Here is a 288,358-nt window from a genome sequence, read left to right as displayed (position 1 = left end):
ACACAACACATATGTGTTAAATTATGTGAGCCAAATATTTCATCCCTGGGCCAAACTATGAAAACTGCCCAATAGTTGAGCCGTGTTTTTCCTTCTAAATGGAAATGATAGCTCAAATAGAAGCTGCTCCTATGTCAATAAATATTCTGAGAACTTGAGTTATCGGAAAGGATGCTTTATATACATAAATAAAAACATTTTCTTCAATAGACTGGCTTCTTACAATTGACCCAGCCACGGGCAGATAATTTGTAAAACATTTCTGTATGTCAGAACAAACTTTCCTTTTTCCCATTCAACATCAAAATCCTTATTTATCTGAGACAATAAATGAGAGCAAGATCATTCATTATTCTGAAACGGACAGAAGAGCAGTACTGAGGGTTCCCTTTGTGAATTGCCATTTTAATTAGCAATGCCAAAGGCTGTTTACACTACGTCCCTTTATTACCGATGAGGAAACTGATTTTTTTCTTACCAGTTTTTTTGCCAACGGTCAGAATACATATTAAAATCCTTTCTTATCAACATCTGTCACAACATTAGATAACGAGACATGAAAAATTGATATATCACCAATACATAAATCATTACTCCTCTGAAGTAGTTTTTTTCTATTTTTTTTTGTAGGAATTGTTGCTATGTGACTGTAGGTTATATACAGATGAGGAATTATTTGTAGCAACATGTCATGTTTAATTGCAGGAATACATGGGGTGGAATTGAGTTTGTATCTACTGACTGGCTGCTTGCTACACAATAGATTTTTTGATCAAGGTCAAGAATATATTTTCAGTTATTTTGCTTTTGTGACTTAAAGATGCATTGATCTTTTTCATTGCTCCAAACACTTTTAAGAAACATAAACAGGTAATCTTTTCTCCTTCATAAAACCGCTTCATATTGCATGGCCATAGAGAGGTATTTTTCAGGCACTTTGTTGCCTTTGTTGCCTGTGGGGGGGCTTGATTTTCCAAAGGCAACAAAATGCCCCATGTGCCATCACACTTATGAAATAGCACTGTTTACATCCTTATTTTGAGTCATCTGGAGTAGTCATGCTCTATGCCTAGCCTCTTCCTCACAAAATCAGCTTCCCATGCCTACTTACTGTCAGAATGGCTGAAGCTCCTCCTCTTCCTCTCCTTCTTTTATCCCATCCTGCATTAAAATTTATAGACAACACACAAAAAAAGAAGGTGTAGGTGAAAAGTCTGAAGTTGCAAGTATCAGTTCTCTCAAGAGACCTGCTTATCTTATTAGTTACAATATAAGTACAGGTGCTAAGTATTCTGGGCTGTCTGCTAAAAGCCTCTTATTTAATTACGTTTCAAAAACTTTGTATCTTTTTCTGGCGTCAATGCAGAAGATCAAAGAGAAACTCTGGCATATTAATAAAAATCCAGGACCGCGGGCAGAGATTGGAACTGTCCTGTGAAAAATGGGACAGTTGTGAGGTATGCTACTACCTTACTGCTAAGTTCACATCACTACACCAAAGTTAATAGAGTGTATGCATATGATTAGACTTATCTAAACAAAGGTATCTCCCAGAAGTAGACAATGTTATGTATCATATGAGAGTATCTATGTCTCATGTGACTTACAGGGCCACCTGAAATCCCCCCCATAGACCCATAGAGTGTACAAAAGGCAGGAATATGGTCTAGATCCGTCAGTTGAGCCCCACACAAGTTTGAAGGTGGATATTTTTTGCACAGTCTGGGTGGGGAACCTCTAGGAGGAATGACTTTGTAGTTGAGCACCCTAACCTCCTCATAGCAATACAAAGTCATTAGAACTCTAATGCTAGGGCCATATGTACCAGGAGTCCAATTAAAGAATTAGAGGAATGGCAGCAAGATGGTGCACTGTTTAGCACTGCTTGGAATCAAACACACAGTGCCGGGATCCTGTGTTTGATTCCAACCACTATTTGCAAGGAATTTTATGTGTGTGTTTCCTACCACACTCCAAAATCATATAGGAAGGTTAATTGGCTAATTTATAAAATTGGCCTTGTGAATGTGATAGGGACTTTAGATTGTAAACTCCACAGGGACTGATGTGAATGATGTATAATCTCTGTGAAATGCTGCATAAAATGCGTTGGCCCTATATAAATAAAGGATAATAAACCAATTGAAGTGATCTCAGGCACCCTTAGTGAGTATTGAGACAGTGTTGCTATTGCACAGTACTGATAATATTTACATTCATGTATAATAATTATCATATTGTTAAAAACCTCAGAGGCTCAATAAAGCTATGGTATAGCTGTTCATTATGCAACACATACACCTTCTTCATTTACCATTGATGAGTATCCCTCAGAGTATTAAAGATCTGAATGCATTCCATGCTTTAACTATAGCTAGCCTTAGGTGGTTTGGGGAGCCCCCTGTCAGTGTTACATTAGCATTATTTAGCATTTCCCAGATTCCTCAGCAGTTCCAGGTATTACATCCAGAAAATTCGAGTTTTTCATATCAAATATAAGGCTTAATGCACATTATCATTGTGCATAGAGGAAACAAAGCATTACAATTCTTTTCTTCTCACTCTTACTTTTTGAACAGATTTTTTCTAAACAAGTGTATTTTAAATAGTGTTTAAGAGTCAATGGGGCTGGTTTACAAATCTAGGAACTAAATTGCACTGGTGCAGTTATCCATAAAGTCCAATTATCTCTTTGATTTCATTCTCTTACTACTAATAAGCTGATAAAAAATACTTATTGGTCGCTAGTTATTTATAGCAATTGCACATGTGTAAGGTAGCAATAGATAATGAGCATCAACGTTTCAAATGGGTGAGGTCTGGGTGTCATAGTCTATACCCTGGTGAAAACTGTTTAACAAAAGTCATACTCAGACTTTGGAAATATATTCTACTTATCTAGTAATGAAGTTATTATGTGATTTAACAAATATCCTCAGGTTGGATTACATTATAATAACAATAATATCATGCAAAGGTGTCTGAGGGACCCTTGGGCAGCTCTTATCCAGACTGAAAGCCTGTGTGCAACCTTCTGTTCTGCTTAGTCTCTGCTGATACTTTGGGCAGTTTATAAAACCATTATAAAATAATAACAACTCAATTACCATTCTGAACATCTTCACAGCAGCATCCTACGGTACAATAAAAATGCATATTCTCTAACTGGTGCTTAATTGTGAGCATCTATTCATGCAGTTGGACTTTATTGTGGATTATTGTGGATTTCATCATGGTCCCTTAAAACTGCTATCCAACTCTAAGGGAAGTGTCACATTTGGTGTTTTCTCCATTGACTTTCTTTGCGCATACGGGGTGGATTAAGGTGCTGGATTGAGGTTGATTCTGTGCCTCTACTTACTTTTCCACAGCAGTAGAAAAAAATGCTTTAAAGGTAACCATACACAGAACAACCAGGTACTTTCTCTGCCTGATTGGTCCATGGGCTGAGCAGATGGAAAGAGTATGAGGGGTCACACACAGAATATGGCCTCCTTTCTATCAATAGTGCAAAGAGCATGAACTGACCAAAATGATATATGAGCAAAAACATTCTAACTTACCCATTTTACCTGGGTATTAGTTGGGCATGGTGGGGTACCATATAATACCGATATTCACACAAAACTGAATATAAGTTTTCTCTTACCTCAATTTTTCTCTAACCCTTAATTGGTGGTCTTGGAATTCTCTCCCCTTACTGAAAAGCTGTAGAGGCATCGCTCTGGTGTGGAGACTCTTTTGCTAAGGAAATAAAATCAGCCAGGAAGGCATCAACTTTTTATTTTGTTTTTTTTTCGTTGGGTTGGAACCAGCAAAGGCAAAACGCACAGGGGCAATTGTCATTCTAATAATAAAAGAAGGCCTAAAAATAGTACAGGTATGGGATCTGTTATCCAGAAACCTGTTATCCAAAAAAGAATTACAGAAGGTCATCTCCCATAAAGTCCATTGTAATCAAATAATTCGATTTTTTTTTAAATTATTTCCCATTTCTCTGTAATAATAAAACAGTACCTTCTACTTAATCCCAACTAAGATATAATTAATATAATAAATCCTTATTGGAGGCAATCATCCATTTAGGTTTAATTAATGCTTAAATTATTTTTAGAACATAGTTAAATCGGGTTGAAAACCAAAGTCCATCAAGTTCAACCCCTCCAAATAAAAACCCAGCATCCATACACACACCCCTCCATACCTTCACATACATTATATATACCCATTTCTATACTAACTATAGAATTAAGTATCACAATAGCCTGGGATGTTATGTCTGTCCAAGAAATCATCCAAGCCATTCTTAAAGGCATTAACTGAATCAGCCATCACAACAACACCCGGCAGTGCATTCCACAACCTCACTGTCCTGACTGTGAAGAACCCCCTACACTGTTTCAAATTAAAGTGTGGCCTTTGGTGATGTGATCCTCTCTATGGGTAAAAAGGTCCCCTATAGACATTACAGAAAGACCCTTTCTCTGGAGCAACCCCATACCTGTATCTGTAGGAAGCACTAAAAGGAGCTTGGTTTTTTGTGGGATGTAGACATCTGTTGTTTCTTGATAAACCTTGACATAATATTTTATTATACATTCCCCAAAGTTATCAAGAAGAAGCAAAAGATAATTCAGAGTCTCCATCATATCATGTCCTTGTGAAATAACACAGACAGAACTGGCTCTCCTCTTGCAAGATAAGAATGTCATTAGTAAAATAATAGGAATTCAGTGTCCAAGATTTTGACTGTAGGCACAATTGGCAAACTCCCTTCTGTGCTTTTGTGCCCAATTGGTTAAATATGAGAAGACAGCCTCCAATAGCACTAACTCACAAAGTGCCAGTGTTTTTTTGCATCTCACTATCTGACCCCCCACTTCTTCAAGGGACAATTTGTTATGTTGGAGAGACAGTTATCATCAGCTATACCACTTAGAATTTGAAGCCCCTAAAGCTGTCTTTATTATGTTTGCATAATCAGGACATGTGAAGATTAGCAGTGACCCAGTCCAGCAAATCCCATTGTCATATTGGGGCATTCAGATAATTCATTCATGCCTAGGGTACTGATTTGCATTCAAGTAAAACAGAGATGGTAGCGGGGTCTCCAAATGCATGCTGGCAGACTACTTTGAACCTGAACTAAGGAGAGTGTTAGTATTTAAAATTTTGGGGCCCAGGCAATATTTTACTGCCCCATTTCATGAACCTTGGAGAAGCCATATATTAAAATTGAGCTTAATGTATATAAAGTATAAAGTCGAGCCCCCCCCAAATAAACCCCAGTATATATATATATATATATATATATATATATATATATATATATATATATATAGATATAGATATAGATATCTATATATATATATATCTATATATATATATATCTATATATAGATATCTATATATCTATATATCTGGGTGAATCTGCTTCTCAGATTCACCCAGTTGCACGGTTATTATTAACATTATTATTAACATGTATTTATTAGGGATGCACCGAATCCAGGATTCGGTTCGGGATTCGGCCAAGATTCGGCCTTTTTCAGAAGGATTCGGGCGAATCCTTCTGCCCGGCCGAACCGAATCCGAATCCTAATTTGCATATGCAAATTAGGGATGGGGAGGGAAATCACGTACCTTTTCGTCACAAAACAAGGAAGTAAATTTTTTCCCCCCTTCCCACCCCTAATTTGCATTCGGCCGAATCTTTCACAAATGATTCGGGGGTTCGGCCGAATCCAAAATAGTGGATTCGGTGCATCCCTAGTATTTATATAGCGCCAACATATTGCGTAGCACTGAGGCAAGGTTTAGTATAGTTTCAAAAAGAACCAGCAACACCGGGTTATTTTTAGTAGTGAAAAAGTATATTTAGTAAAGCATGTATAGCCAACGTAACGTTTCGGTGCCTACTGGGACCTTTCTCAAGAGCTTGAGACTCTTTCCAGCTCATTTATATCCCTCTTAAGGAATGGATCCCCAAACTGCACTGCATACTAAAGGTTAGGCCCTATAAAGAGGCAACAGTATGTTTTCATCCCTCGAATTAATGCCTTCATAAGGCCCAAATATGGTTTAGCTTCATTTTCCCTGTTTGCCCTGTTTAACTCAAGAAAAAACAAAACAAAAAAAACTAAATTTTAAGTGATTAAAACATGCCACATGCCATGTTTCAGGGCAGTTGGGCTTCAAGTCACTCCCCTCCCACAATGCATGGGGGGACTTTTGATTATCAGTTTGACTCAGAGTGCATTTCTCTCTTAGTTCAACACTGGTTCAGTAGAGGGTACTGTGCCTTTAATACTGCTGTGCATCACTTTTCTAATTTCTACACTGGTACAGCTACCATTCAAGACAAACGACTGACCATGATATTCAAAGCTCTGCCCCATTCATCGCTCATACACTCTTCAGTATATAACTGATGTTAATTCCATGGCTGCTCTGTACTTTGCACAATGAACCTTATGCCCTAAAGCACACCCAGCATTTTAGTACAAGCCTTTATACGGGAGCATGTATTGATGCAAGTACCATTGTGAATAATATTTAATGGATGTAGTTTGGCTCTTTGACCTGCACAACAAATTTATATATGAGACCTTTCTATGTACTCGATAACCCAGGAACCTTTTTAGCAGTAATCAGAAATAAACAATTCATTAAAATATAATTGAATCCATTAAATCCATAAACTGCTGAACAAATCAAAATCAATACTGACAGCACTCACAGGCTGTTTTGGAAGCAATTACATAAGCTCATAATCATTGGTTATTATTAGTGATACCTTGCCTTTAACATTTTACTGCTGAAGTACATTTGACAAACTCATTATGATTGATCTACTTGTGCTTCAGCATCAGTAGACATTACCTTATACCTGGCATGTATATTGCTGGACTTGAGTTGTCAATGTTTTAATAAGCTGCAATAAAAGCTTTTCAATCTGAATGATATTCTGTACAAATTACTGCCACAGGGTACCTAGAACTCCAAGGTGTTGTGAAATATGAAGCTATTATAAATAATATCCTTATATTATTTTATAAAAAGTGATACACAAGGACCCATTTATGATTGTACAGGTGCAGATGCACTGAAAGGGTGATACAGTTTGCCCAATGGAGCTTACAGGTGCATTGAGTTCTGCACCTTGCATCATTTGTAATTTTGTTGGGACTTCCACTACAAGGTGCAATACCCTGTAATTCCCTTCGGCAGGTAATAAGTGCAGAGCTCCTAATACTCCCTGCACCAACAAGCTCTTCTTTTTCATCAGTAATACATTGCAAGTAAGAGGGTGTTCATGTAAGTTTGCAATGTGTTTGAAGAAGCAAAAGACTAAACTGGTCTGGAGCTACCTTAGTGTCATGTGGGTGGCTTTGCTCAAAGGCGTCTAACCACCTGCCACTTTCCACAGTTTCTTCTTGCTGACATTATTGGGGTAATGTAATAAATGTAGCAACGTTTGCACCAGGGCTGTTACCTATAGTTATCAATAATCAATTAGCATTTACTGTAGCCAGTTGAAAGCAAATATCTAATTGGTTGTTATTGGTTACTAGACCTGCTGCAAGTGTTGCAACTTTTATTGCATAGTTTTCAAGAAAGTCATAAATATTTCCATGCAAAGTGTTTGTTCTCAGCTCATAAAATGTACTGTTGGGTCTAGTAAATTCTAACTTTATCAGAATTACAGGCAATGAGCAATGGGCAATGGGTGATACTGACGAGCTCTGCTATAGGAACATTGGTTCTCACTTAATGGCAGTGATAGCATTATGCTGCCGTTTGCTGTCCTATGCTTAAAGTATTGGTTCTGATTATCTTTTTGTTATCTTTTATTATTTTATTCTGGTGTCTGCCTGACTCATGGGCCTGTCTGTTCTCAAGGCCTTTCCAATTTGCTGAGGTAAAAGTCACCACTTTTATTATCATATTTCCTTGAAATACAGTGTCTTGATTGCTCATTCACAAATATCATGAATACTTTAAAGATATGATTTTTCAATTCATAATGGGGGTATTAAAGAATGCAAATAAACCTGTCACAGCTGTTAGCTAAATGTAGAACCTTTTCACACACCGATATCAATATACTGAAGGACATGATAACATTTTGTACAAAAATCTACTAGACTCTAAATTTTACATAAAACCCTTCTCCTTTGTTGCTCTCATCAGATTAAATGTGTCTAGACTCATTCTTAAAGTGTCTAATAATAATTGTGTGGTACTGGATAGATCAGTGGCGTAACTAGATGTTACTGGGCCCCATAACAAATTCATTTTATGGCCCCCAACATAACCACAAGTTGCCCTTTTTTACCAATATATTTTGAAATTGCTCATTAATTAGGGCCTCATGGGGCCCCTATACCTCCTGGGCTCCCCTGCAGCCACAGGGTCTGCTTCCTCTGTAGTTACGCCCCTGGGATAGATAGATAGATAATAGATAGATAGATAGATAGATAGATAGATGATAGATAGATAGATAATAGATAGATAGATAGATGGTAGATAGATAGATAGATAGATACTGTAGATAGATAGATGATAGATAGATAGATAGATAGATAGATGATAGACAGACAGACAGACAGACAGATAGATAGATAGATAGATAGATAATAGATAGATAGATAGATAGATAGATAGATAGATAGATGATAGATAGATAGATAGATAGATAGATAGATGATAGATAGATAGATAATAGATAGATAGATAGATAGATAGATAGATAGATAGATAGATAGATGGTAGATAGATAGATAGATAGATAGATAGATAGATAGATAGATAGATAGATAGATAGAAAGATAGATACTGTAGATAGATAGATGATAGATAGATAGATAGATAATATATAGATAGATGATAGATAGATAGATAGATAGATAGATAGATAGATAGATAGATGATAGACAGACAGACAGACAGACAGACAGATAGACAGATAGATAGATAATATATAGATAGATGCTAGATAGATAGATAGATAGATAGATAGATAGATAGATAGATAGATAGATACAGTAGATAGATAGATAGATAGATAGATAGATGATAGATAGATAGATAGATAGATAGATAGATAGATAGATAGATAGATAGATAGATAGAGAGAGAGATAGATAGATAGATAGATGATAGATAGACTGGATAGAATAGAATAGATAGTTTTGTGCAGAAACCTAAATGTTTACATGTAAAAGCACAAAATCTCAAGTGGCCAGTGCACCTGCTGAACCAAAGCTCCCTTGGCCAGTGGAGGGAATTATACCGCATTGGTTTCTTCTGCAGGAAAAGTAAAGGCTAATGTAGGGTGCGGATACAGGTCTTACTGGCTAATAACACATGCACAACATGATTTCATTTTCAGTAAGAAAAGGCTTAGAATATGCAAATTATATTAAAAAAAAACATTTGTTGCTGTGTTACAGGACCTTTACTAACGTGTCTAAGGTTCTCATCAGTATCAATGGGCCTCATAATTTATTCAAAAAATGAGAATTTCTGTCAATAAAGCTGAACTGTGTGAAACTTTTCCAGTAAAACAAGATCATTAGCACTCTCTAAAATTTAACATGAAGGCCACAGTGTAATGTTTGCCCATCAATAACAAATTAGCTTGCAGGTGAGCATATATTATTTAGCATGGTTTTGCCCAAAGTTATATGTCTAAAGACTCTACAGCCAGCAGAATAACATCTTACAATGACTGTTCGATACTTTCATAGTCTGCTATGTGATGCGATCGGGGTTTTTTTTTCTACCAAGAAATGAAAATTCCCTGCTGCACACCACTTACTTGCTTATAGGATGCATTCAATTCCCAAACTGCCTCCAAGTCCAATAGAATCCAAGCTGTGTAAGGGGAAGAAGCACACCAATTCACATGGGCTTAAGCCTTCATCTTGTTTATTGCAGACATTGTGGCACAAGCTTTTGGGGACCAACCCCTCCCTCAGGTGCAAATACCGTAGTATTTGGGGCAAGCGGATTTTTCATTGAAAACTTACCGCTATAAAAGTTTGTTTAAATTGATTACAAAGCAGGGAGGTTGGAGCGCCCCTTTTTCGTTTGTGTTTAGCGCTTGCCCCACCTCTATGCCTAAGGCATAGAGGAGGGGCATTCAATATTTGATTGACAGCTGAGATGTTTAAATGAGCTTACAACAGCTATGAATACTTTAATAAAAATAGAAATTGTATTGTGAGAGTTGTATGATATTTCATTTTATCTTTGTGGACTCATCCACCCACTTCATGCTGGTCGTCTATTTGTGATATGCTTTTTGTACTGAAAAATAAAGAATATATATAAAAAAAAAAATAGAAATTGGATTTCATGTTTAATTTGAAAAGGACTTTTATTATACAGCTTTTTGTGTCTGGGTGACAGGTCCACTTTAAAAAGCACAAAATAATATTAATATGTACCAGGCACCACAATCCTAAAGGAATATAACAAAATTAACAATGGAAAAATTTCCATTCTTTTTTCCTTTACCTGTCCCTGTAATGTATCAAATGGTTACAGCTATGAATTATGCTGTTTTAAAAAAAAGATTTCCAGTCATGTTATCTTGCACCTGCAGATGGGGAGTTTCTTTATGAAACTGTATTACCCCCGATAAATAATTGCGCATAGATGGACTTGGTCAGAGCCCCATAATTTTGCCCATAAGATGACTGGACACATATAAAGGCTCATGCAGTTCCGTGAATTGGCATCAAGCATTTACTAGATGGTGTCGCCTCCAATACGCCAATTAGGCTTGCCACCTGGCCGGTAATTCACCGGGCAAGCTGGTAAATCACCAGCTAGAACTGAAGCTGGTATTAAAACGGCAATGTAATTACTGGTAAATCTTTAATTTCCCCTCTTTCTTAAAGATTTCATCCTGTGCTGCTCACTTTTTAGCGCTCACTTCAGATTCCTAAGCAGCGACTCTCCTCCTGCCCTGATCAGCCCATACCCCACCTCTGACCCACTCACACCCCACCCCAATCTGCCCACACTCCACACACACACTGTGTACGTTGACACTTCCAGCAAGTCCTCACAAGTGCAAGGAGGATGTATGGGCAAAGATATTTTTATCTGCACAATTTTGTAGCTATTTTATTGTGCTGCACTTTCAGTAACATTCAAAAATGGGCACTATTGCTTGTAGGTGCAAGTTGGAGCATTGCACCATAGTCGTTTCATCTATCTAATGAGAACTTTTCCATGCTTATTCCCTCTATATTAAGAAGGACATTTAATGTGGGACTGATATATAACTTGGTCAGTAGCAAAAAAATATTTTGATTTGGTGTTTGTCTTCTTCTACTCACACAAAGCCACAGAACCATAGAATTATATACATATTACAAATCAAAAGAATGCTGTGACATTAAAGTTTTTAGTAAATAAACTACAACATAGGCAAAAAAAAAACCAAATGTATTGGTCAATAAGGGATTTTTCCAGCAGATCCTGATACTTTAGCATTGTCCCACCCTCATAATAAATCAGTGTGTCCTTGCTTAGGAATGAGCTTTGTCTTTTAGACAACACTGAGTAGTGGATTTTGTGCTGCCCTGTCAGGTCAGACTACTATATAAATCCTGAATCAATAGCATGTTTTATTCCAATGCTATTGATGCCGAACATTTTTCTTTTACCTGTAGGAAATATGTGCAGTAAGTTAATTATTTGGAAAGATGGAGGAGTCAGTAGACCTTGGAGTGATGAGAATGTTCTACTGACCCGTTAAAGTTGTTTTTCTACCCCAAATTAACTTCTATTAAAAGTAGCAACTAATTACATACTTCTGCCTTAGATTGCATCCCTACAGTACTCTGTCCACTGAACCTGAATGAACTGTTGTTCTCAAACAAAATCCCCAAACACTACGATATACTGTAGAACGATTTTACTTTATTAAACGGTTAGCTTTCTAGTCTCTTATATAAATATTCCTAATAATCATATAATATTCATTTAATGATTTGCACAATTAAACATTGTCTGTTGAGCTAGTGAGGCTCTTTGCTTTTTCAGTAATAAATTCTAGGCTTTGTGTTGCAGAAGCTCAGAAATGAGTCATCATTAGTTGCCAGGCTGGCATAAAAGCTACAGTTGTTTAAGTAAGTAATGTTCTATAGCGAAAATGGAAATACATGTGCAAAGCTTATAGATACTTGCAAAGGACTGTCACCTCATAAACAACCCATACATAAATGGACCGGTCATTGCTTGACACTTGCCACATAGTTGTGCTCATTAAAAATTAGTGGTGAGCACAACTTTCCCTTGTTTGTTATAGTTTATACAGGAGCAGGGGCCAGCTCCATGTTGTAGCTCCCATCCTTTCCAGCTATAGTCAGGTGATCCCAGTGGTGGGCAATAAAAGGGCAACCATGTTTGGGAGTTTTAACCTTGAAAGCAGCAAGTAAGTTGCAGGTAAAACCTGTGTAAAATGTATACTGAAGCAATAGAATTCTTAATGAGGCAAGTTGAATGTAGGAACTGGCCAGATATGGGATGACCTTGACGTAGTTGGCCATCTTAAATATATTGCAATATATGGACAAACAATCCCTGTTTTGTTTAAAGGGAAAGGCATTTTTAGTAGCTTAAGGCACAAAATTTCTCAATGTCCTAAATATGTTGATAATGGGATGAGTGCAGAGGACCTATTTTATTTGTATATAGCGATGTTGTGTCTGTCCCACCTTTCTTAAGACTTCTGCATAAGTGCACCAGTTGATGCAAGGTTACCCTGGCACTACAGCCACCTTGAAGGAGTGAGTAGCTCCAGGGTACACACAGCAGCCAGGGTTCAATATAGACATTTCTACATGTGCACAGTGTAGCCTCATATCCACACCTAAAAAATCAGGCATGCACATAATTTTAAAGCTGTGCTCTGGAAAGAACAACATCCCGACTCCAAAAAATGGCAATGCAATTGTGTTGAACGCAGTTTAATGCGTAAGCACAACTGCACACATTTTGATGCAATGGACTCAATTTGTGTCAAATGCATACATTTATGCTTTCATTATAAAAAATGCATTGTGGGCAGAAAATAAGCGCACTTTGCCCACTGCACTGTAAATAGGCCTTTATATGTTTCTATTAACTAGGGGTAATTTAAAGGAGAACTAAAGCTTAACTAAAGAAGTAGGCTAGAAATGTTGTATATTATGTTTTGGGCTTCTGTACCAGCCCAAGGCAACCACAGCCCTTTAGCAGAGAAGATAGCAGAGAAGATATGTGCCTCCAAAGATGCCCCAGTAGCTCCCCATCTTCTTTTCTGCTGATTCACTGCACATGCTCTGTGCTGCTGTCACTTACTGAGCTTAGGGACCCACTCACAATATACAGTACACATAGAATATAAATGTCACAATATAAGGCTGATTAGTAATTAATACAGATAATTACTACATGGCAGCTCAGAAACCAGTACAACTAGCATCCGAATTTAATAATCAGCCCTGTAGTATCAACTTATATTAAAGACAACCCACATTTTCTGCTTGATAATTTGTGACGACCCCTAAGCTTAGCTTCTCAACAGCTGCTTAAAACGAACTGGGCATGTGAGTGTTGCAGACACTTTCCAAGATGGTGACCCCCTGTGACAAGTTTGAAGTCCTGGATAGTGATGGGCGAATGTATTCAGCAGGCGCGAATTCGCAGCGAATTTTTGTGTTTCACCGTCGGCGAATAAATATGCGAAATTGCCGTGAAAATTCGCCGGCCGACAATTCCGATGCCGGCGACTATTCTAGGCGCCCATTGACTTTAAAGGGCGTCAGAATTGTCGCCATCGTTGGAATTGTCGATAGCATCGGAATTGTCGGTGGCATCAAAAATATTTTGAAGCCGGCATCAAAATCTGCTTTTCGCGAATTTTTCGCAGTTTTTCGGCAAATCAAAACGGGAGAAATTCGCCCATCACTAGTCCTGGATCGTTGCTGCTATTGAGAAGCTGAAACTTTAGGCTGGTGCAATAAGTTCAGTATATAAAATATGGCATTTTTAACCACATTAATTTTTAGGGTTTAGTTCTCCTTTAAAACCACATGCACAGTTGCTGGGCAGCTAATTCTCTTGCAATCAGTTGCACAACAAATCCCACTCACTAAAGGTACTTGTATCAAAAGCACTTCCGTATAGTTGCACTCAGTGCCACTGCCTTCCTCCTGCCTTCTGTTCTGAATCAAGCACTGTTGGGATTATTGACACGTGGGAACCCTGGAATTGCCGCCACTTCTGAACCAAGTGGTAGCCTCAGGGTTTCCACATGTTGCCTGTATTGATCCCTGCAGTACAGATGCATACAAAGTATAAGTGGCACACGTCACATACACACTCTAGATCAAGCTCAGTAGGGACTCCATTCTATCCTTTTTGTTCATTGTTTTTGCATTGTGCATATGTTATCTGTAGTTATGGGCGAATCTGTCCCGTTTTTCTCCAGAGAATTCTTGCAGCAGTTTCACAAAACAATTCGCAGGTGGCGAAATGCAGAAATTCGCCGCAAAATCATGCCTGGCGAATAAATTCGCCCATCACTGGTTAGTTGAAGTTTCAGAAATACCGTTTTTCATTTTTACTTTTCAAATACTTACCCCAGCAACCAATCAGATATTTGCTTTCATTTGGTAACGTTTAGTATTAGACTGATCAAAGCTCCAAAATGACCCACTGGTGCAACTGAGCACCAATTTTAGTATCTCAGCCCAGCAGTGTTTTATAATTGTGCCTTCAACTGTATCATTATTTTCCATGTTTATACTAACACTATCTATTCCTGAATTGCAATTAGCTAGAAGCAGGGCTAGTAAAGACAGCAGGCATCAAAGCCATTCTTAAAATAAGACGATCTGAACTACAACAGTTTTATACTGTTGTTATCTAAATCTTATGGCATATTAGCAAAATATTAGTAATGTGTCCTCTTTACCAAGCATATTTGATATTTGTTCCAAAATGTTACACTTAGCAAAACATTTTGTTAAATGCTCATAGCAATAATGTTACACATGCCAGGACATGGTTATTTATCGAATCACAATCAAAAAAAATAACAAAAAACAAAGAAATCAATGTACAACTATAAGGCACACCGCTGATGCTCTTTTAATGGACGCCTAGTTAAATAGACTAATGTATCGGTAAGTGCTGCGTATTCAGTGCAGACAACACAAATGACATTTGATACGCTCCCTAGGGACTGACTGCCAGATGGACAAATTAACAGATGTTGCTTCACAGAAGAGGGTTCAGAGAATTGCTGCTGCTGCTGCTGCTGCTTCTCTCTTGTCCACCGCTCACAAGTGTAGTGTGTAATGTGCAGGCACTGTATCATGCAAGCTCTCTGTGCTGAAGAGGAATGCAGTTCACTTATTGCAGATAACCACAACTGGACAACACTACCCACAGCTATACTGATGTGCATTGACAATGAATAGGCAAGACTTAACATTTCTGAACTAATTTCTATTGTGGTTGCTGGAGGCCCAGGAATGCAGAAAGCCCAATGTGTCTTTAATATATTTTTAAAAGCACAGAAGATTTCTTGTCTTTGTCTTTGTCCATGAGCATATTCAATATACAGATATGAGACCTGTTATCCAGAATGCTTGGGACCTGGAGTTTTCTGGATAAGGGAACTTTCTGTAATTTGGATCTTCATACCTTAAAGAGATACTGACACCAGTAATTCAATTTTTTTTACATCTATCATAATATTGTTTTTGCATTCTATTTATAATGTTGCCATAAAAAGTATTTACAGATACTTTTACATCACCCATCTGATCTCCAATATTCCTCTATGAGGGGGCTGCCATATTTGTGCATCAGTAGTCTGTTAGCATTACTCTTGCGGACATGTTGAGAAGGGACAGTCAGGTTGGCAAAACAGTCAGGTTTAGGAACTTCACTTAACAATTACTTACAAAAGCAGCCCTATTAGTGAAAATCGATCAACATGAGCTATAGGTAACTTTTAAGGTACATTAATATTTTGAAGAATATTTTTTTAGTGTAAGTATCACTTTAGGTCTACTAAGAAATCATTTAAACATTAAATAAACCCAGTAGGAACTTTTGCCTCCATTAAAGGGGTGGTTTACCTTTAAGTTAACTTCTAGTATGTCATAGAATGGCCAATTCTAAGCAACCTTTCAGTTTTCAAACTTTTCAAAAACTGAAAGTAATTAATATATAATGTACTGTTGCTCCGCACTAGTAAAACGTGTATGTTTGCATCAGGAAGACTACTGTAGTTTATATAAATAAGCTGCTGTGTAGCCATGGGGGCAGCCATTTAAACTGAAAAAAAAGAAAAGGCACAGGTTACATAGCAGATAACAGATAAAAAGTTATTGTATTGGACAGGGCTTATCCGTTATGTGCTATGTATCCTGTGCCTTTTCTTCTTTTTTTCCCAGATTGAATGGCTGTCCCCCATGGCTACACATCAGCTTATTTATATAATCTGCAGTAGTCTTTCTGAAGCAAACACACAGCTTTTACCAGTGCATGCTAACAGTATATTATATTTTAATTGCTTTAAAATGCTTTCAATTGTTGTTGTTACTGTTCCTTTAAGGGTGATTTGAGGGCCTGAAAATTATTTTTTGGGGGGCAACTGCCTGTTCTGTGCACTTTCTTTTCTGTAACTTTAGCACTATTTTGTGCTATTTTGTTACTGATATATATGGGAAAAGGATATTGTTTTGTGTGTGTGTTTCTGTACCTGTTAATTGTAATCATGTTTTAAGGAAATATAATTTTTCTCCTAAGTCTTTAAATACAAAAGTGCTTAGTCCATGAAACATGTGCTTTCACTGAACAGGATGCCTCTCTATATACAGGTTTGGAGCATGGTATCCATAATAAAAATATTGCACTTGTGCCCAGTGGTTTGTTTTGTATCCAGTTTTATTAATAGCAGTTTATGCAGCTACCATCTCCTTTAAAGATTCCATGCATTTTTCGCTATCATTTAGGGTTTTATTTCAGGCCAAAATAAATATGAAATCATATTTTCTCCACCCTATTGTCCCTTCCAAGCTAACCTGTTTCTACGTTCACTGGCCTTCCTTGTTTCTCAATGCATATGAAATACGAATAAAGAGGTTTTTATTATATTGTGCCAAAAATAAAAGATACAGCTTACTGTCCCTTTAATATATTTTTCTAAAAATCCATGTTTTAGTCTGCTGAAATTCAGTGTCTCCAAAGGAAAGCAAAACAAGTATATCTGTATATTTACTGTACGTCAGAGGGGATGAATTCAGGGAGATGCCCTATCTAACCAACAAGCTAATTTCTTGAAATAATATCTGTCCGTACAAATGCTGGAATTACAGAGAACCAACGACTAGAACCTTGGGTTTTCTGTATTTACATAATTTTGTCTGCACTCTAGTTTATGGGAACATACAGATTAATGTACATATGCCTAGGGGTGGTATACAAGGCTCACTACAGGGTGAATTAATTCATGGTGGTTAATTTGGTACAAATTGTTTAAAAATACATTGAAGTTGACGGGCATTTTTTCATGGTGACTTTTCCCACACAAAATACAGTAAAGCAACTTTTTTCTCTCAAAATACATTGGGGTCAATTGGCATTGTGTCCATCAATGGCAGAATTCTGCTATGAATCCATGCCTGGCAAAGCATTTTGCTCATTATAATCACTACTCCTTGTTCATGGGGTGCTGGTACCTTTGCTTAATGCAGAACGAGACCTACTTTGATTGTGGAGCTGCTACTTAGGTGGGGTACCAAATCAAAGAAGAAATCCCATAATATCCTTGAACCAATGGTGCTGTACTACACAGCAAGAGAGGAGGAAAGTGTGAGCACTATGAGTAAAGTGAGCCCTGTAATTGCCATTTGTTTCAGAACTTGTAGTAATTAACAGGCTCCCAAACATTGGTAGATCAGGTTGGCATTTTGAATTGTTTTTCAAATGCTTGGCTCACTTCAGTAGGCAGGAGAGAATATCGATACTATTAAGGGGATATGTTTTTCTGCGCTTACAGCAGATGTGTTTATTTTAGGCCACGCAGAACAAATCCATTGGCATTAGTGATCTAGTGGCCTAGTACAGCTTAGATCACGGGAAGGCCATCTCTTATAGAGTTGATTTTAAGCACATAATTAAAAAAAAATTTAAATAATTTATTTTTCTCTGTTATAATAAAACTGTACTTTGGACTTGATCTAACAAAGCTGCAGGAATTCATACTGGTAGCAAAACAATCCTATTGGACTGAATTGTTTTAAGTAGACTTAAGGTATGGTGATCCAAACTACAGAAAGATTCCTTCTCCAGAAAAGCCCAGGTCCCACGCATTGTAGATAACAGATCCCATACCTGTATAAATAAAAGGACAAATATATGATTGGAAGTGATATTTACTTTGTACTAGTGATGGGTATATTTGCCAGTCCCGAATTCATGGTGAATTGTCGCCCTGCCAGCACTCTCTGCCGTTACCCACACTTTGTAGGGGTGGTTCACCTTTAGGTTAACTTTTAGAATGTTACAGAGTGGCCCATTCTAAGCAACTTTTCAATCGGTCTTCATTATTTATTAGTTATAGTTTTTAATTATTTGCCTTCTTGTAACTCTTTCCAGCTTTCAAATGGGGGTGACTGACCCCATCTAAAAACATATATTATATGATAAAAATATATTGTTATTGCTTTTATTATTGTTCATCTTTCTGTTCAGGCCCTCTCTCATTCATATTCCAGTCTCTTATTCAAATCAATGAATGGTTGCTAGGATAATTTGGACCCTAGCAATCAGATTTTGTGAAATTGCAAAGTGGAGAGCTGCTGAAAAAAAAGCTAATAGTAATAAAAAATAAATAATAAGCTCTGTAAGCTCTGACTACAGAGGTAGCAGCAGACAGTAGAAAGAAAAGGTCCCAGCCTTTGGTACAGGTTGCTGTGGATAAATGAAGGGAAATTCACTGGAATGTTTTAACAATGCACCTGTTCAACTCCCTGCCTTCTCACAACAGCACTTGGAGCAACAGACCCACTTGCACAAAAAACCAGAGACAAGATCCTAAGATGACATGTACCAAAGTAGCTTCTCTGTAGTACCCAGAAATGCAAGTTTTATTCTTGGTTTGGTGGGGATGCTGGGGGATAAAAATGTTGACAATTGTAATTGTACACGTGTGCTTCTAATTGTGTGTGCATGACAAATTATCTGAGTGTGTGCGCGTCTGCATGTTTATGTATAGAATGGACATACCTATCGATCAATCTAGTTTTTAAGATGAAATGCAGCTTATAAATGTTCCATCTGCCGCTGATATTAGAGAAGTCTCAGCTGGTAGAGAAAGTTAACTCAAACCTAATAATTGCAGGCTATGGAAAACAGAATCATAATACATCTTGACCTAGGACTTATTAAAAAAACCTATTACATTTTTAATTGGAGTTCTGAAGAGCTTCAGTTCCCCTATTTCCGCTTGTGCACTAAATCTGATTTTAGGTCCACAAAGTATTGGTGTCTAGTCACAAATAGGCTTTTTATATAAAATGAACTTGTTCAGCTGGCCAGAATTAATTTAAGAATATTGTAAAAAACATTTTGCTTTCCTGCAGGCCTGCTCTGAACCAAAGCTCTTTTACCCCAAAAAACTTTATATATCTTAACTATTTTAGAGTATTCGGACGCAAAATCACAACATATCAACTTGTCTCTGTTGCTTCATAAAAACACAACATATAAGGTCTGGGAGGCATTTTGATTGGTCATTGATTCTTATTTCCAAGAATTGGAAGGGTTATAAGTAGCTCAGGGCTTCTAATTTTTGGTAAAAGCTGCTGATGTTAGGGTTAGTTTTCAGTGATCAAAACAAATGGAGTGCTAGGAACAAAACTGTCCACGGAGCACATTTTAATGCCCTTTTTGGTGCCACCATCTAAACTGCAGCAGATATACAATTCTTACACAGGTATGAGACCTGGTATCCAGAATGCTCTGGACCTGGGTTTTTTTGGGATAAGGGGTCTTTCCATACCTTAAGTCTGCTAAAATAACATTTAACTATGAATTAAACCCAACAGGATTGTTTTGTCTCAAATAAGAAGTATTTATATCTTAGTCAGGATTAGGTACAAGGTACTGTTTTATTATTATACAGAAAAGGGAATTCATTAAAATGTTGAATTCTTTGATTAAAACGGAGTCTATAGAAGACAGCATCCCCGTAATTTGAATCTTTCTGGATAATGGGTTTTCGGATAACAGATCCCATACCTGTACATATCATTGTCAGCAAAACAACACCTTGTGTACAATGCTAAATTAAATCAATACTGGTAAATCATTTGCAGTGTGGATAAATGGTACTTCAGTTATGCTGGCATTGCTGATGAATTAGGTACATTACATTGCGGTTCTAAAAATCTCTTTGCACAATAGGCTTTTAAATTAAGGCTATGCAAAATAAAAATAATCTATCTTTCTCTGTTATGGTTATTGGAAATACAGATGTAGAAATATTTGAATTCGTTGGGCGGTTAAGCAGATATGATCCTAACAGCAGGCTGAATATTTAGGCAATGCAAATGGAGATGAACATTTAAATCTTTATATTAAATTTCTTTTTAAAGTAGAGCTGATTTAGCCTTTTTTCATATGACACATGCATTAAATTTATACTTTATAAAGCATGATTTTGCATAAGATTCTCTTTTTCAGGAGGAAAAGCTATTATTTAAGGCGATTTGGGTGATCCTCCCATTTTTTAAGGATTCAGTAGATATGTTTGGAACCCCTAGCATAGTTTCTGGGATTCATCTTGGTTTTGTGCTCACAGCAGTAATGTTCTTCTTGGTTAGTTGTGAACACAGTGCTGTATGCAAAGTGCAAATTTTGCAAACCAATAACCACTATTTTTATCTATAATTCACCATTTCCCCCAGAATTACAGTTTAGTAGCAGACGCATACTAAATTGCATCCAATGCAACTTGTATATGCGTATTGCTGAAGTGGACTTCTGACACTGATGTTAATAAAGTATCTAGTTCTGTATACAGTTGGCTACTGACACAAACAGCTAAGGAAACCCTGTTATTTCCAGCTGGTCCAGACTATTGATAATTCCAGTTTGCTCTTGCATCAAACTTGCCCATAATTCATCAAACAGTCTGTGTAATGTATGGATGCAAGTAACTTAAAGAATAGAGTCAATGCATGCTCAGTTTTGTGTCTATTTGTGTGCCTCATTTATAGAAGAAGCATCCAATGATCATGCACAGCTTAAACTAAAAGTGTACAGTCAATTTAATTTGTCTATCCCCACCCCCCGGCCTCCTTTTGTCCTGAAGTAGTTAATTAAAAAAGTCCAGGTTGGCTAGCATGTCTGTTCTGTAGAATAGGTGGCTTTAGGGCAAATCCATCAAGCTCACCTAGAAGTCCTTTGATGAGCCAGCATTATGTAAAACTAACATGTAGCAGGATTCTGAAATAAAGGCAGAGCAGCAGAATTAATTGTTTTTAGAATTTTGAATCATTACTAGATATTTATTGGATTATATCCCCTGCATACGATTGTAAACAAATAAAATAAAAACACAGAATCTTCACTGTGATGAAAAACACTTTCAATTGCAAATGGAAAACATGTTTACTATAAATGTCCAGGGCATTTAAATATTCATTTATTTTTAATAGTCCAGTCTAGACATTTATGACATTAAAGATAATGCATTGCTCTTTGCATTGTATACTGGATATGTTATATTAGTATTGGAACTGTTTAAACTTCCTTTTGAAAACAATTTACCTGTTCTTAACCCCATCACCACCAGTGCAAACGACAGTATTTAATGCAATGTAATGGTCATATAGAATGTGGAGCCAGCCTGGTGCAGATAATTCTCTCTATTTATATATTATGTATACACACATACACACACACATTGAATTGATAAAGGACTTAACAAAAAGACCAAAACATAAGTTAATAACAGGGGTCCCCATCCTTTTTGACATTCAATTGTGAAAAGAGATGGGGAGCAACACAAGCATGAAAAAAGTTCCTAGGGGTGCTAAATTAGGGCTGTGATTGGCTATTAGGTAGCCTCCTGCCTACAGGAGGCTCTCTTTAGCAGTACACCAGGTTTTTTGCAACCAAAATTTGTCTCCAAACCAGGAAATAAGCTTGTAGGGCACTGGGAGCACCAGCTTTAACACCCAAATAGGCGGTACTTTTTGATATTTTAGTAATGTTGGAATGACTTTGTATATTGATGCCATTCTTTGCTAGTATTCTCCTGCTTATTAAATTGAACAGTGCTATTGTAGCTCTCCCTGGCTGTTCAGTGATTTATTTTAACTAAATGCAGAACAACATGGTCAAAATTAATGTTCCTACTCATGGTATGAAAAAACTGTAAATCTAAGACTTGAAAGAAGAAAAAAAATGTTAAATTGAAACTATCCTATTCAAATGTATGGCAAAATCTTGTTATGACTGCCCTTCATTTATATTTTCTCTCTTTCTCATGTCATCAACATTTTAATGCTCTCCTTCCTATTAGCTTCATTTGTCCCAACTTGGCTGAATTACTTTATATAGGACTGTAAATATATACTCTCGCTGCTTGACAGCAATTTATTGTGTTTATAAGAGGGGCCACTTAATAAATATCATTAAGTATACCTTTTCCCTAGAAGAAACAGGCTACTTAAACATGTCATGATCTTTTGTAAACTAGTCTTAGTAGAACAGAATTAGACTCACTCTAATAAAAAGTAACCCTTGTATAGACTGAAACTCGGAATCTGTCACTGCTAGAAGAAAACTTAGGTCTCTTTGAATCTCTTTCCCACAGCTTCCCGAGGGATGCAGTATGTGGTCTGATCAGAGCAATAATGAATCCTTGTGGTCTTTGCAGTTGGGGCTAGTAAAGATCAGAGTGGATCATTAATGAGGACCACCAAGAGAGCTTTAAACCTTCTTCACAGATCAAAGTTGATGTGCTTTGCTGAAGATCAGCATCATATTAAGATAAACCTGCTGTGTGCATTTAGCATCATTGAGCTGTAATGAAGATGGATCTTTATAACGTGAAAATCAAATTATACAGTATTACAGTCCTAGTATCTTTAACCATGAATATTTTCCTTTATGTTTTAAACAATTTATTAACAATAAATACAAATATTATAAGGTTTATGTGAATGGATGCTGTGCCATTTAAGCAGGTAGCACTTTGATGAATCTTCCTGATCATCTCCTTCACATTAGGGGCAGGACACACAGGCAGATTCAGGGAGATTAGTCGCCCAGCAACAAAATCTCCTCTTCTTCGAGGCTACTAATCTCCCCGAACTGCCTTCCACCTGCTATAATCGAAATCGCCGTTGGGAAGGCACTCGGAGCAATTTGTTTTCCGAAGTCGCCCAAAGTTGCCTCACGAGGAAACTTCGGACAACTTCGGCAAAGGAATCACTCCAAGTGTCGCCGGGCTACTAATCTCCCAAAATCGGCCTGTGTGCCCTGACCCTTAGAGGCAATAAGGAGATTTTTGTTTTTATTAGTTTCACGTTTATTTAGTTTAGCCTTGTGTCGCAGCTGATTTAAAAAAGAGAACTAAATCTTATTTTCGACTTAACATGCCAATTTTTTTTTTCATTGTCTGGTTTTGTTGCAAGCAAGGAAATTTCATCATACGGAGTGAAAAAGAAATTGTGTAGAAACCAGATTAGTTGGTGAACCTGGCTATGCCATTCAAGTTTCTTGCATAATTTTAGCTATACCATTCATTTGCTTCTTTATAATAGTCCTGACATGGTAAATGGCAATATTAAAAAATGATAGTGCATTTTACAACTGCTGTTGTAGATTTGCCCCTAAGTGTAAAGGGTATACTCAGTATTCATAATTGAAACCACTAAATCAATAAATCAATACATCTCTGCATTGATTCTCATTTGTCCCATCTGGTTTGTGCTGCTGACAAACAGAAAATGTTCTCAGGACCTGTGTGTAAAGCATTAATAATCAAATGTGTCCTCCATATAGAACCACCCAAACCAAGTTACCAAGTTTAGACTAATTAAAGGGTGTACCGTTAGCAACTACTCAGTACGGGTATGGGATCCATTATCCAGAAAGTTCCACAAGAGTGGGCCTGAGCAAGTTACAGGCCCTGGTTAGGGCGAGTTTTATTTAGTGTCAGAGTTCTCTATAGGAGCAAAAGTTGAGCAGCTTTCTGCCTCCAACAAGGACAGTAGTTGGGCCCTGGACTGAGAATCAAAATAGGCCCAGACATTTCAGGTACACAGAGGCCTAATCAGCCCACACCGAGACCCATAAAGCCCCCCATCAGCCCACTAAATGCTAACTTTTTATGGCACCTCATAGCAGCCCCTCTGGCATTTACCAGAACCCTCAGATTGCCAGTCCGGGCCTTGGGTTAGTACCCTTGTGGTGATCAACCCAACAGACAGGGACACAAGTGGGTGAGCTCAGGAGCAGGGAAAGTGCCAAGGAGCAGGGGAAAATCAAAAACACAGGTTGCTCTGCCCCCCTAAGAGGGATTGACTTGAAATATCTCAAAGTGTGAAGGTTTTCCACTAATTAGTGCAACTGTACTTGAAAATTCTACTGCCTGAATGCTGTGACTACTGTCAAGTGCTCAATAAATAATTTGTTGGAAGCTACCCTCTGGATCTATTCCTTGTGCACAATGGACCATCAGGAATCCTGGAGGGTGCACACACATACTACTGGGAGTTGCAGGGAGTTGCCCACAGCACAAAGGTATCTGGGAGGCAGCAAGGCACACCAAAAATCACATTGCTAAAGCACACTCAATGGTGGGCTACATATGGGTGGGTTATATATTTCTAAAGGAGTACCCTTTTTATAAGAGCAGACTGTACGGTAGAAAACATTTTCCTTTAAGCATAGAGACAAACTTCTCGGACAGAAGCACCTTTGCAGGATGTTGTTGACCTATTGCTCTGTTCAGTAGGGGAAGGAAATGTGGAGATTTATAAAATGCAGCTGCACTTTAGGCTCACATCACTTCCTCGATCACTTTTGTGTAGTCAAGTTATACCATGCCATAAGATTTATTATCTGTCTGTAGATCTCAGGTATAAAGTTTTAGGACAGAGAAAAGTACAGATAGTTACACTAAAACCTCCTGCAACCAAAATGTTAATATTGAGTGAGATGAGGGTAATGGATAGGATCTGAGAAAAAGGGTTTTAAAAAAAGGAACTGGCAATGGCAACCACGTGTGCTTTGTGTGCCCTGTGTGGGCATAACGACTTGGGACTTCTTTGGAGGTCATTTGTTTTTTCTTTTCTGATTAAAAGTCATAGGGATGTAGGGATTGGATAAAGGGACCCCTAGCCTTGTAGCAAAGGGCATCTGAAAAACCTTGTCTCCTACAGCAAATCAAATTTTGGGAGATATGCAAACTTTTTGTAGGGAATATTAACAGAAAAGTCATCATGACATAGTGTTTCTAAGGTCTACTCAGTGCAATGCTTACCATTAAGAGTATATAAAAAAGCAAATTAGCCATCCCCCTATCACCCTCCTGTTTAATTTGGCCCTCCCAGTTAAGGAACATTAGCTATAATAAAGAGATCAAAACTCTTTACTGTAGCTCATCCAGGGCACATCTAAATTATATGTTGTGATTTATAAAAATAGCAATTGATTTATTATAATTTCTTCCTAGTAGTTGTGGAAGTGACACGGAATTTATACCTAGAAAAGGAAACACAAAGACACACAAATTCCAGGTAAGCAGTACCATAAAGTTCAAGTCTGATTTTGAATCATATTATTCAGCTCTGCTGTTATAGATTGTTATGTTTGGGAGTAAAGTTATCATCTAAACACCAAATCATTGTTTCTATATTTCTTTTCAGGTAAAGGACATGCTGACATAGTTTGAGAGCTTTAGATTATTGTCACAGAATGTTGCTACAGTTAATTTTCCTGTTAGAACAGTGGTAGTCAGGGTACAGAGGAAATGCTCAACAACACGCCACTCCGCTGGAATTATGACGGGGAAACATCTGGAACGCTGGTCGGAATGCTAACTAAACAGAAGTATGACTTCGGACCTTCCTCTGTAAGTCTGATTGGAGATGAAAAGAGCAGCCTGTTCAAGAAAATTAATTTGTTACTGAAAACCAGAACCAAAAATGTTTGGTAAGGATGAGAGTAGTCTAACTTTACTTGGAATTGTCTGGATATAATATCTATTAAAATGATCGCATATGTAATCTTTAGGGTGTTTTTTTTAACAATTAGCAATAACAATATTTTTTATGAAAAAAAAAAGATTTTTTCTTTAAAAAAACTGGAATAATATAATTAATAGGCAATGATTATGCATGTACTGTATGTATCACTTTATTTATAAAGCCCTACATGGATACACAGCACTGTACAGACTTACAGTGTAGAAAAGTACACACAGGGAGGACAAATATTATAATAAATACTAAATAAATATTATATGCACAGATTAAAGGAACAGTAACACCAAAAAATATAAGTGTTTTAAAGTAATGAAAATATCATGTAGTGTTGCCCTGCACTGGTAAAACTGATCTGTTTGCTTCAGAAACACTACTATAGTTCATATAAACAAGCTGCTGTGGAGCAATGGCGGAAATTGAAAAACGGCTAAATGGCACAGGTTAACTAATGGATAACAGATAACACCACTAGACAGACAGAGCTTATCTGCTATCTGCTGTGTAACCTGAGCCTTTTCTCCTTTGAATGGCTGCCCCCATTGCTACACAGCAGTTTATTTATATAAACAATAGTAGTGTTTCTGAAGCAAACACAGCAGTTTTACCAGTGCAGGGCAACACTGCGTTATATTCTTATTACTTTAAAACACTTTCATTTTTTGACGTTACTGTTCCTTTAAGTGCCCTGGGGTAAGAGATATAAAAGAAAGCAAGTTCTGACCTCATAGAGCTTACAGTCTAAATATGTAGATACATAAAGACACAAATAGAAAGGCAAACGTGAACAAAGGTCTCTAATGAAACAAAGAGACGAAGTCCCAAAAATCAGAGGTCACCGACCAAAAGGCATAAGATGTCCTGAAGTCTTCAGGTCTGCCTTCTCCCGAGGGCTAGGGCAGACCTCTCTTCCCCCAACCTCCCCAGCCAAAAGGCTCATAGGAGACAAGAGATCTTCAGACCCCCTTTGCTGCAAGGCTAGGGGGACCCTTTATCCAATCCATACAGCCCTGTGGCTTTTAATGGGAAAAGGAAAAAAAATGACCTCCAAAGAGGTCCCAATTCTTTGCACCCCCGGTTTCAGGGGGAGAAGGAGCCTAATGGCCACACATCTCCCCCATAGGTCCGTGGTACCCCCAGAAGATTGCACTAGATCTAAAGTGAATAAAAACATAACTATAAAGTGCAAGGTGACGTACAGGAGATAAAATAGATAAATAAAAATACCATAATAGCCTCAGTCCTTTGGCCGGATTAATAAATTAAATTATGCCCAATGCCAAAAGGACTGGGGTAAAAGAGCAGTGCTGCTAATAGGTGCTAGAAGTGCACAAGTGCCATTGATCTCTAACATCAGTAATGCATCCTAGGTGTGCAAGGACCGGGGTGCAAAAAAGCTTGGGCTCCATTAGCATCCAGCCTCTTGGCCAATGCCTCTCCATTCTAACAGTGGGGTGGCTGCTTCCCCAACTGATAAGAACAGATACTACACTTTAAGCAGATTTATCAAACTGTGAGTTTAGAGCTTAATTAATAAAAACTCACCCACATTCTATTCATTCTTATGGGACTTTTAGAATTGTATGTATCGATAGAAGAAAGTTAGAACTCACCAGTTGATAAATATGGTTCTACAGATCCCATAGAAATGAATAGAATGTGGTTGAGTTTTTATTTATTAAGTTCTAAACTCACAGTTTGATAAATCTGCCCCAAGATCTTAGCCAAAAGACTGAGAAGCATAGTAATGCATGTGAGGGAAATAAGAAGTGGGTGGGGTATGAGGAAAGGCTACATCTCATACTAGAGTTAAGATGATGTGCTGTTAATTTAATAGCAGTTCACATAGTGACACCCTTTTTCCTCGGATGGCCTTGCTCTTAACGTACCCCACATATGGTTTGAGCATTGAGGTTTTGTTTGCAGCCAAAATATGACTGATGTTTGCCCTCAATATGACTTACATTAGGTATGCAGCTTGAGCAAGAAATAATTACAGGGAATGATGAATCAGTCTTATTTTCTTTAATTGTCAGTGTATTATGTTTAACTTGGAAATTATAGCTTCAAAGATTTGTATTTTAATTTTCTTCTAAAGAGTGAGATACAGTGCTTAATGGCAAGGCTGTCTATGGAACTATTTATTGGAAGTGGTCCTGGCCACATAGCGACTTTATGATGCTCCATACATTTATTGAAGTATTAGGAAAACAGGGCTCCAGAAGTTCTAACAGACAAATCTGTATTTTGTAAACTAAAAATATTTATTTCAGTAGGTCCTACATTATGTTAAGTTATGGCCTAAATCTGAAATCTGCCTCCACATTTTGTATTCTAGGGAAAAAACCCTGTGCAGTTGTTTGCTTTCCAGAGATCTTTGCTCTTAATTGCATAAAAAACATAACATGAGTGCCACCTAATGGCCACAACCTGAGATGTTGTATTTCCCAGCAATTATCCCAAAGGAATTTAATACTCATGTAAGTTGTGCATCTGAGGCCAGAAAAAAGACTAGGTCTAGGACTATCAGGTCAGGTATAGCTGTTTTTTGTTTTCAAGACAATGTGCAAAACAAAACACTTCAGCTATAAATATTTATACAAATGTAAGCAATATAACGCTCCTAAGGGTGGAATGTTATTAAAAGTCGCAAGTGTTATTTAAATTGTGTCTTTGCAAATGTTTAGCACTGCTTGCAATGTAAAAATCATTCGCTGGTGAATATTACATTGCGCATTCTAGTTACGCCACTGCTAGAAAAGGCCCTGTGGATGTAGCCAAGCGCCCCATAACTCATTAATCCACTATTGTATCTACCAGTAGACTGAGGAGTCAGAAGGTACACAGTACTTGTGTCTTAGAGAGCTAAAGCTTTGTATGGAGGCTTAAAAAAAGTCCGGAGTTCCATTGGTCTGCCCATTACAGACCCTACAGAATCTCACCTGTATACTGGGTAGCATTTGATATTCAGATAGTTCTGCAGTTATTTCTAGAAGGGATATATATACTAGGTGCTACTATGTGAAGAGCTTGTGATTGCTTGTCTCTGTGTGGTAGCTGTGACGTGTAGGCATAACTCGGGAGCTGCGATTATAAATATGATCATAACTGCAATCCCTCTGGGGTGACAGATCTTCTAAATGAGAATTCAACTGCAGCCACCTGCTGTAGGGTTCAGGAGAGGGTCACATTTTGTTATTATGGTGGAAGTCGCATTAATATGACATGTGTGTTAAGAAAGGTCCCGAGTGGTGCTGCCAATGTACAAAGGTGGGATATAGAGATGCTTTGCCTTTCTGGCCTGATTACAGAGCTTTGCTTGAGCACCAAATGCAAGTCTATATATTTTTAACGGTCCAGTATCATTGGGCGCAGCACTTTGATCTGATCATGCAATAATCCCTTCAATAGGCCACTGCCGGTACTACATTTCATAGATGCTGCTATTAGTATTTTAGAAGGTCACAAGCATATCTTAAAAAGTATAGCCTAAAATTTGACATACTGACAAAAACAGGGATGTTTCTGCTGCAGGCAGGGAAAGGGTTAACAAGTTATCAACTCATTTTTTAACCTGAGAGGTCATAGTTTTACAAGAACGAGCTGGCAGGGAGATATATGGCTGACATGCTTTTATCGAACTGGGCACATTTTTCTTTTAATGATTCCAGATATTGATCAGTTTTAATCTTCTTTTTTCTGAGAGGCCAGGAGATGTATTATAACATACAGAGGTCTTAAAATGACCAATTCACTTGGACATACTGTGCTTTATGTCCCGCGGGATATTCTGGCTCGGTCCATTAGAACATCGTCAAGGGTTATATCTAACAAAACGACTTGCTAAACATCACTTTTTGCAATAAACAAACAGGCAGAGCCTGTATTATAATGTGAAAAGTAATTGGAGAGCAGATTCCTGCAATATCAACTTCTTGGTTGCCTGGTGAATTAACACATTTTAGTGCTCAGAACTCTTTTTCTAGTGTCTGCTTTAGGATGCATCTTTCTGAATGATACTGATTCCAAAGAGATTTCCTTTTGCACTTTTTTTTTTTTGGCCCAATTTCATCTAGCTCACTGGGAAAAAAGAAAGCCTTGTAAGTCAGCTTGTCTTACCAAGTTATATTAGTCTAGGGGGAATTGCAAGGGACTGGCTTCTGTAGATACAGAACAAGGGGAGGGAATTATGTGTGTGTTTTTAATTAATCTCTAGTTTACTAGTGTCTGAGGAATAGAGGAGACTGTTATTACATTTTGCCAGCTAAAGTGCTCAAAACATTGCCGGGATAAGAGAACCGGTTAGTCTATGATTAAAGTGCACTAATGTCAGTGATATGATTGAGAATAGTCTCCACTGGGGCCAAAGTGTACAAATGACAATTATGAAGCCCTCCTATAGCCAAGAGGAACGATATCAATACAATCTCTAAATCATCATGGTTTCAGCAACAAGGTAGATTCTGGGAGATTCAAAAAGTGACATTGTGGTGCACAAAAAAATAAAATACTAGGCATTCTTTTGTTATTATGTTTATTATCACAAAACCTATATTTCCAATGGATGGTGAGTATGCATTATTACAAATTTATAATATCATGATCCAGATCTATTTAGACATCCCCTCACTAACCACTGGTGAACTAGTGAACTTGGCTAGAAGGAGCAGCATAATATGTTCATACCTAGAGTAGATAATGTGAACAAACAAGGAAAAAACTGTTAAACAATGTATATGTGTAAATTGTTTGCACTCACGGATGAAGATGGGTGGCCCGTGTGCAGCGCCCCGAACCCATAGCTTGGGGTGAGATGCAAGGAAATCCTGAAATGTGCATTGACTCCTGCAACATGTACCAGCACTGTTTGCCAGATTACTATACTTTGTGGCAAGGTATATTAAACAATCCATGCAATAGTATTTCATTGAACTAAACATTACCCCTTTCTAGAGTTCCCAAACAAGGTCTGTTTTAAACAGTTGTTCAGTGTGTTTCATAACATAATGTGGGAATTAATGCAGCCTTAGTGAATCCTTATTTCTTCCACTACATATAACATACTATGTCTATAGCATCACAATACAAGGCATGGGATTTACTAATAGATGTATTTTATCTTCCTTTCTTTGTCTCCTTTCCCTTATACTCATTCAGTGCCATAGTTACACCCACATTTCTCTTACTCTTACTAAAATCTACGTTCAGTCCTACACACCCACTCCCAAATGCACTATACACAGACATGTAAACTACCAACAAAAGGTGCTTTTAGCAACAATAATGAATGTTATATCATTTACATGGTACAGTAGCTGTAAAGAGCAACAAAAAAGGTTGTAATGCAACATTTGTCTGTTTTATGGGCACATCCTAGGGTCACATGCTAATGTGCTGCTGAAGCATAACCTGAATATCAACATAAACATTGATTTTCTCTCCTCTCCTCGTGTGACAGCTGTAACCCTGATGTCCCAGCTGGATACTTTTGCATAAAAGCTACAATATTGTACTCTGGCAAGACATGTTACATACATGGGCCAATGTTTTATTTGCCATGCTCTTGGTATGCATTAGGTGTAATGGCAAGGAAATAGATACTGGGGCCATTTCTACGAGACAAACCAAAAGTTGTATGAGCTAAATGTTTTTACAGTTTGTGTAGGTCCAACAGCAAGGTCAATGGTAGGGTCGAAATGCCTGGGCTGTAAATATATGACATCTACTATAAATATATATATAAAATACATGAGATTGTGTATAACCTGTAGTACATGCAATGTATATATGAGTTAAAATATCAGTGCACAAAATATAAGGTTACCAAGGTTATATACACAAACATGATAAAGCTGGTACATCAGTTAACTAAATACTCTTTAGGGGTCATTTACTGGTCCTTGGGGTGGAAGTGCTAGTGCACTAAGGCATGCAAAAGTGCACCCATTAGAGTTCACTTAACAAGCACTTGTTCCCTCAAAATGTTGCACCCAGGACCTAGTGCCATATTGCCATAGGGCTGGCAGTATGTACAGGGCCTTGCTATGTTCTCTGCCTCTCCTTAATTTGTGCTCTCAATCATGTGAAAGTTAGGGGGTGAGTAGGGGGACATCCAGGGCCGCCAACAGGGGGGCACAGAGGGTACATATGTACCAGGCGCGGGCCTAAAGGGGGCCCTGGCTGTGCTGCACTTTTCGAATTAACCAGGACCCCTTGACAGCACCGAACCACTGAAGTCCCAAAGAGCCTAAGTGCCGAAGAGACAAAGGGGCAAATTCACTAAGATGCAAAGTTGCGCCAGGCGCAACTTCGCCGCACTTCGCTAGGCGTAGTTTCGCCAGCGCTCCGCAAATTCACTAAAATCCGAAGTTGCGCTCAGGGGTAGCGTAAGGTTGCGAAGTTGCGCTAGCGTTGATTCGCTATGTAAAGCGAAGTTACGCTAGCGAAGGCTAATTTGCATACGGCGCCAAATTCAAATTTCAATGGAGGAATACGTATCAGCACTACAAATGCCTAGAAAACCTTCAAATCATCAAATAACATTTTTATTTTGCCCTACACATGTGCCCACTGTCTAGGTAAGTTGCCATGAGTTAGGAAATGTAGGGGGAAGGAGGGGAGCCCCAAAAATTTTTTCGATCTTTTTCAGCCTATCACCCATAATGTAGAAAACACGCCAGCGTTTTTTGGGACTTAGAAAAAATGTTGACTTTTTTTGAAACAATCCCTATCTACTCTATTGCGCTTCGCCAGGTCTGAGGTGGCGAAGGAAGTCTAGCGTAAAAGGTAGAGTTCAATACACTGCGCAAGTTAGTGAATTTGCGTAGTTACGTCGCTAGCGAAAATTCGGCAGGCGTAAGGGTGCGAAGTAACATTAGCGAAACTACGCCAGCGTTCGTTAGTGAATTTGCGCAGTAACGAAAATGCCAAACGCTAGCGAATTAACGCTAGCGTTTGGCGCTTCGGCGCTTAGTGAAATTGCCCCAAAGTCCCAAAGAGCTGAAGACCTGAAGCCACAAACGGAGCCGAAGCTGCGAAATTCCCGAATCGCCGAAGACCTGGAGCCGCAAACGCAGTCAAAACAGCAAAAAGACCGGAAGCCACAAAAAGACCCAAAGTTGGAGTCCTGAAGCCGTTAAAAGACCCGAAGCCACGAAAGGAGGCTAAGGTAAATTCCACTGAACACCAATGTGTTTTTTCATTTAAACCCCATGCCACCAATGTAATATTTTAATACTTGGAAATCGGCAGTTTGGCACGCACTCAGCAGGACTCCAGATAGCGGTAAAAAATCTCTTTACTTTATTGCACAAACATATATCGTTACGATATATGTTTGTGCAATAAAGTAAAGAGATTTTTTGGACACCAATGTTTTTTTGAAAACTTTTATGGGGGAGGCCCTGGCACCAATTTTTTTTTAACTTATAGGGGGACCCTGATCACCAATTTTTTTTTAACTTGTATGGGGGCCCTGACCACCAATGTTTTTTAAAAAAACTTTTATGTGGGACCCTGGCGGTCAATGTTTTTTTAAAAACTTTTATGTTGGACCCTGGCCGCCAATGTTTTTTTTAAACTTATAATGGAGTCCTGGACACCAATGGCTTTTTATAACTTGCGTGTGGGGGGTTTACCATTTTTAATGCTGTCTTTGTGGCGTTTTTACTGTGGTGTGGGTGGGATCTGGGGTGGGGCTTTATTTTTGATGGCGGCCCTGGGGACACCAACATGCCCCCCCCTCCGGTCCACTACCAATACAGTGTTAACGCAGTCAACGCTGCATTTGTGGGGGATGCGGCAGGTCTGAAAAGGAGCAAAGAGACCTGCAGCAATTCACAAAGAGCAGAAGGCAGTGTGCAAAGTACAAAAAAAATGGCCAATAGAGGCCTTTTTTGTGCACTTTGAATACTTAGTTGTTTTTAGTGGTGAGCGAATATTTTCATCAGCCATGGATTCCACATTTCGCCATCTGCAAATTTTTTCACAAAACTGTGGTAAAAATTTGCAGCGGAAAAGTTTGCTGCAAAAAAAAAAATGACGCCAAGATAAAAAGTTGCCACAAGAAAAAACGCCCATTGACTTTAATGCATTTGGAACAGGAAAAATTGCTGCGCATATAAAAAATTGTTGCCCACTAGCATTTAAAAGTATAAAACAGTAAAGCCCCAAGTGCTCAGGGTCTTTCCTGAGACCTCACCTTTCTGAGAGATTTTTAGAGGTCCAGGGTTATCGTGGTGGTCAAGAATTAGAAACTGTTATTTAGTGATAGTCAGGTTATGTTATAGTCGCTCTAGGAGTGAGAGATAGTAACAGGTTATCTTAGTGAGAAGCTTTCTGGTTACAACAAAAAGAGTAGTTGGTAGGGTTGCCACCTTTTTAAATACAACTTTACCGGCCAGTGGTGGGGGCGGGAACTAAAGGGGCGGGCCACAATGCAAAAGGGGTGGAGCCACGGGGTTTGTGATGCAAAGGGGCAGGGCCACATCGTGCGAAGGCAAGATGATGAAGAAAAGGTAAATTTCCATCAGAGGGCAAGGGCTTTTGTTAAGGGTATTACAAATTACCGGCAGCTTCATTGGTGGTAAATTTGTAATACCAGTGCTGGGGAAGTCACCAAGACAGGCTCTACTACCCAGGGAGAGATCTACTAAGAAGATCAGAAGTGTGAAGATTTTCCACTGTTTCACTGTGATTGTACTGGAAGAGCTAATTTACCTGATTGCTGTGAGCCATATCATCTGCCGCTGTCAAATAAATAAGTTCTTGGTTTGAAGCAACCCTCTTGACTGCTGTTTCTTCATCCTGGTTAGTCTGAATACCAGGAAACTCACCGGATTCACCATATTGTAAGGTACTTAAAGACATATACACTCTGCTGGGCGTTGCAGGGAGTTGCCCAGGTACTAGTGGGGCAGTAGCACATCACAAGCAGCAGCATTCCTGTCCACACACTAAGGGTCAGATTTATCAAAGGTTGAGGTGAATTTTCGAATGAAAAAAATCCGAATTTCGAGCTATTTTTTGTGTACTTTGACTAGGGAATAGTCCAAATTCAATTTGAATTTGACAAAAATTATCATGTACTGTCTCTTTAAAAATTCAACTTCGACCATTCGCCATATAAAACTTGCGGAATTGCTGTTTTAGCCTATGGGGGACCTCCTAGAACCTATTTGGAGTCAATTGGTGGACTTCTAAAAATTTTTTTGGGAAAAACTAATCGAATTTGATCGGATGTGCTATTCCTTCAATTCGTATTCGGCCGTATACGGACCTATTCGATCGAAAACTGACCTATTTGACCAAAAAAAAACTTTGATTTAATTTCGGTTGGTCTTTTTGAATTTGAATTTCGAAGTTTTTACATTCGAAATTCGACCCTTGATAAATATGCCCCTAAAACACACACAGCTAAAGCCCACTCACGGTTGTGCTACACTGGCAAATAAGGCCTCATCTTTATCATGATTTATTTTTATAGTGTGTGAAAGTAATGCAGTGCTTTGCATACATTCATAACAAAGATCTTAAATTAATTTAACAAGTAAATTTCACCATGCTTGGCGCAAAAAAATTCACTTTGAGACTGTCCACACCCTGTATCACCCTAATCTCTCTTTTATGGACTTATTTTATTACTCATTCAGTGTTTTGCATACTGGGAACAAAATCTGAACTATATATTTTAGTTGATTTTGAGGGGAGGGGAAGAATAGTTCCCTCCTTCTGTGAGTCAGTAACTCTTTTATTACAGGACAGTACCTTGCAGTTTCTGCCCTTTATTATTTATTATATAGTTAGAACAGATCTGGTGGGAGTACATGATATGTACCCATACTGCAGAAGGAAAAACTGAGAAAGAAGGGAAAATATGATACAATTTAAAGGGGTGGTTCACCTTTAAGGTAACTTTTAGTATGTTATAGACTGACCAATTCTAAGCAACTTTTAAATTGGGTTTCATCATCATCATTTTTTTATAGTTTTATAACTATTTGCCTTTTTCCTCTGACTCTTTGCAGTTTTCAGATGGGCGTCTCTGACCCCTTATAAAAAGCAAATGCTCTGTAAGGCTACAAATGTATTGTTATTTCTAATTTTTAGTACTCATCTTTCTATCCAGGCCTCTCCTATTCATATTCCAGTCTCTTATTCAAATCAATGCATGGTCGCTAGGGTAATTTGGACCCTAGTTACCAGATTGCTTAAAATGCAAATTGAAGAGCTGCTGGATAAAAAGATAACAAACCACAAATAATAAAAAATGAAAACAATTGCAAATTATCTCAGAATATTACTCTCTACATCATAGTAAAAGTTATCTCAAAGGTAAACAACCCCTTTAACAATTTCTGCAGAAAATAGCTGATCTTCTAAGAGATGTTGTTTGTAGCAATATAAGTTTCTGAACAGGAAAGTATTCTCACCCGGACTATATGAGGTTTGAAATATGCAAATATATGTCAAGACCCTCCTCCTATGCAGTCTGTAATTCCCACATGTTTGTTTGATTTAAACTCTACTTGGAGGTCAAACCTTTAGTCAGGGTGCCCTTAGCCCATAGCAAGTGTATCCCTATCTTTGACCAAAACTGTAATTTGTCTAGTTTAGGATGGTAGAACATGGATCACAATGGACTCTGTGTCTTAGCTGGGCTCTCACTAAGTAGAGGAGTAAGGGAGAGGGTGTTGTACAACTATACTGTTAAGAAGCAGATAATGTGCCAGAGGTTCTTTAACATATAACAAAAGGTTTATTGGTATACACAGCAGGGTTGTATCCACAGATACTTTTCAGCAGAATTGTACAGGCCTTTTGCTGAGCCCCACCTCCCAGTGGTTCAAAACATCATGCAATATAAAAAAAATAGGGATTTTGTCCCAAAAATGGCATACAAAAACAAAATAAAATTCTGCAAAAATAGAAACAGTATCACTGACAACCTATACTGGTAGCCTCTCTTGAGAACTACCAGCTAACAAGGTACACATTAGAAAGAAAAACAGGTAACAGTTCCAATTTACTGCTTAACTATTTTCTAAGAGTTTAAGAAAAAAAGGAAACCGTTACTTGCATGTTTTTACAACATTCATGGGCTTCTGTCACCCAAGCATATACTTAGAAAAGGATTTGTTCATCACATTTTAAGTACGGTTAACACTTTAAAAGCAATGAAATATTACTTTAATAGTGCAAAAATATTTGGATCAGACCCCAGTATATGTGGAACATACCCACTTAGTAGGGAAAGGGGAATAAGGAAAGGGGTCTTTACCCAGCAAAGCAGGTAAATGTTGTCTGGGTGCAAAGGTTTTTGGAAATAAAGGGGCCCCGAACACAAATGTCCTCAAGAGAGTCCAGACCGAGATGGATACAGTCTGGATGCAAAATCTTCAGAAACAGAAACACTGTCCGCATGGGAGTCTAGAACAAAACATAACTCTCTATCTCAAACTTTTTAGGTGAGTGTTCAGAATATAGATATGAAACTTAGGGTACACAAATGCCCTCAGGGGAGTCCTGTCCCAATATTAGGCAAATAGGTTCTTGTTAAACTAAAGTCCAACAGAAGCCACTCGTGGAGGATTTACTTCAACAGACCAAACTTAGCCAGAGTGTCCTCATAAGACAGGTAATATTTAGGGTGCGGTTTCTTAATCCTCCCTCCATTGGGCAGCAGCACGCTAATGCTAAAGTGTTTCTCTTTGTTGTACTTCCCGCAGCTCTTAACATGGTTTTTTAGGATGGTTCGCCCAAACCACCACTCTCCAACAATGTCACAGAAGAAGGTCAGGTCTTGCTGCCTCTTTTTAGGGTCTGGATGAAGTAAGCCCTGAGGCCCAACATGCTCTTTTGTACAAATGCGTCCATATATCCACTCATCTAGATGCTTCTCGACTTCGTCATATACCCACTCTGGGGCATAGGGCATGTAGAAGCCCCAGAGCTCGTGCACCCTAAAACTGATTATTCTCTGCACCCTGGAGACTGTACGGAATATCTTTGGATTTGCTCTACCTGGACAAACCCAGAAGGATTTATCATTCAGGCTGGTACTCCTTGAGAGTGCAAGGGGTCTCTCCAGATGAGGACCCACTTTGGATGGAGGGTCCTTTTTAGAGAGTGTGTCATGCTCCTCCCAGCCGGGAGCAGTCTCAAGGGTGGGCATCTCACTGTCTTTAGGACCCACTTTGGATGGAGGGTCCTTTGCAGAGAGTGTGTCATGCTCCTCCCATCCGGGAGCAGTCTCAAGGGTGGGCATCTCACTGTCCTTAGGACCCAATTTGGATGGAGGGTCCTTTGCAGAGAGTGTGTCATGCTCCTCCCAGCCTGGAGCAGTCTCAATGGTGGGCATCTCACTGTCCTTAGTAGTCACATTCCTCAGGGAAGATGGCTTGTTTGCCTGAGAAGACTTTGTAGAAGTGTGCCCATGACCACTCCCACAGGCTATGGCTCTTTTCACAGCAAAGCCGGTAACAAATGCTTTCCCTCCAGAGGGATCTCCATGGGGAACACATTCCTGGCTTGTGGTTAAAAGGGGAGATGGCACTGTAAGCATTTCTGCAGGGGCTACTTTTGGCAAAATCTTCCCCTTGGGGTCCCTTGCAGCAGCTGTGGATAGGGGCATACCTTCCATGGCTGAAAACAAATGTGTCTTTAGCTTAGAGTCTTGGTGCCCCACAAAAGCACTAAAGGGACCGGCCCAACATTCACGTAAACAGTGTAGGCATTTATATGAAAAATCATTCAGATCCGTGATGTGTTCAACACACTTTCCACAATAGGAGACAATTGGCTTTTTGCCTCCCACTTCAGCATTCTCACTAAAAGTTCTATCCCAGGCATACCTTGTGGCAGAGTCTTTACTGTCTGGAATTAGGACATGTTCCTTCTCCCATCCAGGGTCCGCCATGAAGGGTAAAGGAATAGGTATGGTGAAACAGAAATGTAGAGCAGATAGTTGTCAGCTATGAGCAGCTGAGTTCCCCAGCATACATCCACCTGGCTTTGTACAGAGAGACCAAAGAGGAAGTACCACCCTTTTCCACTCCCTATACTAAACTGTGACAGGAAGTAGTCACTAAAACTAAGAGCCAATAAACAAAGACATTTCAATTAGCTACAGATACCGGGACTTAGCAACTAGCAAATAGTTTATGAACACATAAAGCACAATAAAATGTCCTGGAATTAGTAAAAGCATAATAATGAAATAGCAAATTGGGATGACATTCTCACTCCAACACCCTGTTTGTTTGCAAGTGGACTACATATCCCAGCATGCTTTCATTCATCAATACATAGGGACACAAGGTTCTGTGTACCACATTTAGCTCTCACTAAAACATCTCAAAGAGTGGGATTTCTCTTACTAGGCCACAGAAAAAAATGACAACGGTATTTTCCTCTATCATGGGTTACCTAGCATTCATTGTGTGCCATAGTTTATGTACATTTTCTTTGCTTGCAATCTTGGTTGGTAAAATTGACAGTCATAGCTGAAGAGCCTATTTCTTTTTTGGTTTTGGTCCCAAAACTTTAGGATATATTATAGATTTGGTTCATATTGACAACTCTGTGAAAAGAAAAAAATACAAGCCCTGCAAACATAAATCATTATTTGGCTGATACTGCCATCATGTGGCAATTTGTTGTATAGAGAATTGTAATGAAATGGTTGTATTGCCTCCCTTTTTTTGACAAAGCACCAGTCCTGTCAGGCTTAATAAGAGATATTTTAACGGATCAATACTATGGCACATATTGGGTTGGGCTGCTGGAATAGTCAATGTTAGATTAGTGGAAGTCAAAAGACCCCCGATGACGGTCATTGATTCCCACGAGTCCTTATAATAGCATTTATAAGTTTCCTAATAAGGGTTCCAGTATTTGTAATATTCATACAGACCCCCATTAGCTTTAAACAATGTTGCCAATGTTTGAAGAAACTGCTGTATCACTCATTTCAATATCTAAGACAAAACAACATGTCCAATAACCATATCTAACCATAAATGGGCTTTCTGTAACATCTATATGGGCAAATAGGCACCACCAGCCACTGTACTTGGCCTAAAAATGATTCATTAGTAGAATGTTTTATTTTAAGGGAATGTAAACCCCAATCTAAAATGCTGCTTAATAAAAAAAGGGAATTTTCAGTAACTTTCCTCAATTTATATTCATATTTAGTTTTTTTTAGTTATTTTTAAATGTAATTGCTATTCTAATCAGCATCTTTCTGTTATTTGCACTGAAGCAATGCGACAGAAACTAACAACTTATCATGGAATAATGTTTGGAAGAAAGCTGGCTTCTGCTACTTTGTTTTATTAGTCAGCATCAGGGTGTACTGCCTATTACATCACAATTATAAAAATGGACTAAATAAAGTCAAATTCTTAAAGATGAAGTTAAATTGGAAATATTTCTGACATAACATGTTATGCTGATTTAAATCCAAATGTGTCTTAATGCCACTTTTGAAAATCCCCCTTGGTCTTCCTAGAACCACCAAAGGGTAAACTTTCCCCTTAAGGGCTCTTACAGACAAGCGTTTGAAGCTGCCCTCCCCTGCGTTCCGTTTTTATGCATTCAGCTGCAGGGGAGCGCAGGAGTAGACGCATTCAGTTTTTTTCAATGGGGCTGTACTCACACAGGCGCATGTAGGCGCCGAACGCAGGAAAAATGCAGCATGTAGCGTCTCGACCTGCGTTCGGCACCTACATGCTCCTGTGTGAGTACAGCCCCATTGAAAAAAACTGAATGCGTCTACTCCTGCGCTCCCCTGCAGCTGAATGCATAAAAATGGAACGCAGCTTCAAACGCTTGTCTGTAAAAGCCCTAATGCTACTGGGACTCACAGGTGAATAATCTGACACAGTGGCCTTGCCTGCTGCTAGTTTATCATTTAGTGCAACTGAGCAGTGCTAATTAACAAGGGGATTTTAGCTGAGATACAAGGTGGCTGTGTTTCAGTTGTCGGAGGAAAGGCATTATGCAGGCAGTTGTGGGCCTTGTCTTACTATGGGCTGCTTTGGCCTTAGCTGGGGAGAAAAGTAAGTAATGTTGATTTATTATACTGTTATCTGTAATAGAGTTAAGTAAAGTGGTAATTGTTTAATAACAACTATTCATTTAATTGCACGGCCACTGTTGTCTCTGCATAGCACTATGTCAGAGCAGTGCTTAGATGGCTCCGATAATGGTAATTGCACTTCTCCTTATTAACTGTAGGTCCTGCAGAGCCTCAGATGGAGGCAAAGAGAGGGGGAAATACAAAATGGCAACAAAGTGTCCCCCAAATTGATGAGACGCCTGTTTGTTGAAGGTTGGTTTTTGGGAGGTGGTGTGAGTTGTAGTTCAACAAACACTGAACAGGCCATAATTATGGCCCAGAAATGTGTTCAAATGTTCCATAACTTGACAATTTTTTGGGGTGTGGCCAAAAAAATGGTCTTGGACAATAAAAATTCCTGCTGCAGATGTTGTTTTTCTCCCTCTTTACAGTTTTCAAATGTTGGGAGCAATTATATAAACAGGGCTTAGTGATGTCATGTTATAGGACTAACCAAGTTATGTGTTATAAGCAGGGGCGATCCTGGCCCCTCTGCCGCCTGAGGCAGCAGCAGTTGCTGCTGCCCCCCCTCCCCTGGAAATTCGCTCTTAAAGTACCAGGAGCAGCGTTTTTGCTGCCCCTGGTACCTAGTGGGGCACTGCTACCTGAGGCGACAGCCTCAACTCGCCTCATTGGCGAAGCACCCCTGGTTATAAGAATTAACATAAAGCGACTCTTCAATTCACTTTGTGGCTTTGTGTTTATAACCTAAGGCTACAAGATAACCTGAACATTCAGGAACACCAATAATAAAATGCATGTTGAAGGTTTGCATTGATAACTATTCAATGAAACTGTATCAGTGCAGCTAACTGGATTTTTATTTATTTTTTTACATTAAATTTTGATGTAATGGGGTGATCCTACGTTAACTGCATTTTTGTCAAGCAGCCACTCTGGATTTGAGGGTCATGTGTAATTCTCATTCTCTTGAATGCAATGTTACAATGTAGAACTATTCTTTCTATATTGCCAATGAGGCTTCTAATATCCTTAAATTTACCAAAGTGGCTATTCCTAAAGTCGTTCAGCAAAATCTTGCTGTCATCTTAATGATATTAGGGTATCGTATCATGCAGCATAACATTTGATTCCCAATGAAAAAAATACCGCCTTAAAGTTGCTTTTAATGGGAAGGTTACCAGGTAATTTAACCCCAAGCATGCCACAACTCTCCAGGAAAAGGACAAACTAATATGCAAAAAAAATGGCGTAACAGGAAGCACTTGTAAGCATAATCATTTTAATTAGGGTTGTACAACTTATTGTGTCATTTTTGACAAACTAAGTAGGAAGGGTGCCTAGACCACTGCCTTGAGTAAACTCCCTTACTCGAAGGTCTTGTTCTGCCCTAGTTGGGATCTACAATCTCATGGATCAAAAGCCATTCAATGTGCATTTCCTTTAATCTTTCTGCCCAGATACCATTCGTGAGATTCTGCATAAAGTGGACAAGGTTGGAGAAGCCGCTGAGAAGCTGACAGATGCTGAAATGCGGAGAGACGTTCTACTGATACGAGAAAAGATTAAAATGAAGATTAAGAGGTCACAGTTGGACCATGACCATCTTGCAGCAGCTAATCAGCTTTTGGCCTTCATCTTGCAAAAAATGAGAGATGGAAAAATTACACTGTTTCAGGTCAAGCATTTCATAAAATTTGCTCAGAGCAACAAACTAGATAGACTCCTGGCCACATGGGACAAGAACCTTTTAAAGATAAAACCCAATGTGTGACTGTATCAGGATTACACAACCTGATTCCTTGCACTTTGCAAATTGTGCTGCGTGTTCCCATCATTGATGACTGAATTATATATTGACTATGTATCTGCTGGTAGAGTTCTATGAAAAGATGGGCTAGGAGAACCTCCTTGTACACCTGCAATACTTTTTATTCTTTATAACTACATTTTAATAAACCTAAAATCCTTTCAACGTTGTACTGTATTGCACTAGGGACTCTGCTATTTGATTCCCCTTTAATACTCCTAAAGGGGAAGTATACCTTCACGTGGACTGTCTAACAGTGCTCTCCAACTGGCAGGCACATGTGGCGAGTGACCCCCCCACATGAAATTTTGCCTCCTCTGTCTGTTTACCATATGTAAGATTTAAAAGGTATCAGTAGAGAGATTAACTGGCCCCTCAAATTCAGAGACTCCTGCTTTGTTCAGAAATGTAATCCCCCTGCATTGTTCACACATGACACCTCTATTGTTCACAACCTAAAGTCCTGTTTTGTTCACACCTCATACAAAAGTCTGATGGGGCACCACCATTGTGTCACTTTATTTAGTACAAATTAGAGTGGTCCTGATCAGTTTTCCTGTTTTCTGCTTTGTTCTGCCTTCCCTTTGCTCCCTGTGTGTGCCATACTCTGCCTGCCATATGCTCCCTGTGTGTGCCATACTCTGCCTGTCCTATGCTTTCTGTGTGCCATACTCTGCCTGTCCTATGCTTTCTGTGTGCCATACTCTGCCTGTCCTATGCTTTCTGTGTGCCATACTCTGCTTGCCCTATGCTCCCTGTGTGCCATACTCTGTTTGCCCTATGCTCACTGTGTGTGCCATAATCTGTTTGCCCTATGCTCCCTGTGTGTGTGCCATACTGTGCCTGCCCTATTCTCCGTGTGTGTCCATACTCTGCCTGCCCTATGCTGCCTGTGTACGCAATACTCTACCTATCCTATGCTCCCTGTGTGTACCATACTCTGCCTGCCCTAAGCTCCCTGTGTGTGCCATGCTCTGCTTGCCCTATGCTCCCTGTTTGTGCCATACTCTGCATGCCCTGTGCTCCTTGGGTGAGCCATACTCTGCCTGTGGAACATATTATTGTTGTTAGGGGCCCCTAAGGTGCTTAATCATGTGCTGTGTTATCTATAGGGGGGAGGAGGCATATGGATTAAAGGGTATGATGACGTTTTTTCACATATGAGTGATAACTGATATCCCTGCAGTGAGCACCAATCATTTGTTTTTTTTGGTGTTCTACCACAATTAATGTAGACATGGTCTTGTGGTAACATGGGTGTGGTTTAAAGTAGGTGTGACTTAAAAACAGGAGTGTCTGAAACTGGCTTACATTCTCGGCCATGTAGGCCAGAAAAATTTGGCCCTCGGTACCACAGAATTTGGACAGAACTGGTCTATACTATTGTTTTTTTAAATAATTTACCTTCCTATTCTACCTCTTTACCCAGTTGCCAATGACCCAAGAAACACAAGAAAAACTTGATTATATGCGTCAATAGTTTGTTGTACAGGGTAACAGAGCTTTGCATGTTAATATACCCTTTAATAAGTACATGTTTTCCTGCTGATACTTCCTTTAGGGAACCATATTGGTAATACTGTAGTCTTAATTGGTGTCATAATTTACATATAGTACTGAAACAGGGGCCCAGTGAGCCAGTTATGGAAAGGTGGAGTTCTTGCTGGGCTTGGCCAATCATGTGCTTACAAATCTTCTTTATAAAATGTGGTAGCACAGGCAAAATAAATGAAGCACACTGTGTCCTGTCCACCAATACTATGACCCACCCACATTTGCAAGAAATATCTTGTTAGCTTTAAAAATCTATTAGTGAATATTTTCAACTTTACGAATAAGACTACTTGTAATCTGGCACATTATAGAGGAGATTTAATCTACCAGTATTCCCCCCCAGAGAAATAATGAAATTCTTTAAGATCAATTTTATTTACTTTTGGTACTGCTTAAAGGGCATGTAAAGTCTAAAATAGAATAAGGCTAGAAATGCTGTATTTTGTATACTAAATATAAACATGAACTTACTGCACCACAAGCCTAATCAAACAAATAATTTATGCTTTCAAAGTTGGCTACAGGGGGTCACCATCTTGCAACTTTGTTAAACATCTTTGCAAGACCAAGACTCTGCACATGCTCAGTGTGGTCTGGGCTGCTTAGGGGTCATCATAAACAAAGCTGCTTGAGTTCTGCATGGCTGGGAAGTAAGGCGGGGGCTCCCCCTGCTGTTCATAAGTATGATTGTTTCCGTGCTCAGCAGTTAGGGACCATCTGACAATTCCTATCCACTGCAGTAAATGAAGGGAGAATTTCACTGCATACAGCTGCATACTTATAAAAACCGTACATATTTTTTAATTAAAGTATATTGGAGATGGGTTTCTTTTTCATTAAAGAAAGTAAAAATTGGGTTTTATTATTTTGCCTTTACATGCCCTTGAAAAAAAATGCATGACATGTGGGGCTGGGGAGCTTAATTTCTTCTCTGAATGGGGCCCAGCCTTCTGATGCTTTTTCTCTCTCCTAAATGTTTTACTTTAATGCAATCAAAGCTGTTTTTGCATAATGAAAGAAAATACAGTTCTCCAAACTTTCCAATATGCATTCATTAAAAGCTTAATATCAGAAGTCGGTTTTGCTCCAGGTCTGTCAAGCATCTGGTTTCAGCAGTCACAATAAGCAAATCAGAAAAGAGAGGACAAAATCAACAGATACTCCTTTCAATAGCAATCACATTTACAGTACATATAGTTAAAAATGTAAAACTGCAAAAAAAAGTTTAATGTAGTGTTTAACGGTAAATACAATATTAAGATAACCTACTGCGTATAATTATTATACTGTTTGAACTTTTAGCTCCCCAGATGCAGGCTTTATATATTTCCTTTCACAGCTCAAACAAGTAATTTTACAAAAATGATTGTTTTTTTTGGATTGTTAATGACCCTTTAACAAGCTTCAGATAGCTGTTCGTATAAAAGATACCACATGATGGCAGTCTTTTCAAATCATTTTATGTTCAACTAGCAATCGGTTACATTTACAATAACTCTGCTTGTATTAAGTGACATTTTTTAGATTTATTTTAGAAATATTCAGAAATTGTATCAAGGTGAGAGAATTAAATAACTTATTTGTGAACCAAGAAACCCCCAATAAAGAGTCCACTAGACTAAACGTGCACTGAACAAATAAATGGAGATGAATTATCCTTTTATATAGCGTCAACGTAAATCTGCAGTACTTTATTCAAACCTGTCCTTGCCCCAGTGAAGCCTTAGGGAAAAATATTAGCAAGGTGAAAATGTATTCCTTTTGCATGCATTTTAATAAAGCTTTTGTGAACCTATAAACTGAATTTGAAAGTTTGCGCCAGTATGCAATGAATATAATAAAACTTCTTACTGAAATATCCCACCTTCAAGCACATCCTAAAAGTGAGCTACAATAAAATTGTTTGCAATGACTGTCTAATTATTGTCACAAAGATTAATCTGTTTCCTTTTTGCACTCCCCCATTATAGTACTCTACTAGTCACATACTAACTTACCTGCATGCTTTTGCATTTCAGTGGGCTCCATCTGTTTTGGCACAAACATCTAAAAACTGTGTCAAAAATCTCCTCTTTTATATCACAATTGGTGAGTAAACTGTAAGATGAATGGCACAATGGTATTTGTGCACACCTTTCAGTACATACAGACATATGAAAAAGTTTGGGAACCCCTCTTAATTCTTTGGAGTTTTATCATTGGCTGAGCTTTCAAAGTAGCAGCTTCCTTTTAATATATAACATGCCTTATGGAAACAGTAGTATTTCAGCAGTGACAAAGTTTTTTGGATTAACAGAAAATATGCAATATGCATTATAACAAAATTAGACAGGTGCATACATTTGGGCACCTCAACAGAGATATTACATCAATACTTAGTTGAGCCTCCTTTTGCAAATGTAACAGCCTCTAGACGCCTCCTATAGCCTTGGATGAGTGTCTGGATTCTGGATGGCAGAATTTTTGACCATTCGTCCATACAACATCTCTCTAGCTTGATGGCTGCCGAGCATGGACAGCCTGCTTCAAATCATCCCATAGATTTTCCATGATATTAAAGTGGGGAGACTGTGATGGCCATCATGCCCGGATTTGTGGAGAGGCCACCAAGGCTCGACCCTAGGGTGGCAGGATTTTAGGGGACGGCATGCTGCCCAACCACACCTACATTGGTTCAGAAACACTGGGGATGCGCAGGAGATATGAAGTTTTTATCAATTTCCCGTGCATCAATCCCCATTGCTCTGTTCCCAATGATGAAAATTTGAGCGAATAAAAGGGAGGGGATGGGGCGACGAATGACAATGGGCATAGGGGCCCCGCTATGTAAATCCGGTAGCTTTCAGAAAATTCAGTCACCTTCACCTGTGTATCGTGCTTACTCTCCAGTCAGGCTATGTAAATCCGGCCCTGATGGCCATTCCAAAATATTGTACTTCTCTCTCTGCATAAATGCCTTTGTAGATTTCCAAGTGTTTTTAGGGTCATTGTCTTGTTGGAATATTCAACACCTGTGTAACTTTAACTTTGTGACTGATCCGATGCTTGAACATTATCTTGAAGAATTTGTTGATATTGGATTGAATTCATCCGACCCTCGACTTTAACAAGGGCCCCAGTCCCTGAACTAGCCCCACAGTCCCACAGCATGATGGAACCTCCACCAAATTTGACAGTAGGTAGCAGGTGTTTTTCTTGGAATGGGGTGTTCTTCTTCCGCCATGCAAAGCGCTTTTTGTTATGACCAAATAACTACATTTTTGTCTCATCAGTCCAAAGCACTTTGAAAATTACTGTGGCTTTTCTAAATGAGTTTTTGCATAGAAAAAGCCACTGTTGTGTTTGCATGAGAGCAGAACGGGCTTCTTTCTCATCACCCTGCCATACAGATGTACTTTGTGCAAATTTCGCTGAATTGTAGAACGATGTACAGATACACCATCTGCAGCATGATGTTCTTGCAGGTCTTTGGAGGTGAGCTTTGGGTTGTAACCATTTTCACAATCCTCCGTATATGCCGCTCGTGTATTTCCTTGGCCTGGCAGACCTGGGTTTGGTTTTAAAATAAAATAGCATATGCCTTTAAATAGTTTGAACATTTTTCTGTTGAACCATCCCTTTGGTGTAGTGTTTGGTCTAGCCCCATTTCTATATGCTGTGGCTTTGTGATAAAGTAAAACAGTGGGGTAAGCCACCCCGCTATAGTGCCAAGAATAATGATGGAAACACATTTCCACCCTGTATTGGCTTTAATTTACACTTTGGCCACCAGGTGGAAACGCCACAGTTTAGGAACCACGACTATTAGTCTGATCCATTTGTTTCTTGAGATCACCAAGAAAAAAAAATTCTACTTCGTTTGTTCCACCAGTTGGCACTTGTATTCAAAAGAAAGATATAAAATAGATTAAACTGTTTATTATTTGGTGTTGGGGAACAAGTGTATAAAAATAGGATTATGTAATAAAAAAGCTTTGTATGGACCTCTCTATGAGCCAATCAGCCGATTATTGGTTACTATGGGTTACTAGACTTGGGGAAAAATTGTACCTTTTACATACTCTGTAGGGCAATAAGGGATGAGGGCAGTTTTAGCGTAGAGTAGAGAGAGCATTCCCTCAAGTGCCCAGCACAATCAGGGCCCTTGGGGGGGCTATACTAAGGCTTATTGTAAAATGTCACAGCTATATCCCTAAAGGTGGTCATACTATGACACTTCATAGTGTTTAAGGTGGTATGGCCACCTTATGTTTATCAGTTTAATCAATACACTGATTTGGCCTCACATATTGGGATAGATTTAATAGTAATAAGTTTCCATCTCATCATCATTGTATGGCTAGTTATATATAATATATATATAATATATATGTGTATATGTGTATATATATATATATATATATATAAAAATATCGAAGGAGCGAGGTGCACACCAGGAACCTTTGAAGGGTAAAAAATCTTTTCTTTATTTATTACATCTTATAAAAACAGGTCGACCTGTTTTTATAAGATGTAATAAATAAAGAAAAGATTTTTTACCCTTCAAAGGTTCCTGGTGTGCACCTCGCTCCTTCGATATTTTTGTATACGGCTAATGAGAGTAGCACCTGGGTCATTCTCTACCGTGAGGTGTGCTGAACCCATTTGGACTGAGTTTATATATATATATATATATATATATATATATAATCTCCACCAAAGAGGCCGCACTGCTCAGGACTTATTGCAAACAAAAACTTTTATTAGAGAATCTAACGTTTTGGCTGTACCACCAGCCTTTGTCAAAGTTACATGCATACAAACAGATTACCCTTAAATACCCAGAATCTGGTGCGAAAATCCACCAGCCCTCCCTCAGGTGACGTGTTCAAAAGAAACCCAAGTGTCATGTGATACTAGTAAAGTCCATAACAATCAGCTGTTCACAGCGGGACATACTGGGAAAAGTTTGTAGTCTTTAAGTGATACCGTTCCACACATAGTTACAATCATATCAATACATATTTAAGTAACAATTTAACGATATGCTACATGATCGCTACTATTTAGCTGATCCACCCTGTCGCTGGAAGCACTCAACCTGTGGGGAAAGAAGGAACTCGCAGGTTAATATAGTGTCAGGTCTGGGCTTACCTCCTCTCTGTAGTGATCACCCATAATCGTCCGTATAAACACCCACACCAATGTGCATACCCTCAATCAGCAAAGTCATGAGCTCCAGGTCGTGTCTATAACCACGTACCCAGACACACCCCCTGTGATGAGCTTGAGGAGGTAAGCCCAGACCTGACACTATATTAACCTGCGAGTTCCTTCTTTCCCCACAGGTTGAGTGCTTCCAGCGACAGGGTGGATCAGCTAAATAGTAGCGATCATGTAGCATATTGTTAAATTGTTACTTAAATATGTATTGATATGATTGTAACTATGTGTGGAACGGTATCACTTAAAGACTACAAACTTTTCCCAGTATGTCCCGCTGTGAACAGCTGATTGTTATGGACTTTACTAGTATCACCTGACACTTGGGTTTCTTTTGAACACGTCACCTGAGGGAGGGCTGGTGGATTTTCGCGCCAGATTCTGGGTATTTAAGGGTAATCTGTTTGTATGCATGTAACTTTGACAAAGGCTGGTGGTACAGCCGAAACGTTAGATTCTCTAATAAAAGTTTTTGTTTGCAATAAGTCCTGAGCAGTGCGGCCTCTTTGGTGGAGATTGTTTGCAGCTTTTCATGAGACGTGCACCCAGGCAACGTGACGACTACTTATCGTGAGTGCTGGGATTTTGGGGAAAATATATATATATATATATATATATATATATATATATATATATATATATATATATATATAGTGAAAAAGGATTGCGGCACTCACAGGGTTTTAGTGAAAAAACAAAAAAATGTTTTATTATTAAGCCTCAACGTTTCGATCCCCCACAGGGATCTTCGTCAGGAGCAAAAACAAACTCCTGACGAAGATCCCTGTGGGGGATCTAAACCTTGACGCTTAATAATAAAATTTTTTTTGTTTTTTCACTAAAACCCTGTGAGTGCCGCAATCCTTTTTCATTGCTTATTTCCCATGCTGGCACCCAGGTATTAATTTTGTCTACGGAGTGCACCATTCCTTTGGTTATATATATATATATATATATATATATATATATATATATATATATATATATATAGTACATACAGTACTATATAAATCTTAGAATACATTAAAGTAGAACAAAAGGTATGATCATGGGTGCCGGGGAGAAAAAATGTTAGGTACTTGTCAGTGATTAGAATTAATTACCCGATACCCTGGACCAGTGTTCTTTTTTGCTAAAAACTGCACTGGCCTGGGGTATTATTGTATAAGTCCATCATCTCCATCTTCTTTAACTTCTTCCTCTTCTGTCTATGCAGGTGTAAGCGCAGCAGAGTATACAACTCAACTCAGTTGCAAAAAACTGTTTTTTTTGGGTCCAACTCCAGAGAAAAGAAGACTAAAGTAAAAGAAGATGATTGTGGTGAATGAACTTCTACAGAAATACCCTGTTCTGGTGCAATTCTTAACAGGAGCACCTGTGGGGGTATTTAGTAAGTGATTATATTCATTAGCATGTGCCTAACATTTTGACACCCCTGTGATTATACCTTTAGTTCTCCTTAAACATTGCAAAGAAACAGCAGTGAAAATGTATTAAAAATACAAACACTTATACAGGTATTGGATCCATTATCCGGAAACATGTTATCCAGAAAGCTCGAATTAGGGAATGGTTTCCCATAGACTCCATTTTATCCAAATATGTTAAAATGATTTCTTTTTTTTCTGTAATAATAAAACAGTAGCTTGTACTTGATCCCAACTAAGATATAATTAATCCTTACTGGAGGCAAAACCAGCCTATTGGGTTTAATTAATGTTTATTTGATTTTCTAGTAAGAAGTTCCAAGTCAATGGTTAATCCAGATAATAGGAATAAGGCCGGGCCAGATGATGGCAGATCTTGGCCTGCATTTTGCCACAGGCTGAGAATCTGCTGCTCTTCCACTTCTGATCTGCCTGCAACCGGAAGCATTGTTTGCGCTTGATTGCAGACAGACGTGGTGGATTTTGGCTCCAAAACGTGTAATTTTGCCGAAATCCGCCCACAGTTAAAAAAGGCAAGGGGAGCAGCAGGGCAGAGGATTCTCCACTTGCTATAAATGGTCTGGCCCTAGCCTAAAGGCCTGACACAATGTACACTACACAAACATTATCAGTGCAACCATCAAATATCCCAATCACTATAATGCAGGGGCAAAAGAAGGGGTGGATCTCTGCAGTTTAATAAACTTCTTCAGTAAATGTCCCTGGATAATTCAAATCTTTGTTCTTGCCTTGTTACAATAATAACATCTCTTAATAAAAGAGTTTCACCTTTCAGCTCCCTATATGCATATGTCAAAGCTTCTGGGGTTACAAAAACATTATTCCTTTGAATACAAAAGACACTATTATCCTTGAAAAGTTAATAATAAGGTATTTTGTCCAAAGTCCTGACAGTATTTACAGTGGGGGAAAAGGCATTTTTGTATGTCACACTAACTAGGAATCATTAGGGATGTTCCTTTTTTGCTACGATTTGGATGTGGGTGAGAAATATGTCATGAAATCTGCAAAGATAGAAGGATTAGGGCACAAAAGACGGTTTCTTTGGAAATACAACGTATCTGTGTCTGGAGAAGCCATTCTTGCTCTTTCATACACACAGCTGGTACCAGAGAATTACATACAATCTACCAAAGCACAAAGATAAAATTATATTTTTGATTATTAGAATTCCTATGCCCTATGCGTCTGTAGATTAATTCAGTCCCGCAGTAACAACAAAGATGTGCTTGTCTGGTAGGACACTGTGGCTTTAAGTCTTACATATCAAAGATAGGCCTGGAAATAATCCTCTTAATTCCAACATAAAGAAACCCAATAAAGTGTTTCTTAAAGGTGAAGTTCACTTTACTTTTACAGTTTTCTCAAATTGCCTCAGAATTTCACTCTTGTAGCTCATGTCCACTCCCATAATATAAATATATATATATATATATATAACGTCAGTCCTGTGTAACTAATAAATTATTTATTTTTCTCTATAAGACCTGTGAGTGCGGATCTTTCTACAGTTGTTGGAGATATTTTGTTGTTTCTGCACCCAGGCAAATTAATTCCTTTTTTCGAGAGTGCTGGCAACCTTTGGAGCTATATACACATATATATATATATATATATATATATATATATATATATATATATATATATATATATATATATATATATATATATATATATATATAGCAAGTCCAAAAACTGGAGCACACTTTTATATAAAGGCAACTGCCCAGGTGCTGGTTAAATTACTAACTTGTATATATCTCCATACAAACCGCACACATAGGACTTGTAAGTGAAAAAAAGTGAAAAATTTATTCCGACGTTTCGGTTCACATACAGGAACCTTCCTCAGGTGGGGTACCCCACCTGAGGAAGGTTCCTGTATGTGAACCGAAACGTCGGAATAAATTTTTCACTTTTTTTCACTTACAAGTCCTATGTGTGCGGTTTGTATGGAGATATATATATATATATATATATATATATTAGTATGAGATTGAATTGTAAGTGGGGTTGAATGCTACCTTGAAATCGCAGCCATATTATTGTGCTAAATTGCTTCATTCCCTTTGGAGTTAATGCTTTCAAGAAACTGAAAAGAAAATTATTTTAAAAGGGTGTTGTAAGATTTAATGGCATTATCTTGTCACATAAATATTTTATGCACACAGGGAAATGAATCTGTGCCTCATAAATTAACTGTGGGCAGGATTAATTATTAAAAAACAAACCTGTTTCTGAAAGGTGGTGATTCTTAACCCTTTTTGTGACTGTTCCATTGTATAAATACCTGTCCACTTACTAGAATTTACAGCCCATATAGCACCTACCACCCCAACAAAGCAAGGAAATAATCAAATGGACTAAAATATGTCTTTGACCTCAATCAATTCCTACAGATACGGGATCTGTTATCCGGAAACCTGTTATCCAGAAAGCTCCAAATTATGGAAAGGCCATTTCCTATAGACTCTATTGTAAGCAAATAATTACAATTATTATCTTAATCTCTCTAGTAATAAAACAGTACCTCATACCTCATCCCGACTGACTAAGATAAAATGAATCCTTATTAGAGGCAAAATAATCTTTTTGGGTTTAATAAATGTTTAAATGATAGATTTAAGATATGCAGATCCAAGGAAAGACCCCCCTCCCCTTATACGGAAAACCCCAGGTCCTGAGCATTCTGGATAACAGGTCCCATACCTGTATTAGAATCTTTTGTTCATCTTTGTTCATCACAATCATTATTGCCATCATAAGTGATGCTTGCTGCACAGAATCTGTATTGTAAATATGTATGTGGTAAGCACATTTGCCCTCTTACACAGAAATATTTGTAGCACTGCAAGTGCAAAGTGACCTAGGGTTTGTATTGCACATTATTACCTCATCTATAGCTCTGCCTTATTATTATTATCCCATTAAAGGAAATTAATGGATAACCACCAATGACTTTTCCGGTGGTTTAACTTTCCTGAAAAAAACATCTACACTGTAGGAAATTGAGCCTGCCAAGATGTTTTTTTTCTATATACTTTACCTTACTCTGAAATGGCATTCATCAGTACTGTGGTTCTGTACTAGCTTAGGAACCTTTACTACACTACTGCCATAGTGAAATTTCCCAAATGCTATGGCACTAACCTAATGGCTAGCTTTTAAACATAGGTGTGTACTATGAAAATTCAATGAGACAAGTTACGCAAGTTAGGTCACCTATAGGCCTTAAAGGAGAAGCAAACCCTAAAGTTAAAAAAACCCTACCCTACATAGACCCCCCCTCCCTCCTCCCCCCCAGCCTAGCTCATACCCCGGGCAAATGCCCCTAAGTCTTTACTTACCCCTCGGTGCAGATTCTACATAGTTAAATCTGGTTGAAAAAAGTCCATCAAGTTCAACCCCTCCAAATGAAAACCCAGCATCCATACACACATCCCTCCCTACTTTCATATAAATTATATATACCCATATCTATACTAACTATAGACTATATTAGTATCACAATAGCCTTTGATATTATGTCTGTCCAAAAAATCATCCAAGCCATTCTTAAAGGCATTAACTGAATCAGCCATCACAACATCACCCGGCAGTGCATTCCACAACCTCACTGTCCTGACTGTGAAGAACCCCCTACGTTGCTTCAAATGAAAGTTCTTTTCTTCTAGTCTAAAGGGGTGGCCTCTGGTACGGTGATCCACTTTATGAGTAAAAAGGTCCCCTGCCATTTGTCTATAATGTCCTCTAATGTACTTGTATAGTCTAATCAAGGCCCCCTCGCAAGCGCCTTTTTTCCAGAGAAAACAGCCCCAACCGTGATAGTCTACCTTCATAATTGAAGTCTTTCATCCCACTAACCAATTTAGTTGCACGTCTCTGCACTCTCTCCAGCTCATTTATATCCCCCTTAAGGACTGGAGTCCAAAACTGCACTGCATACTCCAGATGAGGCCTCACCAGGGACCTATAAAGAGGCATAATTATGTTTTATCCCTTGAGTTAATGCCCTTTTTTATGCAAGACAGAACTTTATTTGCTTTAGTAGCCACAGAATGACACTGCCAAGAATTAGACAACTTGTTATATACAAAAACCCCTAAATCCTTCTCATTTAAGGAAACTCCCAACACACTGCCATTTAGTGTATACCTTGCATTTATATTATTTTTGCCAAAGTGCATAACCTTGCATTTATCAACATTGAAAGTCTAAGTAAATCACATCCACTGCCATCCCAGAATCGAGGTCCCTGCTTACCTTCTCATAAAAAGAAATTAAGTTATTCTGGCAAGATCTATTATGCATAAAACCATGCTGGCACACATTCATAGTATTATGATTTGCTATAAAGTCCAGTATCTTATCCTTCATTAACTCTCTGAAAAGATTTCCTACCATTGATGTCAGACTTACTGGCCTATAGTTTTGAGGCTGAGAATGGGATCCTTTTTGAATAGCGGCACCACATTAGCAATTCGCCAGTCTCTCAGCACTATGCCAGACCTCAATGAATCCTGAAAAGTAAAGAGGTTTAGCAATCACAGAGCTAAGCTTGCTAAGTACCCTAGAATGAATACCATCTGGCCCAGGATCTTAACATGTTCTAATCTCTTTTGGAATTTCCTCATGTGTGAACCATGCAATTACTAGAATTGGGACTATTATGAAGGAAATCTTCATTAACTGGTTCCTCATTTATGTAGACAGATGAAAAATATGAGTTCAAAATCTGCTTTTATTTTGTTTTCAACCAGCTGACCACCCTCTAATACTAAAGGTCCCACCCCTTCCTGCTTCATTTTTTTACTATTAAAATATTTAAAAAATAATTTTGGATTTATTTTACTGCTTGCTGCAATATCCTTTTCCATATAAATTTAAGCTTGCCTTATAGCTTCTTTGCATGATTTATTGGCCTCCTTGTACCTTATAAATGATTCGGCTGTCCCAGCTAACTTGAAAGCCTTAAAAGCACACCTTTTCTTATCCACCAACACTTCTTTTGAACCAAAAAGGTTTTGCTTTGCAAAGATGTTCCTTGCTTACAAGGGGAATATACTGACATGTATATTTATTTAAGGGGACCCGTCACCCAAAAAAAAAAATGATTCAAAATCCTATTTTATCACATTGGTCAAGCAAAATGAACTTTAATTACACTTTATAAATTATTTGAATCTTGTTTCCTTCAGTCTGGGAATTCATAATTATAACAAACGGGCAGGAGCCATTTTGTGGACACTGTTATTAAGGCAAGCCTTGCATCATCTCAGAATCTTGTTTGTGCACCAGAATGGGGGACCTGATGTCCATTTCCATGCCCTGGCTACACAATTAAATGGTAAAGAGAACGGGGGGGAATATGTGGAGAGCAGTGACATCTAGGAAGTGCTGAATGGAAAGTGAAAGTAATTGTCTGCCCCACCTCTATGCCTAAAGCATAGAGGCGTGGCAGACAATATTTGATTGGCAGCTGAGATTTTAAATGAGCTTACAACAGCTATGAATGCTTTAATAAAAAATAGAAATTGGATTTCATGTTTAATTTGAAAAATACTTTTATTATACAGATTTGTGTGTCTGAGTGACAGGTCCACTTTAAGCAACATTTTAAAGACTTCCCATTTTTGTTCTGTGTTTAACCCTGTGAAAAGCATTTCCCACTTAATATGTTGCAGAGATGTCCTTATACTGTCAAAGTTTGCACGTCTGAAACTTAGTGTTTTAGTTACTCTTATAGAATTGCTTCTGCAACAGAATCTCAAAGGAGATCATGTTATGATCATTATTCCCTAAATGCTCACCCACACAAATGCTACAGATGAGTTCAGTATTGTTAGTTATTACAAGGTCCAAAAGAGAGTTATTCCTAGTAGGTTCTTGAATGAGCTGGAATAAAAAGTTGTCATTCAGCATATTTACAAACCTACTAGCTTTTTCAGTCTTGGCAACCCCATTACCCCTGTCAATGTCTGGATAATTGAAGTCACCCATAGCAACAACTTGACCCAGCTGTGAAGCCGCTTGTATCTGCAAGAGTAGCTGGGCTTCATTCTCGTCACTTATACGAGGTGGTTTATAGCATACACCAATGATAATTCTATTTGTAACCTTTTGCCCAGTCAAAATCTCTACCCAAAGGGATTTTACACCCTCACCAGTGCCAGCTATGGTTATTTGTTTAGTGCATGGATTTAATTCAGGCTTTACATACAAACACACTCCTCCACCCTTTTTAATCCCTCTGTCCAATGAAGGTCACGAGCGCCATCTTCATCTCTTCGGTAATCTTCGGGAAGTAAGTGCCATATCGGGGAATGCGCAGTTGGAGCAATTTTCTGTTTCGCAACTGTGCATACGCTGAAACTCACTGCAATTGCCGAAGTGCCGGGAGAAGACCTGAACATTACTGAAGCGGCTGAAGATGGCGCCCATGAACTCCGCTGGATAGAATCTGCACCGAGGGTTAAGTAAAGACTAGGCGCAGCTAGGCTGGGGAGGAGGGAGGGAGTCTATGTAGGGTAGGTGTTTTTAACTTTAGGGTTTGCTTCTCCTTTAAAGGGGTTGTTCAACTTGAAATTAATTTTTAGTATGACGTAGAGAGTGATACAATTTATAATTGGTTTAAATTTTTTTAGGTTATTTAGCTTTTTATTCAGCAGCAGCATCTCCAGTTTGCAATTTTAGCAATCTGTTTTCTAGGGTCCAAATTAACTTAGCAACTATGCACTGATTTTAATAAGTGACTGGAATAAAAATAGGAGAAGCCCTTCAAAGAAAGACAAGTAAAAAGTAGCAATGCATTTGTAGCATTACAATTTTTAGATGTTTTTAGATGGGGTCAGTGACCCCCCTCATTTACAAGCTGGAAAGAGTCAGAAGAAGAAGGCAAATAATTCAAAAACTATAAAGAAAAAATGAAAGGCAATTGCCAATTTACAGCCCACACTGAGATTGTTAGTGATATCTGTCCCTCTGCTTGTTTTTCTGTCTTTCCTTAGGTTGTGCCTTTGTGTGTACACAATAGCTGTTGTCCTGTCTCTAAGCACATCATTGATATCCCTATTGAAGTAAGGTTCCACCTAGTCTCTGGTTAACACAACCCTGGCTTTCTCAACATTATAGGTGTTATTTCATATAGGATGGTAATATTCCAATTTCCCACTAATACAGTGCTGAAATTATCTAACCGGGGGGAGGTGCGGTGAGCGCAGTGTGCCAGGGAAAACTTTCTGGGTTTATGACATCACCAGATGTGACGTCACCAGGCGTTTCATCATGCACATGAGCAAAACCGCGATGCATATGCGCACTTCAATCCACTGACATCACTGGAATATTTTGCACATGCGCACACCGGATAGAAATTGGGGGAATGCATCAGAGTGACTGGAGACCGGGAGACAAAGAGGAAAATCTGGTAACTCCTGATAAAATTGGGGGAGTTGACAACTCTGCTAATTAGGGTTGCCACCCTGCCGGTATTTTACTGGCCTAGCCGGTAAAACACCGGCCAAGGCTAGGGCCGGTATTACAAATTTACCGACAATGTAGTTACCGGTAATTTGTAATACCCTTAAGAAAAGCCCTTGGCCTTCGGTGGAAACTTACCTTTTCTTCATCCTCTCGGCATCTCGCTACGTGGCCCCGCCCCCATTTACGGCAGGATTCACTCAGCTCCGCCCCTTTTGTAGCACGTCCCTCAACTCCACCCATTTTTGCATAACGAGCCGCCCCATTAATTCCTGCCCCCACCACTGGCCGGTAAGTTTTTTATTTTAAAAGGTGGCAACCCTACTGCTAATATATATGTACGGGAGCTGTGTATATTTGTTTCTCAGGGGAGGAGTCCCCAACCCTTTGAGCTTGCACAGGAAGTGCTGGGAGATAGATATATATATATATATATTTATATATATATATATATGCTACTTTTTATTGCTCATCTTTCTATTCAAGCCCTCTCCTATTCATATCCCAGTCTCTCATTCAAATCAATGCATGATTGCTAGTGTAATTTGGACCCTAGCAACCAGATTGCTAAAATTGCAAACTGGAGAGCTGCTGAATAAATTAAAAGCTAAATAACTCAAAAAGCACAAATAATAAAACATAAAAACCAACTCCAACTTGTCTCAGAATAACACTCTCTACGAAAAGTCATACTAAAAGGTAATTTAGCAATGATTTGGTTTATTATGGTGGAGCAGGAATAACAGTCTAGGGATATTTTTCATGGTTTGGAGCCCCTGGTTTAAGAAAAAAGGAAAACTTGTATGTACATTGACATTGTTGACAGCTAGAGTATATGTTTTTTAAAAGGTCTTCACTTGTGTACCAAGTAACTAACCCTCATACACCCTCATAACAAATTGCCAAGCTGTACGTGAACATTGTTGCTGTTGCATGGCAGTAAATTGGTATGAAATCTGGCACAAATTTTCATGGTTGCCAAGTAAATTTGTACATAGGACATCTTCTCTTCTCTAGCTTGCAATCCCATGATTTCTGCTCTGTGAGCTCAAATTACAAGCCTTCCTTATCTTATATTTCATCTATGAAGACTGGTGGTCCTGTATTTTCAAAGAAAGTATTCAATCCCTGCAAAATATTGCATATGATTTTAATATATATATATAGTGAAACAAATGAAAGGCTATGATAATAGATACAATGTCATGTGTGTGGAGACATTCTATATGACAGAGGGCTAGGAATCTGTGACTATATATCAGGATATATCAGCTTAGATTAGAATTTGCAGTCTGATGAGAGCATAATGATTCATTAGGAGGGATGAAGAAAGGACACATAAGGACAAAAATGGACATAAAAGAACAAATGAATAAATAAGACACGATTATAACTTATCGGGTCTCTTTTTTTTCTGGCTGACCTATTTCTGCTCATTTAATTTTTCACGTATCAGAAGATAAAAATCTTGTAACTTCCGCAGGGAATAAACAAAAAGTACTTCATGGGTTATATCTGCATGAGCAGATACGCGGCTCTTCGCTTGTCAGGCAGTCTTTCTCAGGGAGGCAAATTGTGTAAATGACACTCAACATACATAATGAATGGTATTAACTGATTTGCTCCCAAACCAAACAGATAAGGTCTATACAGAATAAATTCGTATGTATGTATTGACTTCAATAAGGATTAATTACATTTTAGTAAGGATCAAGGACAAGGTGCTGTTTTATTATTACCCAGCAGCAGTCCAAAAGAAACATCTCAGACTTATTAAGGGTCGAATTTCGAAGTTGAAAATACGTCGAAATTTGACCAGCGAATTGAATTACTTTGACTTTGAATATTGAAGTCAGTTTTTTTTTCATCTAATTTGGCCATTTGCAGTCGAAGTAAAATAATCGAACAATTCAAAGGATTTCAGCGATCAATCGAACAATTTTTCTTCGACTTCAAAAAACTTAGAAAACTGCTCTAGAAGGTCCCATAGGCTAACATAGCACTTCACCAGCATTAATTTGGCGAAGTATTGAAGTTGAAGTTTTTTTAAAAGAGACAGTACTTCGTTTATCGAATGGTCGAATATTCAAACTATTTTACTTTGAATTGAATTCAAAGTCGAAGTCGTAGTACCCTATTCGATCGTTGAAGTGTCCAAAAAATTACTTCGAATTTAGAATTTTTTTACTTCGAAAATTCCCTCTAATTAATTTTGACCATTGATAAATCTGCCCCTAAATGTTGGTAAACATATATAAAAATGTTGGTAAACATATATAAAAACATTACCTTGGAACTGAAACCCCTACATAACATTTAATAGAACTTATGTTTGAATTATCTAGGTTTTTTTTGAAATGATAAGGGTCTTTGTTAGTGATGGGCAAAAAAATTTGCCTTTGTGAAATTCGCAGCAAATTTTCGAGTTTTGCCGCAGGAGAAATTTTTCGCAAAACCATGGCAAAAATTTGTTGCGTGGCTTGTTTCTCAGTGCATCAATTTTTTGACGCTGAGGGCACGCAAATCAAAAAAGGTTGGGTAGTGTACCCAGTCAGAGAGAGAGGAGGGTAGGTCAATTGAAGAGGGCTCTGTGCTCAAAACTGGTGGAGGCCTTCCCCCAGGCTGACACTTCCCAGGCCTCCAAGGTGGAGATCTCATGGGTGTGTGGAAGAGCTTTTTCAAGCCTCATCAAGCAGCAGTCAGCACCCAAAGTCACCACCAACAGCGGCTGGAGCATATGGTGGCTAACTACATGGGGTCGGTCAGTGTGCAGGACACCATGTGCACTGATGATGACTCCATGCATTTTTGGGTGTGGAGGCTCGACCAGTCGCCAGAACTGGCACAATACGCTCTGGAGGTGCTGGCTTGCCCCCCTGCCAGTGTCCTGTCAGAGTGTGTCTTCGGTGCCGCAGGTGAGGTGGTCACTGAGAAGCGGACACGGCTATCCACTGGCAGCTTGGATATGCTGACATTTATAAAAATGAATGAGGCATGGATAAGCGGAGATATCCAAGTGCCCATTTCAGACATCAGAGACTAGCCTCCTCTCCTCCTCCTCCTCACAGATGTACCCTCCTCTCTCAATTGCTGCCTATACTCTCCTCTCATAGACGCCTTCTCCATAGTTTTGCCTATTCCCCATCTGGCTGATATGTCTGCTCCTGCAGCCTGCTGCTACCCCTAGTACTACTGCTGCATTGTCGGGAAATATTTTGTAGTGGGGGCCTATACATGCTCCTACTGCTGTACTGCTGCATAGTCTGCAATTTTTTTGTTGTGGGGGCCTATCAAGGCTAATAATAATGTTGCTTCTAATACTGCCGTGTAGTTGGCTAATTTCTTCTGCTTGACGCCTACCATGTCTTCTAAAAATGTTGCTTCTAATACTGCCGCATGGTTGGTGTTTGAGGCCTACCTCATTTAATTCACCTAATTCTAATAAAGTTGATTCTAATACTGCTGCTGCTGTTGCTACTACTGCTGCATGGTTGGCTAATTTCTTATGGTCGAGGCCTACCTCATTTAATTCTAATTGTAATAATTAGTGATGGGCGAATTTATTCACCAGGCGCGAATTTGCGGCGAATTTGCGCGATTCGCCTCCAGCGAATAAACACGCCCGAAAAATCGCGGCAAAAATTCGCCAGCGGTATAATTTTTTTTTTCAAAAAACGGACGCCGGCGTCAAAAACGCGCCGTTTTGCGAATTTTTCGCCGTTTCGCGAATTTCACGCGAAATTCTTTTTTAATTCGAATTGTTATAATGTTGATTTCAATACTGCTGCTGCTGTTGCTACTACTGCCCCACGGTTGGCTAATTTCTTCTGTTTGAGGCCTACCTCATTTAATTCTTCTAATTCTAATAATTTTGCTTCCAATACTGCGACATTTTCTGGTTCAGGAGGTCAGAGACATTGTCCAGTCTCTCCAGAGGGACAACGCTCCTCCTCCTCCACTGTTGTAAATTCCTCATCTGCTGAGATTTAGCACCGTTGTATTAAAAAAAAGTTCTTCATATGTATATACAGTATTTGGAGTTTATTTTTCATTTAACTACTACTCAGATGCAGGGCCTGCCCCTAGGCCCGGGCCTAGGTGGCCTTTCCACAAATCCGGGCTGCTCAGATGGTACTTGAAGTTGTTTGGATTCGATAACACAACTATGACTATTCTCAATTGGAGTCATTAACATTACATTACATAATATTTCAGAATCATTACAATTACATGTAAATATAAGGTTCATTCACATAAATACAGTATATGGTTTATTCATTATTATCTGGGATACAAAGCACCCAGATACTATCTGTTCAGATTTATTGATTGTAATTGTGTTAGTGATCTACTAGTAGTTATATATAAAGTACAGTTGGTACTTTTTGGTTGAACAGCAATATAGAGAAGTAGTAGAAAGCGTTAACAGTCGACCAGAGGTAATGTCAAAAATCACGGAAGTTTTTAAGAAACTGGCAAAATGGGAGCCCTTTTTTTCTTTTGAAAAGCTAGGACTAGGATTCCTCTAACAATGTGGGCATGTGTGTAGCAGTATACTAAGTGAAACATGAGTGTGAATTGGTCTTCCCACTGACTCTAATGCAATTCAGCACATTTTGACACAAAGCAAAACATGCCATATTCATTTATCATCACAGTCTACAAAGCTTGAAAGTAAGGGAAAATGTTTTATTAGTAGCCCCAAAGCTGAAAAAAGGTGACACAAACAAAACACCCGTAGAAGATGGGTGTCATCAAATTGCATTGAGCATCAAAAAATAATGCTGCACGGCAAAACACAAATATACAAAATAATTTTGATGCACGTCAAAATCGATGCATGCGTCAACAGTGTTTTGTAAATTTTCTCGGTAAATATTTTTTGGGCGAATCGAAACTCCACAGATTCACCCATCACTAGTCTATCTTTTTATACTACTTCCTGGCAACTACAACTTCCAGAAAAGCTTCAGAAAGGAAACTTTGTGTCACTGGTTGGTCTGGGAATTTTTATCCCATTATTGTAGGAATGTGAGTCTTGAGGACTGGCTGGTTAAATTATTTCTTTTAGTTTTTCTCTCTAACATAATAATAGTCTGTTTACCTACATTATTTTAGCATTCTTAGGACAAATACAGGTATTTTAGGCCTTCGACTTGTGTGTTTTGCGACTTACATTGTCCAAGACAATGAGTGAGTAGCTATTTGACATACTTTTATTCACTGAATGAAGAAGGGCATCCCAGAGACAGCCGGGGAACACTGCTTCCTGTATTTCATTCTATTATTACAAATTATTTCTTACAGCTTTCTTAAGGGAGAGTTGGCCTTGTAGTAAATGTTATGTCTCCAATGGTGGAAATTAAATTGGATAAGATGGCATCTGGTAAAATAATCATCTCATATGAAATCCCATATTCCTATTTTATTGCCCTTTTTTAATGGACAGCAATTTTAGGGTAAAAACCCCAATAAATATTGTGATCTGGGAAGCATTTTGTAATGAACGTGTTCTTAAGCGACACAGCATACTCGCCTTTTATTACTTTGGCTTGTACAATAGCTCTTTGTATAGATCCATACAGCCATATCAATACAGCCATGTCCTATGAATACAGCAGTGCAACTCGAACAATGGTTTTATTGTTTGAAATAATATTCAGAACATATTCAGCATCTGAGCTATTTAGAATATCTCATAAAGTCTTCAGTGTTTATGCAATCAGTGCAATTGTTTTACACCTACCAGAAAATCTGGTGCTCTGGCACCTGGCTTTATATTAAACCACACATTTAGAAATACAAACAGAAATCACTGTGTAATTCATTTATTTTTCCAATCACAAGCCATAAGGCATTTGGTGGAAGGATTATTTTCTTCATATTCAGAAATAACAGTATAAGCTTAAAGCTCTTTGAATAAATATAGGAGAAAAGGATACCTGCTTTATTTTTATAAAAATGTATTTAATTTAATATTTGTTACACAAGTTCTCACCATATAATTAAGATAGCTGCCACAGTAAATTTATTTTGACTCCCACATTCTGATGACATGTTGATATTACCCCACTAAGAAGGCAAATTCACTACTCAGAAGAATGATGTCATAAAAGCCAGGAGTATCATATCACTGGTTTAACTGTATTTTGTACTTTGTATATAGCATTCTGTTTACATTTAATTCTCATATCTCACAATAAATATAAAATACTTTTTTATAAAACTGGGGTTTCCTTCTGAATCAAAATATTTGATTCTAGAAGGTATTGTACTTTGAGTGCATCAACATCATGCCTTTAGTAGCGCATTAGTAGTTGATTCATCCATGTATTGCAAGAGTATAATAAAAACTGCTCTAGACTCACCCAGCACTGTGGAGGTGGCAGATCCGATCCATGCGCTGTGCTGTCATTTGCCCTGGTGCTCACTCATACGGGAAAAGTACCAACTTTATAATCTAAAATTAGGTTAACTTATTACTATTGAGAAAAACATTTTTGTAAAATATAATTGGAACAACTTAACTTAGTGCTTTATTTAAAACATTTTGAAAACAGAATTTTGTTTTTGGTTGAATTTTCTATTTGGTCTAATTATCAAAATAAAATATTTTGGCTACAGTTGTTGACATTTTTGTCTAATCATTTGGAATCATTACAGCCTTATTACAGAGTCCACGCGAGGTTTTGATCAAATTTAGATGCACCCCCACTCTGTAGTGAAACCTGATATTTCTTTTTTTAAAAGGTTTTTATTTATGCATTTATAACATACAAAAAAAAAAAAAAGAGACAACATCAAACACTACAACATTGGTTCACTGACTTATTGCATTCTTATTCCCAAAATATCTCAGATACATTGAGTTTAGTTGAAGATTGGCAGTTCACACATGGCGTCATCAGGGATCTGGAGTATCAGGGGGTGGGCAGCAAGATGATGTTAGTTTATAGCTTCCACCCAATCACCCCAAACCTTATCATATTTTTGTGGGCACCCTCTTGCCATGTAAGTAAGCTATATCAGTGGGAGTTATTAGATTGAGCCAACTGGTGAGTGTCGGAGAAGAGTGGGCCATCCACTGTAGGAGGATGGACTTTCTAGCATAGAAAAGCAAGGTTCTAAACAGAGTACGTGCTGCAGAATCCAAACCAATATTATCTACGATATCCAAGCCACTTATACCCTTAATGGGACTGCACTAGGCAAATCCATTATGGAAAAGGACCTTGGAGTCCTTGTAGATGATAAACTTGGCTGTAGCAAGCAATGCCAGTCAGCAGCATCAAGGGCAAATAAGGTCTTGAGCTGTATTAAAAGGGGCATAGAGTCAAGGGAGGAGGGGGTCATTCTTCCACTGTATAGAGCACTTGTAAGGCCCCATCTAGAATATGCCGTACAGTTTTGGTCTCCATCACTCAAACAGGACATTATTGTATTAGAGAGGGTACAGAGAAGGGCAAATAAGCTGGTAAAAGGTATTGAAAATCTTAGCTATGAGGAAAGACTGGCCAAATTGGAGATGTTCACGCTGGAGAAGAGGCGCTTAAGGGGTGATATGATGACTATGTGTAAATATATACGGGGATCATATAATAATCTCTCTAATGCTTTATTTACCAGTAGGTCCTTCCAGCTGACACGAGGTCACCCATTCCGATTAGAAGAAAAGAGGTTCCGCCTAAATATTCGGAAGGGGTTTTTTACAGTGAGAGCTGTGAAGATGTGGAATTCTCTCCCTGAATCAGTTGTACAGGCTGATACATTAGATAGCTTTAAGAAGGGGTTGGATGGCTTTTTAGCAAGTGAGGGAATACAGAGTTATGGGAAATAGCTCATAGTCCAAGTTGATCCAGGGACTAGTCCGATTGCCATTTTGGAGTCAGGAAGGAGTTTTTCCCCCTCTAAGGCAAATTGGAGAGGCTTCAGATGGGTTTTTTGCCTTCCTCTGGATCAACTGGCAGATAGGTAGTTAATAAAAAATAAAAAAAAAAAGGTTGAACTCGATGGACATGTGTCTTTTGTAAAACCTTACTTACTATGATACCAAAAAGGCATGTCTTGGGTGCTAGTATTTTTGGGAGGGATGTTGTGTTCTGGATGAAGTTTAGAATTTGCTCCCAAAAGTTATAGATTTGTGGGCATAGCCATACTAAATGGAGGTAGTCAGCCTCAGAGGAATTGCATTTAGGGCAGCGGGGAGAGTCCCGAATCCCCATACAGTGTAGTTATAGAGGGGTCAGGTGGAGCCTACGGATAATCTTGAATTGGATTAGCCTGTCTCTAGTAGAGATCAAGTAATCATATGCTTTACTCGTTTCCTCCTTCCAGTCCTCGTTGTCTAAAGCTGGCCATAGATGTTGAGATTTTTAAAAGATCCGATCGCCATTGTGAGACCACGATTAACAACCACAACTAAAAAGACCAATTTGCCAGGAAAACAAATGGTAGCTGCCTGCTTGGCACTGCAAACATAGATAGAGTGCACTGGGACCGAGAAAGTTTTTTTAACCTGGCCGATCAATTTCCTGACAGATGTCGGCCGAAAAATCGTTCGAATCCAACTAACCATACAATAATTTCGATGGATTGGTCGGACTTCGCTAAAATTGATCGTTCGGCAAGAGAAATCTTTGCTTCTATGGGATCTTAACTCTGGCAGGTCTTGATGCCACATTGTGTAGGCTGTGGAAAAGGGGGACTGGAGTGTGGAGAGAAGCATAGAATACAAAAACAGAAAAAGAAAACTTTTTGGAAGAGGGGTTTCAGAGAGTAATTTCAATGTTGGCTAGTGTGAAAGGCACTATAGTTCTCTGGAATTGCTGCCGAAAGTTCTGCTGGAGTTGTAAGTATGAGAACCAGGGGAGTAGCTCTCTAGTTCTAATCTTAATTTGATCTCTGGGCAGCAATGCCCCAGTGTTGGTCACTTCTCCTAGTGTGCGAATGCCCCACTAAGGCCACACACGGTATTGTATAATTTGTTGGAAAAAGGGTAGATAGGAATTTCCCCATAGTGGCAGGCCTGGAGAAAGAATTGGTGGTTTCAACTTGTTCAATTGCATTATCTTTTGCGGTGCTTTATAGGGTGTCACGATAATTGGATGATCCGTTAGTATATCAGATATGTTACGGAATGCTATGTATTTCAGTGACTCAATTGGGGTGGCTAGGGTTGCCTGTAGTGGAACTCAATTGAGGTGGCTAGGGTTGCCTGTAGTGGAACGTTAAGGCTAGTAGGATCGGGGGAGAACCACCATTGAACATAGAAAACCTGAGCTGCTAAGAAGTAAACTTGCCAGTGTGGGAGGACTAGACCTCCCTCTGTAATTGGTGCCTTGAGCTTGGCTCTAGCAAACCTGGGGGTTTATTGGCCCAGAGGAAAGCAGTCTGTACCTTATCCAAAGAGGTAAAAAACTGAAACCTGATATTTCTGGTAGAAAGCTAGCAGAACAGTTTTGTGCAAAATTTTCATTTTATATCAAAATTATCAAAATGGTATAATTTAATGGGATGTCAGTGGTCAATGAATCACACTTACTAAATGATTTTCAATGATTTACTAAACAATATTGCCCTGCTTCTGGCCAGCTACTTTGGACTGATAGTCGATTTGAAATTAGCAAAATGCAGTGGAGAAACTCTCTTCTCATAAGCTAAATGTAGGGTACAATTTCCTTGTAACTGGCTTCAATTTAAGTATTGGCTTTCGAAATGTATGAATGTCTGGTTTTTGGGTAGAAGAAAGGATGAAGGGTTTTGGTTGATGAGAAATGAAGAACCACTTAAAAGTTACATCTTTTCCATCAGTTTATACATTTTTAAGCTCACTGAAGCTTAGGGCCTAGACCCAAGGACTTTGATGGCCAGGGTCCATTACCCGCCCCCTAACATTCTAAATTCAGTGCTAATATTTAGAGGTAGATAGCTAGTTTAGGATTACCAGAAAATTGCATGTTGCTTAAATTGAACCACAGAAACTTGCCTATACATGTGGTGTTTTTATAAAATAACTGACGGGCAAAAATTAGGTAAGCATTCAACATCCATTAACCGTTAAGCAAATGTACACAGGCTTCTCAGTGACCCATATTCCTAGACCTGTTGACGTTGTATTAATCTTCTGCATATGTATATGTATTTAGCCACAAAGGGATAAAGTGAATTTGTCGAAAGCCAGACAAAACTATAACATATTATTAGTTCACAAAACAGTTTTTGTTTGATGGGAATGCAACTCAATTGCTCGGAGATAACCACAACTACTTTGAAAGGTAAGTTGTAAGCTTTCAGTGAAGGAGTTAAATTAATAGTGAATAAACATGCCTTTGCACATGTGTATTTACATTTGATTCCACAAGCGAGTGTTTCCAATCTAAGGCAGATTGTCCTGAATTGAACCCTGAAGCCCCTAGGCTATTTCAGCTGAGAACAATATCAAATTCCTATATGCCTCAGATCTCCCTCCCCCTTAAACCCACAGATCCACTTGCAAAATGAGCAACGTATGATGGAATGTAGCTTAAAAATGATCCATCTGATTTAACTACATTGCAGGGGATGGTAGAAATACAGCAGTGAGGTTGCCACAGGAAAAAACAAAAATATGGTTGTTCACCTTAAAATTAATATTTAGTATGATGTAGAGAGTGATATTCTGAGACAATTTACAATTGCTTTTTATGTTTTTATTATTTTTGGTTTTTTAATTATTTAGCGTTTTGTTCAACAGCTCTGGAATTTCAGCAGCTAATTGGTTGCTAGGGTGGCAACCAAGCAGTGGTGTGAATAAGAGACTGGAAAATGAATAGGAGGATGCCTGAATAATGAAGTTATGATGATTACAGGAATAAAATAGGTGCTTTATAGAGTAATAATTTATGGGCTGTTGGTCCCCCCACTGTAAAAACTGGAAAGAGTCTGAAGAAGAAGGCAAATAACTATAAGAAATAAAAAATGAAGACCATTTGAAAAGTTGCTAAAAACGGTCCATTCTACAACATACTTAAGGTTAACTTAATGGTGAACTACCCCTTTAATGGAACCTGACTTTTCAGTTACCAGATATAGGAAGTCTCTAGCCGTTCCTTGCATTCTGTGCTTCAGGCTGTTGTATGGTCATTCTTATATATTCTGTAGCAAAACATTCTATTACTTAACATTATGCTAAATACAGAGTTATTTATGAAGGAGTGGCATAGTGGTAGTCAATGGACTCAAAGAAAACCCATGGCTTGGATGATTCCATCAACAGCAGCATGTATATATATTTTGGCGCCAATTTTTGCCTTTAAACACGGGGTGGTATGTTCTGTTTGTTATGTCTTGTATGTAAACTTCACTTTGCTTGATCTCATTATGAAGTCCTGGAGTGCGTCATTCATTGGAATACGACTATCTGCACTATATATGACAGCACCCAGGCAGTAAAACTCTGCTGGATTGGAGTGCACCACAGCCTGAACTGTGTGTGTGTGTATATATATATATATATATATATATATATATATATATATATATATATATATATATATATATACACAGTTCAGGCTGTGGTGCACTCCAATCCAGCAGAGTTTTACTGCCTGGGTGCTGTCATATACGATTTAACTATGTAACTATGTATATATTGTAGGGGCCTATAGGGTCTGGTTTGGAATTTTCCTAATGGCTAAGGAAGTCCCAGAACATGTAACTATGCCCCTGGGAGGGATAACTTTTGAAATTGGCACAGGGAGCTAGTGATCATTTCCTGTTTAAGTTTAATATATTAAGTTAGAGTACATGGCTGTTCTTCTTTGGCCTCCACTTTACTGAATAGGGTGGATTCTGCTGGGGAGCCTGGGATACAAGGTCCAAGTAAAGAAAAGTGTCTGAAAGGTACCATGCCTTTAGTAGAAGTTGGAAACAGGGACCCCATACATGAGGTAATAAAAAGTGACAGACTTGTAGTGGTAACTGAATCATAATCCTCTAGAAGTGCAAGACAATATTAAATAGAAAGAGCAGCACTGAGCTCCATTGTAGTACTGACAGACTGGATCTAGCTCTCCCAAGGCAATACTAGCCTTAAAGTGAAAGGAGCACAGTAAGGAAAGAGGCTCAGGCTAGAACCTCTCCCTGAGGTTTCCACTAAAGTGATCCCAACCATTAGCTGGTATTCCAATAAGTAAACTTAAAGGAGAAGGAAAGCTCCAATCCATGTTACGGCACCCCCAAGGACTGTAAACACTTACCTGAAAAAATACAGCTTTTTCTTTAGACAGCCAGTGAAGTTTTCTGCTGATAGGAGCATTGGCCCAGGGTATTAGGTAAGTGATTACAATACTTGGGGGGTGCCCTAACATGTGGCAACCCCTCATGGATTGGATATTTCCTTCTCCTTTAAGCCTACAATCTCTGTCTCCACAGTGGTGCCAATGTATTCTGCTCTGTTTATGAAAGTCATTAATTATATCTCAGCTGATACAATGTCCTACGTGAGTACTACTAACTCTTTGAAAAATAAACCTGTGTGTCTGTCTCAAGTCTTCAGTGAGGAACAACAGAGCATAGTTGCAATCTCTTATGGAATATTGCTTTGGATTAGGCTGGCAATGTCCTATTTATTTGATAAAATATGAATAAATTCTTTAACCATTTTACCCCATTTCTGTATCCTGGTGTTAACAATGGTGTTCAGTGGGAATGGCTGAAGGTAAAGGGTTAATTGAGTAGTCCCCTTGTCATGTGATTTCTGCTCTGCTTTCCATATTTGAAACTTGCCTGCTTAAAGGGGTCAAAAAGTTTCTGGGAGGCCATTTTTGTGCTTGGCATTAAGTCAAGTGGTTTCATGTTGTAAGCAGCATCATTAGTCATTGCAAAATTGCAATGACCCCAATCTATGGGCAGTGGCTGTTTCTACAGTAAATTCCTAGGTGCATTCTAGGTGCACAATTGGAGATGGTACTAGAATGCCAAGCCCTGTGTGCTTTTGCTTTAATGCATGCTCTTCAACATTTGTCTTATCAGTGTTTGCAATGAGAGTGTCTGCCGATAATCACACTATATTTAAACATAAGTGCAAAAGGAGACTTACATTTCTTATAGTTTTTTTTAGGTAGATTGTGACACTGCGTAATACCGAATTTTCATTTACCGGCATGGTCCAAAAATAACATTTGCTTCATCCAAATGAAGCCAGTAGTGAACTTAAAGCTGTGACATCAGAATGCAAGATAAATAATATCCAGCTGAATGCAGGAATGTAGATATTACATATGAAGAAAGTCAGGCAGTTCCTTTTATTGTAGTGTCCCAATAAACTTTGAGTTTTATCAACATGCTTGCATTGAACCAAACCATGGTTTCTGAGATTCACGCCTTCTGTTGTGATACTGACATTGTCTTTCTTTCACCCTAGTTCTGGGTTCGCTACATCCAGACTGAGAAAATCACTTTGGGGTTCATGAATATTTTTACTGTGGAACAGACAAATTATTTGCGGCTGTTTTAACCATGGTCTTTTACGGTTTTTGAGTGTGTAATTATTTAAACATGCAGTATTATACACAATAGGGTAGTTGTCTAAGAAACTGAGCTTCAGAATTACCAGAACACCAGCCACAGCTTCTACTCTACTAGTGCTCCAGTCAAGGGCAATACAAGTATCTTATAGCTTGCTTAGTTTTTGAAGGTTGAATATAGATTTTAAAATTTATCAGTAATAAATACAATCCAGGTGGGCAATCAAATGACTGTTCCTTGGTGTTGGTATATGATTGTAATTTAAATTACAAGCATATACCAACACCAAGGAACAGTCATTTGAATTTTCTCCACAGGAAAAGTGATTGCCCACCTGGATTGTATTTATTACTGATTTTAGAATTATTAATTCATAATTCATGCACTGTGTTTCCTGGTCGGCCAGTGTTTTAGTGATTATATAATAAATTGTACTTCTACTTTGTATTTTGTTTTTATCCCCAATAGGACCTTGGGGATTGAAGGTGTGCAGTTTCGACCAATATAATAGCCTTTCCCCATCCGTCACAAGAATTTCTTTGTATTGTTTGCTAGAGAAAATTCGTTATGAAATTTTCATGCCAACGAATCATCAATGATGAAAGTCTCTTGGCGAGATGTAATGCACATTTTGATAAATATGCATATTCATCACAAAATAACTTCTGATGTAGTTGCGCAGAGACTTCCAAAATGAAAATTCACATGTAAGTAAATGTGCTCCTTTGAGTCCAGTAGTAAACAGGAAACAATAAATCAAAAAGCCTTAACAAAGCCATCAGGATTGTACGGTGTGAAAGGGTAGAAAGGGATCAACTTATTTAACAATAAGGGTTTATATTAAATATCTTTATTTTAAGAATTATATAAAAATCCGCTTATAAAAAATTATTGGGGCTAGGAACAAAAAGGCCATAGCAAGGTATTGCATGCTCACAGACAGATTAACTTTCAACATTTAAAATAGAAAACGAATGGCTCAGGAAAACGATTTTATGTGCAGTTCCTTATTTCAATTCACAGTATTCTACTGACTGTATTGACGAGAGAGCTGTATAAATAACCCAGAGACACTGCATCTGTGGGTTGCTGGAATGAGCTCATTAGCAGACAATGCTAATCAGAAGGACTTGTTCACAGGAATAGAAAGTCAGCTTTTCACCATCCTGGGAAAATTGCAACTGATAGATGCAGCACAGTTTAACCCTTAGAGACAACAGCTTTGCAGTCCTGTCGGATATAGATACAGGTCGGACATTGTAGAAAATATATTTTGGAGCAAAAATGTTTAAAAAATACAGTAACACCAAGAAAATAAAAGTGATTTAAAGTAATGAAAATATCATGTACTGTTGCCCTGCACTGGTAAAACTGATGTGTTTGATTCAGAAACACTACTATAGTTCATATAAACAAGCTGCTGTGTAGCAATCACAAAAATTGAAAAAAGACACAGGTTAAATAGTGGATAACAGATAACATCATTATGTTCTACAGAGTTTATCTGCTATCTGCTGAGTAATTTGAGCCTTTTCTCCTTTGAATGGCTGCTCCCATTGCATTACACTCTAAGGGCTCTTACACATGAGCGTTCTGATCTGCGCTCCCCTGTGTTCCGTTTTTTGGCGTTCAGCCGCAGGGGAGCGCAGAAATAGACGCAAGTCATTATTTGAAATTGGGCTGTACTCACTCAGGCGCGTGTAGGCGCCGAACGCAGGAAAAATGCAGCATGTTGCGTCTGAACCTGTGTTCGGCGCCTACACGCGCCTGAGTGAGTACAGCCCCATTTCAAATAATGACTTGCGTCTATTCCTGCGCTCCCCTGCGGCTGAACGCCAAAAAACGGAACGCAGGGGAGCGCAGATCAGAACGCTCATGTGTAAGAGCCCTAAAACACTTTCGTTTTTTGATGTTACTGTTCATTTAACACGTATCTAGCAATCCTATACTGTTATGTTTATAGGAGTTCTACTATCTAAAACTAAACTTTACATTACTCCAGCTGAAACTTGGTATTGCACATGGTCATGTTCAACATGAATAGTCTCATGCTGACATTGTTTCCAGAGGCAGTTTGGAACTAAGCAGTAAGTATTCCAACTGAAGACATATAGGCAGATTGTGTGCTTTACTGTACCAGTCCTAGCTGTAAGTTAATTTTGCAATGCAGTGCCCCTATTAACATGCATATGCTTGTGCCAAGGTTTAGTAAAGGAGCCCTGACATTGGTTTGACCATTGGCTCTAAAGAAAACAAGTGTATAATATCAGGGGCGGATTTACATAGCAGGTGCCCCTAGGCCCACTGTCGTTCATCCCCTCCGTCCCCTCCCTTTTATTCACTCAAATTTTCATCATGGGGACCAAAGCAATGGGGTTTCGCACACAGGACATTTAAAAAACTATTGTATCTCCTGCGCATCCCCAGTGTTTCTGAACCAATGTGGGTGTGGTTTGGCAGCATGCCGCCCCCTAAAATCCTGCCGCCCTAGGCACAGGCCTTGGTGGCCTCTCCACAAATCCAGCCCTGTATAATATAAAAAAGGCATGGACCTTGGTCCATTTCTAAATACAGATGTCTTAAAACTATTACAGTGTTGTCACACATACTCTTCACTAAACCTCAACCATCACCCCTAAAACAGGACCCTTCAGAGAAACACAAATGGTAATGTTGTCAGAGTTTTGATCAAGCAATTTAGTGACCCCACTGTAGCTCTGCACGAATGAAACTGTGCTGAAATACAAGTAAAGAAATTTAAATGCCCTTATATGCTTGCATGAGATGTTTTATCCAGCAGTAATTCCCGGTTGCGTGTTCTCAGATGTTCAATATGGTTTGCTTGGAACTAGAGACAACTTCAGGACATCAAAGAGATCACAAGCAAGAACCACGGGAGAGCAGGAAGCAAGCACCAAATGATTTCCACTGGATGAACAGGCCAATAAATTATGCAGGAATATAACATTCCGTAAAAACAACAAAATTCATAAAACATCAGGGCTTAACAAAATCGCTAAGAGAAATCAGGCAGGATAAGGCAGATGTACTGTAAAGCCAGAAAGAGAAGTCAATAAAAGCTGGAGGGCACCAATGGCCAATGCAGGACATTTAATATCACTCCCTAGATCTACAGTACAAATCATGTGTTCATGTCTCTATATGTGACCTATATGTGGAACATGGGCATGTGTATTTGTGTGGCTATAGGTGCATAAACATCTTAATGCTTGGGAATGTGTCCCTGTGAGGTAGCATTATTCATGGATATGCTTGTGTCTTAGTATAGATGCTGAGGGGTTTGTAAGTGCCTGTACATGCCTGTGCCAGTACATTTGTATGTATCTGTGTATATATAAGCTCATTCTATTTTTCTGGGTGCATGTGCCCATTATGAGTCCACCTAAACTGCAAATATTTGTGATTGTAAATTACCTGCATTTCATTGGTTCCGTTGGTAATTTTCCATCCAATAATCCCACAACAACCTTAAACAAGGCCTATAAACTCCTCTCCCAAAGCATTTTATAATTCAGAGACTCTACTATCTTAGGTACCATTTTTATTCTTCCCACATCCTGTGACACAGCAGGCTAGTGCCTTTGATGATTAACTAGTTTCCTTTAGCCTTTAATTGCCCAGTTATACTGTGTATACGTTTTTCCCAGGGGTGATAACTGTTGGGAGAACTGATCAAAGCTGAGTTGTTCACTTAGATTGTAAGCTGAGGGACAGATCATTTGTCAGCAATTCATTTTATTGAGTTTGTACCAGTTATTTTAATACTGCAGCCAGCTATATCTGCATCATTGCCTCTCTCCTCCCCTCAGCTTTAGTAGACTTGTTATTTTCCTTCTCGGCTTCATACCACTACCATTCATCTCCAAAGCACAAGTCTAAAGCATATAAATTTCCAAACCATCTGCTTTCTACCTCCTTTCTCCAGTGTTTCAGCTTTAGAGAATGCATCTGGTCAGAACAAAATGATGCTCTCCGTTTAAAATAATAACTTCTGTTTGTGACCCTCCTCTCCACTTCACTCCAGCCACACTTACAGACATAGGTAGGGAGGTGGCTAGGGATACAGCAGCCACATCAGTGTACTTTTTAGATAATCCCCACTCCTGTCTTTGACATTTCCTTTCTTTTAAATCTGCATTATTAGGTCTCTTACTCACAGACATTTACTTTTGCACTCACATGCTGGGTTTTTTTTTTATACATTCCGATACACTGAAATGATGTGCTAACAATTTCAATATTTTTCTATCATTCCTGTACCCTACCCCCTGCCCTACATAGACCCCCTCCCCCCAGCCTAGCTGCCCCCTTGGGCAAATGCCCCTAACTCTTTACTTACCCCTCCGTGCAGGCTGGGGGCGCCATCTTTAGCCGCTTCATTAATCTTCGGAATGAGACCAGCGCTTCTGCAATTGTCATGAGTTTCAGCACATGCACAGTTGTTGCGAAACAGATAATTGCTCAAACTGTGCATGCGCCGCTTTGCCAGTCTCATTCCGAAGATTACAGAAGAGAAGAAGATGGCGACCCGTGAACTCCGCTGGACAGAATCTGCACGAAGTAAAGAGTTAGGGGCATTTGCCCGGGGGGCAGCTAGGCTGGGGGGGAGGAGGGGGGGTCTATGTAGGGTAGGGGGGTAGGGTTTTTTTATATGAAGGGTTTGTTTCTCCTTTAAAAGAAATTCATCTTCTGAAGAGTAATACAAAATTTGGTTGGATGAAAAAAGACTGAAGGGGGTAAATAAGAATTAACAAACAAGAACTCTACAAAAAATAGCACTGACTGTGAGGAACGTTGGTTAGAGGTGCCTGAAAGTTTGGTTAGAAATTAGTGATGTGTGGCTGGCCAGAAACCCATGGGACCTGTAGGTTTACCTGGGATTCAGGCAGGTTTGGCAAACTTCCACATACATTTTGCTGGTCATGGGTGGGTTCAGGTTGAGCTCCTCTTCCCTGCTTGTGACTTTACTCCAGCAGCCTCCATTTTATAGGTGCACACCTGCCTCACCCCCTTTTGTGATGTCAGAGATGGATGGGCCGGGCGTGGGTCTATAAATAGAGGTACCCTGTGTCTAACTGGCCCACAGGGATACCAGGAAAAGTCCCGGTGGGCCAAGGTGTTAGTGGGCCCTCATGCTGCTAGACATTTGGCCTATTTCATGGCCATTCCCAATTTCTATGAGAACAACGTGCCTAAATAGATGGAATGATAGATTATAGTATGGAAAGAAAAGGAGAATAGATGAGTGAGGAAAGGAAGAATAATAGTACTAAGAGTGGGCCCCTGGTCTAAGATTAATTGGTGGGCCCCTAGTCAAAGGTTTTTGGGTGGGCCCCTGGTGTCCCAGTCCGACACTGGAGGTACCTGTTGGGGGTAGGTGGGTTAGAGTTGGGTGCAGGGCAAATTTTTGTTGGCCCGCACATCACTTTTGCGAATAATAATAAAAGAACAATTAGCCTCGATGTCTGGGGCATCACGGCACAATTACCTGGGCCCCTATTTTAAAAAAATAGAATAAAGATGCCTGAAATCTTCACATACATTTCCTGTTGATTTTCAGATAAATTTGGCAGCTTTTACTTTTATGCAATCTTTTTTGATCTACGTCTATAATAAATCACAAGTATTTGAGTGTCAGTTATATTTGCCTATTGGGTTTTCTTGAATCCTGTTCTTTAACATCGGATTGGGGGTCCGGGACTCACAGGGGCTTCCACTTCAGGGCCCCCCACGAGCCCCACGTCTCAGTCATGTGGTCAGGTCCTCCAAAGAAAACGCAATGCCACAATCCTCATCCCTTCACCACGTGTGTATACCTTGTAATTTTTGTTTGCTGAGGCAATTGGGTGGGGTGGTCATAGGGGGGGGGGCTGGGTTGGCGGGTCCCACTGGATTTTTGGTCAGTTTTTACCAGCTCAAGGTACCCATAACCACATTTGTGCCTCTGGAGATGCTTCCCATATTAGTTTCTGCTGATTCACAGCACATGCTCTGGCTATAGGCAGTTTCCTGAGCTCACAATATACTGTGTATACTGTGTGTATATACTATATATATATATATATATATATATATATATATATATATATATATATATATATATATATATATATATATATATATATATATATATATACACGTAATACACAAAAGCCATGAATATCTTGTAAATTATATCCTTATAAACAGTGAGTTCTGATGTCATCAGTTATAAACGGTGAGTTCTGATGTCATTTCTGTCACATGACTCACTGAAACTTGTGTATTATAATAAATAAAGTACCCCAGTTGCAAAATATGAGGATATTAGAAGTTACCTCGGAGTTCCATGACCTGTATAAAAGGCCTTCAGGCCTTCAGCCACGTGTTTTTATATGGTCATGAAACTCCTCGGTAACTAATAATATCCTTATATTTTACAAGAGGGGGTACTTTATTCACTATATAACAAAAAAGTCATAATACAAGGCTAAGTAATTCAGATTCACACTGGAATTTCATAGCCAGTGTATTCTGCATCACAATTTAATAACCATCACTATAGTAGTTCCACAGCTGCCCAGAGCATGCTAAGTGCAATACAGTGCTACTGACACTCAAAAGATGACATATGATCCAAGATGGCGAGTTCCTGTGGACAACTTTGAAGTCTAGATTATCTTGTAAAATGTATAAAATACAGCATTTCTTGTCATATTTATTTTAAGGCTTTGGTTCTCGTTTAAGGAGCACGATATTGGGGCCGGAGGAGAGGAGAAAGATGACTGGTGAATCCATTGAGCTTAGTGCAATAAATCCACAGGAGCTATGAATTTAAAATGTAAAAGCAAAACAGAATAGTTTAACAAATGAAAGGAATCTGCAGCAGTAAATTACAGTGTGTGAAAACTGAATAAAAGTTTGGTTTAAGAGAAAATCTGGCGTGAGGATTGTGGTCACCTGCATGCCCCGTCTTTGTCACTGCACCTGGAGGCAGAGGACACTTGTAGTGATCTCACTTTCCTGGCTCACTTGTCTCCAACGTACATTTCTCATCAAACCCTCTGAGATCTATCTTGCAAACCACCAGCTCAACCGTCTGTTACCACCTCACCACTTCCACTTCACTGACATGAATTCTGCCCTCAACTTAATGAGATTTCAAACGCAGCCGTTACTGATGATAACATCTCTAGCAGTTTTCTTAGTGTATATCAGCAAACCACACAGGGACATGTAAGCATGCGTATTTACATGTATTTGTCAATGTTATAAATAAAATAAGATATCTTTTATCTGTATATGTCATTAGCTCGGCCCTGTTCACCAGATACGATTACATTTGTTCCATTACTGCTAATGTGAATAGTTTTTGTTGTTTTATAACATGTTTTAACAAACAATTTATGTGTATATAAAGATTAGTAATGGAACTAAATGTATCTGCAAGGGTATGTACCCTGTGTTTAACCTTTGAATTTGGAGAGATCGGCAAATACCAAGGGGCAACACTCAACTAGAAACATAAATGAAGGGTCCCTATGGTAAATTACCATGCAGATCTGTACATGTGGTCAATTTAAAGGAGACATAGCATAACTAAAAACACCTCCAATCTTGTAGCCTACAATGAATAATATATGGTGTTGATTTTACTTAGGGATGAATATTAATATTATCTTTAAAAATGGACGCCCCTTTTTGAAATGAGTGGTGGGCGTGTTCTCACTAAGGAAGGGCCATGTGATCCCGAAACATTTGATCTTGTGTAAAGTGTATCCAACACCATGGAATAAATTTGGGATCACCCCGTTTGCTGCAATATAAGGTATTGGCTCCCTTTTTGCTTGCTGGGTGTTCTAACGGTTCCTGCCAGAAGCACAGAAGAGGGAATTAGGGTTGCCACTATTCCTCCCAAGTAACTCCGGGGAGGAAGACAGGAACATGATGTAGCAGGGGGGCCGAGACTTAGTGGAGGCGGGGTGGGGCGTGACGTGACATATTGGAGGTGAGAAGTGATATCAGGGGCGGGGTTATGGCCTGGCAATCATTGATTGGCCAATTGCAGCGTCAATCTCAGGGAATCCTGCCCAGTTTTCCACATTTGGAAAACCAGGCAGGCAGTTTTGACCCAGACAGCACCTCAAAAAATTGGGCTGTCCTGGTCAAAACCGGACAGGTGGCAACCCTAGAGGGAATAGCCAATCACTGCAGTTGGCAGTCACACACAAGCAATTACATGCTTTAGTTTTCTATCAGGTCAACTTAGCTGCTGATTGGTTCCTATTATATAGTGCATTATGCTGAGTGCTGCTGGAATCCCTGCACATCTCAGGAAAGGCAATGGCAGGAAGAGGAACAGATGGGCGGGACTAATAGGGTTTTTGTAGAAATTTGCAATAAATCAACCTGAAACAATGCTTTTCTCAGTAAATTCCTTCTGTAAAAGAGTTTATTTCACTGGCACGTTCTTGTTTTTCACACAATATGTCTCCTTTAAGAGGTGAGGTGGCACCACAGTACAGTGTCCTGAACCTGAACACTGCCAGTGCTTCCTCGACTGCGGGGCAAATGAGCACATTAGGAGCCCAAATAAAAGGTGAATCAGGGCAATATTTGCTGGTGAATGCTTAGTTACTGTAGTTTTGTATACCTATAGCAAAGATATCTTTTTTTATATCTGTGAATTATCCTGAACTTGAAAGGAATGGCCTGAAAAAAACCTCTGTGTATATATGTTTTGCCTATATGTTGTGGCACAAGCAGACACTTTGGTAGGTATGCCTGGTCCAATCTAAAATAAAGATCTCGAAAGGAGCATTTTTGCACAAAACATTGATTTCACTGGCAAGAACGTGATGATTCCATTTCAATGCAAAGGTGTTTTCAGGAGGTATTTTATAGTCCATGCAAGAAGCAATTTGGTGCAGGTGATGAAATGTCCTATGTGCCATTACCCTAACTTTTCCAGTCTGGGTTACCCAGGGGCAAATTCACTAAGATTCGAAGTTGCGCCAGGCGCAACTTCGCCGCGCTTCGCCGCACTTCGCCAGGCGTAGTTTCGCCAGCACTCCGCAAATTCACTAAAATCCGAAGTTGCGCACAGGGGTAGCGTAAGTTTGTGAAGTTGCGCTAGCGTTGATTCGCCAAGCGAAGCAAAATTTCGCTAGCGATGGTTCATTTGCATACGGCGCCAAATTCAAATTTCAATGGAGGAATACGTATCAGGACTACAAATGCCTAGAAAACCTTCAAAACATCAAATAAAAATTTTATTTTGCCCTACACATGTGCCCACTGTATAGGTAAGTTGCCATGAGTCAGGAAATGTAGGGAGGAAGGAGGGGAGCCCCATTTTTCGATCTTTTTCAGCCTATCACCCATAATGTAGAAAACACGCCAGCGTTTTTTGGGACTTAGAAAAATTTTTGACTTTTTTTTAAGCAATCCCTATTAGGGATGTAGCGAACGTCGGAAAAAAAGTTCGCGAACATGTTCGCGAACGTCCGGACAAAAATGCGAACGGTTCGCGAACGTTGCGAACCCCATAGACTTCAATGGGAAGGCGAATTTTAAAAGCTAGAAAAGACATTTCTGGCCAGAAAAATGATTTTAAAGTTGTTTAAAGGGTGCAACGACCTGGACAGTGGCATGCCAGAGGGGGATCAAGGGCAAATATGTTTCTAAAAAATCCATTGTTGACACAGCGCTGCATTTTGTGCTGTAAAGGGCAGAAATCACACTACGTCACTCAGGTGGTGTTTCTGGAGACGGTATTATTATTGATATTTAGACAGAATGTGAAAAAACTCACACAGCTAGGTGGCAGTGGTTTGAAGAACAGATGCAGATGAGAGATCAGCAGCAGGACAGACAGCTGCCCACAGCAGCTACATACAGAGCACTGCAGTAGAAGGTAGATTACTAGCCAGCAAAGCTACCTAACCTGAAATGTCCCTCAAATCCCTGCAGAGTTCTGTCCCTACAATACAGAGCAGTATCAAGTAGATTACTAGCCAGCAAACTTACTATCAACTGTCCCTCAAATCACTAACAGCTCTCTCCCTACACTAGCTCTTGCAAACACACACAGGCAGAATGAAAAAACGCTGCAGGGCTTCAGTTTATATATGGAAGGGGAGTGGTCCAGGGGGAGTGGGGGTGGTCCAGGAGGGAGAGCTTCCTGATTGGCTGCCATGTATCTGCTGGTCTGGGGTGAGAGGTCAAAAAAAAGCGCCAGGTAAGGCGAACCCGAAATGGCGAACGTCGCGCGACGTTCGCGAACATTCGGCGAGCGCGAACAGCCGATGTTCGCGCGAACAAGTTCGCCGGCGAACAGTCCGCGACATCCCTATCTACTCTATTGCGCTTTGCCTGGTCTGAGGTGGCGAAGGAAGTCTAGCGTAAAAGGTAGCATTCAGTTCACTGCGCTACTGGTGATATGAAACACATTTGCAGAGCAGCCTCATTTGGGAATGCACTAAAAAAAAAAAATATATATATATATATTTTTTTTAGTGCATATACGTATATATATATATATATATATATATATATACGTATATATAATATTAATGAGAGCATTGCCAAGAAAGTGATGAATTGAAAAAGTGGTGTTAACAATGCATTTGCATAACCATTGCTCATTGCTAATGATTCTGGCCTTAGTCAAGAATGGAGACTCTGTTGACCACAAAATGTTTTGGTTCTTTATACTTTACTTTTGGGTGGGTGGGGAGGGGAAATGTTGATCTGAACCATATAAATAGATTTCAGCTGTATAAATCTATTTCATTTTTTAAAATTGTTCCTCAGAGGTTAAAATATTTGTCGAACTCCTCTTATTCATTTTCTTTCTCATTTGTTTACTCAACACGCTTAAAAGGGTTTTTAAACCAGTGTTTACTTTGGGTCTAACCTATACTTTTCAAAAATAGCATTTAAATCACCAAGGAGCTTAGTTAGCAGACATGGACGGAACATTACAACAGTTTAACTCTTGCCACGTTAAACACCGAACGACGATTTATGTCCCACAAAATATACACTGTTTAAATGTTTGTGGAACCACGTGAAACACCTGTTCCTGTTCTCTTGCCTGTATTTGGTTGCACATCCAGTGCAATCCAAATCTTTGCTTTGCTTTGCCATCATACACTGTAGTGTACCAACCAACCATGCATGCCAGGAAAATGTTTTTGATAAAGGTTCATCAGATAACAGTTCAGTTAAATGTTGCCTTCTTTATTCAAACCTCTTTATAATGCCAGCTTTGGACTGTGTTTAAACAGGAAAACATAATATGAACCATGTTTGTTACCCTTCCTGTTGACTGTGGAGATGTGATATTTCCTCCCCCTAAGACTGCAAAATCTACTATTCTAGACTTTAAAGGGCATGTAAAGTCTAAAATAGAATAAGGCTAGAAATGCTGTATTTTGTATACTAAATATAAACATGAACTTACTGCACCACAAGCCTAATCAAACACATAATTTCAAAGTTGGCTACAGGGGGTCACCATCTTGTAACTTTGTTAAACATCTTTGCAAGACCAAGACTGTGCACATGCTCAGTGTGGTTTGGGCTGCTTAGGGATCATCATAAACAAAGCTGCTTGAGTTCTGCATGGCTGTGAAGTAAGGCGGGGGCTCCCCCTGCTGTTCATAAGTATGATTGTTTCCCTGCTCAGCAGTTAGGGACCATCTGACAATTCCTATCCACTGCAGTAAATTAAGGGAGAATTTCACTGCATACAGTCAGGTTTCTTATAAAAACGGTACACATTTTTTTAATTAAAGTATATTGGAGATAGGTTTCTTTTTCATTAAAGAAAGTAAAAATGGGATTTTATTTTTTTGCCTTTACATGCCCTTTAAGGTACTGGCACACAGGGTATTTTGTCCCCTGCATGGATGATAAAATTCCTGAAATATCTTTTCATTGAAAACAACTGGAATCACCATATCCGTGCCAGTAACATTGTAAGATTATGATATACAGTATTAATAATATAATACTTCACCCCTCTTACTAGGGTTATGGTTCTTTTGAACAAGCAGACAAAGAATCCACACCAATAAGTGTATATTCAAGTGATTATATTGTATAATAAATCAATGGATAGTTACACATAAATGATTACCATTAAACTAACACAGTATTTACAGTTGCACAATTATACAGTTACCTTATTGTTACCAAAAAAGCAATGAAATAAAGGTCAGCTTCATTATGGCTTCCCTCTGGTCTGCAGTCCTCAAATGCAGTCTTGTCCCAGACTCATCCATCTCTTTTCCCTGGTTGCCCACTTCTTCAGGCTCCTCAGATGCTTTTTTTCTTCACTCCTGTCCAGTATACTTTTATACTGGTTTGTGTTACCTGCCATGTAGTGTAGCCCGCTCGCACAACCCCACACAGAACAGAGGTACATACCCCTGTAGAAACTGTGGGCACTGTAACGGTATCATCCCAGGGAAGCATGTGGTACATCCCCAATTGGGTAATAAATATGATATCAAAGGGTTTTTCACGTGTGATACCAAGGAAGTTGTCTATTGTTTAAAGTGCCCCTGTGGATTGGTGTAAATTGGCCAAACCAGCAGAGCGATGAAGGTGAGGCTTAATGAGCACAAATCCACAATTCGTAACTATAAGCCTTTGCCCGCTGATCAAGCTGGTACAGTGAAGCTGGTTGAAAAAGGGAAATCAAAAAAAGAAACACTGCTTGCCAAACATTTTTTTACTAATGGCCATAGAATATCCCAATTACCTTGGCAAATATTAGAAAAAGCGTTTATTAGAAAAAGCGTTTATTGCAGCGTGAATGTTACTGGATTTGGTTACTTCAATCTAGGCATCCTAAAGGGTTAAACGAGGATTTCAATATGACATGTTATCTTTAATCTCCTAACTAATGTATCTTCCACCTTTTTTCAGATAATTATGCTGCATGATTCCCCCGCAGGGTCAGAACCTATTTTCGCCTGTAGGGTAAGATTTAACCCTCTCGTTTGTAACCTTGTTTTTGCTTCACTGTTGCATGATGCTTCCTTGTTTCAACTTGCTGATATGACAAATATTCGGATATATTGTTGCGCTTAACAGGTTGTCTCTGATTCTGATACATTACTGCTTACATTATATCTTGCTTTGCAAACCTCTGGACTAACAGGACTGGAACAGTGCTGGACTTTATATATTTTTCAGGGATTTCCCTTTGTATCAATCTTTGGAGTTTTGTGTCTTAAATTAAGCAATTTTGCCTTTTATTAGGTATCTGGTTTTGTGAATACAAACCAGCATTTTTCTACCAATTTTTCTATGGAATTTTTTAATAATTTTTTCACTATTGGCATTACTATTTATATTGTGGACTTTTTATTGTCTTATATGTGATTTTACACATGGAATCTCAAGGGTTAATTTTTGTGTCGCTAATTATGTATGTAAATGTGGGGATTGACCAATCAAAATTATGTGAGGGGTGTTAAATTGCTTGCACTTGCACATTTTTTCTATGCTTGACAAAGGGGTCTGACCCCGAAACGTTGCACGTTTGCAGAATAAACACGCAAGGGTATAACCCTGCTGTTACTAGCCTCTGTGTGCCAGTGTCTTCTTGGACAATTTGTGTTACCTGCCCCCACAGATCCTAGATAAATATCCCAACTCACCCAATTCAATGTGAGCAAGTTTCTCACACACAGAAATGAGTTATATGGCTCCGGTAGCAACATACAGCCCTTCCATCCCCAATAAACCCTTTTATATGTATAATTTGGGTAAGGGTATGATTTGAAATGTACATTACCATATACTATGGGTAAAACACAATTGCCATGATCACATGAATAAATACAAGAATATGATATCAAAACCCAGACAGCAATTTCTTATAATATCACTTTATTGAGCAAATAAAACTTTATTTCAGATTTCAACCACTGCCTCATATAACTACAACAACAAATTTGAAGGAGAACCTTAAAGATAAGATGTGAAAGAGAAAAAGGGATGGGGTTAGGTGGGATGCAGGGCATCAATATGGCACAGATAAAATGCTGGGCAGGTTGGAGCAAATGGGTGCTATAAGGGAAAGAAAACAATTTCATAGGAAAAGAAAATGGAGCAATGAGCAAAAAAAAACAAAAAACCTAGGCAGATAATTAACTTCCAAGCTTGCTGTGATAAGGAAGGGAAGGGGGAAGAAGGGATAAGGGGCAATGATTTTGAACCCCCTTCCCACAGTCAATAGTGCTGTGTTTATGCAATTCAGTGCCTTAATTGCAGTCCTCCTAAAAATGTCCTAGTGCCAAATCAGATTCCTAACCTCCAAGCTTGCTTCTCAGCAATTCTCTGCTAAATATACTTAACTTGTGCTTAATCCTTTAGCTTGCAAGGATATCTGTCATTTGGTCTAAATCAATCTTCTATCTTAGCAAATCCAATTCAGTGAGCTTGTGGTTATCCACAGAGAGATTTTTTTTAAATGAAGACACACGACTGCATTCTTTTCTTCTTGGAAAGTTTATGGAAACCTTTAATTTTCTTAACCCCCTGAAGGAAACTGCATATGAAAGTATCTCAGATATAACTACATGATTCTTCCTGAGTTTTTAAACATATTTTGTTTTGTTTTTTACACTAAATTTAGTAGCTAGACGTTGCTATGGATAATTACAGTATGTAACAGGACTTTAAAACTGCACCTGATTACATCTGCCTTGCTTTTATTAAGAAGCCTTATAAAGCATTCCAAGTTTAGTTGAGGTTGGCGTGGCTTCTAGGGATAGTTTTATGGAAAGTCTTTGTGTGGCCTCTGTGATCTTCAGGGAAGCATAATATGTGCACCCGCTTCTAAAAATGGAATTCTATAATATGAAAGAAGTTTTAAATTGATACTGACAATTTACATATTTCATTTTCTATACAGAGCAACCCTAATGTGTGTTTTTGTAGGTTTAAAAGAAGACTGCTACCTACTAAAGCCGCTCAAGTTTTTTTCTGAATGGGTGATAGGGAGCTCAGTTACATTTTCCCCTCTGCTTAGCTTTTGTGAACAGCAAATAGTCATCTCATTGGTTTAAAACAATTAAATCTTTGCACGAGCAACGAGCAACCCAAATTGATCATTCCCCACATTTCCATTCCTGCATTAGTGGCTGCAAGGCTCAAAAAGGCGATGACATTTGAGGTAGAAATGGGGAACCTGTAATCAGAATGTTATACTGTTGCAACATCATTTGCTATTGATTTGGATTTGCCATGACGACATGAGAAACTCTCAGTAGGACGTTTTGGGGCCATGTCCCTTTATCAAGGTTGTAATTTTGGCATGCAATGTGGCTCACCATAGCTTAGGCCTGCTAAAAAATTATTTAAAGGGATACTGTCATGGAAAAACATGTTTTTTTTCCAAAACACGCCAGTTAATAGTGCTGCTTCAGCAGAATTCTGCACTGAAATCCATTTCTCAAAAGAGAAAACAGATTTTTTATATTCAATTTTGAAATCTGACATAGTGCTAGACATTTTGTCAGTTTCTCAGCTGCCCCAGTCATGTGACTTGTGCCTGCACTTTAGGATGGAATTACTTTCTGACAGGCTGTTATTTCTCCTACTCAATGTAACTAAATCAGTCTCAGTGGGATTTTCCAGGGAGCTGTTATCTTGTGTTAGGGAGCTGCTAACTCATTACCTTCCCAATGTTCTGTTGTTAGGCTGCTGGGGGGGGGGAGGGAGGGGGTGATATCACTCCAACTTGCAGTACAGCAGTAAAGAGTGATTGAAGTTTATCAGAGCACAAGTCCCATGACTGGAGGCAGCTGGGAAATTGATAATATGACTAGCCCCATGTCAGATTTCAAAATCGAATATAACAAAATCTGTTTGCTCTTTTGAAATGGATTTCAGTGTAGAATTCTGTTGGAGCAGCACTATTAACTGATGCATTTTGAAAAAACATGTTCTCCCTTTAAACATTTAATAAACCCAATAGGGTCGTTTTTACATCCAATATGGGTTAATGATATTTTAGTTAGGATCAAGTACAAGGTACTGTTTTATTATTACAAAGAAAATGGAAAAAATACCTTTTTAAAAATGTAATTTTTGATTAAATTGACATTTATGGCAGACAGCCTTTCCCATAATTCATAACTTTCTGAATAACAGGTTTCCAGATAACGGATCCCAAATGGTGGTGTTTATGCAAATGGCCTGTAGATGTCACTGTGCCCAGACTTATACTGTGCATACTTTATACAGCTTAAAATTGAAAGTGAAAGTTACTGTTGTGTAATGGCTGCGTAAGAGCATGCTAATAAAGCACTGTTATACTCTCCTCATCCTCGGCTACCCAAAACATAACACAAACTTTATTTGCAAACCTTAAGCTGAGCACCAGATGTACATGTACATTTCAAATTAATGCATGTAATGATCATCTGAGCAGACAAAAATAGTCATGATTTGGGAGGGGGCAAATTCAGATACTATGGTTCACATCAGGAAAATGACACAACCAGGGCACAACAGTGCAGAATATGACACACACCAACGGCAGCCCTTTTCTCAACACATAAATATTAAAAGGAGCAATGTATCCTTGTGCTGCCACCATACTTTGTAATTGCAGCTAGCTATGCATTTAATGTCCTGTTTAACATGCACAGTGAGATTTTTCAAGGGTAGAACTACACGGGCGATACCTTCCGTTCTGCGCAGCGTGCATCCGACATGACACGACTGTTGGATGTGAACTCTGCATGTTGCGTCTTCATCTGAGAGTTGTGTCGTGTCAGATGCACGCTGCGACAACATCCAACATTCCTATTACTTACCTTAGATTTGGCGCATTCGACATGATGCCTGTGATTTCTCGTGTTGCATCGGAACAGAAAGTATCAGATGTCAAAACGCCCATGTAGTTCTACCCTTATTGGTAATTTCACTCAGTGTATTTGCTGGGCAAGTGAAGATAGAACCAGGGCAATATTAATCAATGAGTGCTAAAGCTTCTTGCATTGTTATCAATACACCCAGTGACTTCATCTGCAATATGTCTTGGCAGAACACAATTGTTTTTAATCTGTATACAAGCACCAATCCAATGATGTTTGGGAGTAATCTATTAAAGGCAACTGTAGGCTGATTCTGCTTGTCATGTCATTTTTATTTGAGGTATATAACTCTAAATATGTGAAAGTAGCCATTACAGTATCCAAAATGCTTTCTAGCGTTTGGGTCTATACTTCATGGTCTCAAAAAATGCTTGGTGCATTTGTGTATTGCCTCTTTTAATGCAACGCCTGAGAGTTTTCCTGCAGTCAGCAGGGCTTCCCCATTCTGGTTTGGTTGTAGCGACAAGAGGACAATGTGCTGAGTTTCGGCTGCATGTGGCTTGTTCAGGCAGACAAGCTAAATGCTGTAATCTGTCCAGGCTCCTAAACACTATAATTACTTCCATCTGCTGCTAACAAAGGGAGCTATTGGATAATTGTAATTAGTGTCTGGATGTCCTGACATCTTCAAGACACCCCTTCCTACTCTTTATTAAAAAATAAAATTATCCCTTTTTGCTTCTAGAGGAGCCCATGGCATACGATTTAGAAATGTGTAGCAGGTCTGCCTTTTCATTCTGCTACCAATTATGCTACAGAATATCTATACACGGCATATCAGTGTTAGGAAAGATTTTATCATTTGTGTGATGGTGCACAGGAACTTCTCAGCCCACTGTGACATTCGACCTTAATTTTAGTCTCCCTTAATTTTAGTCTCTAATTTCAAATCTAGGGTTTGTGGAGCTCACTGTCTCTGACAATCTTTAAAATAGAAGGGCTAATAAATACCATATTTGCTGTGATATAAAAAATGTGAATTTAATTATTTGCCTGTGGGCAAAGTTTATAAAAACTGTTGAAGGGATGTATATGATTTATAAATCAATACAATCCAGCATGCTGATATTTGTTCATGTCTGAAACATTGGAAACAAGCTGCAGCTCTCTGAAGGAAGAATGGGCTGGCTCTGCCTTGAAGACAAAAGATACATACAGTATAAAGGCACAAGCACTTGAGGGTGAGACATTGAAGGAAGGGGGAAAGTCGGAAAAACAAGTGCTAAAATATACCAAATTTGTGTCTTGGGTTTAGTACATTTTTACTTGGGTTTACTGTTTACATTGTTTTTTTATAAATATTCAGTAAATAATATTGGTGTAGGTATTCACAGGGAGTCTTATTTATTTGCATATTAGTAGGAGTGGGCATTGCTGAATTGATTATTCTTATGATAAAATGTTATCCAGAGGCTCAGTGGGAGGGTACACCTCAGTAATCAAATTATTGTGAATTTGGTAAAACAATATACGGTACTGTATGACCTTTGTGCTGTTATCTACCTTTCTTAAAAAACTATTTCCAAGTAATCATATACCAAATTAAACAGCATGTAAAGGCAAAAAAATAAAATCCCATTTTTACTTTCTTTAACGAAAAAGAAACCTATCTCCAATATACTTTAATTAAAAAATGCCTACTGTTTTTATAAGAAACCTGACTGTATGCAGTGAAATTCTCCCTTCATTTACTGCTGTGGATAGGAATTGTCAGATGGTCCCTAACTGCTGAGCAGGGAAACAATGAGCAGCGGGGGAGCCCCCGCCTTACTTCCCAGCCATGCAGAATTCAAGCAGCTTTGTTTATGATGATCCCTAAGCAGCCCAGACCACACTGAGCATGTGCACAGTCTTGGTCTTGCAGAGCTGTTTAACAAAGTTACAAGATGGTGACCCCCTGTAGCCAACTTTGAAAGAATAAATTATTTGTTTGATTAGGCTTGTGGTGCAGTAAGTTCATGTTTATATTTAGTATACAAAATACAGCATTTCTAGCCTTATTCTACTTTACACTTTACATGCCCTCTATACAAAGAAAAGAGTATTCTAAGATAAAGAGGATGAGATAACCCATTTAGATGAAGCTCACTACAACTGGGAATAAAATAAAAGAAAGACATCTTTATTTATTCATTCAAGACCAAGAACACATTTTTGTCTGTAAATTAAGGTTAGAGGTTCATTCATGGAATTTCAATGGATTAGAACTTTGATTATACTTTTTTTCTCTAACTACGAATGCCATGAAAGTTGTTAAAATATCTAAATATAAAAAGTACAAAGGGGAAAAAAGTGCTTTGATTTTCTCTAAAACCTTTTAAAAATTGGAGTGTTTCAGACAAAAACAAGAAAAGACCACAACAATGTCATATATATTAGCTTTTACTAATAGACAAAAAAACATTTACAAACCAAAGTAAATATTTATATATGGACGTCAGACAGGACTCAACCAACACCGAACCAAAATGTAATAGGTTGAGTGGCATTAGTCCAAATATGTTCCCTGATCTTTGTCCCCAACATTTATCTTTAGGCATTTATATTTCAATCACCAGCAATATTGATTGAATGCATTTAGCCTTCCATGAAATTTAACTTCCCATATCATTGGTTCTTGGGGTTGGTTTGGATAATGAACGCTATCAACCAGTTGATGTCCATGGAATATCACATTCCAAGCTGTTTGTGTTTGTTTTGCAATAGAATGTAAAAAATGGTCTCAAAATGTTCCCCATACATAGGTCCTTTTACATTGAACATATTTTTTGAATTAATGCTTCAACCACATACCTCTGTGCTTCGAATATTCTGTGTCAGATGTGGAGCCAATGGGAAAATTTAAATCAGGATTACTGCAAAAAATCTGGCACAAAGCAGGTCAAATTCAGAGTTCAGTCACAGCTCAGAGCATTATGTGATCATCATGGGCTGTGTCATTCTAGAACCTGGGAGCACAGAATAATATGTAGACACATTGGGTCCTGTTGGTAACAACGAGCACCATTTTTTGTAAATGGCAAGTGAAGTTGCCGTACAAGTTACAGTGAAACCTCAATTTTACATCGCCTGATTTTAAGTTTCCCTCATTTAACATTGTTGTTTTGTGGCCTATATATTATGCCTCATACATTTCCCTGATTTTACATTTTCCTGGATTTTTCTGGTCACCAGAAAAATGTAAAATGGGGGTTCTACTGTAGCTGAATAAGATACGGGAGGACCTCAGAGCAAGACAATGGCCTTCACCAATTTCACACTCACAGAGGGTCTAGGTCTCCTGCACTGGTCACACTGTGGACAGTTCCACCGACAGCCTTAGACTTGTGCCACATGGGCTGTTTCTTGGCCAGTGCATTAATGCATGCTGAGAAAGGCCAAAACTGTTCCTGTTATTGCAGACACAGGAGAAGACTGTGCAGAGTAGCTAAGTAAATTTTCTACCAATCTGCTTTGCTCAACCTGTGCCTTTGCCCTAAAGAATCACTGGCAGAAATAATGGTCATTATGGGAAATTATTTATTTTTTGTACTTTATTGAATATATTGAATATTTATTGAATAGCGGATTTATTCGATCAATTTAACAAGATGTGTACCTTTACAGAACTCTACCTGCTAGTATGCAGAACGTTCTACTTAATTACTGGTTCACATCTAAAGTGCTAAGAATTCTTTAAAGCGGTATTTCCCATCAGAAGGCATAAGGACTAAATGTGGCCCCTTTGTGTGAAGTGTAGGCTAAATGCTTAGAAATGTTTTTACGCGAACATTCAGGGGCCTCGTGACCAAACAGATAAAAAAAAGGCAATCATACACTGTACAAGATTAAATGATGGTCAGACAAAAGCCACATTAAATTTGGGTGACAAATCTATACATGTATATTATATGGTGCAGCTGTACCACGGATGACCAGATGAGGCCAGGAGAGTCAGGGTGACTCCTGAAAAATATTGAGTTGAAGACATTAAACTGTGCTTTGCAGTTTTCTTTCGTTTCTGGGTTGTACAATATGGGAGTGAACTACATTTAGCTACACCATGCCTCATAGGACGTACTCATCCTTCCTTTGCTAGCCATGACCATGCTCACAAGAAACCCAAGGTTATATGGTTGCCCTGGGTAAAAGTTCAGGTGAAATTATATGTATAATATTCTGGCTGCAATTACTACCAACATTTTTTTTTTAAATACTCTTCATTCCCTTTCTGCATTCTCGTCAGAGGCGGCATTGTTTAGTTGCAGATGGAGAATTTTGCAAATTACTGCCTGAAGACATAATTATTAATGAAAGAATTAGCAAAACTACCGTACCATGTGGTCAGGAACTAAGGCTACATTTTAAAAATGTTTTGTGTTTGTAATGTATGATCGCATTCAGAGAATGTTCTTTTTTTCCCTCTTTATTCAATGCCATTTAAAAAATGATTTATCATATTAAGACACACAGTTTGTAAGAAAGTGGATGTAGTTAATTAGGAACATGCTTTTGTAATATAACTTGCTTTAATTGGTTGGGGCTATTAGATTACCAGCATCTTTATTTTCTTTGTTGCACCATAGCAGAAGAACCAGCAGACACTAAAGAGGATCAGGAGAGTGTTTACATAAATTTATGTGACATTATTTTTTTATAGATGGTCCAGGACCATCCACATTTCATGCCAGAATTATATAAAATCAGTAACATTTCTCAGCCTATTTAATTTTTCAAATTGGACATGAACTATTATTGGCAATCTTAAATTATGATTTTGTTTGTGCTAAATGTAAAACCATCTCCGTCAGAATTTGCCACTCACAATTCACAGTGTTTTTTGTCTTTGGTCCATTTAAAGCATATTTTTCAAACCAAAACATATTTTGCCTATAGGTTATAATGTTTGATTAAATATCTCAGATAATAATTGTTGTCATTGTTGGCCTTAACAGAATGTGGGTGAAAAAAAAACAATGCTAAAATGATGTGAGGGAAGGCTATTGGTTAAAATATGCAGAGAAAAAATCCAGAAAAAAATTCTGGTTTTTCCGTGGAAAAATTTGGACCTGTAGGAAATGGACATTTAATTTGAGCAGGGGGTCTTCTGAAACAATCTGCACCTTAATGTGTTAAAAGTTCTGTTGTCATCTCTTTGTAGCTGAGAGTCCAGGTGCATCCTTCCAGCAAACCACAAATATAAAGTGTTGCTAAAAAACATCAGACACTACCCTGAATTCTTTAAAAAATAATTATTTGATGCATAAGTATCAATGGTCCATCAGCGATTTCACATGTTTACAATTCAAAGTGTATAGGGGTCAATATTGAAAATGGTGTCCTTCTTTCACAGAGCTACAAAATGCTTGTATCACACCATATGCCTTTGCCATAAACTGTTTCCTTCATCTTAAAGGAAGACAAACAGAACGTTGTTCCCATGACACTGCTCTCTTTTCTTGAAAGTGGAACTTACACTAGATTGTTTTCACATAGGTCATATAACTGATAGATGTATATATCTTAAGCTGGCCATAGACGTGCAGATATATCCTTATGTTCGTTGAACCATTATACGTTGCAACCTCCCAACCTCATCAGTTAATGTATGTAAAGGGCTCATGCAAAGTGCAAAATGTTGCGATGTGCAAATTGCAGCAGTCATGCCGTAGTCCGAAGAGCGGCTTCCTTTGCTAATACATTGCTGAGTCCGCCCTGTATTAGTGAGTAGCAGGGGGAGTCACATTGGTGTCCTTGCACCCAGGGGCTTCCTAATGACCCCTATAATATCTATCTATCTATCTATCTATCTATCTATCCCTACTTTCCTCGTCAAGTAGCAAAATATTTATGTTTAGGGATGGCATGGTGGGCATGGTTTTGCTTTGACTCATAACATAAATGTTAATCAGAATATGTGTATATTTCAAGGTGTTCCTGGTCAATCATTCTTACTGATTCTGATATTTTAGTTGCCAAATAACTGCACAGGGCATACATAGGGGGTTATTTATCAAAGGACCTTTTTTTTTTTAAAAATTGGATTTTTAAAGATTTATTATTCCCCGAAGCTGGAAATAGCTCAAATGCGAAAATACTCCAGCTAAAACCCGTTGAAGATGTTTCTAGCTTTTATGATCAGGGCCGCCATTAGAAATCACAGGGCCCGGTACAACAAAATGTTTATGGCCCCCTGGGCCCCACCCACCCGGGCCCCCAAGCCCCACCCCAGATCCCGCCCACTCCACACTACAGTTAAAAGACCACATAGACGTCAGTGATAAAAAAGGTAACCCCCCACACACACGTTATAAAAAGCTAATGATGGTCAGGTCCCCTTATTAGTTAAAAAAAATTGTGGTGCCAGAGCCCCCCCATAAATTTGGTGACCACATAGACGTCAGTGCTAAAAAAGGTAACCCCCCCCACACACACACGTTATAAAAAGCTATTGATGTTCAGACCCACTATAAGTTAAAAAAAATAACTGGTGATCAGGGCTCCCCTATAAGTTAAAAATAATTGGTGATCTGGGGCCCCCCTGCAAGTAAAAAAAATTGATAGCCTGCCCCCCCCACAAGTTATAAAAAGCCATTGGTGACCAGGGGCCCCCCTGCTAGTAAAAAAAAATTTGGCCAGATCCCCCCAAAGGGACCCGGCCATGCTTCACTTACTTGATTAGCCGCCCCCCCCCCTGTCTTCAGTGTGCTGCACAGTAGCTCAGTGCATGGAAGATTTTCTCCTATTAAGATTTCCTGTACCCTCGTGGTCCTTTAAGAATAAGTCCCGGTAAAGCTGTACAGGGATTGGATAAGGGGATCCAATCCCAATGCATATTTACCGGGACTTATTCTTAAAGGACCAATGAGGTTACAGCAAATCTTAATAGGAGAAAATCTTCCGTGCACAGAGCTGCTGTGTAGCACTCTGAAAGCTTCAAGTAAGTGAAGAATGGCCGCCCCCCCTTAGACACAATGTCCTGTGGGCCCGGGACAACTGTCCCCCCTGTGACCCCCTGATGGTGGCCCTGTTTATGATGTTCGGGTCTTTTTTCGGTGGGTTTTGCTCGAAAACTCTAATAATCGATTCAAGTTTTTTTTTTTCGCCAAAAACTCAATTAATTCGAGTTCTCGGATTCTTCATCCCGAATTTGCGAGTTTTTTTCATTTGAGCTTTTTCAGAAATTAGAAAACATTTGAGTTGTGATTTCACTCGAGGTATAAAAAAAACCAAAAACCTACCAAGCCTCTAAAACTCGACCTTTGATAAATAACAACGATAGTGTTTGGAAGTTCAATAAACATCTAGGATAGAGTTGCAGGTTGTCATTGCATCACTCACACTAAACAAAGCACAGTGACTTGTGAAGACTTGCATCAAATATAACAGCTGGCTGCCACACACACTTCACTTGATCCTCAAACACAGTGTCTGTTACTTCCCTTGCACCCTAATTGCAAATTTTGGCTCAGCTAATTCAGGGATGTGAGAGAAAAAGGTGATAAAGCCCTCAAGATGAATTGTTTTTCATTATGAAATTATACTCTGATCTATTCAAAGAAACCGTGTAGCATTAAAAGCAGTCCTGGTACTATTTTATTTTCTGAAAAGCACAATATTAACTCTATTTCCAGAATGTTTTTACAGTTTTAAGTTTAATAACAAGGGATTTGGTTAATCCTAACACCTATGGGCTCATTGAATATGAGCAGGGGTGCAAGACACCCCTTGAAGCTCATACACTAAAAAGGAAAATTGTTTCATACTTACCGTAATTTTCTTTTCCTGGTCATCCCTACGGCAGCATAATAATAACCTTTAGGTATGCTCTCTCCCTGTTGGATAAGCAGAAGAAAACAACACACCTCCCATACCCATAAGTACCTCCTCCAACAAATCCCCTCGTCTTAGTACTAAGCACAAACAAGCTCGGGTGGGTATACTGCCATAGGGATGACAAGGAAAAGAAAATTAAGGTAAGTATGAAACAATTTTCCTTTTTTCTGGTCATCCCTTGCAGCATAATAATAACCTTTGGGTAATAACACAGCAATAAAACACAAAGGGGGGGGGGGGAAATAACATGCTGAATATGCTTTAATCAACAAAAGCTACAAGGGCAGACTGTCCAATAGAATCTCTGAAAAATAAAATTAATTTATAATGCTTACAAAATTATGAGATGATGCCCAGGTAGCTGCCCTGCAGATTATCTCTGAAGAGACTTCTGCTTCTGCTGCTCAAAAAGCTGGAACACTCCTGGTAGAATGTGCCTTCAAGCCTGAAGGTGATGGTCTGTCCTGCTCTGTATACGCCTTGGAAATAACTTCAGTAATCCAGCTTCTCAAGGTTCTCTTAGATGCAGGTTCCCCTTTTCTTGCACCTGCTGGAATAATGAATAATCTCTAATAGTGCATTATAATTAAATGTATGTGAAGCTCATTTTTGGTATCAACAGCCTTTTAATAGTAATACATTTTGAGATTCTGCAATTATTGCCACGTCTTATTAGTAATATACCTATAAAATTACTACATGAATGTAGCCCTGCCAGTGCAAATTGCATTTTTTCACTACGCTGTTTAAACTGATTTTAACCAAGGCACTAACAAAGACTCATTATGGCAAGACAGAATGTGAAAGCTAGTAAAAGCCCTGCAGTATCATTACACAGTCCTTTCTTGAAGTTTCCAATTGTGAGGTACAGGGCTGCCCGTACATCAACAAAGACTTGGCCTCTGACACCAGTGTCGGGTTCTGTGTTGGGTCGTACCATTTCCATGCAAAAATGTTCAGGTAGAAATTTAGTCTCTTAGAAACTATTCAGCAAAATAGAACAGACAAAAACGGTTAATAGAGAAAACTAGATAAATGATAGATAGATAGATAGATAGATGACAGATGGATGGATAGATAGATAGATAGATAGATGATAAATAGATAGATAGATAATAGATAGATAGATAGATAGATAGATAGATAGATAGATAGACCAAATATGCCCCAGTAGCTCCCCATCTTCTTTTCTGCTGATTCACTGCACATGCTCTGTGCTACTATCACTTACTGAGCTTAGGGACCCACTCACAATATACTGTATATACAGAATATAAATGTCCGGTATAAGGCTGATTAGCAATTAATACAGATAATTACTACATTGCAGCACAGAAACCAGGGCAATTAGCATCTGAATTTAATAATCATTTTATATTGCAGACAAACCTCATTTTCTGCTTGATAATTTGCGACAACCCCTAAGCTTAGCTTCTCAACAGCTGCTCAGAGCCCACTGAGCATGTGAGTGTCACAGACACTTTCGAAGATGGCGACCCCTTGTGACAAGTTTGAAGTCCTGGATCATTGCTGCTATTGAGAAGCTGAAACTTTAGGCTGGCGCAATAAGTTCAGTATATAAAATATGTAATTTTTAGCCACATTCATTTTTAGGGTTTAGTTCTCCTTTAATCCATACAGTAATCCATATATAAATGATTATTAAATGATTTCTCATTTCACAATATGTTTTTTTGTCTAACAAGTTTCTCTGGCTAAGGTGATCATAGTAGAATCATCCATGATCAGTGGTCAGAAATGACCAAATTCTGGGTGGGACTTAATTATATGGCCAGATATATCCATAAAGTCCAGATAAGTCACAGGAATGGTCTTGAAATAGTGCAATTTATGTGTACTATGCCACTCTAATGATATAGCAAGCCTATATCTTGGAAGGTCCATGCCTCAGATTGACATCCTTTTATCAGTGGCAGCTCGGTCGCCACTGAAATCGCGTACAGAGGGGGGCAGGGGGCACCAGGGCCCGCCCCCTCTAGTTAAGTTACTGCCTTTTATGAGAGTCAATATATTTGCCCCGCTTATATGATATTTGCTTTAGCTGTATATTCAATGCATTCAAAGCAAACTTTGCACCTGTCAAAACATTACCAATTTCTTGTTCTTCAGAGATTCCAGAGAAGTTTACTGGCTAAGGACATGGATTTGCTTCTGCTTAGTATAAGATTAGGGCCATGAACTAGACTCAATGGCACTTAAGTGCTTTTTAGGTCCACTGAGCTGTAATCTTACCACCTATTATCATCACCTTTTTGCTCTTTGAGCTCTTGGTGACTGTGTATAACTAACTTATATAACTAACTTACTTTGAAGCAGACTTAAAGGCAAAACAAAAGGTGGTGCCATCGTTTATATGTACACAAAGAGGTAGGGGATTCAGGAAAGCCATTACATGAATTCCTTACACTCAGTTTTCTGTTAAATGTTTTTTCTAAATATGAGTTCAGGCTTAGTGGGTCATGTGAAACAGGCAGTGAATGATACATGCAGGCAGCTGCAAATTCCCAAATCGGTATCACATTACTTATCATCTGGAATCAACGGACGAAAGCGACCCTGGACAGATGTTGTTCCTGCTCTCATACCTGTTTGCTATACCTACAACACATTTGACCGTATACTGGAAATTGTGTACATTTTACAAAATATTTTAAAACCACAATCTTTAAGAACTTTTAGATATATACAATACTCATTTGTTTTATAGCCCTGACACAATACATGAATTTGGTATAGTGTACAGAAGACGAGGAGTGTAATAGTGTGCAGAAGATATTTTGGATTTTCATATAAGTTAGGCTCTTTCAGCTTGTCCAAATTGCTATGGAGTCATTTGTCAACAATGGGAACATTTACACCTGAGCATTAACCCATAGCAACCTATCAGTAATTAAACTTTTTCATGAAGTTGCAAATAGAACAGTGAAAGCAAACATTTTATTGGCCCAGCGAGCCATTGTACAGTAGCTTGTATTCTGTGCTGGTTCATTCAGTCTCTTTTTTTCTACTTCCCTTTCAAATGCGTGTGTCTGTTCTGGTTTTGATCTTGGCCTGTCTGGTCCTTCCACCTTTGACTTATGTCTTGACCATAATTGTTGCTGGCGACACTGCTACCAGTCCTTACTTTTGCTCTGTCTGTGAATTATACCTCCTTCTTGTTGTTATCCTGATTCTGGTTATGAAAAGTATCTGTCCTTGCCTGTTTGCTTACCTACTGCAGAGTCCCTCTATGTCTCTCATTCTTCCTATGTCTTTCTATCCATGTCTCTGAGCAATTTAGTATCTAGTGTATTCCGTGATTCCTTGGAAGATGAAAGTGAAATATAAGAAGAGACATAACGTGCAACTGAAGTGGAAGAAAGTAAAGAGGAAGGTCAATGGGTTCTTAGATACCTCTCAATAACTCTTCTAGGTTTGTCTGTACTTTTACAGAAAATACAATATCGGGATAATGTAGACATGTAAAACCCTACATAGGTTCCGTTTTCTATGATATTGTTCTGTGTGTCTTGCCAAAGCCATAGTAACAGGAATAGAGAATTCAAAGCAGCCTGTGAAAATTGGAACATGGAAAAGCTCTGCAGAGTATTGATTTACTGCATTACTTCAGCGAGAAAATACCTCAGCTTGGCATTAGCCACGCTCTAATTCCTGGTGCCCAGGGCTTTCCACACCTCCCTTGCAGGAACACAAAGTTTCCTTAATGTGGTACTGTAAAGGGGCTCGGCACGCATAAGGCGTAAAGGCAAATGTGCAGTTGCCATTCACAAGACATTTTGTATGTTAATCATTTTCACAGACTGTCCCTGCCAGGGGGAAGGCAACCCAGTTGGCAAGTGGGTCATGATGTGAGAAACTTTGTCTCTGATATGGTATACAGAATACAGAGTTGTAAAATAAAAAAGCAGAAAGAGCATTTTAAGAAAATATTCACTTTGTTTTTCCTTTAATTAGGAGATCTCAGTTGGGCAAAGACTGCATCAGGCTGCTGATGTGGTTCTCTCTCTCTCTCTCTCTCTCTCTCTCTCTCTCTCTCTCTCTCTCTCTCTCTCTCTCTCTCTCATGGAGGCATATTTACTGAAAAGCAAATGTTCTCCTCATTTGACTATTCCAAATTTTATAGCATAAAATCAGGGGTATTTTTGTGGTGACTTTGCATATTTGCCACTGCAAGCATAATGTGCCGAAACTTTTCTAGTGTAAACTCTTCGTGTAAATACACGTTTATTGTTTCCATACAACTGAAATAAGGAAAATGCACTGGCAAATTAACACCATAGAAATAATGTATGTTGGGTATCAGCATGGATGAAATGATGAAGATAATACAATGATAACATGCCTGCTGTAGCTTTATAATGGCCTGGACCAGGCAAAATTATATTTGCAGGATAAACTCTGGATAAACTGGCATATTTCCAATGATTTAAAGTGGTGTAATTACATACTCAAGCTTTACTAAATTGCAGATGTCATGAGGAATTTTAAATTTTGGCCAAAATGTCTCAAATTTGACATTTCACACTTTGTTGCATATGTCGCATAGTCTGCATAGGCCCCTATTGCGATTAAATTATTGATCTAGGGGCTGACACTCTGATTTACAGAATGTTAACTGCGTCTGTAAAGACTCATCAGGTCTGCAGAGGGATTTCTTTGCACTACAATACACACTTAGAACAGGTGGATGAGTAGATGGATATTTAGGTGCTAGCTAAAGATTCAAGATCCTGAGATACCAACGTGCCTGATATCAACCTCATCTTAATCCCACTATATCTATATCCCTAAACTCTTTATCTTCTACATTTGGGGTTGTTAATTGGTTCATTAAGATACAGGGTCAGGGTGCAAATGCAATTCTTGTAGCTGAGCAAGAAACACCTTTGCTTATGCTGTTGCAGCTGTTCAGATTTAATAGATTTTCACACTGGCTTTACCCAAAACAAGTTTAAGCAGTAGTGTTTTGTCCTATAAATTCAGTGAAGGCCACAATAGGACATTACTTGATATTTTTATTTGACTAATCCTGGTAATTGCTATAGGCCCTTTTAAAACTGGTGATTAGAAGGCAGATCCACTGTTATTTACTTCCCTTCCCTCCGATTGCCCAGTTTGCTGATAAGGCATGCATGGGGACAACACTGGTCAAAGGGGCAGTATCTTCATTTGTTACCCTTAAAACTCATTTTATTTTAACACTGTAACAGTTTTTTTGTCATTTTTTTAAATTCTGTGAATAAAAGTATATGTATGCTGTGAATATATGTACTATATGTATGCACACAAGGCTAGTGTGGGATTGACCCGTTCTTTACTATGGGGAGTAGTCTGATCATACCTTACTATGCTTTTTTGATGTATAGTAAAATGTGTAACTCCTTATAATGCAGAATATTGTTACACTATACCATTCTGCACTTCACAGTTAATACAATAATTCAATGATATAAAAATTGTCTTGAAATCATTTTTCTTTAGTACTTTCTTGATAAATGAGTTGATGGCTGATTATTTTGTTTAACTGAGATTTCACTTCAACTTATTTAACCTTTATAAGCAGTTCTAATGATAATGGTGTAACTGGAAATAGTTTTGTATTATAAATGTAGAATATTGAATTTACTACATTATATACCTTTTTCGCTTTAATTCCAATATTTTTTGCCATCTTTTATCTCAGCTAGTATTTATATTCAATATTTTTTATTTTGTTATTTTATATGAAACTGGAACTGTTCGAATACTGACCTAAAGGGCTTTTTTTTGCATTAGAGGCTTAACGTCATAAATATAATTATAAGTATAAATTAAGTAGTAGTGATACTGGCCGAATTGGTTTAAAGAAATTGGTATTTATGTAATATAAGGGGCAAAGTATACACTTCTTATCAAGTCCAGCAACCAAACAGCAGGTAGCTTTTCCAGGTCACCTGTTTAAAAGCAAACATTTTATTGGTTGCTATTGGTTACTGCTCCTGGGAAAAATGTGTGCCTTTTATTAAATATGGGGATTGTGTCCATGAGTAGGGTAAGACAGGCAGACAGTCCTTTGGATCAAATGTTGATTTTATTATAGAGATCAGGCACACAACCCCCATGCAGCTGAACAAACAAAAGAAAATCAAACAAAATCACAACAATACACATCTTGTGCTCATTCATGTTAGGAAGTCCCTCCCCAGATCTAGTCTACTGGCTTTTGAGAAACTTCCATTGATAAAAACACTGGAAGACTGGCCTGACTGCAGCAGATATTGTAAATCGACTTATAGAATATGTACAGTGTCATGAAATGCAATGAGGTCAGTTTCCTGAGAAATGTTGGGGAATTTCTGTATCATGGGATCAATTTCCTAAAGCCTTATTGGGCTAGTAGTAGCAGAATGAATTCACTTAACGGTTGTAGTAGAAAAACATTTTTGTGCAGCCCTTCCAGAGTTCACATGGCCCAGTGTGCAGGAAATCCAAAGACATACAGCAGAAAGGAAACACAAAAGGTTTCTCAAAAAGTTAATTTCTTGTACACCATTTAAGTTGCCCATCCTTTCTGCTGCATGTTAGTAGTCTTGGCATATCTCTTATACCTGCTTCCCCTGTGATCCACACAAATGACCTCTTTGGCATAAGGTAAAGGAATGCTTTCTGGCTGATAATAAGTACACTTATGTGGTGCATACACCATACCAAGGACATAATAAATAAGAAAAGAGTTATTGCAACTTCTGGTAGAAAAAGAGAAATGGCAATTCTTTGGGCAGCCGCTATATGTATACTGTACATAAACGCCATTCAATATGGTCAGAGTCACAAAAGATTATATGTATGCTCTCAAACGAATGGCCAGTAAATGCTACTTGCTGATTTATTGTAACTGACCCTGATACAAGCTTTGCATCAGGGGTATAACTACAGAAGTAGAGAACCCTTCAGCTGCAAGGTGGTTGGCAGGAGGTATAGGGGCCCTATGAGCCCCAATTCATAAAAAATTCCAATAAATATTGTGAAAAATTGTCAACCTATAGTTATTTTGGGGTCCTGAAAAATAAAAAATGTATTTGCTTTGGGGCCCAGTAATATCTAGTTACATACCTGCATCATATTATTACATTATCCCATATATCTCAAATGATCACAAACTTAATTAGGACTGCTGATGTCCATTTGTTACAAGGAGGTGACTTCAACTACACTGAGCTTACCTTTAAATATACAATCACTGCTTCTATTACATGCAAAACTTAGGCTGATGGCATCCAGGGGATACTATTCATCAGAGATGATGGGCTGTTTTTTTTACCAAAAATGATCAAGAATAAGCATTGTGTGACATCACCATGTGGGCAATATTGGAAGAATCTACGCTATGTCACCGAACAGGGGTCTTATTTACAAAACTAAAAGACTGCAGTCAATTGACAAAACAAGCAAAGGCCTTAGAAGAGAGTGGCAGCAGCTGTACAGGAAACAATACAGGAACAAGGCATCTTCCCTGCCATCTATAGTAATAGACCTTGTAGAGCAAAATGTCAGTGTTCTATTCAAAACACAAAGAGACATAAAGGGAACTTTCCTGACACTGGGGACAGTTACTTTCAAAATGTATCAAATTTTACAGATATTTTGGTTGATTTATCTGTGCTATTTGGAATGCTTATACTCTGGGCCGGAACTAGGGGAATAGATTCGGGCCAATATGAGGGTTTGGCTGCTGCTGGCCCTGGTACATGGGGCAATATGGTGGCTGCTGGCACAGGTACACAGATGTTTGGGGCAATATGATGGATTTTTGGCTCCTGCTGGCAGAGGTACAAATTAGGGGCAATATGATGGATTTTTTGGGGGATATGGGATTGTCATTGGCACAGGTACAATATGGGGGCAATATAATAAATGTTGGCACAGGTACATGGGGCAACATAATGGCTGCTGGCACAGGTACAGGGGGACAATATGAATAGTAAGGTTGGAAATGGAAATGCAGGACTGGGTGGGGGGGGCACTGATTGAAGCCATTGCCTAAGGTGCCAAAATACCTTGGCCCAGCCCTGCTTATACTGAGTGTGTATATAATTTATATGTAGATCAGAAGGGTCCACAAGTCCTGACCAGCTCAGAGTTCCTGAAGTACAAGTCATGGAGGCTAGGGAGTTATGGGAGGCTTTTAAACTCATAGTTAAATGTTGGTTTGGTTTAAGCTTCAGGTTAATGCAAACTTGTGAGAATAAAATAACAGTAACACTATACTCCCTGCAGGGACTGCCATTGAGTCTCTGACTCAGTAGAATTACAATTATTGGTAGACTCAAATGAAAGATGCTCATGGGCCTTACCGAGCAAAACCAAAAATAAAACATTTCTCAGATAGTGCTCTTATTTTATAAAATAGAAAATCTTTTCAGAACCTCTTCCAGCAAAATGTAAGATTAATGTGTAAATTGTGCCTTTCATTTTTTTTTTTTTTTTTCAATTCTACATCTCCTTTTTTGGCTGCTGAGTGCCTAGTAGGATCCCACAATCTGCCCTGTAGGTCACCTGCTTGTATGTCAATGACTAATCAGATGTATCACTGATTCCTGGATAGTCAGTATATGTCAGCTTTACCCGTTACTTTAAATGTTTATTTCCCCAGCCTATGCTAAAGCCGTCTGAAAGCTTTTGACATCTAAAGTATATAAAATATATTTTTTTAAAAATTATCTATTCAAAACACTGGCAGCCTTCACCCTGAAGAGTTAAAGGAAAGTGCAGCCTAGAAAAGTACAGTAATGTAGCTGGTGCATCTCTTTGTGCGCTCCCTATTCATCCATTATTAAAGCTGCACTAATCAATTTAAAGTTTTATAACATGCAGGATCAAGCTGTACCACCCAGACTCGAGCTGTGTGTCTCTTTAACCATGAAAGAAAAGAAGAACAACTGATTTGGTCTCTGGAAGTATATTTCCTGATGGTGCAGTTACCAGTAAAAACTGACATAAAAACCTGCATTTCTGTAAAACTCAAGTTTACTATCATTTTTTTTTTACACTTGTGTTTATTTTTTTTTAACATAGGGCCCATTGATTTCTATGGATGAGCAAAGTTGGAGTGGTGTAAAATAATTGCTTAAATTTTGCTATATGCATAGTTATATTATTTATATGAAGCTTTTACATTTACACAACATTTTACAGAGATTATACATGCTTCCCGTCAGTTCTGGATCTAAAGTCCCTATCACAGTCACACCCAGTAAAGCCAATTTTACAATTGTACGTTTTGGAGTATGGGAAGAAACCCATGCAGTCTCAGAGAGAACAAACCATCTCCTTGCAGAGAGTGCTCAAGCTGCAATTGAATGGTAGATTTTACATATAGAATTTACATGCAAGGGTAGTTCGGCTACAGTTATATAAATATTGAATGTTGTCCATGGCAAAGCTTCTGCGATTTGTAGTATATTCTACATCACAGCTGTAGAAATAGAATTCTTTTCTAGGGTAGAACTGGAGATTAAAATTGTTCTCTTTCCATTCAGAAAAATGCATTAACAGCATGTGCAGAACAGAATATAATTCTAACATATGACTTCAATACGTGTTCCAGCAGCTCCCCTATGCCTCTTGCCTCCATGGAAATATAGTGGAGAGAGAGAGATATCTCTGTCCAGATGGAATATCTTGCTCTCAGACAAAAGGGGGGTTATTGATTTGAGGTCGCACAGCATGTAGAGGATTTAAGGAGGGGGTGGACAGCCGCACTTTAGATGGCTGAAACCCTCCCTTCTGCTTGTCCTACAAGTCAGAGGTCATGGGAAAAGATCAGATACTGAGTAACACCTCATACACTCTGTAGGTCCCCTATCAAATCCTTCTGAGATCTGACAGAGCCCCTGTGTTCTAATTCTTCTGGGACAAAAATGCCTTCATTTTTGTTGTTGTTTTTATTTATTTTTTGAGAAAAGCAACGATTGTGCTTATGAAGTGTTGCTGAGAAAATGCTGAAAACCCTGAATGCCTGCACCTATCTGCTTAATGGCAGCTTCATGCAAACAAAAGTGGGCAGTACAAAGGGAACGTTAGCTGTGACTTTGAGGGCAATGGCACACAGGCCGCATTCTCGCACTCCCGGCAAGGGGAAAATTTGCCATCAAAAATACCTTTTCATTTTCATTGAGAACTACAGAAATTGCTGCAGGCAAAAGACCTGGATGGCTTCATTGTGGTAATCACTGTACCTTCTGAATTTTTTTGTGATTGGGGCAAGTGTTTTAGCTGCAGCGGTTCTTTCGGTTTATTATGAAAAGGTATTTTTTGGATTTCCCACAGGGACAAAGCTCCCCATATGCCGTCCTCATATTATTGAATGTAAAGCATCCTGGATGATGCACACTGAGCTGTGACAGATGAACAGATGTGCTTCATTGTGGTGTGGAAGTCTGTCTGTCCCTATACCTTGTGCATCCATTCCTATAACAGGATTTCATTTTTTACCTTTTGTTTCTTTACCCATCTTGTGTTTATATGTTGCCGCTCAATAACTCTATAACCTGTTACACTTTGTTTCATTGGCTGCTGCTCTAACTTATTAGACACTTTATTCACAGACTCAACAATGGGGGGGGGGTATTGAATAAAACTCACATTTATCAAATTTTTTAATAATACAAAGTCGATCTAACTCCCATCCATGAATTGAACTCATTTATCAGAAAATCAGCTAGAAAAAGTTGGTGCATCAATTTGAATTTTTCGACCTTTATTGTATTGACTCTCCGAAAACTCGACTTTATTGAAATGTGGTTGTGACAACTCGTATTTATCAGATTAACGAACGAAAAACCAGAGCAGATCACAATGTCGAGAAACATTCAGGGACATCTGCCATTGACTTCTACATGACCTCGACAGGTTTTAGGTGGAGTATTTTCAGCTTCGACTTTTTAGCAGCTTTGGGGTATAATAAATCTCTAAAAATGTTGGGTTTTTTTCTCCAAAAAAAAAAGAGTTTTCTCCTTTAAAAACTTGACCAGAAAAAAAAGCAAGGTTTTATTAATAGGCCCTAACATTTGCAATAAGTACCCAAAGGACAGTGAGGTTGTGGAATGCACTGCCGGGTGATGTTGTGATGGCTGATTCAGTTAATGCCTTTGGATGACATAATATCAAAGGCTATTGTGATACTAAACTCTATAGTTAGTATAGGTATGGGTATATATAATTAGTATGGGTATGGGTATATATAGTTTATGTCAAAGTAGGTAGGGCTGTGTGTATGAATGCTGGGTTTTCAATTGGAGGGGTTGAACTTGATGGAGTTTGTTTTTTTTTTCAACCCAATTTAACTATGTAACTATGTAAAGGTATACAAATGCTTTAAATATTATCCAGGGCAGAGTATATAAAAAAAGTCTCTAAGTCCTCAGCATCACAGCTGACCATACATTTAAAGATCATTAAACAAGTGGTCACTAAACAAGTGGATCTTCTCCTATATGCTCACCTTGAGTTGAGCAATATTGGGCTGATCCAAGGACCAGACTGTTGTATCACACTGACTGTAAAAGTAAGGATTAAACCTGTCCCATCAATATCTGGTTAATTTTCAGCCAGGTATCGATTGGGCAGGCCTGTCGAGGTCCCCATACCCCGGTCAATAAGCTGCCAGCCTTTTGGGAAATCACCTTTCCCACTATGTATGAGGTATCAATCTTTCCTAGCTTGCTAGAGGCCCTATTTTAATATACTCCAGCACAGAAATATTCATTGATACTAACATTTAAAGTGCAACTAAATCTCCCCAGTGATATTTTTTAACTTCTATCTCCAGTGCATAGCCCTCTGCACCACCCCGCTGTCCACAACTTTACTTAAGTTCCCAAGTTGGATGGCAATGCACACTGGAAGTCAACCCGTGGTCATCACCACCCAACCTGGAAACAAAAGTAATGCCACCAAACATGTCTGCCAACATCATAGCACAGCTCTGCAGTTGGGGCACCACAGCAAGAGACAGCTGGGGAGGGGGAAAAGTTAAAAATGACTGTCCTCCTTAAACAGTCATCTTCATAGGTAAACTATGCAATCATTAGGCGAGAATGAGGGATCCGAGTGCTGCAACTGACTTTGTAGCTGGTATACAGTGCTGTTGGATATCTTTTGTATTGTGCTGCTGGATATCTCTCCTTATTAATTATGGATAAAATGAAAACAATATCTTTATCTGAAAAGCAAATTCAGGAAGCAGACAGCTTCTGGATGACTTTGTTGTCTATTGACAGGCAGGTTATCATTGCTAAAAAAGAGAGTGATAATCGTTACTGTTATGATTTTGTAAGCCAAGTAGAACTTCTACAGAGAGAAAATTCCTCCAGTCATTCTTCAACACACACACTCAGGGAAAAAAAAATCTCTAATAGGAGGATCCCCTGAGGCACAGAGTTTTTAACTTGTCCAATCCAGCCAGTGTAAAATCTGCCTTTGCAGCCAATGCTCAGGCAGTGAAAGGCTCACGTGATACAATTCACCCCTCTCCCTCCTTCCTTTCTGCTGCCTTTTGAAAAGACAGAAAAAAAAATCCCCAGTTCATGTAAGGTCTGCAGCTCTTTGAGATGCACAATCTCTGTCTCTCGCAGGTCTGGGGTTTTAATGTCCCATTATGCATGTTACAACCAGGAGGTCTTCTCAGTCCTGCAAGCCTTTAAGCCTGCGCTACTTTCTGTAAGTACTACTTTTATAAATCTTTAGCTTTGTGGATATACTTATTGAGGGGGGATTTCTAGCATGTCTGCAGGTTTGGCAAATGTGAGAATGGAAAGGAAAAAGGGTAGAGATTTTTAACTCTTACTGCTGTGGTGTGTGGCAAAACCGACTGGTTGTTAAATCTTCGGCTCTGTGCAGCTTTGCATTATTTCTCAGGTTACAGGCTGCATTGTGTCCGACCTGACATTTCCTTGAATTATTCCTTTAAATGACACAGACTATTTCAGCAGTATCTAGCTATGAATTCGCTCAGGCTCATTTTCTCTTTCGTTTATGAATAATTTAACAATGCAAAAATACTCTGTTTCTTACCTGTTTTTTATTTACAGATTCAGAATCCTAATCTGAATGTACTTTGCATTGATTATAGGTGAATAGGCAGTATATTAAAAGCCCTAAAGGATATTCAGACATCAAATAGTTTTTAAATAGGTTTGCCGTTTCATTGCCTGAAACTTTACTTTAGAGAAGTTAAAATACGAAGCAAAACACACCCAGATTTTATCACTGCGGAATATGCTGGCAGCCTAAATAAATGGTGTGAATGTTACATCAGTGAGATGAATCATACATGAAATTTGACAATAAACAATCCACAGTATTGTTTTCTCCAAGGGGGGGCAGCTGTTAAATTGGAGGATCCTGAATATCGAATGTAATCTCCATATTCCTGTAGTCGTCATAAAACAAAGAAAACTTGTGTTGTCTTCACACAAAGATGAACAGCCGGCAGTGTCAGTCAGTACCGCCTGGCATTTTACTCAATGCAACGTCACATCAAAAATATCTTATATATATTAACAAACATTGTTATGAAAAAAAGTCTGATTTACAATATACGTATTTATTCCCATGCTTCCTAAAACCAACTGTCAAAAATATTTGTGCTTTTAAAAAATTATATATATTTGTCTTTAAAGTGAATATGTACAATATTTAAGATGATTCCTCAGATGCCAGTCACAGTAGGTGCACATAACCTGTAGTAAAGCAATACATTTAACTTTAATTAGTACCTACAAGTTAATGGCTTTTAAAAATATAAATTGTTTCTCTTTTTCTCTGACCAGAAGCAACAGTTTTGCTGACTGTGTGAATTACTGGAGGGAGAATCTGTATAGAAACAATTATGGGAACGTATTGTAATAAGGGGTGGGGATTAGTGATCTAGTTTTGGTATTATTAAACAAGTTTGAGCAATTTCAAGGGAAATCAAATGGGCTGACAGTTTTAAGAGCTGAGAATCATATGAATGAATAGCTGACTGGGTAGGAAGAGCAGTGAGACGTTACGGAGGGAACTGAACCAGTGAAAAACACTGACAATGTTTGGGCAATAACAAACAAAGTAAGCACAAATGTTTTACAGTTGTTAAAAGGTTTATTTCTAAGACAGGCTGAAATGCCTGTTGTCTGTTATCCAACCTGCTACCATTTTAACAGTTATTGAACTTCAACTTACAGAACATATGCATTCTTCAATCACACAGGGATTCTGGGAGTTAGTTCAGCAACAGTTTAGAGTGCTGCATTTAGTAATACTTGGATACAATTTGATATATAAGTACTAATGTGTGCTAATGTGTAAGTACTTTATTTATTATGCCATCATATCCTGCTGTCCTGTACATAGGAGCATCAATAGCTAGAAATTTGATAGCATAATACGACAATATATAATGTGAATGATCGGGTTGATTGTAGCAGGCCGAATTAAAAGATCTAAAGACGCAGCATTGGTAGCAGTAAGAGCAAGTTAATGGGAGAGGCTTTTTAAGGCAATAGGAGAGAATATAAATGAGTTTGTTATATGAAGCCCTCGGTAAGATGAATGGATTGAGAGTGATTTTTCATGGAGCATATGTGGGAGTCCCAAGCTTGAGAGCACTCTAATAAATAGACTTTAAACATTTCATGACAATCAGTGACTGCTAATGAATCTAAAGGGACATATATCCTGCACTCGCCTTTGTCTGTTTCATGTTACTGTTTGCCTCCCCCAGTCACCCATTATGTTAAGAGACACCTGAATGCCGGCAGAGTAATCCTTAGAGGTTCAGACTGTCTGGAATTCAGCCAGGGCATGGACTTATTGCTTTCTTTACTGTGAAAGAGTCAGCAAGGGCTGTACTACTGGGAGTGTATTATCCAGTGCATTCTACTTCTTAGCTATTGAAAATGTACCTAAACACATTTGTGGCCCTTCAGATATTTTATGTATAGTTCTTAATTGCTGTGTTCGACAAATATTTAGAGATTTTACCAGTTAATACAAAAAATGTCATATCTTTTAATTTTTCATTGCTGTAAACACATTGGCATTCATTGCTACTGTTTTGCATTAGGCTTGAGTTATTCCTTGTGGCAGTTCTCATTTCTAGGTATCTAAATTCTCAGCATACCCAGTATGGATGGTGCCTTACATTATAGTTATTCTTTGTCCTCTAGTCTCTATACCATGGTGGTGATATACATGGACTGAAATTGGAATCAAATGTGAAATGTTAATGTTAATGTGCACTAATCATCTAACACCAACTTCAGAAACAAACGGCACTCCAAACTGACATGCGGTGTACAGAAAGCTGATTTGATGACAATGCATACAAAGACCCTCCTTCACAAAACTGGAATGTGGCTTTAGTGACTGAGGTTCTTTTTACCACCGCTTTACTACATTCATTTTTACTATTACATTTGTACTGTACTCCACCTTTGTCTCGTAACTGCTGACGAGTTCAAGGGAGAACTAAATTACTTTGATTATAGCTTGTGCTAGTCTTTAAAATCTGCAATCTTTCTTTATTTTAATCCACTTCTCAGCTGGATGACGTAATTCTGGAAAGAAGGTATTATTAGTGTTATAACAGAAAGGACAGAACAATGAAGTGCTCCAGTTTACCTTCAGTCAGTGTGCCATGATGCTTAAACTGTACCTTTCAGCAGGACATTTTAGTCTTTTAGGGTTCTGTCCACTCCGGCAGGAATGGAAATGCAAAACCCTGGGTGCAACAGACAAGGTGCCACCTTCATAATCATTATCTTCGGGTGGATTTAGGATTAAAGCCTCAGAGATAGGAAAAGTATTTGGATTTATCTGTAATGGCCATGGTGTACCCGGTTACAAGTCAATATCCATTCCACTATGTATCATGTGTTCAGAAGCAGCTGAAGTTTACTTAAGAGATCTCATAAAGGGAACACTATTTATTTTAGATGCGGCAAATAATCAGTGGATAACAGCTGTGTTGTACTTTCAGTCATTGACTAAGGGGTACAAAGTGCCAAAATTAGACCTAAATTCTTATTTCATATCCACAATGGATATACATGTCCAGAATTCCAGTTTAATCAGATGGTGAATATTGAGCTCAGTACTGTAGGTGCAAAGACTTGCGACAGTTATCAAACTGCATGCAACTTGCAGCTAAGTGGTGAGGAGGCACATGGGCAGACATGGTTGTGCAGTAAGATACCCTTCAATTGTGTGACTGAGTTGGTACACCAAATGTGTACTTAAATGAGAGTGTTAAACAGAGGCTGCTTTGAACACTGTACCATGTGCCTTGAACCTCATACACATAGTAGTGGCGAGCAGACAATTGATGGAAGGCAACTGGTACAGAAAAGGTCAAGTTCGTTGTGTCTGGAATTTTAATGGTTGAAATTCTACCCCCCATTGTATAGCAACTTGCAATGGAAAATTAGCTCTAAATTGTACCCTATAGCCTAAGGTAATTACAGCAATGTAGTGCCTTATCCATTGCATGCCACCAATTCACTGTTAAAAAGGACAAGCAATGTAGTTTGTTGTTATTTGAAAGCATAGTCAAAATAGCAATATAATGTAGGATACAACATTGATAGGTTTTCAGCCCATAGACACAATTATAAATATTTGTACTATGTATTTTGCACTATACTTTTTGATGTACATAGAATGATAAAGAATCAGTAATCACCATAGCTACTTATCCTGTATTCTCAAACAACCAAAAGATGGTCCTGATACTCAAGGGGATGTTAGAAGTAGGGCTGCACAAAATCCACTATTTTGGATTCGGCCGAACCCTTGAACCCTTTGCTAAAGATTCGGCCGATTACCGAACTGAATCCGAATCCTAATTTGCATATGCAAATTATCGGTGGGAAGGGGTAAACATTTTTACTTCCTTGTTTTGTGAAAAAAGTCACGTGATTTTCCTCCCCACCCCTAATTTGCATATGCAAATTAGGATTTGGATTCGGTTCAGCCGGGCAGAAGGATTGAGCCAAATTAGAATCCATCTGAAAAAGGCTGAATCCTGGCCGAATCCCGAACCGAATCCTGGATTCGGTGCATCCCTAGTTAGAAGTGAAAGTTGGGTGATCCAAGCATAAAGAAATAAATTGTATTCGAAACCAATGTTATAGATTCAGAAATCAAAGAGTAGCACAGAAACATACACAAGTACCATTAGAATGGAGACCATATGTAGGGATGATTACAAACAAATGTATGTGGAACAAATGAATAATGTGAATAATGTTGATACAAGCATCGTTATTGTGGGCTCATTTTATGGGGTGCTGTCATTATTGTTAATTTAATGACAAAGCACACATTCTCTTTTTTAAATAGGCTAGATAACCATGTTGGCATATACCCCAAATCATCTGCACTGTGAGTCATGGTTCATATATTGCAGGGGTTTGCATGCTCCTCAACTATCACTTGGAGGTTGACTGTATATTTATAAATTCACATATGAGCAAAAAATTATGAGCCATATCTGATCACAGGTCTATAATGAAACATACTTCTGTTTGAGATAAAAATCTATTCTGTTTTATTTTGATAGACTCGACAATGTGCCACAAATATAATATTCAATATGTAGATTCAATGTAACTTCACACATTTGTAGTCATTATTCTGTATAGTGACAAGCATAATGTCTCCAAAACCTCGTGTATAATTCATATATGCTTGCAATTTTCTGGGACAATCACAAATTTCAGGGTGCCAGAGTGAGGTGTTTATTGGTAAAGATCCTTGTTTTGGCAAGGATTGGGCTGTAGCCAACATTTCCATCTAGCTATGATTTGTGAAGGTTTTTAAGCACTTCATTTTAGTATAATTGGAGAATTGTGCACATAGGCTTGTAGGTGTGAATAGGGAATTTTAATCTGTTATGAGTGTTAGAATATGGTGAAGAAGCTAATAAGAACCTCAATATATGGCCACATGAAAATGGGTATTATCATATTTATTGTACAAACAGAGAGAATAATATGTTTCATGTCAGACTTGAGTCTTCTGACATCACTGTAATATTTATGTGGGAAGTGGTTTAGTGCACAATGTGAATACCCCCCACCCCCAAACACACACGCTTAAATGATGCAAGCTCAACGCTTTATTCAAGTCAGGCGTCACCATATTAAATGAACATTCGTAGGGAAGAACATGGGCCCCCAAGGATGGCACTCCAACCTAATTTACATCAATGCTGTCCAACATTTATCTCTTGTGCTTTTGTTGACAAAACATACCTTCCCTTTGAACAATAATATAACACAGGTCATTGATAAAATCTATGTTTACATAAGTATTTCTTTTTAATTAATTCAAGGCAGTATTCCCTCAAAAGCCATGCTAAAAACTCCACCGTCCAGCTAGACATTGTAAACCCGTTATAAGAACTACTGAGAATCATTGATACAAAAGTATACCAACTGCATATTAAAAGTAACTGCATATTAATATTAAAAATGTAAAGAGGTGGACATGCAGTTTGCCTTATTACTTTTGTCCATATAGTGTATTTTAAATATTTTAAAAAATTTTAAATCTTGCCTCCATTCAATATAACTAAATTTTCAGCACAAGCCAGAATCTGCAAAGTGATTTATTTGTCTGAAAACATGGGCATATTGCTTCTAGCCACAAATAAGTCCATGTTTTATAAACAAATAAATCACTTGTGTTGGACACAAGTTGGACAACTTCAATCCCTCTCCGATTGGGACCCACCCAATTCACCCTTCTGAGCCAGGTGCCTCTGTCTATGTTGGCATAGGGATATGAGAGAACTAAATATTCTAGAAATTAATTCCATAAAGGAAAACGTGTATATTGCTGTTTTCAATTAGGACGGGTGGATTTATTCTAGTTTTCTAGTTTTACCTTTTTTACAGGTTTTTCTTTTTTTAATCAATCCAATTATAGTTCGTTTCATACCTGTTCTGCATATTGACATGCTTTTATCTAAAGAGGCATACAATAGTGTTTTTAACTTCATTACAAGTGTCGGACTGGGTTATCTGGAGCCAACCAGGGCTACCAGCTCAGGGGCCCCACACAGTGTGCATCCCCTGCCCCCTGCGCTGCATCACGTGACATTGCATCACTTTACATTCTAATTTCCTTGCAGGCGGTGTATGGCGCCAAAAGTCCAGCAGAGAGCAAGCCTGGTTCAGCTGGGCCTGCAGAGTTTTCTCCCGGTGTCCCACCGGCCCTGTCTGACCCTGTCCATTACAATGTTCAAATAGAACTCAGCTTTCCAAACAAACTATAGTATTGCACATTTACTGTGAATGTATTATTACACTTTTCAGATATTTACATGCATCGTTACAATTCATATAAGGCGCGGTCTGATATAGACTGCAACCTGTATACTCTATAGTTTGTGCATCCTGACTTGTGAAATTGCACGTAGGCATACTGTAAATTTCTCGCATTCAGAGGGACTCATTTGTGTCAGCTAGCTGGAGTAACTTAAAGAACACCATTATTTTTTCTTTACTTTTTAAGCCAGATACTAAGCCTAATAAAACTGACTCCATAGAACTGACTAACACATAGGTCCATTCACCATGTAGAATAAATTCTAGATTAGTTTTGTTCAAATGCAGTTGCCCTTTACATTAATCTTAACATTTAATGTCTATTATGTTTCTTGAAAAGTACATATTTGTACCATGATACCTTAAATACTGGTGAGCGAGAAATAATAACGTATACATGTTTACAAATGACCATAGGAAATAATATTCACAATTGCAGCAGACCAATGTTATTGTAGGGAGGACTGTTAAAGAATGGCATGGCTATTCAATCATTGTTTGGCCTGGGGGTTGCCCAAAGGTTCCCAGACTTTAAGAATGAGAAATGTTGAGAAAGATGTCACTTGCTGCTCACCCTCCCTCTCTGGACTAGAGCCGTGGGTATGCACCAACCTCCAGTGTCAGTGTCTGGGCAATTTTCCAGTGGCAATTAAAATGAAACAATGAGGAAAGTCTCATAAATGTGATCGCCTATTTTCCTGCTCACACACGAATATACTCTTGCACTCACCTTATTCCTTTGAGAAGAGAGAGTATATTGTTGCTTTAACATCATCAAGAGCTGCCCCAAGACTTTACTGTTTGCTCAGCTGCTAGCACTGAGCTATGGGGCTGCAAATCCATATCTTCACCAATTAATTTAGAAGAAAATCCTATGGAAGCTTTTGTGAGCAAGAGTCTCTCTAGTCACTTGTGTGCCTTTCCCCTTTGGTGCAAATAAAGCACATTAACCTTGAATAAAAAGGGGGACAACCTTGAACTAAAGCTTGGGTGCTCTGTAAGATTTTGGCAATAAAAATGCATAGAGTTTGATAATGCCTAGAATGGGTATTGATAGAGCAGTGCATAAGCATAAATAGTTTTAAGACATAGCTAGCTGGGTAGATGGAAGTATGCATTGTATTTCTGTAGACTCCATTCATAACATTTGCTACTGATGTATATATGTACTGTATATGTTCTCTGCCTTGGCATGAAACAAGCCGTCATTTTTTTATTTGTGCTTTTATTCCTTTTAATCCTACTATGGTTCAGGTATATGCACTGAAAAAAAGTGCTACGGGTTAGAAGGTCATATGTATATATATATGCTTGAGAAAACCCCAGGTCCCGAAAATTCTGGATAGCAGGTCCCATACCTGTACTAGGATATGCAGCATGGAACCTTAAGGCAAAAATATAAAGAAAAGTATATTGGAAAGTTTATGTGCAGCAGAAGAAGGAACTTAAAAGAAGTACCTACAGGCTGGCCCTAATAACAGAGTAAGAGTAACAGGGAACTGCAAGATGGGGCAGGCAGAGAAGTATAAATGGTGATATTATAATAGAGCACTTGTTTGTGTGCTGGTGTATTCCACCCATAAATGAATTCAGTAAAGTTTATTTCCAGTTGGCCATAAAAGATTCACTCTTTGTCCTGGCTCAGCAGTCCTGTCCCTCTGTATGAGAGAGAACAAGTGAGTCTATGGCTGACTTTAATGCTAAAATGCCAGACCCCCCACCACATATATATACTTATTTCGGTATTGTTTTGGTATAGCAAGAAAAAACATTCCTGTTCCTCACCTTGAATTATTTGCAGTATAAATGGCAGACCTGCAACTGTCTGGACATTATCATTGGCATCTCCAGTGTATATGACTATAGTCTGCGTGGAATTACAGCTCATGTCAAATGACCCTTCATCACTTTCACATACAATGTTATACACACATCATTCTATTTGCTCCCTCATTTTACATCCTTTCACATTGATATGCAGATGTTCCTTTCCTTTGAGGGCTGTATTTGGAAACAACATATCTCAGGGACTACAGTTCCCAACATTCTTGGCTGGTACAGGTGGTAAGTAGCTGTGGGCTTTAAATCCTACCAAAACTTAGGTTTTCCATTCCCATGTGTATTCCAGTGATAGATTTAGTGCAATGATGTAATACAATTTATGATGATTCATTTATCATAACACTTGGTAGAACATCTGAATTTATTTCACTTGGAAAACCAGTGACATACAGTACTGCATCCAATAATAAATTCAGTGTATTCTTGTTACCTTTTCCTAAATCACATACTGTTGCCTTGTTAGTCCACTGAGTGGAGCCAACTGATGTTATAGGTTATTAGGCTTGATTCTGTAACAATACATATGACAAAGGTGTGGGGGAAATTATGTGTAAGATATATATGTGTAACATATAAATATATATATTTATATATAATGAAGCATTTAACCATCACTACAAAGCTGGAGCAACATAACCAGTTGGTTAAAATCATTCATGAATAATAAATAACTTGAATTTGATCACTAGGCAGAAATGGCAGAAATGAAGGCCTAATGTAGATTAAGGACCCCATACATGGTATAAATTAATAGAATCAGCTGAGTGCTGGTAGAACCACCACTGAGACTGATCTTCCATATTTATACTTTTGGGAAGCCATACATACACCGAAGATCATACAGTTCTGATGGATATCAACACAATATGTGAATGCTTTACCAGCCTATATCTTAAATCTAAAGGACTTCCAATCTGTTTCCACTCCAGCTATTGTATGCCTTCCAATTCTGGCATCCCCCAACCAACAGAGAGCTCTTAGAGGGAGCTGGAAGTTGTCACTCAGTGACATCCAGAAGGCCACAGGGCATGTGTCACAAAAATCTCCCACCCAACAGGCTTCAAACACTGTCTTATATGAATATTATGTGATCCCTTGATTTATATATTTAAATGAAAACTATATCCCAAAAAGGAATACTTGAGCAACAAATAGTTTAAATCAAATTAAGTGGCATATTAAAGAATCTTGTCATAACGATATATATATTTAAGTAAATACGGCCCTTTTACATCTCTTGCCTTGAACCACCATTTCATGATGGTCTGTGTGCTGACCAGAAATACTGTAACTCTAACTGTAACAGGAAGAAGTGTGGAAGCAAAAGACACAACTGTTAATTGGCTCATGTGACCTAACATTTATGGTTTATTTGTGTGTACAGTGAATCCTACAGTCCCAGGGGGCTGTCCTTATTTTTTAAAATGGTGATTTTCTATTTATGATTACCCAATGGTACATACTACTAAAAAAAGTATATTATGAAAATGGTTTCTTTTTATGAAGCAGGGTTTTAAGCAATATCTTTTTATAGAGACCTACATTGTTTGAGGGGTATAGTTTTCCTTTAAAGCACCAGCCTACATAAATGTTATACTCTGCCTGCGGCCTTGTTTTATCATCTGAAAACTTGGTTGCTATGAATAATAATTTCCAGTTGGGGATCTCCATGAAAAGTGAAGTTAAAGGTATGGCTATATGTTCATAAAAAATGTTGTATGTTGTATTAGGGTGTTCTTGAACTTCCAATGATAGCATTCATAAGATACAGATGGAAAAGCTTATTCCAGGGCTGAGAAGAATAAGTGACGTCTTTGTATGTTCTGCTTGTCTTCTTGGTCACTTTTCCCTTTGTCATTTTGTATTTATTTAATACTGATAATAATAAGAGAAACTTTTCTATAAAATATACACATGATTGTATTAATACTGAAAAATCACTTGCTTTAAACTATTGAATAATCTTCTAGTACACCCAGTGACTTTTCACTGTCTCTGCATGTTATAGCTGAAGGAAACAATCAATATATTACAATATCAGTAGTATACTGTAGTAACTCCCATGAATATCAATTGAGAAGCCACTTAGTGGTACAGAAGTGCTGGGATTTTCCACCAGGAGGACTGCAGGGATTAATCTCCGCATTTCTTTAGCAGTGTTTTAAGTAAGACTCTTTTGAATAAAAGGGCAGGGTGTTGACCTCAGTATAAGTCTACAAGCTGCAACAATCAGGGAGCATGTTTCAAAAGTGGGAGCTGGTAGAAGTCCAGTCCATGTGCTTGCAGAATTATCAAGAGAATCCAACCGCCAGCTCACCTGGAGTAAAATTATGTCTACCTTTACTATCACATACTGTACATAGCTACACACCCTTGGTGCTTATTGTAATTGCTGAAGTTTGTAATGAGCTAGGTTAGAATCTGTAGCCAGAGCATTAGAATGTTCAAAATGAACTGCAATAAGAACAGCACCAAAGTCACATCATGTGATAAATCAAGACACAGATCTTGTGATAGCAGCTGAAATATAACTCTTTATCACTGCTCAGCATGGTCATACTTGCTTGTTGCACTTTGTCATGTGTATCCATGTATCATACTTACTGGTAATGCTTTCAGAAGACATGCCCCTATCAAAACGAGTGAGAGAAGAACCAGTTCTTCAGAGGCTGCTGTTTATTTGAATAGTGTTCTCATGAGCTAAGTTGCAGCACCTAAATATCAATCACATGGTTGTGAGTTGCCGCAGCAGGGTTATTTCAGGTTAGAATGAGCTTTCCCCAATTTCCTGCTACTCTCAGGCTTCATATAACAGTCCCCCATGGAATACCAGAACTCCTTGTTTAACTCTTTGGAGTTCTGTCTCTTCTCCCTATGTGCTTTTGCATCATAGTATTCTTATACCATGCAGAAATGCATAGAAAACGGCTTCAGACTGCTACTAAACTGTGTTTTTAATTATGTATTTATAGTGCGGGTTCATCTCGCAAAGACTGTGCAACAGCTTCTCATATATGGTAACCCCTCTGAAGTAAGTTATGATCATCTGTGTTCGGCTGTCTTTTTTTTTAAACTTAAGTTGTTCTTTAATCTGCCGAATGATTTAGAATAAAAAGCCAGAGTTTAAGAATAAAAATCAAATTTTGAATCATTCATTCAAACTTTTGATTCCCAAAGCATAGTAAGCAAAAAGTATCCATATACTATATATATCTTTTTAGCTGTATACAATTCTGCATATTGTATTGTAAAATAGAAAAACATCTAAGAGTCAGGACTTTTGAATTCATTTCACTTTATTTTTGCTTTAATTTCACTTGACCACTAATTAGCATGTTTTTGACTGCTACAGTATTTCATGTTATAACCCAAGAATTTCTGTAACAGACAGGTTAAAGTCATTAACATCTAAGACAAGGGTTCGCAATCTGTGCACCCATCCCAAGACAGTCCAACAACACCATTACATCCCTCTAGCAGATTTGAAGTCATGGGAAAAGGTGAGGAGAGGCAAGGAACTATAAAAAAAACAGTATGCTGCTGTGCTGACCAGTATAGCAATGTGTTCAGTTGAGTGCACTCCATCTCTCCTTGTTTTCCTTACAAGTGCCAATTTGGCACTTCTCCCAGGCAATAAAATCTTGGCTGGCCAGACTACTGTAGGAGTATCCAGGTGCATCCATATCCACAGGGTACATGTGTGACATCAGAGGAATTGTCTTCAAGGCCATTCAAGGCCATTGATGTAGTAGTAGAAATGCGATGAAGATATGTGGCACTGTTATTGATAGCATTCAGGCAATAAAATAGCAGATATATATATGCATGCCAGGATGGCTTTATGCCTAAAGATATCCATGCCATTGCCAACATATCTGTTGATTTCAGCCGCCTATACAAATGCTTGGATTGTAAGTGTATTGCCAAACGCCACGAATATGATCATTAAGTCTGTAGGCCACAGTCAAATCACAAGGCAGATGATCTCTTACTTGCTCTCTTAGTTGTTTGAGTGATCACATCCAGTGCAATTTCTAAGGGGGGTTTCAAATATGTGAAATAATTGGACAAACGTAGTTCTTACTGACAATTCCTCATGAGTGTTGAATAGTGTGAATCGTGTGTCACACAGGGGCCTTACTCTTTTAAAGAATAACTTGTGTCTGTTTTGACTTTTAAGGGTGAAGGCACACAGAGCTACTAGTAGCAGCGACTTGTTGTGGCTACTATATTCCAAAAAAACACCCTGCCATAGACTGAGAATTGCCTCTACTAAAACACACATACCCCCATATGCAATAAAAGAAACTATGTTTGCCCAAGAACTTTAACCCATAGCAACAAATACGATCTTTGCTTTTAAACAGATGACCAGTAGATTCTACCTTCTGATTGGTTGCTATGGGTTACTGAACCTGGGAAAACTTAGTGCCTTTAATTACATAACCCCCATAGTATCTTAGCAATGCCAGTTATCACCATTGTCTATTGTGACAATTAACTGCTACTAGTAGCTATGTGTATCTTCACTCTAATACTTCCATTTTTCATGCCACCTGCATCTACTTTATGGTCAGTTATTTCATGCTATAACTTTGTTTCAGCCCTCCTTTCACATTTTTTTTTCTTACTGTTCCCTACAAACATATCTCCCCTTTTGTGCTTCTCTTACTCCTTAGTCTCATATTTGTACCAGTTTTTCTCCCAACCAAATTTCTCCTCTCACATTTCCAACCTTTTGCAACCCTTTCCTTTCTTCTAACCAATTCTGCTTACGCCTTCTTTAAACCTTTTACATCTGATCACATCTTTCCTATGCTTCTTTATCATTTTGTCCTTTACCCCCTTCACTTCTGCCATTTCTGGTAAGTCTTTCCCACTCCATATTTCTCTGTTATTTTCCCTTTTGCTTACCATCCTCTTTGTCCTTTATTAAGACTCGCCTTTTATCTCTACCTGTATTTTCTGTCTACCTTCCCTGCAGTTGATTGTAGCTCTATACCCTTCTCTTTAAGAGAACACAGCTGCAAAAACAACTAAAAGCTAATTGTGTTCTGATTGGCAGGAACTCAACTTTGAACGTCCTGCCACCATGACCAATCAGAAGCACGGTTGCTTCACCCTCTCATACAAGGGGCAGCACTTATCAGTCAGCTGTATGATAAGTTAATGCTTTCTTTATCGGAAGTGTCATTTTGACACAAATCAGGGGTTGGGGATGACTCTGGGTATTGGTACCCCCAACTGAGTTTGCCAACCTACTCATGATATTTGTATCTTGCTTTAGTTACAGAATAAGGTTTTGCATTATTTTACAGTTTCTCAGAATGCTGGAAATGTTATTCCCATTTCTTGGTCAGCATTTATTTTTACTGTTACCATATTTGTATTTATTGGATGGTTTACTGGAAGGTTTCAACAAACATTTTAAAAATAAATGCAGGTTTTGGCAGCAATCATTTTTAACAGTGAATAAACAAATCCTTTTTATACATGAATAGATACAGTACCCCTGGTCTCTTTTGAAATCTCTCTTTCTGTACCAGTATGACATTTGCTAACGTTTAGGTTTTAGCATGTATACAGTCCAAATATTGCCCTATTTTTATATATTTTATCTGTTTTAACAATACCAATGTGAGTGCTAGAACCATTCTATAACTTCATGAAAACATATAGGTGTGCAGCCATTATCCTTTTCGTCCAAGTCTTTTTTTCTCTGGTTTGGTTGATCTCCTCTGGTCCATTCATTCATTTATCTGGAGAACCCAAGAGAACTATATTATTGGTGAAATCAGTTAAGAATTGTACAACTTTTCATTATTTGGGAACAGACACTCAGTAACTAGATGAATTTGCCTCCCAGTTGCAACTATGGTACTTTCACTCATTTTTTATACAGAAAAATGGGAGATGATGACAGCTCCTTGCCCAATCTGTTTTACTAAATATTTATACTTACATTAATCACATTATTAACATACATTGAATGTTAAAATATATTTATAAATATGCCCAAACTGTACTTTTAGAAATATTTTAAAATGTTTAAGTTTGCTCCACAAACTATGATAGATGCTGCAAGTAGACAAATGGGATCTTTATGTTTTTTTTGTGAATGCTTTGACTAGGCAGTGTGAGGTCTGAGCACCGATGTATTGTGGGTAACATGTTGTTGAAAGAAGGGCTAGACAAGGAATAAGGTAACACCCTGCGGGGATTCTGCCTGCACAAGAAAAGACTGTTTATTCTATGTTTTAATGCCCAGACCTGACCTATGACCTGTTTTTTCTTTGTGTAGCCAGGTGCAAGCATTAGCCAAGGTTCACACAGCCTTACTATTTAAAGGCAAAAGAGACTGCCAGAGACTGCTGTGCATTGTCTTGGTCCCTGTTAGTAAACATATAAATGCATGTGTATTAAATATAGTGTTTTCTCCTTACCCATGGTTATGTAGTAAGTAAGTAGTAATGTGTGGCAAATATTCCAAGGTATAGATTCAGTTTTCCTTTGTTTAACTAAATAATATCATTCACAGGAGTTTAAATTTAGACAAACGATTTGCATTTCTGCACAGGGTTTTATTCAAATAAATGTAAATGTAAAGGCATGCTCCACCCAAAGCAAAGCACGTTTTAATCAATGAACATGAATGTTCTTGGGATCTTCTGCCAAACTAAAATACTATAGGACTATAAACTGAATTAATATATTATAGGTATCCAGACACATAGACAAATAACACAGCATGTTGTTGCCTTCAGTATGTTGTTGAACTATAGTGCCAAGACACCCACCCCAACACAATTTGGCTCAGCCTTTCAACCACACTTATAGACTCAGCACTCATTCTTCTTCTTTCCTGGGAAGAAGCATATGCTGACTTTTCCACCCCTAATGTTGGCAAATGTTGTATTTGTATAATTACTTTGTTTTCTTATTTCTCTATACTGTACTAACCACATATTGGGGTCATATGTCTCACCTCCCTACATTTATTCTAACAGAATTAGACCACCTTATTTACTGTGCAAGCCCAAACAGTCAGACAGCATTGTAAGGCCCAGCTAAAGTACCTGACCAAATGTAAATAGTCATATGTATATACATATGAAGAAACACATTATAGAGATCCGTTATCCGGAAAAACCGAGGTCCCGAATATTCTGGATAACAGATCCCATACCTGTACTATCATCCAACATTTTACCTGTTACCCAATTTCTGTTTAATTCCATTCATCTCTACTTAGTTATTAAATAAAGTGTTACAAAATGAATTGTACCGTTGTACCTGTTTGAAACAGAGGCCAGGGTAATGGCACACGGGGCACTTTGCCAAAGCACGAGAAACTGCCATCCCCATAAACTTGCAATAAATCTGGAATCACTTGTGCCAGTGCTTGTCAAGAAATAGTTGCATGGAAAAATGCATTTGGAAAGCTTGTGGCTGAGTTAACAGTGACAGGGAAAAAGAAAGACTGGCAAAGTAAAAATGCAGTGAACATATAACACATAACAAATCTAAACCTCTGATGTGACAGAAAGTAATTCAACACTTATCAAGTATAAGGTACAGGTATCCAGAATGCTCAGGACCTGGGGTTTTATCATAACGGATCTTTCCGTAATTGGGATTTTCATACCATAAGCTATAATAAATCTTAGTTTGGATCAAGTACAAGGTATTGTTTTATTATTACAGAGAAAAACAAAATAATTCTAAAAAATTTGGATTATTTGGATAAAATGAAGTTTATGGGAAGTAGCCTTCTTATAATTCGGAGCTTTCTGGATAACAGATCCCATTCCTGTACTTTAATTAAACTTGTGTGCTAAACAGTGACAAAATGTTTTATAGCATATGGCAGTTTATGTATCCATTTGTCTTCTATACAGTAATGTATTATCATAGTTTCTAACTCTTGGAGCTCGTAAAGGTGATGTCCAACAAAAAATATTTTTGTTGAATGAAAGAAAAAAACTTTCCAATATACCATATATTCATTACTGCTTTCAATGACATTTACTAGTAACTTTAAAACCACTGACATGTTTAATTAATGTATATTGGGAAGGTGCTTAGAAGTTTTCTTTCATTAGGCAAAGAACTGCTTTTGGATGATGATCCCATTAGATGGAGGAGAGTTTAGTCAATAATCTGAATGTTCACTGCCAACCAATATATATAGATATACAAAGCGCCACTTATTACAAATCCGAAGTTACACTTTATCTCTAGAACTCAGAGACTCATTTGTGTGTATAGCCATAACGCGTTATATGTTAAATGTTTGTATAATATTTTCATAATCTTGTACAAACATCCTTATAAGACCACAATCTAAAAGACAGCAAAGAAAAGCAAACACAATATGAGGATTTGTCAACAGGAGGCAACTTTTATTTCTATATCATAATGTGATGTACTTATAAACAAACGATGATATATGATGTCAAAATTTGAAATGCTTTATACTTTAATTATTATACTATTGTTTTTGTTTAATAAAAATAATTAAAAAAACAAAAAAACAAAACTGGATGTTGGTTACAGCTTTACAAAAGATACAGATATGTAGATATTTTGCTCAGCATCCAGAGGAGCAGTTTGTTGCACATCTAGAACAGTCCTTTATATTAGCAGCAGTGACCCAAATATACCCATTATGCCCAGTAATCAGTAAATCCCTGTGTCTAATACAAAAAGAGTGCTTGAAATCACTCTTCTTATAACAAAGACAGTTCTCTTTCTCTGTATACAGTATATCTTCTCCAAAAAATATCCAAATTGCCTTGCAGTCCTAAGCTTCCTTATCTCATTCACACAACTAATTAATCCTGCTAAGGAGCATGGAATAAGGGCATATTCTCATATGCATGGGCACATTTGATGATTCTGCGTTGGCCGAAAGCCGCCCACAGAATATAGGCCACATATGCCACGGGCCTAAGGGCTCAAAATCCTGTAGTTACGTCAGCAGTGAGTTTCAGGCAGCCTCTTGGACCACTGCAATTGGAATTCTCAATTATAAATATAGCTAGAATCAGCTCCATAAAGCAGAACAGATTTTCTCTCTTGGAAGAAGATTTAACCATTGTATTGCTCTTTGCTATACAAGCACAAAAAGCAAGCATTATTAAGAATGGCACATTGTATTGAGGTTGCGGATAGGAGGAAACTCTGTGATTAAAGGGATCCTGTCATCGGGAAACATGTTTTTTTCAAAACGCATCAGTTAATAGTGCTGCTCCAGCAGAATTCTGCACTGAAATCCATTTCTCAAAAGAGCAAACATATTTTTTTATATTCAATTTTGAAATCTGACATGGGGCTAGACATTTTGTAAATTTCCCAGCTGCCCCTGGTCATGTGACTTGTGCCTGCACTTTAGGAGAGAAATACTTTCTGGCAGGCTGCTGTTTTTCCTTCCAATGTATCTGAATGTGTCTCAGTGGGACATGGGTTTTTACTATTGAGTGTTGTTCTTAGATCTACCAGGCAGCTGTTATCTTGTGTTAGGGAGCTGTTATCTGGTTACCTTCCCATTGTTCTTTTGTTTGGCTGCTGGGGGGGAAAAGGGAGGGGGTGATATCACTCCACCTTGCAGTACAGCAGTAAAGAGTGATTGAAGTTTATCAGAGCACAAGTCCAGGTCCGGACTGAGAATTAAAGGAGGCCCTGGCATTTCAGGTACACAGAGGCCCAATCAGTCCACATAGAGGCCCAAACAGCCCCCACCAGCCCACTAAATAGTGACTTTCTATGGGACCTTATAGCAGCTCCTCTGGCATTTGCCAGAACCCACAGATTGCCAGTCCGGGCCTGCACAAGTCACATGACTTGGGGCAGCTGGGAAATTGACAATATGTCTAGCCCCGTCAGATTTCAAAATTGAATATAAAAAAATCTGTTTGCTCTTTTGAGAAATGGATTTCAGCGCAAAAAAAAAAAAAAACTCTGCTGGAGTAGCACTATTAACCGATTCATTTTGAAAAAAATGTTTTTTCCCATGACAGTATCCCTTTAATGTTATTTGCTAGGATGATATATAGTTATTGCATAATGGCATTTACAACCATTGTATGCATTTCATATGGCATTACAACATCAAGATTTTATTCTTTTTAGTTTGTTACAGGTCCTTGATTCTAATCAACTCCCATATTTGTTTTTACAGATCTCTTCAGGAAACCCGTGATTAGATAACCTGCCAAGAATAACGAGCTGACGTGCGTTTTTTTGGTTCCACAGCTCTGGAATGAAATGTGATTTATGCACAAGAAATTTGCTACAACATTCAGTTATCCTGACAAACAGAAGTAGGTAGAAGTTACTGCCCACATGACCTGCCCCTACAGTTTCATATAATATAAACAATAACCCATCTGTTTGCCTGGGCCCCCGCCAATCATATGTCTGCTATCCTTCAGGGTGCACAGTAGAATAAATTCACATACCATAACAAATTCAACATCCTTATCTTAAACTCCATGTGCCAAGCCTAAGACTAATCCTCCATCCTCTTGATCTCCCCAATGCACAGAGACTCCTTTCAAATCCTAGCCTGGGGCCCATCCCTCACACACCCCTATGTAGGATTTAGCCTTGGTATCCTCACCTTTCCAGCTACTCGAGCACAGTCCCATCTAAAAATACCTATGCGTCTGTCCATAAGGGCAGGTGGAAGAGAAGCTAAAAAGGTAACTGCCTTTTGACCCTAAATGTTATACTAAAGAACAAATGGTCTATTGGCAGGATGAAATATAAATGCTGTGAGCAGTAAGGCAATGCCCTATTAATAACATTGGTATCAAGCATAATTTTTATTGTTCTGGCCAATAAAATACCTGCAAGGTGGAAACCCTAACTACATATTATTTCCTGCCACTCAGTGGCATAACTACTAGGGGAGCAGGGGGTGCAATTGGGCCAGGGCTCGCACCCCCTCAGGACTTTCCGGCGGCACGTGCGATGTTGATTACGGTGAAAAAAATTGCTTACTGATGGGGGGGCTCTAGTTACGTTACTGACACTTTACACCCCCATGAATGCCTGCACATATCATAACCCATAGTTACAACTATTGTTGCCAACATTCACATTTGGGGGATCATATCTAATTGAGAAAAGGCTGTTCTTTAGCTTAATTACATTTTTCATATATCTTGACTCTGCAGCTACTAAAGGGAATTGTGCCCTTAGGAGCCACTATAAACCATATGGCTCTAGTATTAACTGTGCATAAGCATCAGTGTATTACTATAAACCATACTATTCCAGCCTTCTGAAATAAATGGACTAGGCTTCAGCGTGAGTTGCGTAGTATTAGGCAGTCTATGTAAAAGTAATGTTAGTCACAACATTAATGGCTGGTTTGCTAAATACTTCCTCCATTAGATGCGGAAATCTAACTAAGCGCCAATATATTCTTTATAAAGCCCTAATAACTAACATTAGCATGAGTAAATCTTTGGCCAGCTGCAAGTGGGAATTGGGTCACAGAGTATTTGAGCCTCTGTCCACGTGGCATCACAGATGTGGAAGCTACTGAAGTGGTTATGTTAATTCCCACCATTACAATGCTCTACATCCTGCTTTTCTCTTTTGTCCACCCGCTAACATTCTCCCTCTGTTTTCTCTCTTTTATTCCTTTGCTTTTCCTATTTCACAGATTTTGAATTTATAAAACTTGTATCAAATCTGTTCTTCCCCCCTTCCATGTTGGATTCTCAGTCTCTGGTGGCTACACCATTAATCGACTGCTCTTTCTGCTAAAACACTCTATTCTCCCAATTCTTCTGAGCTGAGAAAAGCTGGCTTTATAGCGTGACCTCTCACTTCTAACACTTTGAAATATTCAAGGTGACAGTTTGGAAGCGTTTTTGCCTCTTTTACTTACCCACACACTTACGTTCCATGTTCACTCCATAAGCCACTTTTTTCAAAATCATAAAATATTTCAATAGCTTCGTTAGCATTTAACAAAAATCCTCCTCTTCTTTGATATATTGTGAAAAGTGTTTTTTTTTGATGTTCTTGCTAAACTGTACGAAAGCCTTCAATAATGAACTGATCTTATCGCCCTGTCAGAAAGCCTGGTCTGTTCTACTCCCTTCTCTCTCCTCCATCCCTGATCCTCTTCCCAATTAATCCTGGACATCCCTCTCTGTATATTATCTCCCCGCTTGCAGCGAAGAAGCTGGTTTTATCTCCGTCATGCAGCACCAGATAATATATTCACTAGAAAAGTAAGATGTATATTTTGAGGAGGGGGCAGGGTGTTCAGGATTAGGCATAAGAATGACAGTCGGCTATTTTTGTTAAGAATGGAGTACATGCATGCATCTTTATGCGTGCGTATGTGTATAAAAAAGTGTATATAGTATGATTATAAACACACATACAACATAGAATAATACAACTCCATATATGCATTGCCTTGTAAAGTGCAAGTAGATAATGTACATCAATATTTATTGTACAGAGACTATGTTTTACCTGAAACTTGCTTGATTTCAAGGTTAAAACTCCCTCTACTGCTCAATTATACAGCACATTTTACACAGGGACTAAGTTTTACCTGCAACTTGCTTTCAAGGTTAAAATTCCCAAATGGTTGCCCTTTTATTGGCCACCACTGGGATCACCTGACTATAGCTGGGAAGGGTGGGAGCTACTCCTGTAGGTCCCCACACACAGAGTTATGGTGGGCCTCTTTGGTCAAAAGCCACTGAATTGGCAGACCATCTTGCTTCGTGTGTGGCCAGATTTGCATACAAACATTTGGATAGCCAATTTGGCTTTAAAATGTATATATTTAAAATCTGTTAATTCTTTCTATTTTGCTTGAAAGCAGACAACAGTCCTTTAATTATTTCAGAAACTTTTAGAGTGTATTTCTATGTGAAACTGGGACTGAATGTTTTAACATTTGGTAAGAAAATATGTTCTCATAGAGCATCTCAAATTTAGCACAAAGAACCTATTTACAGAGTCTTAAAATATACGCTCAGGCTTCTGACCTGGCAGGGGAGCTTCCCCTGTATCTAGATTTTGCCATTCCTATATAAACCTAAAAAAAAGTAATGCCGTTAGCAGTTCCATTCTAGAATATTAACATTAAAGGGGCAGTTCACATTAAAACTGACATTTAGTGGCAGATTTGCATAGGGTCGATTATCGAGGGTTAATTAACCCTCAATATTCGACTGCCGATTTTAATCCATCGATCGAACAATTTTTCTTCGACCTAAAAATTGTTAGAAAGCCTATGGGGACCTTCCCCATAGGCTAACATGGCACCTCGATAGGTTTTAGGTGGCGAAGTAGGGGGTCACAGTTTTTTTTAAAGAGACAGTACTTCGACTATCGAATGGTCAAATAGTCGAACAATTTTTAGTTCGAATCGTTCAATTCGAAGTCGTAGTCGAAGGTCGAAGTAGCCAATTTGATGGTCGAAGTAGCCAAAAAAACATTCGAAATTCGAAGTTTTTTTTCTTCTATTCCTTCACTCGAGCTAAGTAGTATAATTCAGACAGTGATAATTGCACCTGATATACGCGTTTGTGTGTGGTTTCAACTATTTGCTGTTCTTTTCTGCCTTTCCACAGCCAGACATCTAAATGGTATCTGGTCACTCTTTTTTTTTTTATCATTGCCATTCATGGTGTGAAACTCCTTTATGTTTTTCAATATGAAAACATTATTAAAACAAATAAATGTCTCTTTAACCATTTTTCTAGCCTGTGAAAATAATAGTTAGAAGAAACTAACATCAAATTTACTTTAATTTTATGATATATACTGTACATCACAGATATGCACGTGCTTGGGATAATTATGGCACTTTGTGCTCTGCAATTCTAAATCACAAAAGCACCTTGGGTTATCACACAGCAGGCATGAGGTCTAACTTTCCAAAAAGGAGCAATGGACAAATTGCAATAATCAGGCACAAAAAGTCTTTGCACCTTGTCCTGAACAATTTGCTTTTAGTGCCCAGAATTGCAATTCTCTGTGCTCCCAGAATGGAGCAGGAGGGTGCAAGCCACAAGGGAGCCCTTCTCCTTAGGCTTAGATGGTGGAAAATGCAGATCACAGATGTAGTTATTGAAAGGGAAGAGCACTTAGAGCATGAGGCTTTAAGGGACTGCAGTTTTGCACTCTATAAATGAGCCCTATAGAGTTCATCCTCTACATACAAAATACCCATTGAGCACACTGCAATACAATGCTGACATGTTGGCTATCAATGTGGTAGATGAAAAAATAGTGGCTTTTCATTCAGGGTAAAAGGTATTTCCATGTCTGAATAATTTCTTTCAACTCTTGTCATTCATTTAAAACAATAATGATATATTTAAAAAATCCATTGGGTTGTCTTCTCCTAGAACATGATTTTTGAAGACATTGTTTTCTCCATAATGCTTTTTTCAATTGGGAAGGTTTTTAAAATTCCTAGCCTGACTCACTCAAAGGATTACTGAATAGTTTATGTTTCCTGAGTTGAAGAAAGTAGGCAGCAAGTGGACTTACTGTTCTCCTTGGAGAAATGGGTCTAAAAGTTCAGGAGATGCAAGTAGGTATAACGGATAGGGTCCCCTTGCATGTACAACTGGCACAGAACTGCTCTGCCTCAGCACCAAGCAAATGCATGGATAATATTGTATGATTAAATGTAACAAGCAAGTGGTCATTTTCCTAACCGTTTACACTCCAGGAAAATGTTGCTGTTTTCTGCCAATGTTGAAATTTGTAAAGCTTCAAAAATGTCTTTTGAAGTCAAATGCATGTCAAGGTAGTTGTTGATATACAGTGATAATGGATATTGTGCTGCAGTTTCAAAATGCTTCTGAAATACTATTATTTCAAAAGAATTGAAACCAACAGAATTATTAATGGGTTGCAAAACATCTATGACTTGTCTCATGTAGCCCAAAAGAAGTACTTTTCATCCTATAGAAAATAATAGAATTTTTGACAGGACTGAACCAGGAACAAATTTCAGGGATGGTGTGGTCAAACTGGATACTAACGTTTTTCATAAATAAGGCAACCAGTTAGAGCTGGGGTGTTATTTCAACATTTGTTTCCAATTTGGGTGCTTTATAGACTTCAGTTGGATTATCTAATTTATTTTCTGTGACCATCCTTATTTTGATTAGCTACAGTTGGCGTGGCAGTAGGAGTTAGGACAGATGGCAGAACTGGAAATCAATTCTATAGGCACTGTCATTTCAAATGAGTTATGCCTCAAATATGTTGCTTTGAAATTATATAGGAATATCTGAAAATTACTCCTTCATCCTATTGCACTCCCCTATCCCACAATGAGTAGCATTTTTTATACCTTATATAAACGATTCATAGGGCTGAATGCCAAGAGCAGGCTGCAAAAGGCCCCTTTCTGTCTTCACACAGACAAAAATAGCTGGAAATTACACAGTGAACCACAACCTTCTGGTGCCAAGATTAACTCAGCAATTTAACTTCTGTTTTACTTACATTTTGCATGAGCTGTGTAACACAGCAGGACATCAATGCCTTTTAGAATTACAGATGTAGTGTGTGTGTATTTCTGTGAGTGAGTGGTCCAGAGGATATGTTGCCACATAATGGTTAAAAATATCTATTATACCTAAGGTTTGTGGCAGGATCCAAAGAGGTATTTGTAGCCCTTAATCCATCTGGGTTTTATAAAAATTCCTTGGAGATGCTCACATGGGCCCAAATCTATATTTGGACTACATGTCCTACTTTACCACCAACCTAGGCGTCCATGCATTGACACTCCTAACTCCATAACCCTCTAGGTGCAGTGGTCGAAAGAGGTAAAAAAATAATAGTCAACTTGTTTTCTCTAAGTCGAGTGGGTGAGTTACAATAAGCTAAATTATATGTTCAGCTTAAACTCTACTTGTCAGTAGTTACTTCCATTGCCTTAGGAAGTTCTCCATCATAAGCCCACATTCAGATACACTTCCAACCAATCACAGGTAAACTTTACAATTCCCTATTACAGATTGGTGATCTGCTTCAAGCATTCACATTACCAGGTCCATATTACAGCAGTAGGACCTCTTAACTAGTTTTGGAGACAGATTCCCTTGGGCCAATAGTTTTGTCTTACTGCTTGAGATACAGGACGTGTCTCTGTAAATTATACTTTGATTGTTTGTAGTTACAACACCAGTAGCTGCATTAATATGAACAACCTTTGTTTTGTTCTTCCCTTTACTCCTATCACAGTACAGCAGTGCTATGTTCTGACTCCTCATTCACTCATTTTTATTTTACATAAATTAACTGCACAGAGCATATGCCCATCGATATGTAGGGTGGGTCAGTGCAGCCTGCACTTCCCTCCTCTTGTCCTTGGTTGGCCTCCCGGTAGACATCTGTCTGATAATCTAGCTAGGAATGCAGCTGTTTATATGGAGTCCACATGCGTTCCATTCACACGGTTCATGGCATTGCAACCGTTGATCTACATCTACTGAGCTGAGGAGCAGATGTTTCCTGTCTAACGTCACTGTGTAGAATCATAAACTCCCGTCCTGTATCAAGTGTGGGGATAATGAATAAAACTGGCAGGCTGAGGACCTAGAAATACATTTGATTAGAAGTAAAAAAACCAACATACAACTTTATAATCCTATATGTAGGGCTCATAGGGCTTCCAATATAAGTGTGGAATTGCAAAATGGAAACTAAACATTACATTTTTCACAAGCATAACTGAATACATATATATATATATATATATATATATATATATATATATATATATATATATATATATATATACATACATACATACATACATATATATATATATATATATATATATATATATATATATATATATATATATATATATATTAATGTATGCTTATGCCCTGGTGTATGTTATTAGGTTCTGAAGGGCAACCATCTCCTGGGTGTGTGTTGATGTGTGAACGATCAAGTTATTCTGATGTGCAGTGCAAATACCAATATAAATAAGTCCTAAACTCACTGGTGGCAAAGACAGGGCAGAATATCCTTTCTAACATGTTTTACAACAGTGTTTCTCATTAAAGCCTCACATGCTTACTGTAATTAACAACCAGGCCAATTTCACTAATCAACACCCAGATTTGTTTCACTTTGGAAATAGCTACAATGCCTTACAGGTGCCTGCAAACATATATATTTTTAAAAAGCAGTAACAAGAACAATTAGAAGTAACCTGGTACTTCAATTAAATTCTACGAAGAAGCATCAGTAGCCATGAATAAAGAGCAAAGGGTTTCCACTCCAGCCTCAACATAATTGCAAACAAGCCTCACAGTTTGAGGAACACTGCTCTAGAAGTGGTTACATTACTTACTGTATATATATACGTCATTAGAATGATTTTTTTTTTTTGCTTCAAAATATCTCCTGCTCACAGAATGCAATGGTATGTTGATCTAAAAGCTCTTACCCACAATACAATTTTTATTTTTGAGCCAGTACATGGGTCTGGATATATATATATATATATATATATATATATATATATATATATATATATATATATATAATTACTTTCCCCCTCAACTGCTCAACCTCTTCCACAAATTTTCTGTGCTCATTCATTTATGCCTGCAGTTCAGGGAGCTTTATCCCTGCTTCATATGCTTTAAAAAAATGTAGGTCAGGGGAGAGAATTCCTGCAGAAACATCGCTTTTCTGCTCCAGTTCTCTTACTTGGCCGCTGGACGCCAAGTCACTTAAATTATGTCCTTTATATCAGCGCTGCTGCCCAGGTCATTGGAGACAAGCCATGGAGACATGAAAAATCCCTACGGGTGCGAGTGAGATTGAGTGAACAGATTCACCACCCCCACACCCTGACAACATGTATTAAAATAACAGTATCTTTAAAGGCAAATCTTGTGTACATTTTCACCCATCGCTTTCGGCTAAAAAAACATTTTCTATATTTATATCCTTATATTTTCAAGCAACTCTACCACCCCACCCACCCAAATATAATTGAAATGACAGTCTTTAACAGTCTTGATATTCTCTGTTCTGTTCAATAGGCCTTTACTGTGCTGGTTTAGTTGGGAATGAACATACAGTAAATATGTTGGCAACAGGCATTAAAAAATTGCAACTAATCATGATTCTCCTCCCTTTAGTCCTTTTTATTCACATCAAGTAGGACTCCCCTTAACAGTAGAATGTGTTTAGTGCTCCACTTTAAAGCAGAGGAGCAAGTTTGCCTTAAAGAAAACACAATCCCTTTAATTATATTGCGCTCAGAATAATGAATAACAAGCCTCCCACATAGTTACATAGTTAAATTGTGTTGAAAAAAGACCATCAAGTTCAACCTCTCCAAATGAAAACCCAGCATCCACAGGCCCAGATTTGTGGCGAGGCCACATAGGCCCGGGCCTAGGGTGGCAAAAAAATAGGGGCGGCATGTGGGCAGGCGCTAGGACCAGGCTGCAGCTTGATCGGACTGCGTGGCCTAGGGGCTCCCGCCAAAGAAATCTGGCCCTGAGCATCCATACACACACCCCTCCATACTTTCACATAAATTATATATACCCGTATCTATACTAACTATAGAGTTTAGTATCACAATAGCCTTTGATATTATGTCTGTCCAAGAAATTATCCAAGCCATTCTTAAAGACAACCTCACTGTCCTCACTGTGAAGAACCAACTACGTTGCTTCAAATGAAAGTTCTTATCTTCTAGTCTAAATGGGTGGCCTCTGGTACGGTGATCCACTTTATGGGTAAAAAGGTCCCCTGCTATTTGTCTATAATGTCTTCTAATTTAATTGTAAAGTGTAATCATGTCCCCACGCAAGCGCCTTTTTTCCAGAGAAAACAACCCCAACCTTGACAGTCTACCCTCATAATTTAAGTCTTCCATCCCTCTAACCAGTTAGTGTTACTCATATTTCAAGTATAAAATAAAGAGGTTACTTACAGCACTCTCCTTCTCCCACGTCTGCTGCGATGGACAATAACCCAATGTAGCATGATGACGTCCTTTAGTTGCCCTGTACAGTCCTGTGCATAATAAATAACATATTCATTTTAATTAACATATTAGGCAGGGCATATTTCCAAACGATGTGCATGTTTTAAATAGGTTGATACAGTAATACAAATGAACCATTCAGCCTTTTCTCTGATGACAGTCTATCTAATATTTATTTAGTGCAGGAATTCTTTTCAGTAGAAATGTATTCATGGATTATGTTTAAACTCTAGTTCAAAATGTCTCTGTATTACAGCCCACTGCTCTTATTTTTCAGCCAATTCATGTTGATGGCCCACTATGTGTTTTTGTGAATTCTAAATTCTAACCGTTATTCTTCTGAAAATATGTTTACCATTGAGAACCTTCTTTTTTTAGTGTTATAGTATTTTTAGTATAACTACATAGAATGATGTGGTTCAGCTTCATATAAGCAAAGACCATCCTGCATTAACTTTCTGAAAACTTTGTTTGACATGGCTACTTTAATGAACATTCAACGCTGTCGGTGAGTTTGGTATCTGAAGGCAAACCATCGATCGTTGACTGTACATTACGGCAATGCCAGTAACGTCTACATGGGAAAGACTTCTCTATAACATGTTTTGAACCTGCTTACTAAAGCCTATGGTCCTTCAGCATTTGTTGCCCTTGGGTCTTACTGTACCAGCTTGTATTTTTGACAAAATAAATATTCCTTTAGTGTAATAAAGCTCTGGTGTTATAGAGAATCCCTGGAGGATGTTGTTTTCCTATGCTACTGTTTTTGGCCAGTCAGTGCCAATTACAACTTACCATTATTGACGTTGACCTTGTTCTCCATCTATTCATTTCACTATTAAATTTGCAGTTGCTTTATGTCATTCAGTAAAAAGGGTTTTAAACCATGTTAGGGTGGTGACACACCTGGCTATTGCGGGGAGATTAGTCACCCAGCGAAAAATCTCCTCTTCTTCTGGCGACTAATCTCCCCAAAATGCCTTCTCCTTTGCTACAATGTGAATCGCCGGCGGGATTTCACTCGGATCGCTTCGTTTTCTGAAGTCACCCGAAGTTGCCTCACAAGGAAATTTGGTGCGACTTCGGATAGCCCAAGTGATCAGAGTGCTATCCCGCCGGCAATTTACATTCTATCCTGTGGGAAGACATTTCGGGGAGATTAGTCGTCCGAAGAAGAGATTTGTCGCTGGCAACTAATCTCCCTGAATCGGAGCGTGTGCCACCACCCTAAAGCATTTCCTTGTTTTGTTTGTGAAGCATATTGTGAGAATCAGGCCCACTGTTTTGATATTTACCATACACCACCACTTGGCCACTTGGTTAATAAATATATAGCATGAGATGCAGTGTAAAAGATCAGATATACCCACTCTTCTTTCAAGATTTTATTTATTTCTATCATACTGACTAAAATAAAAACCAACATATATTTCTGTGTATTATGACCTAATAATCCCCAAAGTCTCCAACTCCTCGTACATTTTGTATGTTGACCCTACATGGACTCGAACAGTCTTGCTTCACATGACTAAGTGATCATCACAAAGAAAAGTCAATGCAAGGTCACAATCAACATTCATTGCTGTCGGTGGGTTGAGTTAAGAACACAAGCTCGCTGAACGATGAATGCAACTGTGTCCCTGATTTATCCAGACAAGAAGACGCTACTGAAATTAAAGGGCTTGGATGTTTTTTTTTCTGTTGCTGTGGAAAGGTTGGCACATTGTAAATTATGCAAATAACTTTATACTATGATCGAATACATAATTACGTAGGACTAAACCAGAATGAAATCATCAACGATTAAAGAGCTCTTAATTGTTTAAGGGATTCAGATTATATTTGCAGCCCAGCATCTGCATTGCAAATCCTTCTCCTTTTGAATTAGTATGGCCTTCAGATGAAATTATTTTGTTTTTTTACAGAAAATAATAAAATTGAATATAAAAACCATGGTTGTCTGAATCCTTTTGTCATTACATTTCTGTAATAAGGGTAGTCCCAAAGTTTGGGAACCACAAATATACTGTATGCTTTAATACATTTATAAACTGTTAGTTGGATGTAGTGTTGGGGGAGTAATGTGTAATGTTTATTAAGATCTCAGTCACACCTGTTTCTCAATTGTGGTTCTAAATAGTAACAGAGTAAATTAGGTTGAGAAAAGACACACGTCCATCAAGTTCAACCTTTTAACTTTTTAAACTTTTTAGAGGAAGGCAAAAACCCATTTAAAGCCTCTCCAATTTGCCTCAGACTAGTTCCTGGATCAACTTAAAGTTATGTCTTAAAGTTAGAGCTCCTAAAGCATGTTGTGTTCAATCATAACTTAAAGGGATACTGTCATGGGAAAAAAATTTTTTTTCAAAATGAATCAGTTAATAGTGCTGCTCCAGCAGAATTCTGCACTGAAATCCATTTCTCAAAAGAGCAAACAGATTTTTTTATATTCAATTTTGAAATCTGACATGGGGCTAGACATTTTGTCAATTTCCCAGCTGCCCCATGTCATGTGACTTGTGCTCTGATAAACTTCAATCACTCTTTACTGCTGTACTGCAAGTTGGAGTGATTATCACCCCCTCCCTTTTCCCCCCAGCAGCCAAACAAAAGAACAATGGGAAGGTAACCAGATAACAGCTCCCTAACACAAGATAACAGCTGCCTGGTAGATCTAAGAACAACACTCAATCATAAAAACCCATGTCCCACTGAGACTCCTTCAGTTACATTGAGAAGGAGAAACAGCAGCCTGCCAAAAAGCATTACTCTCCTGAAGTGCAGGCACAAGTCACATGACATGGGGCAGCTGGGAAATTGACAAAATGTCTAGCCCCGTGTCAGATTTCAAAATTGAATATAAAAAAATCTGTTTGCTCTTTTGAGAAATGGATTTCAGTGCAGAACTCTGCTGGAGCAGCACTATTAACTGATTCATTTTGAAAAAAATTTTTTTTCCTATGACAGTATCCCTTTAAGGTTAACTTTTTATTTAAAGTGATACTGATAGCAGAAAATGATGTTTTCAATCAACTGTCCACACAGTATTTAATGTGCATAAGAATATATTAACTCTACCAAGCAAGTAATGTATGCAGGGGTGTTGTTTTTCCAATACTTTCATGACCCCCATTCTGTAGCTGCTACACCAAGAACAAACAAAAAGGAACAAGAATATATTTTAACTGGCTCAGTGCTTGAGAACACAATAACATAATACAATCCATCTCTGAACACGAAAACATAATACAATAACACTATAGGGATCAGTTGAGATCTGCCTATTTGCACATTGCCTTCCTCTTTGAAATGCAGCAGGCCTATGAACCCCGTTTCAGAGCACAGAGGACTGTGGTCAACCCCAAGAATACAGTGCTGCCTGCATGGATGGCCCGTAGCAACTAATGTTGTTCTCTGCACCTCACAACCCTTGCACTCTTTGTGTTGCCTTGTGCTCTTGCACTTTGCTTGGGGTCATCATAAATGACCCCTTAAACTCCACTAAAATATTTGTATATACATTTATACATGCTGTAGAGGTCTTTAAGTTAATTAAAATGTGGACTCTTCAATTTATGGGGCATGCATTATTCAGTATGTCAGATTAAAGGGCTGATGGCAGACAATCCCCCTTTTCTGGTGGGCATTGAGCAGATGGCTCCTTTTGTACAACTATACAGTAAATGATTTGTTTGTGATGCTCATTTACAGCTCTTAAAGCTAATGCAAGACCCACAAATCTGATTCCTAATCATACAGTATGTGGCAAACTGGAGGTATACACAATGTTTTCAATGCAGTTCTTGTATAAACAGCCGATTTTGCAGAAGCTGTCACTATTTATCTATCCAGACAAATTGTATGTCAGTGAGTGTTAGGGTGTTTGGCTACGACCCCTTTGAAGAAGATGAAAAAAGCATTTGTTAACAGATGAAGACCATTTTTGGGCTTCCTTGCTCAACAACCATGCATGTGAAGATAAGGTACTTAAAAACAAAGTATCAAGTACTTGTATACATAACAAATACTTTTGGCGCTTTTTTCTATATGACTATTAAACCCATAAGATAAATCCTGATACTACTATTGAAATAAAATGAAGCTGCATTATTTTACTCCTCTCACATGTGTAATGTTTAACAGGAATCTTGCCATTGTAATCACTTCTGTAATATGCACATCGCTGACTGATCATGTACAGCACACATTCATTTATATTAAAAGGCGTGCATTTATCAAAGTGGAACTTTTATGACATTATTTTAATTAAAAAAACACTTATTTGCATTAACAAAAAATGATTAAAATTCTGCTTTAGCAGAAGTATGAATTTGTCCTCAATCCCCTTATATGGAACTCAACAGGAAAATTCATTTATGCAAAGTATTAAGTGGATGGAAATCTCAGAGACCTCATGGAAATGAGATGTTGGGATTTATTCTTGTGCAGAATACAGGGTGGATTATATGCTTTAGAACTGCAATCCCCTGTCCCAATTCTTGAAATATATCACCAACTTAATCGTAATAACAAACAAATTGAAAAATAGATCTAAAAGCCTACAGACCAGTGGCAGTTCATTTAGGTTTGAAGTCAGGGTGCAAAATGCAAAAAAAATATTGGATTGAGCAATTGTTTCACCATGCTTTCAAATTTGTTAGAGAACCCCTTTGTCTCATTCTTCTAGAATACTGCTTTTCCCAGCATTCTAATGAGAAAGTTTAGCAAAAGGAAAACCACCACCTGTCCAGTAAGCATATGTCTATGTAAGCAAAGTGGGAAATAAAGCAACCCTAGAGGTATAAAAACAATAGACACAAATATTATTGGTACTACAGAGGAAACTGACCCTTCAGCTGCAGGGGGGAGGCAAGACTCAGGAGGTATAGGGACCAATGAGTCCCTAATTCATATACAATTTCAATAAACATTGGTAAAACAGATCAACCTGTAGACATTTTGTGGTCCTGAAAAATAATTTGCTGCGGCCCAGTAATATCGAGCAGTGGAGTAAAATAGGTAACAACATATCTAGGCCACTGGACAGAGTAACATCTAAAGAGCTCTTTGCACAAATGTAAAATATAGTAAAGGGAATGCAGATGATACCCCAAAGGTAAAGCACAAATGCAACATATAGTACAGGAAATGTAGATGTTTCCACATGAATGTTGTCAAGAGGGTACTATCTGAGCTATATATTAAACTAACCAGGTTGCAGCTTCCCCAGGAGTGAAGTAGCATTCTAAGGAAATAGTTCATTACCTTTTAAGTTAAACCCCAAAATGGCTTCCTAAAGTATATTGTTTCTTCTGAATACTGGCAAAATTATCAAGAAGAGCAGGGTAAACATCAGGGTTGCTGGTACTCGTCATTATCTAAATAACCATATGGGATGTAATGCTGTGTAACTGAGGTACATAGGATGGGCCATATACTAGAAGGATATGTTAATAATTGAGGACATTACTAGCAACCCTTTCCCCAAAGTCACTGAAATCAAAGGTGATTAGTCTCAAAGTTATTTATAAACACTAGGCAATTTTGCTTCTGGGCAGTAACCCAAGGTGACCAGAAGTTTCCTTTCATTGTTCTACCTGCAGCTGGCTGAAAAATGTTAATCACTGATTGGTTGCTATGGGTAACTGCCCAGGAGCAAAATTGCCCATTGTTCATAAATGAGCCCTATATGTACTGGAGTCACTTCTGTTAAGTACATTCCAGAGATAAACAGTAAAAGCTAAGAGAAACTAGTCAAACTGAGAGGTAGAGAGCAACTAGTAGTAGAACCTAGCAAAGTATTGAAGCAAGCTCAAAGCAGTGAATGGAGTACGGTAAGAAAAAATGCAGAAAGCAGATTGCTGTATCAATGCAGAAGACAGAGTACAGCATACAAGGTGAGCTTAGTACAAAAAAAACACAGAGGCAGGTATTATAGAACATAGGAAATTCTGTTTACTTGATCCATGGTATGAAGCAAAATGTATCCACTTACCTAATGCAAATTTATTTTTGCTCTGCTTATTCTTCTATAAAAGTACAATGACTGGCCAAGGTAACAGTAAATTGCATTTGGCTGCAACTGGCCTAAATGTAGCCATAGATGGATACGGTTAGATTCTTATAAAAACTACCAAAGCTTGGACCACAGAGTATCTCTACTGTTACCTCAGCTAGTAAAGCTACTAAAAACAGTGTTTGACATGTAACAAATGCAGGCCGTCTGCCTTTTCGCTATTGGTTGCAGGCATTGCCATATCTTCATACATTCATAGCAAATTAGGTTGAAAAAAAGCCATACACTCATTTCAGCATTATATTTGTCTATAAGAATCCTGCTTGACTGAGGTGAAAACACCTTCTGAAGACTTCAAAAAAAATTTCCTTTAGAGAGGGGAAAAAATCCATTCTGGCTTGATGGAAATCTGGAGTCTCTGTTACAGTAGCCAATAAAGGAAAATAAAAGGGATGGACATAGAAGTTCAGCAGAACAAGGTCAGTTGACCTACTGGTGTATAAAGAAAGAAGCTTAATGTATGGGCACCTTATCAACCCCGGATTTGTGGTGAGGCCACAAAGGCCCGGGTCTAGAGCGTCAAGAGCACTCAGCCACATTCTAAGGAGCACTGGGGTCACGCAGCTGTTTTACTGCTGAACGGGTGCGCTCATGGGGGGGGGTGCTCATGAGGGCAGGTGGGCACAAGGACCTGCCCCTTATTTTTTCTTACCAATTACAACTTGGCCAGAATGCATTATCCTCTATCCCACTAAACTATACGTTTATTATCGAATACTACCTTTAGGTCTTTCACAATCATGCAGTCATTTATTTTAGTTTCTTAATTGGTAGAAATGGTACAAATGTTGCTGAAAAAATGTATGCGCCTGTTGGCCAACTAGATTGCAAGTTTGACAAGATGTCCTGCAAAGACAATGTATAGTTTGACTGCTGCCTCAGTCCCCCATTGCTGCCCTAAACCCCCATGCTGCACTTGGAGTGGGTCGGGAGTGGTACCATCAAAGTTCTAAAAGAGAGAAATTTTACAGTTATAAAATTGGAAAATGTGACTCTTAAAGTTACCATAGAAAGCAGACTATTTAGTATCCTATACCCCCATTCGAAAAAATCTTCGGAGGGGCCCAGGGCACACTGCTACCTACCCGCTGTCCCCCTACTGGCCCACTCACAAGCACACATGAGCCCGCTGCCAGTAGTTGGCAGAGAGAGAGCTTTTTGTAACTAGAGTGACTATAGAGGAAGCGGACTCAGTGTCGGGATCTACTTCTGTAGTTATGCCACTGTTCAGTGTTTTTATAATGGCACTGTATCTAAAGCTTTGGCAAAATCTAGGTAGACCACTTGTATGGCAACCCCTTTGTCTGACCTCATCATAAAAAGCTGGAAGCTATGTATCAGGAACTGTGAGGAATTGAACCCTGGCCTGTGTGTTTAGATGCTCCTGCACTGTTCTGGTCAGCAAGTGTGGGTGGGGGGGGGTAGTTTTCATCCTGGCCACTTTCCTGAACAGACTCACAATAACTCCTTCTGCAATACAGTTACCTCCTCCCACCTCATTATTGACATTTGTTATTGATTCAGCAATGAAGGCCCTTTATAAGTGCATTGGAACTTCCTGTTGCTTGATCATCTGAGTCCATAAGCCTGTGATTCCTGGTTCCTGTGTCCACTGCCAGTTTTCCTTGTTCCTGTCAACCTGTATCCACCCGTACCCGATTCTTGCTGCTGTGGATTTCCCTGGTTCTGACCTCCAGCCTGTTTCTCAACATTGCTTATCTGCTGCCTGCCATTGACCACGTCCTGCTTTTTGGACCATTTTATCTGTTTCCGGACTTGCCCTTGTCCACTGTTAGCCTCACCACAGCCCTGTATTTGGGACTCTGATTTTCAGTTACTCCACATATAGGCTCCTGCTTGATGGTCACTAGTGGCCAGACCTGACAATATGTGACCTGATCTGTCGTTTATAAAAGGTTGATCTCCTATAAGCAGTAATCAGAAGCATGGGCCAAAAATACTTTCTGTCTGGAATAGCAGCCTGTCATGAGTAGCGGTTCCACCAAAAAGTAATTTCTTGGCCATATCTTTAGCAATGAATATAATGAATCTAACTAAATAAAACAACTTTATGAGCCTGATCCACAAGCATGTATAACCTGTATAATATTTGTATCAATGCACATCTGCTTTATATGCCGACGTTGGACGTCATTCACTTAGTGTATGCAAAAAAATTCTCTACTCTCACATGCAGGTCTAATTAGCTATATAATTAGTCAGCTGGAGTTAATTAGATGCTGCGGCTGTCTAATAATTTCAGCTTCACGTGTGCAGTGTCTGAATAAATCTATTGTAATCTTTGGAAGTGTGTGACTGCCATCTACAGGGAACTTCTCTGATCATCATCATCATCATCATTTATATCCACCCCTTTCATCAGCCAAAGAGAATTAGGCCAACTACTCACTTTTTATATAAAATTTTCAGGACACCCCTTCTCATTTCTGACAACACAGGATACCTCTTTCCAGAACCACCCACTGAAGTAACTTATCTGTTCTAACATGACATCTAGTTGCTGGAAGATGTAACAGCAATGATCCAATACAAAATACAATTACTGCATTCTATTAACCCCTTACACATCCCACCTGTTTAACATAGCAACACCCTTGTTGTTGCCCACTATAAATAGACTAGAACACATAATTTTTAGTAAGATGTAGACAGTGGTACTTCATCCGACAAGCTAAAAATGGATGGTGTCGGAAAGACTTTTTTTTCTCATTGAAATACATGATGTAAATGCATGAACAAAAGACTCCATCTGACTTTGGGCTAAACTCCACAAGCGTTTTCCATCTGATCATGTTGGAATTACAAAACGAAGGCGACAAATCGTATGTAGTGACACGCGTCAAAATATAATGGGACTGAACAAAAAAATGCAAAATTGCTGTAAAAAATCGGTGGGCTTTTGTTGCCGGCAACAATTATGACGCCAGTGTCAATTTAGACAGAATTTATTGGGAATTGTCGACACTGTCAATTTTGGCGTTCGCGAATTGACGGCGGTGTCAAAATTCTTCAAAGTTTTCGACCATTTTGTGAATTTCGCTGGAAATTCGTAAATTTCACAGCGAAGTGAAACAAATTCGCCCATCACTACATCGATCTAAAATCTAAAACCTGTCAAGGTCATGTAGGAGTCAATTACAGAGGTCCCTTTAACCATTTGAAGATGTTAATAGCCTTCATGATGTTCGAGTTTTATTTGGTGTGAATTGATCGAGTTTTCGTCTAAAAAAAAAAAAAACCTTAAACACTCAAATTGAGTGATTTAAGGTCCGCTCGAGTTTTCAAGGCTTTTTTTCCACCGATCAATTTGAGTTTTCGGGTTGTAAACCCTGAAGTTGCTGATTCGAGTTTTTTCTTAAATAAGAAATCATTCATGTTGTGCGTGCATTCGAATTCATTTGAGGTTTTAAAAAGCTCACATAGCTCTATTTATTAAATAACCCCCCTAATAAATTAAATAATAAGTAGTAAAAGAAAAACGGTATTGTATTATTTTTTTAATATCTTAAGTTGTTAAGTACATGATTTCATGCTTCACCCAGAAGGCTGCTAGGGCTAAGCCTCAGTGACCTTCATGTTAAGCACACCCGGGACGTAGGGGATGACTGCTACCCTTTTGCCTGCAGTCTGGAAAGGTTAAGGATTTTTGGTAGACATATGGGTCAGTGTTATGAATAGCCACAAAAACTACCTGAGCTTATAAAGCATAACTTAATTATGAAGACAAAAACTTAAATAGAACCAAGGTGGACAGCATAAAAATATCCAGTTTGACAATTCATTAAAAAAATTTATTTTATGTCATTAAGAACCCAAAATAAGCTCAGTTATAACATTAGAAAGCAATCATATTCAGTACAGGAAAATTACTACATTTGTATTTACATTTTACTTATTTATGTTCTTATTATAGATAAAAGGGGTGCAAATTTTTACTGTACTGTATAACTGTCGATGACCCTGGTTTCACAGGATGAGCCAATACAGTATGTGGGGGCTGAAATATCAACATTTATCAACATCACAAATATTATTGATTGTTCAGTTCCAATTGATCTAAACAATTTATCGTCCTATATAAATACTCATTTCTACAGTAAAAATTAATTCAACAAATACTGCTCATACAATATTTATTCAAATAAAACTGAAAACAATCTTTCTTTCTTTCTTTTTTTTTGCCCTAAGCCTTCAATGGAGCTTGACATCTCAGACCAATTTCTATTCTGATTGGTCAAAGATAACAAAAGGGATTGGACAATTACAATTGTTAGTTCTCTCTGAACGTTAGTTTAACATATTAAACAAATGTACAGTATACTTTGCCATGATTTTGCATGTAAATAGTCACGTTCAATTGGTCTGCACCTCATAAAGTCATACACCAATCACTTACTGCTTTAGGGTGGCCATACACGCTACAGTATTTATAGTACAGGAGATCTTTCATACTATAATCTGTGCATGTGTGGTGGGAGACAATGCGACCGATATCGGTAAAAAGCCTTGGATATCAATCTTCTCGTTAATTGGGCAGGACTTTGAAGGTGCCTGAACATTGTAACAATAATGCTGAATAGTCAGAGCTAAAGAATTTTACTTTTGTTTTTACCTGCATATCTGACGCTTCAGCTCTTAACGTTAGTGGAGTGGATGAAAGATCTTTCGTACGACCAATGAGCTTACTTATTAGCGGGTGCAGGGTCAAATTGCGATATACAATCGATCAGAAGGACCCACAATCCATGTGTTTATGAATCAAACTCTTTTATTGATCGGGATCGGGATTGTGATATGCATGTATGATCAATAAAAAGAGTTTGATTCACTATACATGGAGTGTGGGTCCTTCTGATGTGTATGTGTATATATAATCTGCAGTTTGGTCATTTCTGTAGATTATTAAACTGCTTCTTTTTCCCTGTAGTTCTTCCTCCACTCTTGTCCCCCTCCATTCAAACTGCCAGGCCAGGCTCTTAATAAACACGTAGTGCTCCTCCTGTCTCACTCCCTCTCAGCAAAAGTCACTCTTTACTTCTGTCTCAGGTCTCACTCCCCGTGCAATCCATATCCGCTCCATTTCACTCCCCCCTTTCATGATGCCTCACTTGATCCCTTTCCCCTTCACTCTCTCTCTGATCTCCACCCCCTCCCATCCACCATCTCAAGTTTTGCTCCCTGCCTCTCTGTGTTCACTCTGTGTGGGTCTCCCAACCATGATGCCTCTACAGTCTCCCTCCCGCCTCACATGGTCTCTCTCCATTCTCGCTCCCCCTCCCTTCCACCAACCACCTCAAATTCCACACAACCTCCTTCTCAAATCTCACTCCCTCTCCCACCTTCACTCTCTGGTCCAGGTTTAGGTATCCCTCCTTCTCTGGCCTTTCCCCTTCTCTGCTCTCCTTAACCGGCAAATGATGACATCACCAATGGCAGGCAAGAAGGCAAGGGGCACAAAAAAGCAATTAAATTAATTCCAGTACAGGTACTTAGCCCCAAAATAGGGACTACTGGGAACAGACTACAGTAGTGTTTTTATATGGTCATGAAACTCCTCAGTAACTTATATCTTTATATTTTCCAAGAGGGAGTACTTTATTCACTATATAAACTCAAGCTGGTAGCCCCTCCAGACAGAGTTAGCATCTTATCGTATTGGGTTGTCTTATCGTATTGGGTTGTCATCAAACCCGAATTTGCCAGAGTGGTGCCCCAAGGCCAAGTCCAGATTTGCCAGCCAGGCACCCCTCCTATTTGCGCTCCATCACTTCTGCCCCCCCCCTACAATCTTGCATGTGAGCATGTGCAAATTTCTATTCTTGGAACTAAGCATGCAGGAGATTTCAACAGTGAAATCTCCTGCGCATCCAATTTTAAAAACTAGAAAAGAAAATTTAGAAAGGGCAGGGTGGCATGCAGTCCCTTAATTTGTGTCGCCCTAGGCCTGCACCTTTGTGGCCTACCAAGTTCCCACAAATCCAGGCCTGGTCCTCAGGAGGGTTTATGAAAATCCCATAACACATGGGTCTTCATGTAATGTGTCCTGTAGGCCCACTGTGTGATCGGATCAGCCTGATATGGCCCCACATATGAGAATTCAAATCTGTGGGATTTGCATTTTATTAAATGATTGGATCTAACTGTGTATGATCAGCTCATTCTGGACAATATAAAAGAAAATGTTGTTAGTTTTTAATAAAAATATAGAATATATTTTTAAATTTCAGCCATTAAAAATAATAAAAGTGAGAGTCCCATTACCTATTTTTTTAAAGTCCATAATAATATATATCTACCCATTTTTTACAAGTTGCTTATTACTTTAAATCTGTATATTTTACTCTTTATTGCTGTATATGTCAGAATACTGATTCAACCTATTTAGTGGCAGAGACAGGGTCAGTAAAACATAAGTACTACTTCCTCCTCTGGAAGTTAAACATTGGCCTAGCTCACAACCGCCTTTAAATAAAGCCCTTTGATCATTGGATTCAACTTTTTACTGGCTTAAATCCACCCAAAATTTATTTCAAAGGTTTCACCAGACAACCATCCAACCAGCGGAAACTCTGACGGATGACAGCATGGAATAATCCTGCCGGACGTGTGAGGTCGCGGGGAGAGAAAACCACTGCTGTACTTACACATCACTACTGATTTTTATTTTATTATATTTTTTTTGGTAACATATATTTTTTGGCCAAGTATATCCGAATCAACTGAACCTTTTTATTTAAAAGAAGCCTGCCAAAAAAAAAAAGAAAGCTCTCTGGAGAAACATAATTCAGAAAGAGCAAATTGGAGATGACTTCTCTTAAGCTGCAAGATGTATTCCGACAGAGACGTTAACAACGTGGCCCAGTTTCTAGGTTTCCGATAGGAATTGCAATGCCAGACTTGTGTGATTAATCACTCATCATGGTAATGCTGCCAGTGATAACACAGGGCTGCTTAATTAACCATTTTACAGACTACAGAAAAATGGTGTGTGTGTAAATCAGTGATCTACAGATAGGATCTTTTCAATTATAAAAGACACAGATTTCTGCTGGCAGAGATGCCATTTATATGCACTTTAATATGAGTTTATGTAAACTGTGAGTCATAGTAACCTTGGAAAAAGTAGCTACAATGCAGCAAAGGGATATCAAGATAGACATAAGAAGCATAAAGGAGGTCCTAAAGTTATAAAGGTATTGGTTGTTACAGTCTTTATACAGATCTTTTTGTGCAGATATATATGTTTCGAAAAGTATTAAAGGGGTTGTTCACATTGGGGTTAACTTTCAGTCTCATATAGAGAGTGATATTCAAAGACAATTTGCAGTTGGTTTTCATTTTTTATTATTTGTGGTTTTTGACTTATCCTGCTTTTTATTCGGCAGCTCTCTAGTCGGCAATCTGGTTGCTATGGGTTCAGATTACCCCAGCAGCCATGCATCGATTTGAATAAGAGACAGGAATATGAATAGGAGAGGCCTGAATAGACAAGTAATAAAAAGTAACAATAACAATACATTTGTAGCTTTATAGAGCATTTGTTTTTAGATGGGGTCAGTGACCCCCATTTGAAAACTGGAAAATAATACAGAACAACATTCTTTATAGACACACTCCCACAAACTAAAACTAATACACAAAATAGTTGGAAAATAAAGTTCAGCAATTTTTCTGTGTTTGGGATTAAACTTGCCTTTTATCCAGCTGTACTGTGCAATATCATTAAAAAGGTTGTTCACCTTTCAATTAACCTTTAGTATGATGTAGAGAGTGATATTCTGAGACAATTTGCAACTGGTCTTACTTTTCTAGTATTTGCATTTTTTTTATACTTATTAACCTATTTGTTCACCAGCTTTCCAGTTTGGAATTTCTGCAGCTGGCTGGTTGAGAGAGAGGAAATGAACAGAGAAGGGCCTAAATAGAAAAGATACTAAAAGGAAACAATAACTATATAATTGTAGCCTCATAAAAGAAATAGATTTTGGCTGATGGGGTGACCCCGCCTTCCAACACTTTTTTCAGTTCAGTTATGTTCAGATAGTTCACCAGAAATAAAAACTTTTTTTCAGTTACTTTCTACTTTCTATTTATGACTGTTTAAATTTTCACATTAATTTTACACCTTCTGAATCAGCTCTGGGAGGTCATGACACTCCAAACTGTTCTAAATTGATACATTTAGTTGATACATTTCTTATCTTTGTCCCTGATGAGCAGAATTTCTAGAACTCCAGAGCTGCTGCTGAGAAATGTATCAACTAATGTAGTATATTGTAACAGTTTGGAGAAATCTTAAAACGTGTTTGGAAGGTGAACAACCCCTTTTAGGGTAGGACTACACGGACGTTTTCGGCACGATCTGATGCGCTGCGACAAAAAGCCGGAATCAAAATCGCATACGACAGAAATAATTTTCATCATTTATTGTCTGATGAAGTTACAGCGTTGATCCGACTCGACATGACTGTCGTGTTGCATCAGATCAACGCTGCGACTTCTTCTGACATTTCTATCTCTTACCTTTTTTTCGTTGCATGCGATTTGACGCCGGTGTTTTGTCGTAGCACGTCGGATCACATTGAAAACTTTGTGTAGTCCTACCCTTAGAGATCTGTTTACTAAGGAAAATTCAGGTCGGAACGATAGTACATCTTGCTCTGCAAACATTTCATTAAAATACATCCAGTATAAAATCTCACTATTTGCAGATGACCTTTTCATATTTTGCTGATACTGGAGGCTCCCTGGCAGCCCTCCTACAAACAGTTGATTAATTTGTTCACATCTCTGGGCTATGTATTAATTGGAACAAATTTCTTCTTTTCTCCCTAGACAACCCTCACCCTCCACCACTACCACAGACATCCCTCTTAAATGGGCACCCTCTTTCAAATACTTGGTCATTACGGTACACCCCAATGTAGACCAATATGTAACCCTTAACCTTGCCCCCAGTACTTCCTCACTCTCAACAGACCTATCTAATTGAGACAAACTACCTCTGACCCTATGGGGCCGTATAAATGTTTTTAAAATATACCTGCCAAAATTGTTATATGTTTTGCACAATGCTCCAGTGCACCTTACAGCAAACACATTAAGAGATATTAACACAATTCTGACTCCCTTCCTATGGAACAGCAAATAACCCAGAGTCTCTCTGAACAAACTGACAGCACCTTATGTTATGAAGCAGGGGACTGGTGCTCCCGGATCTACAAAGATACTATATGGCATCCCAACTATGCTACCTCCTTTTCCTCCCAGATCTATACAACCCAAATATGGCACTCCGGGCCCTTCTATTGGGATCCCTGGAAGGACTTAAACATTTTCCCTATCATCATACAAAACACTTAGCGAGTCTTCTTTCTACACTCTCAGTCCCACAAAAACTCTAGGAGTCAGCCCTCAAACTTTACAACATAGTTCCTCCATTACTATCTCCTCGACTCCCCCTATGGGCCAATTCACATCTCCCATATTTATGACAGTTTTAAGACTTCATATTTTGGCCAACCTAAGGTCTCAAATAACTGGGTGACCTCCTTATAGACTCTACTTTCCATACAGACAAACAACCATCTCTTAAGCATCAAAGCAACAAACCACATCTTTATAGGTACTTCCAGCTCCGACACGCATTCCATGCACAGTTCACCACTGTGACACCACACCTACACTCCCTGTCCCTGGAACACAAACTCCATACATTTGATACTCCTAAATTAGTTTCCCCAACTATACCAAACCATTTTCCCCATGTGATCCAAACCCTTTGAGACAACAAAAGCCCAATGACTAACGAAAATTCCCCAATTAACTCAACAGGACTGGGTAGAAGCCGCCAAATACTGCTACAATTGTCTAATATCAACAAGAGACAGATTGGTACAAAACAAGATAATCCATCAACTGTACGTAACCTCAAGCAAATTGCATGCCATGGGAAGATGACCTGACTTTTCTTGCCCCTGATGCAATATCTCCCCAGCAACCTTCTACCATATTATGTGGTCCTGTCCTACTATAACCAGGTACTGGACCAAAATCCTTAAAGGGGATCTATCGCGAAATTAAAAATTGGTAAAAAGAATCATTGCATGAAGTTATTAAAATGTCTAAATATAATGTATTAAAAAAAATGTACAGTTTTTAAAATATCACAGTCATTATAGTGAATCTATACACAGCTGCTTCTCCCCTACCTGCCTCTGGCTAGCTCTGAGGTCGGGTCGCGTTTCTCTGCATAACAGTTCTGTCCTGTCTCTCATTGGCTGTCAGTGCTGTCACTCATAAACTGTGTGAAGCCAGCATCATTGCTAAATGGCTTCAAAGGCTCCGTTTTTCAAGCCCTGCTGGAGTGATCCGCTACTGAATCAGACCCTCCCTACCCCCTGCAGCCAGTCCCCTCATGTCTGCCTCCTTACTTTTGTAACTTTTAAAATATGGTTTCACACAAAGCTGCTTTACGTCTACACCTCCCCCTCCCATCCGGAAAAGTGTAAAGCTAGGTAGCCTGTAACAAGCTCCTTCTCTCCCCTGACTCAGCCCCTCCCCCCTGCAGTCAGCATCGTAGTTTTTACAAGTACGTCTCCTGTTCATGAAGACTTTCACTCCTTCTCAAACTCCCCCTCCCTCCCAGAAACGAGGCATAAAGAAATAAAGGTGGACTGGGGAACAGTGTGTGAATCTCAGCCGCACATTCATTTGTATGAGACACTGAGACGCATAAGTATTGAAGGTGCTGCTGCTCCAGTTTGAATTTCCACTTTATCTAACACGGCTGCGTCTCAGTGTCTCATACAAATGAATGTGCGGCTGAGATTCACACACTGTTCCCCAGTCCACCTTTATTTCTTTATGCCTCGTTTCTGGGAGGGAGGGGGGAGTTTGAGAACTAGGAGTGAAAGTCTTCACGAACAGGAGACGTACTTGTAAAAACTACGATGCTGACTGCAGGGGGGAGGGGCTGAGTCAGGGGAGAGAAGGAGCTTGTTACAGGCTACCTAGCTTTCCACTTTTCCGGATGGCAGGGGGAGGTGCAGAAGTACAGCAGCTTTGTGTGAAACCATGTTTTAAAAGTTACAAAAGTATGGAGGCAGACAGGAGGAGACTGGCTGCAGGGGGGACTGGCTGCAGAGGGACTGACTTAAGGGAGAAGCTGGCTGCAGGGGGGCTGACTGCAGGGGGGACTGGCTGCAGAGGGACTGACTCAAGGGAGAAGCTGGCTGCAGGGGGGCTGACTGCAGGGGGGACTGGCTGCAGAGGGACTGACTCAAGGGAGAAGCTGGCTGCAGGGGGGCTGACTGCAGGGGGGACTGGCTGCAGAGGGACTGACTCAAGGGAGAAGCTGGCTGCAGGGGGGCTGACTGCAGGGGGGACTGGCTGCAGAGGGACTGACTCAAGGGAGAAGCTGGCTGCAGGGGGACTGACTCAAGGGAGAAGCTGGCTGCAGGGGGGCTGACAGCAGGGGACTGGCTGCAGAGGGACTGACTCAAGGGAGAAGCTGGCTGCAGGGGGACTGACTCAAGGGAGAAGCTGGCTGCAGGGGGACTGACTCAAGGGAGAAGCTGGCTGCAGGGGGGCTGACTGCAGGGGGGACTGGCTGCAGGGGGGACTGGCTGCAGAGGGACTGACTCAAGGGAGAAGCTGGCTGCAGGGGGGGCTGACTGCAGGGGGGAGTGGTTGCAGAGGGACTGACTCAAGGGAGAAGCTGGCTGCAGGGGGACTGACTCACGGGAGAAGCTGGCTGCAGGGGGGCTGGCTGCAGGAGGGTGGGACTGGCTGCAGCTTGCTCCATCCCTGCTCATTCCCCACCTTTAGGCAATGAGCAGAGTGGGGGATCCAGTGGCCCCTGGGGCGCAATCGCCATGGGGCCCTAAGGTAGCAGTAGGAACGTGAATTCTACGTGTCCTGCTGCTGCTGCCTGCACTTCCTATACCTGCAGCACCGCCCACTCACTGGATCTTCACCGAAGACGTCTGCCTCCTCTTTGTGGGACCCCCTCCTGCAACCCCAGATGTATTGTCATGCATTTTCCAGGTTAGTGTTACACTTACACACACACACACTTATTACACTTTTACATTCACACGAACACATACATTTTTGGGGATCGGGGGGGTCACACACTCACAGAACTCACACTTGTACACGCACACACGCGCACATAACGTAATTTTGAGAATTGTACACACATATACGCACATACACTATTTTGTGGATTTTTTTTCTTATTGCATCATTTGTTTTTTTTGCCTGAAATTTTTTTTATAGCCATTGCGAATAGCGTACAATACTGCGCAATACCTTTTATATGTTATTTTTGTGATTATATTGCAAATTTGATGATTTTGGTGCATTTTTAGCCATTTTATTGCATGTTTAGCTATTTTATTGCATTTTCAGCATTGCAAAGGTGTTGTTCGCTTGTTTCTGTCTGTAAAACATATTTGGCCATGCTAAAATAGTCAAACAGTGATTATGACTGCTGATTAAACTAGGCTAAAAAAAAGCATTGATTTGTATGGTTTTATTGGAGTTCTGTCTTTTGCTCCCATACTTCTTCCTGTTACAGTTAGAGTTGTAGTATTTCTGGTCAGGTGATCTCTGAGGCAGCACACAGACCATCACTAAATGGTGGTTCAAGGCAAGAGATGTAAAAGGACAATATTTACTTAAATATAAATACCAGTTTGGTAAGATTCTTTAATATGCAACTTAATATGATATAAACTGTTGCGCAAGTGTTAATTTTTTGGGTATAGTTTTCCTTTAAAAGTTATCTCAGAGCACACACGATGTAAATTTGCACATCTCCCCTTGCACAATCTGTGGGATTTTTGCGCTTTATGACCTGTCTGCTCAGAGGGGTCAACCTAGGACTTAATATTTTACATTTCATTGGCACTGGCTTTTACAAAGTCTAATGGAAAGGGACCCTTGGTAGTGGGGACCTCTCACTAGTAACACCTTGGCTGTGAATGTGGTCTCTCTCTGTCAGCACTTATGTCAATAGTTTTACTTTTATGTTCGTATTGTCACACAATTGTATTGTCATGTGGTTCATAATGTTCCCAAGGGGTTGATAACTCACAACTACAGTTTTACTGCTGGACAAACCAGTTATATGCCATGATATAATTTAAAGAAATAAAAAAAAAAATGTTTCCCAAATTCTCGCCAATTCTTACAGCAGAGGGTGGACCATATTTTTTTTGAAAACTCCAACAATATGCAAATTAGGATTCGGTTCGGTATTCGGCCGAATCTTTCACTGAGCAGTAATATTTGGGCACATGATTAATTAAATGATCATATGCAAATTAGGGGTAGGAAGGGGAAAAAATTTTTACTTCCTTGTTTTGTGCCAAAAAGTCACGCAATTTCCCTTCCCGCCCCTAATTTGCATATACAAATTCGGATTTGGTTCAGCCGGGCAGAAGGATTCGGCCGAAATCTGAATCCTGCTGAAAAAGGCCAAATCCTTAACCGAATCCTGGATTCGGTGCATCCCTAATTATTTACCAATCTCTCTGTCTGTACTTGACTGAGAGAATGTGCAGACCTGACAGCCTTACTTTTCTCACAAGGAGCTTCCACAGTAACAGTTGGTGTGAGGATGTTATTCAGCATGGAGGAGGGAGGGACTTTGCTAGTTGCTAAGTGACGTCATAGCTAGTGAGAAGCCACTCCCATTCAGCAGTAGCTTGAACGGTCTCTCAGTGAAAGCACCCTCATTGCATGTAGTAATATGTCATTTTACTAAAAAAGTAAGCATTTCTGCTAAAGAAATATATTTGAAGATATTATTATTTCCACCTCAACTATCCATTCAGAGAATTTAAATTTCGCGATAGATCCCCTTTAAGATACTAGTTGAGAACTTAGACTTCCCTGCAGTTGTCTCTTCTCCTATATATTTTCTGGGAGTCCTAGATGATATTATAATGTCTAAATACTTTAGAAATATATAATGCTCACTATTATTCTATGCAAGGAAAAATATAGCCATACACTGGATGGGCCCCCATCCTCCAATGGTTAAAACTTGGAAACAGTTGGTTACCAAAGCTATGTACTGAATCAAAATTTTAAGGGTCTCAGTCCAAATATGAGAACATTTGGACCCCATGGTTTGAAGCTGACCTAGACCTGCTGCTCTTTAGTGTACTTTAATAGCGGTTATGTTAGATGAACAGTCCACTGTCAGTTTTCCAGTCTGCCACACTCCCTGAACTGTAAATGGTCTTGGCTTAATAAATGTAATAAAATCAATAAAAATGCTACCTTAAAAAGAAAATGCATCCAATGTTCTATATTTCAGTCCTCTGTCGCCATCTTGTGGATGTTGGATGTTATTTCTAAGGAATATAGTATTTGAAATAAAAATAACAAGCCTTGAAGAGGAATTATCACAGGCTTGTCACCTCCTGCCGACTGCACAGACACACAGATAAGGCACCCTTAAAATGGTTATTTGGGGCCTTTAAATACCAGTGAATTAATGTTATGTAATAATATATAAATTAAAACATGGACTTGGAAAGATGACAGAAGACATTTCCATACAGTTTCTTTTGTAGATTTATTTTTTCTAAGGTAAGAAGACATGGGTTACAAAATAGATATAAATGAATATCCTCAAATCAGAAAACGTCAGACTCACACACTCCAATGACTGTTAAACTCCCAGCATGTACACTTTCTCTTCCCTGTTAAAATAACCTCTATTTACAATTTAAGTTTGAACCTTATATACAGTTACTTATTCTTGCACAGCTGTCATACTATCATACTTTCTATATTTGCAATTATACATACATTCATGGCTGCCATACTGCTTGACTGCGGCAGTCTTCATAGACAAGGGTAATAGCATCTCTTAGATGCCTATACAGATGAAGTTATTTGTATTACAGGGGTAGTTCACCTTTAAATTAACTTTTAGCATGATGTAGACATTGATATTCTGAGACAATTTGCAGCTGGTCTTTTTTTTGGTGGTTTTTCAGTTTTTCTGTTTCTGTTCAGCTGTATTTCAGCAGCTGTCTGATTGTTAGGGTCATTCTGTTTGAATGAGAGACTGTAATCTAAATAGGAGAGGGACTGACTAGAAAGAAAAGTCATAAACAGTAATACTAACAAAATTGTAGCCTCATAGAGGAATACAGATTTGGCCGAGGGGTCAGTGGCCCCCATTTGCAAGCTGTAAAGAGAAAGAAGAGGATGTTAAATCATTTAAAAGCTATAAAAAATGAAGATTGATAGCAAACATGTTAGGAGTAGGATATAGGAATATAAAATATAATTTAACTTAAAGGTGAACCAACCCTTTAATGGAGAATGCATCAGTAAAGGCAGCTACCATCTGTATATTTAATTGCAGCTATTCTCAAGCACACAGGTTACATATCAAAGTTGTAGTTGAAGCAAAGGTTCAAAATCAGGCACACCTCCTACAGGTTCACCCCTATATATGAGCACACAATAAATGATGCATTCACATTTTACTGTCTATGCTTTTTTTTTTTTTTTTTTTATGCACTAATGGGGAAGCTGAAAAATCGGACTACTGAGCAGAACTTGTAGTCATCTCAAAGGAAAAGACAGAAAACATAAACCCTTCAAATAAAAACGTTTTATTTATTTTTTTTTAAATATGATTTTCAAGCATGTAACCCATAACTTAAATTTATGAAGAAAAATCATAAGGAATTTAAGATGCTTATGTACAGGGCTTCTATCAATCTATTCTGAACAAAGATGAATGTTCCCATTCCACATTTCATCAAGTGTGCACCGAATGTGCCAATACCATGAGTGGATCAGCTGCTTTCAATTAAAAGTGTGAAAATGAAGTTTTGTTAATACAGATATGGGACCTGTTATTCAGAATGCTTGGGTTTTCCGGATAAGGGATCTTTCTGTAATATACATCAGCATACTTTAAGTCTAGTTAAATGTGAAATAAACTTAAAATTATTGTTTTTCCAAAAGATTAATTATATATTAGTTGGGATCAAGTACAAGGTACTGTTTTATTATTACAGAGAAAAAGGAAATCAATTTAAAAAAAAATTTCAAAATCAGAGATGGCCTTCCCGTAATTCGTAGCATTCAGGATAATGGGTTTCTGGATAACGGTAATTCTAATATGAATTGATGCAGAAAATATGCCACGACTTATATAATTTATATGTATTGAATTTCTGCCCATAGTTGGTCATCTGTAACAGTGCCGACTGCTGACTATAGCAAGAGACATATCATAATTTGCTTCTTTGAACAATTTCAAAATAACCCATTATAATCATCCATTTAATTCCAAGCCACACACATTTGCAAGGGTACACTAACAGAGCAAAACAAGTTAAAGGCATGTCTGCGACCATACATGCATACGAATTACTATTCTAAAGCATTTTGGAGAATATCATGACTATTTGCATAGCTATATTACACGGAGATTGCCATTGCTCTTCTTACATATAAACTTCTCATCACATTACAGCAGAAAACCACTATACAACAACTGTGTGCAGTCTAAGCCATGTATTTATTCATTATTCACAGCTGCAACTGATCTGGGTTAAATGGTGTACATGGATTGGATACACTCCATTATGTTGCCCATTTTGTAACTGTACTGTTCGTTGCAATGCTAAAACAGTCCTGAGTCTGTGAACTGTGAATATTTATTCTGCTTTCTCATCCATTCTCTTATTATTCATCTATTCTCAGAGTCACTTCTGTGAATGGGGCAGCTGTTGGGCCATTGGAGGTGCTTTCGTCCTCTTTCGGTTTAGTTTCAACTTCATCCTCCTGTTGGACAGAATTCTTCTCAGATTCCTTTTCCACTGGAGCTTTTACAGCTAATTCATTCTGAATTACCACAGTGTCCTCCTGCCGGATGGGTGTCTTAATCTGACCATTCTGAGCTGGCACAGTACTGGCAATAATATCATACAGGAGCTGGTAATGTTTCTACAGGGAGAAATTCAAAAACAAAATTAGCCAAAATTGCAACCATTTTTCTTCCTTGATCATCTTCCATCACTAGATAGTATTCACATGCACAATGTACTTTGTGATGAGGGTAACTTGTCCACATTCTAAGTTAGCAGCTCAGAAAATGAATGTATCCGGTTCTGGCCCCTGACCGGCGGTCTCAATACCATATTGCCAAACTTACCAAGGAGTAGACCATTCCAGTCCGCTGTTTGCGTATATTTTTTACAGTCTGAAAAACATCAATGACTCCCTCAATGGCGGCACTTTCCAAAAGATTCCATAAGGCACAGAAAGTTCCTGTCTGTTGAGATCCATCACTGGTTAAAATGAAAAAAGAAGAAGATGATGGAAGACAAGAGCTGGTTTAATTGTGGTGACACATAGTAAAAAGGTGAAGGAGAACTAGCAGTGCTGCCAAACTATGGTGAAAAGTTTAGAATCACATAACAGAGCAGGGACTAGTTTAATGAATAAATCAATAAGGTTAGGCCTTTCTAGTAGAACAATCAAATGGAAAGTTAAATTTAATTTACCTGCAGTGAACAACGAGCGAGGAAGATTTGTCGTGCTTGCTTGGCTCCTCCACTCCTTTGTCTGGGAATTCCTTTCTGATCTTCTCAACCATATTTAGCAGCTCTTTGGAGTTCCCAGGAAGCTCTTCCACCCACTGCTCATAATGGAACTGGCAAACAGTCCTTTTGTCTGTTTTCTGTCCAGAGTCATGGAAAAAAAAAGAAGGGTAAACAGGTTTCATTGGAAAAAGGATCACCATGCCTTGTTTCATAGTAGGGTTGTATACATTGTTCCTGATCTCATGAACTCATTTGACCATTGAGTATTGGTTTGCCATCAAGGATTAAGTGTGTATACATATTTCAGTTGTTGGCAGATATTGTAGTAATGCAAACACAGTGTGATAACGCTGCTTGTGAAAAGCATTTATAAAGCAAACAGCAAAATACCAGCAGCAACATTTTTGGATAAAGGTTGTCCACCTTGCTTGACTAGCATGCACACTGACCTCAAGCCAACCAGACAATTTAGGGATAATATATTGGAACACGGATGCGAGCAGGGCCTGATCAATGTCCAATTTCATATATACGAATGCAAGCAAATCATACCAACAATGTTTTAACATCTAGTGGAAATCCTTACAAGAAGAGTAAAGGATAAAGGCTGTTTTAGAAAGGACCAACCTCAGTTTTGAAATGAGATTTTGGACAGGCAGGTTGTCCATATAATGTAAATAATGCAAACTGTGGTTACAGAACTGCACAATGAAAGGGTCTTTGGGGGTCTTATTTTACCTTGGAGTATGTGATTTCAAAGGTGCGCTCAGTGAAGCTGCCACAAGACTTCTCATTGGTCAGTTCCACCTCAAGATCTTCATATGTCTCTTTCTTTTTCTCCCAGTATGGAAAGCAGGCTGCCTAAAAAAACACAAATGTGGAGGTTCAGGTTTCACAATTATTTTTCTGTTATAGAGTAAATTATGCAATTGTTCCTTGTTCATTTGCATATATAATAAATAGTTATTTGCTGGAATAGGGGACACTAGCCTCTTTCTTATGGGCACAACCAAAAAGGTCTTTTGACGTTGAAACTAAAATAACTGCACAGTATTATACCTGAATCCACTGGCATCTCTATATTCTTACAACCATGTTGTTAACATATATTTTGCATTCACCTTGTTTTCCTGGGATGGTGCAGACAATGTGACAATGGCTTTGACCTTTTTTTGGAAAATCATTTGCCAGAAGTCGGACACTGTGTTCTCCAGAGGTCCTTGAGTTGCAATGATGGCTCTGGTTCCCCAAAATCCCTTTTAAAAAGAACAATTATGGATCTTATACATATGACTAGCAGTATATTTTACATGCATTTCCCCCATGCAAACACACATACATATTCTTTTTTCTTTAAATATAAACTAAATATTAATGCTTACTTTGTTCCAATTTGAGACGAAGGGAGCTATGGGCCCACATGAAAAATGGATTTCTATTTCTAGTGTCCCAGTCAATCCATTTACATTTTTGTGTTCTCCACTTTTTTTTGCTTTTTTTTTGCATTTTGCTTTCTTTGTTATGATCGCTAAGCACAAAGCTCCCTTTGAATCATATTCTCATGTTTTAAAACTTATGAGGCATCCTTTTCTTTCCTGTTGCTGAGCTAGCAAATTGACATTCTTCAAGTCATCTATAGGAACTCAATTCATAACTCAATTTATATAAATACATACTGTATATATATATATATATGAATTGAGTTATGAATTGTATATATGCGCATGTGTATACAGTATATACACACACACACACGCACACACACATATATATATATATATATATATATATATATATATATATATATATATATATATATATATATATATATTAGTCTGCTGGTCTAGAACAGCATATTGTAGTGTAAAGTATAAAAAGATACAGTATCAGTATTACTGCATGTGTATGAGATAAACCAGCCAAAACATACTATAATGTAAGAGGCGTTAATGTACTTAGTGCCGTCCTCAGTGTCACCCTCATCGGAGGAATATTCAGACTCCTCTTCATTTTCCTCATTTGACTGCTCTTCCTCCAACTTTATTTGGACTCTGTTATAGTCATCTACAAAATTAAGGAAAGCTATTGATGCAAACATACACAGATACACAATAAATGATGAAAGAAAAAACTAAGTAACAATACGTAAGGTGAATAGACAATCCAGGTTGCAGCTGAAGGCAAAGTATTTATTACAAAGCCCCAACTCATTGACCCAATTAAAAATACTTACAGTATGCCTTGGCCATTCATTTAGATGTGAAACCCTTAGGAGGCAGTATACGTTTATACTGAACTTATTGCATCTGTCTCTATTGCAGGGATATCAGGATGCTGAAGTAGCTAAAGAATGTGCACATGCTGACTATAGCTGAGACACTTTAAAGAATTATTTGTCTTACAGAAAAAAACCATTAAACTGATTATTTGGCTTGTAAAGCATTATATTGTACCAGAATATGTTTTTAAGGATTTGATCTATAATTTGAGTCCAATAATGTTTCTGATTTCATCATTTATTCAGCTTAGTTTGTACCCCTTGTACACACCCATCTGCATAGCGATAGATACAAACCATTTCATCTTGCACAATGTCCCATTATGGTCATGAATAAGAAGTCAAGTTTGAAGGCTATAATGCTGCTGTACCTGCAGACTGATACAGTACACTTTCACATTCTAGGGGGTTTTGACTGTCCTTTAATGCCAGTGGAAAAGAGTCTTATCCCTTGGCGTTAATCAGAGAGATTCAACTAATGAACTAATGCATGTTGGATAAAGATTTCTGAATTTTTAAACAAGTTCTATTAGCCACAAGTCAAGTGCTTTTCATTAACAAAGCCGGTAGCTATAAACAGTTGGCTTGCTATGAAAATAATACCAAAGATCTAGTAGTTTGGTGCTATTGACCGAAATACATGTTGGTGCTTTCTTACTACTAAAAGGGGTTGTTTACCTTTGAAATAGAGTAAATTTTAGTACAACGTAGAGAGTGATATTCTGAGACAATTTGCAATTAGTTTTCATTTTCATTATTATTTATGGTTTTTGAGATATTTTGGTTTTTTATTCAGCAGCTCTCCAGTTTGCAATTTTGGAAGCCTGGCTGCTGGGGTCTAAATTGCCGTAGCAACCATGCATTGATACAAATAAGAGACAGGAATATAATTAGGAAATGGCAAATAGTTAAAAACTATTTAAAAATTAATTATAAAGACCAATTGAACATTTGCTTAGAATTAGCCATTCTATAGCATACTTAGGGGCCAATTCACCAAGCTCGAGTGAAGGATTCGAAGTAAAAAAACGTCGAATTTCAAAGTGTTTTTTGGGCTTCTTCGACCATCGAATGGGCTACTTTGACCTTCGACTACGACTTCGACATCGAAGGATTCGAACTAAAAATCGTTCAACTATTCGACTATTTGAAGTACTGTCTCTTTAAGAAAAAACTTCGACCCCCTAGTTCGCCATCTAAAACCTACCGAACTCAATGTTAGCCTATGGGGACCTTCCCCATAGGCTTTCCTACATTTTTTTGGTCAAAGGATAATCCTTTGATCGTTGGATTAAAATTCTTCAAATCGTTCGTTTCGAAGGATTTAATCGTTCGATCGAACTATTTGCACTAAAATTCTTCGACTTCGATATTGGAAGTCGAAGGATTTTAATTCCCAGTCGAATATCGAGGGTTAATTAACCCTCGATATTCGACCCTTGATGAATTTGCCCCTTAAAGTTAAATTAAAGGTGACCCACCCCTTTAAGCCATAGCCAGCTAAGCAGAAACTACAGGATGCAGGAGGGCAGAAGAATTATATAATCATAACACAGATCAAGTTCAAGAAGGGGCAATGATCATGTTCGAATGAGAGAGATTACGTCAAGAAGGAATCAAAACATGCAGGTTTTACAAGTGAAATGTAAAAACCTCAAGAGAAAATGATCATGGGTTAGAATGCAAAAATGAAGCACAACTCATTTTGGCCATTTTTACGATGACTAACTTACATGGGACAATTTTGGGGTTGCGATTCAAATCCTTGTTGCTCTGGTCATTACCAACTTTCTGCTGTCTCCAGTTCCTATAAGACGGGATTCTCTAAAGAACAAATGCACACGTCACATGATAATGCTACTAATGCGTAGAAAGTTCTGTGTCCTGATGTTGTGTAAATGGGGTTTGCACAGACAAGTATGCAAATATGTGCAAAAAATGTTTATTCCCTTAAACCAAGAAGGAGAAAAAAGGACATTAACTGAATAGATAGTATCACGGGTAAGCACATGTTTCTAAAGGGCAATGAAGTAAATCATAATATGATATGTGCATGCACTTCATACACTAATTACATATACCTCCTAATATTGACTTTGGATGTGCGGTACATCTATACTCAAGGGGATGGAAGCATTTTTCATGATAAACAGCTATTGGCAGTGTGCTGGATTCATTCTATTTTGTATAGTATACCTTCTATACCTTTTTGTTCTGCTTTTGTATTACACGTATGGGATCTGTTATCCAGAAACCCATTATCCAGAAAGCTCTGAATTATGAAAAGGTCTCTCATACAGTCAATTAATGAAATAATTCAGATTTTTGTAATTGATTTTCTTCTGCTCTATAATACTTTGTACTTGATCCAAACTAAGATATAATTAATCCCTATTGGAAACAAAATCAGCCTATTGGGTTTATTTAATGTTTAATTGAATTTTAAGTAGACCATATATATATGAGAGCTAAATTACAGAAAGATCTCATATCCGGAAAACCTGAGGTTCTGAGCATTCTGGATGCCAGGTCCAATAGCTGTAATATGTATCTGTCCCTACCAAGTATTGCTAGGACCACCATGGTCCCATGAAACAGCTGCAGAGAAAGTGGTGTTTAAATTATTAACAACATTTGCTTTTAATTTTATTAACAGAAAATCTGATAGCCTTACCTGAAACTCACTCTCCAGCTGGGAAGGCTCTGATGGAGGGTCACAGGTTTTTAGGTTGTTGAGTGAGTTAGGTAGTTCAGGAATGCTGATTTCTGTCTCCCCAAACTGACTGTATTCTACCAGACATTTGTGTATGAAGATGTACTGAGACTAAATGGAAGAAAGATGCAATGAACTAGGATTATTATTGTAACCAAAGAGAAGTCTTCAAACCGCAAAAAATCATCTGCACTGATAGAAAGGCTGTTGCAAGTACAGTTTAAAGATTTGGTGTTCTTAAGAACTTCAATGTCAAGGATATATGGAACAGTCCAGGGAAGTGTGACAAATTCCAAAAAGGGAATGTAAGCTCTACGTTACAGGATGGCCGAGTGGGCATTATTTACAGTCAATGGGTGTAAATATGATTATTATGAATACCATACAGTAAACTCTCTAGAATTTTTGTATCCCTGTTGAGCTTTCTAAAGAACAATAGGAAATACTAAACTCAAATTCTGAACATTATTAGGAGAAAATAACTTCTCTATAGCTTCTATAAGACATCATGGATGCTTATAAATAATTCTGCATTGCAGTCTATTCATATTACAGTACATTTTTACTGTATTATCCCAAGTGTTATTTTGTACTCTATGACATACTGTTTTTATTGTGTTGGAGAAAACATCAAATGCTGTAGGATCCATGTGCAAAATATTTTTTATTATTTTTTTAGTGAACAGCAACTCAAACCGTGATCACAATATTACAATATTGCAGGATAATCTTTATAATTGTAATAATAATACAGACGTATTACCAGCATTCCCCTAATGCTATGTATTTGTATTATGCAACAAGACTTAACCTAAACTCACCTCTACTTGGACCATGAGGCAACGCTGGCGTCTCAGCTGTACAACATAGCCATACACATCCACCCTGTTCTCAGCTTCAAGGCCTTCAAGCATGGCGTCAATGCTGACGTATGTTCCTGTACGCCCTACACCAGCACTAAAAGGGCAACATATATGGACATGTAGTCAATGCTTAGGCATGTTGCTGTACCCTTTAAACCAGTAGCGCCAGAGGGAATAATAGGGATTAATTTTTGTTTAAAATTTAAATATTTAAAAATAAGGCTAGCGTTCAATCATTTACCCAAATGTGGATCTTGCATAAATTCTCAGTATCTGGTGAATTCCTATCAAACCCGAAATCAGCCAAGAAATTAAAATGATGAAATGATGATGAAAGTAAGAGATACCTGCAATGAACAATGATTGGCCCACTAAAGAAATTGCTCAGTGCATTAACTCTTCTCCGTAACTTGAGGAGCAGATTGGGGTCATCGGGAACCCCATGGTCTGGCCAGACAGTGAACTGGATGTGAGTCACGTCTCTTTCAGATCTCTCCCGCTCCTGCAAAAAAAAGAAAAAGAGTATATGAATTTACAGTATATCCATTTTGTCTCAGTCTGATTTCATTTGCCACTATAACATGACATTTTTGTGTTACCATATTACATATGACAACTGCAAAATCTGAAACTGTAAAGGTCAGGAACAGTAATCATACACATTTATGTGCTGCTAAAGACCAAAAGGCAATGAGCAGGACTTTTCTAATATAACAAACTAGAGGTATACAGGATAGGCAGCTGAGGGGGAGTGTGAAAAAAGATGTGGCAATGTGGGGTGGTGGTAGGGGGGAGCTGGGAGAAGGGGTACTTTATCATATGATTTTTTGTTTTCTGGTACAAAGCAATGCTTATAGGAAATAAAACGCTATTTGTAGTAGGGATGCACTGACTCCATTTGTTTTTGAGATTTGAACAATTTTTTTGGGTTCCATACATGTATTCTTTAATACAAAACAAATATTTAAACAAATCATCAGTGGTGGGACTTTTATTTTATTATTTCCTCTTACATTGAAAAGCCTGCCAACCTGGCATAATGACTATGTATTGCAGCTTGGCTAATACATGAAGGGATAGTTCCAGTTGGCTTGGCCTGTCCTTCAATAAAATGTTTCAAAATAGACAGTGCCAGTGGAATCTAAGCAATGGGTCTGCATATGATCATGTTGATTCTATTAGAATTGTTACACTTACTATCATTGATATTACTGCTGCCTTATTGCAAACAACTAAACATTTTCAGACAAGATCATTTCACTCACATTGTTGATGTGCAGCTTTCGTGTGATGTAGTCAGGAAAGATTTTCTCCCCTGTGATTTTCACAACAATCTCATTGTAAGTTGCAAACTCATCCTCCATTGATGGCCAGTACTGAGCACATTTGTTCTGACAATGAACAGAGAAGATATGAGTGAATAGTGAATATAGTATATAATGAATGAGTGTGTGGGCAAAAGTGCATGCAGGGAACAAAGTGTAAGTGAGTACACGTGCAGACACTACAGATTTCGGTGAGAGCAGACGTGTGCATGCAAGAATTTCTGTATGAATGTAGATATCATGCTGCATTATCACTTGGATAAGGGTTTCTGTACCAAGAGGGACCTATTTAAAGCTGCCACTTTCAAATGGACACTAAGGGGCCGATTCACTAAGGGTCGAATATCAAGGGTTAATTAACCCTCGATATTCGACTAGGAATTAAAATCCTTTGACTTCGAATATCGAAGTCGAAGGATTTAGCGCAGATAGTTCGATCGAACGATCGAAGGATAATTCCTTCGATCGAACCATAAAAACCTTCGAATCGAACGATTCGAAGGATTTTAATCCAACGATCGAAAGAATATCCTTTGATCAAAAAAAGTTAGGCAAGCCTATGGGGACCTTCCCCATAGGCCAACATTGACTTCGGTAGCTTTTAGATGGCGAACTAGGGGGTCGAAGTTTTTTTTAATGAGACAGTACTTCGACTATCGAATGGTCGAATAGTCGAACGATTTTTACTACGAATCCTTCGATTCAAAGTCATAGTCGAAGGTCGAAGGTCGAAATAGCCCATTCGATGGTCGAAGTAGCCCAAAAAAAACTTTTTTTAACTTCGAATCCTTCACTCGAAGTTAGTGAATCAACCCCTAAATACTGGAAATGTTATACTGCAAAATGACAAGCTCTGTCTTCCCTCCTGCATGGGGAAATGTATTTTATTGTTCTAAATTGCACTATACAATATATTTACCCAGGCAAAATGTAAGTAGGATCTTTAAAACTCCCACCCAAATCTTTTTCCCCAACACAAATCACATATGGGAGAAAGATTCAGATCATGAGGCTCATTTAATCAGTTATTAGCAACCAATATGTTATTAGCTTTTTTTTAACCAGTTGCAGCTGAAAACAAAAATCTGGGTTACTGCCCGGATTCAAATCTGCCTAAAGTTGATAAATAGGTGTCAGTGAAATGATACACTAACACTAACATTTTAATTGAATATAAGCTTAGTCATGCTAAAATAAGAAACTTTCTAAATCCATTAAAAATTCTGGACTGTTTCTGAAATAATTAAATGTATCTTCAATATCCTGCTCAGCATCTGTTTCTCTTCATTCTGTCTTCATGCAGGAGATGACATTGACAGATACATCCAATATATCTTTTAGTGGGGGCTCCTGTTTCTAGCAGATGTATTAGAGCTCATTCAAATAACTGACTTTGCACAAACAAAATATAACAAAATAACTGACTTTGGCACAAATTCTGCATGTAGAGAAACATGATTTCTGGTGATAATAGAGTGAGCTTTAATACATCTTCAAGGCAAGAGGAGCCCCCTAAAATATATATTGGATTCAACTGTCATTCAAAATCTAGACTCCCAACTCCTGCAAGAAGACAGAATGAAGAGAAACAGATGCTGAGAGGGAGAGAGTGAAAAGTAACTTGAATATTTTAGAAACGGTTCCAAATTTTTAATTGATTATATTAAGAGAATTTCTTATTTCAGTATGATGAAGCTTATATTACATTTTTAATTTTGGGATAGTTCCCATTTTTGACATTAAAGCTTTGCTGATGTTAGTACATATTGATTCTGCATTTGCTTACCCTGTTCCCCTCTTCACAGCGTGTCACCATTACAATTATTGTTGACTTTTGCTCCCAAACCATTCTCCAGAAATCATATATTGTTTCATTCTTAGGACCTGTAAAACACTTCACTCTGAGCATCTGTCCCAACAGCACATGGGCAACTCATTTTACTGTCTCTCCCTAATCAACACCCAGGAAACATAATGACTACCCTCTGAGGTTTAGTTTCTCCCCATTTGTGGGCTGGAAGGCTGGCTGGAGTGGTCTTTGGCCAAAATTCCTGGATGTCCTCTTTGAGATTAGCACCATTCTCAGTAAAGAAAAAAAGAATTGGGCATAATCTCCCTTTGCATACTGTTTATAATTTATTGATGTTTTCCAGATGACTGATGAGATATAATTTAAAATAATGTAATTCACACACTAATATTTTTGTAAGTTGTAAATCAGCATTGAGGACTTTTTTTAAGAGACTTTTTATGAACTATATTGCTGCTTTTAGTATGAAATAAGGGACGTTCCTATATATTAGAATTAACTGATGTTTTTAGTATTGTGGCCGGCCAGTTTTTGTTTTTAATGTGATAAATTGTTTTATACGGGGCAATAAAATTAATAGTGAGTATATGTATTAATGGACAGTTTTTTAACTACACCTTAAATTAATTGTAAATGTTTACATTGGAGAATAAATGATTATAAGGGGATAACTATGTATAAATGTATAATGGTTCCATATGATTCAGCAGGAGCTGTTTTCCCTTTGAAATGAAGACAGGGGTTTTTCACTTTCTTCTGAATAAACTACAAGTAAGCCAGGATTGACACATACAAAAAATACTGTGCATCTAAAAAAGGAGCTGTCAAATCATGCAGCCTGTAAATGTTCGTAATGAAGGAGTTTTGTCACAATTCCTCATTAATCGATTATTAACAATTATTATAAAATTCCTAATTTGGTGTTTTCTAGCTATAATGCCTTTAATATCAATTAAAAGCAAAAATGAGCATGAAATATGATAAATTACCTTGTGCAGCAATGTATTTCCTGGGTTCTTTAAACCCCTACATGGGAAGAGAGGAGGGTTAATAATGACACTGACATTCTGAATTTATATCAACCAAAATGTAGCAGTGATGATCATTACATTTACCATAACTGGATGAAATAGAATAAAATACACAAAGCTGTAACAATGAATGGCATGATTGCAATACATGTAGTTTTGGCTATAAAAGCTTTTAACTTTAGGTGTCTTCTGAGATGTTTCAGTCTGCCAGCAGAATATATGACATTGTATAAAGTTTTTTCTTCTTACATTGATGTAACTGGCATTGATGTAATCTGATCCTGGCTCTCCTTGTATCTCAGACAGAACAACCCGATTATCATCATCTGAAACATAAGGTAAACTTTGTATCAGCAGAAATGTTTGATTGAGTTATATTGTGGTGAGTGAGATCTGTAATTCTGTCTACCATTTCTCCATAAAGACACTCCTTACAGTGAAACAGGCATTCTAAAAAAATATCCTCCCCAATATTTGTATCCCCTGGCTGTTGTCATGTGTGTGTGGGGGTGCTAGTAACTATAACTATGTTGCACAGCTATGAAATCAGAAACCAGGTATGGGGAGTCCTTTACTTTTGACATGTTGGGTTGATGGAGTTGAGTAGAGGCAGGGGTGGTGGTTACAAATCCATGGTGGGGTTGGTTCTCATTTAAAGGCCTCTTAGAATTACACATGACAACTTTCTCTTTCTAGATATCTAGTCTTGTGAGCAGTCAAATATTTGCAATAATAACTGTTTATTAATGGGAAACAAGTAAGGGCACTTTCTGGAAGTAGCAGTTACTTAATATCCTCTAAAAACTTCCAACAACGTTCCAAATCTATTCCAGATTTTTATCTTGATGAAAAGAAGGATAGGCAGTTGAGCAGGAAATATTCTCCTCTTCCTCCAATTCAAACAAGGTAAAGAACAGTACCTTCAAGCTCCCAGCTTGTTTTGCTCTTCAGAGAAACAACTTCTCTTTATCCAGCCTACATACAGACTAAGAAACCAGACTTCCCCCAGCATGAGCCAGTTAAGGCTAAAGATACTTAGCTTAGAGCCCCTCACTATATATAAATGAGAAACCTATGAACTATGTCTACTCCATTCACTACTTTCCCAGCCTGTGTATTACAATGTTCACTGAATACTTACATGGTAAAATATCAATATATCGATTCTTAGATTGGTTGCAGGATTTTCTGGCTTCTTTAATGCTAAATTTGCTGAATACACGGGGGATGCTCTGGAAAAGACCAGTGGAAAACGTTATTATCCCAGGTATTATTACGAGTTAATAAATCATATATGTACAAAATGTATAGGGAAAAATAATGTTCATTTCACAATTTCCATGGTAAAAATAACTGATTGATGAACATTTGAGGAGCAACAGGCCCAGCATTTGGCTCCTAAACACAATAAGACACCTTTGATGAAAGATGTTTGTGTGACACCCACCTAAAAAAGTAAATCTAATTTGGTGGGTGTTTGAACTTCAAAACAGGGGACCTGACCAATATTTGTGGACAAAGTGATGGGATCTAGTTGTTTGCTATTGTGTGAATTAAGTCCATTTTCATCACATCATTGTACCATTCTTTTTATTTCTAATAAATTTATATTTGTTTTATAATGTAGGTTTGTGCCCTTCTTGTATGATACATCTTTTATGCAGTCTGTCTTCCAGCTCCAGCAATCATTAATGGTTTCAGGGTTGGACGGGGCCACCAGGACACCAGAAAAAAAAATGGTGGGCCCCAGCCAAGACCTGCTCCACATGAACACAGCCCTGATCAGTCATAAAAGATAACATACAGTATGTTATATAGCAGCTGATTTTCAAATAATTTGACAAGTTGGAAAATTAATTTTTGAAAGGCGAAATTGGTAGGAAAGTAAACCAGAAACAGATCAGGAAAGATTCTGCACAAACCCTAATGAGAAATATACCTGAAATTCATCAAGAAACAAGCGCCCCTCATCTGCATTCTTTTTTTTATAGGTATCCAGGAGCAGCTCCACAGGAATGGGGTCAATATTCATCAGATGTTTCTCATCATCTAGACAAGTAAATAAGAAAGGCAATAAACTCAAAGGCCCACATGGCACTTAATCATAGGCTCACACATAAGGCTATTGATATGATGGTATGAAGATTTTTTTAAAAAAAATTTTTGATGGCCTGTTTTCGACCTTCAGAGTGCCCAATGCCAATCTACTTTATACACTTTGCCTAATTTACATTAAACATCCACTTCCACAGCCTTGTTTTTATATGCTTATATTATACTGACACCTTTTAGGGCAATGGCACATGCTAAGATTTGTCATCTGGGGCTAAATATGTGTGAAATTACTTGCCATTGAATAACATAGCATCGCTGAAAGTTAATTTATTACGTGTGGCAATCTGGTTAAACCACGGAATATTGTCTCCCTTTGTATGTTCCTGGGAATAAGCTTGACCATTGCCAGTAATATGTTTTACTTGCTGCAATGGCAAAGAATTTTTGGGAGATTTGTTGCCCGTGGTAGAGCAGAATTAACCATGGAAGACAAATTTCACCATGTGTCATTGCCCTTACCCCATACTCCCGAATAAACCTACATGGGTATGTAAAGTGCATTTCATATGTTCTCCCTGCCTGGACAACAAGTCTATTGTCTGCCAAAAAACAGCTTCTGGTTCTTCCTAATTAAAGAAAATCTGTGAATGGAACTTTGTGTAATTTCTTTGACAGCAAATCTCTCCTAACCACAACCCCATCTAAAGTTGCTGGTCCCACAAACAAAAAATAAAATGGGGTTTACCTTGGTTAACAAGTGGCAAGCTCTCACACTGGCTGTTGGATTAAAAAAAAAAACAATAATAATATTACAAAAGGAAAATTACCTACGATAGAAAAATGACTACATTACTTATATTACTAGACAAAAAAGGAAAGGAGAAGAAACAAAGTAAAGGGATTTTAAAGCTAATATTTCTACATGCAGATATTAATTATTTAAATGTAGTAATAAAGCCCCAACATATTCTACAGCACTGTATAATTAATGGTTGTATACACTGACCATACAGAATACATGCATGAATACAACCGCTACAAGAAGTAAAGACGGCCCTGCCCAAAAGAATACCAGTGAAACAAATCGGTTCTTTATTCCATTTGTATTTTTTATGTTTAGATGTTTTAATAACTTCCTTGGTATTTGTGATTTTAGACAATTATGGGGGAATGTTATGTTGGTCACTACTGAAAACATTGCTTGCGAATGAATGTTTGTAAAGTGAACAATTTTGCCTTTGCGATCACTTTTACACCCACGCAACAGTAGGATAGTGATTTCAAATGTTATAGACTGCGATAGTGTGCAGTGTACAGGTATGTAATAAAACTTCTTAATGAAAATGTTGTTACGTTTGCTCCAAACATTTACACCACATTCAAGCAGGTCTTAAAGGTTCACAATGCGCAATTAAGATTCCCAATGCAGTAACAGACTAACGAAGTATATTACATTGTGACATGCAAATTTTTAAATTTTTAAATTTTTTTATTTCCCCCATTTCAAAAAGCATTAATACCACAAAAAAATTGAACTTTCATAAGTGGGCCTCTTATTGTCTAGCACAGGCCTCTTATTGTCTAGGAATGCAAAGAGTTGGGCCATAGACTGCAACACATGGGGTTAGGTACACAGTTTGAAAATGAGCTCAACCGAAATGACCATAAATCCAGTTATTTTACTCAGGGGTGTCCAAACTGCAGCACTCACTAAAATTAGGATGATCTCTGCTGAGAGTTGTAGTTCAGCAAGAGCTGAAGAACTGCAATTTAGACATGCATGTTTTTAAACCTGGATAATAAAAAGGCACTGTTATAGCTAATAATAGATACTAAAAACAGTCAGGGTAGGTATATTAGTTCTGTGTCAAAAACTCATATATTGCATTTACTGTATATGCATGTTTTAAACAAAAAAAAGTGCATATTTTCAGTTCCAAATGTAACCTTCTATTCTACTGTCTCATGAATGTGTTTTAAGCACAAAAAGGGACAAACAGGAAGAATATAATGAAATTATCTGGTTGGTTTTGATGCCCTATAGTAAATGTTAATTCAACAAAAAATAGATTTAGACCTTGGGTCTTATATTTAAAAAGGAAAGACGCCTGGGAAGGATTAATTAAATCAGTTAAACACAGTGTGATGTTGGTGATACTAAATACAGGTTGCATTCAGTGCTAGATCATTGAAGCCTGATGCCTGAACTTTTACAAGAATGAGATAGCTGAGATCTCTCAATGTAGCTCAAAACTAGCCATGAGTGAATCTGTTTAACTTCCCTTAAAAAATGTTTAAGAAATATTTGCAAAATAGCAGATATTGCCTCAAACCCATTCCTGCCAAAATTATTCGATCATCAGTAAATAAAAGAAGTTGTTTTACATATAACCTACCTTGATGAACCTCTCTGTAGTTTGTAAATTTTACCTAGAACCAGGAGCAAGGCTAATGCCGTAATAATAATGAAGAAGACCAGGAAACCAATGAGGGCCTTATCATTATCTGCAAAGCACAAGAATAAAATTGGGTTAATAACAAAACAACCCTACTGCTCTGCCTTCTTATACAGGGAACCCAGTCTATCCTATGAATACCCCCACACAACTGTGCTTGGAACTTAACCTAACAGGGCAACTTTTTGTCACCATTGGTAACCTGCCACACATTTTGCCTCATTGCAGGAGTGTTGCTGCTTCCATAGGTCTGCTGTTGTCTTTATAAAGCCATTACAAGAAGCCTGGTTGTGTCTGATGATTAAGGGGAGTTGCATGATTTATGTGGTGGCGTGGCTAGCCCAACAGGAACATTACCTTTCTTGTAGCTTATACAGAAAGATGTCACAAGTATATGCCAGCATAAGTACTTACTAGTACTAAGGCCAATTGCAATGGGAATTTGAGGGTAGATTTCCAATTTTGACTTGCTTATTTTCTTGTACTTATAGGCCAATCTACTTTCTTTCAGTCATGTGATTCTAGATCCATCTCACCCAGATTAAAAAAAAGTTAGAGGTCTGAAATTCTCAAATCTGTTTGTTCTTTTAAAGAACAAGAACCCTTCCGCCCTTTAACGTGACCCCCCCCCCATGTATTTTACATGCCTCTTCCCCCACACCTGTTCAGTAAATGCAGAATGTGTACCTGAATTGGCGGCTGCCACGTTTGGCTGTATCATATGCCTAGCCCAAAAATGAGTACAGTTAACTCAAAAATGTAGGGCAATGGCTTTTTAAGCAATACACACTTGTCACTGGATCTGACAAGGCATGCTGCAATCGTTCCCATTCACTTTTAAAGGGAATTTCTTTTATCTTGATGTATATTGCACATTTAAATATACTTACATTTAGTTTTTATAACAAATTCTTTTGGGGGTCCATAATGTTCACCATTGTATAAACTAATCTGTCAACAAAACAAAAGCAACATGTGTTAAAGTAAGCTTGTAGTAATGCAGTTTTCTATCGCTATCCAATTAGCAGTTGTATGTAGTAGTATACAGATGTTTAACATTAATTAATTAAATGGAAGAATCATTTGGATCCTTTTGTTTTTCAGTTCTTTGCTATAGCTGTTTTAGTATCACTGAGAAGATGAATCACCAGTCTCTTGCTTAAGTTTCTGTGGGAAACACAAATTATAGTGGGTTTTAAGGTGAAGTCCATTTAAAGTAATTTTTAATGATTTGAAATATCTGTTGCCAGATTGGTTTAGTGAATGGACTAAACACTAAACATGTAACATGATTGCTTGTTGGTTTCCTTTTTGTACCTGTGAGCCACATTCAAAGGCTGTGATTGGCTATTTGGTAGCCCCCAAGTGGGCTGGCAGTCTAAAGGAGACCACCTGGTTTTTATACAACCAAAACTTGTCCAAGCCAAGAATTCAAAAATAAGCACCTGCTTTCAGGCCACTGGGAGCAACATCCAAGGGGTTGACGAGCAACATATTACTCGCACACCACTGGTTGGAGATAACTGCTCTAGTAAAATGACTATGAAGATTTTCATTCATCCAGGGTCATGGTATATCTAGTATAGGTAAATCTAAAAACAACTGGACTTGCTGAGTAATCAATGAAGACATTTCGCTACTCATCCGAGCAGATTCTTCAGTTCAACTGACTGGTGTGGGAAGTTCTCGTCATATAAACTCTTCCACTAATCCAATCACAATGGCCCATTGTAACTAGGTGTAGATACTGTGTAGTTACTGTGATAGGATTATCCAATGAGTTGCATGACAACAATTGCATGACAATTGAATTTCTTCAGATGTCACCTCGTTGAAGAGTTACAATGGGCCATTGTGATTGGATTAGTGGAAGAGTTTATATGCCGAGAATTTCCCACACCAGTCAGTTGAATTGAAGAAGCTGCTCGGATGAGTAGGGAAACGTCTTCATTGATTACTCAGCAAGTCCAGTTGTTTTTAGATTTACCTATACTAGATATGCTCTAGTAAAAGGATGCATAACTAGGTGCAATATTCGATGTTCGTATATCTACTATATTTAAACTATTTCTGAAACCCACATATGGCTCTCTCTCACATCTACCCTAAGATGGAATGATGTCTGTGTTATTCTGACCTTCTCTTTAAGCAACGTACTAATTTTACCCAATTTCTTTCCAACTGTGTTCTTGCTCCACAAATAACACTCTAGTACAGGTATAGGATCTATTATATGGAATGCTTGAAACCTGGGGTTTTCAGGATAAGGGATGTTTCTGTAATTTGGATTACCCATACCTTAAGACTGCAAAAAAATTATTTAAACATTACATAAACCCAATAGGATTGTTTTGCCACCAATATGGATTCATGTGGCTTAGTTACCATCAAGTACAAGCTATTGTTTTATTATTACAAAGAAATAGGGTTTTATAAAGATTTTAATTATCTGCTTAAAATGCACTCTATGGGAGATGGCATTCTGTAATTCGGAGCTTTCTGGATAACAGGTTTCCGGACCAGGGATCCCATACTGAACTAGATGCTCAGGTTTTCCATTCCTCGTTTAGCTATAATCTTTCTTCACTTTAATAGACCAATCTAATTAATATTAATATTTCTGATTGGACAAATGGGGCAGTTTCAATTCACCCAATTTTGGAAATATGGACTGTCCAAATTAAATAGGTATAACTGGAAAGTAAGTGATTTGTCTCACTTCTTCCATTTCTTCTAGGCTACTTGAGAGACTTTTACTTTCTAGCTCTCTTTTAGATCTTCAGTTAGGCTTTTCCTTTACTTTGCTAGATCTGCAATGACTGGAGAAGCATATAATCTGTATCCAGACAGATCTCCTTTGAACAGGCAGATATATTTTTAGTATCAGCTAATGAGGAAATGTTCATTTTTCATTTTCAGGAATGAATTCTGGTTTATCTGTCAACTACAGTATTTCTGGGTAACTGGGTGCCTGAGAAGTCTGGGTAGAACACTTATAAAAGAATTAATATATATAATGTGTTGGTTTTACTTTTGCTTTACTGGCATATAAATAGGTGAGTTTTGGAAGGGTTATATTGTCAGCACAAGGATGAAACATAGGTGGCTATCTCGTGGCAAGTAGAAAGATGAAGAATGATGAATACAAGACCAAGGCATAAAGCAACACAATAATTGCCTGTCTTTAATCATAGGGTTAGAAATGTATTGTTATATTAGATTATTGTGTTAGTCTTTTTACTACTAAAGGGGTATTGAAGACTTATGTAAATGTAAAATTCTAAATATAATTACAGGTAGTGACCACTAGAGGACAGAAAACTCCCTGTGAAAGTACTAGAGAAAGGGGGCTTGAAAAGAAAGGGAGAGAACAGTGAACCAGATGGAGTAACAAGCCAAGAGGTTTAAGGCTCAGGATACCAGGTACACCAGGAGGGAAGAGTGTGCAAGGCTTAGGGAAACTGGCAATATATTTAATGTATGTTTACTAAAGCTTGTACAAAATTCTTATATTATCTTATATTATTTTGTATTATTCTTGTAACAAAATGAAGTGCGTTGTGGTCAATGTATATTGTCAAGTGCTGGTATTAATGCAAGTGTAGCAGTTAATTTCAGTGTTAATTATTGTGAAATGCAAGTTGTAGCACTTAGGCTAATGGCATAATATTTATTTGCAATTTTTATGTACTATTAAATGCAATTATGGCCAAGAAAGTAATAGTAATTAATAATTTCCTAACTATATTATAAATGAATTCACTTATAATACAATTACATTGTACCTAAGTATTATTCATCTCCGATGGACTAATTTTATCTGCCCATGTTAAAAAGCTGACATCACATCTTCCAACATTATACAATTTCTGGCATTTTTTCACATAACACCACTCTTTGGGTGGCAATAGAAAGTGGTGAAACTTTTGTTTTTATTTATCGACTATTCTGGCACTAGTCTTAATAAACCTTGCGTAACAGCTCACAGAGTGTTATGGATGCAAAATAAGCAATAATATATATGTCTTAAAACCTGCTCTGCAATGTTATCTGGAGCAAGTCATTATTGCTGTCTAGAACACTGTAAACAAATGCCTTAGTGGCAAAGTGGCAAAGCACAGCTAAAGCCACACCAAGGGGTGATATGAGGGACATTGGGTTAACCTGCCAATTAGGGCTGTTCTGGATATACAGGGTAAGAAAACACTGGTGTGCCTATTGCAAGTAGTTCTTTAGAAACACCTGGCAAGGTTGGTATTAGTGGGTTTTACTCTGTTGCAGGGTGTGAAGAATCCATTTGCGGAAGGTAGAACTGAATTGCATTTGCTTGCATGTAGTAGGAACCTTAGATTGACAACTGTACAATTCTGTTTAATATGTCATTGTATATAAATAAAGGTTAATATTCCTCTCACCTTAAATGTATACTGGGTCAAATAATTCAGGTTCAGAATTCGAAAGTGGCAATGGGTCTGATTCATAGTTACTCCAGAATATTCAAGATGAAAAATCCTTTTTGGCCCCTTTGGCAATCCTTCGTAATCGCATTTAATATCAATACCATTATTTTCTATTAATTTTCTGTGTTTCTTTGTTACTGTACCAGGTTCTGTATCAAAGACAAAAGCAATAATAGAAGCTGTCAAGAAACTCTCTCGCACTGACATTTAAACATGTTCTTGGTGATATATGGATATAGGGATAGTACAGTTATGGGATCTCTTATCAGGAAATCTGATATCCAGGAAGCTCAGAATGACAGGATAGCATTCTCCAATATAGACCATTTTAATCAACCTAGTTCTTGATCCTAACTAAAATGTATTAATCCACATTGGTGGCAAATTAATCCTGTTGGGTTCAATTGTTTTATAATATATATGGTAAAATATGGTAATCCAAATTGTGGAAAACCCCTTATAAGGCAAGCACTGGATCCCAGGTATTCTGTAAAATAAATCCCATAATACAGATGAAGCCACTTGGATTTGTGTGTTAAATGCATCATGACTCGAGATATATTGAAGAAACTGTGTTATCTAAAGTCACGTTAACTCATTTAATGCATTTAACCTTTTCATTAGCATACCAAAGCACCATTGTTCACAAATGGCGAACTCTTTAATTAGATGGGATGCTGTGACTCAATTTTCTGTGTTAAATTGGATAAGCTCTTTCCAGCTTCCACATGGGGGGGTCACTGACCCATCTAAAATACAATTTTGTAAGACTACAGATTTATTGTTATTGCTATTTTTTTATTAATCATCTTTCTATTCAGATGCTCTGCTATTCCTGTTCCAGTCTCTTGAAATCAGTGCAGTCTAAACTGGAGAGCTGCTGAATAAAAAGATAAGTAACTCAAAACCAACAAATAACGAAAAATGAAAATCAATTGCAAATTGTCTCAGAATATCACTCTCTATGTCAGTGCTGTCCAACTGGCAGGCCGCATTCGGCCCCCTTGTGTGTGTCCCCACATGAAAGTCTGCCTGCCATGACTGCTTACCTTGTGTAAGCTTTATAAGGCATCATTACTGAGATTACCTGGCTATACTGTTTACACCTCAAATTCAGACTGTAATCCCCTGTATTGTTCACACCTGTAACACATATACTGTTCACATCCCTAAAGCCCTGTACTGTTCACACCTATAATGTCCTGTACTGTTCCCACCTCAGACCCAAACTGAAAGTACCCACATTGTTCACTTGTTCACAACTCATACAAACTGCTGGAGAGGCACCAGCATTGTGTACAACTGTATACATCACAGTATGAACTGTTCATCTTAGAGTGATCCTGATAGGTTTGTCTGTCTCCTGCTGTATTCTGCCTTCCCTATGCTGCCTGTGTGTGCCATACCCTGCCTGCCCTATGCTCCCTGTGTGTGCCATACTCTGTCTGCCCTATGCTGCCTATGTGTGCCATACCCTGCCCACCCTATGCTCCCTGTGTGTGCCATACCCTGCCTGCCCTATGCTCCCTGTGTGTGCCATACCCTGCCTGCCCTATGCTCCCTGTGTGTGCCATACTCTGCCTGCCCTATGCTCCCTGTGTGTGCCATACCCTGCCTGCCCTATGCTCCCTGTGTGTGCCATACCCTGCCTGCCCTATGCTCCCTGTGTGTGCCATACTCTACCTGCCCTATGCTCCCTGTGTGTGTCATACTTTGCCTGCTCTATGCTCCCTGTGTGTGCCATACTCTGCCTGCCCTATGCTCCCTGTGTGCAGGGTCAGACTCGGCCAGCGGGACACCGGGAAAAAACCCAGCAGGCCCCTGGCTCTTTTGGGCCCCCGGCCCAGATCAGCACTCAGATTTGCAGGATTCCTCCTACCGCGTCTTTCCTTTTGCAGGTGGTTTTGCAGGCAAAACATAGTGCTCGTGCAATGGACATCAGACCCCCAGTCCGACCCTGCCTGTGTGTGCTATACTCTGCCTGGCCTATGCTCCGTGTGTGTGCCATACTCTGCCTGCCCTATGTTTCCTGCGTGTGCACGCTCTATGCTTCCTGTGTGTGCTATACTCTGCCTTACCTATGCTCCCTGTGTGTGCCATACTCTGCCTGCCCTATTCTCCCTGTGTGTGCCATACTCTGCCTGCCCTATGCCCCCTGTGTGTGCCATACTCTGCCTGCCCTATGCTTCATATGTGTGCCTTAATCTGCCTGTCCTATGCTTCCTGTGTGTGCCATACTCTGCCTTCCCTATGCTCCCTGTGTGTGCCATACTCTGCCTGCCCTATGCTCCCTGTGTGTGCAATACACTACCTGCCCTATGCTTCCTGTGTGTGCTATACTCTGCCTTACCTATGCTCCCTGTGTGTGCCATACCCTGCCTGCCCTATGCTCCCTGTTTGTGCCATACTCTGCCTTACCTATGCTCAATGTGTGTCATACTCTGTTTGCCCTATGCTCCATGTGTGTGCCATACTCTGTTTGCCCTATGCTCCATGCCTGCCCTATGCTCCCTGTGTGCCATACTCTGTCTGTCCTATGCTACCTGTGGGACATGAGCCTAGTAGGGTTTGTTCTGGAGGTTTGTAGCATTTGGAAATTGTTGTTAGGGGGCCCCTAAGATGTTTCATCATGTGCTGGAGGGCTGTGTTATCCACAGGGGAGAAGGACTCATATGGATTTAAAGGTATGTGTAAGGGTGTGTTTCAAATGAGTGAGCACCAACCATTTGTTTTTTGTGGTGTGCTACCACCCTTAATGTGGACATGGTCTTTAAAGTTCTTGCCATGACATGGGTGTGGTTTAAATTGGGTGTGGTTTAAAAACAGGGAGTGGTCAACACTGGCTTCCATTATCGGGCCTCCACCACATAGGCCAGAAGAATTCCAGCACTCGGTACCACAGAAGTTGGACAGCCTTGCTCTACGTCATACTAAAAGTTAAATTAAAGGTCAACAACACCATTAATCACAAAGCTTCACTGCGACGACATCACTGCATTTTAATAGCACTTTTTTGGCTGGTGAACAAAGCTGTAACTGGAACACAGTGGCCAATGGCTATAAGCGCTCGTACAGCATACAAAGTGCAAAAATTATGGAAAATTTCTGCCAATTCTTATAACCCAAGCTGCACTTGGGTTATAACTTATCTGTTGCCAAAGTCCTCTGAATAAATTATTATGTTTTCTTCAGCAATGCTTGTAGAAAATGTTTGGTCAACCCAAGTCAAATTAATCCTTCTTTGAAAACTTGGAAGTCAGATTTGCCATCAGAAATTGTGGGGGCCCCTTTCACCTTCCTGACCTTGCCACCAATGTGCCCAACAACCACCCATCTGGAACATATTGTGCAATTGTTATTATTTTAATGCTGTTGTGTATGAAAATGTGGTTCTACAAGTATGGGATCAGTAATCCAGAATGCTTAGGAACTCGGTTTTTTGGATAAGGATGTGTTTTATAATCTGGAGTACCATACTGTAAATTTATCTTAAAAATAAAGTTTTTGTGTGATGTTGAGAGTGATATTCTGAGACAATTTGAAACTGGTTTTCATTTTTAATTATTTGCGATTTTGAATTTTTTTAGCTTTTTTGGTCAGCAGCTCTTCAGTTTGCAATTTTAGCAGCTATCTGCTTGCTAGGGGTTAGATTACCCTAGCAACTAGGCAGTGGTGTGAATGAGAAACTGGAAGATGTAAAAGAGGGCCTGAACAGAAAGAGAACATATAGAAAGTAACAATGAAATTGTAGCCTCATAGAACAATAGTCACTGGGGTCAGTGATCCCTGTTTAAAAGCTTGAGAGAGTCAGGAGAAGAAGGCAAATCACTCAAAAAATATAGCAAATAAAAATGAAGAACAATTGAAAAGAATTGGCCATTCTATAAAATACTAAAAGTTAACTTACATGGGAACCACCAAAAGTATGGTTCTGCCACCATTTTATGCAGTTTAGTTACAATCAAGTATAAGAATAAGGTACTGTTTTATTATATAAGCAAAATATTTTTTCAAAATTTGAATTGTTTGAATAGATTGGACTCTATAGCAGAATGCCTTCCTACAGTTCCTGCAAATCCATTGATATATCTGAATAACCTTACATGAAATGTATGGTACACTTACTTCCAGCACGAGTTTGACATGTTATCTTTTCCGCTTCTCCGTGAAGCTCTTCATTGAACGCCTTAACATACAAACTATAGTTTTTGTATGAAAGCAAATTTCCAAAAGTTTGAAAAGTTTCTTTAGAAGTTTTAGTATCTGTTTAGACAGTAAAAGCAAATTAATATGTAATACTAGGGTTGTGTTACTCATCCACAGTTTTCTTATTTTATCATTTACTATCTCACCACATCAGCCATTTGCTTTTATATAGTAATACTGAGAAAGGAACACAAGTAATTGAAAGGTAAAACCCTAACCCTAACCTCAATTAATACCTTTAGTGGCTAACTAAGATGATCACCATTGTAAGATTCACAAATTTACATTTCCTTTCTCTTATTTTATGTGACAGTTGATATATTAACAAGAAATGTTGTATATCCTATCCATATGTCATTTGTGTTTTTATAGTGAGCTTTGCTTATCATATTCTGTAATTCTGTGATTAGGGCATCTGGAAACCTACCAATATCTTGAAAAAAATAATCATTTTCACAAATCCTGCAAATCTTCAACTGATTTATTGCACAGTTTACAAGTCATTTTATCTTCCCCCACTCTCCAACACTGACTATTTCACACATCTCTGAGCGAAATTGGTATAGGCATTTGCTTTGTGTATGCTTAGGATGCTAGAAGGTGTAGTGCATGGACACTTGACAAACATATTTAAAGCAGTGGGGAGCGGAAATTATCAGTACATGCTGAATGAATGCATTGCTGTTTCAATACAAATAAAATAGAAAACAATATATTGATATATATTTAAAATATACCATTTTTGTAACCTTTGCTTTCTACGGCTTGCTTATAGTCAGGCAATGGGCCATTAAGAATTTCTGGTTTTTCCCACATAATAGTAATTGACGTATCAGTAGAATTAGAACATCGAAGTTTCATGATCTTCCCTGGTTCTGTTGGATAAGCAGAAAGCAATTGGAATCAGGTAGAATATTGAGAAATATGTGCTTGTGCTAGCAGATGCATTAGCTCAAGACAATAAAAGCACTTTTACAAAATATATTTTTTTGTCTTTCAAAGCTATTGCTAACGGGGGGCTAGTATTCACTCTGGCTATTTATAAGTAGAGCTCAAGTGGCATTTACATCCCTCACTGCCAGGGAAAAACTCAGCACATACACCTGCATGATGCTGTTCATGGCAATGTGGTGTACTCCTAAAATAATAAAGATGCATTTGCTCCACTGTGATTCTTTACCATGTATAAAAGAAATACTGACATCTTGCAATGCCATCAGCAGGACCCAATATCCTGGGAACTTGAAATTTCTCTACTTTCATGGCTACTATAACTCACTATGGAGCACTTTACTAATTCAGGATGGTGCACACCACAATAAAGAAAAGCAAGCAGTAACCTTACTTATAGTTTAATGATGATTAATTTTTTTGCATTGAAATTAACTGTTTTTAATTATCGCCTTGGACTAATCTGTATTAATTCATTGTTTTAAAAGTCAGGAAACAATTAACGGAACATTTATTTCAAGATAACTTAAACTGTTAGCATTTAATAGCTAAAGGAGGATTAAACTTAATGTTAGACCCCCCCCCCCCCCCAGTGACTGTAATCACTTTCCTGATACCCTAGGCTGGTGCTCCTGTTAGCAAAAAACTGCACCAGCCTGGGGTTTTCTGTATAAGCTGATCCACAGAGGTCTTCCTTTTCCGTCTTCTTTCCTCTGGACAAGGGCCTGCACAACAGAGTGAAAAGGCCTTCTTTTTTCCCAAAGTTTGGCTTTCACTTTACTGTGCATGCACCTGCCCGGACCAGAATGAAGAGAAGGAGAATTCAGGGGGGGGGTAGCTTCCTCCAAGACATATTTCTTAAATATGCCGTCTCCAATGTTTGCATGATAATTATTATGACATTTATGTCAGAACAACTTTTCAAGGTAGTTGTCACATGTATTCAAATGCATACATTTCAATAAGTTCTTCAGTGGTTTATTTAGCTATTAAATGCTAACGGCTTAAGTTATCAAGGACATTGGCATACTCATTAACCATCATCTAACTTTTAAAACTATTAATTAGAAAAGCTGGTTTTGCTGTACATTGACTTCAATACATTTTACCGAAAATTTGCAAAGCTTTCCATTTATCTAGAATTTTTGGCGAAGCCAAACTACATGATTTTGCTCATCACTTTTCCAGTCCCCTTTAGTGATATAGAAGGGATAGCATTTCTGCAAATAAAAAAAAAAATCTATTGTCCCTTTAAACATATTAACTGCAGCGTAAGTCAGTAGCAATATACAGCAACACAATTAATATCGATATTTAAAATGACAGAGGCAGTAGCTGTGGCTACATTGCAATACTTAAGCACTAATCCTATCAACAGGGGGGATTTAATACAAGCAGTAAACAAACTGCAAAACTTAGAACATAAATTTGCATTTCAAATTGTAATATTCTTCATTTGATATATATATATATATATTATTGGACATTACTGCAAATAGTACATTTATAAGGCCTGCTTATGTAGCATAGTTTGGTTATGACTATGTGCCATGAGATATAAAATGCCTCATGCATATTTAGTTTCATCTGTTTTAGATATAAAATTAATAAAGTGATATTTTCATTTATACACGCTGAATGGGACCTTATACCCCTCATGTGGCAGTGCTGTTACCTCCTCTCCTTCTATAAATTTTGTTTATAGAATTTACCAACAATGCTAGAAATAAATAAAAATGTGCTGCTTATGGTATATTGGTTGATGGTCAATCACTTCATTGGTTCTTATGGCCTATTTTTTAAAATGGTTTGATGCATCTGGCACTCAACCTTTGTACCACTCAAGTACACAACACTACAGTTAATACACCTCCTCAGAGGATACAATTCAATTTTATTGGGTCTGGATATAATATCTATTGGATGCAGCCAAAGAGCTAAGTGGAAGCAAGTTAGCCATAGCCTTAGACACCATAATATTTTACACACACACATAATAACAGACAAGCAGTAAATAACAAAAATACATAACACACAAAAACAAATTAAGCTTACTTCCAGCCTTTGTCAATATATGCTTCAATTTATTGATTATTGTCTTTTTTTTATAAATGAGCATTGCTGTGCAGTTATAGCCTGTGTAAGGTTCCAAGCCTGTCACTTCCCTTTTTGGACCATGAGCTGTGTATTTTTTAGAAGAATTGTTTTGATCTGTACAAAGAACAATATGATTTATTAACAAATATAAAACTTCTAATTATTGAACACAATATTCTGTTGCTTATAAGAGGCATGATCCAACACTTCACTAAATGCAACTCTTTTTCATGAGCCCTAAATCCATTCTCCTACAGCTAAATTAATGTAGAAGAGTCAAAATTCATTAACTTTACACAGCCCCCCAGAAGGGATTATCCAGCCAAGGCCTGGGCCTGTTACACAGTTAGTAGGGGTGGCCTGGGGTGTCAGGTTTCCATAGTCTTTAAAGGAGAGACTCACCATGTGTTCTGTATGTTTGGACCCCACTAGCTGGAGGGGATGTTTGGTCTGGAGAGTCTGAGGTACGAGGAGCAGCTAATGACAGGATAGATAATAGCTCATAATAGCTATTATTATATAATAGCTTCTGTATTTTGTACTATTTGGAAGTAACATTCAAAAGACTAAGGGGCAGATTTATCAAGGATCGAATTTTGAATAAGAAAAACTTTGAAATTCGAATAAAAAAATTTTATTAAAAAAAATCAACAGTTTTTTTGAATAGGCCGTTTTCGTTCAAATTCGAATCCTACTAATCAAAGTAACAATGTATTCAATAGAATTCGATTTAAAGTTTTTTATAAAAAAAACTTTGATTTTTCAGAGTCCACCAATTGACTTCAAATGGGTTCTAGGAGGTCCCCCATAAGCTAAAACAACAATTCGGCAGGTTTTAGATGGCAAATGGTCGAAGTCAAAGTTTTAAAGAGACAGTACATGATAAATTTCGATATTTGGATTTTCAAATTTGACTTAAATTCGACTCAAATTTGGACTATTCCCTAGTGGAAGTACACAAAAAATAGCTTGACCCTTGATAAATCTGCCCCTAATTGTATGATGCCAGACCAACTGCTGCCCAAGTTGTTGAGAGATCTGCTTGATGTGTTTGATATTTTTGAGCGTAACGCTTCCTCCATACTTTAGGAAGGGCCCACCTGAGGGAGAGAGTCACAAATAACTTATGCTCTGCCAGGAGCTGCAGGGAGTTGTGATTCACCAAGTCATTGTATAAATGAAAAGTGTTCCCCTCAGCTAAGGTTTACAGAAGAAAGCATTGCCAAAAACCAGGTACACAAGCAATTACTTCAGTCATCTCTCTCTTACTATGTATATGTGTACTTTCTAGGCATGCACCGAATCCCCAAATCCTTGTGAAAGATTCGGCCGAATACCGAACCGAATCCAAATCCTAATGTGCATATGCAAATTAGGGGAGGGAAAGGAAAAATGAACATTTTTTTCACTTATTTGTTTAGTGATGAAAAGTCATGTAATTTCCCTCCCCGCCCCTAATTTACATTGCAAATTAGGATTGTGATTCAGTCGGCCAGACACAAATGGGTTCGGCCAAATCCGAATCCTGCTGAAAAAGGCTGAATCCCGAACTGAATCCAGGATTCAGTGCATCCCTAGTACTTTCACAATGTCTTCAAATATAGCTAGAATAGTCATCTTCACTACTTGCTGAAAACCCAGAAAAAGTTGGATTTTTGGGCTAAACCCAGAGCAGACCATGAAAACTTTAAATTGAGATAGGTGCCTCTTCCATTATACAGAACCTCAACAGGTCTGAGATGGCGGATCTGCACCATCAGGGTATAATAAATCTCAAAAAATTCAAGTTTTTTTTCCACGAAAAATTCACGTTTTCTAATGAAAAAAAACTAGAATTTTTCGAAATTTGAATATTCTGATTTTAATAAATAACCCCCTAAGTGTTGCCTATGTCTATCATCACTACAGCAACAAGCTCCTAAATCTCCAGAATAGGTAAATTGGATAGGCAAAAATGGTCTCTTGTTAACTTGATCCACTAACTCATCGAGCTTTTGGATGCATTCATGTCCATGTGTCTGGAATGGGTTACCAATTAATTCGGATTCTAGGGCAATTCTTATCTAAGATAATCCTGATAGGAAAATATAAAGTGAATATGTTTTCTTTGGCTGGTACCTATAAACAACTGTGTTTCTTACCATAAATAGTTGTATTATAATATGTATCCTATCTTGAACTCCCAGTATCACTGACATGGTATCAGGGGAAAATAGGATTAGTAGTTCAACAACTGCTACAAGTTTATTATTGTAGGTCCCCCTACAGTACTAAAGGAGTAATTTTGGTGAACATTGAATAAGTGGCCTCTAGCTTTTGCTGAACTGCAACTCTTATATTCCTTTGAGAGCGATGACAAGTCTAGGTTGCAGGTACAGTAGACATTGAATTCAGAATAAAAATGATACAGTTTAAGTTATTTTCCATTTGTAAAGATTCATTTAATGTAACCCTCTCATTTTTGCTACTCGCCATGCCCTTGAATACTGGTTCCATTGCTTTGAGGAAAGCAAGCATTTTTGCAAAAAAAGCTGAGAACAGTATTGAAATCTGATTTTAAGTCATAAAGAGGAAAGTCTAGTTTATATATCAGGATGTTTTCACAGTAAGTGAATCAATTGTATATCAACTGTTCTTTTTAGATTGTTATTTTGCAAGTAAAGCTGGTTTTCTGATTTGAGAACTGAATGTGAAGTGACCAAACAAAACAAGTATACCTTACCTGTACAATTATAGTTTTCCTCTATCTGACACTTATCCAGTAGACTGGTATTGTTCCATTTAAAGATAATATTGGTTTGACCGGCTTCAGGCTTTAAATTAAAATTTTTGTCATCTGGAGGAAAGACAGTACTTTATTAGTGAGTATTTTTCAGTAGTACATTTCACAAGAAAGAAAATGCTAAACCTATTGCACTTGGCATGATTGTGTTTTATGCTGCCTTGCTTCCAGGCTTCAAAATGCCTCATAGTGGTGTCTAAGGGCTTCTACACATTCCGAACACATAGAAAATACTGCAGCTACATGTTATCTGAGTTCAGCTTTTCAGTATGCACCCAGGTATACAGTTCCCATACAGAAAAATGAAATCAGTTAATAAATTCCTGTGAGATGGAACACAAGACATTGTATGGGATTGCCCTTATGTAAGGTCCTTTACATGAATTCATTAAATTGCCAGGTCAAACAAAACTATACACTGATTGCATTTAAATAGACAGTGACATAAGTGCAAAGGAAGCAGATCCCATGACTACAGGGGGCCAGGGCCTGCTTCTTCTGTAACGGGACCCACAAACACCTGAGATTGCGTTTGGGGGGCTGGGGGCCCAGTGAAAAATTTTGCAGGGAGTCCTGGGCCCCCATAGTTATGCCACTATAGATGTTCAGTAGAAACTAGGGATACAATTAATTCACTTTTTTGGGATTCAGTCAAATCCAGGATTGAATCTGAACCCTAAATTGTATATGCAAATTTGTAAGAGGGAGAAAACACACATGTAGCGCACAAAATTTGTTGTTTTTAATTTCCATGATCATTTGACCTAAATTCGCATTATTTTAAGGGTTCAAATCTGGTTATGCTTGGCTCTTGGATTTGGACAAATCTAAATCCTGCTGAAACAAGCTCGGATTTGCCTAAATTCTGAACTACATCTGGGATCTGGCACATCCCTAGAGGAAACAAGGGTAACAATGAGTACACTGTATAAGGGCAGGCGAAAGAATAATAAGAATAAAAAGCATCAGCAGTACAGTCTGCACTGGTGTTGGTCAGTTAATTACTTTGCAGTTGGTTTTCTGAGCATTCCACTGCATAAAAACACAGGCGTTAACTGGCCCCAGTCTTGTCTATGCAGTTGGTAACTACAAATGTGTATGTAAAGGATGAACACAGATGAAATTGAATAGGCATACTTTTATCTGCATGCTGAGTTTGCAACACTGCATTCTCTGCAAATAACTGTAAGAATCATTAGGGATCTTACACACGGGCGTGTTTCCCTGAGCTCCCCTGCGTTGCGCTTTCTTCCGTTCAGCCGCATGGGGAGCGCAGGAGTAGACGCACTCAATTATAGTGAAGGGGGTTGTACTCACACAGACGCATGTTAGCAACAAAAGCAGGTGGGGCGCAGCATGTTGCATTTCACGTCTGTGTGAGTACAGCCCCCTTCACTATAATTGAGTGCGTCTACTCCTATGCTCCCCGTGGCTGAACGGAAGAAAGCGCAAGCAGTGGAGTGAAGGAAAACTGCCCTTGTGTAAAAGCCCTTAATCCCAATTGGGAAATGCACCATGGATTACTGATTCAGATGGCTGTTAGTATTTAATACTACTGATGAGCTGCACTCAGTACTGACAGCCACATAAAATTAATGCATCACTCTCATTAACATTTTCCAAATGAACAGGAACATTTTCTTGACAGTCAGTAAAGTTTTTTTTAAGCAGTAGAAAAGATTAAGTTTTTGGGACTCTCCAGTTTCTTCTGTCCCATAGTGTCTTACAGTCAAAAGGAACACATGTCCTGTCACACATACTCATGGGAAGTTCTAGGTTTTCGGAAGAGGTTCTAAAGGTAAATAAAACATTGTGGCATAATGAATTTAAGCTTACATGTAAGAAACTTTCCAATAAACATAATTAAACATTTTCCAATATTTTAAGAATATTTGTAGATGTATTGCTATTAAAAATAGATTCCTTTAATGCTTTGTCATTTCCTGCACTGCTAGTTCTGCTTTTACATAACATAAAAATAATGAAGTATATAGTCCAATATAGTGACATTTCTCCACCTTGTATTTTTGCAGTGAAAATTTTAGTGACATATTTTTTTTAATAAATAGCATCAATACACGTAGAGCATTGCATCCAATTTTTTAAGTCTTTCGGTAGTGACAGAGCCAGCAGTGCAGAAAAGTAGATACAAATGCTGTTTTCAATAGCAATTACATTTAAAAATGGTTTAAAAAATACAAAAACATTTTCAGTTTATGTATATTGGAAAGTTGCTTAGAAATGTATTTTATGATGCAAAGAGACTTCTGTTAGGGGAGTTGGGCATCTCCTTTAATTTCATAATATAGTGGTAATTTGTATGAATCAGGGCAGAGGAATTAAAAATAATAGCACTTAGGTTAATTGAAAAAAATGCAAGAAGAAGAAAATAAATATTTACACAATGGTATCTGTACTGGGAAAGTGATGTCGTTGATGCAAGGCCTCTCAATAAAGTTACATGTGACAGTAATGTCGGTACACTGGTCAAAAAGGAAAGTATAGCAAGTCTCATTTTGTTTGGTAAAATCTCTGTTACAGTTGAGTGTAAAATTTAGTTCTTCATTTGTCATATGCTCAATCATCACTGTTACTGAAATTTCACTGATGTCTTCATAGGTATCAATAATTCTGGGTTTTATATGACCTGTTAGGAAAGGAAAATACAAAGGTAAGACATGATGACACAGGCGAGCATATGATAGTTTTTAAAATTTCCCATGTGCTCATCCCATTGCTCCGATCCCAATTATGAAAATTTCAGCAAATAAAAGGGAGGGGATGGGTCGACGAACATCAGTGGGCCTTCTGTTTATCAGAAGATTTTGTTTATTAGTTTGTCAGTGGGAAGTTTTGAGTGTTATAGTTCAGCATCACCTAGAAGGACATACGTTTAAATTCTTGATTGAATTCTAAAATAATCCAACTATTTTTACACATTCTAAGAATATTCATGAAAGTGGCATTAAAGAAGAAGGAACAGCAACAATCACTGGTATGTGCCAAAAGTTAGGGACCCTCCTAATCAGTTACATGATACCCTGTGTCAGTGCTCCTATTTAGTGATGGGCGAATGATTCAACGCCGGAAAATAAATTTGCAAAACCGCAGCGAAAAAAAAAATAGCAAAACGGTGTAGGAGTAGTGATGGGCGAATTTGGGGTGTTTCGAAAAATTACCAAAACTGCGCCAGCGTCTCGTTTTTGACGCCAGCGTCCATTTTTTTGACGCCGGCGCACTTTTTTGGCATCCAAAAACTGGCAGGCATTTTGCTAATTTTTCGCCGTTTTGCAAATTTCGCGGGAAATTCACGAATTTTTCAGCGAATCGAAACACCCCAAATTCGCCCATCTCTACTCCTATTAGCAGAAAACTGCCCAGGCCCAGGGTTCTTCCTGTGAGCACCATAGTGCAATCCTATTCCTGCTTCTTCTTTCTTTGCAAGGGTATGCATGAGCAGTAGAGAGAAAAGCTGAATTTTAACAAAAAAGTAAACTTTTTCACCCTACTGTGCAAATGTCAGCCCCGGGGTAGTGAAGAAAGACAAAGTGCAAGAAGACGATCATTTCGTGGTGCTCGCATGGAAGAAACCCGTGCTGAGGCAGTTTTCTGCTAACAGGATCACTGGCCCAGGGTATCAAATACAATACAATCACTGAGGTTGCCCAACTTTCGGCACCCCAAGTAATTATGACTTTCCTTCCCCTTTAAGATAAATTGGAGTAAAATGTATGCCAGAAAATAATTATGATAAATTCACATTTGACTGAACACCATTATTATTTTGGAACCAAATTATCCCAATTTTTTTTTACATAAAAAAGTTGGAGTAACCAAACTTTAATTGGTTGAACTGCAAGTTTCTGATTCTGCCAGCAAAATGTCATTAGTATCACACAAAAAAACTTACATTAGCTTCATATTGTATGGCAAAGTTGTGTGGAGTAATTTGGTACTCCAAACACCAATTTAACACCAAAGCATACAAAACTGCTTCACAAAATGGAATATAATTTTTGATTTTGTTTCAAGGACAGTTTGAGTCCAATATAATAATAATATATACTGTTCCAATTTTAGTTTGCTTCACTTATCTAAATTGCTGTTATTGTAGCAATCGTGTCAGCCCAAATTAAATGTAAATTTTCTCCATTATTCAAAATATGTTTGTCATGCCAACTCTCATCCAGTTGTGCCAGGCCAGGGGCTAATAGAACATTACTTGGGCTAATTCTGATTCTTTGGCTTAAAGTCTACTATGAGAGGGCTTATGGTGTTAAGAAGTAATATTTACTTACTGCAATTACTGTCCATTTTACCTACAATGAAAAACAAAAGTCAATAATCATTCACGCAGATTGCAAATTAATTCTTTACAGACTGAGGGCAGGGGGCGGGATTACAAATGGCTCATAACACAAAAGAAAAATGGTACTTAAGGAGAAAATAAGTGTTTTCTGGCCACTTGTTAAAGTGTTTTTGATATGTGTGCTATGATGTATTTTAAATTAAGAAAAACACCTTGTTTAAAGTTAATACCTGTCTCAAAGTGATCTCACTCTCCCAACCGTTTACTATCACAATGACACTGCACTATGGTAACATTCCCAGATCATTTGAAATATCAGGGACACCTGCCATATACCTGTCCTATAATGAGTGACAGATTGCATTTAGATTTAACATTTTTTAAATAAATTGTCCTCAATTTACAAGTGAACTGATATATTTCAAATAGGTAGCAATCTGTAGAGTAAATGGCAGTTTAGCACTCATACCATTTTGGTGTTCCCCCTTTATATTTTACTGCATTTCATCCACATTCATTCTCCATCACTGTATGTATGCCCATTAAAAAAACAATAGGAATGTTTTCCTACCCCATGCATGTGTAAGTACGTGAAAAGTGTCCATCTGCATAATTCTGTCATTACAGTTCCCTGTGATTGACAGTTAATGGCAGGGAGGATGATAACGATGAGAGATATGTATCTTACCCTTTAGGACAATGTCCCACTGGATGTTTTGATTCATACTTTTTGTAGCAGTGATCAAAATGACAACTTAATTACACAGGTATTTTCACTGTAACCTGATTTAGTGGAGTTTTGACTTCTGCTTGATGATCAGAACACCCTGGGTAACATTGAGTCCCTTCTTTTTTATGAAACTCACTGTATAAACATTGCATTAACAAAATAATCATATATATATCACATGAGCAGCATTGTGGAAAAGTGAGAATGTGTAGTGTCCTGTTGGTTCTGCAGTGTATGTTTGCAGGCAGAGATAGCACATATTGCAGTGGGTGCTTGTCTGAGGATGGTCACCTATTGGGGTAGGACTGATGGAGAAGTTTGCAGTTGGTGAGATGGTTGTATGGAAGTCTGAAGTGTTGCGGGAACCTAGAGTGAGGGAAAAAGAAGAAGCAAATACATTTATACAACATACATTCTTATTTAATAATCTAGCAAATTCAACATATTTATGTTATTTGTATGCAAAAAAAAACAGACAATATTTTATAACATGAATGCATATCCCTTTATTGTAGTTTTATATCTGCTTTAACTCCTGCACCCCACAGTATTAATATAGAAATGTGCTACAAATTTCATTATTGCATCACAAGTTTCCGTACATACTCAAGTGTTTTTTCATACTAGAACACAAGTATATTTTTCCCCTTTGAAGAAGCTTCAGCAAAATGTCAGGCTATAAGAAGCATACAGAAATAAAACAATAGCGCACTATGTTTGTGTTTGCCTTATCACAAATATAGTGCAATATTTTTCCACTGTTGTGTGTCTCCTTATAGCTGGATTACAAAGTACAGGTATGGGACCTATTATCCAGAATGCTCAGGACCTGGGTCTTTCCGGATAATGGGTCTTTCCGTAATTTGGATCTTCACACCTTAAGACTACTAGAAAATCATGTAAACATTAAATAAACCCAATAGGCTCATTCTACTTCCAATAAGGATTAAATATATCTTAGTTTGGATCAAGTACAAGCTACTGTTTTATTATTATAAATAAAAAGAAAACCATTTTAAAGAATTTGGATTATTTGATTATAATGGAGTCTATGGGAGACGGCCTTTCCGTAATTCGGAACTTTCTGGATAACGGGTTTCCGGATAACGGATCCCATACCTGTATATCGTTGGCAAATGTTTGATGTATGTCTGGAGAAGGGGTGTTTCTTTTTCAACCTGAACTACTGTTATTTTCTATATTCATACATGAACAAATAAATACTGTACAGACCACACAACAATCAGCATAAAATCATTTCAACATCTATTTTTATATATGACATACACCTACACATTGCTTTACCCATACAGGTATTTCTGCATGTATCCATACATCACCCAAGGATTTACACATGCATCTGTGTACAAAATATTCCACACATCTCTACTTAAAGTTTTATCTCAAATGATTCTTATTAGTTGCTGTAATTATTGTACAAAGGTCTGTAAAGACATTTTTTGAATTACTTATATTAGATAAATGTCTGTAAAGACGACTAGTACTTCTCAAATATTATTAAAGGGGAACTATCACGAAAATGAAAATTTAATGTAAGCTTCATCATATTGAAATAAGAAAACTTTGTAAATACAATCAATTTAATATTCAGCATTGTTTCTGATATACTCAAGTTTATCTTCCCTGTTCCTCTCTCAGCATCTGTTTCTCTTTATTCTGTATTCTTGCAGCAGTTGGGTGTCAGATAGTCATTGACAGTTAGATCCAATATATCTTATATGTGGCTTACTTTCCAAGCAAATGGATTAAAGCTCATTCAAATAACTGATTTCAGTACAAAAAAATCTAACAAAATTACTGCCTTTTGCACAAATTCTGCTTGTAGAGAGACAGGATTTCTGGTTATTTTAATAGAGTGAGCTCTAATACATCTTATAGGTCCCCCTATAAAATATATTGGATCTAACTGGTCAATGACTATCTGACACCCAACTGCTGCAGTCCAGAATTTCTAATTGATTGTATTTAGAAAGTGTTTTATTTCAGTATGCTGGGTCATAAGAAGTGAACATAATAATTTCATATGAATTGAATATATTGATGCTTGTGAAAATATACATTTAACTTTTAAAGAGGACTGATATTCCAGACTTCCCAATTAAAAGGTATTCCTTGCTTGTGATATTACTACAGCATTGAATAACTAATATTTTTAACATAATTGAATAACCCATACTGTACTATGAACAAGTATTATGTATGAATAATTACAGGTACAAAAGTCACAAAACTTTGAAAAATATACTCATTCCTCATTAATTTCCCTGCAAAACCAGATAGAACAAGTGGTGAACATACATAAACTTGAGCAGCCAAACCTGAGGTGGTATTGCCTTCATATGAAGGTGTGCGTGCAGTTGAATCAGCAGAGCTGTTGGGTGTAGGTGTGAGATCGTCTTTGTTAGTATAGGGTGCATGCGTGAAAGAGGAAGATTCTTGTGAGACACCTGTTACAGAATTTATAGCATCAGATCACCAGTAGGAAAAAAACCTGAACATATTAAACATTCCAATTCTATAGACTTTTAGGACTTACCTACATCTAATTTGTATTCATTAGAGTGTGTAAACATATTCCCTCCTTACAGCTAGAACAGAATCTAAACATATTCCTCATAGACTGTAGCATTTGGCCCAAATAGCCACCCATTTGTGTCATTGCCTTTTGCATCAGTACATTTTCATCAATCTGTACATATAGTAGCTGTTGATACATCGAGGCATGTGGACTTACTGCCTGAGCATCATAAGCTGTGTCCTCCTCTTAAGCTTTGACAAACTGCCCTGTATCCTATCAAAATTCAAGAACTCAGAAATCTGGTTTACCAGATACCTCCATTGGGCATCATTTGGAAGGTCACCTGCCAGTTTTCAAAACAACAGAGCAATGAAGGGGAATTACTTTTAATAATCATATTAAGATTTTGGTTCTAACATTTTTTTGGTTCTAACATTTTGCCCCTTGTTGAAGCAAGCCCTAATTAAAGGCAAAGTACTGGAATACTCAGATTTCTTCAGGTTCTCCTCTAGTATAAAAGCAGCATACGAGTGTGACACTGTTGCTTGAGAATCTGATAATATATTTATTTTTCAAGGAGAATGATTCCCACAATGATTTCCAGAGACTATACAATGTAGTTGCAACATTTCCAACTAAAATGCTACTTTTATATCTCTTTGCAATTGTATTATCAGACCATGTTGACGTGTTTTTCTACAGGCTCTCTGAATAAAAAATATATGTAATACCAGCACTGTACCAAAACCAAAAGGCTACATTTGTTAAAACCATGTCCAGTGCTGATGCTTAGTTAAGAATACGTATGTCTTTTTAACACATCAGAACAAAGCAGAGTAATCCCTAAAGACACGAAGGGTGTTTGATGGATGCCTAGCCGGACCTGTGCTTGAGCTCAGAGTGAATGTGCTGGTTGGAGTGAGTGTAGAAGAGACAGCAGAGCTGGTGCTTGCAAGTAAGGGATCTTTGCTGGCACTGAATGGAGGTGGTGTGAACCCATCACTTGTATTAGATTGGAAATCACCTGAAATAAGAATTATATCATCAATAAATGTAACTTTTAAAATTATTTTTCAAGGTATTAATAGAAAATGTTCAGCTAAGGTATCTCACATATAGGTTACTATGTCATGTGTTTTTGTTTTCTAAATGATTACATATTGCTAAGGTCTACAACTTTTCAAACCAATACCCTTCTGCTACAGTTTACAAATTCCTGATCTGATGATGTATAATAAATAGCATATGCTGATGATGTATAATAAATAGCTTAACATATATGTACTGGTCCTTTTAGATGAGCCCTGATACTACTACAATTCTTAGGATAATTTTATATCTCAATGACATTCTAAGGAACTACTCTAAATAGACAAACTTTTCAAAGGGTGTTTGATGGATGCCTAGCCGGACCTGTGCTTGAGCTCAGAGTGAATGTGCTGGTTGGAGTGAGTGTAGAAGAGACAGCAGAGCTGGTGCTTGCAAGTAAGGGATCTTTGCTGGCACTGAATGGAGGTGATGTGAACCCATCACTTGTATTAGATTGGAAATCACCTGAAATAAGAATTATATCATCAATAAATGTAACTTTTAAAATTATTTTACAAGGTATTAATAGAAAAGGTTAACCTAAGGTATCTCACATATAGGTTACTATGCCATGTGTTTTTGTTTTCTAAATGATTACATATTGCTAAGGTCTACAACTTTTCAAACCAATACCCTTCCAGCTACAGTTTACAAATTCCTGATCTGATGATGTATAATAAATAGCATATGCTGATGATGTATAATAAATAGCTTGACATATATGTACTGGTCCTTTTAGACTACTACAATTCTTAGGATAATTTTATATCTCAATGACATTCTAAGGAACTACTCCAAATAGACAAACTTTTCCCACTAGTTTCTAGTCAATCATAAATATTACATGGCCAATTAATGGTTTGTTGGAGCTTTGAACATATAATGGTACAAGCCACCTTTGCTCTTCGTTGGCTTTTCCATCATAGTCCAGAAAGTTACCTACAGAATGGAAGGTAGAACAGATGCACAGGGAATTACAAATGACAAGAGATTATAACATACTGAGGAATATGTACTCCCTGTAGGAAAATCTACTTATGAAATCTGCTTTAATTTCCCGTCTAATATACAGGAGAGCATTTTGCATGTATCAGAGCATATCACAATTGCTACAATACTGATGATGAGAGAAGCATGGAAAATAAGTTACTTTGGGTGCTGTTGGTAGTGAGTGCTGTGGTGGTTGCAGAAGTCTGAGATTGGATGAGAATGGGTGAAGATGAAGGTATGATTGAGGTGGTACCTGTGAAATGAGGATAAAAACTGTTTAAATCGATTATCCATGCTGCATGATTACAACAAAAAGCTGCACAATTTTATGATAAATATTGCACATAAAGATTCTGCTCTCTTATTTAATAATAAAGGATGCCTATGTAATACACCAAAAGGTTGTATAGGTTTCATAATTCATTGGAAGTTTAACATATAAGAGCTTGAATTAGGGGTTATAGGGCGGCAAATAAAGCTTTTTTTAAGGGGAGACGTTGGGTCTGGTGTCATCTTTCTCACCTGGATATCCAGACAGCAGGAAGGCCCACCCTTCTTCCCTCTTATTAAAAAAAAGACTGCTAGGGTTAAGGAACATGGCGGAAATTAGTGAATTGAACTGACTCACTAATGGGCCATAGGACATAGCTTCATAATAGTCGAGGATTGACTTCATGGGCACTGCCATTGGTCCTGGGAAGCAGTAGAGTGATGGGTGGAAGGGAAGAAAATCACAATTTCTTTGTGTGTGAGAAGAAAAGTCACATGATTTTAAGGATTTGGTTTTGCCAGGCACTTGGATTTGTCTGAATCCAAATACAACTGGAAAAGCCAGAATTCCAAACTGAATCCTGGATTTGGTGCATCCATAGTTTGAATAGTAATAGCTTAGCCTTCATTAAATGAAAAATGTTATTGGGCTATTGTTATACTAATTAAAATTGCTGTGGACAGAATGATCAAAATTCAAATACAAGGTGCCTGTCTGATTCTTTCAAAGAAGAATGTGGAGGTTTTTGCTTGGGCTGCAGCAGGAGTTTTTATGGCAGTGAAGTTTAAAATAAGTCAGAGATATCAAACCTGAACATTAAGGTACCAGAGGATGCACACAGTGGGCGTGGTTGTTTGGGTCTCCAGTGATATCACCCTGACATAACTGAATGCACAGAGAGCATTCAGACAGGGAAAATAGCAAAACACAGGGGAATTACTTCTAGAGGTCCTGTAGAAGTCAATGGCCCTTTACCAATTTGAAGATATTGTGGTCTGAACTGGGTTTCCTATGATAATACGAAAAATTTGTAGTTTTCAGGAAATAACTTGAAAAGATCGAGAGATTCAGGAGTCAAATCTGAACAATTTCAGATTTTTTCACAGTTTCATTGAGACTTTTCCTGAACCTAATTTTTCATGTTATTTTGTTAATAAATAAGGTAAAATTGTGGATGGGAGTTTGGTCAAGTTTTTTTTATTGAAATTGTGAAAAAAAATTTAGTTCTAGTAAATAACCTGCCAAGTGTTGAGAGGCTTATATTTGGTAACTTCTGAAAAAAACAGATGAGATTGTAAGACTGAAACGTTGCTGCTGTTTGTCTGTCTTGAAATAAGCCCTTTTGGAATAAAGACCTTTTAAGAATATATCTCAAGTGTGGTGCTGTCTGTTCATCGAATTTGTTTACAGAACGGGTGGAAGTGGCCACCTCAGACCTGCACCTGCATCCAATATACCCTAAGGGTGAGTGCTGAATTCTAATCTCCATTTCAAAAACAGATGAGTTGACAGCTGTGGTAAGTAGGTAGCAATCCCTATAGTCTTCCACAGTTATGAATTCTTTCCCTTCTTACCAGTGTGGAGTTCATTACACAAGATTAACTAGCAGGTTAGTTATAACATACAGTATAATCAAACAGATATCAACCTATATTCAGTTGCTCTGTTTTGTACAGTCTTTTTTCAACAAAAGATTATTAAGATTTTTTTTAATACAACAATGGCAAGAACCATACTGTCGATTTCGTACATTCCATTAGGGATGCACCAAATGCACATATTTAGCATTTGCCCAAATACTGAATCTGTCTCCTAATTTGCACATGCAAAAAATTTGCACTTTTCTTAATCATGTGTACTAAAGTCAAGTGAAATTTCTTGAAGGCACTGTACCTACTTTTTGCCTAAAATTCAATGGTTTATCATGAAACTAACAAGTTGAGCTAGTAAATGTGGCTGACAAACTATTAAACCCCTATGCCTATCCGAATATTGTGATGTCCCTAGTTTACCCTTTGTAAGAAAAAACATACAAAACCATGACTAAGGCATGTCTGTCCCACTTTAGTACAAGCTCTAGTACAAGCAAAAGTCATACAATGTAAAACTGCAGATGTCTATACAGGTATGTGACCTGCTATCCAGAATGCTCGGGACCCGGGGTTTTCCGGATAACGGATCTTTCTGTAATTTGGATCTTCATGCTTTAAGTATACTAGAAAATCATGTAAACATTAAATAAACCCAATAGGCTGGTTTTCCTTCCAGTAAGGATTAATTATATCTTAGTTGGGATCAAGTACAAGATTCTGTTTTATTATTACGGAGAAAAAGGAAATCATTTTTAAACATATGGATTATTTGGATAAAATGGTGTCTATGGGAGACAGCCATTCCGTAATTCAGAGCTTTCTGGATAACGGGTTTCCGGACAACGGAACCCATACCTGTACCTCTCTGTGGGCACTACATGGAAAAAATATTAGCATAGAATTGTAAAGTTATTGATTTACTGCATTTATTATATGTACTTATATAAAGGGCATTATTATGCCCTTTAATCAATTATTTTCTCCTCTGCTTCTTCCAGTACTTGTTGTGTCTGACAAAGCAGGAATTAGTCCCTGTGTAAAATATATAATGAAGTAGGAGAATTTCTGATGAATCAGATGAAAGTGAGTGTAGGACTGGCCATACCAGGGATGATTTGACGTAGTTGGTTTACTTAAAGGGGTTGTTCGCCTTCCAAACACTCTCTTTCAGTTGAGTTGTTTTCAGATTGTTCACCAGAGATAAAGACTTTCCAATTGCAATCACTTTCCCTCTTTTATTTCTTACCATTTTTCCAAAATTGAAGTTTAAAATATAATGTCTCTGGTGTTTGAGTCTGGCAGCTCAGTAATTCAGGTGCAGATTCTGAACTGTTACAATTTGCTACATTTCTCAGGAGCATCTGTGGAATATTAACAACTACTGTATTAATTCTAACAGCTGCCTGTAATGAAACTCAGGGATTCTGTTCAACAGGGACAAAGATAAGAAATGTATCAACTAAATTAATTTTTCTTCTATTGTTGCATCCCCCCCCACCAAAAAAATGCTCTCCTCCCTTGAAAATAATCTTAATTGATCTTACCAGTATTTGCTTGGTTTCCTGAAAAGAAAGAAAAGGGAGAGAAAAAACAAAGTTTAGATATCGAGGATATGGTTTAAAACAGCATTGTGGTCAGTTCTATGCCAGCACATACAATAAATTGTGGGACACGCAGTGCACGTACAGGTTTAGAAGTGTTCACAAAATAATTTTTTTGCTCACACAGCCAAGAAAAAAATCGAGGGAACATTGGGTAAAGTCAGGACCAGATACTATCAAGTTTAGGCACTATTGTAAACATTCTGATTTATATTTTGATAAACTGTACACAATATTTCAAACTTGATTTACCATATATGCTTCATCAAAAACACAGATGAACATGTGGACATTGCACAGCAAACCAACAAAATGGCTGCAGTACTTTGGAACTGTCGCTAGAAGGCAGTCTTGCCTCAGCTATAGTATAAAATGAATCTTAAATCCTTAAACTAGAAAGTTTTTTGAGAAAGCCAACAATTGACAAAAGATGCAGGCAATATAAGCAAATTATAAAAAGTAACCTATGGTGTAATAAGGTAAAGTTAGAAGATAAAACAAAGCCTTTCAGAAATATAACAGTATGATATCTTATTTACATCCAGTTATAGCTGTGTGTCTTGGATACTGTATTTCTGTTCTTGTTTGAGGGAATTCTGTAAGTTGCAGTTCAACAGCAGCTGGAGGGCCAGGTCTCTCTGTCATATATCCTCGTAATATCTGACAGCTCTTAACTATTGTTTTTTTTGTTAACATGATTTTACAAAGGGTCCTTGTGATGCTAGGAGCTAGGATTCTAGAAGGTAGAATTCTTGGCTGCCCTACCCTAAAACCAGATCTGTCACCAAAAGAAGTTTAATATACATAGTTGTGTCTACAATGAGGTTATTCATACATAAGGCCAGACTTATTTACAATGATGAAACTCCATGCGATACAGTAAACAGATCTGGTGAAGTGCAAGTGCCTCTGACGTGCAAGACCATTCTGGGAAGGGATTTAAATAGAAAATATGCATTCAGTACCTGTGCAAATTACCAAGTGCGGATGTGACAAGGTTTGGTGGCAGATGTGGGATTTTATATTACTGTATTTCCTTTTGAGAATGCAAATTGAAAATCCCACCTGTCGTGTCTGAGATAAAACACACTCACTTTCAACAAACGGTCATGAAATACAAAAGTGTGTCACAGGTGTAAGATCGGTCTCAGCCTTCTGTGAGCACCCACCACAACATTTATCTCACCGCACTGCCAAACTATAACCTTATAATATATGTGCCAATGCAAAAATGCTTAGGCCTTTATATCTGAAGACACTGACAGACAAGCAATCCCTGTTTTGTTTAAAGGCGAGGCCAATTTTTAGCAGTTTAAAATGTCTAAATGTCCTTAATATATGGATAATGGGTGAGTACAGAGGATCCCATGTCTTGGAGCACTCTTTATACTGCTTATGAGCAATGATGAACGTTTCCTCATTTGAATACAAAATACAAGGATAAATAAAATAACAAATAGCACTACAGGTGTCTCACAAACTTTGCAGTATACTTTTCATGCGCCCTTTACCGGCACTTTTTTAGGGTACTTTCATTTTTTATTTTTTTTCTAATTGTCTTATTTACATATAGGAGCCAAGGAAGACCCGGTTCTCTTCCTGTTTCAAAACATATAAAGCAACTCAATTTTGTCTTCTCCGCAGTTCGGGCAAGTCAACCTAGTTCTGTTCTCATTCCCACATTTTGTATTCTATGGGGGGTGGAACGTGGCCTGACTAGACTAGACATTTGTCATCCAAAGCTCGATGGAATGGTTTTAAACGCTACTTCTTGTTTGAGAGGCGTTCTTCATATATACAGAGCCACTGAAAAACCACTTCCTCAAACAAGGCTGTCACAAGATGTCAGAGCATGCAAATAACCGAGATACAAAATGAACTCCCAAAACACAAGGCTCACAACTACAGTTTTACACATGCGTATAAATGATATCCCAGTGCCATTTTTTTAACAATGCAGCAAGTAGCTGACACAGTATTAACCCTAGGCTGCCAGGAATGATAGTAACCACTCACTATGTTATCCGGTGGGACACTCCACATTACCTAATACAAATCTATCTAACCCGCAGAATTTCTGCTGTAATGTTTAGAATGAACGTCGCACTGTAGCTGACATTTAATAAATACAGCACATGTATAATATGGACATGTCTCATTAAACATGTAGATACATTAAAAGCTAAATGAAGACAGCAAATTGCCACAAGACATTACAGCAAGGGACATTTATACAAAAGAAGGTCACAATCTATATGTGACAGAAACCTACTGTATGCCAAGTCCACTAACCAGGGAAGAATTTCACTGAACAGTAAAAGCTGGAAGAGATGTACATCCATCAGGTGATGCCATATCTTATACCATTGTTTGTAGACTAAGATTGTATTGCATACACAGGCCATTCCTGTACAGTATCCAGCAGGGCAGGAACTAGGGTTAGGGAGAAGAGGCACATGCCCCTAGTTGCCCCCAGTTTTTAGCTTCTGAAGAGGACATATTTTCAATCCTGCCACCCAGGTAACCAGGGTGATGAGTGTGCTCTGCCTTGGGCACAGAAGTAACTTGGCCTGGTCCTGGTATCCAATAAATCAGCTCATAGGCAGAAAGAAAAGATAACAGAAGAGGGGCCACCTTCCTGTTGGGTTGACAGTCCAAAACAAACAAACAGCAGATAGTGAAGAGGAGCTGTGGCTCTTCGTCACTTCTTCACCTGCCGATGCATTATGCAGTGGTGCATGATGCATTAACATATGAAGTTTTCAAACCTGTCTAATCGACAAACTAACCAATATCCATGGAACAGGAATAATGATCAGAATTGTAAAGTCAGCATACATGTACATATGAAATGCCATTGTTTGGCAGCTTTACATGATTCATTTGGATCACAATATTGGTGCTGTTGACCTTTTTGTCATTTGCCACATTTCTTACTAGCAGAGCCATTAGGTCATGTTGTTCTTTTTATATGTATTGTAATTGTATAAAGCTGCCGCATATGTTGCGACTTTGTAAATACTGTACCTAGAAAAATAATCCTTTCACTTCTGAAAACTCATTTATGAATATAACAGTAATTGTGTAATGTGGTGCAATCATAAAACATAATTCAAATGGCACTGACATGAACATCGAAGACTGCGAAGTGCAGTGGTTTTGGTACTTTCTATTTAGATCTCAGCAGATGTTTCAGGGGGCAACCCCCTTCTTCAAGTGCCATGGACGATTTGGCTTGCACTTTATTCTAAAGCCAAGGTTAAATCTGCACCTGCCCTACCAGGGAGCCCTAGGTTTTCTGTATGTCTTTTGCACAATATTTGCAGGGACATGCTTTATAAAGTGACCCAAAAGTCATGTATGTAGGGGCATAACTTCAGAGAAAGCAGACCCTGAAGCTGCAGGGAGGGGGCAAGAGATATAGGGACTCAGTGAGGCCCTAATTCTTATACAATTTCAATGAACATTGCTTAAACGGGCCAACCAACATTTTGCGGGCCTGAAAAATAATTTGCTGTGGGACCCAGCAATATCTCGTTAAACTACTGCATGTATGTCAGTGTATGTAAAATGTTTTTTTGGCACCGGTATTGTAATCCATAGACCTGCAACACTACTGCTAACATTTTGATATTTTGCCTGGTAAGATTCAGCATCCCTGTGAGTCTAGACGGCATTCACCAAACATTTCAATTTTCTGGTGACCACAAACCACTTTGGGTCCCCAGATTTGGAACTGTTCTGCCTAACTAAGGACCATTGTTATTAAACCTTCTGTATGTATGTATAGCCTAATATTATGATGCAAACATTGTTCTCTGGCCTGTTGAATCTTGCTGTCTGCCCTGACTTTGGCCCATTTGATCATGATTTTGTCAAGTACTTTTAACTGTCTTACAGTGTGGTCTTCCTTGTATCCACAATTGTATTGCAATACAGGAAGGGGTGCAAATGGGCTACAATTCTCTAGTCAGCCTCAATTATTTTATAACATACTCCAGATGTTTTGCTGTGTCAACTATTATAAAGACAGCCTAACCCAGCTTGACTTTTCTCTTACAGTTAAAGATGATCCTCCGTGAAGTTTCAAAGGTTTGTGATATTGGAAAAATGTTTTTTTAGCTAAGGGTCCCCAGATAACAGCACATACATTTTGAATGATGTGCGTTTGGTGTTCACAATAAAATGAACTATTATTGGAGGATGATTTCTCCATTAATAGTTGAGTACTAGCAGATTTACATGGAAAAACGCCAACAGAATGATCAAGAATGTATTTTGTCACAAAATAAATCCACTTACAGGCCAAAATCACATTAATTTTCAACAAGGCTGTTTTAATAAACAAAATCAAACTTGCTTGAAATCTTTAGGGATATTTCCAGTTGAGATTCTAAAGAAACTCACAAAAAAAGTCCTGGGCTAATAACCTGCTACATGAATAACTGAGAAAAGCACTAATTATAAATATTGGCCAGTCTTCTGTTTATGCTGATCCACATATTTACATTTCCCACAGATGCATACAGTAGATCAAGTGGATCAATCAAAAATTTAAAAATGTTTTATAAAATGTTTAGTAAATATTTATTAAAATGTTTTGTTAAAAGAAAAAAGTGCCCAAGTGCAGGGCAACAAAAGACACATGGAGGAATTCCTATTGGGATTCCAAGCATAGTCATATATATAGATTGTTACTCCATGTTTGAAGGCAGGTAGGAGAACAGATTGATAGTCAGGCCCATCAATGACAGTTGAAAGAAGTGGTTGCTGTCATCTACTAGCTGTCAGGGAGCCGGGAGCCCCCTCTGGGGAGTAGTCCGGATCTAGGAGGAAGCCCCTCACGAGGAATCAGGGTCGTGGTATCCAGGGGTAAGGCAAGAGAATAATCAAAGTCCAGGCGCAGGTCAAAAGACAGGCAGAATACAACAAAGTCCAAGGCCAGGCAGGGGGTCAATGGCAGGCAGAGAATCAGCGAAGTCCAGGTCCAGGCAAGGGGTCACAACAAGGAATCAGGCAGATAAGCAGAGGAAACAGCAAGGGAACCCAGGAATACTCAGGGAACAGAATCCTATTTTCGGGCGCGATCTTGGCGCCTCAGGCGTCCTTTTATATTCGAATTTGGCGCCCTTGCGCCAGCGTCAGCGCGCCCGCGACCGTCGCGCCGCGCTGACGTCACAGCGCCGGCGTCGGAACCCACGTGGGTTGCCTGGGCGCCGCCATTTTGGATTCTTCGCCGCCGGGAGCGGACGCGACTCCTCGCGCTCCCGGCGGTCTTGACAGTACCCCCCCCTCACGGGGGGCCTCAGGACCACCGGGACTTGGTTTCTGGGGAAACTTGGAGTGGAAGTCTCTTACCAAACGAGGAGCATGCACATCACGGTGTCCCTCCCAAGAGCATTCTTCGGGGCCAAAGCCCTTCCAATGGATGAGGTACTGAAGGGACCCTCTGGAGATTCTGGAATCAAGGATTCTCTCCACCTCGAATTCTTGTTGACCCTCCACAGAGACGGCAGGAGGAGGAGATTGGACACCAGAGAAACGGTTAGAGATGGTGGGCTTCACCAGGGAGACGTGGAACACGTTGGGGATTCTCATCTCTGGTGGGAGTTGAAGTCTGATGGCTACGGGGTTAATTATCTCCAAGATGGGGAACGGACCCAGGAACTTCGGACCCAACTTGGGAGATGGCACCTTCAAGCGAATATTCCTGGAAGAGAGCCAGACACTATCACCCACCTTGTAGGGAGGAGAGGGCCTTCTACGGCGATCCGCGAAAGTCTTGTGGACTAGAGCACTCTTCTCCAGATTAGACTTGGTTGCAGCCCAAATAGCAAGCATATGGGCTGCCAGATCATCTGCAGCCGGGACGTCCGACAACACGAAGTCCTGAGGAAAGGCTTGAGGGTGCTGTCCATACACCACCATAAACGGAGACCTTCCTGTGGAGGAATGACATGCATTATTATGAGCAAACTCCGCCCACGGGAGGAGGTCAGACCAATCGTCCTGGCAAAGAGACACGTGGTTCCTCAGGAACTGTTCTAAGGCTTGGTTCACACGTTCAGCTGCCCCATTCGTCTGCGGGTGGTAGGCAGACGAAAATTGAAGTGTTATTCCCAAATCTTTACATAGGGAACGCCAGAACTTGGCGGTAAACTGGGTGCCTCTGTCGGAGACGATCTCCACCGGGAAACCATGCAGGCGGAAGATGTACTTAATAAAGAGTTGGGATAATTCCACCGCAGAGGGTAACTTCTTCAAAGGAATGAAATGGGCCATTTTTGCTGAAGCGGTCAATAACAACCCAGATCACAGTATTCCCACCGGAGGGAGGAAGTTCGACAATAAAGTCCATAGAGAGGTGCGTCCATGGACGAGAGGGAACCGGCAAAGGCTGTAACAACCCGCTGGGGCGGGAATGGCTAGGCTTAGAAGTGGCGCAGACATTACAAGCAGCCACAAAGTCCTTTACATCCTTGCGGATATCAGGCCACCAGACTAGGCGCCTCAAGAGTTCAAGGGTCTTGGCCGGACCAGGATGTCCAGCTTGCCTGGAGCAGTGGGTTTGTTGTAGGATGGCCAGGCGAAGTTCTGGAGGGACGAAGGCCATGCCAATCGGAGTATCTTGAGGAGCCAAGGACTGCCCAGCCAGAATCTGGTCGGCAAATTGGGGATACAGAGAGGCAATGATCTTGACTGGTGGAATGATTGGTTCTTGCCTCTCAGGGTCACGGTCCACCGGAGTGAAGCTACGAGACAAGGCGTCGGCCTTCAGATTCTTGGAACCTGGGCGATAGGTCAAAACAAAGTTAAATCGGGAAAAGAAAAGGGCCCACCTGGCTTGCCTGGGATTTAGCCTCTTGAGGGACTGTATAAACTCCAGATTCTTGTGATCTGTGAAAATCTGGACAGGAATTTCAGAGCCCTCCAGGAGGTGACGCCATTCTTCAAGGGCAAGCTTGACTGCCAAGAGTTCCCGATTCCCGACATCATAGTTCTGTTCTGCGGATGAGAACTTCTTGGAGAAAAACGCACAGGGGTGCAATTTCCCATCAGTGGAGTGTCTCTGAGACAGGATAGCTCCGGCTCCGACTTCAGAAGCATCAACTTCGATGCAGAAGGGTAGTGCAGGATTGGGATGTCGGAGAACAGGAGCGGAAGTGAAGGCCTCTTTCAAGGACTGAAAAGCTTCTATGGCAGATGGAGGCCACAGGCCGGGTTTACCCCCTTTCCGGATGAGGGCCAGAATAGGTGCAATGCGGGAAGAGAACCCCCGGATGAACTGTCGATAATAATTAGCAAATCCGATGAATCTCTGGATTGCCTTGGTACTCAAAGGGAGAGGCCACTCCTGGATGGCCGACACTTTCACGGGGTCCATCTCAAATCCCTCTGGAGAGATAATGTATCCTAGGAAGGGGATCTTGGATACCTCGAAGACACACTTCTCCAACTTGGCGAAGAGAGAGTTCTTCCTCAGACGAGAGAGTACCTCCTTCACCTGGGAGCGATGACTTTCAAGGTCCTTGGAAAAGATCAGGATGTCGTCCAAGTATACGACTACGAACCTTCCAAGGAGATCTCGGAACACATCATTAACAAACTCCTGGAAGACGGCAGGGGCATTGCATAGGCCGAAGGGCATAACGAGATATTCATAGTGCCCATCCCGAGTGTTGAATGCCGTCTTCCATTCGTCACCCTCCCGGATGCGAATGAGGTTGTAGGCCCCCCGGAGATCCAACTTGGAGAAAATCTTTGCCCCTTTCAGCTGGTCAAAGAGCTCAGCAATCAGGGGCAGGGGCGTTCGTAACCCGACCTGGAGCATCAAAGACTATACGAAAAGCTTGGAGAAAGTCTTTAACATCAAAAGTCAGCGGGGAATTCTTCTCCCAAAGAGACGTTGCCCACTCCAGTGGCTTGCCTTCCAATCGAGACATCACATACCCCACCTTGGAACGCTCACTTGGAAACTGTGTGGGTTGGAACTCAAATTGAATTTGGCATTGCGTGGCAAATCCCCTGCAGGCTTGTGGGTCCCCACTGAAACGAGGGGGAGGTGGAATGCGAGGCTCACCTGTCGGGTAGCTTGTGTTCGTAGGGGCTGCCGCCATGGGGGGATCTCCAGTAGGTGGAGCAGTGGAGGGCGCAGAAGGCACTTGAGCTAGCAGGACATCGAGTGCTTGCCCAATGCGAACCTGCTGGTTTTCGTAGTCCTCCATGCGGGATGCCAGTCCGCGGAGCGCTCGTCCGACATGAGGTGTGGCTTCCTCAGAAGGATCCATGGCCCGAAAATAATGTCAGGGAGCCGGGAGCCCCCTCTGGGGAGTAGTCCGGATCTAGGAGGAAGCCCCTCACGAGGAATCAGGGTCGTGGTATCCAGGGGTAAGGCAAGAGAATAATCAAAGTCCAGGCGCAGGTCAAAAGACAGGCAGAATACAACAAAGTCCAAGGCCAGGCAGGGGGTCAATGGCAGGCAGAGAATCAGCGAAGTCCAGGTCCAGGCAAGGGGTCACAACAAGGAATCAGGCAGATAAGCAGAGGAAACAGCAAGGGAACCCAGGAATACTCAGGGAACAGAATCCTATTTTCGGGCGCCATCTTGGCGCCTCAGGCGTCCTTTTATATTCGAATTTGGCGCCCTTGCGCCAGCGTCAGCGCGACCGTCGCGCCGCGCTGACGTCACGGCGCCGGCGTCGGAACCCACGTGGGTTGCCTGGGCGCCGCCATTTTGGATTCTTCGCCGCCGGGAGCGGACGCGACTCCTCGCGCTCCCGGCGGTCTTGACACTAGCCCTCAATGCTTTAAGATGCATAAACCATGTGTACATTGTTTTTTGTATTTATTCATATCTTTATATATTATAGTTAATGCTGTATTAATGCATTATATGTATAAATATAAATGGCTATATGTGGTTTTGTTGCTATTCTAATGCAGTGTCCTGTACACTGGGTTCTAATTGATGGTAATCAGCTAGCTCACTATTTTTTTTAATATGTATTTAGATATTCAGGAGTGAGTACTGGGATTGACCTGAGATTTTATATTATAAAATGGTTAAAATGCTATGTATTTGAGGTATATTTTAGGCAACTGTGAATACAGTAGTCTAGTAAGTCCACCCTTCTGTAGGGTAAACAAAAGCAATTTGGACTATTGGGTGGATGCTGAAGTCACTAAAATACTGGGCTTTGTTTTTGTAGTCAAGTTTGACATTCAACAAAATCTGTGTGCTACACAAATGCCTTCTAATATTTCCAGAACACCTTTTTCACATTGCCTATGCTAGCACATTATAGCTGACATAAATAGGCACACAAAAGTGGTGCTTACGCAACTCTGACAAGAGAAAAAATGAATAGCTCCCCCTACGCACCTACAGGAGCTGGGGGGGATTATAACAAAAAAAAAACATGAGTCTCCACCTATGCCCTGCTACACATAGCACAGAGAAGGCATTTGTCAGTAGAGGATTGTTATAGTGATAGGTGAATTTGTCCCATTTTACTTTGCAAAATTCACAAAATGGGCTATAAATTGAATGATATGAAACACGAATTTTGACACCGGCGCCCATTAAAGTCATTGGGCGTCTGTTAATTGTCGGTGTCGAAACCATTGCCGGTGTCGAAACCGTTGCCGGCAACAACAAAAAAATTTGAGGCAGACGAATTTTTGCGGCAAAATCTACTAATTTATTTGTCGGCGTTAACGCAAATAAATTCGCCCATCACTAGATTGTTAGAAAGGTTAAATTTGGTTATAGCTATTAGACTATTGGGTGGATGCTGAAGTCACTAAAATACTGGGCTTTTTTTTGTAGTCAAGTTTGTATGCTATACAAATGCCTTCTAATATTTCCGAATACCTTTTTCACATTGCCTATGCTAGCACATTATAGCTGACATAAATAGGCACACAAAAGTGGTGCTTACTCAACTCTGACAAGAGAAAGCATGAATAGCTCCCCCCCACGCACCTATAGGAGCTGGGGGGGATTATAAAACCAAATTAGAGCTAGAAAATCCTATTGAAATTGAGGGAAGCCCTAGAGATGCAGTGCAACTTCTGAACAATGAAGAGCATCATTCAATCATTCAATAGCCCATAGAACCATATTAATCCTGTTTATCCCTTCCATATTTTTACTAATAGCAGTAGTAAGTTGTAGCATTTCAGTTTAGCAACCCCTTTGCTTAAAAAAAATACAAAACATGTTGTCCTATATCTCCAAACCATTGACCCTTGATAAAATTGCATTTTTACAAAAGCTCCTCTTTATAAATTAAGGTGACAATCATAGGAAGTACCTTTTTGATGGATGCCAGAGAAGTCTTCAAGAGCTAATAGAGGATAGATTTGTACAAATCCCAGAGATTAGTTAGGGTATGAAAAGAACTAATAGTTTTGAATATGGTTTACACAGTTGAATTGATTGGTTTACTTCTTAGGTTATGGTTACTAGGCTTGTTGACCCCTCCATAGTCAAGCATTGCAATAATTCTGGCAGTAGTGTATATGCACAGTGTAAAGTATAGTATTTGTCAAGGGTGATCTTTGCTTTCCATTTGGAAAGACTTAAGAATAAACTGTCAGAAACAAGAACAACAGAATTAAAGTCTCCCCATGGCATCAGTGATGAAATGTCAACTCCATGCCAGCACTTGAGGCTTTAAGCTTATTCTGAGCTTTTCATATTTGTGGCTGATCATCTTACCTCCACTATGATGTACAGATATTAAACATTATCTTGCCTTATTTGACTGTGTGCATGGATCTACTCTTTGGCAGGAATGACTGCTTCTCTTTCAGAAAAAAAGAGCCAGGCATGTTACTTATCTTTTCTTATTTTAAGCATGGATTTTAAGGGAGAGCATGGTATTAACAGCTCTATATTTAACTTATATGTTTGTTTAAATAGCAGTGTTTATGCTGCATCTTTACTGGTGACATATACCAAGGAAAAATCAAGTAAATTATACTGTATATAAATAAATGCATTTCTTATTAGGGCATCTCATAGTTAGATTAAATATGTGAATATAAACTGAAAAGGTGCTATCTGAGAAGTTTAAGATGCAAAGCAACCTGTAGGTAACTGGATATCATCTATAGCTACTATAGTTGGTTTTACCCAATTCAGGGCACTAACACACATTCTGCAGTTTGCATTCTGAATCTGCTCTGCACCTAAACAAAAGAAAAGTATATTAACACATTTGTAACCACACTCTGTCTGTATAAAACATACTCTCACATTACTCTAGAACCCCATCAGTTCCGGCTTGAACAGTAACGGAAACAGGGTTATTCACACTACATGTATGTGTTGGTTAATCTAACATTTTGTAGGTATGGGTAACAGTATATATTTTTTTTCTTTGAGCAATGAAATATAAATTTTTGTACACCCTGCATCATTTGTATAAAATCAGACTTAACCTATATAAGAGTGAATTTGAGAATGAGAGTGAGCTTAAAAGCCAAATAGGAATGATTTAAAAGGTAAGAAAAATAGTAATAATTTTATATTACATAGTGTTAGTTCCATGCATGGTGTCATTTTAGGTTGACGTGGATGGTTACAAGTTTAATAAATGTATGAGGACGGTGCACTATAGATGTATTGTCTTGTGTCAGGTGGATATATGTGCTCTAGGTTGTATATAGTTTTGCTTAGGCCAGCCCTAACAATATAATATGATGATGCTGAATTGCATGTGATATCAATATAACTGCATAGATTTTGATGGGAATGCTATGTTTTATGTGATTCATCAGACATTGTGTTTGCAAGGTAAAAGTTCATTCTGACATTACCACTTGGAAGGCAAGTGTGCATGTGGGTAGTTAGTAGTCCATTTCACCATACTGATAATTTTGTTCTAAACTAAAAATAGGTTTTTAAAAGTGATACTGAATTATGAAATATTCCTAACAGGAACTAAAATCTGAACAATTCTCCAGCTTGTCAGTGCAGATTTTCACACGTATAACAAGAAATATTTCAAGCTGCACATAACACTTAAGAGAGCTGAAAAACAGGCTTCAGTCAGTCACTAATTTGAATGACCAGTTATTTGATTATCAAGTAACTTGCCCAATCAGGTTGCTATATCAGGAATCTGGAAAAAACAAAACTGGCAACTGTCAAGTTGTGGGAGAGACTGATTGCATATGAGATTCACAAAGGAACGCCCCCTGGTCCCCGCCCACCCCAGCCTGGCCCCCAAGCCCCACCCCAGATCCCACCCACACCACAGTTAAAAGTCCATACATTCATCAGCGGTGGTCAGACCCCCTATAAGTTAAAAATAGAACATTGTCGTCAGGGTCCCACAAAGGTTTTTAAAAAAAACATTGGCGCCAGGGCCCCCCATAAACATTTTTAAAAACATTTATGGTCAGGGCCCCATAGGAAATTAAAAAAAAGGTCAGTAATGATGGGTGAATAAATTCACGAGGTAAATATGTGGAGAAAAATCCGCCAGAATAGTCACGCGCATAAAAATATAAAATGATAGGATGCCCATTGACTTTAGTGCATTTGGCATGTGTATAAAAACTGTGGCAGGCATCTAAATTGATGCACATCAAAATAATTTTGATGCCTATTGACTTCAATGTGTTTTGCAAATTTTTCAGGGACAAATTCGCCCATCACTAGTGGTCAGGCCCCCCCCCTTACAAGTAAAACAAAAACATTGGTGGTTAGAGCTTCCCATAAAAGTAAAACTGGTGGTCATATTAAGAAATATTGGTGGCTAGGACCCCACAAAGTAAAAAAAAAATTGGGGGCCACCCCCCCCACACGTTATAAAAACATTGGTGGCCAGGATCCCCCCCCATACAATAATAGGGACCACAGCAGGGGCCTCTGCTGTCAGATAGCTGCCAACTTTGGAAGGCATGGGGGGAGCACAGGTGGCTGCATCTTCTTCCAGTTACAACATTTTTTTCTCTTATTGGTCACATCATTTTAAGTCCCGGTAAAGTTGCATGGCGATTCGATGAGCTGGAGCTTCAAATCAGCTATCCAATCCCTGAGCAGCTCAACCAGCACTTGTGACCAATAAGGAATAGACCGAAGATGCCTCTATCTCTGCTCACACCCTCTTTTCCGATGTCGGCAGCTCTCTGAAAGCAGGGGGGGCAGGCTAATCAAGTAAGTGAGGTGCGGCCGGGCCTCCCTTACCCTCCAGGCCAGGTACGACACTCCCCCCTGTCCCCCCCTGATGGCGGCCCTGTATCAACCCACTAACAGTATGCTCTGAAACTATATGGGCAGCACGTTGACTCTGTGGGTTGCCCTGTAGCACTGGGGTCCTGAGTATGATTCCAGACAGGACTCTATCTGCAAAAGTTTGCTCTCTGGCACTTTGGTTTCCTCCCACACTCCAAAGACATACAGGCAGGTTAACTGGCTCCTGATAAAATTGTCCATAGTGTGTGTGAATGTGATATGGGCCTTAGATTGTAAGCTCCACTGGGGCAGGGGCTGATGTAAATGATGTGTAATTTCTGTAAAGCACTAAGAAAATCTAACAAATTTCCCACAAGAAACAAGATTTGCTAAAAGGTGAAGTGCCGGTCGCTAGCAAAAATGTGCCAGAAATCCCATCCACAGGGACATCTTCAATTTACTTACAGGCATAGAGCACAATTTGCTAGTGAAAGAGACGCTAATGCAGTTTTGCTCCCTTTCATAGGCGCATTTTTGCTCAGGTGATCTATCATTACTCTGCAAATAGATACCAAGGTGAGTTGATAGCACTCCAAGGAAGTTTTGAGGCAAAGGTTTCAGCAAACAAAATGTAGGTTTCATCAGGGAAAGTCCCTGATGAAAGTTCCAGTGTGGAGCTGAAACGTTGGAACCAATAAACCTAAATTTTGTTTGCTGAAACCTTTGCCTCAAAACTTCCCTGAAGTGCTGTCAACTCACCTTGGTGTATATATATATATAAATATATCCAATCCTGTCTGGGGTGCACTCTAAACCAATCTTACAACTGCCTGGGTGCTGGTTAAAAAGTATCATACAAAACAGAAAAAAACGCACTCCAAGGGCTTTATAATGAAAAAGACAAGTTGTGTTTATTTTTGAACGTTTAGGGCCCAAGTTAAGGTGCCGAAACGTTGAAGAATAAACACAACTTGTCTTTTCCACTATAAAGCCCTTGGAGTGGTTTTTTTTCTGTTCAACGCGTTTCAGTTCTCTCTGAATCGTCGTCAGGATGCCTGACGACGGTTCAGAGAGAACCGAAACGCGTAGATGTGGGGTAGGCCATAACACTCCAATAAAACCTTTTGTCACGGCACCCGTGAGTGCTCCTAACTATAATATATATATATATATATATATATATATATATATATATATATATATATATATATATATATATATATATATGATTTTTTCTGTTTTTATATTTATATATATATATATATATAGATAGATAGATAGATAGATAGATAGATAGATAGATAGATAGATAGATAGATAGATAGATAGATATATGATTAAGGACTGCAAAGTACTCTACATTCACATTTATGCCTATATATATATATATATAACTATTCCACTACCATAAACAACCCATTTCAGTTGCAGGTTATGCCACAGCTCATATTATTCAGAATATGACAATCGGGGGCAGATTTGCTGCCGGATGTTTGGGATATTAAATTAACCATCCCACCTTATAAAATACAATTACAGTATGTATGATGAAATCCTGTACCTTTATTTTGTGTTAAAAAACTATTACGTGCATTACTAAGTTCCGTGCATCTTTTATAAGCCAGAACTGCCATTCTCAAACATTGTACTTACTGTTTTGCCTGTTCACTCAATAATATACACCTGCGGTTGATAAAGGTACACAGGCATCAATAAAACATATCGTGAGCGTGGAATGTAATACAATTATATGGTATGTATGTATTTATTTTGACAAGTTGCTGTCTAATGTGTTAAACCCAGTGACCAGCATTACATTAATAGTTGGCCATGTTCAAAATGAATGGCCATGTTCAAAATGAATGGCAGCGTTATATTTCAGAGAAGTCACACCAGTGCCCTCCTTCTAACAGAATAAAAACGCAGTTATTGGAAGGGAAACTTGCGCTGCAATAAACGTGGGAACCAGCCAGCACTTCCTGCAAATACTTCCTGTGTATGACGAAATAGAGAAGTACAGTTTCCACACACCCTCCTTCTATTATTTATGCCTCTCCCCTTTGTGATTCATATAGATATTCTTCATACTTACTGTATATAGTTAGCAGCAGCGAACCAAGCTTACAGATACATTCTCAGCGCAACAAATGGTCGATGCAAAGAGGGAGGATCCTGACTGGGTTTAGTTAAAACTCACTAACTGAGCAATGTAAAATAAAATGGCTGCACACTTCCCCCAAACAGCAGCCTAAATGTCCTCTAGCCAAAAACTGTGAAAGTTATAAGTTTGGATCAGTGGTATATGTGTCTGTGTGAGGGTAGGGTAATAGTATTGACATCCTTATATTACAGCAACATAATCATGAAAGAATCCTATGTCCTGCAGCCTATAAAAGAAGTCCTGATTTAGCAGGGCCATTGGCCTCAGAATTGGAATCTCTATCCTGCAACACTCAAGCTGGTCTTGAACTGCTGCGTTTTTTTTTTTTTTTTACAGCTTATGCCTTACCAAAAGAAATACCAATGCTTTGTATGGTATGTGGTTACAAAAAGATTATTAAAGTGGAACAATCTACTATTTCATATAAGGTTTAGTCAACTGATCAAGTTCTATTCATCACAGGAAAGCACATGTGCATGTTATGTCCATCTAACCTCGCAGGGGTGAATGGAGAATAATTCTCCTTTAAATGAAATGGAGAAAGCCTAGAAAAAAGTGACTAAGCTGATAGAGATCATGACACATTTTTTTGTTTAGACTGGAGAAAAGGCTCTTATAGGGAGGGATAGGCTCATAATATATAAGGGAACAGCACAAGGAACTCTGGTGCTTTATATGCTAGTAGATATTTCCAAAAGACATACATGCTAGGTTAGAATTAGGAGGTTTAATCCCAAAGTTATAATGGCACCTCCTATCTGAAAACTCTAACTGATGAATACGGGTTAACCCCCAGGACCCGGGATAATTCATCCCAGGTCTGTTTTTTGGAGCTACAGCAGCCGGAAACTTTTCTGAGCACCAGAGGTCATTATAATTAGGCTAATTTAGCAAGAAAGAAAATTGTGATTTTAGTGAAACAAAGTGCCAATCCCAGAAATCAACTTTGAAATGGTGGAATGCTCTCCCTGGGCTTGTACTTGCAGATATATAACTTCAAGAACAGGTATTATGGCTATCTAGTGAGTACAAGCTTACTGCCTTACTGTCTATTTATCATTCTGTGTAACAAGTGGAGGGAAACGCTGCCAGTGATGTTGCTCAAAGCAACCAATCAGATCTTTGCTTTTGCTTTCTAACTGTTGAACGATTGCCATTTAGAGTTTACTAAACTGTATAACCATTAGTGCTCTGGACCCCCTACTGAATGTTTTGATGAAAGTGGGTTGAAGAGCCTGTCTGGAATCCTAGTTAACAGAAAGGTGATTAAGGATTGCAAAGTACTCTACATCCACATTTATGCCCCTACAGGTTGGACCTATATCAGTAAAAGCCACCCCTTATTGGGCCAGCACTGCTGGCAAAATTGATTGACCTATTATTAATTCTCTATCTATTGGTTATTCTTTTGTTACCAGTAATTTGTAATATGGCAACATTTATCACCTGATATGACTTTGTTTCGTTTGTTCCTGTTACTAGCCAATTATCTGCAAAATGTCATGCCAAATGTTCAGGCATGCTGCGATTAACAAAGGATGAATGTAAAGAATTTAACAATAAAGTGGTAAAGGTTAATAAACTGTACTCTCCTTATTGCTGTCACTGTCAGTTTTTCACAAGAAAATATTTAAAAAAAAACTTTCCAGTTCTTTCACAAAGATATGATTATTTCCAACACCATGAAGACTGATAGATGTGACTGTGTTCCATTGATGTGGCACCATCAGAATCAACTCAAATGTTTGTGTTAATAAGGGACTTCATTTTCAGGTTGCAACCCCTTAGGCATTTTACCTCTGAAATATGATTTTCAGTCAGGACGACAGTTCTGAAACAAGGTGGCCTATTCACTTTCACGCTCACATCACAGATTGGTGAGGACAGTTAACTCATCTATCTTCAAAGAACAATGATACTCCAGTGTAGATATAGACTTTTTGGAAAAGCCAAGGAACCCAACAAATGGTTTCATGCTAATGGCTATGAAAGTAACCCGTAAGCTTTTGACTCTTTACTCTTTGTAGGAAACTTTATAAAAATTAAATATCTATAATTTTGTTATACACAGGTATGGGATTGGTTATCTGGAAATCCGAAAGTTGTGAATTGCAAAAAGGCCATTTCCCATGCAAAATGCCTGGAATAATCCGAATTTTAAAAAATAATTTCCTTTGTCTCTGTAATAATAAAATAGTACCTTGTATTTGATCCAAACTAATATATAATTAATCCTGATTGGAAGCAAACCCAGCCTTTTGGGTTTATTTGGGGGCAGATTTATCTAAGGTTGAATTTCGAGGTTGAGTGAATTTTTTTAACTAATAATTTTGAATGCACTCACAACTGAAATGGGAGGTTATTTATGAAAAAAACTCGTCTAATATTCGATCAAATAGGAACAACCCAAAAATTCTAATTGAATTCAATTGAGTTTGAATCAAGTTTTCTTCCGAAAAAAAACAATTTTTTTTTTTTTTACGCCAAACATTTTTTTCCTCCCATTTGAGTCTTTGTGGCGTCATCTTCGCAAGCAAAATTTGGCAAAAATTTGGCTCATCACTACTATAAACATCTTCAAATAGTTCATGGGACCTCTGCCATTGACTTATAAATGAGTTTGGCAGGCGTTAGGTGGCGTATATTCAAATTAGAACTGTTTCCAGGGTCTCATATTCGAATTCAAGATAAGTGAAAATTTTTGACCAAAAAAAAAATTTTAATTTACCATTCGAACCTTAATAAATCATCTTCATGTTTAAATGATTTTCTAGTAGACTTAAGGTATAAAGATCCAAATTACAGAAAGATCCATCATCTGGAAAACCCCAGGTCCTGAGCATTCAGGACCCTTTTAACTGCACCCATTAATTAATTAATGAGCCAGTGTCATGCTCGGGTTTTTGGCATATAAATGTTAACCAAAGACAATGAGAAAGCTGTATTATTTGTGATTTACTATGTAACTAAGCTAGTAGGTTTCTGTATATGTGGGGCATTACCAAGTACAAAATTGTTTCCATCATTTACTGCCATTTTTAATACAACACGCTAAGCTTTAGAAGACCATGAGGCCCAGGAACAGATGGAATAAAGATCTAAAAAAATATGTTCTTTTCACCAGTGCAAAAAATTACAGTTGTCAATGAAAAAAACTCCCTTATTTATGATTATATTGCAACATTTTTAAAAAGATGTAACTGGAATTTCCTATAGACTTGCATTGTGAAATATTTCTTGCAGCTTAAACTTTTCATAGCTTTTTAAGTTGACTATACATAGGATAAAATGGTTTCACCTGCTCAAACTTGGAGAATGCTATTTGTGAAAAAGATTTGATGACTGAACAAGATTTAGAAAGTATTTTTAACTTTAGCTAGCTTTGGGAAAAAAGAAAAGTTTTCATGCAAGAAAAATTCAACCATTGTGAATCTTGGGCCAGATTCAATTCAGTGAGAAAAAGGTTTATCACATGAAAAGTCATGGACGAGATTCAATTTGAGATGCAATTCAATTCAGAAAAACGTATCTCACTGTTTATCACGTTAAAACTTTATTGAAGTCTATGGGAAAAAACTGTAACTAAATTTGGAGAAAATAAGCCAGATTCAATTCAGTGAGAAAAGGGTTTATCACAAGAAAACTGATGGACAAGATTCAGTTTGAGTTGCAATTCAATTCAGAAAAACTTATTTCACTTTTTATCACGTGAAAACTCTATTGAAGTCTATGGGGAAAAACTGGAACTGAATTTGGAGAACAGTTTTTTCTCCTCAAATTGAATAGCGTTCAGGACTTTTCACATGAAAAACAGTGCGATAACTTTTTCTCACTGGATTTAATCAGGCCCCCAAATGGAAAAACAAATTGAACTGTAATAAATATGCCCCAAATATGTAGGTCAACTGTGCAGGTCAAACTTAACATGTAAACTTCTGCATCCTTGTCAGATTGTCACCTTCCTTTATTATCCCTTGGTAGGAAAAATAATAAAGCCTTTACTATAAGTAATATGCATTGTCATTAAAATAGTTCCAATTCATGTTTAAACAACATTCAATTAGGCCTTTTCACCTAAATGATTCAGCTTTAATATTCATAAATTATTAAAGATACAATTTTGGCCCACAGGGATATATTTATCAAAGAGTGACGTTAGAGATCACCACAGTTAACTAGAGTGAAATTTCGCCACTCTCCATTCATTTCTATGGGATTTTTAAAAGAGTATTTATCAATGGGTACAAGTGAAAGTTCATCCTTGTAGAAATATGCGTGTGGCAGAAATAGAGAGTGGCAGAAATAGAAAATAGAGCGTGGCAGAATTTCACACTAGAGGACTGTGGTGATCTCTAACTTCACTTTTTGATAACTATACCCCTAGGAGTCTCATAAGAATGATGATCCACATTTAGGGGTATATTTATCAAAGAGTGAAGTTAGAGATTGCCACAGTCCTCTAGAGTGAAATTCCGTCACTCCCTATTCATTTCTATGGGATTTTCACTTTCACCCATTAAAAAATCCCATAGAAATGAATGGAGAGTGGCCTTTAAAAAATTCCATAGAAATGAATGGAGAGTGGCGGGATTGCACTCTAGAGGACTGTGGTGATCTCTAACTTCACTCTTTGATCAATATACCCCTTAGAATTCTAACCATAAATTGTAACAGCATTGCTATTTATGGAGAGATAAAGAGACAATTTCCAAGGAACAAATTCCCTCCATGCAAGCAAAACAGTGTTCTTTTTTGTTGTTTCAAACTAAAATTGCTCATCCCTATACACTACACAGCTTATTGTTTGTGAGCATAAATAACACTTTGATAGCAGTATCTCTTCAACACTGGACGTTGCCACAGAGACAATCATTGCTTGTGGTCAGTCTGTACTTTTTCTCAGAACTAAGCCGCCGCTCAACTTCCATTAACAAACTCCTCTTAAATGTTACTTCCTCATATAGAGGGACACATCATTTTTTGTAAACAGCATGAACAAGGAAATGGTGCTCAATTCACAGCCATGAAATCTATGTAAAAAGATACATTTTTAGGATATGAATTTTGATATTGACAAAAATACTGTTATTATACATTTTAGCTACTAGTTTAAGTAGCTAGCTATCATAAACCACAGGCAAAGGATTGCTGGGGAGCAATTCAGTAGTACAGCTTGAAGGCCTGCAAGATGGACATTCCAGCTTCAGCCCTTAAAGCAAAAATATCAGGTGTCGTAAAGCCATGAGAAAGCGTGCAGTTTTGAAACCAATATTCTGTTTGAGCCTTTGTCTTTGCATTGCTTATTTTTAGATGCTCTCAGAAAAAGAAGACAAAAATCAAGTTATTCTACCATTTTTTTTAAAGCCTGTCCTGCAATTTAATTTCTTTGAACACTCATGGCTATTCTTTAAAAAAAAAAAAAAAAGATCACCTTAAAAAACAACTTTCTTATTACTTGATATGTCTAACATTTTTTCGTTTCCTAATAATTACGATGGCTTCAAGAATAATTTTGACCAGCCAAGTGGCTATATTCAAAAGTTGTGATAAAAATGGCTTTTCTCATGGTAGCATATTGTATTGCCTAAACTGTTGAGTGATTTAATGTGGTCTCTATTTGATGCTTAAGGTCTATGGCACACAGGGGTTTTCTCCACTAATGTTGAAATACAACCTGCCCACACGTGAAGGATTCTGGCCAAAAACCATTGTTTGTATTTTCCTGACCAAAACCGGCCTCTACAATGACAGATGGATTACATTTTTGTCGCTACACATACAGAGAGGATGCAGACCAGGGCGGACTGGAGTTTCTAAGCCGGTAGAGAAAACCCCTGTGTTCCATAGACCTTAAGGCCAAATGCACATGTAGCATTGGCTCTGCTGCTTTCGGCTTCCATATTTTTTTGCAGGCTTAGAGAAGTGGATCCACTCTGTGCCCCATTTCCACTTGAATGAGATCCGCTTGTGTGCAGTGGCATGCGGCAAAGCAGAGCGGAGGTTGGCCTAAAAAACAAAAAGAAGGCATTTTTGGGCCAACTTCCACTGGATGTAATTGCATGCAAGTCAAAGTGATTCAGATGAATGGAGATGGGGCATGGAGTGCAACCTCTTCTCTTAGCCTCACTATCGGCAAAAGCCTTTGAAAAGCCAAAGCATCAGCAAAACTTAAGGGGGGTGGCACATGGAGAGATTTAGTCGCCTGTTATAAATCTTCACTTCTGCGGGCGACTAATCTCCCTGAAACGCCTTCCCACCGGCAAGAATTTGAATTGCCAGCGGGCATAATCGCCCCTTCCGTTTTCCAAAGTCGCCTCACAGGGAAGCTACACGTATGCATTTCGTGGAGATTAGTCACCCGCAGTAGATTTACTGCAGGCAACTAAATCATCACATGTAGGTAGATTTATTTTGTTTCTACCTACATATCTGATGAAGAATCAGCTCTTCAAGTTACTAGAGAGAATGAACAATCTTTCCCACAAACAATGGTCACAGGAGAGGTCATAATGTGTGTGGCCACCTTTATGATCTAGATAATACATTGACTTCTCTAGAAGCCCTGCAAAAAATCCTAAAGGAATATTTAAATAGAAATGCTGTGCTTCAAACAGCTTGAAATGCTGTGCTTAAATACCTGTAAGACTTTTTTTCCTGGCCCCCATGTTGCAGAGACAGACAGATCTCTGCTCAGAAATGTTCAAGCTACCTTCTGGTCGTGCTTTTAAAGGATAAGTATTATTTTAATATCCCCTTAAATTACTCTAAACAGCCCTCATAATAACATATCTCTCTCCGTTCATTTATTTTTATTTTGTTTCTCTGATACAAGCAGCTGACCTGCAATTCTTTTAGCTTCTTCCTGTGAAAACATAAAAGAGGTGCCTACTGGGCATGCTCACTGCCTTTGTTCCAATGGAAATAAATCAGGCATGCATAGTAGGCGCCTATTTTAGGTCTTCCTAGCTGGAGAGAGAAGGAAAGCTCAGGGGCGGAGCTTGAATCTAGACAAGGAACTACCTAAAAGGAGCTGCAGTTCAGTTGCTTGTATTACAGAAACAAGATAAAATTAAATGGAGGAAGAAATGTATTTTATTCTTGGGGCTGTTTAGAGTAATTTTAGAGAGCGAAACAGTTTACGTATTCTTTAACCACAATCTCGAATCGCGCAAATACGAGCCTGGCCAATAAATTCACCCATCACTATTAAAAAGTACTTCACTCAAGTGAAAGCTTTTCAAAGCTAGGCAGAGGTGTTCTCCAATAGATGTAGTGTCTGAATCAATGTTACAAATGCAGCCTAAAAGTGTCAGCAGCTTCACATTACCTAATTAATAATCTCAGATATGGATGGGAAAATTGCAGTAAAAGAAAGCTGCCATTCTTTAAATGGAGACCCATTGGACAGGTATGAGAGGAGATTAAAGCTTAAAGGTGAGGTGGGGAGAATAGGGGCCAGGTGACCTTTTTGCATTTGTTTGAGTTGTAATGAGAAGAAAAGTGAAAGGGGAGTGAATTGTAAATCTTTACATGTTTGTGTGGGCAATCATTCTGTAGTACATTGAACAAAAAAAAAATCTAGATGGGTAAATCCTTTCAAAGTAAAAATGGCGCCAAATCCATTTAAAGTAAATAAATTAATTCCTTGGCTTAGCAGTTATCCTGAGTATTTGTTAGATGTATTAATTACTTATATTTAATAATTATTAAAGTCAGCATACAACAATCCCAAGGTAATTAAACATAAAATTGGAAAGGAAAATTCTTTGGGTAGAATGGCGGGCCATTCATAGAGCCCCCAATAGGAGGTTCAATGATATTCACATTAGGGGTGGTACTTAAAAAAGAGACAGGTAAACTTTGAGTAATACAGCATTTATTATACCCTGTATGCTGTAGCACTTTTAGTAGCTGGTGTTTGGAAGTTGAATCTGGCTACAGCAGCATAGTCAACTAATTGACTTAATAGTGGTCGGTCAAAAATGGCCAATGGTGTGTAAGGAGTTATTTTGTCACCTGGAAGCTTTATAAAGACATTTTGGTATCACTACTGCAGCTGAGAAGCAGTAGAACCTTCAACAAAGTTGTCTTTTCTAGGAATATAGTTGACATGGAAGCTGGGGTATGCAGGTTACCAATTTTGAATGGTTGAAAAGGATAGGGCTCTAATTAGGGGCATATGGCCTAAAGAGCAAAGTAACATTGTATGAGTCTCAGGCACCTTGGGGGCACTCTCAGTTTTGCTAGTATCTAATAGAATATTGGCAAGTCAGTTGGCAAAAGGAAGTAGCAATAGTACAGCTCATAATAGCCGACAAGAAGGAGGGCCTTACTAGAAATACTTTGGACAGTTGATTTGATGCCAAATTACAGGTTAATTACAAGTACAAAGAAAATTATTCTGTTCAGTAGTGATGGGCGAACTACTGTTCAGCTTTAACATTAGCATTTAAAGGGACCTTTGGGATAGGGGAATTGGTAGCTCCATCAAGTTAGACAAGCAAAAACCATCCAACATAAAGGAACAGGAGCAGTTTTGCCTCAAACAACAAACAACAAATAGGAAATTGCCACAAACAACAAATAGGACAAAATAACAGAAATCTTCAGCGTCCATAACACAGCGTGCATGTTCACCCCCCTAAAGTCAGTACTTTGTAGAGTCACCTTTTGTGGCAATTACAACTGCAAGTCACTTTGGATAAGTCTCTATGAGCTTGCCACATCTTGCCACTGGGATTTTTGCCTAGGCAAAACTGCTCCAGTTCTTCATGTTAGATGGTTTTCGCTTGTGAACAGCAATCTTCAAGTCTGACCACAGATTCTCCATAGGATTGAGGTCTGGACTTTGACTAGGCCATTCCAACGCCTTTAAATTTTTCCCCTTAATGGGGAAGGAAACCTAGTCGGCGCAAACCCCCCACCCCCCTCCCGTTTGTTGCCCACCCTCCCTCCTCCCCCCTGGCCTACCCGTCCCGCTGGGCAAATGCCCTTATCTTGTTACTTACCCTTCTGCACAGGTCCACTCCAGGGAGTTCACAGACGACATCTTCTTCCACGCGATCTTCTTCCTGCTGTGAACGCAGGAAGAAGATCGCGTGGAAGAAGATGTCGTCTGTGAACTCCCTGGACTGGACCTGTGCAGAAGGGTAAGTAACAAGTTAGGGGCATTTGCCCAGCGGGACGGGTAGGCCAGGGGGGAGGAGGGAGGGTGGGCAACAAACGGGATTTTGTGGGGGTTTGCGCCGATTAGGTTTCCTTCCCCTTTAAACCCCTCTTGTGTTGCTTTAGCAGTATGCTTTGGCTCATTTTCCTGCTGGAAGGTGAACCTCCGTCCCAGTCTCAAATCACAGGCAGACTGACACAGGTTTTGCTCAAGAATATCTCTGTATTTAGCACCATCCATCTTTCCCTCGACTCAGACCAGTTTCCCAGTCCCTGCTGCTGAAAAACACACAGCATGATGCTGCCACCACCATGTTTCACTGTAGTGATGGTGTTCTTGGGGTAATGGGATGTGTTGGGTTTGCGCCAGCATTTTCCTTGGTGGCCGAATATTTACATTTTAGTCTCATCTGAAGAGAGCATCTTCCTTCATACATTTGGGGAGTCACCCACATGCTTTTTGGCAAACTCAAAATGTGCCTTTTTATTTTTAACTTTAAGCAATGGCTTTTTTTCTGGCCACTCTTCCTTAAAGCCCTGCTCTATGGAGTGTATGGCTTATTGTGGTCCTAGAATGGAACTCTGCAGCTCCTTCAGGGTTACCTTTGGTCTTTGTGCTGCCAATCTGATTAATGCCCTCCTTGCCCGATCTGTGAGTTTTGGTGGGTGGCCCTCTCTTGGCAGGTTTGTTATGCTACCATTGTTGTGGTACCATGTCAGAAAAGGTGTGTTTATACTAACAGATTATGTGACACTTAGATTGCACACAGGTGGACTTAATTTCATTAATTAAGTGACTTTTGAAGGTAATTGGTTGCACCAGGATTTCTTAGTGGCTTCATGGCAAAGGGGGGGTGAATACATATGCACATGCCAATTTTCAGTTTTTTTATTTTTTTAATTCTTTTTTATATATATATTTCTCTCGTTTCACTTCACCAAATTTATACTATTTTGTGCAGATCCATCACATAAAATAAGATTAAGAACCACTTCAATTACAGGTTGGAATATAACAAAATAGGTAAAAAGCCAAGGGGGTGAAAACTTTTGCAAGGCAGTGAACTGGGCCGTATTTGGTGAAAGGGACTTAACATGCTAAATGTTTAATAAAGCTGGGACCTCTAGTCAGTCTGTTTAATTGGATCTCAATGTAACTGACCCTGGTGTGTGTAACTGGGACATTAAATTGCAAGCTCCATTGAGCCAGGGACTGATGTGGATGACAAATAATCTCTGTAAAGTGTGTTGCTTAGACATATATGAGCCATATAAAATAAGGAAAATAAAATAAATATGGCAGCACTATATGGCAATTTAAAAACAGGGCAAGTAAATCTGGTGATGCTATTTAATTTGAAGGAAATACCAGGCGTCCTTTCTCTATCTTTCTTCCCTTTTAATAACATTTGCATTTGCAAGGATCATTTTTACAAACTGGAAAATTATAATAGTGGTCAGATGATGACCTATCTCATGGGAGAACATATTTCTGCACTTTGCCCACTGCATGGAGCATTCTGTGAATAGTCGCAGGTCTCTGTACTCTTTTCCCAAGCGCAGAGACCTGCAGACTGAAGTTTGAATCTAGTGTCCTGCATTAGGTCACTCTGGATTCAAAAAGGGCAGGTGGGGAGACATGCACCAACACACTTCTCTTTAGGCATCTACAAAACCCAGGCACATTCTTGCTATTCTTGAACCCAGGGGCTTAGAAAATTTGCCCTTTTGTTTTTGCCATGAAGAAAACTGCAAACTTAGCAGACATTTCCCTATCAGTCGCAGGGAAGTTTACAAATATTCAATTACAATACAGTGCACGTTACTCCAACTCAGTGTGGTTGAGGCTGCACTACTGGCTGAGCTAATGCACAGATAACGTTGCAATTGTGGCTCTTGTCGGGCAGAACTATAAGCTTTAGTGGAGCTAGTTATTACAAAATGTGTGTTTGTTGGATACCAAAACACTTTTCTTTAGGCATCTACAAACCCCAGTCTGATACTGATTATTACACAGCTAAGCAACAAAGACCAGGGCCAGATTAATAATAAATTTGATGGAGCTGCAGCTCCAAACTCCCATAATTAGTGTCAGTATGTCTTTTTTCACTGGTAACTGTAGTGTTGCTAACTATGGGTACCATACGAAGTGCTCCAGGCTTAAAGTGCTTTTGAGGCATAAAATGCTTAGTTGCTATCTACCACAAAATTTGCCTTGATCTCTTTTCTCCTTCTGGTGTGAGAATGTATGGATGCACAGTGGGTAATGTAAGCTCTAACAGCACCTTCTTGATTTGACATCATTATTATAGAAAAGCAAGTACTGTAGCAGGTAGTGATAGAGTATTGCTTATCTAGTACTGTATAGATGCTGTCACTCACTGACATTATATGTGCCCACCCATTTCCTTTGGAGGAGGAAGGGATAAAATGAGAGAGGACCAGAAAAGAAAGGAAACACAAAGCTCTGCTCTGATCAAAATGTTGATAATAACAGATTTTTGTAAGAAACATCCCTTATAAACAAGTGGTCTAAGAGAAAACAGGGAAAACAGGGATCTGCTATTTCTGGGAGACCCTTCATTAAAATGTTATTTCAAATGGATAATAGACCATGGGAAAATGCCTCTGTCGTGCATTTACTAAAGCAGTATGTCCAATGCAGTTCCGTGCAAAGGTAGGGAAGGGATGCACATCACTTCAGCTGCGAAAGGGGGAAGTGACACTTTTCTAAACAGAAAAACCATTTACTCCTTAAAAGGGAAGAAGAACTAAAAGATTTAATGTCGGTCAGTTATGGTTTTAGACTTATTATAGTCCCAGCACAATGACACCCAAATGATGATATAGCGGCCTCGAGGATTCTTGTCAGTATTATATTACAATAATTTTACAGCAGGTTGTATTGTAATGTCACTTAGGTGTTTTGGTGATTTTGGGGGCTGATTAATAAGAACCTTTCGACTGACTGGCTACAAAGTAAATGTAGAAGATAACAGTAAATATTTAGTTAGATTTTAGTTCACAAATCAATAATGGCAAGTCATTTAGTTGTTAAAATTATATGACTCTTTGCAAAGTTTGGATTTTCTTTAAATGGGTTGTTCACCATCCAAACACTTTTTCAGTTCCGTTGATTTGAAAAAAAAAGGTAAAAAAACAAAATGGACAGCAAATGAAAAAAGTCTTTATTTCTGTTGAACTATCTGAAACCAACTGAATTGAAAAAAAGAGATGGAAGATGAACAACCACTTTTAACCACAATTAAAAGGTAGGAAATAACTTGACGAGATATATGAGGTGCAAATTATTTTTATCTTAGTAGTATTTTAAACTTAACTTAGCCTGACTGAAATTGGAAGAATATTCAATCTGTTTCACATCAATCTGTCTCAGCTACCATTAGCATATAATCAAAGGAATAAAGGTGCATATATGTCAGCCATTTTAAAGCCACTGACAACAAAATGGCTGTATTGTACCTACACATACAGAAACAAAGCCTGTTATAAACTTATTTAAAAATCTGTTGTCAATCATATATTGCCTGCCCTGCCTTTATGCCGTAGACGTGGCAGGCAATTACTTTCACTTTCCATTCTGCACTTCCTAAATGTGACGGCACTCCCCACATTCCCCCTCCTCCTATCCTCCTAATTGTGTAGCCAGTGCATGGGCATATGCATCAGGTGCCCCATTTCTGTTCCTAAACTATATTTTGGCATGATTTCAAGCTTGTCTCAATAACAGTGTCCACAACATGACTCCTGCCTGCTTGATGTGATTCTGAATTCCAACACTAAAAGTAACAAGGTTGAAATTGTTAATATAGTGTAAGTGAAGTTTATTTTGCTTGACTAACATCACAATACACGATCTGGATTTTTTTTGTTAGGGTGTCAGGTCCCCTCTAATGATGTGCAAATAAGACAGTGTGGGCATCTAATTCTCACCAAGAAAATCAGCTTGGCTTCCTGTGGGCTAAAAAATATTAAATTCACCCTTTTCATACACATTGAGGCAGATTTATTAAGGTTCGAGTTGGAGTTTTTCAGTTGTATTTTTTGGTCAAAACTCACATTTTCAGGTTTAAAAAAAGCTAGAATGTTTGAGATTTATTATACCCCTACCCTGGAAATAGCTTGGATCCAAAAATACACCATCTAAAACCTGTCAAGGTCATGTAGGAATTGATGGCAGAGGTTCCTGAAACAGCCTACTTGATGTTTTTTTGGAGGGTTTTAGCTGAAAACTCAAATGATTTGAGTGATTCGAGTTTTTATTTGCCAAACACGCTATTAATTCGTGTTTTTAGGTTGTGGGACTCAAACTTGCAGAATCTGTTTTCTGCCATTTGAGTTTTTTCTGAAATAAGATACCATTCATGTTTCAAGTGCATTTGGGTTAATTTGAGGTAAAAGAAAAATCTAACACTCGACCTTTGATAAATAACCCGTATTATGTTATAGTTTATCACAGGAGAAAAAAACTTTTCTCATAATTCATTTCCATTTTTTCCCTTAGACATGAATAGAGTTTTCATGTGATAAACAGTGAGATATGTTTTTCTCATTGTATTGCATTGTGGGAAAATCTGAAATTGAATAAGAAGATAGGCTTTTCTCATCAAATTTAATCTGACCTTTCCAGAGAGTTTCAAGAGATTTAGCCACTTCTGAATTCAAACTGGTTAGAATATTCAAGGTGTTTCCAGGCTTCCTGCGGTTCAGTAGAAGCAAATCTTTTTATTTTTATAGAATTCCTTTACATGTTTGAGAAATTAAGTTAGTGGAGACCACTTGAGGTGAGCGCTATGGATTCTGAACTGAAAGAGTCCGAAACAGAACAAAGGAATCCAAGTATTATAAATCACAGTACAGAAATACAAAGAACTGCACTTACAGCCAAATAGGTGGCTCTGCCCTCAAGGCCAGGGTACTAGCTAACTTGAGAACAGAATCCATTCAAAATCAGGGGAGCTCACAGGGGAATCTGCATACACAGAATTGTATTCTCTCTCATTCAAGTAAAAAAATGGTGACTGTGTCTACTATTTCTTCAGAAAACACTTTTTCACCCGCAAATAATTATGGTTTGTTTCCTTACTATTCAGAGAATATTGGGCCAGTTGTGTTTATACCCACATGTTCATGGGCCATGCCATATTAAGATGATTATTTCATACAGAGATGCCTATGAAGTACTTTTTCCTTTATGGCCTTATACCACAATGAGGACCAGATTCAATTAGTTAAGAAAGACTCATCTTCTTATTCAATCTAGAGGCAGATGCCATTAAAACATAATTTAATCATATCATGAAAACTCTCAAAACTAGAAAACTCAAAAAGTTATAAAAAACTAGAAATGAATTGTGAAAAAAAGAAAAAAAATAATCTCACCAGTAAGTTTTTACGCAATAGATAAACGTCAGGAGTCACTTTTATTCAATAAATTGAAACTTCAGAATTTCAGAAGGCAATAAAATATCCTATAAAATAGCGATAATAATTTTCGCATCCTGGTCCCCATTCCCTTAAATTTCAAAGTATACATCAGAGTGCTTCCTAATGATAATCTTATATTCCACATCCTGATCCTAATATCCCAGTACAGTTTAAGTGTAGAGCACCCTACAGCATTGGGCTTCCAATGAGAAAAAATATAGATTAAAGGCAAAGGCCAAATTATAATGTTATCACATCAATCATTTTAATACTATTTTGCATTAGATCACTGCATGCCAATCCACCCAGTAACAAGAATAAATATTCTCTTCATTTTTGGCCAGGCCTTGAAACAGTACACCCTCCAGCCAGCAGCCAATGACACCCCCTACACTAAACAGTTACAGCTGCTACATATTCTTTCATTACAAATAATCTATGTATTTATGTATCCATAAAAAAAATGTTTTGCAGAAACACACCATTTTCCCTATTACTGTTGTTCAAGAAGACACACCCATAGGAAGCTTCCTGTTAAATATAAGAACCAAGATGGCAGCAGCTCTACACACGAAGAACTGATAAAATTGTGCTAAAACTGTAACTATTAAGTTCACTCTTTCTTTAAGGGACAACCCTCCATTGTGAACAACTGCAGTTATAGTCTTATGAATTGTGTCTGTCACTAATACACCTAGTTAGACTGTAAGCTGCACTGCCCACAGTCTCTGAATATACAAGCTATTCCCATAGCAGTTTTGTGGGCCTTGTTTTTTGTTTTGATTTCTTTCTTGCAGCTAGTAATCACCTGACTCCCATTGTCAAATAAATCCTAGTGGTCATGCAGCTTTCATGCCTTCACACATATTGAATTTAGGTAAAATATGGAGGAAGATATGACATTTTGCAAAAGAGACATCTTATTCATTTCCTCAATTAATGATCCATCGGCTCTGATATATTGCTCTAGAACTGGTTATCTTCAGTTGCAAATAAATTACACATTTATACAAAACTCCTGACGTTTTTCTTATAATTTCATTTCTAGTTTCTATTATATATGCAAAAATCGACATTCGTTTTGAGTGGAAGATGAAGTTGAATTGCTGGAATAGTAAATGAGTTAGGCATAGAAATGATTTCATTTGCAAAAGGGGAACAATGCTAAAAAAACATAATAGCAAATGCTTCACAAGGACAGACAGAAAAAGAAACAGACACAGACAGTGGTCAAGTTGAAGAGGATGTGCACCAAGGCAACTAACAAAACAATTGGTTAAGACAGCAAAATGGTTACAAAACTGCCCACCAAATCAACACCCTGGTCACAAATTCTCAATAAAAACTGTACAAAAGTTTTCAATAGGTGATACACTATATGGCCACAATTATGTTGACACCCATTATAATTATTAATTGACTATTTACATGTTATTGCCAACACAGTGCCACTACATCATAGAATGACATACATGACTAGTCTACAGTCTTGCATGCACAAGTAGGCTATATAAATAAAAACATACTTATGTATGAATGGAAGGAAATACCATTGCCAATGCTGCAAGGCTGTGTTAGCAGCAAAGTGAGTACCAACTTCATATGACTATGATTGGTTTTGGAATGAGATGTTGGATAGGCAGGTGTCCATATACTTTTGTCCATGTTCTATGTTTATTTTAGAGCTGTCTTTTTGAAAACCAAGGTGATTATGTATACCTTTGTAATTAGGGGCAGAAATAAAAACGTTGCTACAGTAGCGTAATAGCGCACTGCCAGGCCCATCCACAAAGAAAAATTTCAGAGGGGGCCCAGCAAAACGCCCTACATCCCACCAGTTGATAGCTTGCTTGCATGCTCTGGGAATAAAGTGACTATATTGGAAGCTGCGCACACCAATCTGGCTCCCCCAACACCTTCCCTCCCACTTATTTGCCTGCAGGCCCAGACTGGCAATCTGTGGGTTCTGGCAAATGCCAGTGGAGCTGCTATAAGGTGCCATAGAAAGTCAGTATTTAGTGGGCTGGTGGGGGCTGTTTGGGCCTCTCTGTGGGCTGGGTGGGTCTCTGTGTATCTGAAATGCCAGGGCCTATTTTAATTCTCAGTCCGGACCTGTTTGCCTGTCCCCTGTTCACCCCCCGGGCAGGTAAAATTGTGGCTGGGAGCTATAGTTATGCCACTGGGTTGCTGCCACTGCTAATGTGCTAAGGTCCTGGAATTTGAGGGAGACCTTTCAAAGCAATATACAGTATGAGATCTTTTTCTAAGGCACAAAAAAATTTGTGTTTTTAATCTGGTAACTACATGGGCAACAAGGGGTAACAAGGTCAGGGGCTCCATAGTTTGAAAGGTTCACTTTCAGATAAAGAAATCTCCCAGGTTGTATCTAAGGGATAAGTTGTAACTTTAATTATAATCAAAGTTCTTCACAGTAAAGACGATGCTTTAAAGTAAAATCTTCTTCAAAAATCACCTGGAGGACAAATATCCCCCTTAGCCGCTGTACTTTAAATAGCAATAGCATTTGGAGATCCACTTGAGAGGACAAATGTAGCCTACCCAGTTTAGGAAGTTTCCCCACACAACGCTTACATCTAGATATTAACATTGGACCATACGCAATAAAATGTTTTCTAGAATTTGGCAAAAAATCATCCACAAGAAAAATGTTAGATAAAGAGCAAGAAAGATCCAACAAACATTTTGGAAGTTGATCTGCAAACGTCACTCACGTAACTGAAGCAATCTTGTTGTTTGTGCATGTATTCAGAAATAATCTCAAAAACAAAATATATATACTATATATATTAGGGATGCACCAAATCCACTGTTTTGGATTCGGCTGAACCCCCGAATACTTCGCGAAAGATTCGGCCGAATACTGAACCAAATCCGAATACTAATTTGCATATACAAATTAGGGGTGGGAAGGGGAAAACATTTTTTACTTCCTTGTTTTGAGACAAAAGGTCACGTTATTTCCCTCCGCGCCCCTAATTTGCATATGTAAATTAGGATTCGGATTAGTCAGGGAGAAGGATTCAGCCGAATCAGAATCCTGCTGAAAAAGGCCAAATCCAGTGAGTCATGTGACAGAAATTACGTTTATAAGGATAAAATTTGCATGGCTTTTGTGTATTATATAAATATATACGTATATTTCAGATGTATTTCAGACAAGAACTGATTTCCACATAGCTCAATGGTGCTTCTACACATGTACATGGCACACTAAAGCCACTGTGTGAGCCATTGTATCAGACCATCTATTGATATATATTGCTTCAAAGGGATATTCACCTCTTTTTACCATGAGCATAATACAAATAATTAGGGGGTTATATATTAAGTCCGAATGCCACAATCTCGAAAAAGTTGAGGGTTTTTTTATGTAAATCTGAATTTTTTTGTGGGAATATATATGATATAATAATATATGAAATATAAAATAAATGTGGGATTTATTATACTCCGAGGATGGAAAAAGTCAGAATCCACAAAACAAGTATCTCAGACCTGCCGAGGTTGTACATAAATCAATGGGAGAAGTCCCAAAGATATCTTGATCTGCATTGGGTTTTGTGCAATAGTCTGAAGATTTTGTGGTTTTTGGGCAAAAATTCGGAAAAAATGAGTTTTCCCGCAGAAAATCGGAAAAATTCGTACGATTTTCCCGTACAGGAAATTTTCGGGAAAATATATTGATAAATAAGTGGAAATAACCCGTGCGTATTAGAGTAAGTAGATTTCAGAAAATAATGAGATATTTTCGGATATTGATAAATAACCCCCTTAGTGCATAATGTTTGTCTATGTGTTGTTTTAATTCAAAATGTCTATATTATTTATATGCACTAAATTTAGAAAAGTGAAGCTCAAACTACTTTCACTTTTAACTTGATCCCACCTTTCTGGTTTTTTCAGAGTAATTGTGGGGGGAGCAGAAGCTGACCAAATTACCCTGCCAAATGAATGTCTGAGAGCCAGACAGTAATTAACAGAAGGGGACGGTCTAGTTTATGCAATAAGCCCCCCCCTCTTCTGTTTGTAATAAAAGATGTATGCAGCATAAAAATTTAAAAAATAAGGTTAAAAATAATCACATTTCACAATGTAATTATGTTTATTAGACATTTTATCACATTGCTTATTTTAATTTGAATTGCACATTTTTCATACCAACTATAGAATTAATTATTTTCATGCAAAATAACATGTTTCTCAGTGAGATGTTATATATTTAATACACTGCACAGTGGTGCAAATGACAAAACACAAGACGTTAATTAGATTCTGAAGGACGAGTGGCCAAACTTTATGTGCCTGTCGAACCCCCACACCTATTCCTTAAAATGCCTTTAAAAATCATTGTTAGTTTTGGAGACCTCTCCTCTGTAAAATCTACAGCAGGAGACGATAAAGCCTGCGCGGCCAATACCTTGTTCAGGAGATATTTTCCCCGTGGGATGTAACCATGCTGTAAGAAATATGACTAGAGGTAAATAGTTAGGACCAACCATGTGGGGTTTACCTTGGTGTGGTGGTGATTTGATCATTTTGTCATCTTAAACTTATAATTAAAATCTAGTGATGGGTGAATTTGTTTGTTTAGCTTCGCCATGAAATTCAGGCGAAAAATTTGTGAAGATTTTCATCAGAGAATTTATCGGAGAGCAGAAAAAAATTGGAAGTTCACCGCAAATTCACGCCTGCCGAATAAATTCACTCATCACTATTAAAACCCTGTGTTTCTGAATATACATGCACTTACACATAAAACCAGGAACCAGGGAATGTGCATTGATCTATTCCCGCTTTTTGTTACAAACAGTCCACCATTTAATGGGGGGGATGGTGATAAGAGTAAGGCCGTACGCATTTTGAATAATAAATAGCAATCATGTACTAACTAAACAAGACTATATTTGTTCTTGTCCCTAAAGTGTTGTTAAACTGAACTACTGTGGCATTTGGATTTGGTAATGAATTTTTATTCCTGGGAAAAACAAAGACATTCCTGGGTTTATCAAACGCTGGGGTAGAAATGTGTTGGTAAGTCAAGCAAGACTTGCGTAGAAATTTCCGTTTATCTCAGGATGGCAGCACCAACAGATATTAATGGGAAAACCAACACACACAGTAAGTAAATGGTAAATAACCCATGGTGCTATGTTTTACTTGGGCTTGTTTTGCCTCTTAAAACTTTTTGCTCCTAGTTTCACTCTCGCAACATCTGCGGTTTTATTTCAAGTCACGGCTCAGTGGGGAAATTTTGAGTAGCTGTGCCAGGATAGCTAGTTACTTAGAAGTGATGTCAGTCCTTCGCACTACCACTTCCTGTGTGGTAATGGTCCCTTCCCCCTTAAATTAAACTACCCTGATATAACCTGCCATCCGCACACTGCTTCTAAACTTAGAGCTGCCTGATATTTTATAGTAGCAATTTTCTATGAATGATAAATACGTATACTATTCAACTCAAACAGTTGTCTTTCCAGCTGCTGCAGAACTACAACCCCCACCCAGTAGCTCATTGTGCAGTTGCAGTCCCAAAACAAGATGAATGCAGAAAACTGTCTGCCTCATTGTAGATGTAATAGATAATGAACACATTGTAAATATTGAGGCTATCATGTATTTGGTGAAAATATGGCAGGATTTTAAAATGGCCTCAATTTTGATTTTTACAAATTTACAATTCATTCAAAAGCTAAGGCCTTCTTATAGAATCACTTGAGGGTCAAGCCAGTAATGAACTAAAAGGAACATGACCAAAGAAATGCAGTTGGATACAGATCACACAGACTTCCCTCTAGTCGGTGAGCCTGCTCAGCTCTACTGATTTTACAGCATTATTTTACTATTGACTTAAAGCTACTGACTTAAAGCAAACAACAACAATCCTATACATTTATTTTAACTTAAGGATAATTATAAAACCCAATCAAGCTATGAGCGCCAACTTGAATTTCATTCAAACATAACAAATCAATTTGGCACGAAACAACATACAGTGTATGTTAAAGAAGCATTATTTTGATTCTGAAAATGCCAACCTTCAGCATAATCCTGTTAAAGGAGGTATTAAAGATCCAGGGGGAAAATTAAATTCATTTACAATTGCCTAGTGCTGAATAAATAACATTAAAACAAATACCAAAATATTTCTACATTTACAGTAATTTGGGATCCTGCACAGCTTAGAGGGCCATATGTTAAAGATTGAATATTAGTGGTATTAGAGCTTTTTGAAACTATGATAAGCTCTAATTTTACAAGCAAAGCAAATGAAATACTGTCATGAGCAGGTTGACCCAAAATTTGACAGACCAATGTAAATTTTAACTGGCAGGTACAGACTAAAATAAGGCATGGGTGGGTAAGGGCACTTTCTTGATTCTACCAACATCTCACGTAGGGATGCACTGAACTCACATTCATTTAGGATTCGGCCGAACCCCCAAATCCTTCACAAAAGATTTGGCCGAATACCAAACCAAATCCTTATTTATATATGCAAATTAAGGGTGGGAAGGGGAAAACATTTTTTACTTCCTTGTTTTGTGACAAACAGTCACGTGATTTCCTTCTCCACCCCTAATTAGCATATACAAAAAAGGATTCAGATTCAGTTCGGCAGGGGAGAAGGATTTGGCTGAATCTGAATCCTGCTATAAAAAGGCATCCATTAACCCCACTACATACATGGGTGCAAATACTACAGTATTTATTGTACAGTCTCATTAATGCCAATACATACATTTCTTACAATGTTAGCATCTGAGCTTTAGTAATGTAACGGTTAAAAGCTCCATTATGAAGAAAGACGCGTCATGACTGTAACTTTACTTGAAGTTTTTGTATATTATAGATTGGCCTATTTCAGCTGGTCATCTTTTTTAATGGTACCCACTTCTATTTATTTCCCGATATAATGTCCATACTACATCCTGGTTGCTTAGGAGTGCTAAGTACTGATGGTACGCAAAATCAAGCAATTTGAACCTTTTCACAAAAAAATAGAGCATTTCTAAAGTTTTCACGGAAAAATAGTGAAAATCGGAAATTGGCGCAGGCGAATTTTCGCGAGAGATTCGCAAATTTATTCGCCGGCGGCGAAACATGGGAATTCACTGGGAATTTGTGTCTGACGAATTTATTCGCTCATCACTAGTGCTAAGTGCCACCCCAGCCATTAGAATAACAATCCAAGGAGGCACAGCACAAAATGTAAAACATGAAAATGAAATAAATGTTTAAAATGTCATAAAATAAAAAATGTAGACAAATTGCATTTTGTTTTAGACCACCATTGTCTATAGTATACTAAAGTTTAATTCTAAGGTGAACTACAATGCTGCAACTACTATCTACTCACCACTTGAAATACAGGCATTATTTAATATAAAATATGCAAAATCACCACGCAGCTCCCTATATCTAAGGAAACCAGAGAGTTATCAGCGATCACAAAACTTGTTTGCTGCATTGTAGCAGAGTAATTGGGAGTTACTAGTACATTAAGCACTACAATCTTCTTAAAGAGATACTGACACTAAAAAAACGACTTTTTAAAATATGAATTACGTGAGACTACTCCCTAGCTGATGTGTTTAGCCTGGTTAGTTTAAACAATCCTTGATGATTATGTTATCGATAGGGAATAAATATCCGATAGAAATAACTAGAATTATAGCATTTATGCTATAAAAGATCTGTCTTTAATTTCAGATGCTGAGAAGTCCACAGATCCACAGGTTTCCTACACACACCTGCATGCAGTGACGACCACTTATTGAAAATTAAAGGAAGAACAACTATTGTTTCCGTCAACTTATAAGGTCCAGTAGGGAACAGATATTCACAATTTTAGTGTCACAAAATTAGGAGCATTATCCTTTTGTGGTTAGAGGCTATAGGGGAATAATCCTTACAATGTCTTACAAAGAAAATTAGAGATGCTGCAGGCAGTGTTGGTAGATTTGTGGTGAAGAAGAAAAGGGTGGGTCAAGAAATGACACTACTGTCATTAGGCTGATTAAATGACATTAGTATTGGTGTGTTAGTGTTAGATTGCACACAGAGTACCTTTTTATGCACTGAGCTGATTTTCAATGATCTCACACGTTCTCCGAACAGAATATATACAATGGTCATGTCCTCACTATAAAAGATATCTGTGGAGCTCTTAGGGCAGGCATCTTGCCCGATGCCATTAGTTAGACAGCCCTGCCCTAACTGTGCACCTGATTTATACAAATAAATAACAATAATCTTGATGCTTTAGGAAATGATGTACTTGACTTTATTTCTGATTATGTATACTCATATTATCCAGAGAGGCAATATTCCTGCTGAACAGTTGAGTACCCAATTACTGCTCATATATGCTCTGCATAAAGCTACAAGTGTTGCTATAGGATTGCATATGGTACTCTATTTCTAAAGGATATGATAAATTGGATTACTTCTGCATTTCAGGTACTTTTTTACTAAACTCCTATTTCAGACCTTCCTGGGTCTTGGGTTGATAGGCATAGGAACAGTCACAGTAATCACTTCCACATAATCATTTACGTTATATAACTAATTCCCCCTAACACACACACAACCCAACATTCACATACAACTTAAGAAATAATGAGTACCAGGTCACATAGGCTGAATGCTAAAACTTAAATAAGTATTGTGCACAACATGACAAATAACTATATACAGAAATTAAAAGGGCAATAACAGAAATTTTGCAGAGAGAAATTAAAATATTGTTCATTTTATTTTCCAAAACATAGCAATGCAATACAAGCTAATAGCTACCAAACTTTAATAACTGAATTCCAAGATAAATATCGTAGAAGTATGTAGTTTAATACATTTTAAGGAAGTAATTTAAAATATTAAACATTTACGGTAAAGCTGAAAACAACAAAACCCTGCCCATGGATTTTGCATTCTATGCATATGGCTGCTACCTGGCCACTTTTATACTAGCTCTGTCAGCAAAAACAGATACTTGATACCAATGTTAATGGAGATATGAGGGTGGTATTTTGGTTGGGTGGTAACCCAGTGCATACTCGATCTGGTGCTGCCTATAGCTATGGGCAATAAAACGGAAAGGGATGAAAGAAAGATGTACAGACAGCTGAGGCACATGAATAGAGAGAATGATAGACAGACAGACAGAAAATACATTGTTACACAATCTGATATTACTGAATTTTGAAAGCTATTTTTGGTGAATAAACGTGAACATTCAGTATTCTGGGGCCAGTTTAAAAGTTATAAGGGAACTGTATGTGGGTTCTGTATTTTCCAAAATATAAACATAGTAGTAATACCAATTTGCAGTACAATTTACTGCATTGTTAGACATATAAACAGATCTTTTTACATAATAAGAATCAAATATACAAAAACATGGTTATAAATTATCATGGAAATCCATGGATATTGAGCGTTCTACTCAAATTCTTATGCCCATAAACTTATTGGAAGTTAAAACGTAGCTTACACACCACAGCATGTCCAGTGTTTAATCCATTGTCTCAAACGTAATTAAACATTTTGTTTATTATGGGCCTTCAAAAGGAAGTTTTTGGAAATGTGCCCATTTGTACTGAATAATCTATGTCTTTAACAAAACAAAGTAAAAGAATATAGAAATCTCACTCTTACCTTCGGCCATACAGTTTTGGTACTGTAGCAGGAACAAAACCATCAGCAAATTCAGATACAGGATCATGGTGATGCAGAGACCCCCCAATCTAGTACTCCCTGCAATAAACACAAAACAACTTAATTTCTATCAACCGTTAGCATGTGAAATTGGGAAAGAAATGTAAGAAATAAGGAAAATGAACATACTGTGTAACCTTCTTTATCAACCGGCTTGCAGCTTCCTCTTAACATAAATGCAAACTGCAGACCATGCTAAGAGAGTGTTGCTCAGCTCGGTTCTACCTACTTCTTCAAATTGAAGCAGGAAGCTTTTTAAACCACATTGTCATTTCCTTAGCTGTGAAGTATATTCATATAACATGTTCTTAATGTATTGCTTGCTTAGTTAGAATCAAATTTATAAAAGAGGATCTTACTGGCAAATATTATAGAAGTTTTAGCTTTCACACAACATAATTGTATTTTCATAATGTTTAGGCAATTTTGATGTTTTTTTAAAAAAAGGTTTAACTTTATTACTACCAAAAGGAACAGAAAGCTTCATCTGCCAGAGACAGCTTCTAAAACTCTGAGCCCTAGACCTCAGAGTTAACACAGTCTTTCAATCTATTTATGTATTTATTTTATAAATTATAGTTAAAATCATGTTTGTTCTCCCTGTTAGCAGGGTAATAATTTATTGCAGTATATAACACAAGATAAGCACTCAAACAAATAGATATAAGATTATATACGTAAAGGGAAGCATAACATCCAGTTCTCAATTGCTGCTGTTTAACAGCACATCTTGGGCATGCTCATTCTAGAATTCTGTAGCAAAATACTTGATCAACAGATGGAGTAAACTTTATCAAGACGAGTGATTCCAATGGCTCCATGATCCAAAAAATCTGTTTGCTCTTTTGAGAAACGGATTTCAGTGCAGAGTTCTGCTGAGGCAGCACTATTAATTATTGCGTTTTGAAAAAAACATGTTTTCCCATGATAGTATCCCACTTACTTATTCATACAGGGTACATTCAAATCCCAGACTGCTTCCAAGTCAAACGTATCATCCAGACTGTGCACAGGGATGAAGCACACAAGCTTTGTTTTGGCAATTTGCCTTAATCACATTTTATTCCAGAAATTTAAAGCACCACCATTATGACCCATTTTTAAATTGAAATGATTGCAGTGACATATTGTGTCATAGAAAACAGATCTCTTGGTTAAATTATGAATGTACAGTACCTGTAGGCATGTGAAATGATTCAGCCATTTATTTGAGATTTTCTGTCCCTGGATTTACAAGATTTTAATAATTTTATAATACAAAATTTCCAATTCTGCCATCATCCTTAGCCTTGATGTCACTAAGGCTTTTGATATCCTCTGGCCATACCCAACCTTACTTCTTAAGGAATAACAGTTTGGTCTACACTTTATAAACTCTATAAAATACATATGCACCTCCCCACAAAACACTATGGGGGAATGTAATAAAAGTCACAAAGAGCAAAACAATTCACACCAATAAGAATAAAAATCCACATCTCGCAATGTAATATTGTTCCTTAAACTGTTATTACATAGCGAACTTTAATTGCGCATTGCAAATGTTAATTGTGCATTCTTAAGAAGTGCTTGAAGGTGTCATAATCTTTTGGAGCAAACATAACGACTTTTTCAGTAAGAAGTTTTTTTACATTGACTGCACATTAGCGCAAACTAAAAAATTTGCAAACGGTCTTCCACTGTCAGAAGTGGTCGCTAAACAGTTTCCGTGTTTGCAGAAGCTATATTAAATTCGCGCAAAGCAGAATTTGTTCGCACAAAGCAGAATTTGTTCTCGCAAAGGCATAACTTTTCGCATTGCGAATAGTTTTTTAATTTACAGACTTTTATTTCATTGCCCCTATAGCTATAAAAAGCCTTGATTAATCCCCAATTTGCTGTTACAGGGGAACCTGTCAAGGCTGCCCTCTCTCCCACTCCTTTTTAATTTAGCATTAGACCCATTGCTTCAGATTTTATAGACATTAAATTGGACAACTGGAGGTTAAACTTATGGCTTTTGCAGATGATCTGCTACTCTTTACCGAATAAGCTCAAACCAACCCCAACAATTCTGACACACTCAGCATTCAGGTTATTCCATCAAATCCATGGCATGTTCCTAAATGGGGAATACATTTCCATTTTCAATGGGTCAAACACTCTACCGTATTTAGAAATTCATCTTCTCAAAAAAACCACATGCATTATACAAAAAGTAAACCAAACAAAGGCAAATTGTTGCATTAATTTTCCCCTTAGATATGGCAAACATTGATTACATAAGGAGGTATTAACACTCGGAACTAGGCAACTCAGTGCCAATCATAACTTACCAAAGGCAGTAGTGTTGCATTAACTATGTCTTGCTCCTCATTGTACCTAAAATTAAAAAAAAAAATTAAAAAATTGTCCAAGTAACTTACTTAACTTATAATGTGAGGTGATAAACCTATAATGAGGTAGGAACAGGGTGATATAGGGCAATCAAAACTAAAACAATGTGATATATATAAACAATATTATTAGGAAATAAAACCTGACCTAGACTATATGGCAGTGATTGCTATGCAAAATTGTTTGAATCGGGTACCCTAGTACATTTACTGTAAACATGTTGTGATGTAACAGTATAGGCAGAAAAATAATGTTAATATGACCAAACTGAGGAATTTGTGTATGTTGCTTTAAGAGTAGACGTGAGGTGGCAACATGTGATTGGTTTTAATGTTTGGGGAGGGATCTCCTGGGGTATAAATTTTGTGATCAAAACAACAGTAATGCCTATGAGTGAGTGCCGGTGGGCACGAAACGCGTAAGGCGGAGCATCAATTGGTCTGTATGCCAGAATGTAGATTTAAAAGAAACTGAAACTATAGCTTTTCTTCCTTTCTCTTTACGACAATCAAGGCAGCCTTCAAAAACACACTTAGGGGCCAATTTTCAAGTTGGTGGGAAAAAGAGACAACTACAAAAAAACTCTAGCTTTTTTTTCATGACCACAAGTTTTTTTTTTTTATTCTTGAGAACTAGCATATTTAAAGGGATACTGTCATGAGATAACATGTTTTTTTTTCAAAATGCATCAGTTAATAGAGCTACTCCAGCAGACTTCTGCACTGAAATCCAATTCTCAAAAGAGCAGAAACAGAACAAAAACAGATTTTTTTATATTCAATTTTGAAATATGACATGGGGCTAGATATAGTGTCAGTTTCCCATCTGCCCCAGTCATGTGACTTGTGCCTGCACTTTAGGATGGAACTACTTTCTGGCAGGCTGTTATTTCTCCTACTTAATGTAACTGAATCATTCTCAGTGGGACTTGGCTTTTACTATTGAGTGTTATTTTTAGATCTACCAGGGAGCTGTTATCTTGTGTTAGGGAGCTGCTATCTGGTTACCTGAGAGGGGGTGATATCTCTCCAACTTGCAGTACAGCAGTAAAGAGTGACAAAAGTTGATCAGAGCACAAGTCACATGACTGGGGGTTTTAAAAATAAAACGAACTAGTCAGCCAAAAGCTTTTCAAATGCTAAACTCTAAATTCTAAATCCTACTGCAGGTCACACTTAATACAAAGCTGGCTTTCTGCAAAATCACACATTGTAGGCTTTTTTGTACACTGCATGGGGCATTGTGTATGACATACTATACTGACATTAGGCAGGGACTTTCTAATAAGATAAGACACTGTGAAACCAAAAAACTCAAGTAATAAAATATAACAGGGCTAAATGGAGCAGGTTAAGATATGCTCCGTAGAACACCATTATATTTCACAGAGCGTATCTGTTATCTGCTCTGTACCTGAGCCTTTTCTCTTGCTGCCCCATGGCTACAAAGCAGTTAGTTTATATACTGCTATATAACTATAGCATTGTTTCTGAAGCAAACACACTAGTTGTGCCAGTGCCGAGCAAGAGTACATCATATTTTAATTACTTTAAAACACTTTTTAATATTTCGGTGCCTTTAACAATGTAAGAAACAACTTCAGAGAGTGCTCTGGGCAACTGTAATAAAAGTAGTAAAGTTTGCTACTCATCTAATCGCCTATATCAACAGGAGGCATTTACTGGTCATTTGTTTTAAAGGATACATCTTATTGCTTGCTATGGGTTACTGCTCCTGGGCAAACGTAGTGCCTTTTATTACATATGGTGGAAATAGGCTGTGCATGTAAAGTATTGTGGAAAGTAAAATCTGAAAAGCCAATAAAATTACAGAAGAACAAATTGTCTCGTCTGATTGCTCAGTTCTATTGAAAACCAGACTGCAGTTTATTGCAGTACCAGCGTTTCTTACTGAAGCCTAGCTAGACAAGCAAATTAGTAGTAGAACCAGATTTAGGGATAGGTTGTATACTCTATACCCCAGGTATAGGATTGTAGAGGCTTGAGAACATTAATAGACGTAGAGACAATTAATTAAAATGTTTGTCTCCTATTTCTATTCTCACAAGATCTCCTCTTTCCTCTGCCCTCACACACAAATATTCCGAAAAATCCTCTACATGCTTCTATGCCCATTGTGGAAACAGATCACTCCAAGGGGCAAATTTATTAACCGGCGAAAATTCACCAGCAGCGGCTTTGCAGCCATCGCAACACTTCGCCAGGCGAAAATTCACTCAGGCAACGCTAATTTACTAAAATGCGAAGTTTCGTCCTGGGCGTCGGATGCTGGTGAATTTTTGCTGGCGTAACTTTGGCAATGCGAGCAAATCAAAGTGAAGAAGCGCTAGCGTTCAATTCTGCCTAGCGCAAGTACACTAGAGGTCTTGAGCTCAGGCTAATTTGCATGGACCAATTTGAATGGACCTCTTTATGTTACATGCTGCATCTAACGCATTTCATTTGCACTGATAACTACACAAGGGAACCCTAATAAAGTCAATTGAGTTGTTATAATGCCCTGCACAAAAGCCCAGTGTAAAATAATGTTATGAAATGCATGGTGGAAACCAGTTACACAAAAAAAAAATGTATACACTTTTGCAGCCGATCACCCTGAAAACCTAGAAAACAGAAAAGACGCCAGCAATTTTTGGACTCAAATTTTTTTTCCACTCAAAATATATGATATAAGTAACTGAAGATTGAGGACGATCTATGTACTCCATTGAACTTCGCCTGGTCTGAGCTGGCGAAGGCAAGTCCAGCGAATGAGGTAATGTTCAGTAAAATACGCATTTTAGTGAATTTGCAGAGTAACGTCCGTTCGCCAGAGAGAAAAGTCTCGTTTTAGAGTGATAATTCCCGCTAGCGTCTATCTCCTTCGCTATCGAAATGACGTCTGCGTCCGTTATCAGACAAAGTCCCAGAAAGCGGTAACGCTGGCAACGATTTGCTCTTTAGTAAATCTGCCCCCAAAAATTTTGTTTAGGGGTGATCTCGACCCATAGAGTGTACATCTCTTAATCAAGTAGAGAGGTAGAAGCAGGTAGAAGAGTTTCCTGGTTGCATGTGCAAGAATGGAAGACAATGATCTAGTCTGGTAGTTAGTTTGGGATTTATATATGTGAATGAAAGATTGGATGTTGTTCAAATGAGGACATTGGAATTGCCTGGGGGGCAGTGCAAAGGCAATGATGGCACTGAATAGCTGATAGTAAAGTAACTGAAGGAGTCTATGAAAAGAGAATTCACATATGAAAAACCTAGTTGTTGTGCTTATAAACAACTAGACAACCTCATTTTTAACAAAACTTACATTTTTCATCAAATTCCAAGTATTCCATCAAGTTCTTTTTTTTGTTTGTATATGTTAAATGCAGGATGTCATGGTTTTTATTAAGACTGTATCTCCTGACATTATTTAGATGCAAAATATGGTTAGTGTGCAAAAGAAGTGGTTACTTAAAATTCTTGTTTTGTGCTATTTATTTCAGTGGTGGGTGTCACCTGCCAAACTTGCAGCAAAAATGTCTCCTCTGTGGTATATATATTCTTTAGTGTGATGTGAGCTCTGTTTAGAACCACACATTTTTCCTCCTGTATTGGGTGTTTCTATGTTAAATATATATATATATATATATATGTTGGATGTTTACTCTCTTCCATCATACAGGGTTTTAGAATCTGTTGGTACTTTATAAATAATTATAATAATAATAAAAATAATGTAAGGGGGATGCAAGTATAAGCCCACTAGTTACCTGGGTAATGGGACATTCCAGCAAGTGAAATGTGGCCTCAATGAAAAAAATGCACCTCAGATCTGCTCTGGCCCAGTTATTCCAAACCCTACTGTTTCTCCGGCTATGCCAAACTTTGCCCATGACCTTGCCAAACCCCACCCAGTAATGACAAACACCACCCCTTTTATGACCAGCCAATCAAATTTTCCAACTCGGAGCCCATCCTCTGCCATGGGCTCCAGACTACAGTGCCCTCAGTGTTTAGTAAAGTTCATGCAGTAGTTGCAGACACTGCTGAGCAATTTATCAGCTTATCAAATTGGAAAGTATAGAAAGTAAATGATCTGGCTAAGGGGAAACATCAGAGGGTAAATCAAAATTAATTAATTCTTAAACTTAAAGAAAAAGGCAAAGCTAGAAAATATAATCCAGTTGAGTTGATGATTTTTTTTATAAAGGATAAGTGAAAGTGAACTGTGCCTTTAACCAGTTGGTGTATTATCCTATGTAAATGCTAAGCCTATGAATCATTGCAGTATAAGAAGTGATGCATGGTATTATCTTGCAATCTGATATCCTGCTGATTTCCATTTTAAAAGAGTATTTATTTTCCTTTGATGTTCACAAATGCACCCAGCAACAGCAACTTTTTGCAAAGACTGAGAGTGAGGTGAATGTGAGCTGCAGGAAGTTATAGTACATTTATTGTAGATAGAAATATGTGGGCATTTGGTCAAATAACAACTCTACAAACATGTCCCCCTATATATTGAGCTCCCCTACAGAGTAAATTGCAACCAGCATGGATGTATTTGGGTTTATATAGATCTTGTGAAATAGGTGTTCATAGAGAACCCCCCTCTAAAAGATTATCAGGTGACCACCTGCTCAATATGCAATTAAGTGCCCCATACTATTGTATTTCACCTTTTCCAAGTAAAGTAAGGCTTATACTTAGTGATGGGCGAATTTATTCGCCAGGCGCGAATTCGCGGCGAATTTGCGCGTTTCGCCGCCAGCGAATAAATTCGCGAATCGCCCGCGAAAATTCGCGTCAAAAAATTCGCCGGCGTCAAAATATTTTTTTTCGAAAAAACGGACGCCGGCGCCAAAAACGGGCGCCGGCGTCGGAAAAACGGGCGCCGGCGTCAAAAACGGGCGCCGGCGTCAAAAACGAGACGCCGGCGCCGTTTCGCGAATTTTTCGCCGTTTCGCGAATTTCGCGCGAAATTCGCGAATTTTTCGGCGAAGCGAAACGGCGCAAATTCGCCCATCACTACTTATACTTTTATTTTTAACAGTTGTTTCCAAAATTGAAGTTTAAAGGGGTTATTCACTTTTGGGTTCATTTTTAGTATGAAGTAGAGAGCGATATTCTGAGACAATTTGTAATTGTTTTGCAATTTGTATTATTTGTGTTTTTGAGTTATTTAGCTTTTTATTCAGAAGCTCTCCATTTTGCAGTTTCGGCAATCTGGTTTCTATGGTCCAAATTACCGCAGCAACCATGCACTGTGTTGAATAAGAAGGTCTGATGAAGTGATCTCCCCCTACACCCCAAGCTTTTCAATGGGGGTTGGAGGGGAGGAGAGGTCGGTGTCTGTGCTGAAGCTTTGCGAAGGGACTGTAGGGGAAGAGAAGTCGGCGGGAATGTGTGCATGTGGCTAAGCTGGGCCCCCTGAAGATTTTTTTGGAAGGAGGCATGTTAGCTGTAGTTACGCCACTGTCAGTGTTGCTCAGGCAGGGCAAGAGAGATTACTCTGCATAGAGGATAGGGCCTGGTGTCCTTTTAATGGTCAAACTAGTTGACATGTCCATTAATTTACAATGCTCTGAAACTGGCAAAGTTATTTTAACTTTCCTTCTCCTTTAAGGCTTAATGTTTCATACAGTCAAATACTGAACTGTGACACATTGTAGCGTTAAGAGAAAACCAAGGCAAGTTATAGAACACTGTGCTGTGGGGAAGGACAGAAGGAGAATGCTGATTATTGCAACAGCAAGTGGTCCAAAGGCTGGACACCCATTGTAAACACAGGCAGGAGGGTAAAGGTTTTGCTCACCTTTATTTCAGGCAGGCTGTTTCTAAAGAAAATTCTATTTGATGTGTTTTACCTTAAAGGGATACTGTCATTTTTTTTTTCAAAATTAATCAGTTAATAGTGCTGCTCCAGCAGAATTCTGCACTGAAATCCATTTCAAAAGAGCAAACAGATTTTTTTATATTCAATTTTTAAATCTGACATGTGGCTAGACATTTTGTCAATTTCCCAGCTGCCCCTGGTCATGTGACTTGTGCCTGCACTTTAGGAGAGAAATGCTTTCTGGCAGGCTGCTGTTTTTCCTTCTCAATGTAACTGAATGTGTCTCAGTGGGACATGGGTTTTTGCTATTGAGTGTTGTTCTTAGATCTACCTGGCAGCTGTTATCTTGTGTTAGGGAGCTGTTATCTGGTTACCTTCCCATTGTTCTTTTGTTTGGCTGCTGGGGGGGGGAAGGGAGGGCGTGATATCACTCCAACTTGCAGTACAGCAGTAAAGAGTGATTGAAGTTTATCAGAGTACAAGTCACATGACTTGGGGCAGCTGGGAAATTGACAATATGTCTAGCCCCATGTCAGATTTCAAAACTGAATATAAAAAAATCTGTTTGCTCTTTTGAGAAATGGATTCCAGTGCAGAATTCTGCTGGAGCAGCACTATTAACTGATTCATTTTGAAAAAAAATTTTTTTCCCATGACAGTATCCCTTTAAGCTCCATTGGAGTAACTATGTTATTTTGCATTGTTGTTTCTTATGCTAATATTACATGATCAGCTATAAACAGACATTTAAGGATAACTTGGAATAATTTTCCTAGCTCGTGCTGTTTAATAAAATTCCTGTTCATTGTTTAAGAGCACTGGCACCCAAGTCATTAATTAAATCTGAGCGTCACTACACCCTACCTTCACCAATACAGCGAGTGCAATTCGCAAATAGAAGCAGCCTGTGAGGGGGGCATACCCCTGTATACAGGTTTACAGCTTTATACATTTTATAATTGAAAATGAAAGTAAGAATAAGAAGAATCATAACTTTGACACATGTAACAGAATACAGCATTGCATTACCAGTAGGCCTTCACATACAGTGAAAATATTATTAGACAAATGATTGTCATCTACAGTTTTGCCAAGGTCTCCTGTAAGGCGTGTGCCCAGGACACAGCACCATACTAATATACCTGACCTCAAAGTATGTAGTTTGTAAGCTCCAAAAGTGACTCACTAATCTTTCATGTTGATTCTTATCATAAACCTGCTGCTTCTGCAATGCACCACACACACCTCCAGAGGGTAACAAGCCTAGTAAAGAACAGGGATATTTTTCTGCGTGTTACAATTTGTCTTCCCGTTGTATTTACTTAGCAAGAAACTTATATTAATTAATACAAATGAAGCAGGGGCCATTAGAAAAGAGTGTTTCTCATGAAGATTACAAGAAAACATTTGCTGTAAAAGAAAACCCACAGGGTGCTGCAGGAAGGAAATTTTAAAAGACGAGAATTAAAAAATTGTTCAGTCAACCAGGAAGGAGGGGGCGCGTGACATACCTCTGCTTTGCCGCTAATGTTAGCTGGCCCGTGGTATTCACAGAGCATATCCTCCCTGGGCACACAGGTGTCTTTGTACTGTCAGCTGCAAGCTGGCCCATAGCCAATCTAACTGCACCGGAATGCACAGTATCATAATTCTGATCAGGTACCAAAAATATAAAAATGCATGCTCTCATCAGGTACCAAAAATATAAAAATGCATGCTCTCAGCAATATAAGTAACATATAGGTTATATGAGAAGATGCAACTGGGGCTTCTTCAAGGAATTGTTGGACCCAAGGCAAAGATCCTATTTGGCCGCTCCCCAATATTTGTAGCAATGACTCTTCATTCCACAAAAAAAGTTTTGCACTTTTAAAATTATGAAGCATACGCACGCACTCAGACACACACAGCAACAGCACACAGGCACATACAGTACAATTACACGTGTTGTCAATTACACAACATCTGTCAGAAAGCACATAATATAGGGGATTGTAGTCCAAGGATTATATTATTTCTCAGCAAGAAATAGAACATGGAGTATCTGAACCCCCATCTGGCAAACAGTGCAGGAGATGTATTCCAGATATTATCTGTAATTGATCAGTCCGCATACAGTGAAGGTTATGGTTGTCTGAGCATTCTGTATAACTCCCCGCAGTGGTGTAACTACCTCTTAGCATGGATTACCCCACCTTCCTACCTGCTGTTAGATCCATTTGCTCATGGTTGTGGGAGGGATGAGTCCATGGTAATGTGACATAGAGATGGAGCCCTAAATATTTATTTTTGTATGGCGCTCTAGGAAACTGAAGCTGCAACATTGACAGTAATGTAATTTTACTTCTCTCAGTTAGGAAAGGAAGGTAGTTAGAAGAGCTCTACAAGGCTACAAAGGGTACAGCAAATAGTTAGTACCCCAGATCAGAACAACCAGTGTGTGTGATACAGTAGGGTCTGAATCCTTCCACAAATCTATGAACATAAGTAAAATGGGATTCAGAAGGTAAAAGAAGAATGAAGTGAACTGTGGTGTTGTTTTGAGGTTTGCTACAATATAAAAGCTTGTAGAATAGTTAGGGAGACTTAGCAAGCAGAAGAAACCTTTGCCAGTGCCATAGTTACATTTTGGTGAGCCGAGGAAGCATTCTTTTGCGTTGAAGGAACCATGTTAAATGATAAGTCCTGCTGGTTTTCCAGGTGCTGTACCTCAATACGCCTAACAGGAAAAACAAGACGTTTCTGTCTCCAGTGGACTATTATGATATTTCATACAATATGAATATGGTCAAAAAATAACAACTGTTGAATTATACATAGATCTAGTTGCATTAAATAGTAGTTTAGTTGACATAATAATAATAATAATAATAATAATAATAATAATAAGAAGAAGAAGAAGAAGAAGAAGAAGAAATTTGCAGAACCCAGCAGTACTCTTATATCCCATTAGTAATACTGTGTAAATTTGTCTACCTAACTCACCTTTTATTTGTTCTCCCTCTCAGTGTAGCTCTTCCATTTTGCCCTTCCCTCAAATTTTTTTCTCTACTTTTCACTATAAATGTATGTTTGTATTAAAGATGAATAGTTATGAGCAAAAAATATGGATGTGAATGTTTATACCCCTTTTTCCCCCATTGTCTCTTCATAATTTATTCTACTCACTGTCTTTTACTTTCCTTCTTCTTTCTGCTTTCCACACTGGTTCCCATTTCTCTCTTCCAGCATTTTCTTTCTCCCTGGTCATGTTTATTTTAATACCTAGCTTCGTTTAAAATTAGCGACTCTTCAAGCACTATTATGTGCTTTGGAATTTTCAATTTACTTTCAAAGCATTCCTAGCCTTGGATCTAAATTATTTGTTCACAACTATTCTACTTAATATTGGTTAGAAATGATTTATCATTCCCTTTTTATCATGTCTAGCCATAGCCATAGGGCTGGGACTTCATTAGGGCTAGGACTTCATTAGGCATGGGACCGGAATGATGTTGCCCATCCAAGTGTACATGCCCAGTGACAGGCAGAAATCCCCATTGTTACAAGAATGCCAAACTTTGACACCTAGTGGTATATGGTGATTAAGAGGGGAGGGTAGAGTTAAACAAAAAAAGGCCTTAGAGAAGAGATAAAGGGTAACACTTTAGCAGAAGTCTGGGAGGAGGGACCCCCGCGAACAAGGACTAAGTAACTAACAATAGATTATTTTATCAGTGAGAAATTGACTAGGATAAAACTTTAAAGGAATTGTTCAGTGTAGAAATTAAAACTGGGTAAATAGATAGGCTGTGCAAAATAAAAAATGTTTCTAATATAGTTAGTCAGGCAAAAATGTAATATTTAAAGGCTGGAGTTACTGGGTGTGTAACATAATAGTCAGAACACTACTTCCTGCTTTGCAGCTCTCTTGGTTTACACTGACTGGTTACCCTGGTTACCAGGCAGTAGCCAATCAGAGACTTGAGGGGGGGCCACATGGGTCATATATGTTGCTTTTTGAAATGCTAAGGATCAATTGCAAACTCTTTGAACAGAAATGTACCATGTGGCCACCCAAAGGTCACTGACTAAGAGAGCTGAAAAGCAGGAAGTAGTGGTCTGGCTATTATGTTACGCATTGTTAGACTAGTGTGTGTACACTATCAGTTAGCAACAAAAACCTTCACATATACTGTGTTATACTGTTGTTTGTTTCTGCCAGTAGGTGTCAGTGTTCATATTGTTGTGTGTTCATAAAGTTTTATTAACATGTGCATTCTGGGAATAATCTCCATGAGGTGATGTTATATCCTGTCTTCTTCTGCATGTTGTGAGGAGAATAAAGTCTCAACCATGCTTGCAGCATCATACTGGTAAGAGTCCTGACTGTCACTGCAACTCCAGATTACCCAGTTACTCTGCTAACAGGTTATGGGCCCAGATACAGCCTGCAGATAAAAGCTGCTAGATAAAGCCTGCAGATAGAGCTCACAGATACAGCCCACAGATACAGCTAGCAGATACAGCTCCAGCTATACATCTGAATATTGCTGCAGTTACAAGCACAGCACAGGCACCCAGCAATCAGTCAGCAAAAAAAAAAAAATAAGTCACAAGCATAAGTGATGGCTGCTAACAGCGCAAAGTTTTCAGTAGCTAATCTGACTAACCAGAACTACCAGTCTTGGAAGTTTAAAATAAAGATGCTGCTTATCAGAGAAGGGACATGGAAGTGTATACAGGAGGCCAGACCAAATCCACCCACAGATGAATGGCTAGAGAAAGATCAGAAGGCACAAAGCACTATTTCTCTCAGCATAGATGATGATCAGATTGTGCATATATGCAAATGTGAAACTGCAAAAGAAATGTGGGAGGAGCTACAGAAAGTGCATGAGAGGGCAAATCTCAGCAATAAACTGTACCTGATTAGAAAGCTGTACCAGACTAAGCTGATGAAAGGCCAGCATATGCAGGATTATATAAGATGCACCTTAGAAATGGTAGAACGCCTGCGAGGAATAGGAGAAGAAATTAAAGACTTTCATGTTGCAGCATTGCTGCTTAGTGGTCTCCCAGAAAGTTATGAGACACTTGTCACAGCACTAGATGCACGCCCAGATGATGAGCTAACACTGGAGTATGTTAAAGGCAAACTTGTGGATGAATATAAGCGGAAAACAGAAAGTGCAAATGACAAATCTGTGACAGAAACTGTACTAAAAACTAAGGATCAAACTAAAAATCCTAATATTCAGTGTGAAACTCGTGAATGTTTTGTTTGCAAAAAGCCAGGTCATTTAAAGGCAAACTGCAGAGTCTGGAAAGCTAGAATGAAACAGCAAAAGAGTAAAGTTAACCAACAGCAAGCCAAAAGTGTTAAAGGAGAAATGGAAAACACAGATGCAGAGTGTGCTTTTCACTCCAAAGAGGATGGATCATCAAGCCACAGCTGGTGTATCGACTCAGGAGCTACAAGTCATATGACCAATGATAAGGAATTCTTCACTCAGCTTGATCAAAGCAAAGCCGAAAGAATTGCTACAGCTAATGGGCAGTTCATGGTCTCAGAGGGAGTGGGGGAAGGTTTTCTTCACTGCCCTGTCTCCAAAACAGTCACCAGGAAGATACCTGTCAAAAATGTCCTATATGTCCCAGCTCTTGAAAGTAACTTGTTGTCTGTGAAAAAGCTAACTAAGCAAGGAAATACAGTTACATTTAAAGGTGATGACTCTGTTATCACTAAAGGGAATCGCATACTCGCAAGAGGAAATATCAGAAATGAACTCTATCAGCTGAACTCTAAGGAAATGGTTAAGGCTGCCAAAGAGGAAAGACATGGTAACTGTATTCACACATGGCACCGTCGCCTTGGGCACAGAAATCCTGAAGCAATTAAAAGGCTAGTTCAGGACCAGCATGCCAGTGGTATAAAAATTGATGCATGTAGTAAGCTATTGAAATGTACTAGCTGCATAAAAGGAAAAATGACAAAGAAACCTTTTCCAAAATCCAGCAACAGCCGAGCTCAACAGCCCTTGGACCTAATTCACACAGATCTATGTGGTCCAATGAAAACTCAGACCCCAGGAAAGAAGAAATATTTTCTTACATTTATTGATGATTTCTCAAGGTACACAGTACTCCACCTGCTGCATAGCAAGGATGAAGTTCCAGAGAAGCTTGAAGAGTATCTTGCTCAAGTAAACAATAAATTTAGCAAAATGCCAAAAGCACTCCGTGCAGATAATGGGACTGAGTATACAAGTGGCAAAACACAAGCCATTCTGAGGAAACATGGAATTATGTTTCAGACTACTGTACCATACAACCCAGAGCAAAATGGTGTTGCAGAGAGAATGAACCGCACTTTGTGTGAAAGTGGAAGAAGCATGATTTTCGATGCAGACATACCAACCACATATTGGGGAGAAGCAGTTATGACAGCCTGCTATCTCCAAAACCGCTTACCCGGCAAAGCAACAGAGAAAACTCCATATGAACTATGGAATGGGAAGAAACCAGACCTGAAACACATAAAAATCTTTGGAAGCAAAGCCTATGTACATGTTCCCAAAGAAAAACGTACAAAGTGGGAAGCGTGTGCTGAGGAAGGTATACTTGTTGGTTACAGTGAATCTCAAAAAGGGTACAGAATCCTGCACCAAAGCACCAACAAAGTAACAGTCAGCAGGAGTGTGGTTATTGACGAAAACTCTGTATGTCTAAAGTTTCATGACGTGACATCAACTGCAAAATCTACAGAAGAGCCCCAATCAGTACTAGAGAGCACTGAGACTGTGGTCAGTGTAAGTGATTCAGAAACTGAAAAGGGAGAAAGTGAAACCTCCACAACTTCAGTCAGAAAGTCTACAAGAAGCAATAAGGGCATCCCAGCTAAACGTTTGTCCTATATGGTTCGTCCAGCACCACAGCCTGAACCAGCATCATGGGAGGAAATGCAAAAGTTGCCTATCCCTGAGAAGCAAAAGTGGATTCAAGCAGCTGATGAAGAGATGTCTTCACTCAACCAGCTTCAAACTTGGAAACTTACTGAGTTACCTCAAGGTAAACATGCAATTGGATGTAAATGGGTTTTTAAAGCTAAATGTGATTCTGAAGGTAAAGTCCATAGATACAAGGCAAGATTGGTTGCAAAGGGATTTTCACAAAAGTATGGAGAAGATTATGATGCTACTTTTGCTCCTGTTGCCAAGCAAAGTACTTTTAGAACTTTAATGGCTATTGCAGCTGTAAAGAATATGATTGTGAGACATCATGACATCAAAACAGCCTTTCTCAATGGTGACATATTAGAGGAACTGTACATGACACAACCAAAAGGTTATGTGAAAGAAGGAGAGGAACATCTTGTGTGTAAGTTAAGCAAATCACTATATGGGCTGAAGCAATCAGCTAGGGCATGGAACTCAAAGATGAATAAAGTCTTGTTAGATGAAGGCTTCACAAGAAGTAAAGCTGATCCATGTTTATACTGCAAACACACAGGTGAGGAGTGGATGTATTTACTACTCTATGTTGATGATTTGATAATTGCTCACAAAGAGTATGAGGAAATTTCAAAGCTCAACAGAACTCTCAACAAGCATTTTGAAACCAAGGACCTAGGAGATGTGACCTACTACCTAGGAATCCATATACAAAGAGAGCATGATGGAAGTTTTCTGTTAAATCAAAGTAACAAAGTTTGTGTTATTCTCAATCAGTTTGGCATGACAGAATGTAAAGGTGTGAGCACACCAATGGACACAGCATACTTAAAATTGGAAGGAGAAGAAGATCTTCTGCCAAACAATGAAAAATACAGACAAGCAGTGGGGGCACTCTTGTACATTGCCACCACTACACGTCCAGATATATGTGCTGCCATGTCAATTCTTTGCAGATGTGTAAGTAAACCTCGTCAAAGAGACTGGAATGCAATAAAAAGAGTAATGCAATACCTCAGTCAGACCAAAGACTTAAGTTTAAAAATATCTTCAAGTGGTGACCTAGATCTCACAGGATATGTGGACTCAGACTGGGCAGGTGACCCCAGTACTCGCAAATCTACAAGTGGCTACTTGTTCAAGTTAGGTAACAACCCAATATCCTGGTCTAGCAAAAAGCAAATCTCTGTGGCATTATCTTCTACAGAAGCAGAATACATCTCAGCAGCTCATGCTAGTCAAGAAGTAATTTGGTTACGCCAACTTCTAGAAGACCTTGGTGAGCCCATGCATCAGCCAACAGTTCTATATGAGGACAACCAAGGGTGTATAAAGCTTGCAAACAGTGAAAAGATCAATGCCAGAACCAAGCACATTGATGTTAGACATCACTACCTGCGGGATCTACTGGAACAAAATGTAATTGAGCTTGTCTACTGTGAGACTGATAATATGATAGCAGATGCTATGACAAAGCCACTACCAAGACCCAAATTTGAGAAGCTCAGAACAAGAATGGGACTATTGTGAGAAGTATTTGTTGAGTGGGGGTGTTAGACTAGTGTGTGTACACTATCAGTTAGCAACAAAAACCTTCACATATACTGTGTTATACTGTTGTTTGTTTCTGCCAGTAGGTGTCAGTGTTCATATTGTTGTGTGTTCATAAAGTTTTATTAACATGTGCATTCTGGGAATAATCTCCATGAGGTGATGTTATATCCTGTCTTCTTCTGCATGTTGTGAGGAGAATAAAGTCTCAACCATGCTTGCAGCATCATACTGGTAAGAGTCCTGACTGTCACTGCAACTCCAGATTACCCAGTTACTCTGCTAACACGCATCCAGTCACTCCAGCCTTTATACATTAAATTTTTTTGGCTAACTAACTATATCAGAAACATTTTTTATTTTCACAGACTATCTTTTTACCCAGTTTTTATTTTCACAGACTATCTATTTACCCAGTTTTTATTTTCAAATTGAACTGTTCCTTTAAAAGGCAACAAAGAGAACAGCAGAATGGTTAGTACCCCAGCTTACTGGTGGTTAGAATGACCAGTGTAGGGCCTCAAATGGATAGACTCAGGGAAAAGTACAATTCCGTGGAAAACACTTGGAGGGTCTTGTATATCGGAGCTACAATACCTGGGGAAATTTTACCACTGCCTCTATCCAATATCCTATCTGGCATTTGTTATCTGGAAGAAAATAATTTTGTAGCTTCAGTGAGATGAGTGTGTGAAGGAAAGGAAAAGAAAAGAGCTGTGCATTAAAAAATCTCTGCTAGAAAAGATGGAGGCCATTCAAAATACCCTTACATCAACATTACATGTTTTTATCACATTCAGATACAAACTCCAATTTCTGTTATGACTGCCCATTTAAGAAGCTACTTCAATTTTTATTTTCCTTTTGAAATGTCTTCATCTGCAGAAAAGAAATAGAGGGTAAAGAGGCTGTTTTGCAAAACCACATGCAGTGGTTATATAATATGTGAATGATGTGGTCAACAATGGTCCAATATCACATTTTACATGGTGGCCCATAAGAATATAGCTATGCAGCATAGTCTGCACCTGTGAAGGAAGTGAACCTGATGCAATGTGGCTGATTTCAACGTTCCTCCCAAAATGTCATTTGGTTTGGATTCGTCCCATGCACACCTTAAAGAAAAACTAAAGCCTATATAAAGACGTAGGCTAAAAATGTTGTACATTATGTTTTGGGCTTCTGTGACAGCCCAAATCAACCACAGCCCTTTAGCAGTAAAGATCTGTATCTCCAAAGATGCCCCAGTAGCTCCCCATCTTCTTTTCTGCTGATTCACTGCACATGCTCTGTGCTGCTGTCACTTACTGAGCTGAGGGACAGACACTAAATATACAATACACATAGAATATACTGTAAATGTCACAGTATAAGGCTGATTAGAAATTAATTACAGATAATTACTATATGGTAGCTCAGAAACCAGTGCAACTAGCATCAGAATTTAATAATCAGCCCTATAGCATAAGCTTATGTGACAGGACAACTTTATTTTCCACTTGATAATTTGTAAAGACCCCTAAGCTTAGGTTCTTAGAGCCCACTGAGCATGTGAGTGTTGCAGACAATTTCCAAGATGGTGACCCCCTGTGACAAGTTTGAAGTCCTGGATCATTACTGCTATTGACAAGCTGAAACTTTAGGCTGGTGCAATAAGTTCATTATGTAAAATATGGCATTTTAGCCATATTCATTTTTAAGCTTTTGTTTTCCTTTAAACTGAAATAGTTTTGTTTGTTCTAATGTAGGCATTTAACTCATATCAGAGTGTTTGGCCTCAGTGCATCTTCAGCAGAAATGTAGCATTCTCTAATGGGAAGCTAATTCTATGCACCACCCTCTGGTTGGTGGGCAGAGGGAATGGTCTATAGATGCTCTCTTTGGGTATTTCCCCTTGGAATATGAAACTTGCTATGCTTAGCTCATTAAAAGATTTACTGCTTTGATTTCATTATTCTCCCCAGGCCTGGTGTATACTGTCAGGTTTTAAGTATTACAGCTTAGGCCAGAGGTGTCTCTTATCAGCAAAGTTGGATCTAGGTGACTAATGCAGACTAATCTCACTTTTCCACCAGCAACAAGTACCTTTAATAGCTTACACTCATTACTGCATGCTGTCTCCTGCTACCACATTGATACACAGCAACTGATAACCAAGGTGCTCTGAGAAAGCCTCTTGTCTGCCCCTTTAATATCTTACATGAGATTCAGTTTCATGAATAACACAAATTACCTGTTTATACCCTAATAAAGCAATCCCAGAAAGTCGTTTGGGGACAACCTGCCTGCCTAACTACCTGCCTCTCCAAAATTGGCCTTCTGAAAAAATATGACCATGATTCAGGGGAAAATTGGAAATATAGGACTAAATCTGCATGACACGACTGTACATGGGAAACAGCTGCTTAACCTGCCTTCCATTCTATAGTTGATTACAACCCTGTATCCAACAAATACATTAAAAGAATGGCGTGAAGAGAAAGCCACTGTAATAAAATAGGATCTGAATCATTCTAAGACCCTATGAACACAGCAATACGCCCCTTCCAAAGGAGAATTTCTTTAAACCAAAGTTTGTGGCATGTGGCAGGGAATCCTGTTTAAGAAAGATGTATTAGCACTGGCTGTACTGAACCTGTATACAAAGCAAACGTACGTATTTATATAAAAACATAGAAGGAAGCAGGCGATGTATATTACACAGTAGATGAAGGCATTGATTGATGCATAATACATCACAAAGGGGGGCAGATGTAAATAAAGCAAACGTAGTGCTCACAGGAATCCACAGCACTAATGCATTTGGGAATTTAAATTTAAGATGTATCTCAAGCCTTTGTCAAAGCAATAAAACACCCAATCCACAATTTCATGATTTCCAACGACACCCTCAGTGACATCATGACATAACAACTGCGACATCACATGGCATCACTGGGGTTTCTAAACGTTAGGTTCAGTTCTTCATTACCTTGCTGAAGGCTGGGGAGCTTTCTCCAATAAACTATGTATAGAAATGTGATAGGGAAATAATATAATAAATGGGGCAGGGACTGATATGAAATAATACATAATAGGGGTCATTCACAACCCAATTGGGTAGATGGAAAGTACAGGGCCCCAATGGGGCCACACTAGATTCAAACAGCAGTGTGCAGGTCTCTGAGCTCTGAATTGGAGCAGAGACCTGAGCTATTCACACAAAGCAATGAAATTGGAAAGGTGCCAAGTGAGGTGAAGTGTAGTGAAGCGTAACATGTTGAATAGCATAAATTAAGCATAATTAACCATTAACACCAAAACCTAATGTGCATTCGATTCCCCAGGTGCCCAGGGTCAGCACACAATGATGATCTGGTGTACCGCACAATTCCATAAGTTGGGTCTGCAATTGCAACAAGGTCTCAACTAATAATTTGATGCCTTAGAATAGAATCTGGCCTGCAGCCAGAGTCTCCCAGCGAGCAATACCTGTGACTGTCAGCTACTGTGGGTACCTGCTCAAGGGGTGTTAGAGAAGTGGGTAAGTGTTCAAAGTTTTGTTAGGCAGTCCCTAGTGCTGCCCTGTTTTTGAGCTAATTTAGCATTTGCTCAATGGCAGATAAAAATCAGTGGTTGGCCTCAATGAGATTCTGCTACCTACTTTTTTTTTCAGATGAGGGTTTTCATGGCACCCCATTGCATTAAAATAAAAAGGCTGCAGTTCTGCACCTGAAAATAAGCAAAACATCTGTCATTTCCTCTTCTCTGCTTAATTTCCTGCGTGCCATCCGTGAGCTTGTGCACCATTCTCTTTCTAGCACTTTATATAGAGAGAGGTTTCCGGGAATACCAACCAAACATACAAAGCTTGGCTTTTCTGCAATCTGGTTGCTACGGTCCAAATTACCCTAGCAACTATGTACTGATTTGAATAAGAGACTGGAATATGAATAGGAGAGGCCTGAATAGAAAGACGAGTGATAAAAAAGCAGCAATAACAATAAATGTGCAGTTTTACAGAGCATTTGTTTTAGATGGGGTCAGTAATCCCTATTTGGAAGGTGGGTAGAGTCAGAAAAATAAGGCTTATAATTAAAACACTATAAAAAATAAATAAATAATGAAGACCCGTTGTAAAGTTGCTTAGAACTGACCATTCCATAACATACTAAAATCTAAATTAAAGGTGAACCATCCCTTTAAGAATATATATAAGCCTTTTACATAATAGGTTTTTTGATTAAGTTAAGTTCCTGAACAAAGACCATTAAGTTTATTAATTAGCTACTCGTCCACTGATAGAAGCCCATGGAATATTAAAAGCAATTAGGAATGAAGTGAATGCAGGTAGGGCACGGAACCTGAAAGCCTACTCTATGGTTCTATGATACAGGGTGCCATTCCCACTGCAACCAACCCAAATGTATTTGTTCATTGTATTTTGAATATTCCCGATTTAAGATATCATTGGACTGAACGGAGTCAGCATTACTACTGAGGTTATCATTTTCATGCCACACTTGCAATGCAGACTAAACAGGCAGACCGAATACCCAGCTAGCTAAAATGGTGTAAACAGGCCTAAAATGTTCTATGATGAATGTAGATATATTACATGCACCGGAACATCTAGCGAATGTCTCCACCCACCTGTTCCTCAGCTCCTCATGCCGCTGTAGCAATTGCCTGAATAACACATTACACAAAGTCTGAACATGTTGCAAGTGTGGGGGAAATGTTGGAGAAGAATGCTGTTGCAAAGTTTCCTGTTATAAGTTAATTGTACGTCTATAGATGACGTTCTTTTCTCTGTCTAGCTGCCTGTATTTGAAAATCACTGTATATCGAGCAAAGGTTTGGCCCTAATCTAATTACAAGCTGTACTGGATAGCCACATTTATTTAATGAGGGCAGTCAGGGCTTCTCAGCGTGCTATAACGTCACAGGGAAGTTGCTTTATTTCCCACATTTCTTAATTAGGCAGTTTATGAATAAAAGGCATATTCACCAAGCTGATATTTTTATTAACAATTAGAATGGGAAAGAAAAGTTCTTGAAAGTTGTATTTAAATATAGCAGAATTAGTGAGGGATGCTAGAGATTTACCTTGGTACTATCCAATCTTTGCAATAATGCTTGTTTGAGGAACAGGCATATTAAAATGATAATTTTACACGGTGTAAAGTTTATGGAGTCCTTGAGGTGAATAGGGGCAATAGCAATCCTTTGTAGGGCTACATTCAGCCTGAAGCCTCTGGATATTCGTGGTTACATTACTACCCAAAGAACTTGTTCCAATCAACATTTTTATTCTGATTGCAGTTGCCATTAAATGTACAGGAACGTTCCAAAAGGTGAAGAATACACACGCAGGAAAATGTAATCCATTTTATTCCATCAAATACATTTTTACAAATACATAGAAACATTTTTCCCCTGATGAAGTATTGCACCTCACATTTGTTTAGCTGGGAGTGCACCTGTCTGACCCTTCTTATTACAGGTCTAGTATCTGTTATCCTTAACCCCGTTATCAAGAAAACTCTGAATTACGGAAAGGATATATCCCATAGACTCCATTTTAATCAAGTAATTGAAAGTTTTAAAAAATATTTGCTTTTTTCTATGCACTACTACAACAGTACCTTGTACTTGATGCCAACTAAGATATAATTAATCCTTATTGGAAGCAAAACAATCCTGTTGTGTTTATTTCATGTTTAAATTATTTTTTAGTTGATTAAAAGTATGAAGATCCAAAGTACAGAAAGATTCCTTATCTGGAAAACTCCAGATCCTGAGCATTCTGGATAATAGGTCCCATACTTGTATTTGCCCTTTGGATTCAGCTATGCTAGTACAGTGGTATTTTCTTTAACATAAAGGAAACTTTAAGGTTTTAACATAGTAAGGACAGCACAAGTCTAAAGTATCCAATGCAATATACATACATATTCACATCTGGCCATTTGCACCAAAATGTCGGCTGCTGAAACTTTGGTCTGGTTAAACCTTCAGTTAAAGGGTCACGAAAGATGAAGCACCATTCAGGTGTAGGGCCAGCAGTCAGGGCTAAGCAAAAAAGGCACATTCCTAGGGCACAACAGTGGGGCATGTGTTTCACAGATATACGTGTGCATGGTGGTTGATGAGGTGGTCAGCCAGGGTGCCTAGAGTCCCCAGTATTGTTTAGATGTGGAAACTAGGGAGTGGCAGATGAAGCAAGCTCTGTCCTTATACCCTGCGGTATGGCTGGTGCTAAGGGCAGGGCTGGTCTGTTCTCCATGACGCTGTGCTCTGCACCTCATTCTTGATTTTTTATTCAGTGTAAGATGCAGAACGCAGCCATTTCCCCGACAGTGGTCTCCATGCATGAGTACTAAGGTGCAACTCCTTTCACCCCTTAGTGATCTTGCTGCCCACTGGCATAGAAAATGTAAATTTAAGAGTCTTTAGTGTCAGTCCTGAATGTCAGCAGTCACATATCTTACTTTAATTGGGATAAAACTCTTGGTGTGACTGTTCCCCAGTGTAACCGCACAGTAGTTAAAAGTATTCGTTTGCATTGCTATGAGATATACAGTAGACCTTTGTATGCCATTGAGTAATAAATCCATCCAATAAAAGCGGCATGGGTGCATCAAATTCCAGGCTGCAAAGACTGATTAACACATAGTAAAAGTTTCAACGCATTGATGATAAATGCATGAAATGCGATCTCAAGAGATTCCATCTGGCATAAGTGTGAACAGGGTGCAGCCTGCAGTGGCTTCTGAAATTCCCCAAGTCTGTCCTTGTGACCCACAAACAGTGCGCACTTTTATCCCAAAGGCAGCTTCACTGGATGAACCTGTCAGTATTTACCTCCTGAGATCCATGTTGCCTAAAACCAATCCAGCTTGTCTCTGAAATGATCAGTGTTCTGGACTGCAAAATTTGGTTATCACAGATGAGATGTATAGTTTAACAGCTGAGCAGGGGTACTGCTGTCATGAGGCCAGTTGAAAAGTGCAGAAAGTGCAATTGTGCTCTCTGCACTAGTGATGTGGCCCCCTTGCCCCACGACAATGTAAACAGGAGGATGACAAACAACTTGGCTGTCTCTGGTTGGAGTAGGGTCCTTAAAGGAACAATAACACCAAAAAAATGTAAGTGTTTTAAAGTAATGAAAATATCATGTACTGTTGCCCTGCCCTGGTAAAACTGATCTGTTTGCTTCAGAAACACTACTATAGTTCATATAAACAAGCTGCTGTGGAGCAATGGAGGAAATTGAAAAATGGCTATATGGTACAGGTTAACGAATGGATAACAGATAACACCATTAGACAGACAGAGCTTATCTGCTATCTGCTGTGTAACCTGAGCCTTTTCTCCTTTGAATGGCTCTCCCCATTGCTACACAGCAGCTTATTTATATAAACAATAGTAGTGTTTCTTAAGCAAACACAGCAGTTTTACCAGTGCAGGGCAACACTGCATTATATTTTCATTACTTTAAAACTTTTATTTTTGACGTTACTGTTCCTTTAAACGTCTTCACCATGTTGCTTTACTAAAACTCCTAAAATCCCATCAACATTCAAAGGCACAGGCAATGGGTCACAAGAGACAGATAGACAACAGAGAAGCAGAACCAGGAGCATAGCTGGATCAGTAAATGAAGCAGTCCTCATTCGTGATGAGTGAACTTGCAGCGTTTCCCTTAGCTAAAAAAATTGCAGTTAAGATGTTTTTTTCTCTCTGCAAGGGCATGTACTTAGTACATTACGCCTATGTTGTCAATTTCTTCCAAACACAGTTTCTTAGATAGACAAAGAGATTGCTGTGGAAGGCTCCGACCCCACTGTTTGATGTGGAAGGCAAGGGGCTGATAATAATGACATCTGCATGGATTTTCTGATACAAAAGACTGTATTTTGCAACACAGAGACTGCATTATAAAATTCTAGCGCATTAGGGCACCCCATAATGTTGAAAACACATACATAGTGCACATTTGCTCTCAGCTATAGATGGACATGTATGTGAAGGAATAAAACACAGGATTAAGTCCAATAGGTGCAACAAAGGGATACTGAACATTTGAAAGCCTTTATGAATGAGTCCCAGGAGCAGCAAGCTCAGTAGATATGAAACTCAAGATACACACCCAGTTTTGTTACACTTTTTTTTTTTTTTTTTTTTTTTGTGGTTATTTTCTGGGTTTCGTAGTTGCATTTGCACCATCTGCTGGATATGACACAAAATAAAAATAACTTTTTATTAAGAGCAGAAGTTTCCTTATTATTATTTATTATTGGCACATGAGGAACGAAACACAGAAAGGGGCAGCTCTAGTGATGTTTCATAGAATGATACATAGTTTGTTGAATACTTAGAGATAAATTCGTAGATGGGATGGGAGTTGTAAAGATGACACCCATATCGCTGTGTGTTGTGCAGGAGGACAGCAGCCCTATACACCCAGACTCATAGTGCAGATTGGGTCTTAGCTGATTTTATTTGTATTTATCTTCTTCTTATTTAGGGTGCAGGTTATTGTGTCCACAGAACTCCGACCTTCTTCATGCAGACATTTACCCATAGCAGTAGAATTTCATTAAAAAAAACAGTTATAATGTTTAAAACATTTTTACCATTCACATTTTCATTATAATGTCTGTGTGCTAATGAAAAAAGTAAGAATAGAGTCCTTGTATATCCTTTTGACCCACTATATGATATTGCCATTACATACAAAGATAATCCACCTTTCTCCTCTATACACAGAATAAATCTGGCTTGTTCTTGCCTGGCCAGTTTCCCAAGCATATGAGCAATGTTATGACAGCAAACAGAAGGATAACAGGATAAGAGCAGCATCCCCAACATCAACACTCAGAGCACAGACAAGGGCAGTAAGAATGGCCAGCCAGTCCCAGGGCATCCAGCAACTTCTCCAAGCAGAGAAACGGGCAAAGGACAAGCTAGAGGAAGCCAAGAAACGTAAGACTATCTATACAAAGCTTTTTACTGGACATTATTACTACCATAATAGTTATTCAGGGCCAGTAGAGGATAGACAGGGACATTTGCACTCAACTCTCAATCTTTAAGGGACTCCCAATATCCAGCAACATTTTGGCCTGCATTATTTTTGAAATAAAGCCCCACATTCTCTTCATTTTCTAGACCTTATATCAGTGGTGCAACTGCGCCCCACAGCAAAATCTCTTAGCCCTCACCACACACAGTCAGGATTCTAGTGAGCCTCTTGGCAGTTGCTGACTCTGCTTGTCAAACCTCTGTCTTATGTCAATTAGGTGAAAGTACCACAACCAATCTAATACTTAGTCCAGTAACAATGAATGATTACAGGTATGGGACCAGTTATTCAGAATGCTCTGACCTGGGATTTTCCGGATTACGTATATTTCTGTAATTTGGATCTTCATACCTTATAGAGATACTGATACTAGAAAATAATCTTTTTTTATATCCACCATAACATCATCATTGAATACTATTTATAATTTTGCCATAAAAGAATTTGCCTGATGCTTTTCCATTACCTTTCTTACCACCATGTTCCTGTATGAGGGGGCTGCCATATTTGTGCAGCAGGAGTCTGTTAGCATTAGAAACTGTAACTGACAGGCTGAGACGGGACAGTAAGGTTGGCAAAACTATTAGCAAAAAATGATCAGTGTGACCTATTGGTAACTTTTAATGTAGATTCATATTTTGAAAAGAAAAATTTTAGTGTCACTATCACTTTGTCTACTAGAAAGTCATATAAACATTAAATAAAACCCAATAAATTAGTTTTGCTTCCAATAAGGATTATGTCTAAGTTTGGCTAAAGTACAAAGGAAATAATTTTGAAAAATGTGGATTATTTGTATAAAATAGAGTCTATGGGAGACTGCCTTTCTGTAATTCACAGCTTTCTGGATAACGGATTTCCAGAAAATGAATCCCATACCGATATATATTTTTGACATAAATTAATGCAGCCAGTCCAATTACAGTTTGTCATGTACTATACATTTGTATTTATTGTAGCTTTATTGCTCCATACTATTTGGTATGCTAGAATAAAGCCAACACAGCAGTAAATCTTGGTGTGTGCTGGTCTCCTTTTATCCACATGAACTATATATTGTGTGGCCATACGGCAGGGAGTCGCTCCAGCAGAAGGTAAGGCTACTTGTATCAGGGTGTACCCCAATTCCAAAAATTCTGTTTGTGCTTAAGATTAGAGGGACAAATGCAATGAGAACTTTATTGGGAGGATTCAAGTGGCACCTGCTGGATTACATAAAATTTTAAGCAAAGTGTCATTTTGCACAGTAGTACCTCCTGGCTTGCGTTAAAACTTATGTATAATATCATTCCTCACAGTGCCAGTGAAACTGCCAGTCTGCTTCTGATAGGGGCAAAACTTAGGACAGGGATAGGGCAGTGGAGACCCTTCAGAGGTTGTTTAGCTACAAATCCCTGTTCCTCTTAGAGCTGTCAGCTGTCAGAGTGTCAGTTGTGGTTTGACAACTTTTGAAGCATCTTTAGTTTCCCAGGACTGGGCAACCAAAACAAATAAATAACATTATACAATAAAAGATTATACATTATACAAGTAAGATCTAGTAAAACTGGCAATAATATTAGTTGCTAAATTGCTGCATTTTTTCCCCTATAGAACTATAGCTTTTAATCAGTTTTTTTTAATGTACCCGCCAGTGTTATTCAGGGAGCAAGAGGTGCAGTCCTCGTAAATCTTTGGCACCCTGCACAACCCAGTAGGGTATAGAAGTAACTAGTCAAAAACATATTCAACCCATATACAGTACATAATGGTGTATTCAGTATATGTATGGTCTCCTTGGAGTCATTTAATATCAAACATTTTTCTCATCTCCAAAATACCTGGAGTGCTGCAATAGAAAGCTTTGGCATTGCTCGTCCCATTGTCAGAGGCGCGCTCCGATAAAGGGCATCTGGAAATAATCCGCAAACAAAGCCAGCCAGAATCAAAGAGGAACAACAACGGCTCCAAATGCAGCACTTACTTTGATCATAAACACAAATTTTATAGGGATTTTTCTGTAGGATCATAAACTTACTACTGCAAGCAATATGTTCAGAGCTTAAAGGAGCAGCTCTGTCTGTTTGTATAACATATAAAGCTTTCCAACAGGAGGCTTCTGCCCCCCACCCATCCCTAAGTATCATTTGTGTCATTGTCACTGGAGAAGAATATTTTGCACCCAAGTGAAGCCACTGAAGAAGGTGCAACACCCAGCTTAGCCTGAGCCCCTTAGGATGGCCTTTTATTGGCTGCTCTGTTTGATGTTGAGCTGCATTAGGCCCACAAATACTAAAACGTGAACAATGAAATCCGTGTGTTTAATATCTCTTGGGAATGTGTCCTTTTAACACACACATGGAACCAGGCACGTATTGAATGAGGCTATACATGTGTAAAACTGCTGTTTTTGGGCCCCTCTGCATAAAAGACACAGCATGGTGGGTGTGAGGAGACGTTTTCCTGCGGTTCTTAATAAAATGAATAAACAATGGTGCAAAGAGAGTGCATGTCTTAAACACCTTTCATGCAATTCTCAGTCTGCTCATCCAGCATCTAATACAGTAACAGCACTGAGGGTCTTTTGCTGTGTAAATGGGAAGGTAATCATTAGTAATCCTGGTACATATTCTGTCTGTTCCACATACTGCATGGAACTCAGCTGTAAGGAAGGTTTCATGGCAGCACAATGACCTCCTCTCAGTAATCTCTATACACAGATAACCTGTACCTGCTGGCTGCTCCTGGTTAGATCTGGGTTTGTCTCTGTCTCGCCTGACCATTTGAATTTAGGGAGGAGGAAATTGTATTTACTGCAAACTAAACCAGTCCAGGCTGTTCTTCCTCTTTCAGTGTTGATAGTTGGTGCAGCCAGGGCATTTGTTTAAAATACAAACACAATATACATGTAAGCTTTTGTGTATTCCATAGATTACTGTGTACATGTCCGCTGTTAAAATCAGGCCTAGGACAGTATTGATGTATAATATCTCCTCCTATTGTCTTTCCATATAACTGTCTCCAGCACCTTCTCCATTATCCCCTCTGTTTCTCTCTACCCCTCATATTTTTGCTATATGTAGGTTGTGTGCACAAAAATGATCCATGTTAGCAGAAGTTAGTAAAAGTGCTGAATTATGTGTGTATACAATATTTCCAGTGCTCAAGTTTACACCTTAAAGGGAACATTTAACAAATATGTAATACTCTTACGTATTGCCTTTTGTGCTTTTCTTTCCCCTGTCAAATAGTTCACATTCCTATTTTCATTTTTTATTCACCTCTTGCTTTTCCAATACAGGTATGGGATCCATTACCTAGAAAGCTCCAAATTACAGGAAGGCCATTTCCCATAGATTACATTAAAAGCAAAATATTCTAATTTTTAAAAAATTATTTCCCTTTTCTCTGTGATAATAAAACAGTACTTTTTACTGAAGCCAAACTAAGATATAATAAATCCTTATTGGAGGCAAACTAATTCTATTGGATTTATTTAATGTTTAAATAATTTCTTAGTAGACAAAGTATAGTGATCCAAATTATGGAAAGATCCTTTATCAGAATAGAGTTGTTACCTTTGTGTGGCTGACAATCGGGGGAAGGGGCGGTGAGATCACAGGGGTGGGTCAGTAACATCACGGGGGTAGCTAGATGTCCCTTATTAGAGCCATAGAGGAGCACCTGTCACAGCAGGAGATCCGAGATCTCACAGCATAAGTATTTGTAAGTCACAGCAGCAGACTTGGGGCATTAATGTAATACAATAGGGTGCTTAGTCTGATAAGAAATGCAGGTTTGGAGAAGTACAAACCCATATTTAAAAGGTGCAATAAATTCAACTATAATATTCTCAATGTAAGGTGATGCTATAAAATGAAGAAATTACATTAAAGAGATAATGTCAAGGGAAAACATTTTTTTTCAAAACGCCTTAGCAGAATTCTGCACTGAAATCTGTTTTTTAAAAGAGCAAACTGTTTTTTTTTAATTTGGCCCGGGCTAGATATATTGTCAGTTTCCCAGGTGCCTCCAGTAATGTGGCTTGTGCTCTGATAATCTTCAGTCACTCTTTACTGCTACACTGCAAGTTGGATTGATATAACCCCCTACCTTCCCTCCCCAGCAGCCCATCAGCAGCCTGTCAACAGAACAATAGGCAGTTTACCATATAGCATCTGCCTGACACCTTCCCATAATACAATGGGAAGGGGAGAAACACTAGACTGACTGACTCAAAGCCGTTCCATACTGAAATGCTGGCTCCTTCTCAAAGCTCAGCATACTGAGATGGCTGCTTCCACACCAATATTACAGCTAGAAAAATACATTTGTTAGTTCAAGAATACAATTGTAAATGGCAGAGTGAATTATTTGCAATGTAAACAGTGTAATTTAGAAATAAAAAGTAAACCATAAAAATCATGACAGAATCCCTTTAATTGGTAACTGAGCCTTTATATGGAAGCAGCAGCAGCTTTTGGCATGTAAGGGGAGCAAGGTGTTAAAAGCAAGGCTCACAGTTTACTAAACACTGTTCTGTATTACAGAGCCAGATATAAATCACTCCCTACTGCCACTGTACTAGTAATGCCCTTGTGGGATAAACTCTGCCCTTGTCACAAGAACAATAGCACATGCAGGTGCCTGTAAAAGAATGTTCCTGCTCCTTTCCTACTTCTTATTAACCACTAGAACAATATACTCTGTGCAAACTAAACTTTAAAGGAACAGTCTCTCTTAAAATGGAATCTAAATATTTTTAAAAAATGTGAATCGAATCAAACAAAAATAAATAGCCTTGAGCTATTCTTTTAAAGGGGCTGTTCACCTCCCAAACAATTTTTTTTTAGTTTGGTCGATTTCAGATTGTTCACCAAAAAATACATTATTTTTTTAATTGCTTTCCATTTTTTATCCTTTGGCCTTTTTCCAAAATTAAAGTTTAATGTTTCTGTATCTGGTGTTTGAGTCTGGCAGCTCAGCAAGTTCAGCAACGCGGAATCTGAACGGTTATAATTTGATACATTTAATTGATACATTTTTCAGAAGCATCTGTGGTGTATTAGCAACTATTGTATCAAGTCAACAGTTGCCTGTAATGAAACGCAGGGATTCTGCTCAGCAGGGAAAAAGGTAAAAAAATGTATCAACTAAATGTATCAATTTATAACAGTTTGCAGAGTCCATGACCCCCTCCCAAAGCTGCTTCAGAAAGACAGAAGAAGGTGAAAAATGAAAATTTTAAACTTCAATATTAAAAAAAGGGGCATAAATTGAAAATAGAAAATAATTGAAAAAATTTGTATATTTATCTTAAAACTGAACGAAAAAAAAGTGCTAGAAAGTGAACAAGCCCTTTAAGCTGCACTTGATGAATCTCTTATGGTGCCAGTGTAAGTGATACCTTTTACTGGCTAATTTAATAGATTGTAAATAAAGTACTTTATAATGTACTACGTTAGCCTATAAAATATATCACTTACACTACATTTATCTGTTTTGATGAACATAGTACAACACAGCCACAGGCACGATCACAGTGTTTGGTGGGAGAGGTACATAGGGAGGTCTGTGCATTCTCAAATTTGTAAGGACTTAAAACACAAGGCAGATACTGGGTCTTTTTTCGTGCATGCTACTTTAAAGATTTCTGAAATAGGAAAGGTTCAGGAAGATAAGATAGGAAGGTTTGGGAACCACTGCTGTAGTCCGTTCATATTCAGCACCAAGAGAAAGCAGGCTTCTCACACCTTATACTGCATAAATATTACATGAAGCAGTCTCAGTGCCCCAGTGAAAAAGTAAGTTCCATCTGTTTCCTATTATACTTTAAGCACCATGGGATCAGAATTCCCTTTGTTTTTTATCTGCCCGATGACCTTCTGCCTTGTGTTTGTAACTGTACTTTCTCCTGGCTTGTGCCAAGTCTCCTGGTTTTCATCTGATATTTAATGATTTCTGGTAACATTTGTTATGGTGCAGCCCTGCCGCCGGTCAGCGTGTTTAATTTGTACTGTGATTGGCAGATGCTGTGGGAAACAGCCATTATTACTAACTAGAGACTGCCAAACTGTCAGTGCTTGGGTGTTCTTTAGGCCTACAAATTAAAACTAACACTGTCCGGTTTCTACAACATTTTTACACAGTGAAACTCTTTCCTTGTCACTGACGTGTTAGGAAATAATACTTACAGAAGACACTGCCCTTTCAGACTATTGAATATACCTTCACAATGTCAGTGTTACAATAAAATGCATCTTATGTTCATTTTCCTTGAAAAGTAGTGATATATGAGGGCACAGCTCCCTGCGTGCACATCCGCATTTCTACAAATGAGCTGACCCTTCCATCCTGCTTAACTACATTTTCCATAGAAAATCATCAACTGCACAATATTTTCATGAACTCTTGAGCTGCTGCTTTATTATGATCTATGGAGAACTGAGATGCTTCCCTCAGATAAAGCAAGCAATTACATATCATGGGGCTGCATTCAAACCCTATCCGTTGCAGCTTTCACTTATAATGGAGGCAGAGGGTCTGAAAGTGATTTGTGGAATTTAGGACTTATGGATCTGACAAAGAGCAAAACTTTGTCACAGCAATACCTGAGAGAAAGTACTCCTAAGCTCTAGAGAGCAGAACTGCATTAGACAAAAGGGGCTTATTTAAGTTTCCCCTGAGAAAGCTGCATTTTCTCCTTGCTATAAGAAAAGCAAAGCATTACAAGGTGCAGGTGAGGCCTGTCCGTATCACCATAGGGCAGACAGTAAGTACAAAGTCTGTACCAATAGTGAGGAATAGGGGATGACAAGAGAGATTTTTACAGACCACTTCTTGGATAGAGCGCTGCATGCACTATTTAAGGGGAAAGTCCGTTTTTATTCCTTGTATGACGAACATTCAGATATTGATCTTTCATTTTAATGTAACAATCTAAAACTAACCATTCAGATATAAATTATAGAATTAAATTAGGAAAAATAACAAATCAGTTGTTGTTCTAGACATTAATTGACAGTGTCAAATAGGCAATACATGCAAAGACATTATCATTATCCGACAGAAATGATCCAATCTGTCCAATCGACTAAACAGACAATCGTATGAAAATTGCCGGAACAATTATTCTAATTGCACACTGTCCTAAAATCTAACGTTTCGCATGACTATATTTATATCTATTGCCAGCTCTATGCTATGAAACAAGAGCACAGAGGCCTGCAGCCATTCAGGAAAAGCAGTGTGCAGATAGGGTTGCCACCTCCCCCCATTAATAACGGTAATGGTAATTTAACGCCTAAATATAACATGAGTTAACTAGGGAATCTGTTTATTTCATACTGGGCTTAAACAGGTCATGCTAGGAAAAGTATGTTCTGGGAACCTATGAACGGCAACTTCATTAAAGCAGTGGCTCACTTTTAAGTTAACTTTTAGTATGTTTAGTATGTTAGCAACTATTCAATTAGTCTTAATTTTTTATGTTTTGTATATGTTTTTTTAATTATTTGCCTATTTCTTTGGATTCTTCCAGCTTTCAAATGGGGATCACTGACCCCATCAATAAGCAAATGCTCTAATTTACTGTTATTGCTAATTTTATAACTTATTTCTATTCAGGCACTCGCCTATTCATATTCCAGTCTCTTATTTAAAGCAGTGCATGGTTGCTAGAGTGATTTAGGCCCTAGCAACCAGATTGCCGAAACTGCAAACTGGAAAGCTGCTGAATAAAAAGCTAAATAACTCCAAAAACACAAATAATAAAAAATCTATTTTAAATTGTCTCAAAATATTACTCTATACATCATAATAAAAGTTAACTCAAAAGTAAACAACCCCTTTACGGGCAGAGACACAGGCTCAGATTCAGGGAGATTAGTCGCCCAGCGACAAACTGAGGAAACTTAGGGCGCCTTCAGAAAATCAAGAGATCCGAGTGCCATCCCGCTGGTGATTTAGATTCTAGCCGGCGGGAGGCAGTTCGAGGAGATTAGTCGCCCGGAAGAAGAGTTGATTTATCGCCGGGCGACTAAATCTCCCTGAATTTTAGCATCTGGCCTTACCCTTAGGCTCAGTGTTTAATCTAGAGCAGGGGTGTCCAAACTACGGCCCGCGGACCAACTGCGGCTCGTGATCCATTTTTAATTAGCCTGCAGCAAATTCCTAAAAAATACCAGAATATGTTACAATTTGTCAGAATGCCCAGCAGGCACCGTGCCCTTGTAGCGGAGCACTCCTCCTAGCTCCTAGCGCTGCCGCCGGATCCAATGGCACTTGCAGGATCGCCCCGCTATGCCGGCTGGAGTTGTGCTTGGCGCAGTCTGCACTGCGGTCCCTACGCCAACGCACAGTGGGCAGACATGGTTGTTGCAGGCAGCCAATAGGAGACGCGTGTGCTGAGCTCAGTGACGCCAGCTGTTGCTGTGTCACTTCCCAAGTACAATTCTGCTGCTTCATTTATGCTCCTCTCACGCCTTCTTGCAAACATTCACTCGCACACATTCAATGCTTCTTTTTTATTGTACATTGATAGAAATCACTTCGATACCATAGTGCAGTGATCCCCAACCAGTAGCTCGTGAGCAACATGTTGCTTCCCAACCCCTTGGATGTTGCTCTCAGTGTCCTCAGAGCAGGTGCTTATTTTTGAATTCCAGGCTTGGAGGCAAATTTTGGTTGCATAAAAACCAAGTGTCCTACCAAATAGAGGCTCCTGTAGGCTGCCAGTCCACATAGGGGCTACCAATAGCCAATCACAGCCCTTATTTGGCACTAACTAGGAAAAATTATCATGCTTGTGTTGCTCCCCAACTCTTTTTACATCTGAATGTTGCTCACGGGTGGAAAAAGGTTGGGGATCCCTGCCATAGTGGCTTCACATTTCATTTTGCCTGGGATCCAGCGGCCCAGCAGCTTCATGAATATAAACTTAATGGTTTGAATGACAGGCTGAATGGTCGGCCCCTACACATTTTCACCTCACCAAATATGGCCCTCGCTGTAAAAAGTTTGGACACCCCTGATCTAGAGCTATATTTAAATTATTATGGTTAGACTATCCTAGCAAGCAGTCAGCATAATGGAATCAGGATGGAAAAGTGAGCGTATGAATAGAAAAATAAGAATAACCATAAATCTGATGCCTCACAGTTATTACCCGCAAACTGATTTTTTTTGTTTACTGAAAATAGGGCAATGCTGCAAATGACTAGCCCTTTGTTTTGTGTTCCTAGGAAAAAACAAGCGCTTGAGGCAAGCGAAGGAAGAAGCAACGGCAGATATTGACCAGTACAGGTTAAAGAGAGAGGCAGACTTCCGGCGCATTCAGACGTCTGTGAGTGGTGCATTGTACAATGATATGACAAACAGTGGGTTACTGCTCACAAATAATAACCCTGCCATCAACCCCCTACTCACCATGTCTTGTTCAGTGGCTCTCAATGTGACTAGAACAGTCTGAAAGAATCTTATTTTTAATATTATATATTAAAAAAATAAACTGAGAAATGAACAGGTGTTACATGAGAACATACTTGTAAGAAATGGGAATATTAAAAAAAGCAATTAAAAGAGAAGGAAAGATGAAATCACTGGGGTTTTTTATTATTAAATAAAAGCATATTGCAATGTTTTGGGCACCTACCGTGGCCTTCCTTGGTCACTCTAAGTAAGGCAATGCTTGGAAACCTTTTTAATAAAACTGTTTGAATATGCCCTGTAGAGTAGGGTGCTACATTTGGTAAAGCTCAGTGTTTCACTCGCACCCAGGCAGGTTAATATGTATTTTGGTGGTGCTCCTCCTGGATGTTTATTTATGAGTATGGGAAACACAAATGTATTGTTCCCATTTCTTACCAGTAATCAGTGTTCTCATGTCAGATCAGACATTTTCTGTCCACAGCTTGTTTCTGAGCTTTTTTCATAAGGTTTCCCATAAGGAATAGGATATGATTCAGCAATAAAAAAACAACTTACACAAATTCAGCCAGTTGCTGAACATGTGAATTAAATGTTTATGTAAATTAGGTATATGCAGTTCCCATTTAAACTAAAATCAGAAGAATCTGATCATACTGCATAAAACTGCAATACTACATTATACTTTTTTTCTTTGGGTATAGTGTACTACAACTGCTCTCAAGGGCGGAATGCCTTCTCTCATTTTTTTCATGTTACGCTCTGACTCCTTATCTCAGCTGGGCCCTCTCAAAACTATTGGAGGAAGGGTCTCCAAGCTGACTGTAACTATCACAAAGAGACTTGGGTGGCACTGGCAGTGGTTCATACGCAGTAACAGTAGATTTATTAAACAGAAAGATGGTTCCCCTGTAAACCAAATATTTTAGGGTTATAATATCATATCACACACTGAGTTCACAATGGATATTACGCTGTCCTCAATGTACCAGGATCCTAACAGTCTGCTCCAAGGGATTTCCCACTCTATCACTCCCTACAGTCTGGTTGATATCGCCTGTGGAACTACCCCACACTATACTCCTATTAGTGGAGCACAATTTGCTAAACTAGCTAGCCCTATCTCTCTGGCACACCAAACAGGTCATTTACAATGCCCCATGCAGTGTGCTAACTGCAATAAAAAAGGCCACAATTATTGGCAATTTTTTTGCAATTTTCCCAATGCATGGGGCATTGAGCAGCTAGCCACAGGCCTCTGCACTCCCTTTTAGAGGAACACAGGCATCCTCCTTTCCAACCATCTCCCCATCCCTATCTTCCACATCATTCTGAGGTACAAGGTAGGAGCAGAAAGAGGTGCAGACCATATCGGGGCCCTGTCTTCCAGCATGGGGGGCACTAAGGGGTGCTCGCTTGGGCCCCTTAATGTTTTTACACATGTCCCCTGGATTGTAAATGACCCCAAGAGAGTTCTATGGCAGGTGCTGTCTTACCACTATGTTTATTTATTTATGAAATCCTTTTTCCCTGACTTTGGCTACTTAGGGCAATTGTCGTACTGAGGTCTCCTACCTCAGTCTCTCCAGCTGCATCCACCTCCTCCTGGAGTAGAGTCTAAAGAGACAGAACCATGTTCTACCTTTTCTTATATAGATGACAGAACATCAACTATAATCACTCCCCCTGGGCCTAGGGCAATGTTACAATTTCTCATAGGAATGGGAAGGGATAGATGATCAATGCCTTCACATAGCCTGGTTCGTCTTGCAACTGCTAGTAATAATTACACATCTTAAGAGTTCACATCATTGTTCATTTTTGCAAATTGTAATTTTGGTTCCAGTTGTTATTCCCAATATAAATCTTTATTTTTTAGCATAGGGGAGCAAATATTATTGCAAAATATTAATATTTTTATGAATTCTCAATACAAATGTATTAATACAAACGTATAAGAGTATTACCAACTTATGGCCCATTTATATACATCATTTTCACAAAATAAAGATCTATAAAAATCCAATTTAATATTGAAAAAGTCTTAATGCACACTCAAGATGCCACATTTCCTATAGCTCGGTGCATCATTTACGGAAATGACACGATACTCAAAATGTCTAGTATACTTTATTATTTAATTTGAGCCCACGGCTACATATGCCTCGAAAAAGAAATAAATGATAATGACACTGTATCTGGTTATCTTTCTCCAGGTCATGGGGTCCCAGGGTAACCTGGCAGTGAAGATAGAGGAGCAAACTGTCGAGAAGATTCAGTTCTACAGCTCCAGTTACAATAAATACAAGGAGGGGGTGTTAAAGGAACTGTTGGATTTAGCATATAATATAAAACCAGAACTCCACACCAATTACAAATACAAGATATAATAAAGCAGATGTGCCTAAGCGGAAGATGGCTGATAATGTAAGCTTTCGTTGAACAAAGATTGGATATTTTCCTTATAAAATCCTTACTGATTTACCCCCTACTCCTTCACAAGGACCAGCAACATGATGTGGCATAGGAGGCACTCAGTATTACATCACCTTTCTCTCCGCATACAATTTGTAACCCAGAATGGTATAATTATCCTGATTTGGAGAGGCATTCAATATATACTTATCTAAAAATCTTGTGTAAAGGAAAGGCACTTTAAAGAGAAAATAAATATCCATATCAATAGTTATCATTCTCTCTCACTCTATATATATATATATATATATATATATATATATATATATATATATATATATATATATATATATATATATATATATATATATATATACTGTATACGTGTGTGTGTTCTTTATTGTACTGCTAATGAGCACAGAATCATAAGACTCCATGTTCTGCTCATGTTTAATAAAAGCACCAATCCATTTTCCATATCAGTTTGAAAATAGTGGCATGCATGTATTATCCCATAAATAAAGAAATAAATAAGTCTCATGCTCTGAATACATTATGTCACATACATTTTCAGCTTGTAATATATCTTTACTTTGAAACAGAGCTCGTTATACATAACAGAGTGAGAATAGGAACTGGCTGATTGTGACTTGTAGAAGAATCTAAAGGCTATTCAGTTATTTTCCATACCAGTGGGTGCAGGGAGTCTGATTTTTTTGTGCATAGATATGGTTAGGCAGTTTTGCCAATACTTTTGAATTTGCCGCACACCACTTACTTCATATTGCCGGGTGCATCCATATCCCAGGCCACTTCCAAGCCCAACACTGCAACAATCCAAAGTAGGGAAGAAGCACACCATTAGGGTTGCCACCTGGCCGGTATTTTCTTTTCTTTTCTTCTAGCTGCTATGGCCGGGGCCGGTATTACAAATTTACCGGCAATGTAGCTGCCGGTAAATTTGTAATACGATCAAAAGGAGCCCTTGGCCTGCCCCCAATCCCCTGCAACTTACCTTTTTTTTTTGCCTCTTCTAGGTCTCCGTCGCGTGGCTCCGCCCCCTTTGACATCACGTCACGCCCCTTTTGACATCACGCCCCGCCCATTTGAAGCCCCGCCACCCAGCAGCCGGTAAAAAAAATTATAAACGGTGGCAACCCTAACACCAGTTCAGCTAGACAATGCCTTTTAGCACATTTATTTGCAGAAGTATAGAACGCACAAGCTTTCGGGGTCCAACCCCTTGCACCTGAAGAAGGGGTTGGACCCCGAAAGCTTGTGCGTTCTATACTGCCTAGCTGAACTGGTGTGCTTCTTCCCTACTTTGGATAGGCAGCTTTGCCCTCACTGTCTTGTTCGGTCAATACCATTGAATATAGTCTTTCATGATTCATGTTAGAAAGTCGATTGTATAAGAACAGAGAGGAACAGGATCACCTCCTCCCTGTCAACTGTTCTGATTCTCTTATTTGGGCCAAACAAATATATCACTGCTATATTCCAGTCCACACAAATGGGGAGATTTCAAAGAATGTAACTGTTCCATTTGTTGTCCCCTTACAGGGGAAACACAAAGCGTGTCCTGCCTCTAGCTGCCTTCTCTGGGGGCCTATTTATCATGCTTTGTAAAATGAAATTTGCCGAAAAAAAACAATATAAAAAGCCATGTAAAATAAATGGCAAATTTATCAAGGTGTGTGTTATTTTACACAATGTGAACGCCAGATTTTCAGCCATTATTTTATACTGCTTTAGACCTTTGTAAGTAAGTTCTAGCAGAAGTTTAAAAAATGTATGCCGTTTTATTACACATCAATGCCTGAAGATGTGTGGTTTTTTCACCACACAATAAATCTGCCCCTAGCTGTCTCAACAACTTGAACAGAGTAGGCTTGGAAGGTTCAATGCAAATTAAAACTGGCGTGAAGGAAGTCTTCTTCTTCCAATCAAACTCATGGATACTGTATATGGGTTTCCTAACAGGCTTTAAGATGGCACATTAAAATTAATTGACTCTACATCTTAGCTGTGATGAGCCCTTCCTTGCAGGCTTTTACTCATACTGAATGTTGGTTGGTATATTTTACCTGTATATAGGACTGGAGGTACTGTACTGCTTGACTGCAGCCTAATTTAACAGGGTCTCCTGCACAGTGAAGCCCCACCCAGTTCTTTGTGCAGGAGGAAGGCCCAGGCCAAACACAATAGTTCCATGGCAGTACTGACATACAGTATGTTACTAATGGCTGAGAACTGTAGTGGGGGAAAGAGACAGTTACTGTTATAAAAACCAGCAGTTAAAATAGCCTTAATAAATGAATGCAGGAAATTTCTGATAATGTGGAAGTGTGTCCTTGTAGCGGTCTATTTTTTTTTTCTCAGTCCATCAAATAATACAAATGTAAGCCTCCATTGTCTGGACACTGCACTGGCTATGCAATGGATAGTTCCTCCCATGTCCCAAACAGACTTGCCTGGAATCTCAGATAAATGATTGTCCTTGAAACAGACCAATTTAGAAGTGCAAGGGCAGAGAAATCCAAATCAGACATCATCTCAATTGTCCTTAACTCTATGGAAGACTTTAAGCTGAAATCCTCCCAGGCAGCGAGAGAGTTACACAAGATAAGTGGCTCATTTTTTTCCTGGCTCCTATCATCCATGCTCATTTCCATATTCTCGTTAGATCCCTAACAAAGACTACACAAGTTGACACGGGCCTGATTTGCATATCCCCTCTCTGCTTGCTTTGATACGCTGTCACTAATTGCTCCATATGCCCATAAGATTCTTTTTTCCACTTGAAATAGCAAAAAGCTTTTAACGTGTTTGTGTGTGTTTGTGTATGTGTGCATGTGGGGAGATTTTAAATCTGCTAATTAGCCGCTTGTGGTTAATTGGCATGTATATAGAAGGTATGTGTTGCCCAATTACATGACTCAATTGCCGATCTTTTGGCAGGGGGGCAGTCTATAAGGAGGCCATGAAACTGAAAATAGCTATCAGAAATTGTAAAATAACTTCCAACTCAGCAAATCAGAAGATACCTAATTAAAGGTTCCTGGGAGTTGGATGCTGGGTGGCTATTGGCATCCTAAAAACCATCTTATTTCTGTAATTAAACATAGCTTAAAAAAAATAAATGTGCAAGAATGGAATAAGGGAATTTCCATCAAATAATGTTAAATATATAATTTTACACAGACTTTTAACATATGAAAGAAGGTATCTTGATGTATGTCCCCAGAAAAGATACAATCTAGGAAATGCTATTTCTATATATGTAGCCCCCCAATGTCAGACTGTCCCAATTTATAGTAATTAAAATGTTTCTCTTGTCGTCTGTTGGAATGTGAAATTATCAAGGGAGAGCCAACCAAACAATTAAGCAGCAGCAATACATTGAGTGCAACAATCCACCCACAATATGGACAGCATCAACAGTGTATGGTAATAGGACAGGTATTTACAGTTCCAAATTTCCATTCAGCCATGGTTAAAAAAGCTTGCTTGGAACAACATTAGTGAAGTTACAGTGTGTGCACCTCTCCTGCTCCCTGCTTCCAAACCATGGAAGCGGAGACATAGCAGCAGGCTGCCAGTTCATCAGAGAAGCCAAGAATATCAATGGCTGGTCTCCTGGGTAATAAAAGCACATGTAGAAGTCAGCCTTTTTAGAAGATACAGGGAGACAGGCACTCCAAACCCAAAACAAGGTGATGGAATTTCAAATAAAAAGGCATTTCGATTAAAATTTTCCTGTATTAGGCACTCGGTATAAATATCCCATAAAATATAGTACCAAGTGTAGGTCTGTTGAAATAAACTTCCAAGAGAATGATGGTGAACTTTAAATTAACAATGCTCTGCACACAAAAGCAGAGTGGCAAACAGTGTGTTTGTGTTCTTCATGTGTGCAAAATACACAGTCAAACCTACTAGTAAAAGCCCAGTAAAAATATATTATTGCAGAATAACATGGATAAGCAGATTGACAACCAGAGCAGGTCTTTCTACACCACAGTCACAATCAACAGATACTGCAATGCACTAATACACGCTGCTGGTTTTGGGAGTTTTGACTAAAAATGCAAAAAGAGACTGTATGCTCAAGCTAAGAAAAAGGGACAAGAGCTCCTGTATGTATGTGAGGGAGAAGTTCCCTGGGTAAAGATGAGCTGCGGGTGCACAAGAGAACCATGTTGGTTTCCATCAGTGTCCCTGGCTGGGAACATCTTGGGATGGATAGGAATATACTGTATAGTAAGTGTGCACTGTATTCAGTTAGCCTTTTAACTGGGCACAATGATTATTTTAATTACTCAGGGTACAGGCCTATGCAGTACAGAGCTTCCATGACCCCATAAATTATTCTTATTGTTATTAATATTATCATTCTTTATATTTATAGTGTAAATATGTTACACAACACCTTACTCAATTGCTCATCACTTCACTAGTGACAGTTACACTGCCTTTATATTTATGTAGTTAGCTAATAAAACTCATGTATGAGAAGAACATTCCACCCATGTCTTTGCAGATAATGTCTGGGTTACATTCTAAGCCAAGTCCCTAATTTGTACAAGGCAGCAGTGCAAACTACTGGGGTCCATCAGCAAGCCCAGATTTACTTTTTCCCCTGACTAGAGATAATAGGTATAAACCAGAGTGCAATTCATCAAGATTGTTTTGTAAAAACATCTGCTACTGTTAGGTTCCTGCAAGATATAATATGGCATGCACGTAAGAAGCATCTAGGAGGGACAAATGGTAAGCTATGTGCAACTTGTCTTCTTGCAGTTGCGGGGGATCAACCACTTCCAGTAAACCTCAGCAGATATTCAATTAAATAAATGTAGCTGTAGAACCTGGAGTATTATCCAACAACTAGTAAATGACCAGAGGTGGAATATCATAACCATACTTGCCTGCATTCTTCCGGTTATACAACTCATTAAAGTAAAAGTAAACCTTTAAAACAAATTAATATATTATTAATGTGCTATTTCTAAGCATTGTTTTTAAATACGGGAACAATTTTCTTCTCGTTTTCAAGATATTAGCAGTTTGTAAATACTAATAAAAAATTGCGTTAACCTGCTGATCATTTCAGCTGACGGGTAGCAGTCGGCTGAAAATATATTTAATGAGAGAAGGAATGCTTTCTCACATTGCTCCGCTTAGAACTGACCAAAGAAACTCCAGATGACTCTGCTCACTAACTTCATTTTCTAATAGCAACATCACAAGACATTCCTTTCTTACCATCAGGTGGTGACATTGTTTCAAAAGTATATTAGTTCTTTAATAGTACCTAAAATCTAAACTTGTGTTTATAAGAGCATTTATACATTCATTTGTTCGGGGGTTTACAGTTCCTTTAAAGGGGTTGTTCACCTTTAAATTAACTTTTAGTATGATGCAGTGGGAGATATTTTGAGATATTGTTTTACTATTTTTGGCTTTTGAGTTATTTAGCTATTTATTCTGCAGCTCTCTAGTTTCAGCAATCTGGTTACTAGGGTTCAAAAATGACTCTAGCAGCCAATCATTGATTTGCATTAAAACTGGGGTGAAGGAAGTCTTCTTCCAATCAAACTCAAACGAGACAGGAACATGAATAGGACAAAGTAATAACAAATATCAATAACAATAAATGTGTAGCCTTACAGAGCATTTGTGTTTATTTTAGATGGGGTCAGTGACCCCCATTTGAAAGCTGGAGAGAGTCTCAAAGAAAGTGTGAAGAAAAAACTATAAAAAAGAAAAAAATGAAGGCCAATTAAAAAGATGCTTAGACTTGGCCATTCCAGAACATACTAAAAGTCACCTTAAAGGTGAACAATAACACCTAGAAATTCATGTGATTTAAAGGAATGACAATATAATGTAGTGTTGAAAAGAAAGCAGGCCTGAGTAAGGGAGCACCACCCCTAAGTTTGAGAGAAACAGATAGATGGTGTGCAGGGTTATGGAGATAAATAGTAATACAAAAAACAAAAAGAATTAACCCTTAAGGTTGCACCACCCCATCATGAAATCCGATGACTCGGAACAAAATTAAATAAAACGTAACTTTTAATAATGAATAAAGTAAAAACGTAGGTCCAGAAGAGCATTTAAAATAAAGTTAGGAACAGGGAGACAAAGAACCCGAATTGAGTCAGGCAATAAATGCACAGCGTGGGGTGAATATTGGGCTATCAATGGGTAACCAGTCGACCTGCCAGACTTGGCATACGAGTACTAGTGAGTCTCAATTGGTCTTAATTAATTAGCCATATACTAGGTTAAACCTTCCACGGTAGCTTTCAAGCCTTGGTATTTCTGCCACCCCTTCACCCTCAGGCGCACCCTCCCATTTCCATAGAGGGAGAAAATATACCAAAGAACCTGAATTAAGTCGGGCAATATATACAAAACCAGCCAACCTTGGCGTACGGGTGCTTGTAAGTAGCAGTTCTCAATTGGTTAGTAATGGACTAAGCTAAAAACTTTCAACGGTCACTTTCAAGCCTAGGTATTTCCACCACCCCTTCACCCTCAGGCGCACCCTCCCATTGCCATAGTGAACAACCTAAATTGTTGTATTTTAAGTGAGTTTCGCATAGGAGTTTAAATTCTATCCCAACTAAAAGAGGCTCCGTCGATTGCCCACCCCTTCACCCACAGAGCTTACCACCCGTTTCCGCTGTGAAGCAATAGCCTAAAATGATGTTTGATTCGGTCCCCCTGCCTAACAAATCTAAAATGCGCCTGACGTGCGTTTCACCCGCATATCGCAGGCTTTGTCATGTAGTGTAATGTAGTGTTGTCCTGCATTGGTAAAACGGGTGTGTAGCGATGGGCAAATTTATTTGCTGGGCGCAAATTCACGTGATTTGCCGACGTTTCGTGAATTTTTCGTAGTTTTGCAGATTTTTCAGCGAAGCAAAACGGCCCAAATTCGCCCATCACTACTGGTGTGTTTGCATCGAAAGACTACTATAGTTTATATAAACAAGCTGCTGTGTAGCCATGGAGGGGCAGCCATTCAAGCACAATAGACACAGTAGATATCAGATGAGTTCTGAAAAATTCCTTTACATACTATGGAGCTTAACTGTTATCTGCTGTGTATCCTGTGCCTTTTCTCCTTTTTCAGCTTTTGAATGGCTGCCCCCATTGTTACACGGCAAACACACCCGCTGTAGCAGTGCAGCGCAATAGTATATTATATTTTCATTTTTTGGTGTTACTGTTCCTTTAAACTGAGTTTAGCAACAATAACACATTACTATGAGTAAGCTGAGACTCTCTTTTTATAGACTGCCGGCCTATTTCTTATTGCAAGTAAATGTAATCCCCTTCAGTAAGCATTGCTCCGACAATTACCTGTATGCAAGAAATGAATTCCAGTTGAACTGTGGAGTATACATTTCTAGACAATTGCATGAGTAGAAAATCCTGTTCTTCATTTTTTTACTATAATTTCTTAAACTACTCTTAAAAGCATACAGAAAAGTTGCCATGCAGTGTTTTACCACAAGGTGGAGCACAGCCTACACCATTAGTTATGAAATCCTTCAGCTTAGTTTTCTTTTCTGTCCCCTCAAGTAGTAGTGTAACAGGAGGAAAAAGCACATTGCAGAGATTCATTGGGATACATGCTTGCAATCCTGCTGAACTAGTGCCCTTCTCAGATGAATGTGACAGCAAACATGAAACCTGTTATCCCGAATTTTTCAGATCTGCAGTCTGATCGATAAAGGGGACTTTCTGTTAAGTGGAGAAGCATACCATATGACTACTAATTATCTAACATTTAAATCCAAAAAAGCCCACTCTTTACGTTTTATTGTAGGCTTGTTAAGTCTTACTATGCCACAGAAAAAGCCATATCGGTTTAA

At 38.5% G+C, this 288,358-nt stretch overlaps 3 protein-coding genes and 2 long non-coding RNA genes across 12 annotated transcripts; 3 read left to right on the top strand and 2 right to left on the bottom strand.

Moving 5' to 3' along the window:
* The first annotated feature begins 41,160 nt into the window (after window positions 1–41,160).
* On the top strand, window positions 41,161–43,360 carry LOC108714438. Of its 2 annotated transcripts, XM_018258669.2 has the most exons (3): window positions 41,216–41,365; window positions 41,544–41,637; window positions 42,846–43,360. In XM_018258669.2, exons 2-3 carry the CDS (start codon window positions 41,616–41,618, stop codon window positions 43,157–43,159), a joined length of 336 nt encoding a protein of 111 aa, XP_018114158.1. In that variant the 5' UTR covers window positions 41,216–41,365; window positions 41,544–41,615; the 3' UTR covers window positions 43,160–43,360. The 2 variants fall into 2 exon arrangements, with proteins under 2 accessions (XP_018114157.1, XP_018114158.1); XM_018258668.2 differs by lacking the exon at window positions 41,544–41,637 and having other exon boundaries at window positions 41,161–41,365.
* A 66,093-nt stretch (window positions 43,361–109,453) lies between these two features.
* LOC121403080 lies at window positions 109,454–129,198 on the top strand. Its single transcript, XR_005967036.1, has 2 exons — window positions 109,454–109,823; window positions 128,499–129,198. It is a non-coding gene; the product is annotated as an uncharacterized LOC121403080 (long non-coding RNA).
* A 5,637-nt stretch (window positions 129,199–134,835) lies between these two features.
* On the bottom strand, window positions 134,836–157,314 carry LOC121403079. The gene is made up of 3 exons (XR_005967035.1): window positions 157,035–157,314; window positions 137,298–137,380; window positions 134,836–134,923 (listed from the first exon to the last, which is right to left on the bottom strand). It is a non-coding gene; the product is annotated as an uncharacterized LOC121403079 (long non-coding RNA).
* Window positions 157,315–159,079: 1,765 nt separating this feature from the next.
* Window positions 159,080–243,108, bottom strand: ptprc.L (protein tyrosine phosphatase, receptor type C L homeolog). Of its 7 annotated transcripts, none has more exons than XM_041590597.1 (34): window positions 243,018–243,108; window positions 242,829–242,927; window positions 203,131–203,148; window positions 199,884–199,976; window positions 199,058–199,198; window positions 198,528–198,668; window positions 197,445–197,573; window positions 195,397–195,471; window positions 194,365–194,385; window positions 192,468–192,713; window positions 190,007–190,120; window positions 187,243–187,398; window positions 184,974–185,111; window positions 184,156–184,293; window positions 179,986–180,179; window positions 176,461–176,521; window positions 175,511–175,619; window positions 173,860–173,891; window positions 172,999–173,108; window positions 172,201–172,291; window positions 171,309–171,385; window positions 171,018–171,054; window positions 170,005–170,102; window positions 168,159–168,284; window positions 167,241–167,395; window positions 166,852–166,987; window positions 165,992–166,141; window positions 165,051–165,141; window positions 162,970–163,103; window positions 162,161–162,295; window positions 161,778–161,900; window positions 161,001–161,176; window positions 160,649–160,784; window positions 159,080–160,440 (listed from the first exon to the last, which is right to left on the bottom strand). In XM_041590597.1, exons 2-34 carry the CDS (start codon window positions 242,893–242,895, stop codon window positions 160,180–160,182), a joined length of 3,909 nt encoding a protein of 1,302 aa, XP_041446531.1. In that variant the 5' UTR covers window positions 242,896–242,927; window positions 243,018–243,108; the 3' UTR covers window positions 159,080–160,179. The 7 variants fall into 7 exon arrangements, with proteins under 7 accessions (XP_041446531.1, XP_041446532.1, XP_041446533.1 ...); XM_041590598.1 differs by having other exon boundaries at window positions 184,986–185,111; XM_041590599.1 differs by lacking the exon at window positions 199,058–199,198.
* A 25,345-nt stretch (window positions 243,109–268,453) lies between these two features.
* Window positions 268,454–281,008, top strand: atp6v1g3.L (ATPase, H+ transporting, lysosomal 13kDa, V1 subunit G3 L homeolog). The gene is given in 3 exon segments (NM_001094939.1): window positions 268,454–268,546; window positions 277,868–277,968; window positions 280,268–281,008. Coding segments are annotated over 3 exon segments (357 nt in total). The 5' UTR covers window positions 268,454–268,464; the 3' UTR covers window positions 280,442–281,008.
* Window positions 281,009–288,358: the final 7,350 nt, after the last annotated feature.

The sequence above is a fragment of the Xenopus laevis genome, chromosome 4L, assembly GCF_017654675.1.
Source record: "Xenopus laevis strain J_2021 chromosome 4L, Xenopus_laevis_v10.1, whole genome shotgun sequence".
NCBI lineage: Eukaryota > Metazoa > Chordata > Amphibia > Anura > Pipidae > Xenopus > Xenopus laevis.
Note: the sequence above shows the minus strand (reverse complement) of the source record. Positions and strands in the feature narration are given on the sequence as shown.

Excerpts from the sequence above, each read along its gene's own strand:
- LOC108714438 (XM_018258668.2), top strand. The coding sequence starts at position 41,305 with ATGCAGGCAGTTGTGGGCCTTGTCTTACTATGGGCTGCTTTGGCCTTA. Across the intron at positions 41,366-42,845 it reads GGCCTTAGCTGGGGAGAAAA|ATACCATTCGTGAGATTCTG; the intron begins GTAAGTAATGTT and ends CTTTCTGCCCAG.
- ptprc.L (XM_041590597.1), bottom strand. The coding sequence starts at position 242,895 with ATGATCCTGTATCTGAATTTGCTGATGGTTTTGTTCCTGCTACAGTAC. Across the intron at positions 199,199-199,883 it reads CACTACCAACAGCACCCAAA|GTGATTTCCAATCTAATACA; the intron begins GTAACTTATTTT and ends TTCTTATTTCAG. Across the intron at positions 175,620-176,460 it reads ATTTGTTATAAAAACTAAAT|ATAATGATAAGGCCCTCATT; the intron begins GTAAGTATATTT and ends TGTGCTTTGCAG.